Genomic DNA, 288,358 nt, shown 5'->3' on the forward strand with positions numbered 1-288,358 from the left:
AGTCAGAGCCAGATTTCAAATTCTCCCCCATATTACAAGGGTATTCAGATCCAAGGTTTGGCATTCGATTATTGAAGTTAACAAAACAAAACAAAAAGGAAGGCCTGATTCTCCACTGCCGTGTACCTTGTGCAATCATTCACACCCACACAAAGTGGGTATGAAACGTCAGTCTGACTTGGTAACATGTTATACCCACTTTTCACAGGTGTAAATGGACGTCAGAGGAGAATCTGACCCAGAGCATGAGCAAGCTCTACTCAGGACTCGGCAGGCCAAGCATGCAGCTTTGTTGGCAGCACAAGAGATCATATCAATATAGCATGAATTTTTATTTTCAGTAGCTTCCCATAAACCCGATACAGTCTCCCCACTCACATTCCTACAAATGGAAAAGGTTTCAGAAATTCAACATATTAGCTTCCTGGCCGACAAACCTATATTTCAATTCACAAGAGAAGCTGTCCTAAGTATTAGTTTCTGCATGGAGGCTGCCACCCTCCCACCCACCCAACTGATGCTCAGTCTAAGGCAGTGGTTCCCAAACTCGGTCCGCCGCTTGTGCAGGGAAAGCCTCTGGTGGGCCGGGCCGGTTTGTGTACCTGCCGCGTCTGCAGGTTCGGCTGATTGTGGCTGCGGTTCGCCGCTCCAGGCCAATGGTGACTGCGGGAAGCGGCGAGGGCCAAGGGATGTGCTGGCCGCCCTTCCTCCCCACCCCCATTGGCCTGGAGTGGTGAACCGCAGCCACTGGGAGCCACGATCAGCCAAACCTGCGGACATGGCAGGTACATAAATCGGCCCGGCCCCCCAGGGGCTTTCCGTGCACAAGCGGCAGAACAAGTTTGGGAACCACTGCTCTAAGGGTATGTCTACAGTGCTTCTAGGAGTAAGCCTCCCAGCTTGTGTTGATGGATTTGTGGTAGAGGGGCTTGGGCTAACGTGCTAAAAATAGCAGTGTAGACATTGCAGCTCGGGCTGGAGCTGAAGCTCTCAAGCCTGGGGGGTGGGGGTAGGGATGGGCTTGAGAGCCCAAGCTTCAGCCTGAGTTGCAAGGTCATAGCAACATCTACACACATTTATTTACAAGAACCTCCACAAATATTGTCAAATTGTGTGTATTCCTAGATGGCACTATGACATATTATCTGTTCAGAGTCAAATTCTGCCTGGCCCTTACTCAGTTAAGGGAGGGTGCAAAGAGCCTTCCGACCCCTTGCACCATCCATGCAAAGGCCACCAAAGGTGATGAGCAGAGAGGACATGGGGCCATTTTTCTGGACCTGCTACTCACTATGGGGTCAGTAGACCTGGCTGGTTGCATAAGATAGGGGGAGGAGAAGTAAGTTGCATCCTCAAAAGTGGTACATAGGCAGGTATGCATCTTTTAAGCACCAAGATGCTCAGGGAGGAACTACCTTCCCAAGGCAAAATGCTTCTTGATGCGCCCCCTGGGGCAGTGTGGCCCAAAGTGCCCAATCCTGAATCAGCAACCACTGATTACAAACCCCTGCATCCGCATAGAATCCCATGGGTATATAAGACTGATTCCTAGTTCTGGGTTTCTGTATTTGTATTTTCTTCATTGACAAATGAAGTGGATAAATTTTAATTATAGAAAGATTTTGCATATGAAACCACATTTCTTTCCATGTTAACATGCTGTGCTGTCATGCCAACACAGACTTTTTACGTTAATACTCTGTGCTGTCACACCAACACAAACTTTTTCAGGGTCAGAGCAGAGAGCCAGAGACACCCAGTGGCCAAATTTTTTTAAAAAATTGTGTATGTAAGAAGCAACTCAAAAGAAGAAGTAAACTTTCAGGACATACTAAAAGCATAAAGGAAAGAAAGAATAGTCAACATCCTTCAGGCTCAATGCAAAACTAATAAGCTCTCATATCATCTTCCTATCCCTGGAGGGAAAGTACACAGTTTTGTTTACATAAGAGTGCTGCAGGGCTCATCTTTGTCACAACCCTTTCAGTCGGGATAAGCTAATGACTCTAGGGTTATTTACTGTGTGTATGGATATCCAGCTTGTAGGGTTTTCATCTGTCTGGTTATGTATACGGCTTCTATCACTACAGTATCTGAGTAGTTCCCAAGATTTAAAAAGAAAATCTCTTTCTACCAACAGAGGTGTGTATACATGTGTGTGTGTGTGTGTGTGTGTATGTGTGTGTGTGTGTGTGTGTGAAGAATTCACGGAGAGAAAGGAATATTGAAGAAATGTGTTTTGCATTTAATTCTGGAAGCCATGACCGCTGTCTTCATCTCATCTCTTGCAGAAGCAAGTTCTACAGCCTGGGGCCTGCTCACTTGAATGTTCTGACTCCCACACTCATAAACCTTTCCTCTGCTGGTTGACAGTTTCATAGTTTCAGTGGAACGTAACCTTGCACAACAATTATGGTCATGGAAGGAAAGGAGCTCTCAGGGAGCTGGGGCTAATCTCTTGGAGATCTTTGCACCATTATTCTAGTTAGTCCTTGAAACTGGACTTAATTAAATGAGAAAGCAGTACAGACAGTAGAGTACCAGGGTAATATGCTCACAGCAAGCTGTGCTGTTAAGCAAATAAATTGCTGTGTTTTGTACTAGCTGTAGGTTTTTTCAGTGTCTATGGCTTTCTTTGAGATATGATGAGTTGCAATAATCAAAACCTGGTCACAAATAGGATGGAACGTAATCTTCTGGCCACTCACAGATGGATGGGTTTTTTTTTGCTGCCACAACTATTTGGGCCTCCAGTAGCACAGAGAAACATAAAAGAACCCCAAGGGAACAGATCAATCTAACAATCGCTGTGCAGATGCTTTCAACTGTTTGGGGTGGTGTTACAGAGGAAACTTGTTCTTCTAGGTGCTTTCCTCTTCTTCTAACATCACCTTAATGTTTCCTGGGATCCATTTTAGTCAATTGCTTTAATCAAGGTGCTGACTTCAGCTAAAAAAGCGAGGAGACTGTGCTCTCTGTGTACAATGTAGATAGAGGTGGCTGTTGTCTGCTGGCACTAAAACCTGTGTAGTCTCCCCAGATCTCCCAACGCCTTCATATAAATGTTGAACAGGATGGAAGAAAGAACTGAGGCTATTAATATTCCACAGTTGTGGGTACTGGATGTGGAGAAACAGTTGCTCACAATGACCGTCCAGGTTAAATTTGAGATATATCAGAATGCTAAATCAGGAAGCTGAGGTTACTATAAAAGTTATTCGATTGTACTAGTGCTTTGGGACAGGGACCATATCTCCCTGTGTGTTTGTATAGCACCTTGCACAATGGGGCCCTTATTCTGATTGAGCCTTTTGGCTCACCTTACAAATCATGAATACCAACAGTCTATGTAGATGAACCACCTGTAGCTTTCAGCACCACATTTTCTGTCAGAATGTCCCACTTTCAGGCTCAGGGAGGCTGACAGGAATGCAGTGACGAATTAAGGCATTAACTCACTGTGGTCTTGGTATCTACTCCTCCTTCCTAATTAATCTCTTTCACAAGATCAGCTCTTTAACTCACAGGTCTCTTTCAAATTACAAATCCTCTGTGTCCTACTGACCTGAAGTCATCCCACTTTCAATGCCACAGGGTAATGGGGGATGTCTCCTACGTTCAAAGCCGTTTATCAAAACTGTTTCCTAGAGAAACAACTTATGTTCTCTAAATTTACACCCAAAGCCAATGAATCCTGAAAGTAGCATGATTAACCTGAAGTTAATAAATAGGGTGGACCTGATTATGGTATTGAAAAAAATTCTTGCTCATCAGCATGTCAGATAGCAAAATTATCAAAGTATCATCACCAAAACACGTAATACCAGTAGTAAATATTACTGACGAAAAACAATGTTGATATCCATGTTATGCATTTGCAACATCACAACCTGATTCTTCCAGACCCTGTATGGTGTCATATAGCACTGTCACATACATCCAATTTTTCTAGAAAATCTGTTGCTTCCCAGAACACTTTGGGGACAGAATGATTTTGGCAGATGTATATATTGGCTCAATGGTACTGAGCAGTTTGAATGCAAATCTCATTCTTGCCCTCACATTCCCACACTGGCAAGTATCTGGACCCTCATCAATGACAGGAAAATTAAGCTTATGCTCAAATAAATTTGTTAGTCTCTAAGGTGCCATAAGTACTCCTGTTCTTTTTGAGGAAAATAAAAAACACTTCTCATCTAGTTAGGCAAGAACACATAGCCAGGCAACTAAAATTTCAAGATCTAATATTCAATATCTAACAGGGCCCAATCTCGGGATCTGAAAAAAATATTACAATCAAGGTGTAGGTCTTTAAAAGGTAATGCTCCCCTTTTGGTTTAAGTGATCAAGAATTGCATTTTAAAGGAGGTTTGTGTTAACAGATTTCTAGTTCACTGTTACTTTCCCCTCATAAAACGATATGCACCTTGTGAGTCTATGCTGAGCAGCAGAGAAACAAAATTCAACCGTTTTGTCAATTTGTTCAGAATTCAATCACAAAGATATGCAAACAAATTGCTGTACTAGATTTTTCCCACAATACATACTTAAGGTAGAAAGTTACAGGTTCGGATTCCACCACAATTCTTTTTTCACATGGTAAAAAAAGAATAAATAGAGCTCATTACACAAAATGTACAGATAGAGAGCTGACATTAAAAGAAAGCACACATATGAAATTAAAGATTACTACTTGTTTGACCTCTTGAAGTCTCTGAAGTGATTTGACACTGAAATTTCCACAGAAATATTTAATCAGTCAGTGGAGCATGACATTTTCTTTATTTGTATTCAATGATCATTGATGAGACAATTTTTAAAATAGTTTTTAAACCATTAAATCAGAAAAAAGTTACAGTTAAGAGAGACTGAATTGAGGATATACAAATATCAGAAGAAACAGCAAATGTCTCAATACTGCACTTTTCTTTAAGCCTGTATTATTCTTAAGGGAGTAAAAGTATTTCTTCTGGAAAAGGAAATATAATAGGGACTGTGTTTAATCCTTGCAAAAGGACAGATCTTTTATGAAAGCACAAGGCAAATGTACAATGATCAGCTTTCAGTATCCCAATAATGGTTTTCTTCTGGTGTAGTCTGTTTGATCAGGGGCTAAAGAGACCAATGATTTACAAGAATAATCTATTATTAAAATGATTTTAGAATCCAAGAGATTTAAATGATCAAGTAAAATCCACTGTTATGCTATGGCAAACATTATTGAATCAGAAAGTTGCTTTAATACAACATTGGATTCTATGCACAACATAGTTCCCTGAACACTCATTGAATCTCCCAGTCTGATTTAAAGCCCTAGCAACAGCATTAGCTGCTGCCATGGTATTGTATTACAAAATTCCAAGAGGTCTGACAGTTTCCCCAACAGATCAGTAGGCTCTTGATAAGGCACCACTAAAACGATTGTTTTAAAAGTAGAAATTTGTACTTAAACACAAGGGATGGGTGGGCATTATTTTTTTTCTTTGATTGAACAAAGTTGCTTTCTTTTAAATCTTCCCCTATGGTACATTCTTACATTAAACACACATCCTTTTATGGAGTTGTTGAAACATGCCATAGTTCTGACTGTAGTTGAAAGTAACCTTTGAAGAATTACACTAAGTTTCCATTTCTAATAGCTCCTTGTGTTTATTGGGAAGGGAAAAAAGAGATGGAACAAAGCTTTGTTCTTAATCAATAAACCAGATCTTACCTTTTATTTTCTGCACATCTTCCATTGCTCTTTTCTAACCTGAACTACAAATTATTTCTTAGATTGGTTTAAAAGTTTGTCTGTTAGAATCATCAGTTCATTCACTCCAAGTCAACAACTTCCTCTGTAAGAAGCTTATGGTGAACAATCTGACTGCAGGTGAATGCTGGGAAGTGGACCAAAGGTCATCCCCATGGTGTCAGGAATCAGATTTCAGAAACAACTGCCAAGCTGACCAAATAGGGAGGGTAACACATGTTAACCGTTAAAGACAGCAGGCCACACATCTTTTCAGCGAAATGGTATGCACATGTGTGACTTAGCAGGCTATTATCAAGTGAAAAAAATGTGTACATGATACTTTGCGGCCAGTACACTGCTCATTTTACTGCCCTGAACTGATTGCAGAAAAGGGTAGTGGAAAGTTTGTCATCCAAAACTCAGAATAGTAGAGCACTCCTCAGTATTCTTGTTATACTTACAAATTAAATCAATTTCTTAAAACTGCAGCAGAGCCCTTGTGAAAAGAGCTGGCTGCTATTCACAGTGCATCCAAATACACAAAGTGGGATACTGCCACTTGCCTGAAACACTAATCTAATACCCTAACAGCTATTAGACAGGAGTGCCTATATACGTGTGTGTGTGTGTGTGTGTGTGTATATATATATATATATAAATGTTCCATCTCCACTATAAAACTGGCCAGAAAAAGAGTTTACAAGACGGATTCTTGAAAAAGATTTCTGGTAACATAGTTGTGTCGATCATGTGGATGGGAAATCACTAGGGCTGTTGATTAACCATAGTTAATTCATGTGATTAACTCAAAAATTAATTGCAATTAAAAAAATTAATCACGATTAATTGCACTGTTAAACAATAGAATATCAACTGAAATTTATTACATATTTTGGATTTTTTCTACATTTTTAAATATATTGATTTCAATTACAACACAGAATACAAAGTGTACAGTGCTCACTTTATATTATTTATACTGCAAATATTTGCACTGTAAAAATGATAAACAAAAGGAATAGTATTTTTCAATTCACCTCATACAAGTACCATAGTGCAATCTCTATCGTGAAAGCGCAATTTACAATTGTAGATTTTTTTTGTTACATAACTGCACTCAAAAACAAAACAATGTAAAACTTTAGGGCCTACAAGTCCACTCAGTCTGACTTTTTGTTCAGCCAATCGCTCAGACAATCAAGTTTGTTTACATTTGCAGGGGATAATGCTGCCTGCTTCTTGTTTACAATGTCACCTGAAAGTGAGAACAGGTGTTCACCTAGCACTGTTGTAGCCAGTGTTGCAAGATATTTACGTGCCAGATGCGCTAAAGATTCATGCTTCAACCACCATTCCAGAGGACATGCGTCCATGCTGATGATGGGTTCTGCTCGATAACGATCCAGAGCAGAGTGGACCGACGCATGTTCATTTTCATCACCTGAGTCAAATGCCACCAGCAGAAGGTTGATTTTTTTTTTTTTGGTGGTTCGGGTCCTGTAGTTTCTGCATTGGAGTGTTGCTCATTTAAGACTTCTGAAAGCATGCTCCACATCCCATCCTGATCAGATTTTGAAAGGCACTGCAGATTCTTAAATCTTGAGTTAAGTGCAGTGAAAGTATTTTTAAAAAGACATGCTGGGCCATCCGAGACTGTTATCACACGAAATATATGGCAGAATGGGGGTAAAACACAGAACAGGAGACATACAATTCTCACCCAAGGAGTTCAATCACAAATTTTATTAACTCTTTTTTTTTTTTAACGAGTGTCATCAGCATGGAAGCATGTCCTCTGCAATGGGCCAAAGCATGAAGGGGCATATGAATGTGTAGCATATCTGACACATAAATACCTTGCAATGTCAGCTACAAAAATGCCATTCGAACATCTGTTCTCACTCTCAGATGACATTGTAATTAAGAAGCGGGCAGCATTATCTCCCATAAATGTAAACTAACTTGTTTCTCTTAGTGATTGGCTGAACAAGAAGTAGGACTGAGTGGACTTGTAGGTCCTAAAGTTTTACATTATTTCATTTTTGAGTGCAGTCATGTAACAAAAAAAATCTACATTTGTAAATTGCACGTTCACGATAGAGATTGCACTATGGTACTTGTATGAGGTGAATTGAAAAATACTATTTCTTTTATTTTTACAGTGCAAATATTTCTAATAAATAAATATAAAGTGAACACTGTACACTTCGTATTCTGTGTTGTAATTGAAATCAATATATTTGAAAATGTGGAAAACATCCAAAAATATTTATATAAACAGTATTCTATTATTGTTTAACAGCACAATTAATTGCAATTGATCTTTTTAATCACTTGACAGCCCTAGAAATCACTTTGTGAAAATGGCTGGTAGAGAATTGTTTGAGCAGAGCTCCTTGCAAGATCAGATCCATCATTTGCATTTTTGTCCCATACTTGTTGGCAAGGTCATTTTACTTTACTGCAATCTCTGTCAGGTAAATGATATTTTTAGTACTGAGTTCTTTGGTGTTGTCAGTGCCTCAGAAGAGATTTTATTGTGCTGTTTGATATTGCAATAACCAATGGAGCAGTGGCAGGTGTAGCCTCCCGTGTCGATGGGTGAACTCCTCCTCCTGCAGCAGCATCCTTTGCCGCAGCACCATAACCTTAATCCTAGCCCAACATGGAGGGGAAAGTCCAGGAACTCACCCAGCAGTGGCAGCTCCTGTCCCATCAGAAAGGGTCCGGCTCCGTACTCAGGGCACTGCAAACCCTGTGACCAGGCCAAACCAGAGCAGCACTGCAACTCCATGGGCCAGTTTGCAACACCCAGAGTAGGGAGCCAGGCCCACCCCACATGTGGGGTGAGTGCAGGGTGGGCTCATTCTCCAACACACATACCCAGGCCTCCTCTCTGCACCAGTTGGAGATTAGGGTTGCGGGGAGGGAGGCAGAAAGTGCTGCTGCAAGTGGTCAGTGCCTCCAGGTCACAACTTCTGGAGCAAGGAGAAGCACATTGGGAAACTTTTAGTGCACCTCAGCAGGGTCCAGTTAGTGCCCACTAGAAAACAAACCCCCACTGGTGTGCACTAATGCACCATGAAGATAAGCCTCTAATGAACACAAGAAGTTGCTGCTTGACAGAGCTCTAACACGAGGAGTTCTCTACCAATACTGCAAAGGCAGTGGCAGCTTTCTGGGGGCAAGGATGTTTTGTCTGTGGCCCAATTACAATGGCCTTGATCCTTGACTAGGGCTCATAGGCACTATGTAATGTAAATACAATAATAAAAATAATAAATAATAATAACAACAACAACTGAAGCTTCATATCAATGTGTCTTAAAAGTAACCTTGTGGGTAAAGTAATTCAGCTTTCACAACCTTTCAGTCTTTAGCCTCCCTGCTGAAGGTGACAATTATCATGGAGGTTTTTCTCTACCATTTTATAATCGACACTAACAGGACAAAGTTTAGGCAATCGTGATAACAAGAAAGCAAAAGCCATTTTAAAATTCTGCTCAGAGACTTTTATTTTATGATCCTACAGTAGCATGTTATTTTCCTCCTTTTGAGTAATAAGTTAGAAATCTCTAACTGCGCATGTAAAAAATAATTTAAAAAATGCTGTGCTTAGCCACTGTCTTAATCTCACTATCACACACCATATTTCTTTTTCCTTTCAGAAAAAGCAATGGCAGTCTGAACCCAAAGGTTGCATTACTTGCACTGTTGGTATTTATGACCTTTCTGCGCTACTGAGGAGTCTGAACTATTTATCCCCAGAACAGGTGCAGCACAGGCAGTGGCAACGTGAGCTTCTTCACAACAACCCACCAGTGTGCTTCAGCCCTGACCTGCATGAATGTATATAGCAGATGCTTAAGTGCACTTTGGGACAAATGCGTTACAGCTACAGAACTGCTTTCACATTTCTGGTAAATGCTTTGTGTTTTACACCTGCCCATGTGATCTACGTCACTTGGTTGTTGTGCAGCTGTCTGTCGCCCATTGGAAATTCTGGAAAATGCTGGGCTTCTTGGACCTCATGTTAAGTATGACAAGAGAAAACAGCAACTCTGGCTTCATATAGGCTTGCCAGGTGTTTGGTTTTCAACCGGAAACAGCTAATCGGGCCCTTTCGGCTAAGGCAGGCTCCCTGCCTGCCCTGGCTCCGTGCCACTCCTGGAAGTGGCCAGCATGTCCCTGTGCCCCTAGGCTCAGGTGCAATCAGGAAACCTCCGCACTCTGCCCCCGCCCCGAGCACCACTTCCGCAGCTCCAATTGTCCGGGAACCGCGGCCAATGAGCACCGCGGGCACGGTGCCTGCAGCCGTGGGGAGTGCGCAGAGCTGCCTGGTACCACCATGTAGGGGCCGGACATGTCGGCCGTTTCCTGGGACACTGCGGAGCCAGGGCAGGCAGGGAGCTTGCCTTAGCCGCGCTGTGCCGCCGACCGGGAGTCGCCTGAGGTAAGTGCCACCCGGCTAGAGCCTGCACCCAGTGATGATTTGCCAAAATCTTAACAACCGGTTCCCTATAAAAAGTTCTGATTTAAGGGATGTGCGACAGTATGTATTTTTTGTACCTTTCTCCATAGGAAGTGGCAATGCTTTGAGTCATTGGAAGTCATACTTAACAATAAAAAATACGTCTGTATTTTCCCTGTATTTTAAAAATTCCTCCCAGACAGTGATTTAAGAACCAAAAGCCTGATATGTCCGGGAAAATACTGATGTATGTTAACCCTACCTAAAGTTATTTTTTAAAAAGATGGGCCTGAATTAGAAATGAGCTCCGTTTCACATGTGTGGGTTCCCGTCACTCCCTGGGGGTGTGGTGTGCACATGTGTGGGTCACAGCTGCTCCCTGCCCCCCTCATTGAAGCAGGTGTGCAGGGTTACTGTCCTGGGAACTGCAGGGCACCAGTGGCCGGCTGCAGACAGGGGAGTGAGACAGGGCTAACTGGAGCCAGGGGGTGCGGGGCTGGCTGGGGGCAGGGCAGGGGGTGCGGAGCTGGCTGGAGACAGGGGTGTGTGGGGCTGGCTGGCATCGGGCAGGGCCACAGGGGGGTGCGGCAGGGGTTGGCTGGAGACAGAGGAGTGCGGGGCTGGCTGGCTTCGGGCAGGGGAGTGCGGCAGCGGTTAGCTGGAGACAGGGCAGGGGATACGGCAGGGGCTGGCTGTGGACAGGGGGTGCAGGCTAGCTGGAGACAGGGGCTGGCTGCTGGCAGGGTGGTGGGTACTCACGGGGAGAGCAGCTTGGAGCAGTCGGAGCAGCAGGACACAGCCCAGGCCCAGCAGAGCAGCCGGGGATCTACCAGGAAGCAGCAGGAGCCCCAGGACCGGGGTCGGGGGATCAGCAGCAGCAACAGGACCTGTGCCCAGGGCCAGGCGGCGGCCCACATGGCTCCCACAGCACCCCCGGCAGCCGGAGGAGGAATTACATCACTTCCTGTCCAGAGCCCATCAAAGCCGCAGCACCCCCTTGCAGGGACGCGGGTTAACAACCAGTTCTAAAACTGCTTCAAAATTTAACAACCGGTTCGCGCGAACCGGTGCGAACTGGCTCCAGCTCACCACTGCCCGCACCCTAAACCCCCTGCCCTAGGTCAGAACCCTCCTCCCGCACCCTAACTCCTTCCCAGACCTCGCACCGCAACCCCCTGCTCCAGGTCGGAACCCCCTTCCACACCCAAACGCCCTCTCAGAGCCTGCACCCCAACCCCCTCCCGCACCCCAACCCCCTGCCCCACTCAAAACCCCTCAGCCCCAGCCCAGAGCCCCCTCCTATACCACAAACCCACCCCAGAGCCTGCACCCCCAGCCACAGCTCTCACCCCCTCCCTCACTCCAACCCCCTGCCTCAGCCTGGTGAAAGTGAGTGAGGTTGGGGGAGAGCGAGCGACAGAGGGACAGGTAGGGAATGAGTGGGGACCGGGCCTCAGAGATGGGGCGGGGCAAGGCAAGGGTGTTTGGTTTTGTGCGATTAGAAAGTTGGCAACCCTAGTGACAGTTGCTGTGTTTTTAAATGCCTAATGGGAAGCCCAGTAACTGGGCTCTCCTGGAGCACCAGAAGTCTTTGTGCCTTCCACAGCTTTCCCCATAGGAAAGGGTGACTCTGCAGTAGCAGCTACTTGTAGTGTACTGAAAACTGTGTTAAAATCCCAAGCTACCACTTTAAGTGTGAAGGGTTTCCTGGTCCTGCTTGTGTAACACTGACAGATCCCCGTGGTCAGCGGCTGGGATCAAACCTGGGATCTCTGGAGCTTAACACATGAGCGTCTACAGCATGAGCTAAAAGACGTGTCTCTCTTAGCAAGGCTGTAGAAAACTCATCAATCTCTAGTGCTACACCAAACAGGCATGGGTTACACTTGCAGGCTAGGGGACTCTATAGGGAAGCATGCCATCTGTACCTACAACAGTCAGGGTATAGCTACACAGCAATTAAAAACCCTGCGGCTGGCCTGTGCCAACTGATTTGAGCTCCCGGGCCTTGGGCTAAGGGGCTGCTTTAGCCCAAACCCCGCAAGCCCAAGCCAGCTGGCATCAGCCAGCCACAGGTTTTTAATTGCAGTGTAGACATACCCTCTGTCTACAGCCAGCCAAAAGGTCTGGAGGGGTGAGGTGTGCCTCTGTTTTATCTAGAGGCCTGTTTCTCTCTCTCTCTCTCCCTCCCTCCTTCCTTCCTTGTGGATTGTTGTTCTGAATTTTAAGAAATAAAGTGGTGTTACGCTGCAACCTTCCAGCAAGAGTAGTTTATGTTTTTATCTAACTTCTCTGTGTGTAGGTTGTGAACATAACACTAATAAGGGTTGGGCCTTAATTGCACAATCTGGGCCAAAACTTTTGTTGTCACTAACTCTCCTTGAATTTAACAACACAATTTCCCCTTAATTTGAACTGTTGCTTTTCAAAGGAAATGTGACTTCAAAATCCCTGTATTTCTAACTCAGTGAAAGCAAATGTGCTAAGCCACCAACAAGAATAATTTGCTGAAAGTAACTTTTCCCCTGTTTCTAGGATGACCAGAGGATGGGGGGTGGGGGTTGTTAAAATCACACAGCTGCTGAGAACTCATGCACTGCCAGAGCCAACTCGAATCTCAAAAATGCCAAGTTCAGTTCTAAATCTAGAACTTTCTGCTTCACTTTCTATTTATTACCATCACTTGTTGTGTGATTTTTGAATGTAGATTGTATACTCTCTCGAGCAGGACTGTCTTTTACTCCTTTTCTGTGAAGCTCCTAGCACAGTCTTGGGTGCTCAGAATTAATAAACAGACCTTCTAACTTTTAAGTCAGTGCTAAATTTAGTGTATAGTCTCCATCTCTGATTCCATGCTTGTACATTTTGCTCATGACACAGCTCAGTGCTGGAATTTTGGGATGTTGCTACCTGATAAATATATCAACACACACCACATGTGAATTGGTATGGGCTCCATCAACAAAATTCATTTCTCCATCTTAATTAATAAAAAAACGGAAGGAAAGCTGGCATGCAATAACATATTAGCATTGGATATTTCTCTAATAGCATAGAATGTTACTGAACAACTAAACACATGTTTAAAAGAAACCAGATTTTGATTTTTTTTTGACAACCTGCTGAAAACATATACATGGCTGCTTATTAAATTTGCAGTCAGCGTCAAGAAAAGAAAAGCCAAAAGGTCATGCACGTCAAACAAACCGCCGCAACTTATGCTAAAATGTTGAAACACAAACCATGCAAATTATTTTCATTGTCTAATACCTGCTGTGTTCCTTCGTTGGGTGGTATGAGGATGACTTTATTTGTGCCAGCAACTTCTGACTAGAAACAAATATAGTTAAACATTTATTAACTGAAACATGTTAGTTTGGATCATGGATAAGCAAAACATAACAAATCTTTTCAATGGATGCTTTGCAGATTTCAGTGATTCCTTCCATTCTAATTACTTGTAATTTTCTCTGCCTAATAATGCATTTTGTGTTAACTGAGACCTGGAAAATAATTTGGGCTTGTAGCCTTTTTTTTTTGTAGCTACAGGGCTATAAAATTGCAGTGTAGGGCTAGAGCTGGACTCTGAGACCCTCCCTGCTTGCAGGGTCTCAGAACCCAGGCTCCCAGCCCAAGCCTGAACGTCTACACTGCAGTTTTATAGCCCTTTAGCCTGAGCCCTGTGAGCCCAAGTCAGCTGACCTAGACCAGCTGCCAGGCATTTATTGCAGTGTAGACATAAAGGCCTGGTCCCCACTAACCACCCACTTCGGACTAAGGTACGCAAACTCAGCTACGTTAATAACGTAGCTGAATTCGAAGTACCTTAGTCCGAACTTACCGCGGGTCCAGACGCGGCAGGGAGGCTCCCCCGTCGATGCTGCGTACTCCTCTCGCCGAGCTGGAGTACCGGCGTCGACGGCGAGCACTTCCGGTATCGAACCGGGATCGATTTATCGCGTCTAAACCAGACGCGATAAATCGATCCCAGAACATCGATTGCCTGCCGCCGGACCTGGAGGTAAGTGTAGACGTACCCATAGAATCAACGTAATCAACACTATGCGATCTCACTCCCAGTCCCAGCGTAAGGGAGAAATGTGGCATGGCCAGAGAGCTGTTGTGTTCCGGTGATCTCCAGCTCTTCGAACAATCACAACTTTTACTCACATGTAATCAATGGGCCAAATCCTGAGAGGTGTTGAAGCATCTGCAACTCACTATTAGCAGCCCTTGGAGTTAGAGCCAATGTAACTAGACATATTTAGCAAAGGGAAAGATTACAGGTAATTTTCACTGCAGTGATTTAAAAAATAAAACGTTTGAAGGATAAACACATCTGTAAATTTATCAGACAAATAATCCAAGATCACCTTCTGAGCAAGGTATAAATACCTGGATCAACACATATAAACTAGACAGTTATCCTAGTCTAGATAAAGAAGAGGAAACTAATATAACATTTTACTGTTTAAGGCCCAGATTCTGCCCTCAGTTGCATTCATTAAACTCCTTGGACTTGCATGGGTATAACAGAGTAGAATTTAATACATCGGAAAACGAGCAGTTCTCTGAAAAGACTTGCTGTAAGATAGGCAGTAAGGACAAGGGGGAAGGAAAGTTTCATCACACCCACCTGATTTTCTGTGCGGCTGTTTTCATTCCCCATTGTGATGCAAGGGATCCAGTATCACACAATAATTCGGTTAAGCCAGATAACTAAAAGAAACAAAAAACTGTAAACATTCATTTTATAATCAAGTGATTTGAAACTTTGCCTCCTCATCCTTCTTTCTCCTAAAATTAAGGCTCATAACAATCTTCATCTCAAACATCATGAGAAAATAGCTTTCAAAGGGTTCCTTCTGTGACGCTCCTCCCTGATCTCTTCTCCAACATTGTTTTTGGTGAAGCTGGCAGACTCTCCCCTAAATACAATTTTGTTGCTATGTTTCTCAGTTACCAGAAGCACTGTGTATATCATCTGAGTGGCAAGGGATTTTCTTTGCCAAAGTTAGTTCTGATGGACAGCTCATTTGAAACTTTTTGCTTTTAACTATATTCAAATAATTTTTAAAATTTCTTATACTACCCTGAATTCATATGTTGTCTGGAATTCTAAATGTCAATTTACTACATTAGAAGTATTATTTTTCTATTGAGCTTTAGATAAAAACATTTGGCTTTCACATCCTTAACACTAAATGCAGTCTTATCCTGCTGTCCTCACTTAGACAAAACTCCACTTACAGGCAGCAGGCCTGACTCTGATTTCATACCAGTTTCACATAAACAGGGCCTGATCTTCATTTCTACCCATTTTGTACCAGTGTAACTTCATTGATTTTAATGGAATTACTCCTGACTTCCAGAATTTAAGACCAATGGATTATTTCCTTGAGTAAAGTGCAGAACTGGGTCTTTGTTCATCCAATCTACACAGGGACATTAAAAAAATAAACCAAAAGGATGGAATTGTTCTCCACTTAGGCGTTACTACCAGCTCATTTTCCTAATTTATCAACTCTCTATTATGATTGACTCATGACACTCAGAACTATTGTACAGACTATGTTCAGACATCATTTCCAGTAGTTTAAAATGCAGGTGTTAATATTCTCTAAGGAACTCTCCACCACACTCTTTATTTTTGCCTTATGATGAAATTCCAGATTGTTGGCCTAAATCTGCTCGCATGTTCCGTAATAAAGCAAGAGTAGCTAACTAAAATTGATGGCACTATGTGGGTGTAAGAAAAAAATTAGGATCTAGTAGTCCATAAAATGCCATAAGCTTCTAGGGTATTTTATTACCATGATAGAATATTAACTTTTTTAAATTGGAGGGGTTTTTAAAGTTATTTGGTGCTGTGCTTATGTATAGTGCCTGAACCTGCTCCATGAGCGCAGGATTAAGCCCTTAGGATATGTCTACACAGCAAAGAAAAGCCCGCAGCTGGCCTCAACAGGATCAGACTCGTGCGGCTCTTTAATTGGCTCAGAATTCAGGGCTGTTTAATTGCTGTGTAGATTTCCGGACTCAAGCTGGAGTCCGAGCTCTAAAACCCTGTGAGGTGCGATCGTCCCAGAGCTTAGGCTCCGTCCTGAGTCCTGAAGTCTACACAGCAAGGAAACAGCTCCACCACCTGAGCCCCGCGAGCCCAAGTCAGCCAGCCCTGGGTTTTTCTTTGCTGTGCAGACATATCCATAAAGAGTAATAGGAGTCCTAGCTTTTTCCTGTTGAAGTTACTGTCAAAACTCCCACTGGTTTCAAAGGAAGCAGGATCTGGCTCAAAGATCATACCAAATTTCAGGATGGGTTCTCCCAAGAGATAAAGTGGTTCATCATAGAGTGGTGAATGCTCTTGACTCCCATTAAAATCAACGAGAGTTGAGGATGTTCAATCTCATAATTTTGCCATCTGAACAGGGCCGTCCTTAGGATTTATGGGGCCCTACGCAGTATTATTAAACTGGTGCCCCTATGCCCGACTTGGGGCACAGCCACCACCCCCACCCGTGGACCCTCCATTGCTGACACACACCGAGCTTTGTACGCAGCAGACGCTGTGGCAGCTCGGGCTCGCAGCCTAGGGGAAGGGACGAGGCAGCAAAGGATACCGAGCCGCCCGGCCCACCTCACAGCTCCCCACAGAGAGCCCCATACCCTCTCCCTCACGCAGAATGCACTGCGCCGGCACATTCAGTTCTGTGAATACGGCCCCTGCCTAAGGAGACTGCAGAGAGCGCTAGATGTGTGAGAGCTGAACTGCTCTTACCTGCTGTCCTGGTGGTGCCCCAAATTTTCAGGTGCCCAACGCAGCCGCGTATGCCTAAGGCCGGCTCTGCATCTGAAATGGAAACCCCACAACATGACAAAAAAACACCTGTGGATGAACCCTTTTCACAAAGCAATCACTCTTTATCTGACCTCTCTGTCCTTATCTTCAAAGGAAACCTGCACAACACCTTCAAAAGACGAACCTGGGATCTTAAATTCATAACTTTGCTAGACACTAAAAATCATGAACAGCATAGAGACACTGGATTTATGGTGTAGTGCAACAATCTATAACTCACTAATCCACCCCCTCTCCCGCCCCCCAATGACTAGAGAGGTGTTAATGGGCCAATTCACCTTGAATGGTCCCTTGAAATATGTGTTAACAATTTATACTAAACAATCTGTTCCACCTTGTATTTAGCTGTGACACTCTGAGTACATTTCCCAGATCTGAAGAAGAGCTCTGTGTAAACTTGAAAGCTTGTCCATCTTACCAACAGAAATTGGTCCAATAGAAGATATTACCTCACCCACCTTGCCTCTCCAATCTCACAGGATGAGTCTATGAAACAAGGTCCTATTAAGCCATCCCAGGCTAACAGGTAAATATTATGATATATTTTGAAATATATACATATAACAGTGTTTTAACAAACTGCTTAAACAACTACTCCAAGACACTACAGACATTTTAATTCATTCCCCAAGGGAAGACTTTGATTACGTTTCCACGCTACTGACCAAAACCTTTTTCTGTTCCCACAGTTTGTTCTGTGGCAGGAAAACAGCTGGCCTTGTACTCAGATAATGTTGAGATTGTGATACTAAATGACAAAGCCGGGAAGTTCAAAGTTAAAGCTCCCAATTCTGCCCTCTGATGGATGTGCACAGCAAGCATCTGTGGGAGAAGTGCACACCTGAGACCAGAATTTAGCCCATTGGCCTTAATTGAGACCTTCATGTCATTTCCTCTTCCCCATCCCGCTTCAGCATTGCAAATGATCATCAAGAACAGAGTTTGGGGCTCAATTCTTCCCTTGCTTTGGTCCCCTTGTGTCATGTTAGTGTTGTTTAAAATTTCTTTTAGGTGAAATTTACTCAGTTTCAGAATATCCTGCAAGTGTTTTACACCACTTCAGTACTGTTAAGCACAACAACTACTAATGGAGACTAAAACTGTAAGGTACTATTACAACCAAAATAATACAGTGTTGCTTACAGGACATTAGAATTTACAGCAGTTAAGGTACATGAAAATGCAGCTGTCATATAAGTACTGAAAACTCTAATCACTAATCCTCAGTAGAATATTTTTTTTTCTTTTCTTGCAATATAAAGCTGTCTGGGCTTCTCAGCTCAGATATCATCCCTTATCCAGGAGTTAAAATAAATCTGCCATAAATTAGGAGTAAAAGTAAAGTCTCTACAGGCTCTACATTAATAAGTGAAGTGTACATTGCTGAGTTAAGACATTTTTGCAAATTAAAATACAATTCCAATGGGTTTAGTTTACATATATCTGAGTTCATATACAGTTCTAAAATATTTCCTCAATGCAAGTCACGACTCTAGTCTTAAACTGAGTGTTCTTTCTAAACATTTTCATATTTATTTTATTTCAAGTGAATATTAAAAGCTTGCTAATAAAACAAACCTCAGTCCATACATTAAATATTACTTCAGTTAAAATATAGTGTATCCTTTCTATGTTCCTAAATACCATGGAACAACTTTAAATAAATAATTTTAATAATGAAATGTATTTTAACACTTCACATTTCAAAAAGTAGCTGCTAGTACAAAGCTGGCCTGGTAAACCTTTCGAGCCTTTTTCTGGTGTACAATAAAATCATTTGTCCCCTTAAATAAAGAGAATACTTTATTTTGCACTTACATTCCAGGATTAAGTCTGGTTGCTCTGGAACTATTGACACTTCAGACTGTTGTCTTTAAACCATTCTTTTTGACTGCACCTCGCAAACCTCCATCTCTTTTCCCACCTCCTCTTCCACTCAGAATCACATGAAATGTAGGCTTATTTCAGACACACCCACCTTAATTTACACATAACCAGTTGAACAAACAACTCTGCCTCCACCCCAGGCACAGTTTCTCTCTCTCTCTCTCTCACTCTCTCTCTGTACTGTTCAAGTGAGAGATCATTATGGATTTGCAATTTCATAAAAAAAATGCTATTCTATTACACAAATACCATTTCAGAAAATGTTTGTCTCCTCATCACAACGTATAGTACTTCTCCATCTATAACATTGGCACTTCTCCTTACATTGAAGATTTACTCAAGGTGAAACTGTATCAATATTAACCATGTGGTGGTTTATTTTAATAGAAAAAAATCAGTATTTTCACTGTTTTGCTTATTTGTATTTTTTAAGTTTGTCTTTCATTTTCTGACACGGCTGAGAGAAACGCCCAGAAGTGTTTACTGCCAGAGGTAGGTGTTCTGGCACAGGCTGTATGTTGGAGTAATTTTCCAATGAATCATCTTGAAAGGTGGAGGCCTATAAAAAAAACTCTTTGAAATGTGATGGTGCAAGAAGGACCGGTTTATGGTGTGAGCTAATTGCTATTATTACTGCTTGCTGTCAGTTCCAGGAAGTGCACACAGAAAAAGGGTGCTCACAAAGGCAGCTGACAGCAACAGCCAATGAATTTCTCATTAGTTAGAACTGCAAGTGATTAACATGCTTCCACACAGAGTAGTGGCTCTTGCTGGTACCACATGACACGACAAACTGTCATTTATCGCATTTTGAGGGATTGCACTACTGTACTAATTTTTGCACTGTTAAATGCATGGTATCTAATGAAGAACAAGAGGCAGGACTTTCATTGGGAAGCTATCAAAAAATGCTCTTTTTCCTACAGTTACTCACAACTGAATTCATCTCAGAGGATTTTGCAAATGACCCTGGTTCTTCAAATATGCAATTTAATAACGTTATGCATATGAGCAGTCTGACTGAACAAAGTATTTGCAGGATCAAGGCCTAAATGAATTCCATTGCTTCTGTACCATTTTTGTTAACAATATATTGGAAGCGATTCTGTCCCCAACTCTATCCACTATACGCTGGTGCACGGCTACTGACCAGAGGAGAATTTCCTGGTGCAGGCATAAGTGACTATGTTCCCTACTCTCTTTTGCAAACCCTGGCATGCCCAGGGTGGAGTTAGTGGTGGTTCTGTAGCACATAGCGCCATGGGGATTCTGCGCCACAGCTCACAGGGAGCTCAGGATGGGCTGCCATAAACAAGAACAACAAAATGCTGGTTTGGGTCTTCACAGGAGCCTACAAACTGGAGGGAACAGAAGTGACTTAAAACCACTTTTCCCCTGGGCTTCACCTCCTGGTTTAGGTTCTGTAAAAGCTTATTTTATCAATCAATGTTTTATTTTATCAAGCTTATTTTATGAAATGTGGGTCTTCACTGTACCTGACAATGCCCCTTTTATTTATTGATTTTTATTTGGGCCATCATAATGTTCATTGTTGGTAGACAATAACATTATCTAAAACGTATGTCTGAGCTCTTTCTCTTCATCTGTAAAACCAAAGGCCTCTTACTGGAGCTTAGGAAAACACCTATAGCTAGCACTAGTAGTAGGCAGGTACCATATCCTTTCTCTTTGCCAATCACGAAAAGGCAGCATCATTCACTCATACACACGCACACACACCAGGCCAGTACATGGCACTATTCCATCTATCATATCAATGTGGGTAAACCCAACTATCTGAAATTGGGGAAGGCGCCTTGCAGAATATAACTTGTTCGGCACAAACTATGGGGGCGGGAGGGGGGGGAGGAAGAGGGAAATTAACCTTTTGTAGTTGTTCATGATTCAGGCCCTCTTTATATTTGCTATTAGAACATGTACAAAGCAGAATTCCTTTGTCTGGCCAAACTGCAAATATTTGCACAGCATCTACACAGTTACACAGCAGTTTACTACTGCCAGAAGCATGAGTAATCCGAAAGGTGGATGGAGTGGCATATGGGATCAGGTGGCTATGCGCTAAGACACATCAGCCACACCCCCTAACCCTTGGACCTACTTCAAAACAGCTCTCAATGTATTTGAGGACATCAAGAGGGTAAACAACATAGTTTTGGGGAAGCTGCCAATGAGGCACAAAAGCTACATATCATTTAGCGTATTCTACATATTTGTAAGAGGTGACCTGAATAAGTCCTTTGTAGACTTAAAGGTCCATAGGCTACTCATGTATTGTGACTTTTAGAGGAGCAGAATATTCACTGGCTAAAATCTATATGGGAAAGCGTTAGCTCAGGGTCATTTTACTTTAAAATCCAAATACTGTCAAAAGAATGTGGGATACATTTTTTCCTTAATGTCACACTGTCTGTACTGTGAGATAAATGGATTAAATTACAGGACTCTGTGGAAATACAGAGCATAAAGTTATGCATCTGCTACACTCAGAGGTACGACACAGAAGAAGGGTGTGTTCAGAAGAGATATAATTTCTGCATTGTATACTCTTAATGTAACCACTGCAGAACCAGTCTGTTTGCTTTCTGTATCATAATAATATCTTGAAGGCCTACAACAAGCATCACCCTAAAGTTGTTACCAGCCCTAATTTCCTGTCACACAACAACTAGCAAGAGCCAGGCTAAGATCTAGGAGAAATTCCATAAAGCTCTCTTCCTATAATGGATATTACAGGATTATTCCAAAAGTGCACACATTGATGCCAATTGATGTTGCTTAGCAACTTTGACAGCTGGATCCACTGTGAAAACTGCAGAATTATACTGTTGCTTAGCAACCACAACCAGAGTTGGCTTTTAAGGGGGGAAGCCTTTTGCTGCCCCTTCCGCAAATGGACTGCAACCAGTATTTGTCCACCATGGCTACACCACTATGCACAGGGACAGAGGATTTGGGGGAGTGTTTGTGAGAGGATAATTTGGGGATACATCCCACATTTGTCTGATTCATTCTACTTCAAAACTTACTTTACCATCCTGGTGCTATAGGACTAAAGATATTATCATTATTATTATTATTTTTAAAGAAAAAACCTAAGATTTTCCTTTACATTTCCAGGTCCTCCAGATCTAGGGCCCTATTTCCGTCAACTTTAGGGGACCCATTGTCTGGCTTTGACCACAGCAACAGAAAACCTATTATGTGGTCATGCCAGACAGGGCCGGTTCTACCATTTTTGCCTCCCCAAGCCAAAAAAAAAAAAAAAAAGAGCCACTCGGACTGCCACCTGGACTGCCAAAGCCAGCCCTGATGCCAGATTGGGGAGGGTAATACATTATTTAAAAATTACAACATTGTACTTTAATGGTACAAGTACTACAACTAGCAATGTTGATTTTATACACTACAGTATCTTACAGTGATAATACAGCTATTATTCTCCTTCAGATTTCCTTAGACACTTACTCTATTGACATGAATCAATCATGTCATCTTCCCTTAGGAACTAGGAAAGAGGTTAAACAGCAACTATTAAAGTTAAGCAATTTAAATCTGCAAGACCTGATAATTTGCACACAAGGATATTAAGAAACAGTTGGCTGAGGAGCACTCTGAATCATTGGAAAGTTATAGGCTGAATCAAATCAGTCCTGGGCAAAATCATGGAAAGACAGATATGCAATGCATTTTGCAGAGAATTAAAGAACAGTAGCATAATTAATGCCAATCAATGCTGTTTTATAAAAAATAGGTCTTGTCAAACTTGGCATTGTTTTTTGATAAGGTTGCTGTTTTTGTTGATAAATAATTATGTTGTCATAATATGCTTATACTTCTGCAAGAGGTACGACTACATTATCATAATGGTTCTATTTGATGTTAAAATCTATGAATGACATTTCCCTGATGCATGTAAGTCTGTGTATCTCTGTTTTTACATTTGCCTTGTGTGCTGTGAAGTTCTTTTTTTCCTGAATATTGTGACTCCATAACTTAAGTTTGTTTCCAGCTTGTTTATTGAATTTCCAGAGTACTTGCTCAGACTTAAGGAACCCTCTAATTATGATTCTGCTCCCGTCTGTTTTGATTTCAAAGCGTAGGCTGTGAATATGCTACCATGATTTACTGAGATCACTGATTAAACTGGAGAATCAAATGGATTATATTAATAGATTTTGACATGGGGTAAAATTTTCAAAAGCACCCAAGTGATTTCCAATGGGACTTTAGCTCCCAAGTCATTAGGCTCTTGAAAATTTTACTCATGGTCTTACTGTTATGAAGTACCTAGATATTATAGTGATATGTTTAATACACAACCTTAAGATAAACAAACAAATGCTTGTTTCTGCGTATCACCTTCGTAAGTGGTTTTAGAAAATCGCAAATGGCATTTATGGGAATTACAGAATACATTTTAGCAGCCATTTTAGCAGATTCTTAATTAAAGTGATGCTTACAGGCATTGTACAAATTGTCCTTTCCCCCAAAGAGCTTACAATCTCTAAACAGACATGACAGACCAAGGGTAGGAGGGGAAACGGAGACAGAGAGACTTGCCCCAGGTTACAGAAGTGGCAGAGTTAGGATTAGGACACTGCTCTCCTGAGTCTTATTCCAATCCACTAGCCTTTCTACTTCAAATTTCTTAATGTTTTTACAAATCACCCAAGATGTTGCTTTTGAGTGAGTAAAAAGCATCTATGTACTCAAAACATTGTCCTGTTCCCTGATGAAAGACGGCTACACTAATTAATAGTGAATTCTAGACCTGGAATAATATTTCCCAGGTTGAAAAAAAACTGTGCCCCATTTCAGCCTTTAGTAATACCAGATAATCCCATGGCAATATAGGATGAAAGTTGGTCTGGAAGCCTCCCATGTAGTGAGAGTCAAATGTTTTGGACACATGTACTTCCCATGTCTTCTCCTCAAACAATTTTTGTTTGTCATATTAAAGCAAAGGATCTGGTCTTTTAATTTGTTAATAATTCTAAGTGGCTACATGAATAGCTTCCAGTCATTAAATATTGAAGAATTCTGGTACTCTTACAAAATTCTGTCTATATCACAGACTGGTCTAGGGTTTTCCACTTGATTGTGTGGCACCATGAATGGTACAGAGTATCCAGGTTTCATGATTGCTTGTGCCCATTCCATATTAATATAAGAAAAGTTATGTCATTAGACACCTATGATTATATAATTAGGTACATAGTCAAAGGGCCTGTTACAGTGGGTGTCACCATATTTTAGACACACTACACTTGGTAGGAAATGAAGGAACTGAATTCCTAAACCTAGCTGAGGCAGAGGCTGGAATAACATTGCTCTGATTTTGTGAGGGGTTGGGAAAGAGCATGCATGCATGCTGGGCCGCAAAGATCTGAGCTGATGGGGACGGTCCAAGCATCTGCTGACTTCTGGGCCATACTGAAGGGGCATTTTCTCCCCCAAACTACAGCAATAGGGAAAGTGGGACAAAATCCACAGACAGTGGAAGATGGTTTCAGTTATCTGCTGGCAGAAGGGGAAGGAGGAGCTGCTGCTATTTGGCTCACCAGATCTCTAAAGCCACATACAGAGTGGGGAGACCACACTGTCAAAGCCACACATGGAGCAGTGCCAGGAATCTTTCATCTCCTGCCTAGCTCCAGCTTCTTCCTCCTCCCTACTGCTACGCCTGGCAGCAGCAGCTGTAGTGTTTACCTACTTCCGCTGCCCCCTCCTTCTTTCCAGAGACAGGCAGAGAGAAGAGAAAAGAAAAGCTCCGGGGGCTGCCAGTAAGTTGAGTCTGATAACGTTGTGCCAGGTGTGGAGAAGGATAGACAGGAGAAAGGGAGCAAGGGCTACTTGGAAAATGAATGATTCCTTCCTCCTCTCTCTGAAGCTGTGGACAAACAGCCTGAGCCAGCTGCCTCACCCTGCTTGTGGCTGGCAGCAATATTTCATCTTTTAATTTCTGCCCCCTGCCCCAGGCTGCAGTGGCAGAGCAGAATTGCTGGGCTGCGGGACTACTCTCAATCCCTCCCTCGCCCTTCCCTATCACTCCCATGCCAGGGCCATAGAATCAGTGGAAATAGTTCTTTGGCTCCTACAGAAGGCCTCCTGCACTTGGGTATTCACTTGGGGACCTTATGGTTTTTTTGTGCTGCTCAGAGTACAAGTAGGAATTCCCTTGATGGTGTACGTCCCCTCCAGATCCCATCCAGCATCCTCAAAATCAGAGAATTTAGCCAGTGAGAGGAACTGAAATTAGCCACCAAGAGAAGGAAGCTCATACTAACTGTTGAAAGCCACCTTATGAGCTCAGAGTTATGGAAGAGAATGACAAGGGAGCTACTCGATCAATGGCTGAGGATAAATGTTGTTTTAAAACAACACAACTTACCAAACACTCGACAGAGTGGCCTGACAGAGAAACAATAATCACTCTCGTGAAAGTGCACTGGCTCTCTTAATATCTGAGGGCAGAACACCAAAACAGGTCCCTCATCCCAACAGGATAGGTGTCTCTCAAACTCAGATGTTAACAGTCAGACCATGACTTTGGTACAGTGTCCAATCCAATGCAAACAATAGCTCAACAGAATGACCACCAGCTCTATCACAGCTGAGCCAGTAACCCAACTGGGATAATCTACTAGTCATCATAAACTTCATCCTGAGCTGATTCTAAAGTCTCACCTTTCACACTGATGTTAAAATCAGCTGGAACAATATTCTATGAACTGAAGCTTGGCAGTTATCAGCAATAGAGTTTTTTAACCTTCCCCACTATGGGATCTGGGGCAAAAATCAGTACTTGGTCCTGCTAGTGAAGGCAGGGGGCTGGACTAGATAACTTTTCAAGGTCCCCTCCAGTTCTAGGAGATAGGATATCTCCATTAATTTAAAAAAATTTTAAAGAATATATTTTACAATAATTATACTTAGCACTTATCATAACACCTTTTACACCATGATCTCCAGTGAATTACAAAGAGGGATAATAATGCTTCGCAACAGAAGGGGGAATTGATGCACAGAGAGGTTAAGTGACTTGTCCAAGGTTACACAGCACATGAGGGTACAAATCAGGAACTCAGGGCTAACTCCCTGACCCCTGAATATTATTGCAGAGGGGAAATGGCTACTGACTCCATCCAAGGTAGTCATCTTGGGAGAGCAGACCATGCGCTGCAGGGAACAAGAAGTCCTGTAGCAGCGGTCTTCCTAAAGTGGCCACATTGTATCAGTCCTTCACAGAGAGTCCCCTTCACATTTTAAGGCTGCAGGAGCTAAATAGACTGGTTGGGATGGCTTTTAAGAACAAGCCAGGAAGAAGAGCCTGACCACAGCAACATCACACAGAGGCCATTAAGCAGTACAGAGAAAGAAGGGAGGGAGAGAAGTGGCTGGCATAAAGCCACTTTTAATTATCTTATTTCACATGGAAAACAATTGATTAATACCGTTGGTGTCTCCTCAGTATAAATTTTGTTACATAACATTAGTGTTTAAAGCTAAAGTGCAAATTATGCACCTAGATTTTGTCTTGATTACTGTGGTGCAACTAAATATAAGCAAGCAGGTACAAGGTGAATTAAAAAAATTCAAGAAAATATCACTTAAACAGAAAACCTGAAGTAATTGTTATGACCTAGTGAACAAGACTGGTTGCTAAATACATTATCACTTCCTAAAACGAAGCATTGCTTCAGATTTGTTCACATGGTGGTGGCTTTTTTAAAAAAGGTGATCTAATCACATGGTAATGGATAGTGGCCCCAGGTCCCACTGTAGTTGTTGAAGATAAGTAACTAAGCCAGTCACTGTTGTCACAGATGGCACAAGTCTTCATCCTTTAGACAGACATAAGACCTAATCAGATTCTCCTAATGACAGATTTAAACTCATAGCACATTACCTTGCCCCCTGGGTCTGGCACTATTTATATTTATGTTATCATTTTCCAGTAATATAAACAAACTGCTGGGCAGTGAGAAAGTATCCAGTGTCAGAAGCTCACTCTTCTTCAAAGTTGTACTTTTCCATAAGGATTTCACTATGGTTAGTACACACATTGGGCCTGAGCTTAGCCATGCTGTAACTCAAACTTGAGTTTGCTTTGGAGAGAATGCCCCAGAGACTGGAAACCTTATTCAGCAAAAGTTTGGGGCAAAGTTTAGTTGCATGTACTGGATTTAAGTTTTTTAATCAGGAACAGTAAAGCTGAGTGAAAGGTTGGAAATAAAACCTTCAAAATATGAAGAACAAACAATTACAATATTTTTTCCTGAGTCTGCAAACATGCTGGAACAATTGCTTTTTGAGGTGTGGACTTCCCCACACCCATTAATCTCAATGGGGTATTGACTCTAAAGTCTAACGAAGTTCCTTTTAAATGCTGTATTAACTATTTAATTGCTGGCCCTTTTAGCAGACAAAAGGGGAAAGAGGAAGACAGAAGCCCGTGGTAGGTAGAATTGAGGCAGGAAAGGAGAGACAGAGATGGGGGGGTGGGGATAGAAGAGAGAGGCAGAAAGAAAAAGGAGAGAAACTTAGGGCTTGTCTATACTTACGCGCTGGTTCGGCAGCAGGCAATTGAACTTCTGGGTTCGATTTATTGCGTCTTGTCTGGACATGATAAATCGAACCCAGAAGTGCTCCCTGTCGACTCCGGTAATCCTGCTCAGCGCGAGGAGTACGCGGAGTCGACGGGGGAGCCTGCCTGCCGAGTCTGGACCGCGGTAAGTTCAAACTAAGGTACGTCGACTTCAGCTACGTTATTCACGTAGCTGAAGTTGCGTACCTTAGTTCGAATTGGGGGGTTAGTGTAGACCAGGACTTAGAAAAAAGAAAGGTGCAGGAACAGAAACAGAGGGCAAATATAAAACTAGTGTAAGTGAGAGATGAATCAGGACTTATTTTGTGCATGAGTAAACTCTTTCAAGACTTAATTAGTGAAATTAAAAAATAAATAAATAAAGATATACCTATCTCCTAGAACTGGAAGGGAAGAGTCATCAAGTCTAGCCCCCTGCCTTCACTAGCAGGACCAAGTACTGATTTTGCCCCTGATCCTTAAGTGGCCCCCTCAAGGATTGAACCCATAATCCTGGGTTCAGGAGGCCAATGCTCAAACCACTGAGCTATTCCTCCCCCTTCAGAATATATATGAAAAGGAATAATATTGCTCTTAGAAATATCTGGGGGCTCTATGGATAGGATGAAAACTTTAATCTAAAATATGAGACTATAACTTGCCAAATATAGCAGGATTGTAGGGTACACTGAAGAAATCTCATGCTTTATTGCAAGGCTTAGTACCACTTTCAGAAACTATTGCCATCTTCTTTATATTAATAAAAAATGTCTAATGTTGCTGTGATTAGAATATTGGCTTTGAGCTGGTAATTCTACTTGTAAAGGGTATATTACAGACTACAATTAAACACATTTTGAAGCTAATTTGATTAGAATATGAAGTGTCATCACTGGTGAAAATAGCCTGATGCCTACTTTCCCTGAATACTCTTGCCATGTAAATGGCAGAATGGATCAAGCTCCTGCAAAAGAAATGGAAAGAAAATGTTTTACACCAACCATGAATTTAAAAAGCCACAACATGGTGAGTTTTTCTTCTGGATTCAGTAAAACTGTGTAATACTCCAGACTTGTGGTTAACAGCAGCTCTTTTTCATAAAGAAGGTGGTTGTGTGTAATCTTCCCGTTTTCAGTTAAGAATTGCATGGAAACTATGAGTAATAGTCTGATGTTTCACAGACAACTTGATTCAATAGCAAGTAAAGATAATTGCTATCATTTTAGTTTCTCAAATATTTTATATAATGGCAATACAAACTATTTCACTCTAGGATATATTAACCAGAAGCCATTTTTTAAAAACAATGATGACAAGAGTGGGATAACATGCCAATTACATTAATTTGGGATAAAGTTTCAGAAAATTTTGTGCGATAGATAGATTCACACACCCCTAAAATTATGGAGACTTCACAGTGTGCCAATCTATCTTGCAGGTAAAATAACACAAATTCATTAAAAGGTAGATATAAAAAACCCACTGTGACAGATATGGCAATTTCCTGTAATATCTTGAAGACATCTTACTGTATTAAATGTATGTGTCACTGTAGGCCAGCAATTGTATGTAATTCCATGGGGGAGGGTGACCTCAGCCCTCCGGGAACTAAGAACAGTTGGGGGTGATTAGGAAAATTCACTCAGGTTGTAACAGCTCCAGAGGACTTTAAGAGGCTTGCATATACTGGTTCAAACTGGTGTCTCCAGAGACCAAACAAAGGGAGGACTTTTGGATAAATAGCCTAAATTTAAATAGACTCCAGGCCTTCTTTCTGATCCAACCAATCACCAGGATCTTCTGTCTAAGAGGGGCCTCAATCCTTCCTGAGAAGGATTGGAAGGACTTTGGCCTACAGAGGCCCCGTAAGACAGATGGATGACCTTTGGGAAGCTTTTAGCATGCAGATAGGAACTTCCATTGTTTTTATGTGTTTTCGCTATAATGCTTTCACCTTAAGAATAAATGTGCTTGCTTAGAAAAAGCTGTGTGGCATCTTATAACCGTGGGCAATTACATACACCTCGATATAACACTGTCCTCAGGAGCCAAAAAATCTTACTGCATTATAGGTGAAATCGCGTTATATTGAACTTGCTTTGATCCACCGGAGGGCACAGCCCTGCACCCCCCGGAGCACTGCTTTACTGCGTTATATCCAAATTCGTGTTATATTGGGTCGTGTTATATCGGGGTAGAGGTGTAGTTTATACCCTCTAGAGAGAGAGCGAGCAAAGCACAGATGCTGCTCATTTAGGCAGTCTAGCTTGGGAATAACAGTATAGGCAAGGAATTGTGCAGCCTGGATAAATCCCTGCTCAGGAGGGCAAGACATGGGTTTCCACCCAAAAGAGCTGATGGCTGAGGAGCTGGGAGACTATAAATGGGTGGACACAAATGGGGAATACAGGTGCAGTTGCCCTAACCTGTGACACCCACCACTGTAAACTTTCTGTCCTGACCCATAAAAATCAGGCTTCCTGGCTAAGAAGCCACAGAAGCTTCTTCCTAGTCTAAGGCACTTCTTCCCACTCAACAGCAGTTGTGTATTACAATTTTGGTGTTATAATCCCAGCCAATGCCATAGTCTTTCCAGTCTAAGGACCTGATACTTAGGCTCAGCTGATCTGTGATCCCAATCCCAGCCACAATCAGAAGTAGTTCAGCCCCATAGGGACTGTTACACCACTGGAATGTTTGAAGCACAAGGTGAGATTCTGCCCTGGTCTACACTACGGGTTTAGGTCGAATTTAGCAGCGTTAGATCGATTTAACCCTGCACCCGTCCACACAACAAAGCCATTTTTGTCAACTTAAAGGGGTCTTAAAATTGATTACTGTACTCCTCCCTGATGAGGGGATTAGCGCTGAAATCGACATCGCCGGGTCGAATTTGGGGGTAGTGTGGATGCAATTCGACCATATTGGCCTCTGGGAGCTATCCCAGAGTGCTCCATTGTGACCACTCTGGACAGCACTCTCAACTCAGATGCACTGGCCAGGTAGACAGGAAAAGCCCTGCAAACATTTGAATTTTATTTTCTGTTTGGCCAGCATGGCAAGCTGATCAGCACAAGTGACCATGCAGAGCTTATCAGCAGAGGTGACCATGAAGTCCCAGAATCGCAAAAGAGCTCCAGCATGGACTGAACAGGAGGTACTGGATCTGATCGCTCTATGGGGAGATGAATCTGTGCTATCAGAACTCCGTTCCAAAATACGAAATGCCAAAATATTTGCAAAAATCTCCAAGGGCACAAAGGACAGAGGCTATAACAGGGACCCGCAGCAGTGTTGCGTGAAACTTAAGGAGCTCAGGCAAGCCTATCAAAAAAACAAAGAGGCAAACGGCTGCTCTGGGTCAGACCCCCAGACATGCCGCTTCTATCATGAGCTGCATCCAATTCTAAGGGGTGCCCCTACAACTACTCCACCCCTATACGTGGACTCCTGCAAGGGAGTCTCATGCAACAGGGATGAGGATTTTGGGGACGAGGAAGATGATGATGAGGAAGTTAAAGATAGTGCACAACAGGCAAGAGGAGAAACCATTCTCCCCGACAGCCAGGAACTGTTCATCACCTTGGAGACATTACCCTCCCAACCCGGGCTCCCGGACATTGAAGGCAGAGAAGGCCCCTCTAGTGAGTGTACCTTTGTAAATATAATACATGGTTTAAAAGCAAGCGTGTTTAATGATTAATTTGCCCGGAAGACTTGGGATGTATTCGCAGCCAGTAAAGCTACTGGAATGCAGTCAAGCAACCTCTGATCTTTATCTCTCTGTTATCCTTAGGAGAATGATATCATTCATGATCACCTGGTTGAAATAGGGGAATTTTATTAAGGGGACATTCAGAGGTGGCCGTTCCTGCTGGGCTGTGTGCCTATGCTGAAAAGAAATCATCGCTGCTGTTAGTCACATGGTGGGGAGGAGGGGTGAAGCGATCATCCCAGAGAATTAGGGTTTAGTTGGGTTTGTGCTGCACATTAACCCAAAAACCGCAGCCCCTCCTTTTAAATGACCAACCCATTTTAAATGGTCAACCCAACTCTCCTTTTTTTCCTCCCACAGCTGCAAATGTTTCAATGCTACCACTATCATCTCCATCCCAGAGGTTAGCGCAGATAAGAAGGCAAAAAAAAGGCACTTGTGATGAAATGTTCTCAGAGCTCATGCAGTCCTCCTGCACTGAAAGAGCCCAGCAGAATGCGTGGAAGCAAACAATGTCAGAGTCCAGGAAAGCATAAAATGAACGCAAGGACAGGAGGGAAAGTTTGGCAAAATGCTGATCTCTTGTTTCTCCAATTCTTGATTCCAGTTGTTGAAAAGGTACCTTTCAAATATAACAACTAAATCCCCCCATAGAAAGATTAATATGTGCACGAGCAAAACTGCCTGTAAAACTAGTGGTTGAAAATACTTTTAGAGAGTTTCTAGGATTTTCCATGGGCCTTCCCAGTCTACTGCTGACATATCCAGACACTGTTGGAGCACATGACATGAACCCATTACAGCTAATAGTGTAGCTGCTCTTATTTTGGCCTCCTTTTAATCTGGCCCTGTTGCAGTTTTGTAGTTTCCCCAATGTAAAATAAAGTATGTCCAATTGCTAAAAACAACCTCTTTCAGGTTCATCTGCTCAGGGGCTGAAATCTGGTATGCTGCCATGATTGTTTTCTCTTTGTGGGTGTGGGTGTGTTTGTGTTTCCCCCCCGCCCAATATTTGTACTTTCTGATTTCACATACCTGCAGAAGCTGTCTCACTTCTTACATCATCTTCAGTGTTCAAGCATAAGAAGTGAGAAAGCCAGAACAACATTCAGGCTTTATTCCTTCCTCCATGTATACTCTCCTCTCTCTTCAAGCACTTTTCTTAATTCCTAGACATTACCCTATGCATAAACATGCTATCATACTATAGTGCCTCATTTTGGAAAGCTATTTATCATTACAGTCAGGTAACACGTAGATCTCCCTCTATCCCTCTTTAACTTGGGCTTTGTGAAAGCCAAGACTACAACAGAGTTCAAAAAAGAACTAGATAAGTTAATGGGGGATAGGTCCATCAATGGCTATTAGCCAAGATGGGCGGGGATGGTGTCCCTAGCCTCTGTTTACCAGAAGCTGGGATTGGGTGACAGGAGATGGATCACTTGATGATTACCTGTTCTGTTCATTCCCTCTGGAACACCTGGCATTGGCCACTGTCTGAAGACAGGGATACTGGGCTAGATGGACCTTTGGTCTGACCAAGTATGGTCATTTTTATATTCTTATGTTCTTATGAGATGAGAGGTGGCGGGATCAAGAGGAGCAATGGTGGCAGCGTGATGAGAGGAGGCAGGAGGCAATGCTGAGGATACTGGAGGATCAAACTGATATGCTCCGGGATATGGTTGAGGTGCAGGAAAGGCAGCAGGAGCACAGACCACCACTACAGCCCCTGTGTAACCAACCACCCTCCTCCCCAAGTTCCATAGCCTCCTCAGCCAGACGCCCAAGAACGCGTGGGGGAGGGGCAGGGGGGCGTCCAGGCACCCAACTACTCCACCCCCGAGGACTGCCCAAGCAACAGAATGCTGGCATTCAATAAGTTTTGAAGTGCAGTGTGGCCTTGTCCTTCCCTCCTCCACCATCCCTCCCGGGCTACCTTGGCAGTTATCCCCCTATTTCTGTGACTAATAATAAAGAATGCATGAATTTGAAACAACAATTACTTTTTTGCCTCTGCAAGTGGTGATCGAAGCGGGGAGGGGAGGGTGGTTGGCTTACAGGGGAGTAGAGTGAACCAAGGGAGCAAGTTTTCATTAAGGAGAAACAAACAGAACTTTCACATCGTAGCCTGGCCAGTTCTGAAACTGGTTTTCAAAGCTTCTCTGATGTGCACCGCGCCCTGCTGTGCTCTTCTAACTGCCCTGGTTTCGGGCTGCGTGTAATGAGTGGCCAGGCGATTTGCCTCAACCTCCCTCCCCGCCATAAACGTCTCCCCCTTACTCTCACAGATATTGTGGAGCACACAGCAAGCAGTAATAATGATGGGAATATTGGTTTCGCTGAGGTCTAACCAAGTCAGTAAACTGCGCCAGCGCACTTTTAATCGTCCAAATGCACATTCTACCACCATTCTGCACTTGCTCAGCCTATAGTTGAACAGCTCCTGACTACTGTGTATGGCTTCATGAGCAGGCTGGGTCCCCAAGGATAACTATAGGCATTTCAACATCCCCAATGGTTATTTTCTGGTCTGGAAAGTGAGTCCCTTGCTGCAGCCGTTCAGACAGACCAGAGTTCCTGAAGATGCGAGCATCATGTACCTTTCCCTGCCATCCCACGTTGATGTTGGTGACACGTCCCTTGTGATCCACCAGTGCTTGCAGCACCATTGAAAAGTACCCCTTTCGGTTTATGTACTGGCTGCCTTGGTGCTCCGGTCCCAAGATAGGGATATGCCTCGGTACTGTGGATGCACTCCACCAACATAATGCGACTTAATGCGCTTAGTGGGGACACACACAATCGACTGTATAAAATTGCTTCCTAAAAAATCGACTTCTATAAATTCGACCTAATTTCGTAGTGTAGACATACCCTTTGTGTAGTCTGTAAGGACTTTGGAAAAGAGCCAGCTCAGAGATCCAGAGGCACTTCCCCATCCTACACTCCTCAGAAGCTCCTGTATCTCTCCTCTTACCAAGGTGAATGAAATCTCAAGTGGATCTATATAACTACCTGCTATAGCTTAGAGTAGGTTCTACAGCCTTACCTTTTCACAGGAAAACTCATATCCCATTGGTTCCTGAGAGATCTCCAAGCTACTGTTGCTTTGTGCAGCCTTCTCTTCTGTTCCCTGTCTCCTGCTCACCAGTGTAACAGGCCCCACAATCTCACATAGAATCTGTAGTTTTTGCATAAGCGAGACCCATTCAGTGAGAGTGTTTGTGGGGGAGAGACTGTATTCTGAGCAATGAGGTCATTTATTTTATCTGTAAGAGAGTTGTTTAACTAGCTGTGAACAGGTGCCCTTCCCAACCTGCTCTACGAGACAGTGCTCAGATTAAAGTCCAAGCTCACCCCTTTCCTGGGGGTTGGCTTTATTAACAAATAAACTAGGCTTTTTTTCAAATTAAGTTTTTAATCAAAAAATGGCTTTTTAGATTAAAATTTTCATGAAAAATTTTCAATGTTATGGAAATTTTTGCTTTGTGCTTTGTCATTTTTATCAAAATACCCACTGAAATTTTTCATTGACTGAAAACTGGGTTTTTAGTAAACAAAATATTGATAATCATTTTTCAATAAAAAGTCACTGAAAAAAAATCATTACATAAATAATGGGTGCACTTGGAGCCCTGTGAAACCACAAACCCCCTTGAATGTTTTCCATTTGTTGACCACTTCTACCAGGAATGTCATTGGTATGTTACTGCCACCTGTTGGAAGGGTTGGGGGATACAGGGATAGAATACAAAAGGAGAGTGTGTCTGGCTTGGGGTCTACGTAGTGAGCCCAGGACTTCCCATGGATCTCTGGCATCCCAGTTATCTGGTCAAGCTTCCTGCCCTCACTCTGTCCATTCAGAACTGGGAGGGTTTGATGCTGGCAGACCAGGTGCCACCTCATGCCTAGGCCTCTCTGAACACTGACAAATGCATAGTTGGAAACCTATCTGGCTCACCTGTGTGTTAATATTGTTAAAATAGGAACTACATTCAGAGAAATGTGTTTAATGTTTGGACTTCATGAAATGCTTGTGAGTTGCTGCATGCATTAATCTCAATTATAATACCTGTATCCCAAGTTATAAGGCAATATTTAACTGTTTGCTATGAAACTAGAAACCCCCATAGTCAGGAGAGAAGCATTTCCAAGTGTACAATACTAGTTTACCACAAGAGGTGTCAGGGCCTGGCCAACAAAATAAGACGTGTAGTCTCTAGATGAACCTTTGTGGAACATCAGAGGACAGAAGACTTTGGGAATGTCTACAGTGCACTTAAAGACCCACGGCTGACCCACACCAGCTAACTCAGTCTTGTGGGACTTGGATAAGGGGCTGTTTTAATTGCAGTGTAATGTTCAGGCTCAGGTTGCAGCCAAAGCTCTGGGACCCTCCCATCTTGCAAGGTCTTAGAGATGGGGCTCCAGCCCAAATGTCTAGACCATAATTAGATAGTCCCTTAGCCTGAGCCCAAATCAGCTGGCATGGGCCAGCCACAGGTTTTTAATTCCAGTGTAGACATATGTTTTGTTGATTGTTTACCCTACACCCATGAAGAGGGGACATGCACAAACACTTGTCCCATCACATCTTGAACTCTGGGGGAAGGGAATAAAAATCCCTGCCAAGAAGAAATTGCCATCACTATGCTCCTTGGAATTTGAAGAGGGGAATATTTCTAAGCACAAGGAAGGATCCCCAAGCTGCCTAGCTCTAAAGAAGCTTCTACTACAGTGTTAGGTTCCAAAACCTAACTCATTTGTGTGTGTGTGTTAACCTGCTTTAACCTTGTAAATAATGTGTTTCCTTTTCTTAGTTAATAAATCTTTAGTTAGTTGATTACAGAATTGGCTACAAGCGTTGTCTTTGGTGTGTGATCTGAGGTGCAATTGACCTGGGGTAAGTGACTGGTCCTTTGGGACTGGGACTAACCTGAATATTGTGATTTTTGGTGTAAGGACCATCTATCACAAAGGCAAGTTTGCCTGGCTGGCAAGATAGACCAGAGTGCCCAAGAGGATTGTCTGTGACTCCCTGGTAAGGCTGTTATGGTGTTTGATGAGTTCACACTTTATACTTGGTTGGCAAAATCTAATTATAGAACACACAACTAATTAGGGATTTGTGCCCTGGTTTGTAACAGTCTGCCCTGAAGCTGGCACCCACATTTATGAGCCACTCTAGACTGCTTGATGGAGGGGACATAAGGGATTTTGACTATTTTCTTCCCTTCTGTGTATTTTGACAGTTGAGGAGAGCATGAACTATAGTGCCTGCTGCCTTTTTGGTCATGTTACAGTAGGTAGAGCCTCTGCTATGTAATTTTTCAACACTGTTACTGATAACATTTATATAATACTCTGTATAAGTCTTGCCAAAGAGAGACAGATCATCTCCCAGAAGAGACCTACCTAAGTGGCAGCTGCACATAATACTCAACAACACATGTTACAACAGACTAACCTCTCTAGCACAAGATTAAAAACAGTGCATCCTTTTTTTAACATTTCCAACTCCTCTTGTGTTCTCTTTTTGAAACAGAGTAAAGGCTGCCTACTTGAATGCAAAGTTAGCATTGGGAATTTTAAACATAACTTCTGACAAACGTTTGGCAAAACGAGTTCTTCCATCTCTATGTTACCAAACAGGCAATTGCAACATCTCCTAGAACAAAGCAGAGACTTTTTTTTTTTGGAGGGGTGGGGTTAATTTTTGCTTTGACATGTTGGATTTATTGCACAGAATTTTATTTTTAAAGATAATCTGCCAAATGCTAGAAGTCAAATCCAAAAGCTAAAATTACAAATACACCTCTACCTCGATATAACGCTGTCCTCGGGAGCCAAAAAATCTTAATGCATTATAGGTGAAACCACGTTATATCGAACTTGCTTTGATCCACCGGAGTGCACAGCCCCGCTCCCCCCCCGGAGTACTGCTTTACCGCGTTCTATCCGAATTCATGTTATATCGGGTCGCGTTATATCGGGGTAGAGGTGTACTCTTTAAAAGGAAGCATTTAAAAATATCCCTCCTCTTAAACTCTTCCTCCCAGCCCTACATCTGGGAAGAGTGACTAGAGAATTATGGAAAATTATTCCGAACTCCCTACACCACCCAAGCCAGCCATCATTACAGATCTCTTTTTAAGAAGGAAGCATGCATGGACGTAGATAATTAAATACCAAGTGAAAGGTCATTGCAGGCATGCACAGGCTTTCCCCCTCCTATTGGTGGTAGAAGAGTAGATCTTTAGTGTCAGGATTAGACCTTAAAGGAAAAATACACCAGTTCATTTAAGATATATGAAGGGTCTGAATTCAGCAGACCTGGTGCATTTCTTTGTTAGGGAGTATAGGTAAGATCACAATGAGAGCTAGTATAGAGGGGGTTTTGGACACAGGGTAAGTAAGGCATAGTCATGAATCTACCATCCATGGTCCTTATGCGGATTCACCAGCCAACTGTCTGCCTTTGTTCTAAGTCAGCCATAAAAATGTTGGCATATTGTGGGGCCATGCAGGTACCCATAGCAGTCCCACTGACTTGAAGGCTGACTTGTCTGCCTTTCCACATTTCTTCTCCCTTCATCTCCTCCCCCCAAAAGTGTGTGTGTATTGGGGGATAGGGTTGTGGGATACAACTGCTCTATTGCCTATTTCAGCTTTGATACTGCAGAAGCAGATTCTGCTGCCACCCCATGGCTTTAGGGGAGGGAAAAGACTTATCTTAACTCCTATGTGGCTCTCGCTCACTTACTCAGTCTACGCAAAGAGAACATGATTTTCTCCAAAGTCCTGATTCTCAACAACTGCGGCAAGCAGAACAAGACCAAGCTCTAGAACAGGCAGTTTTCTTCATATACACAAATATTGTGTAGGTCATACCTCCTTCATACTACAAACAGACTGTCTATAAAAGGACCAGAAAAATTGTCAATTTATATCTGACAGTTCTAGGCTTCATTCATCTGTCTAAGGCAAGTCATGAAACTAACTATTTGAGGGTAGATTTACTGTAAATTAGTTTCCATGATAGTGGCAGTTTAATGTTTATTCTAAAAGTGTCATTCTTATAAGCATCAGTGGTTTACACATGGAAAATATAAATCAATATTATGCCATTATTCAAAATAGCAATACAAAAAATCTAATTCTAATGTATCTCTAACTAGTGGAAGACTGTATTACACTGATCAATACTCTAAAATAAAAGGCTAGAAGTCCAACTGACTAGGGATATGTGAAAGGATTCAGCTCCCCAAGAGTCACAATTTGCCATTGATGTGTCCAGAGTTTATGTTTTAAAGCCAATGGCAGTTTCATTCATGAATGAAAAGGCAACATTTTATAGCTACTTGTCATTAAGAATATGGATTGACAATTTGCATAACATCAGTTTTGAATGAAGAAGCAGCTAATGTTATCACTGAAATACTGCACGGGAAACACATTCTTATCATTAGACCATAGCAATTAAAAGACAACAAGCAGCACTTTCTCAAATATGTCCTAGAGCTTGTCCTGGCATCTTAAAGAAAAGAGAGCATTGGTGGAAGACAGACATGATTAAACTCCAACATTTGTAAGTAACTATTCCTGTCAAATATTTTATCATGTTTTCAAAAACCTGGTTTTGGACATAGTTTGTGATTAGTCTCCTAATAGTAGAAAAACTGAAATAAAAAAAACTTTCTGCCCCTACTCTGCACACGCACATGTACACGCATGCACACACACACACACACACACACAACGTTGCAGGTTATGTGGATTGTAAAACAAGTTATGCAAAAGATTATCATAGAGCCTCAAAATGAGCCTTTAATTTTGCTTATAAGCAAAAATCTTTCCTCCAGCACTTGGACTTTTTGTAATGCCTAAAATTCCAACTAGCAGTTTCCAATCTGTACATTATTAAAAGGATTAATAAAAAATATGATTTGTGATTTACTTACCCAGCTTTCCTCCTAGAATTAAAAAAGCCACAACAACAATGTACCACTCTGTCCCTGATTTTATAACCCTCCGTATTGCTTTCCTTCTTGTTTGTGTATGGAACCCCTTTCCCCTGGGATCACATGAAAGTGTTCTATTAATGTGAATTGGCTTATGTTTGAGAACACTATGTTGGATAGCATGAAGTGTAAGGAATCTGATCCTGAGAGCTTTATAGCTATGACACATCAGTTCTCTACAGGAATTCTCAGTTGCTGGATGAGAACAACATGAGAAGCAGGCAGCCCCCCAGCTACTGCAAACTGAGTGCAGTCTGTTTTTCTTTCGCAGTTTAAAATAGTGGGTCAAGTTCTCACACCAGTATAACTCCATAGGAGTTTCAGCCAATACCTTTCTGTCCTGTGGCTATTCCTTTGTGGCTTTACACTGTTTGCCTCACCTAATGAACATATTTCAGTGAAACATGACAACGGCAACGGGAGTTCTCTCAGTTAGTTCAGGATTGGGTCGTAATAAAACAGCACAGATCATACCACCATTTTTAGGACTGTACTGCAAATCCAAGTGTGTGTGGGGGAGGTCGGGGGGGAAGCATGAGATGCACACCTGAGCTGTAGAGATTGAGTCTCCACTGGAATTAGAGACCTATCCCGAATATCAGAAATAACCCTTAAAGATATTTTGTACATTATTTGAATTATGTAGCGGCTTTGGTTAAGCACCTTCTGAAATGGTTTATTGCTGGAATGAAAACAAACCATTTACTGAGATAGAGGCACTTAATTGCCTCATTAGATACATATCCAAATCAGCACAAAACATTAAGAAATTATCTATTTCACAGGACTGTTGATGCTTAACTAATTGTTTGGTGATGCCATAAATGCAAGGTGTTACAATAAAGACAAATGCATTAATATAGATTATCTTACCATAAAGTTGTTATCAGCATGTTACAGTTCAATGCATTGGTATCAGAATAATTGCCATATTATTTACAAAAATTGCAACTCAGGCAAATCACCAGCTGGATCTTAGTATTACATCCTGGCATTGCTGCTGCTTCTGCTTTTAATTTCTTTTAAAATAACTGAAGTACAGAGTGTGGAATATCTAGCCAGTCGTTAGCTGGTTATTCTCTGTTATTCTCCCTTATGAATTATTCATGTACATACATATGAGAAGGAATAGGAAAAGTGTTTGTACCTTTCTAAGGGCTGGTCCACACTAAGCCCCCAGTTCGAACTAAGATACACAACTTCAGCTACGTGAATAACCTGCTCTCGCGGAGCAGGAGTACTGGCGTCGACGGCGAGCACTTCTGGGATCGATTTATCTAGACAAGACGAGATAAATCGATCCCAGAAGATCGATTGCTTGCCGCTGAACCAGCGGGTAAGTATAGACGTACCCTAAGATAAATAGCTGTGGAGTCCAGGGAAATAGATGGTATTTGAGTATTCTCTGCCAGTATGTTATCTTATCTTAGCAACCTTGTCAACTGTATCACTCTTCAATTCATTAATCTTTTCTTTTGAAAAAAATTCCTAGGGCCTCTTTGAAAGCTTTATACTGCAAGGTGCTGAGTGCTCTTCCCTGAATTCCCAGCACCTCACAAGACTGGGCCCTAAGTTTGCTGGAGTTCCATCAATAACTGGTGATCTTCATCCTCTGAAAATACCTACTCAGCCTGACAATGCATATTATGATTTGATGGGCTGTAACCCACTGCACTGAAAGAATATCTGGAGGCAGAATTTTACCTCCCACTGAGGTGAACTGCAAATGAGGAAAGGGAAGCATTTGTAAGAATCAAGTAAGAGGTGCTTTTAAAAAGATACCTGCAACAGTTCAACTACCTCCTTCTGTTCTCACTTGCAGAATTGTTCCTTGAGGGGCAGTCCTTGAACTTGGCCTGAATGCCCATTACAGGGGTAATCTGTACAGCAGAAAGATCTGTGATTGGACTCCAGTTTACAATATTTAAAGAGAAGTGTGAAATTTTCTTAGTAGCAGGTAACCTATTAGGCTACAATCAGGGAGAATTATAGCTGAGAGGAAAAATCCTAATTATGGGAAGCTCACGTGTGTGGGAACAGGGTTTATAAAGACAGAGAGAGGGCTGCAGGGCAGTAGGCTGCAGTTACTCCCTGGTAGAAGGGATGTGTGTTTGGAGGCTACAGAACTTGGGTAACCTCCAGTTACTGCTTTTTCCATGAGCGTTTTCCTTATCTTTAGGCTCCCCCTCCCCTTCTCTGGGTTATACAGCCTCACAATTCCCTAGAGGAGAGGAGGGGAGAGACAGAAAGTAAGGAAAGGGCTCAGAAAAAAGGCAATAAGGTCCAGGAGGGAACAGACCTTGGCTGCTGAGTAGAGGGTCCCTGAGCTGGAACCCAGAGTAGAAGTCAGGCCAGGGTTCTCCTTCCAGCCACTGAGGAAGTGGTACTATGGGGCTAGTGAATCAGAAGATTGCCCGAGACTGGCAAAGAAAGACTTTGATACCCCGGAAGGGGGAATATACAATGACCTGGCCAAAGGGCCAAGTCATGAAGAAGGAGCACCTGGAGTCAGAGAGAGAGAAGCCATAGGGCATGCAGTGGGCACCAGAAGGGGATTCTGACCTGGAAGGAACTAATCCCCACAGTGGCCAGCAGGAGGCGACCCTAGCAGTAAGTGGACCCCAGGACACTCTCATTAAGACTTAAAAGCAACTGGTAGTGGCTAGTTAATTTCTATACCAGTAGGTCTCTCATTTGGAGTTAGAGAAGTGTTTTTTGTCATATTGGTATATAAAAGTGGCCCAAGCATGTGCCAGCAAAGGAAGATAAAGTTGGAGCTGATTTCTGGGCATCAGCATTGGCCCTCGGGGCAAGTCACTTGGCTGTCCTGTAAAATAAATGTTCCTGTGTACAACATACCAAATGAGGCTGCCGGACCCTGCACTTCAGCAAGGAACAATGTAATCACTTAGACTGTTCCATTAAATCATGGTATAAAAAACTATGAAGCAATCTGAAATTCAGTGCAGACTGAGCTATTGCGCCAGAGGCTAGGAACATTGTGTATGTACTGCATTTGGTCCCGGTGGAAGAGGACTTGGTAAGGATCGTGAACGCTGGCCCTTCACAAGTCACCCATTTTTTTAGGTTTCACACACTGACACATCTTGTAATTCCAATGAAAATACATCACTGAAGGGTGAACCTAACAGAGTCTGATGGACAGCAAATAAAAATACTCCTGTCAGGAATAAATCACTGGAAAGCCTAAAAGCAACTGAGCATAAACTAGTTTCTTTTGCCACAATCTTGGGTGTTAATGATACCCATTGGTGTACAAGTCGGGAAAATGAGGGATAAGGTAAGCTGAATAGGAGGAAATATAGAAATCAAAAGGTAGGGAAGCTTTAGGCAATATGTGAAAGTATGCAGTTCACAACAGATGCTCATTCATAAAAAGGTAATTCATACGTACTTGCATTAAGCCAGTGTTTCTAGCCTGCCATAAGGAATCACTGGGAGGATGCAGTGCATATATGTTAGTTATTTAAGAATACTACCCTAAATTGCCTCAATTTCAGAAATAATGTGGTTTGTGTTGGCTAATATTGCTATAAGTGAGCCAATAGAAGACCTTGGTATGATTTGGGAAATACTGCTCTTTAAGCCTTCAGAGGTCATCATGATCGATCAATCAGAGATGTTGCATATATATTGCATTATAAATTTACTGTAGTACAGGTTCTTAAACAGGAGTCCCTCTGGAAATTGCTGGTAGTCTGCAGGGATCTGGCTGATCACATGATGCTGGCTTCTCATTTCCAAGAGCTGAATCGTTTAAAAGTCATCTAAAAATACATAGCTGATAACATTCTATGGAAATAATTGCCACAGGGATGTTAGATGATGGTGAAGGGGAGAGGAACAATGCTGCCAACTCATCAATAATGTGATTTATTGTCATGTTGTAGTTGTGAGTCCCACACAAGCTATTCCATAGCCTAGGAGAAGGTGCACTAAATTGCACAGCTAGAACCCATGAATTTTAGTTCTTCTGCTGGCTGCTAATACTTTTGTGCTCTTCACAATCTTTATGACGACCCATATCCTGTTACTACTGCCTTGGTGGAGGTAACTATCATTCATCCCGTTCACAGACAAGAACTTGCAGTGGATCACTTCCGGTAGAGCTGGAGATAGAACCCAGGTCCCTAATATAACAGAGCCAAGTTTTATCCACTTGACACATTACTTCTGAGGGACTTATGGCAAAGTTAAGTGTGCTGTAATCATCTGCATTAAACATGGCTCTGTCGCCCTTTACTGGCTAGACCACATAGAGAGGGTTGTGACTGCCATTGCTTCCATTATAGGAACACTGATTCTTTAGCTCAAGTGATAGAGATTTATGACATCCAGAAGTCCCAGGCTCACTCCCCACAGATGACCCAACCATGGGTGGTGTGACATTTGGCTATGCTGTCTTTAACCACTACACTTCTGTACTCACAGAGTCAGGAAGAGAAACCAATATCCCTAATGACCAGCATTCAAATTCTCACAAATATTTATCTAACCCAGGGGCACAGTGTCCCCCTCTGTATAAGTTAGACCACATAGGATAACAGCATGCTTCTCTCCCACCGGGAGCATGGGATTGCATCTCTGACCATCTTGGCTAATAGTCATTGATGACTATCTTTCATGAACTTTTCTAATTCTTTTTTTAACCCAGTTATACTTTTCCCCTTCACATCCTATGGCAACAAGTTCCACTGGTTAAATATGTTGGGTGAAGAGTACATCCTCTAGATTGTTTTAAAGCTGCTACCTATTAATTTCCTCAGATAACTCCTAGATCTTGTTATGTGAAGGGGTAAATAACATTTCCCTATTCACTTTATATCCCTACTATTCATATTTTTTAGACCTCTCTTATATCCCTTAGCCATCTCTTTTCTAAGCTAATCAGTCCCAGTCTTTTTAATCTCTTCTCCTACAGAAACTGTTCCATACTCTGAATAATTTTTGATGGGTAACCAGAATTGAATGCAGCATTCATGGTGTTAGCATACCATAATTTTATTGGGGCATTATATTTTCTTTCTTATTATCTATCCCTTTCCTAATGGTTCCCAACGTTGTTAGTTTTTTTTGACTGCTGCTTCGCCTTGAGCAAACATTTTCAGAGAACTTTCCATGATGACTCCAAGATCTTTCTTAAGTGATAATTTAGACCCCACCATTTTGTATGTATGGTTGGGATGAGGTTTTCCAATGTGCATTACTTTACATTTACCAACACTGAATTTCATCTGCCATTTTGTCACCCACTGTGAGACCTGAAGAAGAGATCTGTGTAGTTCAATAACTTCTCTCTCTCACAAACAGAAGTTGGTCCAATAAAAGATATTACCTTACCCACCTTGTCTCTCTAATATCCTGGGGTCAACAGGGCTACACCACCACTGCAAATAATGTAACACTTTGTACATTTGTAACTCTTTGCGGTCAGTTTTTGTCTTAGCTTAAGTAACTTTATCATCTGCAATTTTTGCCATGTCACTGTTTACTTCCTTTTCCAGATCACTTATGAACATTGAACAGCACAGGTCCCAGTACAGATTCTTGGGAAGCTCACTGTTTACTTCTCTCCACTGTGAAAACTGACCATTTATTCCCACCCTTTGTTTCCTATCTTTTAACCAATTAATGATCCATGAGGACCTATCCTCTTATCCCATATATGCCTAGTTTGCAAAAGAGCTTTTGGTGAGACTTTGTCAAAGACTTTCTGAAAGTTCAAGTATACTATATCCACTGGTCACTCTTGTCCATATGCTTGTTTACTCCTTCAAAGAATTCTAATAGATTGGTGAGATATGATTTCCCTTTACAAAAGGGATGTTAATTCTTCCACAAAATATCATTTATCTATGTGTCTGATAATTCTATTCTTTAAACAATAGTATAGTTCTACCAATTTGCTGGTACAAAAGTTAGGCTTACTGGCCTGTAATTGCCAGGATCACTTCCATAGCCTTTAAAATACATATATCAGTGTTACATTAGGTATCCTCTACATAGCTGATACAGAGGCTGATAGGTTATATACCATAGTTAATAGTTCTGTGATTTCATACTAGAGTTCCTTCAGAACTCTTGGGTGAATACCATCTGGTTCTGGTGACTTATTACTGTTTAATTTATCAATTTGTTCCAAAACCACCTCTGTTGACCCTCAATCAGGGACAGTTCCTCAGACTTGGCACCTAAAAAGAATGGCTCAGGTTTGGGGATCTCCACCATATCCTCTGCAGTGAAGGTCAAAGCGAGAATTCATTTTGTTTCTCCACAACAGCCTTATTTTCCTTGAGTGCTCCTTTAGCCCCACAATCATTCAGTGGCTCTACTGCCTGTTTAGTAGGTTTCCTGCTTTTGGTGTACTTCAGTGGCATTCTATTTGTGTAAATGAGGCATGCAATGCATGCCCAAGGACCATGAAACAATTCCATCCAGACCTTGAATGTGCATGGAGGACATTTTTTGCATGCAAGTGTAGAATTGCATACCTGACTAACTGTCATTGCACGCCACTGATGTACCTAAATTGTTAGTTTGTGTCTTCAGTTAGTAACTCTTCAAGTTCTTTCTTGCTTTCAATAAACCAGTTTATGTATAGTCTTTTTAAAAAAGATAGTAAGAGTTCTTGTGAATCAAACTGTACCTTTACATATTAGGTGTTATATCAACTACTTATTTTAGTAAATCTTTGATAGTGATATTGGAGTTTTAAAATAAAATTACGCAAACTTGTTAAAAAGACATTGTTTTAAGTGACGTTTGTTTTGCCTTGTAACAATGTACTAGGCCAAATTCATCCTTGGTGGAATTTGACTCAAGTCAGACTTGCACTAGGGATTTTTTTTTTCTGCTGATGCTCTGTGCAGTATAAAGACTACATAAACTTAAGCTTTTTTAATGAAATATACTAACCTGGGTTTCTGCTGTTATTCATCAGGCATTTCGATCTTGAGTCAATCTTCACAAACTTGTTTCTTTTCCAACTGAACTTCAAATGGAACATTCCTCTGGACTGATGTTACAGGACTAACAACAAATGTAGAAGAAAATGGTGAGTCTGAGCAACACATGTAGTCAAAATAAGATTATAATTTGAGATTCTTTCAGATTGCAAGTTACTTCTTTTCTATGCTATGTATTCAGAAAGAGTTATCTGAAATAAATATCTAGGAAAGAATTTTATTTTAACAAAGCCCAAATGAGTCAACGTAGGTAAGAACTAACTTGTTTTTGTATAGAATAGCTTTTACCTGAATTATAGAATACTCCACCTTAAATTAATATTCATCATAACTGTCTTCTCCGCAATAAGCATAAATTATTTGTTGTTCTTCTCAGCCCCTTGAAAGGCTCCCAAAAGTAAAAATCCTCTATAGTAATCCTTTTAGCTGCAAATCCTTCTTCTGCTTCTTTTAAATTCCATAAATATGTTAAAAATAAAATTCCATTAATGTTAAAAGGTGAGTCAGAAGTCCCAGTCTTGCAGCTGGAAGTTCTATCTGAAAAAGTTTGGTTCAAAACCAGTACAAAAAGTAAACAGGTTTTGAATAAAAAAGTTTGGAATTTTTGGTCTCTCCATGTTGATTGGTGATGAGATTACAGTGCCTAGCACAATGTAATCCTGACCTAGTTAAAACCTGAACAAGCTATTGTAATACACGTTATGAAAAATAGCTACCTCTATGTAAAAAAAGTAAACAATGTTTTAAATAGGATTCTTTCTTGTACTTTTTGGGGGGATGGTTAACAGCTCTTACAAATTACAGTGATGGGTCTGACACTAGGTCAGAAGGCATCGTAAATTGTAATTCCAGATGTAACTTTACATTGCTACAATTTAAATAGATCTATTTTGAAAAAGATCATTATTTGTCACTTTAAAATGGGTTTTTTACTCATGCATGTAAATCCATTCTGTGCAACGGAACAGGATATTAAGGCTTTGAGTTTCCATCTCACACATTATTTAGATTGTAAGCTTGTTTAGGCAGGGACTGTATTTGTGTTTGTACAATGGCTAGCACACTGGGGCTGACGCTGTAGGCACTATTGCACTATTATGGAGGCACCAGTCATTATTCCATAATTAAGACTGAACTCCATTTCATGCTTCAATCAAGCAGGAATTAAGCCGGTTTCTTTTGAGTGTTTTAAATAGTTACAGCAGTTTTTTAATAATTAATTAATGGAGATATCCCATCTCCTAGAGCTGGAAGGGACCTTGAAAGGTCATCAAGTCCAGCCCCCTACCTTCACTAGCAGGACCAAGTGCTGATTTTGCCCCAGATCCCCAAGTGGCCCCCTCAAGGATTGAACTCACATCCCTGGGTTTAGCAGGCCAATGCTAAAACCACTGAGCTATCCCTCCCCAGTTACTCAGGATGCAGAATGAATTTGCTGAGAATTCACAAGTTACTATTAAATAGTTGTTAAATTTAAACATGTTTTTTTAAAGACACTTAGCATCCGCCACAGTCTTTTCTTTGTCTCAAACCATAATAAAGTATCACTAGAACTCTTCAGACTTTTCAAACATTCACATTAATTAGAATCTTGTGCACTGGCTATATCTGGAAAAATTAGGTTATAACTAAGCTAAGTTACTAAAGATTGTTGTAGTTATGATTATATAGACTACAAACAGGTTCAGGTCTCTCTTAAGTACAGCTATCTTGACAGAGGTGACTTTAACCTTTCCTCTCAGTTAATTTGCATCCAACAATTCTCTTGGTTGTAATGAGGCCATGGAATGAGGGATACTGGACAATGACAAGTGTTCTTACTGGAATATTACTTGGGGGTAATTTTAACAATCATTTTCATCCATTTTGTGACTATAAACACTAAAAATCTTTAATCTTAATAGTTGTGGCATAATGTCAATAGAAAGCAGAATTAAGGTTTTTTGGGTACCTGTGAGCTCTTATGGGCAGGGACTATCTTTTTGTTTCATGTGTGTATAGCACCTAGCACAATAGGGACCTAGTCTATTAATAAAACTCTGCAGAAGGATAGACTTACCATTGTGGTACCCCCCTTATGACTGGACATGGCATAGCATCTCTTTCATCTTTATCACCCCCTGCTTCACGTTAGTGGTCTCTCTTGTTGCAACCTGGCCTTCCAACCAGGTCAGATTTCCAACCAGGTCAGATTTAGTGGTCTCTCTTGTTGCAACCTGGCCTTTCCAACCAGGCCTTCCAGGTTAACAGAAACTCAATAAGTAATTCCAAGTCCTTGTGTCAGGCATGGGAACTCAGTCATCCTTATGCTTTCCTAAAGATTTTACACCATCCTTATTCCCTTATGTCAGAGGGGATTCATGCTACATTTCTTGGGGCTGGTAGGGGAACCCCGAAACACCCTCTACACTGGGTTCCAAACCAGGAACCTTAGAACAAGCAGCCAGTCTGTCCTATCACCCACTTTTCCACTGCCTCCCTCCTATCATTAGCCTTTTCCCCTCATGCTTTTCCCCAGCCTCTTTGTAATAAGCAATAGCTCCAAGAACTTCTCAGAGGTTTAGCTCCTGTCCTTATATCAGCTACAGGAGTTTATGCCAATCATGTGTATTTCCAGACTTCCTTCTTTTACTAGTCTCTCTAGTCTTTGTCAACTACAAAGCACTTGTTTATCTCCCAACTACTTCCTTCTGTTGCAGATATCCTCTCTTTATAATACCACCTAACTTCGTCTTTAATTATACCTGACCCCTCTTTCAGGTGCAACCAGGTAGGAGAATTGGCTTTTCATGTGTACATTAACCCTGTCACAGGCTCCTAGGTGCTACTGCAATGCAAATAATAATTTCCTGTAGCCAGGTCTATAGTTTGGATTGATATCTTAACATACAATAGTCTGGAAGAATTCAACCGGATCAGTTACAGCATTAGAAATGTCATTAGTGTGAGAACATCAATGAGTGCATAAGACCCACTTAAAATTTGGGAATACCTTTTGAATCATCAACAATTTGAGTAGCACAGCACCCAGAAACACAAACACCATAGCATAGCAAACAAGATAGGGCTAGTACAAAATGCGCAGCACTTGCATGAGTCACACCATCCCTTGCAGGGAAACCCCAACTGTTAGTCATTATCCTCCTTATCATCGTTATCCTGGTGTCTCCTACAGCACACAGGCTGGGCAATGTTATTACAATGTGTTACACTGATGCCCCCTATATTTAATACATATTTATGTGTTTCAGTCCTTTTCCTTATTTGAACTTCTACACACCACTTGTGTTGAAGTCCCCCCACTTCCTATAGGTTAATTAACCATTTATATCAAATTAATTAGCACGTATGTAAATTGGTTGCCATACTATTATTACGGTTAAACCTTGTGAGTTTCATTTTTACATTTTGCCTAAAATATCCTAAACTTCAGTAACCTGTGTTTGTGTTTTTCTTACTTCACATCCACCAGCACTCAGCACATCTTATTTGTTGCAGAACAAGCATCTTGTGACTTGTCATTTGCCTGTCATCTAATCATGTCAAGCTTAGGCTTTACTTATGCTAAGCCATACTTACCTTATAGACCTTGGGCCTGTTGGTTCTCTACTTGTATTATAACATTCATCAATACTTTGTTTGTTATAGACAAGATTACATTCCATATCTTAATATGACTGAATTTCTTTTAACTACAACCTTAACTTTGAATTTCCTGGGTTTGTAATGCTTGGTTTTGGGATCAATACAACATTCTTGTAATGTTCTCTTCCCCCACCTTAATTTCCTGATATGTACTCTCAACCTAGCTCCATATTAAGTATTTTGTCTTTGGCTGAATAACACAACTGCAGTCTGTGGTTAGCTGATATGTTGGTGTCGGTGTGTATCGCAGTACTAAGTATATGCTCGTTAATTTACTTCACATGACATAAACTGCTTATTCAGGGATTAATTAATGTACATAGTATCAGGGGGTAGCCGTGTTAGTCTGTATCTACAAAAACAACAAGGAATCTGGTGGCACCTTAAAGACTAACAGATTTATTAGAAGCTTTCGTGAGTAAAAACCTCACTTCTTCGTCCGAAGAAGTGAGGTTTTTACTCACGAAAGCTTCAAATAAATCTGTTAGTCTTTAAGGTGCCACCAGACTCCTTGTTATTAATGTACATACTTACATAACTGAAATGTCTCTAACTTAATTTTCACATTGTCTAGAAATATTCAATTATACTGTTGAACTGTACCTCAAGTGTAACATGAGTCTGTACTCTTAGAATATAATTTATGCAAGGAAGGTTAAGCACAAGCTTTAGCAGAATCTCTTGCAATCATGTCTATCATGAAATCAGTTTCTGTTCCTTAATAGGGTGAAAGTCTTAAGTCATCTTTGCAGGGTCTTAAGTCACCTTGTGTCCCCCCCCCCCCGCCCTGCCGCCGCTCCCCACCCCTTCCCCACAGCTCCTCCCACCCCCCCCCCCCGGGGAGCTGTGCGGCAGCTCCCCATCCCAGCTCACCTCTGCTCTGCCTCCTCCCCGAGCACGCCGCCCCCGCTCTAATTCTCCTCCCCTCCCAGGCTTGTGGCGCCAAACAGCTGATTGGCGCTGCAAGACTGGGAGGCGGGAGAAGTGGAGCGGCCGCTGCGCTGGGAGAGGGAGTCTGAGCCGCAGGTGTCAGCGCGCCGCCGGCAGCCCAGCAACGCTGTAAAAAAAAAAATTGGGGGCACCGCTTTTTGGCGCCCCCAAATCTTGGCGCCCCAGGCAACCGCCTAGTTTGCCTTAATGGTAGCACCGGCCCTGCATCTTTGAATGGCTTTGCTCTGTCTGGCCTTTTTGTTAATAGCAAGCCAAAACATAAAAACATAACTTTATTTTGCTAAGCCAAGATGTAAAAAGTCACTGCTATCTCTTCCCTGCAGGGACAATTTTGCTTATAGACTTCTATTTCTTTTATTTCATTTGTAATTATGGAAATTAAATTAAAACAGGATTTTTGTTTAAGAGTTGCAGTGTGTTTGAGTATCTGTACATCTCTGCCCTCTACTGGAAAGAAGATCAGTTCCTATTCCATCTGTGCCAAAGGTAGGATTTCAGGTATCTAGTTTTCATACTTTTAGAATCTATTTTAGGGAAATTCTGGCTTCCTTTTAGGAGTTAAAACTATTCAAAAAGTAAAAATGGGGGAAAAAGTTCCCTGTGAATCCCCATTCTTACAGAAATGAGACAACCATATCGGAGAGATCTTTAGGGCCTACTCATCTCTTTTGTAATCAGTTTTCAATGTTAAGGTTTAATTTAAAGCTTCATAACAAAAGCTTTTTACAAACATTTGCTTGATATTTTAGCAATCTTAACCTAAAACTAGAAACTAAGGTCATAAGCCCTGCACTGACACAGATAATAAAGATTTTCCTTTGTTTGTACGCATCTCTGGAGTAGAATGGCCTGATTACTGAGGAACCAGTGATAATTGTGCAGGCCTTGCTGGTCATAGATTCATTATGCTTGGCAACAGATTACTGGATTTGAATTCTTGTGAACTGCAGCTGCCTGGAGATGAATTTCATGTAAAGGGGTTACGGAAATACAGTATATTACAAGTATACATACTTGAATAACTATTCACATGTGAATTTTTTTCATTACGTGCACATCTATGTTTCAGAACTGGTGTCTGGGTGTTTATTTTCACTTAAAAATGGCTAGTTCTCTGTGAGGGATAGTCCTCAGTAACCTTTTGAAAAACTTATTTGAAACAATGAAGTTACAAGTAATTCATATTTAGCTTTCATGTAAATATAGTAGAAAATATCCTTCTAGTTTTAGGTTTCACAGTTGCCAGCTGTGTAGCTCCACAGTTCCATGTTGATGCAGTACTATAGCTATTTATTTTCGGAGTGCTGCAGTTTAAATACTAGTTCTAGACAACAGAGGGTCCAATTTTGAAACAAGAATGTCTTCTTAAAAGCCAGATAAGGCTGTGGGTGAGGGTGTGCAGAAACCACTGTGAAACATGCAGATCAATACTGTCTCATTGTTTAGTAGTACTGCCAGGTCTGGCTTTAGGAAGTGCGGGGCCCGATTCGAACAGTTTCTATGGGGTCCCAGCAGGGATGACTCACCTGGCAGTGCACCGGGTCTTCCGCGGCACTGAAGGACCCACCACCGAAATGCTGCTGAAGACCTGGAGCGAGTGAAGGACCTGCCACCGAAGACCCGGAGCGCTGCCGAGTTAGTAAAAATTAAAAAGTCGCCAAAATTAGGTGCTTTTCTTTAGGGCGCGGGGCCCAATTCGGGGGAATCCGCCTAAAGCTGGCCCTGACTGCCAGCAGTGGTTGGGCCCTGCTCCCCTCTGGAGACACACAAGCTGGAGGAGCAGGCACCTAGTGAGTTCCCCACCTTCCCGGGGGCAGTGGGGTCAGGCTTCAGCTCTAGGGTGGCGGGTGACAGGCTCCAGCCATGGGGCTTCGAGCTTCATTCCCTGGCCAGTGGTGGTGGGCTCTAGCCCTGAGTTCACCCCCCCGTCACCCTGGCCCCCTCTGCCTGCCCCAGTGCCCCTCCGTCCTGGCCCCCTCTGCCTCCAAACCCACCACCCCATCCAGGGCTTGCCGGGTGGCTGAGTAAGTCTGCTGTGAAAAGTGATATTTGTATGTTTGTTAATATCACTTTTCACAGACTTAATATCTAGCAAGACTTAAAAAAAAAAGCAACCAAAAAAGCAAAAGAAACAACAAGAAAAAAGACAAGAATGTGCAAAGCACCTTATTTGTGTTTCTGTTCTGTTTAGTCCAGTAAAGAATAAAGACAACTGTACGTTATTTTTATTATCGAGTTTGCAAAAAAAACCCTACATAAATAAATTACAATAATTTGGACATATATATGCATAGACGCCAATTTCCTCTTTACCCCGGGCGGAGTGCTCAATCCCCCTTCTGCCCCAGACCCGCCCCAACTCCACATCTTCTCCCAAGCCCCAGCTCTGCCCCAGGTCCCAACTCCATTCCACTCCAAGGCCCTGTCCCGCCCCTTCCTGCCCCTGCTCTGCCCCCAGCCCGGTCCCCACTCCACCCCTAACCCCAAGGCCATCCCTGTCCTACCTCTGCTCCGCTACCTCCCCACCGCTTCCCGCTCCCTCCCCTGAGCATGCCCCTCCCTGCTCCTCCCCTCCCTCCCAGCACACCGTGGAACAGCTGATTGTGGCGGTCCGGGAGGTGCTGGGAGGGAGGGGGAGGAGTTGATCAGTGGGGCTGCCTGCAAGCGGGCAGGAGGCGCTGTGGGGGAGCTTGGTGCCGGTTGGTGCTAATCATCTGCTAATTTTTCGGCGCCAATGCGTATATGTGCATATTTATTTGTTTTTCCTGAAGTTAATTTTAGGAAAAACTATCAGAGCGACCACCAGAAAGAGTTGGTGGCCACACTGTGAGGCCACCTAAAATGTGTTGTGAGAACCCAGGAGATAGCTGATCTATTGTAGAAGTGGCTAAAGCTCTTACATTGAGCTACTCTATGGGGTATTGTAGAGGGCTGGGCATACGGGAAGAGGGGGTCTGTCCCCATCTCTGCCACTAGTTTAGGATATGTCTATGCTAGAAACATGCTGTACTGTAGATGCTCCAGCCCTGTGCTGAGCAGGATTTTCCCTGCAATTACAGCTCTAGCCTGCTGAGCCCCAAAGTCATAGAAAGCAAAGTGCTGGAGGCTCTCTCATGCAGCCTTAGAAAAGAGCTGGTCAGAGTCACTTGTGCGCGTAGTGGAAGCATAGCTGGGAATCCCAGTTATGCGGTGTAAAGAGGTTTACAAAGTTCACATTTTAGTTACTGTGATTTATTTTAGATTTCTGTTTAAACACTTGGTTTGATTAAACTGCACCCTCCCTCGAGAGTGGGATAAGGGCATGAATGGCTGAAGCTAACAGTGGGCATCCTTAGTGTTACTGCTGGAGAGAGGAGACTGGGGTGTGAATTGCTGAGTTTCTCAGCCTTGTACCCATCATTTCTAGGCAGAGGGGGCAAAGGTGCAATTGCTTACCAAAAAAGAGTGAGGAAGGAAGGAAACTGGGAGTGAGAATTCATGAATTCTTTATCTACTTGCAGAGGGACAGCAACAGGATTTAAAAAAGGACACAGCTCTTCATTCCCCTCAGGCCTCTTCCTCTTCCAGTGCCAATAGTGCACTTTGGGCATATTCTTCTACTCCTTCTATCCTTGCGTCTGATGAAGTGGGCATTCACCCAGGAAAGCTTATGCTCCAATACTTCTGTTAGTCTTAAAGGTGCTACAAGTCCCTCTGTTGCTTTTTACAGATTCAGACTAACACGGCTACCCCTCTGATACTCTTCTACTCCTGACAGTACTAATGCTGGTCACTGATGTGATTCCAAATCCAATGCATGCGCAGTTATATTGCTACTAACGTTTTTAGTCCAATAATTTATTTTGCTCATTTTCTAAGCTCTTCATCTCTTCTGGGAAGGAAGCAAAAAACGTGCTCAGTAGAGGACAGAATGTGATCAGGTCTGGCTGGCCAGAGGCGGGGCCTGTGGGGTATATGATCTTCGGAGTCCCTCCTGATGCTTCTGTCTGTGAAGAAGTGGCAGGGGAAGGTTCTCTGCAGGTGTCCTGGTCCAATCTGATAGCAGAACTGCATGGTTCAAAGGAGGGAATGCAGGCATTGTTGTCACTGTGGTCAAGAGTTGTGAAGATCTGGGTGCACCAGGTGGGTTACTCGCTCTCCCTGTGGCATGCTGGCAGCACAACTCCTGGTGCCTCCTGCCCAGTTGGAGGAGGGATGGTCACTTGCAGTGGGGCCTCCTGCCCTTTCTGGAAGGGGTGTGTGTGTCCCCTATTAGAATAACTGTTGTTGTTAAACATTTGTATTGCACTAGAGCTGAGAGGCCCTAAAAGAAGTCCAGGCCCTAGAGTGCTAGGCACTGTATGTACACAGAATGGGAGACAGTCCCTACGGGAAAAAGCTGATACAATCTAAACTACCCAAGGATAGGCTAAAGGAAATATCACACTGAAGCACAGAGCGAGCACAGAGCGAGCAATGTCACACAGCAAACCTGAGACTGGAACCTCAGGTCTCCCGAACCCCAGTCCAGGGTCTGAATCACAAAATCATCCTTCCACTCCGGAAGAAAGTGGCAGGTCTCCCATATACAACGTTGCTCTGACACTCACGGGTTTACTCTACCGCGCTGGGGAAATCGGAATTTCACGCGTGCTCCCAGCATTACGGTAAGAGGAGAACGGAGGCGCTGCAGCTAGGATACAAGTATAATCCCAGCATTACGGTAAGGGGAGGGGCTGGTCTCGCGGGAGCTGGGCGCGAGTTCTCGTGAGATCTCGGTGCAGGCCACGGACGGAGAGCCAAGCAGGCGCGAGGGAGCCGGCTGCGGCGGGTGAGTGTGAGAGGCCCAGGGCGGTAGCTGGACTGGCCGTCCCCTTTGCAGCACGGGGCTCTCCTTCCCACAGACCCCCCCCCCCCGCCACTGACCCCCCGCCCGGGCATCAGCACAGGGCCCCGAACCCCATCCCCCGGGGCACGGGGCTTGCCCCGCTCCGGCCGGAGCCCCGGCCCGGGGGGCGGGGCCGCGGGGCTTTGGAGCTACGGCCCGGGGGGCGGCCCCTCTTAGGCACGGGGCCCGATTCGGGGGAGTCGGCCTGAAGCCGGCCCTGGGTGTTGCACAGTCGGTTTAGATCCGTCTGTTGTCTCTTTATAGTTAAACTGTCAGCTCCTGGGGGCAGGATCTTTCTGTAGGGCACTTAGCAGTAGAGGGGCTGGGTCCAGGTCAGTAACACAACTGTATTACTGTGCTGTGAACAAGGTGGGGAAGTGCTCTGCTGCAGGTTGCACAGGCTGTATCACCACACTGTGCGTTGAACACTGTAACGCGTAAGGAATGGTGTCAAACCTGTAGGCAGTAGCGTAGCTGGGGGGGAGCAGGGGGAGCAGCCGACTCCCTGGGTGCTCCGGGGCTGGAGCACCTCGGCAGCTCCCAACCCCAGCTGACCTCGCCTCCTCCCCTGAATGAAGCGTGACCCCTGTAGTTAATTTCCAGGTTTTAAAGCGAGATGAGGTGAGGGGGGGGAATGTAAAACAACGACAACAGTGAGGTGCCCCGTGTCTCTGCGGCGCTCAGGGCAGCATCAGGAGCCCGCTGAGCAGAAACACTGCTGGCTGAGCGCTGTGTGCCTCCCACACGCCAGGGGGCGCTGCAGATACTGAGTGACAGAGGCAGTAGAGGACGCCGCCGGCGCTACACATACCCCGTGGACGAGCTGCTTCCTCTCTGCTCTCCCCACCCCTATTGACTTCACACTTTGGCCCTTGCAGTTGCCGTCGTAAGATTTCTAACAACACATGATGCTCACAGCGCCAGTAGCACAAGGGGTTCAGTGCGTGGAGGGGGTCAGCCGAGGTGGTGGCGACATTTCTTGGGCCCGGCGGAGGGGGAGAGTCTGAGGAGGTGTTTGCCCCTGAGGGGGGATGGGGCAGGGCCTGAGCCTGAAGGAGGTCGGGGGAGTGGGGAACGTGTAGGGCGGCTCATGCTCACCTTCTGTCCCACCCACAGGGGGAGGCCCCGAGGCGGTGATGTCTGAAGATGCTGGAAGCGGCAGCAACTCCCTGCAGGGCAGGGGCCTGGACTCAGGCTGCCGCCAGCCTTTCGCATCCACCTCTCGCAACGGGGCCGTGCCCGAGCACCAGCAGCGCAGGCTGGTGGGTGGCCAAGGCCGTCAGCGCCCCCTGGAGGCTGCGAACGAAGGGGGCGACGGGGAGGAAGAGGAGTCGGAAGAGGAGCCTGGGCAGGGCAGCGAGAGAGCCGAGCCCGATGGGAACCACACGGACAGGAGGATGCTCCGGCACCAATATCGTCAGCTCATCAACAGAGTACAGCGTAAGCCTGGGGATCGCACCTGCCATGGGGGCAGGGAGGGTGATCTATGTTCATACCGTGTGGTCCTGGGCAGTTACTGGTGCTCCTAGGTGCTAGGGTAATACAAATAGTAACAACAACGAGGAGTCCTTATGGCACCTTAGAGACTAACACATTTATTTGGGCATAAGCTTCTGTGGGCTAAAACCCACTTCATCAGATGCGTGGAGTGGAAAACACAATAGAGAGGTGTAAATACACCGCATGTGAAAAGATGGGAGTTGCCTTACCAAGTGGGGGGGGAACAGTGCTAAGGAGCCAATTCAATTAAAGTAGAAGTGGGGTATTCTCAACAGTTGACAAGAAGGGAGAATAGCCCACTTCCACGTTAATCGAATTGGCTCGTTAGCACTGACCCCCCACTTGGTAAGGCAACTCACACCGCATGTGAAAAGATGAATTTAAACCTCCCTAGTGTATTTTCCATTCCATGCATCTGATGAAGTGGGTTTTAGCCCACAGAAGCTTATGCCCAAATAAATTTGTTAGTCTCTAAGGTGTCACAAGGACTCCTCATTGTTTTCGCTCATACAGGCTACCACTCTGAAACCTGTCACAAATAATAACAACAACAATAATACTGTCTGCTATGCTGTCTCCCCTCCCTCGTGTTCGTGCTGCCTTGTAGTCAGGCACTGCCTTGTAGCAGTGCTGTCCCGTTGACCCTATTCTTCTGATTTGTAAGAGTGCTTGACTGCTAAGTCATCAATAACAATTCCAGCAGCACCTGATATATATATTATATATTTTTTTTCTGTTTTTGTTTTTGTTTGTTTGTTTCCTCCCCCCTTCCCCTGGAAATCTTCCATCTCCTTCTGACTTCCTTAACTTTCATGTTTTTTTTAAGAGATTGCAACTCAGTTTTAGAATAACTAAGCTAGTGTGTGTTTTAATAATACAATTCTCAAGAAAAACAGCAGTGGTTTGGAAAAGTGTATCAAGAGCTGAATGCATGTGCTCAAACCACTTGAACACTATGATGCTGTGAGTAGTCGTATAGAATCAGGCATTCAGATATTCCCATTGCGTCTGTGTTTATTAATCTAAATAAATGTAGATTTTTGTTTTAACCTAGTGATGTCTAGAAATGAAACAACCTATATTATTATTATTTGTATTATCATATAGTGTTTAGAAGCCTTAGTCATAGACCTTGACCCCATTGTGCTATACAACCTTGCATGTTTTTGTGGAGGTCCTTAATTGGTGATATTTAAATGCATAAGACAAATGACATATGGCATACCTCTCATGAGCTCTGGTAACTACTTGGACGTAGAACAGGAAATTTAAATTGGATTGATCAGCAAATGACATACAGGATTAAGATCTATTTCTTAATTTTGGAGATTTTAAAAATTTCCACATGCCAGAAATATACTGTAGTTAGTTTGTAATCACTTTAGAGCTTGTGGGGGAAATCCTAGCCTTTTAATTTCTCTGAGTCTCATTCTATAAATGGGAACTCTTTTTTTGAAACATTCATTTTACAGTATTGAAATAGTCCCACTATCTGCAGTGATAAGTGCTACTGTTTTGATCTGCAAATATTTACATGCGTAGCAGTAAACGTGAATAGTCCCATTGATTTCACTGGGACTACCCACATGCTTAAAGTTAAGTATGGTCATAAATGTTTGTAGGATCAGGGCCTACATAAATGCTCACTGTAAAAGGTACTATAAACAGATTTTGGAGTATTTTGAATTTGGTGAGGTTAATGTCAGGCACTGTTAGCTACTTATGGTTAAGGTTATAAGTGTTTATTTTTTGATGCGTACATGTTTAATTTAATATTTCACTTATTTGTTGTTTTCTTTTTTCCCAGAGAATCGTGAGGATATGCTGAGTTCAAAAAGCAATAGTTTGACAGATGCACTACAAGAAGCCAATAAATTGTTCAGTGGAGGTAAGGTTAATCCCACAGTCTATTTCAGAAATTTTTGCTTTGAACCTCAAAGCTAATGAAGTGATGCTCAGAATAAAAAAATGTTAGTCCCTCACTACACTGAAAAAAAAAAGGGCAACAAACAAAACAGCCAGGAAGGTCCTATTTAATAAACTTAGGTTTATAGTTTAAAAATACAACTGTTTACTTATGCTTCTGTATCTTGACTCTGCAGTGCAACAGGAGTGAAAAAATAGTGTAAAAACTAATGTCATTTAAGTAAATAGATTCAGTATACTATATTTGGAGAGAGCAAACATATTGAGGAAGAAAATTTAATTTTACTTTAAGGATGGCTTGACGGTGTTTCATACTTCCTGTTGGCAGTGATTGGCAAATATTTTCTTTTTAGAGCAGTCAGCTATCTCTGTACAATAAAAGGAATTGTTTGATCTTCAGAAATTGACTTACAAAGCACATTAGCTCTGATTTTATTGTTAGTGTAGTGTATACTTTGACATTTAGACAATTGTATATTGATAACATAAAACTTTCTTTTTCCATAAGTTTCCCAGGCCAGGGAGGCTGCCCTGGATGCCCAGTTCCTTGTTTTGGCATCAAATCTAGGAAAGGAGAAAGCAAATGAGTTACACTCTGAAATGACAGTATTTGACTCGCCAGCATTTGCTGAAGATTTAGTAAGTTAAGAACTGCTGACTTGTTAAAATGTGGCTTGAGATTGCCATGTATGTAATAGAAGGGGAAAATAAAGGGGTTTGAAGATTTCAGGAGAAACACTGCTGTTGCATTAAAACTGTGCATAATTTCTATGACGGTTCTTTAACTTTTTTGCATGTAGTATAGACGTTTATCCTAACTTTCTGCTCAATCTACAGTAATTGCTTTAAAGAATACATTTAGAATCTCCAGTTTTAATAAAGGAAATGTATCTATACAAATTTAGACTTCAGATGTTACAGGATCAGAGTCTTACTTCATCAAATGATATTTCACAGCAGTTAATTGAATGAGGTTCTTTACAATAGTGTATTTAGTAAAGAAAATAAATCTGCTGTTTTGGTTTTGAAAAGCTATACCTCTAATACTTTCAAAACAGCAATGTTTGCTGTTTTTTCCTCCTATTACATTCGCTTATTTCTATTTTAACCAAAGCTGTGATTTTCAGTGGAACTTCAGTATCTGAATCTTTTGGGTATTTTTGAAGATCTCATGTTTTATTTCTTGATACTCTGGCTGAAAAGTGCCAGTTTGCCCGGACATGGCAGCAAAAGCCAATTTCATCTTCTTATAAGCTGTTACAGTAGCCTAATGAGGAGTTGCAACTTTTTGTCAAAGGTGTAGTTTTGTTGTACAAGAGAATTAGGTTCCATTGCTTATTATTGTCTAAAGGGGGAAGAGGCATGTGATGGTTATACAGTACCTGAAATGTGTTCAGTTGTCCCAAAAATGTGATATGTTCAGAAATTGTGCTTTTAATTGCATTGTAAAGTTAAGAAACAGTAACTTCCACACTTGCTGGCAGCATAGAGGTCATGGATTGTATGAAGGCAGAGGCTAAACTGTACTCTCATTGTTAGATATAGCTATGCAAAGACAAGTTTAACAGGCACTGGGCAACGGAAGAAAGCTTGCAAATGAATAGAGGACTTGTGTTGTCATTTTACAACCATTCATAAGCATTCATTTAGGGTTACCATATTTCAACAATCAAAAAAGAGGACACGGGGTGCCGCCCCCGCCCCCTCCCATTTCCCGCCTCCCTCAGAATCCTCCTACCCCCTACCTGTCCCCCCCCCACCCTAACTGCCCCCAGGACCCCACCCCCTATCTAAGTCTCCCCATTCCTTGTCTCTTGCCTGCTCCAACCGCTCTCTACACCCCCTTCTCCTGACAGCCCCCTCAGAACCCCGACCAATCTAACCCCCGTTCCCTGTCCCTTGCCTGCCCCCCACCACCAGGCAGAGGGAGAGCTGCGGGCTCCACGTACAGCCAAACAAATAAGGCGCTGCTCTGCGGGGGAGGAGGGAGTGGGGAAGGGGGAGGGACTCTGGCTGCTAGAGGCCCCAGTGGCTGCGAGCGGCTTTCAATTAGGCACAGCCGTCCAGTCAGCCACACCGCACTCTGCATGAGGGGAAGGGGGAACTCCCGGACATTTCTACCTTATTAGAAATTCTCTCCCCAGACGGCCATTTAAAGCTAAAATAGCCGGACATGTCCGGGGAAACCCGAACGGATGGTAACCCTAATTCATTTCCATAGATATTTAGTTTATGGGTAAAAATACAGGTGTCTGAAGTTATAATTGGCAACTGAACCGCTAGAGAACATATGATCAGTAAGATAGAAGATAACACAGCATCACTCTTTGCTGCTATGCAGGAGAACGCTTCAATTTCTGTCCTCTGAAATGCAGGAAGTTGTCATGTTGAAGACAGCCGTGGGGCAATGTCTCTTTAAACAGCCTCCTGCTGGCCAGTCTAAAAAAGAGAATTGATAACTGCCTTAGGTGGCATTGTTTTCAGTGAAACTACTCACAAACTGGTGCATAACTTTGTCTAAATCTTATCAGAATCGGGGCTGGTCCCAGTTCTGCAATAAGCTCTGTTCAGGCAGATGCCTACAGCCACGTAGATGTCTGACTTCAGTGTGGCTCCCATAGGGCTGAATGGGCTACCTATGTAGAACTTGTTGCAGGATTGAGGCCTAAAAATTATACAGTGGGGGTGTGGATAGTCAAATGAGAAACTATAATTAAGAGAAACTGCTATGTTTCAAGAAGGAACATATCAGTTTCTTTTTTTGTGATAAAATCATTAAGATGTCGGACCAAGACCAATCATTCTTTCCTATTATAGTTAGTGAATTATTGTATAACCTGTAAAATGTGGATTTTTGTCCTTTGTGGTACAATTTGGGAAGAAATATCTAAATATTTGAATTTTTGTTTCAGTAGCAATTGACAGTGTTTGATTCTTTCTTTAGGTAATTCATGTTTCTATATATTCACTTTAACTTATGTCTGTGTGGTGTGTTTTTTTTTTTTTTTCTCTAATTGGAAGAAAAGTAAGCAATTCTTGCAGTATTCAAGTAGGGTATACATTATAATGCAATATCTTAGAAATAAGCATCCATTGACTTTGCTTTGTGAAATTTAGATGCAATATCTTTCCCCCCCTTCAACAGCTAACATTTATGGGCCTAAATCGTCTAGAAGGAGAAGAAAATGATAGCGATGATGAGAGCATTGCTAATGGATTTTTACCTAATAATGCCTGGCATAAACTGGGAGCAGAAGCAGAAAGATATTTCAGAAGATCTCCTTCTTTTCACTACATGTAAGCATATTCAAGGAAAATGATAATATATGCTGAAGTGCAACATGGCCTAGTTAATTAGCTCTCAAAAGGACTGACCCTTAGATTATCAATTTTTAGGTAGTACACTGTATTTGAGAGAAGAGATTAACTTGGGAGTCTGGCTACAGTCCATAGCAGAGCTCTCTCCTGGCATGGCAGTCAGGTCACTGCACCCTCAGTTGTGCCCTTCTCCCACCTAGATAAACTCATGTTCACCCAGGCATTTCAAATAACATTCTCCTTTTCGGAGTCTGGTTTATGAAGTAGTAACACAAAATGAACATAAAACCATTTTTTCACTCTTCTGAGGCAAACAGATCTTCCACTGGACAGGAAGGTCTCATAATTTCCTTTACCTATTCTTTTCTGCCCTACAGTGCCATCCTCTGCAAACATTCCTTCTTCCCTTTTTGTAATATTTTGCATTTTCCTCATCTGGGAGGCACAGCCAAGGCATAGGAGAGTTCTCCTCTCCTCCTTAGGGCTTCCCCAGGTCCTGTAAAGCACATCGTGGGATTTGCTCCGGACCTCCGACCTGATTGTGTGTCTATCCTGATCTGTCTCCCTGAGCACCATGTAATCCTCTGCAGGATTTTGTAGTTTGAGAGCCTCCCAGTACTTCCTGCTTTCCCAGCTCCTTCCTAGGAAGCAATCTGAATCCTGGCAATCATTCCCACACCTGCTGTACTGCAGGAGAGTCTTCCTGCTCCCTGCAGGTCTTCCTCTGTGTGAACAGGCACTTTTATGAGGTGCTGCCTCTAGGCTGCTGTCAAATGATCCTTGGTTATCTGACTCAGGCCCAGAAGCTCAGCGTTAACTTCAGATAGTCCCAGCTCACCCTGTGATAGATCCCAATTTCCCTGTATACATGAAAAAAATCAGTTTGGTCATCCTGTCCCTGCTAATGCAGTTTTCCCCCTCCCACAAGTCTAATTTCAGCTCTGATAAAAGGCTGAAGTATTTGAAGGCCTCAACCAGCTATACAATTTGCACTACAAGTAACTGTTGCAAGTGGTTGTAGAGATGATCATATGGTCTTACACACTGGGATAGTAATAAAAGATGAATGGTATGTTAGGAAGACTAGTAGCTAGTTTACCATTTTAAAACATAAAATATCTGAGATTACAAGTACCAACAAAGTGCTGAAGGTAATTTTATTCTAGTGTTATACTGGAAATGATCGAAGATATTGAATGGAAGAAAGTCTAACTTTGATTTCTTTGTAAATAGTTGAGTATGGACCTTTAGCTATACCCTCTTTTATATAAGTTTAGGTTTCCTATGGCAAAGTGTGAATATTGAGAAAGTACTGAATTTTTGGTATCTATTGAAGTGCCCTATATTAGAACTCATGTTAAAAAAAATTATAAGATCTAAATCCATTTTTCAGTCCATTGAACATACAGTACCCTATCCTGAGTTTTATTTCAAAATGAGAAGTTATTAACATGTTCATAGCTACAGGCCTATAATTGTAGAAATTAAACAAATGATCAGAGAAAAAATATAAAATTGGAGTATTTTCAGAAAAAGAAGCATGGAATACCCCAGAAACTCAGTTTAAAGATATACTCTGTGTTACTACTTAATATAAAAAGTCATGTCTCTATGGCAAATAGATTTTAATTTATTGTACTAAAAAAAACTTGGAACAAAATAATGCATTTAACAGTGTATTGATTTATGGTGTTGCAAGGCTGATTGCAAATCGTAACTCATAGAACCATTAGTGGTGGCAGTTTATAGGAATCATAGTACATATTAGAAGCTTCATGTTTAGTTTTAGCATTATTTTCTATCTTAACCCAGCAAACTGCTCAATATATTCTCTAGTCTAGTGCATACTTTAAAGTAGTTTTCATACATTCATGCTACTTTTCTATTTGGATTAGGTTGGGATCTTTCAAGGCTGATCCTCCTGTACCGAGGCAACGGATTGAGAGGCAGAAAAGGAAAGCAGGAACAGAAGAAAAAAGGGCAATGCCTGCTCAGGTTTGTAAAGTAATATTTGCAATAATCATTTTTGACAGCATAGCTATCCTAAGTCACTTTTTTTTAGTTTGTGAATTATCTATGTTTTCTCTGCCGCTATGGCTTCATTTAAAATGCTACAGTGGCACAGCTGCAGTGGTCAGGATTCTCCCGTTGCTGTAATTAATCCACCTCCCTGAGAGGTGGTAGCTAGGTTGATGGAAGAATCGTCTAAACTACATCTCTCAGGGTTGTGGATTTTTCACAACTCTGGGAGACTTAGGTGATGTGGTTGAAGTAGGAGATGATCAGGATTTTACGGAAGTATCTAATTTCTACTACCTTTATTTTCCGTTCAAGTTCTGCCGTAAGGGTCTATGTCTCGCACGCATATAGAAAAATGGAGATGACCAATGCGTCCATTAGTTTCAGTTTGGATTCCAGGGAGATGTTCTTATTCCTCCAAATTGGCTTCAGCTTTGCCACTGCTGCTTTAGTATACCCCTCTTTATTATCAATAAGACATCTGCAAAATCACATTACCTCATTCGTCTCTTGCTAGGAGTAATTTCAAGTCTGTCATGACTTTTCTTAAGTAAATGTAGGACCTTTATATCAATATAGGTCAAAGAAAACCTTAAGCAACCTTAAGTCAGTAATAACAAGCCCCCTCCTGCCCATTAAACTGATTTTTAAAGGTTTAGAAGTTTATGCACCAGCAGAATCCTCCCAATTCCTCAACTAGGAAAAACAAATGGGCCTTACAATAAGTCCTGGAAATTGATAAAACTGAAACTCTTGAGATGGATTGGAAGACGGGGGGAGTACGTTTCCAAAGCACCTGCTAACTGTCTCCTTTCTTAAATAAGTGAGCTGCAGTTCAGGTGCCACTGTGCGTGGCAAAGAGAGAAAGGTAGTCTTTCAGATAAATAGGTTCCAAGCATTTGACATAGTCAACTGTTACGCATATTGTGTTCAGTGACAGCAGCCTTTTATTACTCTGTCTTCTGTTTTTTTTATAGCCAACTGCAACAATTCAGAGCTGATGTTTTCTTTCTGCCTAAAACTAAAACTCGTCACTAAAAGAATGATTTAAAAAAAAAGTAGAAAAATATTTTTCTGTATAATGTTGGTTTACAGCAGGATAGATGCATGATTCTTGATTTTTTTGTTTTTGTTTTGTTTTTCTTCTCCAGTTGAAGAAAATGGAGGAATCTCATCAGGAAGCCACAGAAAAAGAAGTAGAGAGGATCTTGGGATTGTTACAGACCTATTTTAAAGACGACCGTAAGTATGCCTCCAATTTAGCTAAAATTTGCACTAACGGAGGTTTGTAATATGCTACATTAATTACACTTTGGAAGCTAGGGAATGATACTCTGCTACTACATTAGTAACTAATGAGGTCTAGCATCCCAGTGTGTCCTCCTTTGCTGGGGAGGAGATTTGGCTTGTAGACGTAAAACTCTGGGCACCTTCTAAATTCTGTCTTTTTGCGGTCTCCAAGTGATTGTACTGTATTTATGGCCTTCTGCAGTTGCAGCACTTAGCCCGTGGAGCTATTGTTTCTGTCTGCAGACTCAGAAAGACATGGTTTCACATTTGGAACAATAAGGACTAGAAACTTGATATTTTTAAATGTAAACTTGGGTTCTGCTGAAACTGATGGAGGTCACTAAAGAAATGCAGGTATGGTATATGGCAGTGAACCAGTTCAACTAATCTCTTGACTCTAGTCAAAAATAGGGTATTAGAAAGGTTCTTCTAGTCTTTTTTTATTTTTATTTTTAAACAAGGAGATGATAGTTGGCTCCTGTCAGTTAACTTTGTACAATATCGTAAGTTATGACAAATGATGCAAACTGTTGAGACCTCATCCACAATTTTTGAGGGGACATTAGTTAGGTCTCTACTTGAATTTCAGCCAGTGTCACTTATGAGATTTTGGATGTGTTGAGAACTTTTTTTTCTATGACTTGTTATTGCCTTGGCTAGCAAAGGCCAGTGGGGGAAAAACTGAATCCTTCACTGATGGCATCTGACAGTCCCTCGGTTAAGGGAGTACAAAATTCCAGTTGGCCTTAAGGAAGAGTGTTTTGGGGCCTGTGTTCTAGAAACCAGCCCTTGGTGTTGAGTCTATTCATTATCAAACTGCATTTAATCTTTTATTTTTGGTTAAGATTATTATTATTTGGATTGTTATGATGTGATCGTTTTTACAGCATATGGATTTCTTTGACTTATTTGATCTTTGCCAATCTGGGTTTTGACCTGGAGAAGGCAAGACTGCAACTTGTGCTGCTGGTCGATGATCTTCTCATAATATTGTCAACATAACTTTTATCCATCTTTATCTATCAGTTGCCTTTGTTAGTGTTGATCTTGAGGTGGTGGTAACTCTCATTCAGACAGGAGTGGGAGTAGATAAGTCTACCTTTCAGTGGCTTCATTCTTTCCCTTCTGAGATCCCAGAGAGTAGTTTCATGCAATTGCTCTTCTGCCCCAAAGATTATTTTGTGTGGTTCTGCAGGATTCTGCTTGGTCACACTTCCTGTTAGATGTGTACATGTAGCAAGGAAATATGTGGTGTCTGAATATGATAATGACACCCAGTTTTCTGTCTACGTTTTGCCTGATCCAAAGGGCATACTTGAGCATGTGTTTCTGGCAAGCTAAAAATTTGGGCATGGATGATGGGAAGCTAGCTGAAACTGAGTTTGCATAAGGTAGAGATGAAGATGGTAGACCACTGAATCAACCAGAGGATATAGCAAAGATTATTTGCCTCTTTGAAGGTTGTCACTCAAATTCACTTTTTAAGAATTGTCGGATTCCCAACTGCATTTAGATGATATAAATAACTAGGGCTGCATGTTCCAATCTGTCTGGTCAGGAGGTTGCGACCTTTTATGATTTATACAGACCTTTCTATTGTGATACATGCCTTTGTCACCTCAACATTAAGCTATATACTCTCCATGGGCCACATCTTTAGTTCGCTAAAACTGAAGCTAATGCTGAATGCAGCTCTTCACTTCTTAAGCAGATGTCTCGCTGCAAACGTGCAGTGACAGTACTTGGAATTTGCATTGGCTGCCTATTGGCTTCTGGCTGGAGATAAAGGTGGTGATTTGGACCTGAGAAGCCCTAAATAGCTTGGGCCCTGCCTGCCTTCACCTGAGATTGACACAGTTTGGGTAGTGAGGGCTGTTGAAGCTGGAGCTTACTTGGTATTTGAGAGGACCCTATTGGCAGGGCATTCTGAGGGCCTTTCAATTTTCCCATTAATTTTCCCATCTCGGTTGGAAATAATCTGAATTTGTGGACATCTAGAACTAAGAGTAAGTCTGCTCTTAGACTTAAGTGTGGTGGGGGGTGATTCCCAGCTCGAGGAGACATACTCTCATCAAGCTAGCATACTAAGAATAGTAGTGTAGCCACAGTAGCATGGGAAGTGGTGTACTCAGGGTGGCCAGCTTTGCCCTGCCCGTGCTACTTTGGCTACACTATTATTTTTAGTGCACTAGCTCAATGACCGCTAGTGTGAATATGTGTACTGGAGCTGGGAATTACCCCCAGCTTCCAGGATAGACCTAGTCTAAAAGCCTACCAGTTTGGAAGGCTAAGGGTGGATAGGTTTGAGGGTTTTGTCAACTCAAAGGTGTGGAGTTTGTGTTTTCTGTCAAAGCAGAGATGAGGATGTTTAAATATTTGTTATGCTTGGCTATTTTTTATGCTTGGAGTAAAGGGGTGCAGGCACTTCGATCACTGGTCTCCTATTGTTTTTGTTTCAGTTATGGATCTGTGTTTTTAATTTGTCATGCATCTAGAATCAGAGAGAGGTGTGTCGGTTTTCATTTTAAATAAACAAATACACCTCTACCCCGATATAACGCATTCGGATATAATGCGGTAAAGCAGTGCTCTGGGGGCGTGGGGCTGCGCACTTTGGCGGATCAAAGCAAATTTGATATAATGCGGTTTTACCTATAACGTGGTAAGATTTTTTTGGCTCCCGAGGACAACATTATATTGGGGTAGAGGTGTAGTTCTTTCTGCAGGCTCAAAGACTAATATTTAGGGTGGGAGGAAATCACTTAAACATCTTGCTGTTTTGGCTTCATCTCATGTCTTGCCTTGAATGCTGGGATCCCGATCAGGATGCAGAATCTACAATTTTCAGATTTGAATGGGGAAACTGATTGTTAGTTTTTTATCTTGTTTTTGTTTTAAAGTTTTTTGCATATGCAATAAATATGCTGATTGTGGACACACTTTTGCCAGTAGTATATTAATATATTTGTATAAGAACATTTTAGTAGTAGTGATCATCTATATTTAAAAAAAATCTCCTACTAGGCTTGCAGGGAAAACATATGTTTAAAAAAAAAAGTGTGCTTAGGATGCATAACTGGGAAACTTCTTTTAACAAGACTCTAGGCAGAGAGAGTTCAGAGCCTTTAATTAAATGTCTTTTGGTCTCCTACCACCCCTTTCCTTTCCTTTCCTTTCCTTTCCTTTCCTTTCCTTTCCTTTCCTTTCCTTTCCTTTCCTTTCCTTTCCTTTCCTTTCCTTTCCTTTCCAACATATAGCCATTCCAACAGAGCAGGGCATGTTAGCACTTATCTTGCAGGAGTGTTCTTACTCCCTTTCAGTGTAGGGTCCCATGCAATGGCAAAGTTCTTTAGATAAGGGCAGGAAAAGGTCCATTTTAGAACAATTAATGGAAGAATGTTTCTTCCATTAATTGAATATTGGGGGTTTCATAGCGAAAGAATACAAAGCATTCCCTCTTTCTAGAAGAATGCTATATTCCTTTGGACTGAAAGGTTGATCAGTATTTGAATTGTGATCTCCAAAAACAACAACAAAAAATTAATGAAACAATGACTATTTTAACTCCTTTATTTCATTTCAGGTGTATGTGGGGAGAAAGGTGTAATATGCTGTTTAAAAAAAACAAAAAAACCCACAACCTATTACATTTGAAAATGTATTAAAATTGTTTCACATGAGAACAGTTAAATATATAACAATTTGCTTAAGCCCTACATCGAATATTATCTCTCTTAAATTATCATTTACATCTCTGCTAGCTTTATGTATACCGTTTGTTTTATAACCACTGTTTTCTTATGTCTATAGCCAATATACCTATTTCCTTCTTTGATTTTGTGATTGATCCAAGTTCTTTTGCACGCACTGTGGAAAACATCTTTCATGTGTCCTTCATTATAAGGGTAAGGAGTAACTTGGTCTTCAAATATTACATGTATACTGGAATGATACAAGAAAACCAGAATATTTGTTTGTTTGTTTATTGTAATTGTAGCTGCTGTTTCCACAGTTTTGGCTAGGTGGTATATTTTTGCTTCTGGGACAGGATGGTGTGGGAATACAGGTTTAACATTTGATACTCTGGAGTCCAACTCTGCCAATAAAATTTTCACAAATGCAAATCAAAGTGTTTTGAAATCTCATTCTTTTCATTAGTCTAATAGAGAAGTTTTAATAGATTTCTGATAAAAGACAATAAAGCATAGATGGATTTTACATGGTCACCAGAACCCTAAGATAAAAGTTGTGGTGGATTGATTTAAATTAAAGCTATATAAATCAGCAATCAGGATTTTTGATCTTTGCATTTATACTTTAGTTACTGTCTTAGGTTAATTCTCATTGGTCAGTACTTGTTGCTAACAGGAGGATACACTATAACAAATACACATTGCTTAAATTAAGATAGTTTAACATACATTTTTAAAATTAATTTTTACATTTATATTAGAAAATGGTGAATGATGCTTTTTTTTATTTACTGGGTTGTTTCAAGCTTCATTTGAATTAAAATCTGTTTTTAAAAAATTAAATAATATGTTTAGCACTTTTAAAAAAAAATTTCTTTAGTTTTATTAATGTCTATTTTGCGTTTATAAGTATGGTTTATGCATTGAGCCTGGGACTTGTACCCAGAAACTCCTGAGATCTAATTCTTGCTCTGACACTGACTCATTGGGTGGACTTGTCCATGTGGTTTATTGTCTGCGTAGCTCACCTGTGGGCCACACACAGCCCGTCAGGGTAATCCGCTGGCGAACCGCGAGACAGTTTGTTTACATTGGCACAGCCGCCCACAGCTCCCAGTTGCGTGACAATGGGAGCTGTGGGAAGTGGCGACCAGCAACTGGTGTAGATGCATCTGGTTGTGAAATCGGCCATTTACCACCTACAAAGGTGTTTTGAGGTTTTGTTTTAGTGTGTGTTTGTAAAGCATTTTAAAGAACTAAAACTTTGTGTAAGCACTTACATTATCTTGACTATATTTTTGTAAATTAATCCTCAATTGATCTGTGAAAGTGCTTTGCCCCTTTTGACTGATTTCAGACATGAAGTATGGAGAACCAAGCATTATTCTTCACCTGAATGACATTGTCCAGCAAGAAATAGGAATAATGCAAATGTGGTGGTTTTTTTTTTTTTTTTCTTTTCTTTTTTTCTTTTTAAGCTGCTGGTAAATATATCAAGTTACCACAGTCTCAGGACTGTGGAATATATTGGAATAGTAGTTGAATTGTTTTTAAGCTGAGTTTCAAGTGCAAAAGCCTGTAATCGCTTAAGAAGACCATATTTTCCTGCCCATGTGTTTTAATGGATTTAATTCTGTAGTTGACACATTTTTAATTCCAAATGCCCCATTTTTATATCCTTATAACTTCACTTAAGTATTTTGCTTTGGGCTGCAATACCTCAAGTTTGTTCTCTGCCTAAAGTTCCCTTTCTTGCAAAGTTTTAGCATATAATTTTATTAAAGGTTTTTTCAGTGGTTTAAAAGTATCCAATCTAGTTCTCAAATCTTTTCAGGACTACTATGTGTTCAGGTAACCTACTTTCTTAATTCAAGTTTGGCATGTTTGCTGAATTTGAAAAAAATACCTTTCACTGATTACAAAGAAAATTTGAAAATGAATGAATGAAAATATAGTTTTCATTATCGATTTTTAAAATGCTTGTGGTGTAATGACCAAGGGACGTGTTTCCATACTATATTCATATTATGGTTGAGATTTTATAGATTCTTGTTCAGAAGTTCAGTTATGTCTCCCTTAGCAACTGTAAATTTTGCACTCCTGTGAATATGTAGGAAGTATGTACTGTATTTGCAAGAGACTTAGTTATTGTTGCTCTGGTAATATAACTAAGATTCTTGATGCAAGAATATATGTACATTTCCACTGATATAGCATTGCAAAGTTAGTCATATAAATAAATGAAAAATGTGTATCTGTTTAAAAGAAAATTGTCATTGTCTATTTCAGTGTTTTATATCATCAGAACAGTTGTCGTTTCTGTAATTCTAAATCAAATTGTATTGCGTTCTAGGATGGCTTTGCAAGAATAAAGCTGGATCAGGACAAACTGCCAGTAATAGGTAAAATACATTTAACTTTTTAAAAGACAGACAAATTACTCAAGCACCAAAAGAGCTTGTGTATCTAGAAGGTGTATAGGTCTTTTAACCAATAGATTTAGGATTTGTAACTTAAGACCTGACCATGACCCATTGCCTTCAGTGGGCATTGCTTCTGTCCCTATGTGGTATCTGCTCTGTAGGCCTGATCACATAACCCTTACTTATTTGAGTAACTGTAGGATTGGGCCATGCATCTTTCAAAGTATTGCAAGCAAACAGAAGCACTATAACTTGCATTTATTAAAATTAAAAAAAATAAATTAATGGAGATATCCTATCTCCTAGAACTGGAAGGGACCTTGAAAGGTCATAGAATCCAGCCCCCTGCCTTCACTAGCAGGACCAAGTACTGATTTTGCCCCAGCTCCCTAAGTGGCCCCCTCAAGGATTGAACTCACAACCCTGGGTTTAGCAGGCCAATGCTCAAGCCACTGAGCTATCCCTCCACCCAAAATGTTAAATGAGTCCTTTAAAGATTACGTTAGTTTCAAACCAGTACTCTTATGCTGCTGGACACCCCCCCCCCCCCCCCCCCCCACACACACACACACACACAAAAGAAGAAAAAGGCAAGGCCCAAGAATTCATGGGCTTTGGTATACAGGCCACTGAAGTTGCTAAAAAGGTTGCTACTAACTTCAGTAGGCTGCAGATCAGGCCCTATATGAGCTAAGAACATACATAAGAATGGTCATACTGGATCAGACCAAAGGTCCATTTAGCCCAGTGTCTTGTCTTCCAACAGTGGCCAATGCCAGATGCCCAAGAGGAAATGAACAGAACAGGTAATCATCAGGTGATCCATCCCCTGTTGCCCATTCCCAGATTCTGGCAAAAGAAGCTAAATTCTGGCTAAAGAAGTATCTGTCAAAAAAAAAAAAAAAAAAAAAAAAAAACCACCAGAAAATGGGAATCTAATCCAAGTGAACCTAATAGAAAGAAGTATAAATTATGGCAGGTAGAAAGTAAGATGAACATTAGCAGAGCAAAGAGAATTTGAAGAGAAAATAGTCTGCAAATAACAAAATTCTTAAACATAATAGACAAAGCAGGAAGTCTGCAAAAGGAAGCCTGCAAAAGCAAAGCAGGAAGCCTGGTGTGTTTTCTAGAATGCCAAGGAAAAAGAGGGCAATTGAGGATAAACTAAACAATTTTCTTTTTAGTCTTCACAGAGGGTGATGGGGGGTATATCTACCTCAGACCTTCATTTTTTAGGTAAAGTATTAGTCCTGGAACAAATTGGTAAAGAGCAGTAAGTTACATGGACCAGATAGTATTAATCCAAGAGTGCTAAAAGAATAAGAAGGAAGTTGACAGTGGCAAGCAAAAAATGCAATATCATTAAAGTCGGCTACCGATGACTGGAGAACTGAAGGGGAGCAGATGTCATATAAAAGACAGTGGGAGTGATCCTGGGAATTACAGACCAGTGAGCCTTACATCAATACCAGGAAAACTGATTTAAAACAAGAATTAAGAACAGAATTATAAGCACCTAGATGGTAATATTGTAGGGACAAACAAAGTGCATCACTTATAAAAGATAATTGTGTCTAATCTAAAATTTCCTGAGCACGTCATCATTCATTAGTAAAGGAGAGTTAGTTGACATGAATTGAGAAAATCCTTCCTAAGAGGATACACCTCTACCTTGATATAACACGACCCGATATAACACGAATTTGGATATAATGCAGTAAAGCAGTGCTCCGGGGGGGCGGGGCTGGGCACTCCGGTGGATCAAAGCAAGTTCGATATAATGCGGTTTCACCTATAACGTGGTAAGATTTTTTGGCTCCCGAGGACAGCGTTTTATCGAGATAGAGGTGTACTAGGAGAACATGAGGTGTGAGGTAAAATTCTGTAATGGATTGAAACTGAAATGTGGTAATAAATAGGTGAAGTTTTAAGATGGCAAAAGATATATATTTTGACTGAAACAGTTTGGCAGATTTCACACAAATTCACTACCAACTACCGAAGTTAAGAGAATGTCTTGGTTTTTTTGTGTAGCATCTGGTACTGATCTGTCAGACATAATTCTGGACTAGATGGGCCACTAATTTGATCTGATATGGCAATTCTGATGTTCCTGAAGGCTACTATAACACTTGACATGCCTTTCTAACCGTATGGATCCTGAAAATGTGGTATTTTGAACAGAGCCTTCACATGAAGAGGAAGGTAGAGAAAATGACCAGAATGCCCAAGTACGGAACCAAGCAGTCATATCTTTGAGCCATCAAGACTGGAAGGTACAATAGATGACACTGCCTTTGCTTTAGTTGAAATTTAAAGGGTCTCGGAGAGCTGTGCTATTCTATGATGTGGAATCTCAAAGTAGTGCATCTTAGCTGTGTACACATCTTGTTACATATTGATCATTAGGGACCTTGGAAAACTAGTATGTACAATCAAATAGTTTCTTCCTATATTGAGAGATGGAATGGAGACTTCATTCCAGTGCATGGGTGCCCTGTCACATTTATACTGCTTCCAATCTAAGGCTGTGCCGCTACAAACAACTTGCAATTACTGTACTACATAAAGGCCAAGTAGATATTAGAAGTAAGTCCAAATTGCTATCTGTTCCCCCTGTTACATGGTATTCAGTCATGGGGGGAGGGGGAAGGTGATGTTTCTGCTATTTATTGTATCCATAATCTGATTTAAAAGAATGTCCTACAGTGCACAAGATCAGGCTTATTTAAGTTCCTGAAGGTGGTATGAAACAATGATAGTGCTCCATATGGCGAAGTGCTAATTGTAAAAGCTGTCACATATGCACCCACTTTTCACAGGCTGGGTGTGCAGAACTTGGTGATCTGAAGTTTAATTTGACAGACCTCCAAGTGATTTTATTTTTAAATATACCTTACGCAAAAAGAGGTTTCTGGCACATGGAACTCCCATTCCTCTTCCTCCCCAAGTTGACCTAATCATTTTGGTAAGTGCTGAAATGTGAGAGCCCGGTGTATTTCTAATGCAACTAATTATTTTGTGTTTAAGTAGTCACAGTAATGTAATAAACTTTTTTTTTTTTTTTTTAATCTTACTTTCTCTGATCAGGACATTGTAGAAACTTTTGAAATCACAGAACCTATGATTCCCCCTCCTGGTATCAGCCAAGAAAATGAAAGTAAGTATTGTCAGAAGACTTCTTCATAGTTCAATCCATATATTTTTTTTATGTATTTGAAAGAATTGTAGAGAAATTACTTATGCTTGTATAATCCATATAATTTAATATGTTTAATGTAAATACTTGAAATTGCATATTTGTTTAGGGCTTTTCCCCCTTAAGTATACTTTAAAGACCACTTTAATTTAGGTGAGCTACTCTGGATATTGCAAAGTCTTGAATTACAATGATGGGTGCTGTAGAAAAACCTGAGTATGACTGTATTCTTTGTGGATCAAAAGTCTCTGCATATACATCTTCTAAACAGCAAAGAGTTGAAATATGTGTATTTGAACATTTGATGGCCAGCTAGTTTTTTGGTTTTCAAAACTTCATATTGATATTTTAAATGTAATGCTGTGAATGATCATGGTTTAGTTTATATAATTTTTAATTTTAAAAAGGACAGTTGATAATAAGGGATAAAATATTCTAAGGGCATCTTAAAATACATCTATGGAATTTATTTTTTAGGACTAGAATACATGAAGGAGCAATGATAAATGCAGTGCAATAAGGTTTAGATGATATTGAACTGTCTCTTAAAATGTTCTTTATTTCTTTTCTAGGTTAGGTGCCGTGAAGAAAAAATGTGTTTTAAAATATTCAAATAAGTTTTATATGTATATACTGTATGATAAAATTTATTTTTGATGAGAACACTAGTTTAAATTCGATGCTTTTTATATAACAAGCTTATTGTATCTTTTTATTTATACATGTCATTTACAGTAGTATAGGTTGTCATGATACATAAGGCATTTTCATCCTATCATGATTTTCTTTAATAAAGTCTTTCTGTAATGTTGACTGTTTTTCCAATTTTTTATACAATAAATATAGATAGGGATGGCCCAGAATACACAGTCTGCACAATGACTGCAACTTAAGTTCCATTTGTGGTTATTAGTGATTGTTATTGATACTCTGTACTTGATATGGAGGTGGGGCATACAGGAAATAAGTGGTTTAGAACTCCTTACTGGGAGCTTTAGACAAATGTTGGTGTCACAATTGAAGTGGAATGAGAATGAAATGAATATAAACACCAGGGGAAGAAACAAAAAACTTACCAGATTTTGATCTTCAATGTAGTATCAGGGGAATGTTTAGAGGCTGGTGGGTTCAGACCTGTTGCTAGTAACACTTCCCCCCCCCCCTCTTTTTTTGTCTTTTTAACTTCCCTGCTTTAAATAAGTTGACTTAGGTCATGCCAATAACTTAATCAGTATTTTTCTGAAGACAGAGCTTCCTTTCTTACAAGGGATATTTTTGATGAGCTTAGGGGTTTTTTCCTCTTTCCCACCCACTTATTGTTACATCTTCAGCTTTGTCTGATGCTGTTCTCCATTAGCACTCTGTTTTCTGGTGTATGATATGCTGAAATACCTTGGGTGATGTAATAACCTCCTCTGCTAGCTTTAGGTAGTGTTGCCTCTGGTTTGAACATTTATGGGCAATTTATTGGATCATTAGGCAGATTGAACTAGGCGAGGAAGGAGTTTACTCCCATGCAGGTTGAATGCAACAATTTCCTGCTTTTAGCAGGGTGCTGCATTAAGGCCCTGATTCAGCAAGCTATCTCTATTCGGTGAGGCACTTCAGCATGTGGTAAGATCCCATTGACTGTAGTGAACTTAAGCACATACTTGAGTTATTTGCTGAATTGGGGCCTAAGTTTTGAATGGATTCACTTCAGCTACTCATTATACAGTAGGTGTTCAGTGGGTTTTGATGGGCCTTACAAGAGAAAATTGCAAGTTTCTTGAAATGTTACACCTCTGGTGCAGTTTTCCGTCCCAATTTTTGTACAGATTCTTCCCTGGTTTTGGAAATGTTTCACTTTTGCCACGTGTTGTAATGCTCACTCATACTATACGCTGTTACAAAAACTGTTTTATCTGTCAGCATTTAACCTGCAACTGTAGAGTAGAGGCGAGGAGTGAGATTGATAGAGGATATTGGAAAAAGGAATTAAAACACAGGGAAATAAAGAGTTAAATAGGATAGTGTTTCACTCACTGACATGGGGGGGAGGGGCGGGAAGGAAAAGAATCAGAAGAAAAGGGAAATGAAATAAAGGTAAAAGAACAAAAGTAAGGAAGAAACAGCAGTAATCACTTCCTTCTATTGAGATTTCTGTGAAATCCTTAGAACAAGAGGTGCCTTTTGGTTATTTAAAAAAAAAAAAAAATCACCTGAGCTCACAAGTACTGAATGTCTCAAAAGGAACTGTCACCAGCTTTGTCAGACACTGGTCTACCTTCAACTACTAGTTCCTGATAGGCCAAAGAAATTGCAAAATGCACATGGAGATTCTTTAAACTAATACCCAGTAAATAAACAGCCTTTTTCAGGGACAGGGTACGATGTACATGGGCATATTTGCATCTCACTGCCAAACTTTTCTACATGCAATTCTTATTAATCTTGTAGGTGACTCAAGAATCCAGTGCTCCATTCACCTGCTTGAAGGCCTGTCCTGTTATAAGCTACGCTGTCAGAGATGGCTCCTGGGTTGGGGTGGAATGAAATGCTCTGGTGGTGGAAAAAGGATTTGAGGCTGGGATCAGGTTTGGTTAGCTGCAAGAGAGCTGAGAAACATTGGCCTCCATGATCATGATGCCATGGTGATTATCAGCTCCTTGTTTCTCCTAATCTTTATCAGGACTTTTCGTATTGAAGCAGTGGTAGAAAGGCACCTAGGAGCCTCATTCCTCAATGGAAAGAGGAGACATTGCTTGTTATTGCAGTCTTTGTTGTTTGAGCAGAAAATTGCTACTACTCAAAAGAATGACTAAGGCTAGGTCTATACTACCCGCCTGAATCGGCGGGTAGAAATCGACCTCTCGGGGATCGATTTATCGCGTCCCATTGGGACGCGACAATCGATCCCCGAATCGGCGCTCTTACTCCACCAGCGGAGGTGGTAGTAAACGCCGCCGACAGAAAGCCGCAGATATCGATTTTGCCGCCGTCCTCACAACGGGGTAAGTCGGCTGCGATACGTCGAATTCAGCTACGCTATTCACGTAGCTGAATTTGCTTATCTTAAATCGACTCCCCCCTGTAGTGTAGATGTACCCTAAGAGATCCATCCACTACCAAAGAATACCTCATCAGAAGAATTATGAGACTGAGCATGCAGCAACTCAGTTTGTCTTCAATTCTACCCTCATAGAAGTTGGTGTGTTTAAGGCTTTAAAGGGGTCCCATAATCAAAATTGCCTTTTGCTGAAGGAGAAGGCAGCATCAGAAAGAGACATGAGGGACACTTGCAGAAGTGGCAGGTGAGGGAGCCAGTGTTGTGCTTGATATGTTTGTACGTGGCAGCTGTGAACCTCCTGTGAGGGCAGGAAAACTCTAATTCCTTTCTTCTCTCGTTATGGGGAACCTCCTTAGATTGCTAGGGGCCAAGAGAACAGGCATGTTCAGTGCATGCAGAGCAAGACAGGGCTGAAAATGGGAAAAGGTGGCGTATGTCACAAATACTCCATGTTGGAGGGAGTGAAACTGGAAATGGTCAAGCTCAGTGCATGGCACAACTGCCTTACAGTGGGATGAGGGAAGCTAATACTGGGGAACTCTATGCTTGCACCAAACCCATGGTGCTGTGGGCAAAGAGACTAGTCACACTTTTACAAAGAAGAAATTCATTTCACATGAAGTTTAATGTGGAATTAAAGTTGCTTCTACTCAACTGCTTCCTGTGCCTCACTCCTCCTACCCTTCCCAATATGAGTTTAATTCCAAAAACTCCAGCGTTAGAAAAGGAAAGATATATAGAGTACAGTCTTTTTTCTACAAAAGGAGAGCATTACAAGGAAAAAAATCCCAACCAGCCAGCAAACGTGTTGGAATAGTTAAGGTGATATCTCCTCCTAACTCTTAGATATTTTTAAGAACAGTAAGTGAAATTTTAGGCATAAATTGATTCTTTTAAGTTAATGTCCCTTTACAGCCCCTGACTTGCTCAAAAATAGGTTTAGTAACCGGAAAAACCTTTCATAATCATGGCAGAGTTCATGCTTTTAACCTTCCACGACATACATCTTTTTTTATTTATCCCACACTAAATAACAAACATTGATTGTTTTGATCATCTTGCCCTAAATCTTGCATTTACTATAATCATGTACTAAACATTTTATTTAAGTTCTACAGCATGAGTATTAGCTAGCTGATAGTGGTAGTAATGGGTTTCATGAAAAGTGCCATCTGGGGGGCTAATCCTATGGCAGGTGCACTACCTTCTTTGTTTTGCTTCGTTTAAAGTAATTGAACACACACCTAGGCAGGGCTGTGATCCAGCTGCTGTTTTATAGCCACATGCACCCCTACATCCACCCAGGCTTCCAAGCGATGACTTTTCAATCCGGCGGAGCAGCTCCCAGGAGTTGAACGGCGCTGGGAAACATGGGCAGAAGCCCAGCGTCCTGCACCCTCACCGCAGCTATAATTCCGTACAGCGCGACACCTGCTAACTCCCAAAATGCACGAAATGGGTAAAGGCTTGGCAGATGGGTCCCATGCACATGGTGGAGCAGCTGCGACCTTTTCCCCCCGTGGAGTGGCGCTGCAGGGCGCAGCCCGTAGCCGGGTGTGAGCTAAGCAAGCTCGGGCGGCTGTGCACGATGCACTGTACCGTAGTGGAGTACAGCGGCTGCAAGGAGGGTTACCCATGTGGCTACTGCGCCTCCGCCCAGGGGAAAGTCTCCATTGGTAAGTGGGTAAAGGGCTGGGCTCGAAACCAGCCCTGCAACACAGACTCTCGCAAATGCCGAACAGGCAGCCCCGAGCTTCATGCACTGCCTGCCCGGGAGCAGGGCGCAGCCCTCTCTGCCTGCTGCTACGTGGGCAGAGGTACAGCTTGCCCAACAAAGGCTGGGCACCCCGGCCACCGCCGGTCTGTGCCGGAGACCTGAAATACCGCTGGAAAACGGGGACCCCCTTAGCGGCACTTGCCCTTAGTAAAGATGGCGGAGCTTGCGCCCACCCCCGTTCTCCTCGAGGAAGCTCCGGTGCCTTTAGTAAAAAGGACGGACCCGCCCTCTGTATTTCTACTGGAAAACGTGGGCTGCCTTTAGTAAACATGGCGGAGTTTATGACCGTGTTCCTTCCTACGGTGACGCAACTAAGCCGGGTTTGCCCATCTCCAAAATGGCGACGACGGCTGCTTCCGGGCTCCCCGGGGTCGCTGGTAGGGTTCCAGGCCCGGCGTTGCCCTGAGCTGGGGGTCAGTGCGGACCGTGGGGAAGATGGCGGCGGCCGACCGCTCTTCGAGCATCGTGGAGTACTTCGGGGGAGAGGCCGGCTACCGCTGCGGCTACTGCAAGAACGTGACTGGCAACCTCTCCCACGGTGCGGGCCGGGACCTCCCCGGGGGTGGCGGGTAGGACACTGGGCGCGGGGAGATGGAGGAGTAGCCGGGGGCGGGGGTCGGTTGCTGGAGCTGTTGGGCTGAGGGGAGGTTGGGCGGGCGGGCCGACCCGGAGGATAGCCTATGGGGTGGGGTGGTGGGCCGATGGGGGCAGTTAGGCAGGGTGGGAGGAACTGATGCGGGCAGTTTAGCTGAGGGGACTGGTTTGATTCTGGCTGCAGGACAGGGAGAGTTGCCCGTGTGAAGGGGGCCGGGGGAGAAGAAGAGATGTTGGGACTGGAAGAGAGGGGACTCGGGAGCATGGGTGCTTCTTGGTTTGTTTGGGGCTCAGGGGAGCGTGGGAACCGGGGACGTTCCTAGGTTGGCTGGTGGCAGAGGTAGGCTCTGAGGGTTAAGGTCCAGTAGCAACGTGTTCATATTAAAATGCCCTGGCAAAAGCTATCCCTTCTTCCCTTAAGCCTTTCTGTGAGCCCTGCTTTCCCCCTATCAAGCCTGCATCTGTGTAGAGTTTACATGTGTGCTAGTCACTCCCAAAAGTTTTAAAAAGATCTCCTTAAAGTAGGCTATGCCACTTTTGGCTGTGAGAGACGTAGCATTTGTGTACTGAGGGTAGTTGGCATTCAGATTGATAGTCAGGAGAGGTATGGGGTGTGTCTGACAAAGCCAAACTTTCAAACCTGGCCTCTAATGTGGGTGCTTCCATTTTTGGATTCCTAGCTTCAAAGAACCTAGATCTTGACATTGGAGGTGCTTAGAACCCACAATTGAACTCAGTGGGAGCTGTAGTCGCTGAAAAGTTAGTTACATAGGTTTGAAAGTGTGTCCCCTAACCCGTGTGGGCCTCAATTTGCCTATTCTTTACCACAGGAATAATATTTACTTATTTCATAAAATAATATTAATATTATTTGTGAAAGACTTTCAGCTCTAAAAAGGAAATATTTAAATATTGTTTTTACACTATTAATAGATGGGCATTTCATTATGATCATAATGTTAGTGATTTGTCTAGATGTACTTTTTGCAAGTATAAGTAGCTATTCAGTGCTGGGCAGTGTGAAACTGACAAGAATCATGTCAATTTCACGCAGCAGCTGCCAGGGCTTACAGGGTTCCTCATTGAGGGGCTACCCTGACATGTGGACTGCTCATTGCTGGATGCACAACAGGGCTTCTGTGGGAGTTGCTGAGCCAGCCAGTTAGCCTGGAAGTCTAGAAGCCCAGGTATCTCTAGCCCAGGACAGTCGAAGCTGCAGGGCTGCCCCAAAGTCGCAAACCCTGGATGCCCATCTCAGGACATCTAGACTCCCGGCTGCAGAGCCAGGAAGCTGGAAGCCCTCAGGGTATGTCTGTGCTGCAGTTGGGAGTGAGTATCCCAGCCTGGGTAGACAGACTTGCACTAGTGGGGCCTGAGCTATTGAGCTAAAGATAGCAAAGTGGACATTATGGCTAAGGCTCTCAAGCCCACCCAACCCCGTAGGCCTGTGACTCTGAGCTGGAACATCCACGTAGCTATTTTAGCATGGTGGCTTGAACTAGATATACCCTGAGAGTCCAGTCTTGAGCTGGTGTGATGGGTTTGGTCACAGAAACCCCCTTGGGACTGTCACCTGATGTGCTGAATTTGCCTCTGAGCCTGTTTTCCCTGCCAGCTTGGGACTTCAGAACCCTGCTTTGTTGAGCCAGACATACTAGCCAGCTGCAAACACAGACCCAGGTCTGGTCCATGCCCCCAAAGTTGCAGACTTGAACCAAAAACTGCTCAGTAGGTCACCTATCTCCAGCACTCAGACACCCAATGGGATCCAAACCCAAAATAAATCTGTTTTACTCTGTATAAAGGTTATACAGGGTAAACTCATAAATTGTCCGCCCTCTATAACACTGATAGAGAGAGATGCACAGCTGTTTGCTTCCCCAGGTATTAATCACTTACTCTGGGTTAATTAATAAACAAAAGTGATTTTATTAAGTATAAAAAGTAGGATTTAAGTGGTTCCGAGTAATAACAGACAGAACAAAGTAAGTTACCAAGCAAAATAAAACAAAATACGCAAGTCTAAGCCTAATACATTAAGAAACTGAATACAGGTAAATCTCCCCCTTAGAGATGTTCCAATAAGCTTCTTTCACAGATTAGACTACTTCTTAGTCTCGGCCTAATCCTTTCCCCGGTACAGTTCTTGTTAGTTCCAGCTCAGGTGGTAACTAGGGGATTTCTCATGACTGGCAGCACACTTTGTTCTGTTCCACCCCCTTTTATAGCTTTAGCACAAGGCGGGAATCCTTTGTCTTTCTCTGGGTTCCCACCCCTCCTTCTTAATGGAAAAGCACCAGGTTAAAGATGGATTCCAGTATCATGTGACATGTTCACATGTCCTGTGAGCCCCCCTCCATTCTTCCAGGACTGGCCGCAGGTATGCAATGGAGGCTTGCAGGTAAACAGAGCCATCTACACTTAATTGTCCTAGTCAATGGGAGCCATCAAGAGTCAAAACCACCATTAATGGCCTACACTTTGCATAATTACAATAGGACCTCGGAATAATACTTCATATTTCTAGCTTCAGATACAAGAATGATGCATTCATACAAATAGGATGAACACACTCAGTAGATTATAAGCTTTGCAATGATACCTTACAAGAGACATTTTGCGTAAAGCATATTCCGGTTACATTATACACCTCTACTCCGATATAACACGAATTTGGATACAATGCGGTAAAGCAGTGCTCTGGGAGGCGGGGGGGGGGAGGAGGGGCTGTGCACTCCAGTGGATCAAAGCAAGTTCGATATAATGCGGTTTCACCTATAACACGGTAAGATTTTTTGGCTCCCGAGGGCAGCGTTCTATCGGGGTAGAGGTGTATTCACACTTATCAACAACATTTTATAAAACATGGAGTGCAATGTCCCGCTAGTGGTGCTTGAGCTATTGAGCTAAAGATAGCAATGTGGACATTATGGCTCAGGCTCTCAAGCCCACCTGACCCCGTAGGCCTGTGACCCTGAGCTGGAACATCCATGTAGCTATTTTAGCATGGTGGCTTGAGTTAGAGATACCCTGAGAGTCCCATCTTAAGCTGGTTTTTAGCCCTGTGTTCCCCAACCTTGGCTGCAGTCCACACAGTGGGGCTGCCCCAGAGCCACAGACTCTGGAAGTCCAGGCTCCTCAACAGCACACCAGAAAAATAGGCTGGCTTCTGATGGAGTTTGTCAAACCTGAGACATTTCTGTGAAATATTTCAGATTCAACACATTTGCATTTTCCTTTGAAACTGTTTGGCTGGAAAGTTCCTGACCAGCTGTAATGCTTCAGAACCAGAATTCCAAGGTTCAGTCCCCACCCTAGAATACAGCATTAAATTCTCACAAGTAGTTCTGCTGTTTTCAGGTAGACTACTCTTGTGAGTAAGGACTTGTCTACACGGGAAAGTTATACTAGTGTAAGCTAAGCTGTGAATTTAAACTGATGTACATGTGTGAACATTCTTGTTTTGGAATAAGAGTGGCTTTTTTTGGTTTAGCTTATGCTGCTTTGGAAGGAGTTTGATATCCCCCTCCCCCTCAAAAAAGCCAACTTTATTCTGGAATTATACTGGTATAACTGGTTAAACTTTCCTGCGTAGACCTACTTTAAGGATCTGCAAGGTTAGGCCCTATACAGATAGCTGTCTGTGGTCATATTCTGTGCACTTGACCTAACCACCTGTACAGTTCATGCTATTTTATGGTCTGTCTTGCTTCTCTTGGCTTGAGGAGTGCTCTGTTTCTTGCATTCAGAGTCCCATTGTCAGGTAATATGGTACTAATTCTAATCTTTTCATGTTGGGAATTTGGAATCCTGTTTTAAAGTCCTTATCAGAACCACCACTGCGTTAGATACCGCCTTAACTGATAGCATAGTAGGCACAGGAAGAAACTTGGATAATCCCTCTCATTACTGTGTGCCCTTTCATCTGCATTTTGTTTTGCCATTTCTTTTGGTGTTAAGGGGCTGAAACTCCTGGTTTAAATCTGCATCAGGTGACCTTACAAAAATATCCTGAGCTACTCACATCTAAGAGGTGGGGTATTTTGCTCCTAGCCTTGAATGGCATCACCTTAAAATTGGGGAACTATTTGTGATTGTCTCTTTCAGACATTTGTCTGACATTTCAGACATTTATCAGTGAGGAATTTGGGAAACTAATAAATATAAGTATCGGGGGGGTAGCCGTGTTAGTCTGAATCTGTAAAAAGCAACAGAGGGTCCTGTTGCATCTGAAGAAGTGAGTTTCTTGCTCACGAAAGCTTATGCTCCCAATACTTCTGTTAGTCTTAAAGGTGCCACAGGACCTTCTGTTGCTTTTTAATAAATATAACCAGATTATAAAGTCTGTTCTACATTTTATATGGATGTATTTGAATAAAAAGCTAAAATGACAAAACACATAAGTATTTTAATACACTTAAACACAGTGACTATTTAACAGTAAAATGTTCTAAATTTAAATTAATTGGATGATTGACTTTCAGTTTTACTTCAATCCTGTTTTCCATTGCCTGTTTTTAAATTGTCTCTTAACAAATTTCCCACTAAGTTTTGTCTCTTTCTTAATTGAAATGGTTAATATGAAGTTTAGAAATATAAGAAACTGTTTCTCTAAAAAATTGTTAGAAGAAATCCCAAATTAATCTTCTAGATTTACAATAAGCTTTCAGTAGGAATTGCTTAAATTTTAATGTTTTAAAGATAACAGTGACAGTGTCCTATTGTTCATTTCAGGCATGTGGGCGCATTCAATGACGGTTCAAGATTACCAGGATCTTATCGACAGAGGATGGCGAAGGTAAATTAAGAAAAACAATCTTCAAAGGGATGCTGTCATCTTAAGCTTGGTCAAAAATTTACATTTTGTTTAAGGAAGAAAAAGCTTTCATAATACCTAAGACCAATAGAATATTTCACTAATTAGATAGAAAAGTGAAAACAGTTGTATTTAAACAAATACACACATTGCAGCACTGAGGAACTGAAAATGATTTTCCTTGTCCTACCTGATATAAATGCAGTCTGCAAAAGTATAAATTCAAAACTTTCACCAACATAGGTAAATATGTATTTGTTTATAATATACTGTTTTTAAATTGTGTCCGTTTGAATTATCCTTAATACAAAAATACTTAAATATTTAATATGAGGCCTACTTTTTCCTTTGGAGATTGTGACACTAGATGACTTCCATCCTTTGACTAAGACGTGAAAAAAAGTGGGGGCCTAAAGTCAGGCTTTTAACCCTGTATTTAGTCATTCAAATAAATGACTGGGTTTTTAAAAGTGCTGAGCACCCAGCAGCACCTGTTGACTTCAGTGGGAGCTGCTAGGCACTCAGTACTTACGAAAATCCAACTATGTAATCAGATGACTCAATATGGGTTTAGGAGCCTAATGTTAGGCACTTCATTATTATGTCTTGGTTTTAATGTTTTAGAACAATACTGAAGTACTTTATACATTTTGACAATGTTACTCTAATCCAGATAATCTGTAATTGCAAGAGTTGGGTCAAATTGGAGAAAGTTATTTTCACAATTCCCCCTCCCCCCACGCCCTTCAGAGTTGGAAGATATGGATGTGGTAACCAACGCTAGCATCCCCCTGCATGGAGAAATGAATGAAGAGTATCATAGCCTTTAAAAACTGAAATATTTTAAAACATATCTGTAACATTCCTGTTATTAATGCTATGCAATAATTTATTAGTACAGTATGCATGAAAGAAGAAACATTCTTTTGAAGAAAATGCAAGTTTTCAAGTACTTCTTCTTAGTAAATAAGAGAACTGCCATACAGATATGATTTTTATTCATGTGTCAGCTCTCAAAACTTTCATCAGAAAACTACTGGCCAGAGGCTAACCCTTCTCGCTAGCGGCAGATATGAAAAAAATACCCTATTGAGAATCCCAGCTCACACTCCAATTGTCAAGAAAAGGAGTGTATTCTAGGACAGTTGTTTTCCAACTTTTTTTCTGGCGACCCAGTTGAAGAAAATTGTTGATGCCCATGATCCAACGGAGCTGGGGATGAGGGGTTTGAGATGTGGGATGGGCTGGGGCAGAGGGTTAGGGTTCAGGAGTGAGGGCTGAGGGGTGGGGCTGGGAATGAGGGGTTCAGGATGTGGGGGAGGGGTCTGGGCTGGGGCAAGGGGTTGGGGTGCAGGAGGGGGTCAGGGGTCTGGGCTGGGGGTGCAGGATCTGGGGTGGGGCTGGGAATGAGGGGTTTGGGGTACAGGAGGGGGCTCTGGGTTTGGGGGGGTTCAGGGCCGGGGCAGGGGATTGGGGCATGGGCTTACCTCGGATGGGTCCCGGTCAGCGACACAGCGGGGGTGCTAAGGCAGGCTTCCTGCCTGTCCTGGCACCGCGGACCGTGCTGTGCCCTGGAAGTGGCCAGCAGCAGGTCCAGCTTCTAGGTGGAGGTGTGCAAGTGGCTCCGCGTGGCTCTCGCTCACAGGCCAATGGGTGTGTGGAGCCAGTGCTCGGGGTGGGGACAGTGCACAGAGCCCCAAGGCCTCCCAGCCTAGGAGCCGGACCTGCTGCTGGTCGCTTCTGGGGCGCAGTGCAGTGTCAGAACAGGTAGGGACTAGCCTGTCCTTAGCTGGGCAGCACCGCCAACGGGACTTTTAATGGCCCGGTTGGTGGTGCTGACCAGAGCCGTTGCAACCCAGTCCCTTACGTTCTGCGACCCAGTACTGGGCCGCGACCTGCAGTTTGGAAAAAAAAAAATAAAAAATAGGAATCTCACATTGTGTGGAAATTGTTAGTTTAGGCCCCTCCACTCTCCAGGATAAGCTTCCATGGTAATAGGCAAGTAGATTTTTCAAGCCCTATTCTGCTTCTAATTACAGAGAACTGGAGATCACTATAATTTATATTATAGTGAAGACACTTTTTAACAATCAGGTAGGAAGGTGTTGAAAAGTTCGATACGGGATGGGGCTGTATGATCAAGATAGGAGTCTTTCATAGTTGTGTTTCTATGTCTCAGTTGGCATTATTGAAAGACCTAAATATGACTTGATACAATTTAAATGTGGAAGTGCTTCGATGTAGCAGGTTGGTGAAAAATGCTAAAGAACTTGCTATTTCAGTTTTGTTACTCTATTCAGTACAGGATTTTCATATTTCTTGCAGGAACAGTTTCATGTGTTTTTAGAACAACTTAGAAATTTCTGTGAATTAATTTTGTATTGTACTTATAACAAACATCATTACAAGTTTAATGAATTATTTTATTATAATTTTAGAAGTGGGAAGTATGTCTACAAGCCCATTATGAATCAAACATGTTGTCCTCAGTATACAATAAGGTAAGAGTTTATTGCATGTGAATAGTGCCTTTAAAGCTATGTTACAGCTAAGAGGAATAATTTAAAACATGATAGTAGTGAGAAAAATCATAACATCTAAGGCCACACGTTTAAAAGTAACTTGGCTTGATTATTTCCAGTTGAGATTGTGATCATAAAAACATGGTTATCCAGGGTGTCTTAGTTCCTCCTGCTTAAAATAATCAGTTGGATGGTAAACCTATTTTTGAATGGTATTGTGTTCTTTGAATGTTAAATAAAACATAAGTGGGTTCATGCTAACTATGACAGGCTTCATAATCTCTTTCTATTTTCCTGCACCATCCAGCCATGAATGCATCCTGGCCTATTTCATCTAGATTGCCAGCTCAGAGCAGCAAGGCATACATGAAATGAGTTGTTGGTTGCAGGCTGGCTCTTAATGGATGTGTCTGCATCCTACAGGCACTCTTTTTAGTATCCTCAAAAGGGAATACTATGGATTGAATAGTGATGGAGAATGAACTACCTTTACTTCCTGATAATGGTGGTGGGTAGTATCAAGGAAGCTTGCATTGCCACCGCCAATGTAACTGTTCTTTGGATAACTGGATGACTCCCAATAAGTTCTTTTCTCAAGCAATAAAACTCGCTTTATATTTTTTAATGAGAATGTACTCCTTTATCCATATACAGTTGTAAGAGTGTATAAAGGTGCATATTATAAAGGCATCCATGTAACATAAGGTCAGCAACTTGAAAATAATTCTTTTAATGAAGTAGTTGAGCTATAACTTTCTAGAGTTCTTTGTTTTCTTTGAACTATATTTCTTGTTAAAAAAAATATAATATATATTTAAAAATATTTGATTTCTTGTTTTAGATGTCAACCTTTACATTTTCAACCTTCCAAATCTCACAAGAAAGTTCTGAAGAAAATGTTGAAATTTCTTGCTAAAGGGGATTCTTCCAAAGTGGCTGGTGATGGTAAGAAATTCTTGGTCATTGAAAAAGTATGAGGATTATTCCCACAGAAGAGCTACTGTAGCCTACTATGTTTTTAGAAATAGTTCAGGCCCTGAAAGGGGCTTTGAAAGTTTAATAGGAGGAGTGGGGTAGGTAAGAAGTACTCTAATTTAAAAAAAAAAAAAAAAAAAAAAAAAAAAAAAAGCTAAAAACAAGATAGAATCTAGCCTCCGTGTTTATTGGTTGGATTCCAAATACTGTATCTTTACGACCTGTCCTTCATTGGCTACATTGCCCCAGGAGCAGACTAGGAATGAATTGTGACAATTCCTCCTGTGCTACTTCCTTTTCTGTTGAGGAGTAAGTTTAACTTTTTTTTTTTTTCATATAGCAGCTTGCTTCCTCCACCATGCACCTGGCCACTTTCTAGCTAGAGGAGTATCAGGCAAGCCTTGTCGCACCCCTGCAACTGAAGCCACAATCTGAACAGGTTCAAGGGAGAGGTATTTGAGGGGCCCTTATTCCCACATGTGATTACAAGAGCCCCTACTCAATAAAGCTCTGAGAAATTTAAAGAAAAACAAAACTGGCTTATTTTTGTGTGAGCCTTTCAGTTATTTTGTACTTCCTCGATTGGCTCTGCCAAAGCAGGTTATTAGTATTAGTTATTAGCATGAGTATCTTTCTTGTTTGAAGTGAGATTAGTTGCGATTGTTCCATTTTAAGAAAGCAAACAGCTGTTATCATGGATGTGTGGCACAAAGAAGACATTTGATTTTTCAGGCTTCTAAGAGGGTATTGCAAACAAACAATAACTGTATCTTTTTTTTATGTTGGAAAAAACTTGTAAAATTGGAAAAGTGCAACACTGTTTTGGATGTTGCCATGAGCAAAGTGTGAACTATAATTTATATAATGAAATTCAATCACACAATTTTTTCTATGCCACTTAAGCCTGTTGTTGGCTAGGCAGATGGAAATTGTAAAGATGGAGAGAGAGGATGTGTAGTGCTGTGCATGTTGTCTCTGTGACCACACTGCACAAGGTATTGTGGTATTGGAGTGGAGAGTATTGGTGTTTGCCAGTGTACATGAAGCACAAGTACATGAATCCAATTGTTACAGCCAGGGCTGGCTCTAGGCATCAGCTAAGGAAGCAGGTGCCTGGGGCGGCACTCCGTCCGTTCTTGGGGTGGTACGCCGAGGTTTTTTTTTTTTTTTTTTTCCCCCCCTCCTTCGGCGGCACCTTTTTCATTTTTTCTTCTTCGGCGGCACTGCTGCGGCTGCCTTTTTTTCCCCCCCCTTTGCTTCGCCGCTTGGGGTGGCAAAAAATGGTAGAGCTGGCCCTAGTAACAGCATAGCTCATATGAGTTAATGCAGGCTCTATTCCCATCAATAAGATAGAATAGCAGTCTGAGTTATAAGTAGTTTCAGGCCTAAATCTGCTTCTGAATCTAAGTTCCCCTTGATGCTGTGTGCATAGGCCCCCAGCACCTTTGGAAGCTGACTGACTATATTGGGTGGAGAGGAGAAACGTGATTGTAAAACTGATCCTAAAAAGTGGGAAAAATAGACTTTCCTTGAATATTTTTATAATAATCTTAATTGTTACTTATAACTAAGGTCCTACTTAACTTGCGATGTTGAGGAAATTGCGGATTCCGCAATATTAGGCTTCAATTGCAGTTTTGACCATGGGAGCCCCGCTGTGTGTGTGGGACTGACCGTGGGAGTCCAGGCAGTCCCGGGCCCTCGCTCTCAGCCCCGGTGGCTGACAGCGGGAACCCCCCTGCTCTCAGCCTCAGGCAGCTGACAGCAGAAAATCGCAATAAAGTAATAATGGACTTTATTACCACAAATAATAAGGTCCGTTATTACTTTTCTGCAATTTTCCATGGCTTGTCTGCAACTCAGCCGCAATCTTTTTTTGACAGTCATCCTACAATTCAAGTAGGGCTTTACTTGTGACATTAAAAGGTTTAAAAAAAATAATTTTGGAAGCGATTTTTAAGTGGACTGTCTCTTTAAGTGTTGGATAAAAATCCAGTGATATGTTTATACAAGCCAAAGACAATTACACCCACTGCCCCCCCTTCTTTTTTACATGTCACTATTTCCTATCTTGATACTCTAAAATTGATTGTGTCAAGATCATAACTGTCTGCATTCTTGCTAGCTGTTGTAGTTTCTAAATGATTTGGTTCACATGAATGTTAATATAATAACCTTGGTGTGGTATGGATGTGGATTGCCTGTCTTACATTGACAGTTTGTCATCTGTCTTGATTACAGAAGAACCTATGGATTCCCACAGAGAGGATGCTGTTGCTTGCAGTTTTGTATTAAAAAATGAATCTGACATCAGTCAATCTGAATTGAAACCCCTGAGTGTGGAGGAGACTGAGAGGGTGGAGACTGAAGATAATAACGAAGAGGAGGAAATGAAAAAAGAAGTAACTGTGAAGAAAGTGGAATCAGAGCCTCCTCAGACGTGTGTAGATAAAGACAGTGCAGGATCTAGTGAACGATCAAATTCAGCCAAACTTGTTCATACAACACCCAAACCAGGTAGCCAAAGTTTCTTTATTTGTCCCTCCCTCCCCCCCTTATTTTTCCCTTCAGATTAGTTTTGTTAGAGTGTTATACCTTGGCTGGTAAGCCTAGGGCTGTTCCTCTTTATTTTGTATGCCCTCAGCTGCCCAGGGAACTCTGTCTGTAAATCAAGATATGGTGCATATTGCATGAGTTTTTAGTGCTCCCAATATTTTGCCCAGTTCATTTTGTTCAGCTCATTGGAGCCATCCAGCAGGTATTTATGTCCAGGGCTGCTAGTTTCTATGGCTGCCAGTTCATGGAAGCTTTGAGAGTCATCTAGGCTCTCCAGCCAAATAGGCAATTGATAAATCTCACCTCATGAGCAGCAATAGAAAACCAAATTGGTGTCTAAAAAAGTGGACTTTGTTACTTCCCTTCATGAAAACTAGTTAACTAAGGGTTGTCTTCCTTTAGGTGGTAGGTCTAGTTATCCTCTAAATTATTTTCTCTGTTACAGTTGCCTGTCTTATTTGTGCACTTTTATAAATTATTTTCTTCTTTTTAGGGGCTATGTTTCTTACACACAAAAAACATCATTTGTATATGTCCAATGGACTAGGGTTGTACTTTCCATTTTCTGTTCAAGGATAGGTTGGATGGTACTTTGCTGCAGCAGCAGAATACTAGTGTTTTTGCACTCCAGAGAAGGATAGCTTTGCCTTGGCCTGGACCCCATGGAAAGACCCTTTATGGAAGTGCCCCTTGGCTTATTTCATGTGTTTGGGTTGTAGCCTTATTTTTCTTTGAGAGACTTAAAGGTTTAAAAACCCCCACCCTTACTCGATAGTAAAATGTGAGATAATGAAACTGTATTTTTTTATTGTATGTGTAGTATTTGCATTTCTCTTCTTTTATACAGCAAAAATAGACATTTTCTAGTTCATTTCACTTTCAGAGACTCATGCATTTGTACAATGCTGGGGTTTTCGTGTATCAAACACTGCACGGGAATTTTTGCTTATAGAGTTTTTCTTTGGAATTAAGAAGCAGAATAGTGGAGTGGAGATATTTTTAACATTTTTCGTAACTTAGTGGTTGTTTAACATTTTTATCACACAAGTTACAGTTCAATCTCTGAACTGCCGTCAAATTTGTTGTTGTTTTCTAAAATATTCACCTTTCAAGGCAGAAACTAAGTATGAGACGTTTATTCCTAAAAAAAAACCCCAAACGGAAACCAAAGCAAAAAACAACAAATTGAGCATTCTAAAGGAATAGCTTGAACAGGAGTCCTTCCATTCTAAACTCTTCTGTTTATGGGAGCTGTGATATTGCTTACTGTGGCAGAGGAGCCAGGCAATTTATAGCTCATGGACTAGGTTTTCAAAAATGATCAACCCCCATGATGGATTGTCTTTATTAGAAAAAAGGGTGTGTTCTTACCTCCTGTTAGTGAGCACATGCTAACTATACTGGGTGAAACCCTAGTGAAGAAAGACAAGGCAGTTTGTAGTTTTCACACATGTTGGTAGGTAAGTGTACAGACTATGGGGGAGCCTAGAGGTTAGCTTTACCTGAAAACGTGTGACAACTACAAACCACCTTCTCTTCATGAATTATTTCTTACATTAGTTAGCAACTGGCTAATGTGAAGTAAACTAAGAATACACCCTTTTTTCCTAGCAAAGACTCACCCAGAGAGTGCCAGATTTTCAACAACACAACTCCCATTTAAGTACCTAAATCAGTGGTCCCCAACCTTTTTGTGGCCAGTAGCACATTCATGTTTTCAGAAGAGTGTGGCGGGCGCCAACAATTTTTCAAGGCTTATTTTGTATTTGTACATTAAATAATATGCAAAACATCATATTTAATATTACATAATATATGAATCCGGAGAGAAGCTGCGAGGACAGAGAATACCGGCGCCCGCTGCCCCGGAGTACTCTGTCCCCAGCAGGCACGGGGCCCCGGCTTCTTTCCCCTGCTGGGCACTAGGCGGGCGCACATAAATGCCTCGGCGGGCGCCATGGCGGGGACCACTGACCTAAATGAAAGAGCCAGACTTCTTGTAAAAGTGCTCAGCAAGAGCATTGGGAAAGCTGCTCGTTGGCACTTCTGTAAATCTGGTGCCAGATTTCTAAGGCTTGTTAGAATATGGTGATTATGTTTTTAAAAGTCAAATACTTTTCCACCCCCTTGTGGACATTTTACGAAAAAAATAGAAAAACTAATTGTTAAAAAGACAAAGCTTTGCCATTAACTAAGTAAACTGTTTTCCTAGACCTTGAATGCAAACTAAATGGAAATTGACAGCAGATGGCAGCCATGAGTAAAGATTAATATAAATTGCCTTTTTTAAAGTCGAGGTACAGTCCTCAATTTGTATAAAGAATAACATTGTGTGACACTTTTTAAACAATATAGATGCAGATACAGGAAGTTTGAAATGTAATGTTTGTATTCATTATTTTAAAAATTAAGCATATATATTTTAGAAACAGAAATTTCCGGTGCTGTCCTTTTTGTTTTTGGCAGGGTTTAAATAAAATATAAAAGTGAGTTACAAACCCACCAAATCTTATTCAATATACCTATAATTTTAAATGTAGTTAGTGTTAAAGGTTACTTCTCTCAACCTGGAAAGTTTTAAACTAGATGTTTAGTTTTTGCCTTGGAAAAAGTTGACGTTTTCCATGATAAAATTTGTTTATGTAGAAATAAAAACCTCTTTACATAAGCAGGTCATTGTCCTACAGAATAAGCGGTCTGTTTCTGCACACTTTCATAAGGAAAAAAGGTTTGAATTTTTCTTTAAAAAAAAAAAAAAAAAAAAAAAGTTAAACCAATGAATTTATTACTTTGCAGAGCCGGCCCACAACATTTTGGCACCTGAAGCGGGGAACTCAAATGATGCCCCCATGCCCTCTCGCTTGGGCCAAAACTTTGAAAGGTCTCAATTCTGCCTTGTTCCTGTTCTACTCCTCTCATGGTACTGCTCTGCTACCTACCCCAATAAAGGAGAACTAACAACTTAAAATGCCTTGTTCAAAAATTTTAAGTAACACTTAACTTTCAAACGCCTGAACAACAAATTTAACTTTTCTTGTCTGCCTAGTAAATACTAGCATTTTTATCTGTTTGAATAATCAAGTGGTGCTGTCTGTGCCTTCTTGGTTGCAAAGATTTGAACTGCTTCCTGAAGGTCCACAGTCTGGACCAGCTCATGCTCTATTGAGATGTTTGCAAGGCCGACCAGCCTCTTCTGTGTCATTGTGGAGCATAGATGTGTTTTTATTAACTTCAGCTTGGAGAAGCTGCGTTCTCCACTGGCAACTGTTACAGGAAGTGTTAGAAGTATGCGCAGAGCAACAAAAGCATTTGGAAAGAGGGTGATCATCTTATTTGTGTACGTATATTCCAGAACAGCCTTTGGAGTTGATCCTGCTGAAATGTATCTTGAAAGGGCTTTCAGTTCATCACCTAAATCACTCGCATCAATATCGCGCATGTCGTCATGTGTCAACACTGTCTCTAGTGCCCTGCATTGCTGGTGTAGGTCTTCTTCAGGTATAGTGAGGAGTTTTGGAATATCATACAACATCCCAAATATACTGCTGTGTTCCTTGAGTTGCTTGAAACGTTCTTCAATTGACTGTATTGCACAATCTAGCACCTGGTTAAAGAATTCAACTTTGATTTGTTGTTTGGGGTCTCTTATGGGATTATCCCGTGCCTCGTAATCAAAATGTCATCTTCTTCGGTGACTCTTGTATTCTTGAATGGGTGGGAAAATAGCTTCAGTGTTAAGTTCCTCTGCTAACTTCTGTGCGCTCTTCAGAACTTTTTGAAATCCCTCATCTGACCGGTAAGACTGTAGGTATGACTTTGCTTTGTCCAGTTGTTCCATTGTTCCAGATATATCAAGTCAACACCTTGGAGTCTCTTGCTTACAACATTTATTTCAAACAGTATGTCATGCCACAACACTAAACTTCAAATATGTGGCTATGTTTGTTTCTGGTGACTGCATTTCCTTCTGCCACTGTTCTCCCACGAACAGTTCCTGTCATAGCATTATCCTCCATAATGGCAACTATGGCATCATCTATCTTCCCAATTTCGCGTTTGATAGGCTTCATCGCCTCCACTCGCCTTTCCCATCATGTGGCACTCAATGGTTTCAGTGTCAGAGAGGATGTTCCCAGATGTTGCTTCCAAATTTGCCATCGATGAGTTGATGCAGAGAAAAATACATAGATGCTTTGAATTACATTAAAAAATTCAGCAGCCTCCCTAGAAGCTGATGCTGCATCACTGATCACCAAGTTCAATGAATGAGAACCGCATGGGACAAAAAAAGCTCGAGGGTTTAACTCTCGGATCCATGTCTGCACTCCTCTGTTCTTTCCTCTCATGTTGGCACCATTATGGTAGCCCTGACCTCTCACGTCAGCTGTTGCACTTCCCGTATCTTCCAGCTTTTTAAGAAGCACATTTGTCATACCAGCTCCTGTAGTATCATCAATGTCAATACATTCTAGAAAATGCTCTCAGACAGTCACCATTGCAGGGACATTTTCACTAGGTTCTATTGTTGTTACAAAATGCACCATTAAAGTCATTTGTTCCTTATGGCTGATGTCAGATGTGCAGTCCAGAATAACAGAGTAATATCTTGCTGACTTCAGATCTGCCACAATCTTCTGTTTGACTTTTGTTGCCAGTAACTGTATGGTCTCATTTTGAATTGTTTTTCCAAGGTAGTTGTGTGTGTACGTTTCTTGGGTGGTGACTCTTCTTAGATGCTCCTGGAGTACAGCATCAAACTCGGCCATCAGCTCCACAATTTTAAGGACGTTTTCATTGTTTGGCACATAGAGCTGATCTGAAGTGCCATGCCGTGCTACGTTTTGGGTAGCAAGCATTCTCACAGTGGCAATGAGCCTTTTCAGAACATTTTGCCAGTAAAGAGACTCTGATGCAATCTTCTCTTGATGCTGATCATCTATGGTGGCCTTTAACCTTAGTCTCATCTCAAGCTCTTTCCACCTATGGAATGCTCTCTGGTGATTTGCTGCCTTCTCATGGCATGCCAGTTTTCTAGACAGATTTTTTTCTAGTCCTTTGTTCCTGTAGAACCCAATATAGCTGGAAAATTACTGAAAGAGTTTGCAACAAAAACATGCAGGATTCTGGGTTTTTGAGTACATAAGACATGGCCTCTCCACTTTGTCACCATTGTGGATTTCACGCCAGTAATGTGTTGGATGGAAACTTCTATTTTCATTGTCTTTGGGGAACATGAAGTTTTTCACTTGCTGTGTCCCATGCAGTATAAGGAAGTCCCTCAGGCTCATGTGAGTCCACAGTCCCTGGATCATCTAGACTTAAGGAACTAAACTCAGCAGCAGCTGTTTCTTGCACCTCCATCACACCCTTCTCTGATCTACACTTTTCTTTAGGAATGTGCACGGTTACATCCATTTGAGATGGAGATATGGATGCTGCAGTAGCTGCCAGGTCACCTGCACTCTGACTAACTGGAAGATCAGGCATCTCCTTACCACGCACATCCTCACTGGGGCCGGAAGGCTCACTGTGAACATTTGTGTGTATGTATCTCAGGAGAGCTCCTTCCTGCTTAGATAGAAAAGCTTCCTTTGCTTGCTTGTTTTTCCTGATGCTGCCTCAGAGGGGCGTTTTCTTCTTTCACTCATGACTGTTGTTCTGTGCCAGCGATAGTGGCTCTCACCACTCAATTGAAGGGGATAAATAAGCAGGCTGGTAGCAGGGCCTGAGTGAGGGAAGGTATCAATGTCTTAAGGGTCTAACTGGCTCCTACTACTTCAGTTGACTGCCTGTTCGCCTCAAGTGGGTTCAGGGAAGCAGCAGGAAACAGGAAGCTCCCTGAGAAGCTGGTGTTAATCAGTCCAGGCTCCTAGGGATGCTAGAGAGGTACATAAGAAGCTTCTCCTCCTCTCCCTCCCTGCAGCTTTCTGTTAATTCCCTCTCATCTTTTCTCCTGCCTGCCTGTTATCTCTCTTGTGCCCTCCTTTCTCCAGCACAGCACTCCACCATCTCTGTGCATCTAGAGCAGAGAGAATACATGTGCACCAGCAGCAGACACAATTTTCTACACTCTGGGTCCTAGTGGCACCCCCTCCACAGTCTGGCACCTGTGGTGGCCGTCTCAGTTCGCCTCATGGTAAGGCTAGCCCTGTTCCTTTGCTAATATATTGTTTGTGAAATTTACAGCAGAAATGTGAAATTAAACAGATGCTGAGGACAGGCTCAGTGCTCAAAAAAACTCTTCAAGAGTATCATGAATATTTTAAACTCTTCTGCTGACTTCTTCTAGGATCTTGGGCACTGTCACAATCCTTGTGGTTTCCCAATCTGTCAAATGGGGATAATGATGCTTACTTATCTTTGTCGAGTGCTTTGAGATCTCTAGATTAAAAGTATTATTCGCCTAAACAAAAATGTTAGTTAGCTGAACAATAAGGATGATCACTTATATTCTTTTCATTACATTGGCAGGAATTGCAGAGGAAGAGAGCAAGAGTGGTGGTGGGGTGTGGCAGTTACAACCTCCCAATTATTGGCCAGTCATGCCTTTTCCCAAGGTCTTTGGGAAGTCTTCACCCTCCCAGATGTAGTGAACACTGCTCAAGTCCATTAGATTAGAATCGTTCTGGTGAATCATGGCAGGCTTGCCAGTGGAAGAAGCTACCTCAGGAATGCAGTATGGTACCTCTGCTCCATATCGAATATGCATGCATGCCTTTTTTTCTACCTGATAGCAGCTCTGTTTTCTTTGCCAATCTGTGTTGTTTCTGGCCTTCACATTTTCACTAGCAGTAGTCTGCATGAGGAATTTAGCTAACAGATGTATGTTGATGTGCATTCCAGGAAAGAATCCAGCTCACTCTCCCATAGCTTTCTTGCTGGTTTAGTGCTAGCAGGAATAAAAAGTAAAGTAATTTGTCACTAAAGAAAGTGGGTGCTATTTCTAGAGTTACTTTCTGGATGATAATCAGGGTTTGAGAAATTCACTTGCCAGTGGCAAATGGGAAACTTTCCTGGGTGAGCCACGCCATCAGTTTCTGCACAATCTATTTTTAAAAGATAAAGTTTCTAAACTTAATGATTGTGAAGATAAGTCTCCCAGTGGGAACCAATGCAGTGTCTTGCAGACATCTAGCTACAGTGTTTTTACGGTTGTACAAAATTTCCCAAGCGGTAGCACTGGAGGCAGGCATTGGTGCTATTCAAAAGTGAAGAGAACCTAAACAACCAAACAAGCTCCGGAGGAAAGGAGGGAGTGGGGCAATGGAAACCATTTTCTTCTCGCATTAGGAAGCTCTGAGGAGGGCAGGGCAGAAGGAAGGGCTCTCTTCTGTTTTATAAATGACTGGTAAAAAAAACAATTTTTAAGCCGTTATTGCACTTTAACAAAAAGCCTTTGGATGACATTATGGAGGCTTTTCTGTCTTTCACTGAGAGTAAAGAGGTGGTGTTATCCTCACAATATTGTGTTACACCCACTCTACGGCACTCAACTTTTCCCTAAACTTGTTGCCTGCGCACACTAGGACATCCCACCACTACCTAGTTCCTAGGGCTCAAGGCATAACCCGGTTGATTTAGGCACCCCTACCCTTTCCCAGTTCTTTGGGCTCCAGACGACAGGCACCTAACTTTACTCCTCCTTGGGCTCAGAGCCCATTCCCTGTGGACTCATGGCTTAATCTTTTGCGGGTTTACGAGGTCTTTTACCAGTGAAAGAGCCTTACACAGTAATATCCTACTTAACTTCTACTTATTAACAATCACCAAAACAATGCACATTCTAAGCATACAATGGCCAGTCAGGATTAGGTCATCTGCGGGACTCCAGCTTCTGCATGGTGTCATTGGCAGTGTGCTGAGGACTGCCAGCTCTGATCTTGGGGCTATGTCCTGGAGCTGGTTTCCAAGAACTTCCTTTTGGACCCCAGTTAATATAGTGAAACTTGATTCTTGCTTAGTTGTCCCTTAACCAATCATTTTACTAAAATATTACTAAACAATTTTCTAATCAATCCTAACATATTGTAAACAATTCTTTAACCAATCCTACCCCACCACTATCGTTGATTTATACGTAGCAAAATTAGTTATGCAACAGACAGAAACAATCAAAGAACCAGAGAGAGGCCATACACATAAACAATAGTAAAGTGGGGACCATAAAGAAGAAAAAATAAAGTAGGGATTTTACAACCACAACTGTTGATAGCATTCTGTCTGGCAAGAAATCGCTTATCAGGCAAAGTTTTCTTAAACCACCTTAAGATCTGTTTCTTTATCTAGTAATGGTGGGTATTATTAGGACAGGATTGCCTTCTTAATAGCCCGATATTACATTGTTTTTAATGTAATTTAGCTGTCGCATCCTCACATTCCATTCTGCTTCTTGGTTCATGGCTGCTGCTCTCCTACTATGGCTGCAGAAAAAGGTCTCGGAACTTAGAATGTGCCTACAGGAAAAGGCCTTATCCTTACAGTTGGTTATCCACAGCTAGACATTTTTGGTTAGATTATCCTTGCTTAGTTAGTTTTTTTTATTCTAGTTTATGTGACCATAGTTGAAACGTTTCATAACTTTGACACTTCTGATGACGGCATTTGATTGTCCAGGACACTTCCAAAATTAAAGATAAATCTCTTTACAAAATAGTCACAACGACTAATTCTGAACTGTATTGATTCCAGGACAACACTAATGGCACCCAAATCTTTCTTCAACAATTTGTCATAAAGTATTTGCTATAACTGTGTCTGTCTCTCTCTCTCTCTCTCTCTCTTTTTTTTTTTTTTAAAAATCTGCAAAAATAAATGGTCCTCTATTCTTTCCGGTGTAGAAATAAATCTGTCTCTGCACTGCCCTCTTGGTCCCTTACAACCCTTTAGCAGGAACGATCTTTCAGAGCCACTAACCCAGTTTTAAGGCCTGGAAATGGAACATGCACAAGGTAATGCTGACTCTGTCATTAGCTACACTAGTTTGCCATGTAGTTTTGGAAGAAGACAGTGTAGCACACAACAGCCAGTTCCTTTCTGACCTTGGACCTTGCAGAGTACCTGCAGAGTCAGGAACAGTATTGTTGCAGAATTTGCAATCTTTCTGTTTCTCTCTCCCCCCCCCACAGCCCACTCACAAAAGCAGAGGAGATCATGGGACTCAGTAGTCTGTGGTACTTAACAGGTAACACTGGGTTATTTGAAAGATATAAAAAACAATGAAAGGACTCTGAAAGGCAGTACCTGAAATGTTGGGGGAAAATCCCTTCATCACACTGTCTCTTGTGGCCTATAAACATTTTAATTTATAGATTTACATTTGGCATAAGCAGTTAAAATTAGGCAAACTGGTGCTGGTAATGAATATACAACTTATTTAAGGATGTTTTGTTAAACATTTTGTTTAAGTGCTCCTATGAGGAAAGCACAGGAAATAGCTGTCCTTTCTTCGAACTGGATGAAATCAATGTTAATTTTCCAACTATTGATATTCCCCATATCTTGTGTTCGAACATTGATAGCTTTTGCCTCATTGTCAATATCATACTTATAAAATGGAAGTTCTGAGTTCATTTTGTTGTATAAAAGCAAATGGAAATGAGACTACAGATCAAGAATTTCCCCGTTAAGTGATCTGGGTCTTGCTTCATTTAAGTCTTGGACCAAGACCAAAATATTATTGCTGACTTGAAGGATCAGTCACTTTTGAAAGGTTCAATATCTTGTCCAATGAAGCTAAGTAAAGAAAATAATAGATTTAAAAGAGTGGAATATTTTCTTCAATTATCTTTTTCTAAGTCTTATGTTTTCTCCAGTATACGTAATTGGACTTCTTCAAAAACCATAACACAACAGCTACCACCACCCACAATAAAATAATAACACAACTTAATGGAAATTTTTTGACCAGCCCTGTTTATCATTGCACAATATCTGTAGAGCTTGGGTAGAGAGTAGTGAGTTCATTCTTAAACCTTTAGGTTATGGAAGTATTCAGCACCCATTATTTTTAATGAACAAAAGGGAAAATTATAATTTGTATTGCCTTAATTTATGTACCTTCAACATTTGTTCGTGAAAGACTGTATCTGTAACATGTAGCTACTGGTTTTAGACTCACTATCAACCATGAATATCAGCAAAATTCTAATAAGGGGTCAGGACTCAAGTATTTTTCTGTTTTTTCTCTCCAGAGGGACCATTTCTGCAAAGGGAGACTTTCTCTTCATTTCTTTCTCTGCATCATTCCATATCTATGTTTTTACCAAATGAACTAGTAGAAGGCCCCTTTGTACCTCTGGATCAGAGGGGTATGCATAAATTTAAATGATTGTCTCTCATTCTAGAAATGGAAATAGGCCTGTTATAGTTTATTTAAACTCAGACATATAGTTCAGCTTCATGCGAGATAGGAAAGTAACATATCTGAATGTTTAGAAAAGGTGTCAGTGGGAAAGAGAGGCAGAATTTGAAGGTGAACAGGAATTCAGTGAGTCTAGTCATAAATTAGCAGCTTTAAACAATGATTAATATTGAAAATATTAATTTTGAAGTGTATTGAAATACTTTAATACCTTTTCAGTGAAAAGCAGGAGAAAAATTGCATTAGACCATTTCCGTAAGTATCAGGAGAGTTTTAATTACTGTAAGCAATGTGTTGGTGTGTTTCCTGCAGCATGATGGGTCCAATGAAATCTAAGAATACACCCTTTGAATTAATAACTGTGACTTGCATGAATACATGTAATGTTCTGCATTCTATCAAATGTCTAAAAATGAATATGCTTTCTTAAAGGCATAATTAATAGGTGTAAGATTTTTCCATTTTAACTGTTTGACGTCGGTACTCCAATATGAATCTGACTTCAAGTGTTTTTACAGGTACAAAGCTTGTATATGGTTGGAAAAAGCTTTAAAAGGCTTGATTATTTTTGAAAAGAAAAGCTCAGTTTGTAAAGCATAAGTATTAGATGTTTCTTCAGTAGGTAAAAAAAATCTGAATTTAAATGATACATATAAAAATAAAGTGAGATTTTCACAACAAAGCTAAGAATATTTTTTTTTGTAGCAGTATCATACATATTACAGCTGATGTGCCATTTTCATTTGCTAAAGAAGAAAATACCTTTAATAATGGAAGTGAGAGTGGTTGGTAGTTTTTTCAGATCTTGTAAATTACGTAAATACTAGAATACCAAAATGCTGTATTTTCTAGAGAGACCTGTTGTAAAATATTGTACCAAATGCCTTCTATACATTATCCTGTTTTCAATGTGATTTAAATAAGATAAGAATGATATTTTGAATATTTATTTGCTTCTGAAACAAATGGAAATGTTAGAAATGGAAATATAAGAAAATATTGTGAAATTATACATACTATTGTACAGTTTTTTTCATAATTTAGAGTTGTAGATATATATTCAGACAGTAAAATTTTCAAAAACATTGAAGTCTTATTCTCAAAGTGATGAGGGCACTTTAGAGCTTTGTAAGTCCCATTGAAAATCATTTTTTAAGTCAACCACTTCTGAAAATGAGAATTAAACTCCAAAGTCAGTTATGCACTTCTGAAAATTTTACTCAGTATTCGTGATCAGTGAAGCACTACTTTTCTCACTTACGTTATAATATATATGGTCCGATAATCTTTAAGCTATCACTAATGACTCTTTCCCATACACATTCCTCTTGTACATTTGTCGTCTTTTTAAAAATAAATACTATTTCACAACCAAACTTAAGAAGTAAACAATAAGAGCCGACGTAAAAATATGCACATTCAAAATACTCATGACGATGGGGTGTCAATATAGTTATTTAAACCTTTTTAAAAGTAGGCAAGCTTGTTAGTACTTCAGACTACACACTTACCTGGCCTTTAATTCTTCTCTGCTCTGCATATTAGAGCTATTGGCGATGACTATATGTATGTAGCAAAGGGTTTCCTGGCAGTGTGAAATAAATTCGTTCTACTTTGTGTCCTGTGCATGATTCTGTCAGGTTGCCCTTTGCGTTGCTGATGCAATATATCAATTCTCAGTTGGTGGTGACAAGTCTTTCCAGTGCCTCAAGGTGATCCTTTTAGTTGCTTGGATATACTACTGTTTTACACAATGCAGCTAAATAGGAGTGGGCCTTTGTTTGTGGATACGTGTGGTGGTGATTTAAGCAGTGTGTGTGTGTGTGTGTCAGGAATTGGGAAGTCTTGATTTGTATCCTTGACTCTGAAACTGATTTGGGGTCTAAGCCAAGACCTTTAACCATCTACCTCAGTTTCTCCATCTCTAAAGAGGGAATTATATTTGCATCATGGGGCTATTGTCAGGGCCTTGTTTATTTTGCACTTCTGCCACCACGGAATCCATTATTTACAGTATACCTTCACTACAGAATTTAAGATTTCATTTAAAATAAATAGGTATTTTAGTCCTTGTGGTTGTGAATATCAGCATAAAAATGTGAATGAATGAGCTATAACTAGATTATACTCCTGAGTCTGTAGAAAGCATGAAAGTGTAGCTCTGCCCATTTGTCTCAGTGGAGCATTAATTCTGAAACCAACCATCTTATTGGCTGAGCATTTTAGCTGAAACATCCACCTGCTGTGTTTATCTCTGATTTCAAACTGACTTCCGTGCCAAACATCCCATTTCCTACTCAGCAGCTAAAATCCTTTATCATTTATATGATGCAGCTATGCATTTAGACCAAAAATATGCAGCATATTGAAAACTGAGTTCAGGGGACAGTGTAAAATTGAATTTAATGTCAAAATGAATGAGGGCTACTGTAATGATTGTATTTTTGTTCAATTCATTTAAAAATCTCAAATTTTAATTTAAGTGACGCTACCGTAGGATTTCTAGTTTGCCATGTCAGATGCCATGAAAGGAATGATCTTGCAGCAGTTTAGGTCTGGCTTGCCTTAAGGCATGTGGGTTCCTAGCTAATGGCTGCAAAATGTTCTGAACATGGAAAAGCTAAATGCTGTGTAAATGCTAAAAATCATCATGCTATTTAAAAAAAAAAAAAAAATCTTTTGTAAAAGTATTGTTTGTAACCAACTCTCTTCTGTCCCACCTTTCATGTAATAGCTATTTTTCTTGTGATATAACCTTGTTGTTTAATTCTTTGTTTATGTCCTTCTAGGAAAAGGGGCTGATTTGAGCAAGCCGCCCTGTCGAAAAGCTAAGGACATTCGGAAGGAAAGAAAATTGCACAAGCTTCTTCAGAACCAGACACACTCACTTGAAGGCACTCCAAGTCAAGTGGAGCCTCAGGTTTTACTCTCTCAAAACTCTAAATCTAAAGTGAACCAACCTAAGTCCATTGAAGACTTCATTTTTGTCTCCTTACCTGATGATGCCACACATCAGTTAGAGGTATTGCCAATTACATTGTTACTGATTTATTTTTATGCACATACATAAGATAAATAATTTCTACCATTAGAAGCAGCTTTCAAAGAAAAGACTTGTGAAAACATTTGAAGTGGAAAAGGCTCACTTTTTAAAATAAAAGCATTGGAGCAATGATAAATACTATTTACATTTCCAGCACTTAATTTGTCAGCTTTTGAAAATATATTTTGCTACAAAATATACATTATCAGGGAGATTTTCAAAAGTACCTAAGTTATTTAGAACCATGTGCTCATAAATTGCCTAGCCATTTTTAAAAAATTTCCACTTGAAATCTTATGACTGAGAAAACAAAGGTAGAGCCTTGCTGGGCCTCTAGAGGGCACGCTGGCTCTTACAGTCAGGGACTCTTATTAGCTGAGAACCCTACATTTAACAAAATACTTTGAATCATGGTGTATAAAATCAGTTTACAAATGAAAGACTTAGAATTAGCTGAGTGTTATGAAGAGAAAAATGATGATGAATCTAATAGGAAAATAATACCTGTTCTTACAACTGAATTGAAAAGGTGTAGTACAAAACTCTTTTCTGTAAACGCACGCCTGAAATGATTTATAGCAGTTCATCAAAATTTGCATCTATAATTTTTTTTCTTAATGACAGTCAATACTATCATCTATTAAATGAGTTACAAAAGAATTTGTAATATACTGGCTACCAGCTGGCAAGTCTGAGTTTTGAGAACTTTCGAAGTTTTTTGTTTGTTTTTAAATTGGACAAACATTGTTCCTGGAATATGAGACAGAGAATAGCATATAGAAGACTTTCTTGCCTCTTCTATAAACTAGCGCCTGGTTGTTATTGACCACTATGGGCAGTAGCATTCATAATATTGACTGAAGTTGAGAAATATAGTGCTTTGTGCTAATAGGTTGAAAAGATCACCAGTGGTGGAAAAATAATGGCTTGATTTGTACAGCCTAAATAAAAAAAAATAAAATAAAGAAAAACCCCACAGGCCTGGCTTATTCTTCCAAGCTTTCTGATACAGTTTAGTTACAGGAGAGTAGGAGAGGACTTATGTATTAAGAAGGAAGGAGGGATAGTTGACAGGAAGAAACTAGGCCTGTGGAAGGGGAGCCCAGAGTTTAGGAGGATTTGCAGGAGGGAGCCAGCACAACTGCCGAAGGGTGATTCCATGAGTTTTCATGGGTCATGGTGGATTTTATAGGCAACAACAGAATCTGCCCAGAACTGGAAATTATATTGTTTCCATGCTGTCCTTGAAATTGAACCCTTAAATATGCCTGAAGATACAGGATGAAGATGAGGTGGTCTATATATCACATCACTTTTTTTTAGTCTAGGAAGCAGCCATTTTCACTATAAACTAAAAATTTCAGTTACTTTTCGTTGGTCATGAGGATGCCTGTTGTTGTAACTCACTAGTAAATTCCAATTTCTGAAGCAATTAACAGGTAGGAAATGGGGACAGCAAATGAGAAATGATTGCCTAGTACTGGAGAAAAGTATCTGGGATTATAATGGGACCACAAACTAAATATGAGTCAACAATGTAATACTGTTGCAAAAAAAGCAAATATCATTCTGGGATGTTTTTGCAAGTAAGATATGAGAAGTAATTCTTCCACTCAGCACTGATAAGGCCTCAGCTAGAGTACTGTGTACAGTTTTGGGAAAAATGTGGACAAATTGGAGAAAGTCCAGAGGAGAGCAACAAAATGAGGACCGGACAGGACAAGAAGTAATGGGCTTAAATTGCAGCACGGGAGATTTAGGTTAGACATTAGGAAGACTTCTTAACTGTAAGGGTAGTTAAGCACAGGAAAAAGTACCTAGGGAGGCTGTGGAATTTCCATCATTGGAGGCTTTTAAGAAAAGGTTAGGCAAACAGTAATTGGGGTGGTCTAGATCAGCGGTTCTCAACCAGGGGTTCATGGCCCCCTGGGGGGGGCTGCGAACAGGTTTCAAGCAAGGCCAGTGTTAGACTTGCTGGGGCTCAGGGTGGAAAGCCGAAGCCTGAGCAATTGCCCTGCTTGCTACCCCATAACATCAACCCTGGCTTTTATATGCAGAAAAACAGTTGTGGCACAACTGGGCTGTGGAGTTTTATAGCATGTTGGGTTGGCCTCAGAAAGAAAAAGGTTGAGAACCCATGGTCTAGATAATACTTAGTCCTGCATTGGTGTAGAGGACTAGACTAGATGACCTGTCCAACATTTCTATGATTCCTGTGATTTTATGATTCCTCTCTCCTTTTCCTTTTAATTAGGAAAAGGTCTAACTGTTCTACTGTCATCACCACAAGGGAAGAGTGGCCTCCCTCCAGAAAGTATAGAGTTCAGACTTCCAAGGCTTAAGTGCATCTAGCATTTTTTCAGCATGATGTGAGATTACAGTAAAAGCACATTTTTAAATTATGGAGATCAGTTAGTGTCTTGCATTTCACTTATTGGCTTATTAGTTTTTGAACAATATTTGTATATTTCTAATATTAGGGCTTAATTACCTTAAAATTAATACTTAGAAAAACTCAAGTTTCATGCACTAAGAATAAGAGAACCTTCTTCATTTATCTGATACAGGGTAGAATTTTTTAGCTAACACACACCTGAAAAAAATTTGAAAGATTGAAGCCTGATTTATTAATTAGACTTTTAAGTTTGATGTTTTAACTGTGATCTGTTTTGCAGAAAGTCAGAATTTCTCTACTTGTGGTATCTTTCATCAGCTTTTATTTATGTATGTAATTATGTGATATTGCAATAATGAATCTATCTTTAACTTCTTCTGAAGGTGAGGGTAGTGAGATCATCTCCACCAAGTTGCCAGTTCAAAGCCACATTTCAGGAATCTTACCAGGTCTATAAACGTTACCAGATGGCTATTCACAAGGACCCACCTGATAAACCAACCATAAGTCAGGTCAGAAGGCCAAGTATAATTTTATGCAAAACCTCAACTTCCCCTCCATTTCATATGTCTTGGATGGATTCTGTGAGAAACAAATGTGGACTTTATATCCATTATATACCTGTAACTCTAATGGAAGCATGTAAAATCAAGAGACGGGTGAATTAAACCAAACCAACATCCTGGAAGTGCAAGCTGTTTTTGGTATCTTATTGTAGGTGCCACAAATATGTAAACTTTATTGCAGACAAAAAAATGAAGAAATCATGGGCATGGTTCAGAACATTTGGAAGAACTATACAGTAAAGCCATAGGGGAGCAGGAGAGGTGGACTGTGGGAGCACTCAGATACTAATATGAGGAGGACCATATACATGTTCAGCATTCAGAGGGGTAAATCCTGAAGTAGAGTTTCATTGATTTAGATGTGAGTCCTTACATGAGGAAGGCAAGCATAATATGAACCAAAATGTGTGTGCAATAATTATCACATGCCAAAAATTTCCTGTTCAGGTTTTACTAGAGTTTGTATAAAGCTCTTTGCTACTTACAATTTAAACCAGTTGAAAAGAAAACAATACATTCCAGCTAAATTACATGTTGTCACTATTTCACACAATGAATGGACATCATGTAATAGTTAAACTTGCCAGGTATATTATTTCTCTGAAGCTAAACAGAAACTGGGCTGGAGGGCAACTTAGGTAGCAAGTATTGGGGATGTACCTCTAAAAAGAAGACTTTCAACCACTCTCTGAACCGTGCAGTCAAAATAAAATGTCTGTTATTTTGTACTGTTTGTATTACCAAAGGATAAGAGGGCAGAATAAATTAGTACCTGCAGTATGACATTATATAAATTCTAATTTAAAATATCTATAATAATTTAATATAACAATCCTTTAAGCTTATGGGGTATACTTGCCTTACCCCATTTAAGATATGATGCCAATGGCTGCGGCTTTGAAATTGCTATGAGGAGATCTTCCACTAGCCTTACCTTCAGGAGCATATAATCTGATTAGGTGCATTTAAATATTTTGCTTGTATTTTCCTTGCTCTGAAGGTGAGGTTAGTACCTGTCTCCTTTGAAGACCCACAGTTCAATTCATCCTTCAGCCAGTCAGCTACTTTATTTGCCAAGTATCAGATGGCTATACACAAGGATACACCTTCTGAATGTGGCGAGTATGAGGTACAGTTCACTGCATGCACCTTTACCGATATTTTTTGATAATGTTCAGATAAGTGGTAGCAAAGAGTATACCTTTGAACTAGTCTAAGCACTGAAAACTATACAGCTGTTACAATTTGGGAAGGAAAAATAAAACATTGTTGCATTCAGTATCTGTGCCAGGTTTTAGCTCACAGGAAAATTTCTCAGCAGGAGAGAGACTGGATGTGTTATTGCAATCATAAAATACAGACACCAGCAAGTAAATAGAGCAGTTGTACATGGTTTAATTAAGGAAATTTGAGACTGACATCTACAGTGAAAACAATGAATAGCAATGTGATGACTAATGACTAAAGATTCTTTACATGAGTTAGAAAATGTGTTCGATTCAGGATACTATTTGGTAGCTGTGACAACTTTACATTTCAGATGCCATTCTTCACTGTATTTTGATGTTGTGTTGCTTCTTTTTACAACTTTTTTTTAACACCTCTGTTTGTTTTGTTTGCACTACATTGCTAATGACATCATGTATGGTCTGTTTTTTCCACTGCGAAAGCCAAATTAGCATTAAGAATATGCTACAGACTGGTGGTTGCACACTCAACAAGAATACAAAGACTGTGAAGAAGCTTGCTTTTTAAACCCAAAAAAGTGTTTATCAGATTTTAATCCTAGCTAACTAAATAGACATAGGTGATTTCCAGAGGTGACACAAACTTTAGCTAGCAAACTTTACAGAATTCGTGTCTTGTAATCTAGTTCTCTCTTTTCCACTGGGCACAAGTATCAAGTTAATATGTATCCCTTATCTAGTCAGAAACTTCTTCCAAGGTTATACTTAGCTAGAACATTTCATTCTTAGGAATAAGATTTGTACCAGCAGAGGTGGTATCAGATAACTCATGGTTGCTTTCCACTTAGAATAATAGATACAGTAATTTTCTCATTTGTTTTCAGTACAAAAGTTTCAAAAAAATTTAAGGAAGGTCTGAGGGGCGTTACTGAAGGATGTCTAAAATACCAGACTGTAAAGCCATGAACTCTGATTTTTCACTTCATTTGCTAATGTAGTTTTGTTATAGTTCCTAACTTAGTGAAATCTGAATAATATTTAGTCATTCCTTTCACTGGCATTAACCGTAGGTTATTATAAAGCAAACCATGGAAAGCAATACTGGGGAGACGGAATAGTTTGGACTCTTAGTAATATTCATGATGGTTAGATCATGAAATTGCTCTTGCTTGGGGTATAATGACTATTTCCAACTTTAATGTCTTGAGTTTTAGTCTGACACAACATCCCCTATCTGTTTTGCTCCAAAGATCTTGCTGACACAAAGAGGAGGAGATGAGGACTTGCTACTTTTAATTTCTCCTTGGTTTTTAATTAAAAAATAAATGAGCAAGTCTTCATATCATAAAGGACAAAATCAAAATAGCTATTTGATTTGCAGTTCATCTTTGAACTAGGGATCAGGAATTAGAGGTGATATGAGACTTGGCAGCTCTTTGGACCAATGCGAGAGGTCTAGTACAGGGTTTGATGGCTGTGGGCCCTGTTGATTTATTTTAAGAGGGAAAAAAACGACTTGTAAGGATGGCTTGGTCGGAATCCTAATTTTCCCTGTCTCAAGGTATCAAGAGTGCCATGAGGCATTTATCTGAATTTCAGAGTGGAAGGAAGGTAGATTTCCAATAACTTCTTAGCGCGTCTTCATCCTCCTCATCCTTGTGTAGAAATGCAGTGTAACATGCTCCACTTGAATGATTTTACTATTCTTTTTCTTGACACCTTGAGTATCAAGGCTAAGTGTAGTTCCCTGCTTGGGAAGAAAGACCTAGTGCCAAAGCTCATTGAAGTGAGTGGAAATACTTCTACTGACTCTAATGCAGTGTTTCTCAAATGCATCCACCAGGTGCTTTTCTTGTGGCCACAGCCTCCTAAGTGGTGATATGGGGAGGGGCAAAGCAGCCGCCCCTCCCTAGGGCCACAGGCAGGGGCTGGACCTTGCCCTCTTCTGGAACCATAAACACAGTAGGAGTAGGCAACCAGTGTGAGTTCCCCACCATCCTGGGGGCGGTGGGGTTCAGGCTTCGGCCCTGGGGTGGTGGGTGGCAGGCTCCGGCCATGTGGTGGTGGACTCCATCCCCCAGTCGCAGGACTTCAGGCTCCAACCCTTCCCATCACCCCTGGCCTTGCCCGCCTCCCTTTCCACCTGCCCATCTAGGGCTTAATTTGTCCCTCAGCTTGCCGGGGCTGAGTAAGTCTGCTGTGAAAAGTGATATTAACAAATACACAAATATCACTTTTCACCGTAGCAGATTTACTAGCTAGCACGTCTTTAAAAAAAAAAATCAACCAAAAAAGGCAAAACATGCAAAGCACCTTATTTGTGTTTCTATTCTGTTTAGGTCCAGTAAAGAATAGAGGCAATTGTACATAACTTTTGTTATTGAGTTTGCAAAAAAAAAAAAAAAAAAAAAAACCTACATAAATAAATTTCAATTATTTGGACATGTATATGTGCATATTTATTTATTAATTTTTCCTAAAATTAAGTATTCTAGGAAAAAGTGTCAGTGCGGCCACCAGCAAGAGTTGGTGGCTGCACTCTGAGGTCACCAAAATTTTTTCTGTTAGAACTCCTGCTCTAATGGCCTTGGATCAGGCCCTTTGAAAGCATTAATAAGTCTCCTTTGATAGAAGTCGTTTGAAGAAGTTGTTTACCCTTAGGATTTCTTGATTGACTATTAACATGCAATGAGGCAGACAGGGTGACCAATGAAATAGCTATGGGAAATGCAAGATGTTGTGTGACCACAACCAGTTGCTTCTCATGTCTGCCCTGACTTGGTCATTGTATGGTAGGAACCAACAAATATGACAGGAACCAGTGCTCAGACATTGGGCAGAGAGGGTTTTGTTTTGGTTCGTGAAGGAAATAGTCCACAGAGTGGATTCTGCATGCATACTGTTTGATATATATTAGAAGCCCCTAATTTTTCAGACTATGTGGGATAAGGAAGGTGTCCTCAAGTCCTTGATCTGAGTCACTTGTAGGAGAAGATGGAAATTACTTCTTAAAACACTCTTTTCTCTCCTCTTTAATCTATTTATTTAATAAATTATTCAGACATTAAAAAATCCCACTTTCTGGAGCCAAGCATTTCCTTCAGTGAACGTAGAATAAATTCTCTCTCCCCTGCGCAAGGCCTCTTATCAGGGTAACCGCAAGAGTGGCTTGAGTTTAAACTGATAAAAGCTAGTTAATGCAGAATAAAGAATAAAGACCCCTACTTCAAACAGTTAGGTCTTGTCTAGATATTGTAGCACATATGGATGTAGTGGAAAATCTTTCTGCTCAGAAAGAGAGTACCACAATTCACATATTTGGAGTGTGGCTGGGTGCCAGTTCAAAAAACTTCCTAAGTTTTAAATTCAGAAATCAACCTCCTGAAAATATTATATGAGATATTTCGCATGCTCTTTTGGGAAGATGATCCTGAAGTTTTGGCATAGGTATACTCAATGTACTCACATTGTTTCTTGGTAGCTCAACTATTTCTCATTGCAGCAGATGGCAGTTTTAGGAATAAAATAATTTTCTGACTGACAGAAAAAACTAAAGATGAAAGTTGTAAAGTAGTTAATAAAACTTTTAATCTTTGAAACTGAGTATTGCTAATATAACGTGAAAGAACATTCACTTCCATGCAGGTTTAAGATGAGAACATGTACCTTTACATCTGGATGTCAAGTGAGAAGGGGGATAACGAGCCTTCTCTAAGAATATCATATTGACTGGATTTCCTGTCGCATGGCACAAGCTGCAACTGTCCTAGCTCTCAGACTTTTTGAAGCATTGACTGTTTAGTCCCATTCTGAGGCCAATGCTCAGTGCCCTCTAGAATATTCAGTTTAATTTCCTTTCTGACCATGGTTAGCTAAAAATACTAGAATAGTGCCTTTCATTCATACCTCTCAAACTGCTTTACAAAGAAAGGGAAATATAATTACAGTAACTCCTCGCTTAATGTAGTTATGTTCCTGAAAAATGCGACTTTAAGTGAAACGAAGTTAAGCAAATCCAATTTCCCCCATAAGAATTAATGTAAATGGGGGGGGTTAGGTTCCAGGGAATTTTTTTCACCAGACAAAAGACTAATAAATATACACACGCACACAGTATAAGTTTTAAACAATTTAATACTGCTATACCACGATGATGATTGTGAAGCTTGGTTGAGGTGGTGAAGTCAGAGGGTAGGATATTTCCCAGGGAATGCCTTACTGCTAAATGATGAACTAGCAATCAGCTGAGCCCTCAAGGGTTAACCCATTCTTGTTAATTTAGCCTCACACTCTACCAGGCAGCATGAATGGAGGGAGGGGAGACAGCATGGTAGACAGAGAGACACTGTGAGACAGAGAGAGACGCTCATTGCCCCTTTAAGTATGCTGACCCCACTCGAAGTATACTGCCTTTTAAAATAGATCAGCAAGTTGAGACAGCAGCTCCTGCCAGAAAGCTCCCTCTGTCCTGAGCCCTGTTGTGTCCCCGCCCTGCTCTTTGGAAATGGGGTAAGTGGGGTGCAGGAACAGGAGGGAGGGGGACACCCTGACATTAGGCTCCCTCTCGTGTCTCCCCCCAGCACCCGTGCACAGCAAGCAGGAGGCTCCGGAGAGTAGCTCCAAGGCAGAGGGCAGGAGCAGCACATGGCAGTGAGGGGAGGGACAGCTGAACTGCCGGCAATTAATAGTTTGCTGGGCGGCTGCCGCACAGGGAACTTAAGGGAGCGGGGAGCTGATAGGGCTGCCAGTCCCACCTGGTTCCAAGCCCCCACCAGGTAGCTGCAACTGGCTGCTCTTCCTGCCAGCAGTGGACAAAGCAGGTGGCTGCCAAATGATGTTATAAGGGAGAATTGTGGAACTTTAAATGAGCATGTTCTCTAATTAATCAGCAACGTAACAACGTTAACCGGAATGACTTTAAGTGAGGAGTTACTGTATTCAGTTTAAGTTGGAGAAACTGAGATACTGAGAGGTTGTTGGTGGAAGTGATTTGCTGCATTGCTGTCAGAACAGGCTTTCTTTTTTGGTATGTTCCTTGCTCCTAGGCTAGTATGTCTAACCACTGCAGTGATGGAACTGAATATCCTTCTCAGCTGCAGCTGAAGGAATTGTTTGCAGAGATTGTAAAACTTTCTGTGGGTTGGTCCTCATTTGTTTATTTTATGAGTAATATGCTCATTCTGGAGCATGTCCTTAGGGTTCCTTTTTAGCATGGATCACAAGGATTTGGAGAATCAGAATCTCAGTTTTCAACAATGGGCTTTAAAAGGAAAAATTCACTGGTGCTGGAAGAAAGACTGGAGGTGCTCTTTGAGTATATGGTCAATAGTGAGACTTATTCACTGAGGTATTATTACAGATGGAATCTGACTGATATTGACCACACCTGCTGAAGAGTTTTTCTGGATACGTGGGAAAATTATCTCTAGGACATCCCCTGTGGGCACTTATCCCTGAAGTTTCATTTGTTGAACTGGAATGAAATTGACCTGTAAACTTTGGATGATTTTGTAGAGTCTAATAAGCTGACCCTTTGCCTTTGGCTTTTATGATGTCCGATATAGGCTATATGTACACTAGAGAGCTTATAGCAGCACAGCTGTACCAATACAGCTGTGCTGCTGTACGATCTCTTGTGTAGCTGCTCTATGCCAATGGGAGAGAGCTCTCCTGTCAACATAATTAAATCACCCCTAACAAGGGGCAATAGCTATGTTAGCAGGAGAAGCTCTCCCACTGACATACCACTGTGCACACTATTACTTATGCTGGTGAAACTCATGTCGCTTAGAGGGGGGGTGGTTTTTTCACAATCCTGAGCAAAAAAAATTTTGCTGACATAAGTACTAGTGTAGACATGGCCTTAGTCAACTCTTCTGGACGACTTCTAGTGTCTGGTCCAGTATGTATCGTTGTACTAATTTGAAAGAATAAATCTTGTATCTGGCTCTGGTAAATAATGAGCATTTCATGCATGACTTGAGGGCAGTATGTGAGTGGAACTTGTGCTGTGGCCAATATCCTTTTGCGCTTGCTTGCTAAGATTGCAAAAATGACAAAAGCCAGATATTAAAAATCTCTGATGCCATGAGTTCCTTTATTATGATATAAAAAAGGATGCTTTTGAAGACCGTATTGCTAGATTTTATTTTTTTTTTTAAGCAGCTCTAACACTGAATAAAAAAAAGTGTCTCGGGAGCTAGTTGACATTGGGGTTTGTTTGTTTATTTATTTATTTAAAACCTTGATTTAATATGTGGTGTCTTTCCAAAACTACAGCTAATTGGTGTGATATTTTTGCTCTGTCGGTGTGCACAACTCTGCCTGAGCCATGTGCACAAGAGAGAATAATGACAGTATTCTGAACAGGAAGTTAGTGTGGTGTATTAACTCTTAAGTTTTATTCTCTAATAAATAAATATATTTCTCCTTTCTTTTAAATTTAAAAGACAAGCTTTGCCTTCCTAATAAACAATTTCTTTAGTGGCCCATAAACAGCCGCTCTACCTTCCTGCTCTGTGCAACGACAGTAGAACCACAAGACTAACACGGTTCGTTTAATAAGAATACAAGTTGGTTCAGTCAAGTTCAGTGACTAGTTACTAGTCAACACTGACTGAAATAATTGAACAGAGAATAGCTGTGTGTTGCTGCTATCTGCTTCATCTGGCAGTCAAGTTTTTCTCTTTTAAAAATAAAAATTGTTTACATTCTACAAATGCAAGACTGTCTCTTTTTGGTTCCCAAATCTCAGGATTTATGTAAATTCATAGATAGAGCTCAGTCTAGCAACTAGCCTATTTGTAGCAAAATATGTCATAGGTTATATATTTTGCTAATTTCTTGTTCCAGTTAAGGTATTGTTAATTTTGGATATTAATCTCTAATAGGTTTGTCAAAGACCACAAAATGATGGTAGTATAGCTATATTAAATATAGTGCTGAAAGGAAAAGGAAGGGAGACAGTTCACTTTTTTAAAACATTCTGATGCTATGTCTCATAGCTTTGTCTTTTGCTCACCACCATTGCCAATCTGTTTCTACTGGACCATTGCCTGTATCAAAAATCTGTCTCTCCCTTTTTCTATAAAATACATATTCCTCACTTAACCATTTCTCAGTTGCCAACTACAGTATTTTGTTTCCAACCTCCCCTTATTCAGCAGTGTCCCGGAGACGGCAGTATTCTCGCCCCTCGAGCAGCATTTCTCAGCATAGTCTCGGTGACAACTTTATTTCTAGTTTTCACCTCTGGGATTGCCATTCTACTTGTAAGATTATAACACTTCTTTTGGACCAAAACTGAACAGAGAAATCTTCCCTGACTTACTTGCCAGTCCTGTTTTGAGCTGGCTCTGTCCTGCCCTCCCAGCTATACGTATTGGCTACCAAATAACTTCTTGTACCTTATGTTAACTTAAGCCCAATCCTGCAAACCTTGACCCATGTGTTTAACTATACTACCTTAAGTAATCTCATTGAAATCAAAGCAACAACTCTCAGTAGTAGAGTTAAGCACACAAATAAGTGTTTGCAGGATCCAATCCTTAGAATTTAAACTCCTTGGACAGGGGCTCTCTTACTTTTTAAAGACTCTGTATTTATACAGTACCTAGTAGAGGAGAGCCAAACCATGGTCATAGCCTTTGGGTACTGCTGCAATACAAGTAATGATCCTGCAGGGCATTGAGCACATTCCAATTCCAACTTTCCCTCCACCCTCTCACTGTATCCTTCCCTTCTTCCCCATGCAAAACTACCTGCTTCTTTGCTACTTTTGAATTTCAGTTTTCATTTACTTACTTAAATTCATGTTCAACTTCCTTCCTTCTTTCCTTCCTGAGTTTTAGTAGTAAACTAAATCTTGTCTTCTGTGCATTGAATACACTAAAATTTGTAATGTTTTTCTCTTCTGCCTCTTACTTATATATGCACCCAATAAAGTGCTCACTCGCTAAAAATGTTTTCACCTATATAGTTGAAATTTTGAAATAGTTAATGTACAGATATCAAAATAGCAATCATTTAAAAAAGGCAGTCATTTTAGTCCATTGTATTTCATAAGTATTTTGCACAACATCCCTTTTATTTTCTTTTAAACAACACATATAATCACCTAGACAAGGCTTTAGTGTTACTTGTTACATGATCGTTTGTTACACCATATTCATGGCTGTAACCTTAGAGTTTTAGCAGCTCCCATTTTGTAAAGGTTGCGCTAAGCAACTATATATTTTATTTTCCCATTGATACATTTCTTATGAGTGATACATTGATAATTGCATATATGGACACTATATATTAATCAGTGAGTTTAGTAAACCTATGTTAGTTGTGAATCAAATCTCCTTCCCTCTTTGTCCATTACAAATACTATCTAAATTATATGTCAACTTGTTGTAGTCAAGTCAGTTTCAGGCTTTGCTTAAGGTTAGTGTCCTATTGGATTTTGAGCATTTACTGTCAACAGCTATCAGTACAATGGTTTCTATGATTCATTGTAACAGATACACTGGAGGTGAAAATCCTGGTGGAGGTAATCTAGTTCCAAAACCCACTGATTGCGACAATGTATTAAAAAATTTATGTTGTGATTGGTTCTCTAGTTGAAGACATTTCCTTCTCTGATATCTTCTTCAAAATCTCAAAACCAGTTCTGACTGGTGGATAGAGAAAATGGTCGCTTTGGAGCATGCTTGCCCTTTGCCAAAAATGCTATATATTCTAGGAATACTTTCGAGAACCCAGTTGCTCCTGGAATCCGAGGTAGCTTTAATTGCCTACAAAAATATTTTTTCATCTGTGCTTTCATCTTGACTTGAAAACTGCAACTATTTTGCATGTAGATCTTGCATCTATTAACTATTCCCTTTGTCTAGATCTGTTTACTATATATTGCGCTATGCTTGGAAGACCACTTTAAAGCTACAGACAGCAGTGACCACTTGCTTGGAGATGTTAGCTATGTGTAGAGTATGTTACTCCAGTGCTTCAAAGATTGCAGTGGCCACCTCTTTGCTTCTGGGTGCAATTCAAGTGCTGATGTTAATATGTGAAGCCTTAACTACCCAAAGCCAGCCCTCCATATTCTCTTTCTAATAAGTAAATGAAGCAAGGTTCCGGGCGGGAAAATACATGATTATGTGACTGAAAACTCTCAATGCATTATAAATAAGTAGAGGTGTGCGTGAACTGGATTTTTTGCTTTGGGGAGAGTGTCACAAATTTGAATTTTCTTCTATTCTGGAAGAAAACCGAAGTCTTTGAAACTTTATAGAAGCTAAAATTAGGAAAAAGTTGATCAAGACATTTTGTTTTGACAAAATCTAAACATTTCTTTCTGATTTTGACTTCATTTTATAGTATGAAATAAACTGAAAAAAGTAATTTCAAAATGGAAAATCAGAACATTTCAAAAAGTTTGAAATGGGATGTATTGACCTTAAAATGCTTTTTTGTTTTTATTTGTAGTTTCTAAATGAATTTTTGTTAAAAGGCAGCACACTTCCTCAACATGTCATGCTTTTGATGAATCGGCGTTTTTCAAAGGAAAAATGTTCTGTAGGAAAATTTCCAACCAGCCCTACACATGGAGGGCCAGAATTAGTGTTCCTGGGTGGTCTTGATTCTGGTATTTCCTGACTTTTGGGTGCTTGAGTTTCCAATCTTAACTTTCTTTTAACGTAGGTTTTTGTATATAATTTCCTAGGTTATTTTAAAAAGAAGAAAAATAAATTGTATTATGTGCAATTGTACGGTATTGAACGTTCAGGAACTTTAGCATTAAAGCTCTAGCAAGCTTCACAGAGCAAAATACAGACAAGAAATGGTGATATTTGACAGTTTATAACACAATTAAATCTGAAAGGATTTTAAGGGAGATAACAAAAGTCTCCTTTCTGACCCCAGGGTCATCATTCCACCAAATTTCAAGTTCCTGCTGCAAACTATGGTGGCGGTTGATCTCTTTAAAAAAAAAAAAAAAAAAAAAAGTCAAAACATATTTATAATGGAAAATGTTAGGCAATATGAATATAGAGTTTGCCTCCACTCCTTGTATCATAAATTTGCTACTGTATCAGGCTTCAGCTTTCCTTTTACTTGCTTAAGCAGTGGAAGCCTATAATCAGACCTTTTAGTATGTAGAAAGATGCTAATGAAATCAGTGCTGCAAAGATTTATTTACAAGCTTAACAAAATTATTCACTTATTTGTACTGAACTTGCGTGGTGGTTATGTGGGTTTGGTAAGCCAAAGGAAATGATTCAAGCCATAAAGTAAGAGGAGAAATTACTAAAGGTAGGAAAAAGTAAGTATAGATGTGACCTCTGTAATGAATAGCAATTTAACAAGATGTTCTGATCACTGACCAAAAGTATATTGCAATGTATATTTTGAAGAACTTTACCCTGAATAGTGAATTTTGTGCAACCCTCCATTAAATAAATTTTAAAAAAGTATTGATTTTTTTTTCTTTTGCTGTCAGATGAATACAGTATCATTTAAAACAGGAATTCTATAGATCAAGAATACTATAGCTGTTCAGACAAACTGTAATAAATGGAATTTTGTTCACTGATTATGTTTTGAAATGTTTTTAGAGTTACACATTTTTATTTGTCTTTGAGTGACTAGGAAGAAGAAGTGGTTTATGAACTTGTGATATTGTTTGGAGATGTGAGTAATTTTCATGTTGGAAAAGCTAAGTGTGGTTAAAATCCACTCCATTTTTCTTAGGAGCATTAATCTTAGTTTTCTGCAGTAAACTACTATAAACCTTGCATACACTAAGATAATATATATGAAAATATTGGCTTCTTTGTTAAACCCATACACAACTGTGTATTTAGAAATCAACTTGAGGTCAAACTCAAATGAACCATTCATTGAAAAGTACATTTAAACTATGATATTGTCATCTCCTTATTTTTCTTCATCTCGGAAAGACATTCAGTGGCTGCCAATATATAAATATTAGAACTTGCCTCTGAGCTACAGACTATGAAATTGATAGAGTAAGGTAGTTGCTAGGAGAGAGTAAATAATTCACTGTCGTACTATTGCAAGCAGACTGCCATATTATATTACTATTATGAGAAATCATTACAACAGTGTTGTTTGATTTATAAGTGAATTAGATTTGGCTGACGCATCGAGCTTATTTGCTCCTCCCCTCGTGCTCCTTCAGACAAAGGAGTTAAGTCAACTAGTATCCAAAAACACTCTACAATTCAATAACATTTTGCTTTCCAATGTGAGCTAGAGGAATTAGTTTCCTCAGTTCCTGTGGCTTTGCTAGGCAATGTTAGCAGAATATCAAAATACGCAGTGCAAACTTTTCTTTTGTTTATTAGTTATTATAGTTTCAACACCAAACAGAGGGATATGATCAAGTGTATGTGCACTAGCTGGTCCAGGAGAATAAGGTGTTAATGCCAGGTTACCCCTCTGCTTATGCAGGTGCTCAGGGGAAAGGTTGAGTGGCTCTCGAGACAGGGATTGGGAAGAGAGAGGGATTGGGAATTTCCCTGGGGCATAGGAGTCAAGGAGAGGTCCAAGAACAGAGCAGAACCCGATGGATATGACTTCCTGATGTGTGGCTTTGTTTACTTAGTTTAAAAAAAAAAAAAGTGTGAATCAGAATAAAAATTGAGTTCAGGAGGAAGTGTTCAGGTGGTGTATAGTGATTTATCCGTATGTCTCCCATTGTTGTTACTGCAGTCTAGTTGTAGCTGTTGGTGCTAGGATATTCAAGGTGGAAGAGGTAATACCTTAGATTGGACCAACTTCTGTTGGTGAGAGAGACAAGTTTTTGAGCCACACATTGCTCTTCTTCAGCTCTGGGGAAAGATACTCTGAGCGTCACAGCAAAATGCAAGGTGGAACAGATTGTTTAGTGTAAGTAGTGAGCACATATTGTAAGTGACCCTTCAAGGTAGAGTGGCCTGCTAACACCTCTGCAGACATAGGACAAAAAGATGGGGTTAGCGGGTTACAGATTGTTGTAATAAATCATAAATCCAGTGTCTGTTCAATCCATGATTTTTAGTGTCTAGCAGAATTTAAGCTCCCAGGCTCAACTTTTGAAAGTGTGCAGGTTTCCTTTGAGGATGAGGACTGATAAGTCAAATGTGGCGTGATCGCTTTGTGAAGTGTTTACCCACAGGTAATGTGGTATTTTTGTCTTTTATCATTTTCCTGTGAGTTTGTTCAAGGGCGTAGTGATTGTCTGGTTTCACCCACATAGCAGTGGTTGGGGAATTTAGTGCACTGGAGGAGGTATCCCACATGTTGTCATAGGCATGTGAAGGGGGTGTTGATTATTGTTGCAGTAGAGAGAGAGATGTCTGCAGGTTTTGCATCTGTTCTGGCAGGGTCTGGTGCTGCTGTCAGTTGGTGTGTCCTTGTCTGTGGGGAGCTTGCTTCTGATGATGACTTGATGAGGTTGTGGGGTGGTTTGAAGGCCAGAAGTGGGGAGTCAGGAAAGATTTCTTTTAGGATGGGGTCCCCATTGAGTAGACGACGTAGTCTGAAATCCCATATAGGTTCCAATGTGGTAAGTGAGAACCAGGGTGTACAGTTGGAAGTGGATTTATTTCTTTTATTGAAGCAGGTTCTCGTGGGGTATTTGGGTGGCCTATTCCATTATGCTATCTACTTCTGTGGTACAGTGTCCTGGAGGCAGGAATGGATATGTCCAATCACTTGAAGAAGAAAGAGACACCTACCTTTCCATAAGGTATAGTTCTTTGAGATGTGTTGCACATGTACATTCTATGACTCATTCTCCTTTCCTTCTCTATTGGAGTCTATCTGGTAAGAAGGAACTGAGGAGGGTTGGGGCAGCTCAGTCACCTTATCTCCATGCAGTTGTGCATGACACCAGAGACCATTCGAGCTGCTCCAACAGATACCACTGAGGAGAAAAAGTTCTCCAGTAGCTGTGCATGAGGCGCGCGCACACACACCAACAATGGAATGGACATGTGCAACACATAGAAGAACAATAGTTACAGAAACGTAGGTGGCAGTTTCTTCTCATGATGTGGCCTTTCACTACTTTGGACAGAAGAGTGGGTAGCTCCATTCCAGTTCTTGCTTGAGGTAAAATTATTTAAACTTTTTTCTTGGCCTTAAAGAAATATGTAGACACCAAATATCCTAGTTTTCCTGACTCTGGCAGCCAAGCTTTCAGCATTGTGTACAATTACCTTCTTTTAGTTAGCTGAGGTTTTTTTTTTTTTTCTCCCCTTACCATCTCTTTCTGCTCTGTCCACCACTCTTTGACCTATGAGATCCAGCCACCTTAGGACAATGGCTTCTCTCTTTCCCTCCACACCTGGCAGGGGAAGCTTCAGCAGTAGTTTGCTCAGTTGACTTCCTCTCTCTCCCTTATGGTCACTAGCAGCGACTTAGTTGTTTGGATCACCATACTCCTTAGCTGCAGTGGCTTATTGGTTTTGATTTCCAGTTCACTGAAACAGCCTTGGGCAAGCTATCAGCCATATGAACTGCAGCAATGAAGGTTCCTTCTCATGGCCTTGATGTAGACACACCTGGTTATTAGATAAAGACGAATTGAGGGGATGCAGAGAAAAGCAACAAAGTTAGACACAGACTTCATGTATGATTTTAGGCCAGGTCACTTAGAACCTGACTCTTGTGATGCTCAGCGCTTATAGTTCTCAGTGAATTCTGCTGGAGTTCTGAGTGCTCAGCACCTCTGAAAAATCTCTGTGCCTGTGTCATCTGTTAAATAATACATCCCCACTTTACATGGTGGTTGAAACTAAATAATTCATATTTGAAAGGTGCACTACACTGTAAGTGCGAACTGCATTTATTGTGACTGTCAAAAGGAAAAGGCCAAAACAAGTGTTTTGAAGAGGATATATACTGACACTAAAAATGAATGGAAAGCTATCAGAAATGCTTCATGCAATCTCTTCCTCAACATCTTAACAATAAAAGACCGGAGTTGTATTTCATTTCTGGTGCGGTGTGCTAAAAACTTAACCTTCAATAAGTTAAATAAACATTAACAAGTGTGAAATTGTATCTTACTAAACAAGTAATTATTCTATGAACAGATCAGTTGTTGTTAACACTTATATTACATGCCTACTTTTTCCAGTAAGCCTAAGGATGATCCCATTTTATGACAGTTGACAAATGAACAATATTAAATTCTGATAACTTAGCGTAAATGTTAGTTGTTGTCTTTTGATGTGGAAATTCATTTTACCGGCAAAGTCATTTTGAACAACTGCTTATTTGATTAAAGATAATGTCCCCTGTTCTAGAATACTGTTAATTCTTAATTACTGCAACTGTAAACACCGTGTATGTATGTATGTGTCTGTTTTAAGTACCCATCCAGGCATCCAGTAGATTTAGCTGTAGAATAAATATTGAATGATTATTGGGTTTTTTTGTTTTTTTTTTATTTTAGTAATATTAAAATCTGAAAGAAAGAGGTAGCTTTTCCTGATGCTCTTGGTGATGTGTTGAAAGAAAATTATGCTCTCTGACAATGCTGACATGGTAGAAACCAAAATGACTTTGGTTGTATTGCTAATAAACATAAAATTAAAGGGATATAAATTAAAGCCTAAGTATAATTTGTGTGGCATTCATATATAGAACTCCATTAAGATTAGTGTGGACCTAAAGCTGAAATATTTCACTGTTTATTGAGTGAGTGTTTTCCCGTTTTAGACACTAGAAATTTAAGCAGAAGTAATGCAGTAACATTGTTACTGTAATACAGATATGAGAAGACCAGCAGGTTGCATTTGAAAGGGGTGCCGGTCATTAAACTTACAAAGGGAAGATTTTTCAACATACTGAAATATACGAGTGGGTGCAATTTCAGGTTACAAGTCCAATGTCCTTATTCATTTGTCTTTTAAGGTAAATGAAAAGATTGACAAATACCTTTTATGTTATAAAACATTTAATGACACTTGGCTTTTAGGTACATTATTTTTGGCACCATTAGCCTCATTTATCATTTGTGCCATCTCAAAACCAGGTAAATAAATTTCTGGCTAGAGAGTGCAAATTTTTGTGAAGATGATGATTGATTATTATTTTTAACAACTAAGTATCTTCTGTAAACTGTTGTGTGGTATTATGCCACTGTAGATACATCCCTGCTTCAAGACTTTTCCGCTATTGGTTATCTTCAAAAGATTTGAGGACTTATAGTTTAAATGTAGCTTTTAAAGAGTCTGGTTTTACTGTACTAATATGGTGTACTGTAGTTTTGTCTTATTTGTATTGACATTTATATTTTTTTATATTTTTCTTGCTCCTTTTTGTCCATCATATGTAGTAATCAGTGTGGCTGTTCTAAGATTTAGCCACATGCTAGTTCTACAATGACATTGTTAGTTAATGTCACGTCTAGATTTTAAGTTTCTTTACAGCATTGTTTGTCTTTAAGAAAAACTTACAGCTGCAAGACAAACAAAACAAAATGTGACACCTATACAAGTTAGAAAACATTTCCATACGTGATCGTAAAACTTGTAAGCAGTTTTCAGAAAAAAGCCAAAATGATGAGTTTTATTGCCTTGTTAGACCCACTGAAGCAAGAATTCTTATTTAACTTATTTGGGATATTTTATAATGACAAGCTCATAGAGGAAAAATAGTATGCCCCTCAGTTTCCACTGCTAAGGTAGTTGGTCAGCCTCCTTACCTTGTGCTTAGTTAAATATTTGTCTTGGAAGAAAATAATTTAATAGCATACAAAAGATTCAGTGTCTGAAAAGGTGCAAAAAATATTACCAAAGTGGTCAAATAGTTTATTCATTTTTCCAGTTTTTTCATTACCTCCCTGAAAAGACAGTTGAACCAATACAGAAAATGAAGTCAGAAGTCCACAGTACGGCTGAAGGATTCATTCAGTTCTTTAGAAACCATATATCTGTGTAAGAAAACAATTAAAAAAGTTGATATACCTTGATACTTGACATAGTTGACGTATCTTGTCTTCCAGGTATCCCAATACACTGGTTCTATACTTTGGGTGTCTTGAGTTTCCTGTGAGAGCGTGGCCAAAAGTCCTATAGTTTAAGGTGTTTTTTGTTTGTTTTTGTTTGTTAAACAATCAAGGCTACTGAGGCTACCTCATACATCTATAGTTGAACCTTACACTGTTCCTCAGTCAGTTGGTGTATTAGTGCATTTGCTGACAGCTACCAAACACTACTCTCCCATGCCACTTTGTTTTTGATTGTTGGAAAAAGATTGGGCTTATACCCCTTATTTGCCTGACAGATTTTCTGAAAGCAAATGTCTAAGCTTTTTTCTTTTTTTGCATTGGAAGTTTTGTTGTCTGTCCTGGCAGACTGTGGAACTGGAGGTTAGTGAAATATTATCTCACGAGTTCAGAGAGCAAATACTGAGCAACTGATGGGAGAAGGGATTTTTAGTCAGACTATAAAACTTATTGGGAAAAGGTGTGGGTTTTTTTGTTGAAATCTAGTTAACTATGGTGGTAAATGTTTTGGGTAAAGGATGTCTCTGTTAAAAATTCAGTGTCCTGCTCCTTCAGTGAAAATTAGAGCTCAGGTTAAACACCTGAGACAGGTTCTGATGAGTCTCCCAGGAAAAACAGGGAAGACCAGACTTGACATTCCTGATGCTTTGGTGGTGAATATCAAGTAGGATTAAAAAAAAAACCAAAAAAACCCAAAACATTTTTTAGGCCTTGTTTGCACGCTAAAGGTACAATAAGGGATGCCAGCTGTTCTTAAAACCCTGTGCTAGTCACCTCCAAGGGGAAATGTTTCTGTTTTTTGTCTAAGGTTTTTTTTTTTTTTTTGGTTTTTTTTTTTTTTTTCATGGTCTGGTCCTGTATTATTTCTTTTTATGAATTCAGGCTGGTCTCTTTCAATAGCTGAAGTGTACGTAGCAGCCATTTCCTTCCACAGTGTTCCTGTACAAGGAATTTGTTGGCTTTTCTCTGTACCTGAGTGAAATAGTTCCTTAAAGGCCTGGTGAATTTATATCAACACATATGAAGTCCTTACTGTCTGTGGGATTTTAGTCTGTTTTTTACTTTCCAATCGGTAGCACTTAAATTTGGGAATTACCCAGTTCTCTGAAAACCCTGCCCAATAATGCTCACCCTGCTACAACTACAGCAGGTCTGAAGGGAGAGGAAGATAAAAGAATAAAAAATTTGGCCTGGAAAGATGGGCCCACGGGGAGAATCCTGAGGAACCTCCATTTGGCTTGTATGGAGTTGTCTTCTCTCTCTGTGTGTTTGTAGTACCTGAAGAATGCCATCAGGGGGAACTGGCAAACAGTTTGAAGGAAGGAAAAAGCTCACTAGATGGATCTTCTGTCCGTAAAATTTCAGAAAGCCCGCAGAAAAGCTGTTTCTTCTGCAAGCTCCGTGCACCAGTTTCTGCAAGCAGCCTGCAGTGCAATGTTCAGCCCCCCTAAATCAAGCAGAACTGCAATATGTAAGAAGAGGGAAGAACTCATGAAAATATTCCGGAGCCACCGGATAAGTGGACAGTGGGCTGTCTTTGTGGGTGAAGATAGATCACATTAGTTTTCAGGGCTGAGAGTTTGGCACCTTCCATTTAAAATGTTAAAACTCTGTTCAAAGATTAAGTTCACAGATAACTCTTTTTTCCCCAAGGGAAAATGGCAGCTATTAATCTGCCTCTGTCTTTGAAAATGAATTGCAAAGATAAGCAAACAACTAACACTGTCAAAAAATATACTTTGCCTTCCCTTTGAAGAGCTCAAATCACTATACAATCATTAACGTGAAGCAAGACTGAGTGCTAACCCTTTCCCCATACCTGCTATATACATTATGGTTACTATTTTGCTTTTAAAGATGTTGTTAGATGTAGATGTCATTTCCCCATAACATCGGACACAGCTCATAATTTCCCACCAAAATTCAGAAATCTTATTTTTCTAGAAGTATGTATTTGTCTTCTCTATTGGTTTCTTTGGGTTAAAACAAAAACTTCCCTATGTTCTTTCTATACCTTTTTTAAAGTATTGCTTTCTTAATGTGGCTTTTTGGTAGTATATTCATCTATTTTTTTTATTTTCAGTTGTATTTTGTTTTAAATTAATTCCCCAAGAGTTTTTTGGTAGTGGTAGGCAATTTATAATAATAATTGGATTATGATAAATTAATGTAGCACTCATTTTATAATTGTTTACTGTATAAAAGACTGAAAGCTATTGATTTATCTGAGGTTAACATTAGAAAAGTTTGCACTTGCCAAAAGATGTCCAGTAATATTTGCAAATAACTGTTGATAAATGGTTTCTGCTAAATAAATGCAGGCACTGTGGCCACTTACCTGCTGCACTTGGGGCAGCACTTTAGAAATGTGTTTGTAATTGTCTTGCATATGAGAATGAACTTGAATTATGCATTCATGGCTAACTTCAGACCTCCTCTTCAAATTGGGTAATTCTGAACCCAAAAAAGATATCTTTTGTTTTGCTGGTCAGATTGCATTTTTTATGAATGTGAATAGCAGATGTGGGCTTCCATCAACCTTTCTGCCTCTCACCAGTCCCACTGCTGCCAAAAACTACACCATCATTGAATTACTTATTTACCATTACAGTAGAAAACATGGCACTGCTAGTTTTAGAGAGATTCTTATGTAAAATATGTTGATGGAGAGCTTGCTTGTTTGTTTGGGCTATTTGTTAATATTTGTCTATATCTTCACTATCATTCTTTTTTGGTGAATTTGAAACACTGATCTGGTGAAGCCTACTTCCTAATTGCAATTATTATATAGTTTGCTGTTAACTGAAAATCATGTGGAACTGAAAGGTAAACAGAAGTTATCTAAATGTTTACATTTAGATTGGAAACTAAGTTTTGTAAATTTACTTACAGTGGGTTATGCGCCTGGATTATATTAAACAGTTTGTGTTGATTTTTCTGAAATGATAAATATGGAGTTCATTAAATCTTAGATCTGCAGGTTCTATGGAACAATCAGTTCCTTGCTTCTTTAAAATAATTGACTTTCTTATGTAAAATGTCAGGAAAGTTAAATGAATAGATATATCATTTAATATGAAAGCTTTATCAGATATGAATAGATGAGGAAAGTAATGTGCAATAATTAGATAAGAAATCAAGTGGATGACTTGGAATAGTTAGTTTCCCATAAGACTGTGAAATAATTCTAGGTTATTACTTCTCCAGTAGAAAGGCTGCTTCTGTGTTTCCAATATTTTCTTGGAAGCTGACTTTTTTATCTTTAATGATATGGGGTAGCTGTGGTAGCGAGAGTGCATTTCTGAAAAACAGTATCTAGATAACTGTGGCAACATATACTCTCTGGCGAGTGGCAGTTTTGGCTGTGGAAACTAAGTCTTACATTAAGATAAAAAAAGTTTTCTAAAATCAAATGAATTGCACAGCAGGGCCTTAATCGATAAAACTGTTTGAAAAGTGTCTTTGGCTCAGCTTACTGACCCATAGGGTATAACTTGCACCATAAAGCTAGAGTTACAGATTAAGAACTATTGGGGGTCTTCTGACATCAAAATTAACAACACATGTTGTTGTGTTTTTTTTTTTTTCTGGTGCCAGAACCTTCTAAAACTATTGGCTATAATGATTGATATCAAGGTCATGGAAAACAGACAAGCAATGTAGGAATTTATAAATCTCTGCTCTCTTTTAGCCTGTGTGCCTCAACTTTGAATGGCTCTATGGAAAACATAAAACATGTGCTTTTTTTCAGAATCCAGAAGTAGAATTGGAATATTACAACCATACATTTTCCCATGCCTCTGCAATAAAACTCAGAATTACTCAGGGTGTTGAACCAATCCTTGTGAGCATATCTGAAAGGGCTAATTATAGACAACACACAGTTCCCTTGTCCTCTGCAGCTGTTTATAGACATTCCTTAAAGCACATGTCTAAATATTTACCATTCATTTGTAGGTTAACATGATATTATGTGTTTGGGAGAAAATGTAAACAAAATTAGTGCCCTAGGAAAAATCTTAAATTTTATTTCTGTTGAGCTCTTGATTAATTTACTGTAGAATCAGTCTTTTCTCATATACCATAATGCAGGGTTATGACTGACTACTCAGTTTGTACTTCACTGATTCTCCAATTAGTGTATTGCAGATTTATGCAGCTTCAGGGGGCTAGAGTCAATTTTTAAGTGATCTGTTTTACAGCAGTTTGACTGTACAAACACTCACTTTCATAAGTAAGGGTTTATTTAGGATATGTATAGCACTTTGGCCTAAGGTCAACAATGCCAGTGTAGTTTACATGTTGACAATGCTGGCATTTTTCTACCTTATTCTGTTCTAAGAAAGATCATTTGCTGTGGGAAGTCTGTTTATTGATGATACCGTACATATACTCCTTCATCCTTTGCCTACATAAATCATAGTAAGTTCATTAGGGGAGGAGTGAATCAAACTGGGCAACATAATGCTAACTGTTAAATAAATTGATTATATTTTAAAAGATCATTTTGGGATAAACTGATACCTGTAGTATCTTTAAAATATTGACAAATACCTGTTGTGCAAAATAAGTAAAAGTTATGCTGCTTTATTTAGAAGATAAATGGCATTAGGTAAATTACATTATTGTACATTCGCAGTCTTTTTTTGAAATCTTGAACATATCACAATCTGTCTGAGTTCTTCTTTTACGTCAAACTGTTTGTGGCACATCAGTATATGTTGAACAAAAACTCTAGTTTTGATAACACTTGCACTTTCCGGAAATTGGCTTTCATGGAACTGAGAGGCACATTTATGACTATGATGTTCTGCTTGTAAAAGTTAAGATTTAACCAATCTCTTCCACCAAACAGGAAGGCCAAAAAAAAGGTGCTTTAGTGATAAGGATGATAGGAAAAGCCGCACCACTAGTGAGGAGGATGGAGAAGCAAAAGATATGGGGGTGGGAAGAGGAACTTTGAGCTTGTGCAGGGCATGGATTTAGAATAAAATAAACTATAATTTAATGTAACTTTCCTTAGTCCCTTCTGGCAATTTTGTATTTTCTCCTGAGTTTTGTATTTGACAGAAGATTTCAAATGTGTTGTAAAATTAGTTCAAGTTTTATTTTCCAGTAGTGGTAAATAAGACATACAGTGGTATATTTTTCAATGATTTGTTTTGGAAAACTGCATAGATTTCAGTGTATTCAAATTAATAGAGAAAATTTAACTTCAGTGCTAACATTCTCTTGTTTCTGTTTTGTGTGTTCTGTTTGTTCTGACCATTCTCTGGGGACTGTGCTTCTGTTAAATCCCTCCAATGCAGTTCACAAGATTCCTCTGCGATTCTCCACTTGAGGTATGAATTTAATCCTAATTCTAAACTTTGTAATTGTTTAATGCCAGGGTATATTGGTTTCTTCAATCTTCTGTAAACTGTACTTCTACCAGATCATTATCTAGGTATTCCAATAAGAGGATTATCTGTAAGGGGCATAGGCTGAGATTTTCAAAGGAGCGTATGGGAGAGGCACATTCTTCCTTTGAATTTCCGTGGGAGTTAACTCCTTCAGGCTCTTTTGATAAACCCACCCATTGACTCTGGTATACACAATACACCTATATTTTAGTATTGGGGATTGCATATATTGAGGCAAAACCCGGTAGCCCTTGGTCAAGCAAAGCTCTTCAGGATTGTAGAATCAGGTCATGAAAGGATACTAAAATGTCTACATTTCTGATTGATTTAAGTTAATTTTAAAAAATTGTGGTTAAATTTTTTTTTTTTTTTTTTTTTTACTTTTTTAATAATGGCCAGGTGTCCGATTGAAAGTTATAACTGTCTTAGGATGCCATGCTATCTTTTCCCTCTTCTCTTTAGTAATACCCACTAATGCAGAATCTATCCATAGTCTGGGAGAGAAAGTTATCAAATGATTAAGGGCATCATTAGTGCCCCTCAAACATTATAGTGGGTAGGGCCTTCTGTCCCTGCATTCCAGCAACATCAGCTTCATTGTCAGTCCAGCAAGGTCTCTGGAATATTTTGAGGGGGACTAAAGGGGCAGAAGTTAAGTAAAATTCTAAAGTTTTAATTGTGTTAATCTGATTTCCCCCGCCCCCACACAGGACATTTATCATTCAGTGCTACTTAGGACACCTGGTATTCTAAAGACCAGGCTTACTTTATATACTAATTATGAAACATATTCTACAGTAATATCATATGTTAATGGTACCAAGCCTCAGTGAGTGTTTGTCTATACAAAAGGATGGTTTAACAAGTGAGGAGCTGTGTGTCTTATTTTAAATTGATTATGTTAATGTTTATCAGTTGCAGTGTCTGGTTTTTATCCTCTTAACTGATTCTCTGACTCTGTTACTACAGTACAAATCCAAGATAAACAAAAAATAAATTTAATAATTGAGGAATATGCCCGTTCGGTTCTATGTTGCAATTAACTTCCTCAGCCATCAACAAACTCCTTTCTCTGCCTTTCTTAAGAGTCCATCTCCAGTGCACAGCCCTTAGCCACTTTTGGGCACACACCATGTAATAAGGTTGCTGTTGCTCACTAGATCTGTGAAAGAGATCTTTTTTTAAAATAGGTCATCCTCATTTTTACTTAAAAGGGATGCAAATGGTAAATTGGTTATTGCATCAGTTGGCTTTGCAGAAGTTTGGCTAGCATGATTGTTTTATTCCGGTCATCTCAATCCATTGTTGTGACATGGTACAATAAGACTTTAACCTTTTCAAGATCCACTCTTTTAATGTTGGTGCCTGCATGCCAAACCAGGATGGCTGTTACCAAGAAAATCTTTGTGTAAGTGAAAATTTTCACAAGATGTTGAAAGCACAATAGTTTACAGGGCCTAACAGGCTCTAAGATCTTTACTGTGCTCACATGCTTATGATTATATGTGACCACCAATTTTCTGTTCCTTTGCTCTCATTGCTGGCAGAAGTTTTTAGCACAGCCTGACAGCTAGTCCCCTAGCTGGTTCCTAAATGCATGCTTGTTACATGGCTCTTCTGCTGGTTTAAAGTAAGTTCACTAGCAGGTTTCTGGAAAATGGCTAATCTGTCAGCCTCAGTTTGTTTAATATCCCTTTTTCTTTTAAGAATTAAAACCATGGAAGAATACTGGAGGAGAGAGGGTGGGCTCGGGGAAAGAGGCTATGCATAACATCTCATGTCATACTTTGGGTTATGATGTCAATACAAGTAAATTAGAAATGAGCAAAAAACTCAACATTAAGAAATATTTTCAGAAAGATTTTTTACCGTTTTGGCAGTTTGTTTGTAAAAACTGGTTTATTGTGAAATAAAGGAAAATTAAGTGAACACATCACGTTTTAATCTTATCTGCTTTTGTTCTAAAGAGGAATCCAGGACTAGTGACTAAGAATTGAGAAAGGAGTTCACAGTTTGGAATGATGATTGAGATTATTTCATTTCCAGAACAAATACTGGGAAACAAAAATGTGGTACTGTCTTTGTTGTATGTCTTAAAGAGTTAACAACCACATGATGGTAATGAAATTGTCAGGTTATAGTAATTACACCAGTAATTTGATATGTTGCAGTTTGAATGAAGCCATGTGTGGAGAGTTTGTTACTTTTCTCTGCTGAATCCACCCCCTTTACATTCCTGCAAGCTGAAGACTAATAGAGCTCATTAGACTTTATAGGAAAAGGGCTTTTATCACCTCGTCAAGTCAGGCAGCAGATTTCCATTATATTTCTAATTCTGTATGGCTACATAGATGCTGATGTACGCTTTCCTGCTAGGTTTATGCTAGTATTCTTTCTTACAGACATTTTTTATTGACATTTCGAAGCTTGAATTAAATTTTGTGTGGCACCACTTACAGATGTCTTCAATTAGATGAAGTTAAATAAAAGGGGTTGTATATCTGAGGCCAAAGGATTCTTGAAATTCTCTATTCTGAAACAATTTCCACAAGTCAATCCAGTAGGATGCAGCTTCTTCCATTTTGAGAAAAAAAAATTCAAAGCAAAACAAAACCTTATGTGAGTTTGAATTTGTTTTGAATTTTTAATCTGTATTAGCTGCAGCATGTACCTATATTAAAATAGTCTTCCCACTCATTTTATACTTCCTTCCTTTATTACTTAATTCAATCTTGAGGTATTGCCATCAATTCTTAAACATGAATTAAAATATTATTTCCTTCGAGATATAGTAAGTGACAGGGGAAGAACAGACAACTCTCTAGCAAAAAATACAACTCTGTAAAGAGAACCATCCTATTTTCCCCACTAAGACTATATAAAAAGCATTCAGCTCTTTATCACTGCTAAAGATTTTGGTGCCTTTGGTGCCCCTTCAGTCTGTCTAGACAAGAGCAAGATTGATGGTGTGGTACAATGCATAGCAATCTGCCATATAAATATTAGCAGAATAGCTAAGAATTATTCGATGAGTACAAATAAGCATATCAGTGATTACACTCTCTTGTGGTACTCTTTGGTGTTTACTTGGAGAAAATGCAATGCTCTTAAAACAGAAAGTTGCAATGTCAAGTAAGAGTTTGTACATGAAGTTCTCTCTGCACTGAAATGAGAACCTTACAAAAATACCAAGATTGGGGATGAAAGTAGGACTACAGTAAATGATCTTATGAAGTTCCAAATGGTTGTGATGTTGGCAAATCTTTATTAAGCATAGCTGTTAAATAGATTTTTGGTAATCTGCAAATCTTAGTCAGTTGTTATCTCTTTGTTACCCTCATTAGTTTGCTTTTCCCCTTTTACAAGCCTTCCTATCTGTCCTCTTCCCAGGCTACTATGTTGCTTCTTTATAGTCTTTTTGCCCTGTCTTTCCCTCGCTTTGTCTCATCACCTCATTTCAGGTTCAGAACTTTGTGCAAGACACCTGTTACTAGCATTGACAGTGCTGTGCCACAGATTTGCCATCAGCCTTTTAAAGTGCACCAGTCAAACTAGCTTTCAGAGCAGGCACAGCTTACATGTTTTGCCAAACCTTCAGGGTGAGGAATGAATGTGCTTGTGACCACTGGTTTTCTGTCTGGACAACTATTTTCTTCCCTTGACCGCCCCTTCTAAAAATATTTAAACATGCTACTTCTTTAATCCCCATCCTCCACCCCAAAAAAGTCATGGGTTACTATTTAAGAAGTTAAATTTAAGGGTTGATTTATTATGAAATGCTTAAAATACGTGGTTTATATTTTAGAATAATAGAACTAAGAAAAAGTTTGTGCTCCAACACAAATTCTAATTTTTATATCTGACCTTTTATATTCATGCTGTTCAGAAAACATCTGATAGTTTTTCTAAAACATCAGAAATGTATTGACTAAGATTAATGGGATTGGTATATAAGGTAATTCTATATTGTATCCTTTTAGCCCTTACTTACAATTTGTGATAAAAATAACTGATTTTTTTTTTAATGTCAGTTTTCTGTGCAGTTTCTTCCTGTCTTCTATCAGAGGGGTAGTTGTGTTAGTCTGTATCCTCGTTCTTCCTGTCTTCACTGGTCACAAGGCCAAGACCAATCAATACAAAAACTTTTCACCCTCCTTATTCAGCTCATCACGTTTTTGTCCATTCTCTTCTCTCCCCAGTCTTTAGATGCATTGCTGTGTAGTGGCCATCATCTTTAACTCTTCGTTTAACCAGTTTTAGTGCTAAGTGACTACAGCTGAGGAGACATTGGTTGTGACATACAGATGGAGACATTGGTAAATGGCTTGTCTAGTTTTTGTAAAGTCTAGCACAAACTTCCTCGTTGCTGGACTTTACAAAAACTAGACAAGCCATTTACAACACACATTTTGCTTCTCTACAAAGGAAAAAGTACACTAAATTATCTAAACTACTACATGCCACAAGGGACCACAACAGTAGTGGCCTTAACAATATTGTTAATTTATCCAGCTATATTCTTAGCCCAGCTGAAGAGTCTGTCCTGTCTCGGGGTCTCTCTTTCTGCCCTTCCACCCCCACAAACATGATACAGTTCTGTGGTGACCTGGAATCCTACTTTTGACGTCTCTGACTCAAGGAATGTTTCCAACACACCTCTGAACAGCACGCTAATCCACAGAAACCTTCCTACCAACACTTCAAAAAGAAGGATTCTGTGTGGACTCCTCCTGAAGGTTGAAACAACAGATTGGACTTCTATATAGAGTGCTTCCGCCGAAGTGCACGGGCTGAAATTGTGGAAAAGCAGCATCACTTGCCCCATAACCTCAACCGTGCAGAACACAACGTCATCCACAGCCTCAGGCACAACTCTGTCAGCCTTTTTGATTATGATGTCAAAGGAGATGCTGTCGTCATCATGAATAGGTCGGAATATGAACAAGAGGCTTCTAGGCAGCTCTCTAACACCACATTCTACAGGCCATTACTCTCTGATCCCACTGAGGGTTACCAAAAGAAACTACACTATTTGCTCAAGAAACTCCCTGAAAAAGCACAGGAACAAATATGCACAGACACACCCCATGAACTCCAACCAGGGGTATTCTATCTGCTATCCAAGAGCCATAAACCTGGAAATCCTGGACACGCCATCATCTCAGGCATTGGCACCTTGAGGGCAGGATTGTGTAGCTATGTAGACTCTCTCCTCAGGCCCTGCGCTACCAGCACTCCTAGCTATCTTCGAGACACCACTGACTTTCTGAGGAAACTACAATCCATTGGTGATCCTCCACAAAACACCATCCTGGCCACTATGGATGTAGAAGCCCTCTACACCAACATTCCACACAAAGATGGACTACAAGACTACAACTTTAAAAAGAAGACATGAGCATATTTGGACAACTACATTGTTTTCTTCTGAAGGTAGCTTTGAAATTTTACCTCAGTCAGGATATTTCAGTTCTCTGTTTTTGTCCCAACCTAGGCAAGAGAAATCAAATTAAAAAGTAAGTAGTAATTTGCTCTATAAACTTTAGTTATAAAACTAATAGGAATGTTATTACAGAACTGTACAAAAAACATTCAAACAACTTTCTTGATTAAAGACCAGCAGTCTGTCTTCAAATATTTGATCTGTGGTGGGCAAACTCAGGGAAATTTAGTGTTCCAAAATGAACAATTCAAAATCATTTGTTATAAAAAACCTTCATAAGTATATAACCCATTTGTAGCAAAGCGATGACTCTCTGATGTGGTGCCTCCTGCTGGTTGTCTGGGAATTAGCTCTTTCCAGTCGTGGAGCGCCCTCTGCTGGCCAGGTGTCTTGCTTGCCGCTGGCCCCGTGTCCCTCCTGGACCCCGGTGCCCTTTACCTCGGGGTTCTGCCCCAGGAGTACCTCCGCTCTCTGGGTCTCCCCTCCCTGGGGAACTCCCAACCCTCTAAACCCACCTTGCCTCAGTGGCTACTGCCAGTCATCATCTAGCCCTCTCTCACTTGGGCAGACTACAGTCTGTAATGGCAAGCAAACCTGAGAGAGATTGTATGCTTTGGTTTCATCCAATAATTGCTACATACTGCTGCGAGTTTGTTTTTTAGGCTATACAGTAACTCCTCACTTAAGGTTGTAGTTATGTTCCTGAAAAATGCAACTTTACGAGAAACGATGTTAAGCGAATCCAATTTCCCCATAAGAATTGATGTAAATGGGGGGATTAGGTTCCAGTGAAATTTTTTTCACCAGACAAAAAACTATATATTATATAGATATACACACAGTACACGTTTTTAAACAAACAATTTAATACTGTTCCACAGCTATGATGATTGTGAAGCTTGGTTGAGGTGGTGAAGTTAGAGGGTGGGATATTTCCCAGGGAATACCTTGCTGCTAAATCAGTGGTTCTCAAACTTTTGTACTGGTGACCCCTTTTACATGGCAAGCCTCTGAGTTTGACCCCCCCCCATATAAATTAAAAATACTTTTTATATATTTAACACCACTATAAATGCTGGAGGCAAAGCAGGGTTTGGGATGGAGGCTGACAGCTCGCGACCCCCCCATGTAATAATCTCATGACCCCCAACCCCCAGTTTGAGAACCCCTGTGCTAAATGATGAACTAGCACTCGGCTGAGCCCTCAAGGGTTAACACGTTGTTAATGTAGCCTCTCACTCTGCAAGGCAGCAGGAATGAAGGGGAGGGGAGATAGCATAGCAGATGGATAGACCCACACCTTGTTTGTGGGAGAGAGAGAGAAATGCACACTGCCCTTTAAGTAAGCTGACCCACTCTTAAATGCATTGTCTTTTTAAGTAGATGAGGAAGTTGAGAGAGTAGCTGCTGTCCCAGGCACGCGCTCGCTCTCTCTCTCTCCATCCGTGTCCCTACTCTGCTCTATATGGAGAAGGGGTAAGCGGGGTGTAGGAGCCGGGGGGAGGCAGACACCCTGACATTACCCCGTCCCTCCCCACCCCTGCACAGCAAGCAGGAGTCTCTGGGAGCAGCTCCAAGGCAGAGGGCAGGAGCAGCACATGGCAGTGGGGGGAGGCACAGCTGCAATTGCTCGCCTGCTGGGTGGCTGCAGCACAGGGATCTCAGGGGAGCGGGGAGCTGATAGGGGGGCTGCCTGTCCACCCTGGTTCCAAGCCCCCACCAGCTAGCTGCAATGGGCTGCTCTTCCTGCAAGCAGTGGACAAAGCAGGTGGCTGCCAAACGATGTTAGAAGGGAGCATTGCACAACTTTAAACAAGCATGTTCCCTAATTGATCAGCAATTTAACATCGAAACAGTGTTAACCAGGATGACTTTAAGTGAGGAGTTACTGTATATAAAATTGTGGTACTATAAGGCTTAGCTATCATAGCTAATTAAAAATCAATTTAAAGCTTGTAACAGTCTTGAAGCCTATAAGGATTCATAGGAGTGCTGAAGTTTGGTTCAGTCATTTATTTAGTGAGAAACGGGAAATAAAAATATTTGGCCAAACTGTGAAGTCATTCCACATTTATTTCCTTGTGGGTATAGAGAATTATTACCAGCTACAAGAAAAACAGCAAAGATTTACATTTTTCAAATATATTCCAGGAGTTGCTTTTATCAGTGTCCTCTTTGTTGAAAATATATAGCTTACACTGCATCAACCGAAGAAGTGAGCATTACTGTTCAAAGCAAGCAAAACTGAAGAAATTAAAAATGACCACATACTGTAATTCAGTCTGACTAGTAAACGGGCATAATGTTAGTGTGATAGCATGCAAAAACCTCTAGTTATCCCACCCTCCCCCACCCACATACACACAATTAACTCCAACATCAGCAGAGTTCCAATAAAGTGGGGGCACATGTTGCAAAAGTTTCTCTCTAGGACCCCCAGGAGCATGGTGAGCTGCCAGGTACACAGAATACTGGGGAGGCACTTTGAAAGCCATAATTTCACTGACCCCAGGGAAAACTCTATCTAGACTAGAAGCCAGAGATTTCCTCCTTTCCTTTCCCTTTATGGGTAGTATAGATTTGTCTTCCCACTTTCTTTTCTACATCCAAAGCAGAAGAGAAAGAAAGTATGATCCCCTTAATTGTTATGGTTAATGTTACATTCCATCTGGTAAGTGATAATTGCTGTATCCCAAGATACAGCAGGAATAGGTAGTGACCAGACTATATAGGAGTAAAAACTACACAGTTACCCTGATCATAAGTTCTTTGGGGCAGGAACCATCTTTTTGTTTTGTTTATGTACAGTGCCTTGCACAGTGGGGTCATGGACCATTACTCCTAAGTGCCCTGGTAATATAAATTAATGATAATAAATAAAGTAAAGCTTCTATAAGAAAAGTGAAAGTGACTGACATGCATTAAAACAATCTGGGACATTGACTATCATAAGTGAAGTTTGAATATAACAATTTACTATAAACATGTTCCACTGTATTACTGGACTTATGGTCAATACAATATATTATATGATAGAAGTTAATATTAAATATGATTTAAAGCACTAATGATACAACATTGAGATGTAAAAATTTATAGCCAGTATGGTATGATGTCAAAGTAGAATCAAACCCTCTGGTGTTAATAGAATTGAATATGATGTGACAGACCCAGACCAGTGGGGTACAGGAGTCTGGTAGAGGGCAAATATACTGGTCACTGGATGAGTAGTTTTCTGTTCCCTGGGTGACCAGAGCAGGGGCTGCACTAGAGTAATCAGGAACCTGCTTAAGTTAAGGCAGGCAGGCTAATTAGGACACCTGGAGCCAATTAAGAAGTAGCTGCTAGAATCAATTAAGGCAGGCTAATAAGGGCACCTGGGTTTTAAAAAGGAGCTCACTTCAGTTTGTGGTGTGAGTGTGAGGAGCTGGGAGCAAGAGGCGCAAGGAGCTGAGAGTGAGAGGGTGTGCTGCTGGAGTACTGAGGAGCACAAGCGTTATCAGACACCAGGAGAAAGGTCCTGTGGTGAGAATAAGGAAGGTGTTTGGAGGAGGCCATGGAGAAGTAGCCCAGGGAGTTGTAGCTGTCATGAAGCTGTTACAGGAGGCACTAGAGACAGCTGCAGTCCACAGGGCCCTGGGCTGGAACCCGGAGTAGAGGGCGGGCCCGGGTTCCCCCCAAACCTCCCAATTGACCTGGACTGTGGGTTCTTCCAGAGGGGAAGGTCTCTGGGCTGTTCCCCAACCCACATGGTGAATCTCTGAGGCAAGAAAATCCGCCAATAAACACAGGACCCACCAAGATAGAGGAGGAACTTTTGTCACAGATGTTAAGTGGAATTAATATGCAACAAAATGCATTTTATTGTACTTTTTTGACATGATATAAACTAGTTTATCTTTTTATTTTGGTCCCGGTTTTAGTTCTTAAATCTGCATTTTTGATTGCACCCATATCAGCAAATCTTTATCATTCTCACACAAATGAATCATTGATTTTTTTTTTTTCATATTGATACCTAATATTAGCATTTGTGACCTGGTAGGCTCAACCTTCCGGGGTGGGGACTAATTTAGTTTCTTTTTGTATAAAACTTCAACTTGTTGACTGGGAGTATGGTGTGATATATTCAGATATCCCACACTGTTGTGTTTGGGGATTTAAATTATTTAGTTGTTCTCCCTGTGAATGTTAAAGTTGTTCAAACTTAGAGATTTGTTGCAGAGCATATTCTATTAGGACATTCTTATTTCTATCACTCTACCTCTCTTCGTATGTTTAGCTGATACAAAAAACTTCCTGGGACTGTTTTACCCTTTTCCCTGCCTGTTTTTTAAATTTAAAATGTGATACATTTTCAAAAATATATTCAACTATTCAGTATTTATTTAGTTTGAATAGAATTTTGTTATCTTTTTTTCTTTCTCATTATTTCCTGTGCTAAAAAACAGCAAACAAAACTGTCAAATGTATTGCACTAGATAATAAAATAAGGATATATTAGCACGGGTTAATGAATGGTCAGCGGTGGGACATGAGTTGTTCAGTTATAAACTATGCTGCTTTCTGTGAGTCAGTGTCTGTTAACTCAAGGTACAGTACCCTGTGAGAGGGGGGTGGGTGTCCGAAGGCTTGAGATGGTACAAGATACCAGCAGCTCCTGCTGTACCAGATGGCCTGGAGCCAGGCCACCCAACAATTTGTACCATGTTCTGCTAACCTAGGGTTGAATCAAACCCATCGCCTTTAAAATACCATAATAAAAATAACCCAAATGTTAGATCTTGTTTGAAGAAAAGGTAGCATCCAAGGTCATTTGCCTCAGACTTGTGAGAGCCTGATAACTTTAATAATATTCTATAGCCCTTAATCACAGCATACCCGGTTGTGTTGTGATTCTCTCTCTCTCAGCTTGAGGTTTAGCTCCCCTGCCCCAGTGTTTTTCTTTTTAATGTAGTTTATTAAATGAGAAAAAAAGTTAGCTTTTAAAATTCCCATTTTTTCACTTGGACCATGCTGTCTTTAGACACCCTCGTTTTAAAACCCGAAGGCATAAATATTTTCAACTGCGTTACTAAGGGAATACTATTTCTAATGTTAGGCTGTTTCCACAGTGTGCTTTTGACCTTGGATTTCTTGACTCATTAATCTTAGAAGCCATGGCACTTGTTGTAGTAATCAGAATAACTCAGGGTTTTTGTGGAATAAGAGTTAGGGGTGCAGTGTTTCTGGTAGATGAGGTGAGCCTTGTATGGTATGTCTTAATCACCTGATGTCAATTATGGTGAGCTTAACATAGCGAGTGCCAAACATTGTCCCAGAAGGACACTTTAATAGTGCAAGGTGCTATGCACCCATTTCCTGAGGAACAGATCAATATTTCACATTGACTTTGTATTCTAGATCTGTTATACCTCAAAAGCCACTAGATGGAACTTAATACAAGTAAGACCTCAAGTTCAATGGAGTTGAGTATTCACTAAGATATTGGGGAGTGTGGGGAATAGTATGGTACAAAAGATTACTTTGCATGAAAGGAGAAAATGTGTAAAGTAAAACTTTATTCAGTGAGGTTTTGTTTAATATAACAAATAACACTTTGCCTGGAATTATTGCCATGCCTGTAATACATTCATTGTAAAATATAATTTGTTCAGAATATTTTACAATACTTGAATTGGTAGGAATTAATAGTGGGAATACTTAAGGTAGAAATAGTAAATACTGTACCTGACACCTGTGCTTCTTTTGCGGAGGTTCATTGATTCGTTGTGGTTGAGATGAAGTTATAGGGCCTTTTCTCCCTCTACTCGCTACCATATGTGCACACAGGCATTCTTTTACTTCACAAAAAAACTGCACGGTAGCTGAAACACCATTCTATATGCTCTATACTGCTTGTCATTCTATATACTTTTTTTTTTTGAAAGTTCAACAAATAGGGTTGGACAGTTTTTAACTTCAGATATTTAAGTTTAGACTTTTTTTGCATGTGGATAAAAGCTTACCCTTCCAACTTTACTGCTTCACAGAGATTGACTTTTTAACTTGTGAAGAAATTAGAAGCAGTTTAATTTACAAGAAACACAAGTACTTGTTTCTGAAGCTGTGTAATGCAAAAGCATAATACAGCATTTTCTGCTAAATTTAAGGTACTGGGATGTGACTCTTCAAATAGAAGTGCACCTCTATTGCACCTCTCTTGGTGGAATGAGACAAAAATAGAAAAACTTACACTCAATATATTAAGAGCAATATTTCAGTCCATGTCTTCTTGCTGAGTGCCTGAGCAACATCTGTTGCTAGGGTGATGTGCATTCTGAGTGCACGCAAAGGGCAAGAGCATGATGCTCCAACAATGCTGGAGTAGTGGAACATAACAGCAGGCACAAATTAGAGTAGTTTCACTTTTGTTTTAACTTGAAATAATGGCTAAACTGACCCCTGACTGCTTGCAGAAAGTGCTAAGAGCTCTGGTCCACATGAGGAGCTGGTGCTTAAAGTAGTGTTGCTTTCTCTTGGAACATATATGTGAAAATAATCCCTAATGAAGAATTAATCATTAGATCTAATATAGAAATAACTCTGACATGGTTAAGGTTTTCAAATTCTGAATTTATTTACTTTAAATGATTCTTGATATACAAAAATCAAGGTTTTTTGTCTGAGTAGCTGCTGCATGAACAAATAGTTTAAATAAGAAAAAACATAACTGATATAAGATCTGCATACAAACAAGTCTGTGTATATGCACTATAGTTTAAGGTCCACATTTTCTATTGATGCACAAGCTGTCAGTTCCATATTTAGGTCTGGTCTATACTACCCGCCTGAATCGGCGGGTAGAAATCGACCTCTCGGGGATCGATTTATCACATCCCGTCGGGACGCGACAATCAATCCCCGAATCGGCGCTCTAACTCCACCAGCGGAGGTGGTAGTAAGCGCCGCCGACAAAAAGCGGCAGAAGTCGATTTTGCCGCCGTCCTCACAACGGGGTAAGTAGGCTGCGATACGTCGAATTCAGCTACGCTATTCACGTAGCTGAATTTGCGTATCTTAAATCGACTCCCCGCTGTAGTGTAGATGTACCCTCAGTGTTAGTAACACCACACTGCAGTTATTGGTTGCAAAAGCAATTGGTGAAATCTGTGCAAGGAGAAACATCTGAGTTTTAGGCCTTAAAATCTTGAAATTGTCCCATGTAGAGGTTTAATATTGACAAGGTTATTTCATATAATTTTTTTTTGTGGGAAAATGGAGGAATATTTTGAAAATATAGATGTAGGCATGCAGCTTTCCTAAATAAGATTTTAATCTTGCTTGTGTACTCCAATCTTAGCTCTGGTTCAATGCATTTAGTTTGTAATGACTATAGCCAAATACTTTCTCTTTTGCCTTTTTATAAATGGTCATATTGTAAACACGACTTGCCTGGTCTTTATCATTGGAGTTACTTGTTTGGTAAAAGTGACTGAATTGTTCAAACAAGTCAGTTGAAATTATTTTTGCTCATGTTACTAATTTTTGACATGTGGTACCGATCAGAATACGTTGGACTGCCCATTGTGTATTCCAGGGTTCGGCAACCTTTCAGAAGTGGTGTACCAAGTCTTCATTTATTCACTTTAATTTAAGGTTTTGCATGCTGGTAATATATTTAATGTTTTTTAGAAGGTCTCTCTCTGTCTATCTATAATATAACTAAACTACTGTTGTATGTAAAGTAAACAAGGTTTTCAAAATGTTTAAGAAGCTTCATTTAAAATTAAATTAAAATGCTGATCTTAAGATGCCGGCCTGCTCAGTCTGCTGCCAGTCTGGGGTTCCGTTCACCTAGGCTGGCAGCGGGCTGAGTGGTGCCGGGGGCCGGGACCCCAGACCAGCTGCGGGCTGAGCGGGGCCGGCACCCCAGACCAGCAGCGGGCCGAGCGGCTCAGTCCACTGCCAGTCTGGGGTTCTGTCCGCTGGCTCCTGTCAGCCAGGGTCCCGGCTGCTGGCCCCACTTAGTCCGCTGCCAGTCTGGGGTTCTGGCTGCCGGTCTGGGGTTCTGGCTGCTGGTTCCTTGCCAACTGGGGTCTCAGCTGCCGGCCCCGCTCAGACCACTGCCAACCTGGTGCTCGGGGTGGGGGGTGGAGATGTGGGGGTGCAAGAGTCAGGGCATGGGATGTGGGGGGGCTGGGTATGTGGGGAGTGCAGGAGTCGGGGCGGGTGGTGTAGGGGGGCTGGGTAGGTGTGGAGGGTGCAGGAATCAGGGATGGGGTTGTGGAGGGGGATGCTGGGGTGCAGGGGTCAGGGCAGAGGGCTCCCAGCCCCCTGCCTGGCTCACGGCAGGGGGCTGGAGGGATACGCCCCACTTGTACCCTGCTTCCCCCTGCCTCTTCTCCGCCTCCTTACCGGTCTGAGCAGCGAGGGTGCTGGGGCTGCTCTTCTCCTCTCCCTCGCAAGGGCCATCGGCGGCAGGGAAGGAGAGGAGCAGGGGCTCCATGCAGCACGTTGGGGGAAGAGGCGGGGGAGAGAGAAGCTTGGCTGCCGGCGGCAGCACCCGGCAGGACCAAGCTTGCTTCTGCCCCCTGACCCCGCCAGGGAGAGCAGTAGGCGGGGGGCGGAGAAGAGCGGGCTGGGTCGGGCAGGATTTTTAATGGTACGCTGCTGCCTGCCAGGGTCCCACTCAGCTCACCGCCGGGGTTCGGCAGTGGGCTGAGTGGGACTCTGGCAGGCAGCAGCGTGCCATTAAAAATCGGCTTGCGTGCCGTCTTTGTGCCATAGGTTGCTGACCCCTGGTTTATTCAGTCTAGGCTATGGTATAAAAATTCTTCACTTAAACCCACCTTCTGTTGTTGTAATGTAAAACAGTTGGCAATAGAAGGTAATATCAGATTTATTGAGTGAAAAGCAGTTCTTTCTGAAGAACTACTTGTCCAGTGAAAAACATGACAAGAGGGATAATTAAGTTGAACATTGTGGAATTCCGGATTAAAGGGAACTAGATGGTAAAGAAAATGGCATGTCAAAGTTAGTTGTGCACTACATTTTAAATTAGAAAATGATTTTCTTCTTAGTTTGAAGAACCAGTCTCTGGCTTAGATACTTACCTAATCTGCATACTGGACTGCCTGTACGAACCCACAACAACAATAAATTGTATCCCTACAGCCAACCACCCTGACCTGCCCTCTCCCTATTGAGCTGAGAAAAAAGATAAGCTCTGAAGATTCTTCTGCAACAAATACTTTACAGTTTGAGATTCTCCACTAGTTACTCTGAATACTCTAAATTACTGTAAACATTAAGCCTCTCAATACCTGTCTGAGAACAGTATTGTACCAATTTTAAACATAGAAAAACCGAGAAAGGGAATTTCTCTGGCCAAAGGCACATAACGAATCACTTTTGGTACTTGGAATAGAAGTCAGGATTCCTGACTTCACAAACTAGTACTCCCTCTATGTAAAAATACATTTCATTTTTCTGAAAACTTGGAATGCCCAAATATTGCACAAGGGGGGAGGAGGAATAGCTCAGTAGTTTGAGCAGTGGCCTGCTAAACCCAGGGTTGTGAGTTCAATCCTTGAGGGAGCCATTTAGGGACCTGTGGTAAAAATTTGTCTGGGGATTGGTCCTGCTTTGAGCAGGAGTTGGACTAGATGATCTCCTGAGGTCCCTTCCAACTCTATGATTCTATGAAAGGAAAACTGTGTGTGTGTGTGTGTGTGTGTGTGTGTGTGTGTGTATATATTCACTTTAGTTTAAGGTTTTGCGTGCCGGTAATACATTTTAACGTTTTTTAGAAGGTCTCTCTCTATCTATAATATAACTAAACTACTGTTGTATGAAAGTAAACAAGCTTTTCAAAATGTTTAAGAAGTTTCATTTAAAATTAAATGAAGTTAGAGTAAGCAGATAGTATCCTACATTGCGTTTGTACAAGAGTTGTTTAAGCATAATCTTCAATTATCTTCAGATATGTGATAGGATGGTTCTAGAAACAATCATGTGCTGACCTATATGTACTTCTGATCTTTGTTTTTGGCTGCTAAATTATGTTCTTTCATTTAAAAAAGAATCATATTCCTTCCATCAGAGATTAAGTGCCTTTCCAAAGGATGCAAGAAGTGCATAAAAAGGGGTATGTGAGCTCTTTAAGTTATACACAGTCTCCATTTTAAAATCAGATTTAAAAATTGAATTTTTGGGAGATGTGGGTGGAAGGGAGTGAAAGTGAGACCATTCGTACTGGGTTTAAAGGATGTTGAGTTGTCTTTTTACATCAGCAGGGTTCCCATGGACAGTTAGTACACAGCAGGCTATTGTGGGGTAGATGCTCACCCCAACTTTTCATGAATTAAATGTTTGTGTAGACAAGCCCCCAACTTGTATTTGGCAGTGTGGGATGTGAAGTTTTTCTAATACTGCTGTATATATCTGGACATGAGATCTTGGTCTCTCCTTTAGCATAGAAGAAATGTGCAATTCTGTATCATTTGGTAGGTGTGGAGCAATCGTGGAACCATCAACATTGAATGTTTTCTATATGTTGTTACCTTTCTGATATTGAGGTATGTCTTTGTCCTCTTGCACTGTCTTTTTTTTTTTTAAGAATAAGAATAGCGTCCATATTTTACGGTAATACTGTTGTAGAATCTACACCCACTCTCCCATCGCTTAGTTAAATACCGTCTCAAGGTATTTCAGTGTTCATGGTTTTAAAGGATAGTGATTTTAACTGTAGCAACAGCACAACGTGGACTGCTTAGCCTCTTCAGAAGTTACAGAATTGTCTTGTTGATCAATTTTGTTATGAGCATGGGACAGGATTGGTCTATATTGTGTTCTTCCCCTCTCCTCACACCTTTCTTCCAATAACCATATTCTGAAAGTAATATATTAAATGAAGAGGCATGAACAAAATCTTATCCTGCATTGCAGTTAGTTCTGGGTTGATCTGGGACCATATTCAAAACATTCTTGTCATAAAACCATAAATTATATCCTCCGAAATCCTGACAATTTGTAGTAAAGCAAAAAGTGTTACTAGAGTTTAAGTATTGTACTCTAATATTATGTATGAGAGCACATAGCCAAGATTGTTTTCCTGTTTTTTGAACCCTACAAAGCAGAATACTCATCTTCAAACTTTGTGCTTCACTGAACCTGGCACTTTTCCTTGAAAATAATTTTACAATGGAAACCCTTGGTAACATACAGAGAGCATTTTAAAATGTAAATAGTATATCGGAACCGTGTAGCAGTCTTATTGACTGTAAGGTATACACAACTTGTTAGTAACATACATAGTGTAACACCAAGGTTACATATTTAAACCCAAAAGGCAGAGAGTACGAAGTAATAATTAAGGTTGTCATAGTAATAGTAAACCATATTGTGCAATTTGTATTCATGTATTTGTATACAAATTCATGTATGTATTTAACAACCTACTTAGCAACACTCTTTGGTAAATAGATGCATGAGTCAGGGTTGGACCTGCATCCAGCCTTCCTCTAGGGGAAATGTATATGTGTTTGACAACATGTGGGAATCTGAGACTATGGCTACACTGCCTCTAACTCAGGGGTTCTCAAACTGGGGGTCGGGACCCCTCAGGGGGTCCTGAGGTTATTACATGGGGGGTTGCGAGCTGTCAGCCTCCACCCAAGCCCTGCTTTGCATCTAGCTTTTTTAATGGTGTTAAATATATAAAAACATTTTTTTAATTTATAAGGGGGGGGGAGGGAGGTCGCACTCAGAGGCTTGCAGTGAAAGGGGTCACCAGTACAAAAGTTTGAGAACCACTGCTCTAACTGTATTAATGAAAACAAGATACCTTTTAGTTCTGCGCTCAGTGTCCGCACAGGGGAGTTACAGAACAGCCCTTTGGTGCACACTGCTGTTTATTCCCATGTGGTCCGAACAATGGGGCACTGTAGACAAGCCTTGAGAGGAGCTCCTCAGAGTCCTACTTCTGAATATTTTTGACTTTTCCAAAATGGAAGAAGCAGAAAATAAGTCCCCAAATTAGTTTTAAGAATAATAATAAAAAACCCTCAAACCCACACATTTAGACAGAATTGTTCATATGAATATAGCACTATGTGCTATGCTACATGATTACACTATTGAAGCCTTGAGTCAGTTTGTATCATTGAAATTGGTAATCTATACGAGCAACTGATCAGAAGAGAACTATGTTGGTTTTCCCCCCCCCATCTGAACAACAAGATTACAGGTGAGGTTCTTGTTAAACAAAAATGGGTTTGTTCCAATAATCATAAAGCAGATATGGAGGGGTAAATCTAATCTCTTTCCAGCAACTCTGCAAAACTAACATAACATCATTAATTCAAGGATGTGTTCCTATATCATAGCTTTTTCTGACACATTCTTTGATCCCTATAGGACCTATTAAATCTAGAAGGTGGCTTTAATAATTAAGGTTAGATCCTTTATATATTGCACAAGAATCATTACATGTATTCAGATCCTTCATAGCTATTTGTTTTATTTAACAATGCATGGTGTTAAGATAAGATTGCACACTTTCTTTCTTTGAAGGGAAAAGAGTCAAAACAGACTGTTCCTGCTTTATTTCTTGCTCCCCATTGCTAATAAACTAAAAACATTGCTTACAGTTCTAAGTGCTTAGTCCAACAAGAATTATCTGCAGTCTTCTGTTATACACGATACAAGACTACAAAGCTTAAATTTGGTTCTTCAGCACCCTGATCTTGCATACAATTTTTAGAAAATAAATTCTTAACAGATCAACAAGAGGATATTAATGAGTGGAAGGAAATATAAAGCATTTATAAATACCATTTAAATATTTAATACCTATATTAAATGATACACACCTTTGGTGGCATGTCCCTTATATAGGTAGAAGTAGGAAAAGACTCATGGGCATATCAGGGAAAAGCATCGTTTGCAACCCTGCTTTAAATTGCACATATAACCATCTGGAAAAATAACAGATAATTTTGAATTCTCAGGAGATATTTGGTACACGAAGTTTAGACTAATGATCATGACTATAGGGAGAACCATTCATTGACACCATCCTGCAAGCTATAAAGCTAACTCTGTGAAATGCATGTTTTTCAAAACTGGAATTGATTGTCCATCTTATTTGATTTTGATACTTCAAGATTTTAGGTATTCATGGAGACTTCACACTGCATTATTGTTTAATAGTGATAGAGAACATATGTAGTATGGAAGTGCAGGGTCTTCAAATTGTGTGTCCATCCCTTGTAGTGTGGAATAAGATCTCATAGTGTGTGTTGCTCTCTGCTATCTTTTTTTCAGTGTTGTTTATACAGAAAACTTGTTTAATCACTAATTATCCCCTTTTTTTTGTTTCCCTTAGGCAGAGAATCCTCCCAGTGGTCCCGATTGTGGTTATGGTTCTTTTCACCAGCAGTATTGGCTAGATGGGAAGATAATTGCTGTGGGTGTAATTGATATTCTTCCATACTGTGTGTCCTCTGTGTATCTGTACTATGATCCTGACTATACTTTCCTATCTTTGGGAGTCTACTCTGCATTAAGGTAAGAGGAGAACATTTTTGATCTTCAGTTAGTAATAATTGATATTTGCTCTTAAATTTGAGCTTGTGTATTGTATTTCAAACCAAATCTTATAGTGGAGATACTAAGCAAGAGTTTCTTGTTTAATTTCGATGAGGGAGAAGCTTTTACGGGGAAAATCCCTGTATATAGTTACTCGAAATTTAGCTTAAGTTCTGAACATTCTCAATATTGTCTACTAGTATTCAAGCAGCTATAAAATTTCCATGTAGATGGAAAATATAGAATTAAATTTAGAAGAGGGAAGACAATATTGAAATTAAAGTGTTTTTTTTTTTTTAATTTGCTTCATATTTTTATTTGGATTAGGAAATGGAGTTTTTAAATGAAGGGTTTTATTTTTTTATTAATCAAGCTTTATATCACAATAGACTAGATTCTGCCATTCTTAGGCCAGGTCTACACTACAGACTTTTATTGGTATAACTACATTGCTCAAGGGTGCGCAAAATTCACACCCCTGAGCAACATAATTATGCCAACCTAACCCCCTGTGTAGACTGCACTATGTCGGTGGGAGAGCTTCTCCTGTTGACATAACTACAGCCTCTCACGGTGGTAGATTAACTATGCTAATGGGGGAAGCTCTCTCATTGGTGTAAGAGCATCTTCACTTATGTTCTTTAAGTGCAGACCTGCTCTTACTCATGTGAAAGTAGTCTTTCACTCCTCAGGAAGTCCCATTGATTTCAGTGTTTACTATATCTCTGAATTTTTTTCAGCAAATAAACTGTTTGCCAAAAAATGCATTTTTCAGCTGAACAAAACTCAAAAATTTGATACAAATTCAACAAATAGTTTATGACAAACAAATTTTTGTCAGGACTGAGATACTGTCCACAAAACAAGAAGAGATGAGTGAGGAGGAGGAAGTGGGGTGATGGTGCTCTCCTTATAACTTTTAGCCTAGTGGTTAGGCCACGCAAGTGGGGTGTGGGAGACCCCAGTTCAGTTCCTCACTCTGCCTGATGTGGAGAAGGTATCAGAACTTTTCTCCCACACTGCAAGAGAGTGGCCTAGCCACTGGGCCATGGGATACTCTGGTGTGGGTGTTTCAAGCTGTCCTGTTGAAGCAGTTTATAAATAGCTTTAAATAGTCAATGGAGCTGGGACTTGAACTTGGGTCTCCCACATCCTATGTGAGTGCCCTAACTACCAGGCGCTAAAGTTATTGTGTCCCTCTGGCCCAATGGCTATTCATCGTTGTTCCTAGTGGCAATTCATAATGACTACCACCATCTCCTCCTCCTATTTTGTTAATCTATCCCTTTAAAAATGCTTGAAACAAAATGTTTTGGAGAGAGTGAAATATGTTTTGTCTGACATGGAATGGATTTTTTCAATTTGCTGAAATGTTTTCAATTTTTGGTTTTGTTTAATCTGAATCAAAATTATATTGTTCCGTTATCTTCTGGAAGGGCCAGAGAACTGAAAAGTCAGTTATTCACTCAGCTCTGGTGTTTACTGTCTTCAGTGGGGCTAATTAATGAGTTAAGGACCTGCTGCACATGAATAAGGATGACAGAATTTGTACTCAAGGAAAAATATATCCACTTTATTGTGGACATTTAATTAAAAAAAAATTTCAGCAAGAAAGCTATTACTGTTGTGAAATGAAAATTATAGAATGTTAGATACATACCATGAATTTTGTTTAGTTTTTTTATTTTCTCTATCAAAATTTAAGAAAGGAAGAGCATCTATCCAGAACATTGGCTTTTATGATTAATAAATAATTACCTAAAATTGGTTAAAGAAAAGCCCTGACTACAAATATATGATACCTCAATAATCTGAAGTCTGTGAAATTGAAGAAAATGTCTGGGCTACCAAATGAATGCTAAATTTTCTTTAAAGATCAGTGCTTTCTGGTTAGCTGGTTAGTATAATTCTCTTTAAGTATTAATTGAATTAAAATAGCAGTTCAATATTTTAAAGCATATTAGTTATTAACTTTTCTTACAACATACTTCATTGAGATATACCATTAAGGAGAGGAGACCAGACAAAATGCTGATTTAAATGAGACCAATGTCACTTTTATTGATTACTTCAATTTATTTAATGTAGTTAATTGTGGTACTGAACACCAAGGCCCCCATCTTGTAGCCTTAAATATGTGCTTGCTTTAAGCATGAGTCATTCAGTTCCCTTAAGAATTTAAGGACTACTTAAAGTTAGGCAAGTGTGTACATCTAGTAGGAATAGGGTGAAAACCTTTTACCGGTAGATTATGTTCAAATATTTAATTGAACACTGCCAGCTTGAAATGTAATCATCTATTAACTGAGTCTGCTTACCACTGAGTGCCCCCTCTTGGCCAAATGTGGCACCATAGCTCCTTGTTGAGCTAGCTCCCTTCCCCCCCCCCCCCACACACATCAACGATCACTCCGGTGTGGCAGTTTCTCTGCTTGCTGGTAACTCATCCAATGACTCAGCCCTCTGGCTAGGTCACAGTCTTTTATCCACCCCTTCTGGGGTCACAGTTATCCAAATTAAAAATCCCCCAAAACATCTTAACCTAAAACATTCAGCGTCTTCCTTGTTTGATCAGAGTTTCTCCCAGGCTTACCTCCCTGCCTGGAGATCTTTTCCCCAACTGACTCAGGGCCCTGCAAGAGCCTTCTTGCTCTTTGTACTCTTTACAGGTACAGTGGCATTTTCCTCGTCTTCGCCCCTTTCACTTCCATGTCTTGCTCTGAGCTTCCTGCTTTTATAGGAACCTCCTTCCCCCTCTTTATCACTACTGAAGCCTGGCTTCTTTCATATAGGAATCATCCAATTCCTCTTAGGTGGGGCTCATCCTGTAATTAGGGTTGGCTTAGCCCCTGGCTCTCCTGCCCATGGGATAAGGCACCATGTTACAAATCCCCACTCCAACTTTCAGTGGAGGTCAGATGGGGCTCCATTCTCAACACCTTATCTCTATAAGTGATCTAATTCAAAACAAAATATGGCTTTAACTATCATATTTTTGCTGGCAATTGTCTCCATCTACTTAACATAAAAATCTGAGATTTTAGTTTATCTGCTTGTAAATGTGCAGCTGTCAATTCAAGCTCAACCAGGACCAAAACTGATCTCAAAACTGATCAAAACCACCCCATCTCATTCTTTTAGGGTGCCTCCATCTGAATGGAAGACCATCGCATTTAGGTTAACAACTTATAATTGTTCCTGTCACACCTCCCCTGACCTAGTCTGGGCGGTACATGACACACACCCAGTTAGCAAATGGCTGCTACAGTATACTCTGATGCATTCAGTGATACAATAATTTTATAAACGTCAACCCAGAAGTTATAAGTTTTACGTAAAGAACTTTCCCAAACCGTCAACATTATTTAAGCAGAGGCCATTACTAGACTCATTGAATTCTTCATCAGCCCAAATTATGTTGCATAAAGTTAGGCACCTAAATAAATGGTGCCTGACTTTTTCAAAGTTGCTGAACACATGAAAGAGTGCTGTATGTAAAGACTGTTTTTATGTATTTTTGTATGTATCACATTGCTTTGTTTAACAATAGATTGACCTAGACTGTGCAGGTGAATGTTTGGAATGATTTAAATTTCCTACATAATAAATTCTAAACTTTATGTAAGCACAACACACTTTCATGGCGCAACAAGCTAAGAGGCCAGTTTATAAATCGTGCGGCATTTGAGGCAGTAAAGCTGAATTCCCAACAGTATTAGAAGGGGCCAACATAGTGTTACTCTTCTTACACGTGCACACACACACACACACACATACACACACTTAGAGAGAATTTAGGAAATCGCAAAGGAACATGATATTATAAAGCCTGTTACCAATTTTACTCTGAGGAGATTGGAACTACATTAGTTTTGTCACTTCCACTATATGCTGTTGAGAATTTATGTTGCTGAGTGTGTAGAAAGGAAGAGATTTGAAGTTGACGAATGTAGAAACACAAGCAAAGAACAAGGAGAGGAGTTGGAAATTACTAGTAAGATATCCGCATTAATGATTTTCCCTACATGATATAAACTGATCAAAAATACACTGAGAATTGCATTATTCCCATTCCCAGAATGAAATTCACCCTCTTCTGAATACTACCTACTGTCATGAAAATTAACACGTCACAGTAATCTAAATTTTTTGACAGAACAAATATATTTCAAGTTCTAGTTGAACTATTTTATGTAGCATTGAAATATGAATTAAAAGTTTTACGTTAGTTTATTTAATGTGTACACAGTAGGGGTATATAGCTAAGTGTGTATATTTTTTAAAAGGTCATACATTGATGTTTTGTTAAAGGGCTCCATTATCCCTTTTACATGTACTGTATATGGACTGCACAGTTCTTAGCAGTTGTTTAGTGGGCCCAAAGTAGTCTGAATGGAAATATTAACATTGCTTAAGTCACACTGTAATAACTTTTAAAAGGTTTTATATTTATTTGCCTATAGTATTCATACTAATTTCTTAAATGCCCCTTTATTTGGCTGGATTTTAAACATGCGCAGAAATTGATTTCTGTCTTGGAGAGTGGCTGTCCTGTATCACCCCCTGCTGGCCTTGTGTTGCACTGTAGTCACTCCCTACCTCGGTTTCTCACCTCACGGTGGGTCTTCTTGGCTCTTTATGTTCTAGTCAGTTCTAGAGAAGTGTCTTAATTCTCCAACCAAGTCACAAAACAAGAAACTAAAGAGTGCCAACAAACAAGAAGGTTCTTCTGCCCTTTGTGGCTTCTCTTCAGTCCCTTTCTGGGCCCTTTTCCCAGTCCCTGTCTGGATTGCCCTTGTCTTTTTCTGCTCTGAGTTATAGTGCTTGCCCCCAAGCTGTTCCCTCTGGAATTACGCTTTCCCTTCAAGGGGCTGGCTCAGGACCTTACATGAGAGCCTACTTGCTCTCTGTGGTTCCAAGTGCCAGACTCTACTCAGCCATTTTATAAGGCCCAAGTGTTGCTAATTTATAAGGCCACCCAGCCACTTGGATAATTATCTAGTCATGGGTGGTACTGGGTTAGCTCATTCTCCTTAGCGGAGCCTATGACAGGTACACTGCTCCTTGTCTCATGTGAAAGGACCAGCCCTTTGAAACCATGTCCAACGGTTTTCTATTTGAATTGAATATATGCATAGGTATAGAGTCCATTTAATAAAACACTTGAAGCACTTAGTTTCCATTACATGTAAGCATCATGTAATTTTAAAAAAGTTAAACATATTAGGATCTCAATATCTCGCAATATCCCCATTAGTAATTGGGGGGGAGGGATAGCTCAGTGGTTTGAGCATTGGCCTGCTAAACCTAGGGTTGAGAGATCAATCCTTGAGGGGAGGCCATTTAGGGATCTGGGGAAAAAAATCTGTCTGGGGATTGGTCCTGCTTTGAGCCGGGGGTTGGACTGGATGACCTCCTGAGGTCCCTTCCAACCCTGAAAATTCTGTGATTCTAAATTAAAACCAAATGTTGCTTATCCCCTTTCCTCTTCAAATACACATGGACACACAGATCCATTAGACACAGAGTGGTGAGCGTCCATCCAAGTTTCAGTCAGATGCATATTTAAACTTCCAAGTTACAAAAGTTTTAAAAAAGAGCATTATAATGGAAACATTGACAACATCTTTAGTATAGTAGCAATGCCCAGTGCCAGTGTAATAAAAAGAGAAACTTATTGTGAATTATTGTGATGCTTTTCTCTCCTAATTTACATGAGGAAGTCATATAAACAGGCACTATATATGTGAAAAATAGCTTTCGCTGCATGAAGATGGAGATATTTGCATATAAATCGCTAGAACATACACAATAGAATAAACAAGAAGCTTCTTCTTGAAACTTGTTGATTTTAAAAATGCTCTGATGTTTGCCTGTACTGTTTTAGCCTGTCTCTATACAATGACTGGGCCAGATTTCTATAGAACTCCAATGAGCATGAATATTAACAAGAAACCTGTTAAATGGGTGCCTTTAACCTCTTGCTATTTGAATTTCAGATCAGCGCATTGGTAGGCCAAAAATGAGGCTCTTTTGCTTGAAATGGTGTTTTGAGTTTTTGTGGTTTTGAAATAAAACTGCTTTTGAGTTTACAATTTTCATTCTTTACTTGACTAGAGTTTTGCCCTTTACTTAAGCCAAGAGTTAGGGAACTGTAATGTATTTCTTTTATAAAAAGAGTACATATATCTATGAAGACTTGCATTCAAATTTATTCCGTTTTCTTCACTTTCACAGGGAAATTGCTTTTACTAGGCAACTCCATGAAAAAGCTTCTGAGCTGTGCTATTACTATATGGGTTTCTACATTCATTCGTGTCCTAAAATGAGATATAAGGTAAAAGAGTGTTTTTATTACTATATTAGCATATTTCATGCTGTTTGAAATGTCTGACTGTGATCATCGTACTATTTTATAATTCTCATACTGGATTTTAACATGGATTTTGCAGGGTTACAGTCGAATGTTGGCTACTTTTTAACGTGGATTAAGAGTTAATTTTTTTTGCAAATTTATTTTTATGTGGTATTTATTAAAATTTGGCTTAACATTTTTCACTAGAAGAAGTTTTCAAGGATGTCAGATAGCAGTATGTCATATGATTGGTTACCTGGGTATCTCAGATTTGCAATATGTCATGCAGTGTACTCTTGTCTTTTTTAAAAAAAAATCACGTGACAATGTGGAAATGTTGGGCAACAACAACATACCTGCATGGGTCTTGGGTATGCTTGGGTTTCTCCCATTTCATTTTTTGTAATAGGGACAGAGGAAGTGCTGTACTGGAACAAACCAGTGGGCGCCTAGTTGAGTATTGTTTCTCAGATAGTGTCCAGAAGCAGATTGCTCAGAAAAAGGTGCAAGAATCCCATAATAGAGAGTTTGGAATAACCAATCCATAAGAAGTTTCTTCTTAACCCATGTTAGTTTAGATTAGCTTATGTCCTGAAGCATGAGGGTTTTTGTCCCTTCTATTTTTGGTGCTCTCATTATCTCTATGAATGTAAGTTCTTTTTTGACTCCTACTAAACTGTTGATCTCAATTTTGTTGTATGTGTCCCAAAAAGTCTACAGAACAATGAAACAGCAAAATAAATGTCGTATTAATACATTTCTTTTGCTGGCTGAAACATCTTTTTCTAGCAACTTAAAGGAATACAGCTGAAGGTAAAAGGCTCATTGCCACTTCTTAATAGATATCTGTTGAAAAATAATGAATATAAAGTTTGAACGCAGTCAGAGGTGCATTTATTTTGAACACTAATTGGTAGAAAGGATGCGAATAGACCTGCTGAGATTTCAGTTTCTGATACGAGGGCACTCTAATGTCTAAAAAAGCTTGTGAGCTTTCTAAGCTGTCTAACTGAAAATGAAGCAAGAGCCATCTCAGTTTTGCTGTGACACATGTTCAGCATGTGTCCATGATTACTCATTTCTCCCTAGCAGACAAAACAAGCCTGTTTTTGTATAAAAAAGTGATCATCCCTTTTTCCTTTGCCAGCGTCAGTTTATCATCTGCATTCACCAGCCAAAGCAAAGAAACAGTTAAATTTGATGTAGACAAGTCAGTGAATAGCAATATGCCACCTCTGTCTTCATGTCTCCTTAGAATATCACATCAGTAGCTGAAACTATGGGTTTTAATTACTTGCCATGATTTTTGGTGTACATTAGACTTTTGGGATGACTCCTGACCATTAAGGCACCAGAGTTTAACATCTGTAATCTATTCTGCAATGCAACATTTGTAGAGGAATGTATTCAACTTAATAAAGTATCTGAATAAGAAGAGAGACACCTATTTATAACTGATAAGACAAACACTATGTCTCAACTCTTTAGGATATCATTATTAAGAATCACCTGTCAGCCACTGGCGGTAACTTTACTGAACAAGGTGAACTTTGCATCCCAGGTTTGAAGAAAGCTCACATACCAGCCAACGTACTGAAGTAACCAACAAGCCATCAGACTGTAAAGACTAAATGGTGCAAATGTATGACCTCCACAGCCTTTTTACAGTTACATTACTAACCACAATATAGCCTGAGTTCTAGTGAGGTAAATTCTACTGTTTGTTGTTAGTTAAAACTGACTCCAGTGAAAATTTGAGCTTTTGTAGATGTTTCCAGCTTGCACGCTGTTTCTTGTTAAATTCCTACCATGGAAGTAGGGCTGATTTGATATTCTATGCCCTTTTTAGTTACTTGGAACCAAATTCTGTCCTCAGTTACACCTGAGCGACTCTTTTGACATCAATGGGGTTGCTAGAGGGTACTTGGTCCTTATTTAAACCTATATATCTCAACTTTAAATGTCCCAATTTGAAATTCTGCATTTGCAATACCAGAAAGATGTCAAAAAAACAAAAAACCCCAAAAACTATACATACACAGAACATGTGCAATAGCAGGAGAGGAGGGAGAGTGAAGATTTATGGAAAAGGTTGCCGTTTTTTCTATTTAACACTCACCACATATGATGTCATTGCAAACCAATTTGATATTAATTCTGTAATACCCCCCTCATTACTAAGAGTAATACTCTGGAAACAAATCTTAAAACAAAGCATTGAAACCTGCCCTATAAAGTGAGGAGTGGTTTTATATATGACTGGTGGTGGTTTTAGGGATTAAATAATTACACAAGAAATTTCTAATTTGACATATTGGTGTTAAATTGAATACTTTGCTTAATCCCGGTTTTAATAACTCCCTTCCTCCAATGATGCCAGTCTGGAAAAATATGAAGAGATGTGACTAGAAGCTTGTTCAGCTGATGTCATGGTGAGCACAATCAAATGAGAGAAGATGGGGGCAAGGAGGTGCAGAGAGAACCAGTCATCCTATAATCTTCTCTGCAGGGTTATACATTTTGAGACAGTTTAGAAACTGAACATAGTTCACCATGTGGCTATTCACCTATTAAATAGTGACTTTAAAAGGGAAAATATATAATATAAACAACTTGCTGCCAACTTCAGCTGGAGTTGAAGATGTTATTGCTTTTAACCAATAAAGTAAAAAAGGGTTGGGAAAGGGTTTCATGGGTGACCTCCCTTCTTTCTGTGCTGTGCTGCTGCAGTTGATATATGAAGTCTTTTGAGCTGGGATCCCCCACCCCCCCTTGGTTTTAAAGAGAGGTGCTGCTAGCAGAGCATTTTCAATGAAGACACTTCAGTTTTGGAATTCAGACTCTCCCTGAATCATCTCATCTGCCAGAGTTCCAATCTTTTGATCTCCTAAATGGTTTGCTAAGACTACAGTTTTCCTTCGGTGTTTGGGGAAGGGGTGGCTGATGACCTGGGATGTATCAGAGTGATTATTTTATTATGATTTAGTGATGCACTTCATGTGGATGTAAAATTGAAGTCCTTGATCCTGTGTTATGATCCATGAGGGCAGACTGCTGTTGAAATAACTGGGCACTGCGTGCATGCAGCAGTCTGCTTTCATGAGTCACAATACAGGATTGGGGCCTTAATTGGTTGTGTTCAGATTAAAAAGAGACCCTGTTGTGCAAAGTGCCTACTGCCCAGGTGAGCATTTTAAAACCTTTAATAAAAAATGTGGCTCAAAGCAGAGAATGTAAACTCACATTTGTAAACACCAGAACCCTATTCTGACTTGGCACTTTTATGGAATGCTGATCACTGACCATATCCCTTTTGGACATTGTTTCTGTTGTTGAGAGCATGTAATATTGCAACTTAACCATTTTAGAACAGAATTGTGTAGTCACTATATAATAATGGCTTCCTTTGTCCTTTGTAAGTAAGTGCTGGATTGCATTGTGTGCTATATAGAGAGCAGATGGGAGGTTACCCCATCTGTAGTTTTTATACTCATCATCATGGTAATTGGGCATCTGAAGTGAATTTTGCTCAATTAAAATTAGAGGCCTATATATTGTATATCTTTTGTGTAATATATTTTTATAGTTAATGTAAATCCTTATGCAAGAGTATCTTGGTTTGGGCAACCCTTCTTTAAGTATAGCCCGGGCTTAACCCCAATAATGTTTTTAGCAATGCTGAGCAAGTCTGTACGGACAATGAATACATTACATCTTTAATGGTAAATGTGGGCCCTTTTCATTCACGAGATGCTGTTTCCACAAATGCTCATATGACTCTTGGCACACAGTGATAAATAGTGTGTAATGCTGGTTGAAGATCAGAGGCTAGAACATAGGGAAATAGAATCCTCTGACCGTAAGTCCCATGGCACTATAACAACACTTAACTATTCTGACTTCTAGGCAAAGGGTTGAATGACTAAAGGATAATTTTTCAGCCCTGGGAATCAAGCATGTAGCTACAGTAGTTATTAAAAAGGAGTAATGTTTGACACCACCACCTCTCAGATCTCCCATTTGACTGTAAATGTGTCTTAAAACAGTAGTTATAGCACCAATTAAATTATTGTTAAACTGGAAGTGGGGAACAGGAATGTTCAAAAACCCTGTCATATGAGTTTTTTATATTCCCATCACTTTCCAGATTTGCTTCCATAATGGGTTAATATTTATTAATTGGTGAAATAAAACCCCCATAAAGCACAAATTTAAGGATTTCTGTAAGCCAATTAACCAATATGTTAGTGTGTGGAAAAAATACAGTGAATAAACATTAAGCAGTGATATTATTCCATTTATTTTAGGGTGGAACTAAAACTTTTTTATGCAACCTCATGATCTTCTGGTAAAACTTTTCAGACTTACTCTGTTAAATGTGATGGTTTTTATGTTGGAAAAAGTAGTCCGCTGGAAAGTTCAAAAATGTCAGTGTTTCCACGTTCAAAAAAGCTCTCCAAGATTCATAATGCATGGTGCCTTTTTTCTTAGGCCTTTTGGAGTCTTTGACAAAGCTCCAAGCACAAAAAAGCATTTTATTTTATAGTGATGGTGGTTTCGGACTGTTCCCGTGTATTTTAACAACTGTTAATATTTCCCAGTTAAAGGTCTGTGTTTACTGGTACAGTTACGAGATCAAATAACCAAATTCAGCTAACAATCACTCCAGAGATCTTAGATCCTTGGGAAGGATCCTTTCTCTCTCTCTCTCTATTGAGCCTCCATTTGCTGCTTCCTGCTTTGTAATTCAGAATGGAGAACTTTGACTGGTCAGTGGCTACACATGCTTAAACAACCTCATTCTTCCAGTCTTTTTTCTTACACTGTTTTGGGGACCTTTTAGTATTTTGCTTCCTTTACACTTTCTGTGACTGTTGCATCCTGGCTCTCTAGTGGTTGGTATCAAACTGCTTTTTGTTTCTGCTGTTCTGGTTTCAACAATTAGTGTGTAGTTTGCTATAAAATAGTATTGACTATAAAATAGTTTTATTTTATTTTGTGTTGTTTTAGACTGAGCTTGCTTGCCCTCTGGGTTTTCCCAGGGTCCTTCAATTCTAGTAGTTACATGCAAATTAATTTTAATTTTATTTCACATTGTCGCTTACTTTGGCCAATGATCTGCTTTTGCATAAACTGTGTGTTTAAGTGTTTGTAAATAAAAACTGAAGTACTTTAAAGTGTGAAACAGAGCTAATAGCTTCTTGCCCTGCTATCTCTGTGTACTGTTTTAAGGACATTCTGTGATATGAAGAGGTGTTTTGACTAAACTTTTTATCCAGACTTGTATGCAGGCCAAAGTAAATGGAATTATTTCAAACAGTCTACTTCAGTATCATGACGTGGCCAGACATCAGATAGATGGAACACTAGAAAGGGCTCTGAAATGGCAGAAAAGAAACAAAAGGCCAATTCATCTGTGATTAATCATTCTTAAACTAAATACCTCAGACTGACTGTGGTCATAAGCAGTGCCCCTGGAATTCGGCAGAGCTTCAGAGCCAATTTCTGTGCTGATTTTTAGGGAATTCAACATCACTTCTGCAACGGTGAAAATGTGTTCAGTAGTAGTCTGCAATTTCACATCCGCAAAATCCGGAGTTGGCTGTCTAATTCCCATGAGTCCTGGCATTTTCACAGTTCCCTGACCAGGGAATTTAGTTAACCTTTTCAGTAAACTTGGATTTGCTGCATAGGCAGAAATGAAATAACCACAACACGGTACAGTCCAACAGGATGTTGCTTACAGCCTCATGCTGTTGTTACTCTGCCACTGAAGTGCTGAAAAGATTGCAAAGTACTTCACTAGCTCCACACAAAATAGAGCTGGCTTTTGTACCCTAGTGATGGATTCTTTATTCAGAATCTAATCAGATATCAACCAGCCGTTCTTTGTCATGTTAATACTTAGCCTGACAATGGAAAATGACAATGAGATGGGAGATTGCTTTGGAGGGAAAATAGGAGGATTTGAGACTAAGCCTGCTTAAATCTATTAAATGTTTTTAGTGAGTTTCCAGGGATGAATGTTTTGTTGGGTTATTTGTAACAGTAAATGTACATCAAAACATACACAAATAAATAGTTACATAGTGCGATACCAGAAACATACTGCAAAATCAGGAACATTATATGATGGACTAATTAGCTCAGATCACAGGCATCTATTCTTTTTTCTTAATTGAGTATCATAGTTTATAGACTGAAATTGTTACCCTCTCATACAATAATCGTCTCTCTCTCTCTCTCTCTCTCTCAGTGGAGAAAGAAGCAAACTCCAGCATACAATATGTTTGATTTCTCATGGGATTTGTAAAAGACAAACTAAAATTGACAGGTGCTGTAGCAGTAGAATAAACACTTCTGGTTTGTCCTTCAATGGCAAATTAGATCTCTTCCAGACTGACTGATTGCCTTCTAATAGTAGCATCAGTTATAATGAATGCAGACAATGTGCAACTACTCTGAGCTCAACCTTTGTTACAGCTGCCACCACTCTAGAAATCTCTAATATCAAGTTAAGAGAGCAAAGAAGTGGATGTCAGCCCTCCACTTGTGGAATAATAATATGTGGAAATTATATCTTGAAATCACTGTACAAACTTGAGCTAAAACCCCCTTTGTGGTAAAGTATATCCAGTTTACAAATGAGGTATTGAACGCAAAGATTGTGATTTGCAATCATGCAGTGAGCTGGGGTTAGAATCCAGAAGTCTTGACTCCTGATCAGCTATCTAAAGACTAAACAACATTGATCTGGACAAGAATATAAGATTCATGTAGTATGATGGGGAAGAGAGTGGATGGTACTTTTCTTCAGTAGACTTTTCCAGTGATTAGGATACTACTCTACAGTAATATCACCGGCTACATGTCAACATTCACTTCTGTTTAGATCCCCATAGTTTGAAAGCTGTGTTCTATTTAGTGTTTTTGATTAGGGACTGGCAGTCAAGACTACTCCTGAGTTACATTACTGGTTTTGGCATTGAAACACAATGTGGTTTTTGGAAAAATCACTCCATCTGTCTGGCCAGGATTTTCAAAAGTGAGTTTGGATGCCTCAATATTTGGTTGTCCAAACTGTGACACTTAAAAAGAGCCCAATTTTTAGAATGTATTGCTCAGCATTTTCTGAAAATCAGGCACTTTTAAAAATGTCTCAGGTTGGGCACTTAAAATCACTAGTCACTTCTGAACATTTTGACTCTCATATACTGTAAAATGAGGATGATACCTATTAGGCTAGGTCTGTACTACAGACCTATATCGGTATAACTTCGTCACTCAGGGCATGAAAAATCCACACCCCTGAGCGACGGTTATACCGACCTAGTCCCCGTGTAGACAGTGCTATGTCAACAGGAGCAACTCTACCATCGACATAGCTAGCGCCTCTCAGAGAGGTGGATTAACTACGCCAATGGGAGAAGCTCTCCCATCTGCATAAGAGCATCTTCACTTCAGCGCTACAGCAGTGCAGTTGCATTGGTGCAGCTGCACCAATACAGCAGTTTAAGTGTAGACCCTCCCCTTAGATAGTTTACAAATTTAATGTCTGTACAGTGCTTTGACGTTTATCTATTATGACTGCTTTTGAAAGTAGGTTAAAGAGAGAATTCAAAGTGTTGCTTCCTTTTAAATGGAAATGACATAAGATGGCTTCCTGATTCCACTGTAAAAGTTGATTTTTCCTGGGCATCAGCATCTAAGGGACAATTCTCAATTACTGCCAATTACCCACAAGTCAAATCCAGTGTGCTTATGAGTTTTCCACTGCCCAAATAGATCCAGTAGATCCTCTGTTCAAGGTGTGGGATACTGGTCAGGTCGGGTAGTAGCTATTAACCTCCTAAAGTCCACACACAATCTCCTGATTTTATCCCTTTTAGGTACCATCACAATGGGAGATGTACAGGGGCTTTTTGATTTAGTAATCACCATATCCAGAATGTTTCCCATTTCCTCCTGAATTTTCTTCTGCATTTCTCCCTTAGCACGATATGCTTGCTAGGAGAAGGGGGAAGCCCCGTAGTTTCAATGGAAAGTACAATCTTGTCAGTTAAACCTGGCTGGTTAGAAAATACCTGCCTGTGGTGTTGTAAAAGGTCTAACATCTGCTTTTGGGTGGGGTTCACACCCTCCCAGATCTCAATGCTCTCCAGAGGAACTTCTTCCTTATTCTCCCTGACAAAATCAACTAAGGGGACAGTAAACGTTCCCTCATCAGCGCAACAGATCAGATTCACTGCCATCTTTCTTTCATCTATTGACATACTATTTGCACAGCTCCCCTGTCATGGGGTTTCCTTACATAAGTGACCTCATTCTTTCTATCACCTCAGAAGGTTCTTCCCAACACTCTTATATTTTGTTCTTCACTGGAATCAACGCTAATACCAAATCACCTATGCCAAAAGGTCTTTCTTCAGCATACCTATCATAACAAGCTTTTTGAACCACCTGACTCCTTTCAAGGATTTCAAAGGATCCATCATAGCCTTTAAATTCTCTTTAAAATGAGTGACATCCTCCCCTACAAGCTGTCCTGTCTCCTCTGTACTACCCTCCCAAGACCCTGGAGTCAAATCTAGTGGTCTCCTCACATGTATCCCTTAAGGAGATCAAAGGGGGCACAGCTAGTAGTTCTTTGGGAACACTTCTATGTGTGAATAACAAATAAAGGATTAACATCCCATTCATTCTTTCACCTGGTGACCTTCATCCCAGTCATTCTTTCACCTTCAGCATAGCTTTTGAAGGCCCATTATATCTTTTCACCAGACTATTAGTTTCTGGGCACTAAGGGGCAGCCTTTATATGCCTCATTCCACACAATTCCCATAACTTTTTGAAAACGACAGACATGAAATTTGCACCACAGTCTGACAAGATTTCTTTGGGGAAACCTACTCTGCTGAAAAAGGTGAATGACAGTAGCCACCATCTCAGTTTCTACATTAGGTAGAGCTGTGGCTTCTGGGTAGCTGATGGCCGAATCCACCACAACAAGTATATATTTCTTTCCATTCCTGGAAGATTTAGTGAAAGGCCCTACAATACATATATAGATGCTCTGTGAACACCACCTTGATGCTGGCAATGATTGCAAAGAGACTTGCTGGGTCCCTTTAATCTCTTACACTGCTGACATCCATTTTTTTCATGTTCTCTGTGTATTTATATCTTCCTACTGTATTTTCCACTGCATGCATCCGTTGAAGTGGGTTTTAGCCCACGAAAGCTTATGCCCAAATACATTGGTTAGTCTCTCTAAGGTGCCACAAGTACTCCTCATCTCCTTTGGACTCCCACTTAATTTCAGAGCAAACTCTGGCAGAGCAGTGGAATTTTCAAATCCCTCATCTGACAAAGGGCTGTGGGTATTCCCCCTCCCTAGTCCTTCCTGCTGTCCACGGACAAAGCAGGTGAGTTAGTGCCATATTCTTTCTGGCTGTGACTAATTATATTAAGTTGGTTAGCCATAGTTAAAGTATTATTGCCTATTAAAATATCAGCAGGAAGAGGATTTCTGATGTCCACAATAACATCTCCTTTAAAATCCTCCCACTCAAGGTGGACATTATCCAGTGGTGCAATTATAGAAAATTCTGCCAAACTTAATATATTTAAATTCTTACCAGGGAGTTTGTATTCCTCCCTTACCAAATTTTTCTTGACCAAAGTGATTTGGGACACTGTAAGGGCTGGAGGGACACAATCTATGCCATTTACCTTAGCATTTTTAATACATTCTTCACTACCTTCCCAAGACTCAGTCCTAATATAGTTCACTGGGTCTTTCACCTCCCCTTCTGCTGTCTCTGGGTCGATGGTAGGGGCACTCACCTTGGGGATTGTGGATGTGGACTGTGGGATGACTACATTTTGGACAATTTGGTTTTATGTGCCTGGAAGCCCCACAGTGATGTCAGACTATCTGCCTTTCTTTAGGGCAGAGGGTTTTAAAACCTGGCCTCCATTGGGGTTTTTTCTGAAAGTTGGGGTTAGGTTTATTCCCAGACCCCCTCCTCCCTCTTAACCCAGGGGGATGGAGATTTCCCTTCCTCGGAGATTTACATCCTTGTGAGCCCTTGATTCAATAGTTTCATCAGGAATTGCTGCAGCTTCCAAAACTGAAAGTTTTTTTTGTCAAGATGGCTGCCTTCACCTCATCTGTAACTACTCATAACAATTGCTCCTGGGCCATCAGATCAAACAATTTTTCATAATCACCTTCTGCCCCTACCCCATCATCCATTGTCTGATAAAATTACACATTTTATCATGTATTCAACAAGAGTGATATTGTTAAGATTTCTATACTTCAGTTGATAGGATTCAGGGGTAATCTTAAATCTTTTCAATACATTTTCTTTAAATTTCTTCTTATATACCATAGCATCACTCTCCTCCATATCATTAACTGGGAAGGTGACAATAGTTTTTAATCTGGTGAAGAGGATGGGCATCCTCTTATCTTTTGGAATCTTGTTATCCCACGCAGTTTCTCACAGTTGGACAGAAACTTTTCTACACAGTCTCTATAAATTTGAGCAGACTGTTTCTCCCACTTCCCAGTGTTGTGCGGGGATGTACTCACCGGCTGAGGAAACTCCTTTTGCTGCTCCAGTACTTCGAGCAGCAATGTGCGAACTTCCATCTGTTTCCAGTGGGCCCTCTCCTCAGCTTCAGCATTGGCTTTGGCTGCCACTATACGTTCGATGCGTCTTTGGTGGGCTCTCTCCTCAGCCTGCTTGTTGGCTTTGACTGTTGCTTGGATTGCCTCAGTCTCCCTGATCCGCAGCTCCGCCATCATTTTCTTATGCTCATGTTCTTCCTGGGCTGACTGTTGTTGCAAGCGGATCGGTTCCCCTGCAGTGTCTGGGGCCGGAAAGTGTGTGGATGCCTGGTCAGAATTTATGAGCAAAGCTCTCAATATCTGATCTGGGGCTCTCCTTTTTATGGGTTATTCCCCTCTCCTTACATAACTTTTCAAGGTCTTTTGTCTCAAGACCATCATATGATTGTGGTCCACTCATTGTGTCTATTAATTTAACCTATTAAAAACTCTCAATATCAAGTTTAAACTCTTAACAGTGCTGGATTATGATCTATAAATCCAGCAGACTTGCGGGCATGTGAATCCTGCTGAATATGCCAAATGTCAGTGTCTGGAATGGCTCATGACAATGATTGCCAACCTTAGGGCAGACCGTCAAAAAGCAGAGCAGAAACCCCAAACTGGTGGTATGTTCTATAATTAGATTTCCCCAACACAGTTGCAAAGTGTTAACTCCTAAAGCACTATAACAGTCTTACCATTGAGTCACAGACAGTCCCCTTGGGCATTCCAGTCTATCTTGCCACCCAGGCAAGAAGGACTATATTATAGATAGTCACTTTACACCAAAAATCACAATTTTCAGGTTACACCTAGTCCCAAAGGACCAGTCACTTAACCAAGTGTACTCGCATCTCAAACCAAAGACGAAGCCTGTAGCCAATCCTGTAACAAACTAACTAAAGATTTGTTAACTAAGACAAGAAGAATTTACAAGGTTAAAACAGGAAATGTACACACACAAATGAGTTAGTCTTAGATTTAAAAAGATAATATAAGCTTTTATAATAAGTAGCTCTATACTTCCTTTAGGTCTGATCCACGCCAAGCAGCATGGGGATCTCTTCCTTATATTTAGGAATTGCCCCTGAGGCTATGTCTACACTACAACTTTACAGCAGCACAGCTGTACTGCTGCTTTCTGTAAAGTGTCCCATTGAATCGCTCTATGCTGACGGTGTAGACATTGCCATATTCAAATCAGACGTCAAGAATTATAACATTCAAAAACCAGTTGGAGAACACTTCAACCTCCCTGAACACTCAATGACAGACTTAAAAGTGGCAATTCTTCAACAAAAAACCTTCAAAAACAGACCCCCAACGAGAAATTGGAATTAATTTGCAAACTGGACACCATTAAATTAGGCCTCAAGAAAGGCTGGGAGTGAATGAGTCACTACAAGAACTAAAAAAAACTAATTTCCCCATGCTAATTTGCCCTACTGTTACTCACACCTTCTTGTTAACTGTTTGAAATGAGCCACCCTGATTACCACTACAAAAGTGATTTTTCATCCTGTTGATAATAGTCCACTTTAATTGATTTGTCTTGACCCCCCACTAGGTAAGGCAACTCCCATCTTTTCATGTACTGCTATATATATCTTCCTACTGTATTTTCCACTCCATGCATCTGATGAAGTGGGTTTTAGGCCACAAAAGCTTATGCCCAAATAAATTTGTTAGTCTATAAGGTGCCACAAGTACTCCTCATTGTTTCCTCTTTGTGAGTCAGGATGATCCCTCTTCGTGGCTTGGCCCCCCGGCCAAGTAACTTTAGTGTTTCCCTTCCGGAGAATCAATGTCTCACTGGACTGGTTGAGCGGGTATCATTCCTGGCAGTCCTCCAACTCAAAGTTATGCCACTTCCCCAGTGGCTGGTAGGGGAACCCAAACCCACCCACCCACTATTCTGGGTTCCAGTTCAGAGATACTTAAATCAGCGGCCAATGTCTGTGCTGTCCTAAACCTTGCTACCGTTTCTTGGAGCCCTTTTCTGCCATATCATCCTTCTGGGTATACCCTTTCTTCAGGGCTGGGATCCCAGGGCTTCTGTTCTTATCCTGGGTCTCCTTTCCCTCTGTAAGCCACAAGAGTGACTACAGGCTTCCAGAGTGTAGCCACCTTCTGCCCTCATTTCCTGGTGTTATACTAGCCCCACCTGCTCCTGCCCAGCTGGGCTCCATCCTTAATCAGTGTTTGTCAAGCCTAATTCTCCCTCAGGTGTGAATTATCGGTTACTTATCCCCCTCTGAAGCACAGGCTATTGAGAGGTGAACACTCCATGAAATGGGGTTTCAACCCATCCAGATCAAGCAAATATAGAATTTCATGCAAGATTTCCAACTTGTTTTCTGATCCATGAAGGTTCATATAGGGATCTGAACTATTCAGCTGGAATGTTTATCAAATATTATTGGTTTTGCTTTTCACTTCTTACTTTGCAAGGGAGACATTTTTGCTTTTATCTTTAACTAAATGTATACATAGTGGACACGTTCTAATAACCTATTACATTTGTATTGCTTCAGAAATCCACCCCTTTCCTCTTCCATAGGTCCTTCCTGAGCAAGTATCAAGATAACTATGTAGCCATTGTGTGTGCAGGGAAATGCAATAGATTGCTTACAAACAGATGTGACTTTAAACAACAACAAAAACATTCAGGTTGCTTTGGCAGAGGCCTTGAAAAGTGAAATTCTGTTTTGAAAAAAAAAAAAAAAAAATTCTGAAACTTTTAGATCTACTGCAGTTGTGATTTTTTTTTTTTAAACTACTCATTCATGTGAAAATCAAATAATCTTGATGCTTTTAAAACCAGTAGGATTGGTATGCATGTATATGCATATGGTCTGTATTTTATTATACAAATTTTCATGGTTAAAATGGTATTGTGTTAATTAAATAAATACCTGTATTATGTTGCATTTTAGTTTTACACAAATCCTTTGGGAAGCAGTTGCTTTAAAAAGAAAAAAGAAAAAAAAAAAAGTTACTTTCTTCCATACAGGATATTTTTGGTTTCTACCTTCATTCTATCTCAGCTGGAAACCTCTTTTACCAGTACCCAGCTGAGGAAGACTGAGTTAATGGCTCTAAAACATCCTGGAAAAAACAACTATTTGGATAGTAGAGGAGGATGAAAGATGTGGGAGAAAGGAACAAAATGTGTAGTTCTCCGTGGAATGCCAATGACTGGTAGATAGTTTTACATATTTCTTGTTGCCCTAGGATAGTACTCTTGCACGGTGTTTCAGATCACTTTCTCAGCTGTTTTCTAATTACAGGTTTTTTGTTTGTGGATAGTATATCACAGTGTATACAGTAAAGTGCATCAGCAGTCAATACTGACCACTAAATGCTGTCACGCTGCTACTCAGGGAAGAGTAAAACATCCGTTTACACCCTGCTTTCATTGTATTGAATTGCTGTGGAGATAGTTTGTTGATGTCTGTCTTTTAAAAACAAAAACCCTGCTTTGTTTTATGTTGTCTTACTGGTTCTTCATTAAATATTACTGGTGGATCTTCATTTTTTTTCCTCCAGAGTTACAGTGCATAGTACTGTTCACCAGACACTGTGTACCATATTCTCATTTTTGCGCACACAGTCCAACCAAAGCCTCAATCCTGCAATGAGTTCCATACAAATGCAAGAGTCTATATAGGGTTGCCAACTTTATACTCGCACAAAACTGAACACCCTTGCCCTGCCTCTTGCTCATTTTCAGCGGGCTGACTCGGGGTTGGGGTTCAGGATGGGGTGAGAGCTGCAGCTGGGTTTGCAGGCTCTGGGGGGGGGTTAAGGTAAAGGAGGGGGCTCTGGGCTCTGCTGAGGGGTTCAAGGTGCGCGGGGGGTGTCCTCTGGGCTGGAGCAGGGGTTGAGGTGCGGGGGGCTGTGAGGACTCCAGATGGGGTTGCAGGCTCTGGGATGGGGCTGGGGCTGAGGGGTTTGAGGTGCAGGAGGGTGCTCCAGGCTGGGACTGAGGGGTTCAGCGTGTGGGAGAGGGATCAGGGCTGGAGCAGGAAGTTGGGGCACGGGGGGGTGTGTGAGGGCTCCAACTGGCTGTGCAGGGGCTGGGGATGAGGGGCTTGGGGTGCAGGAGGGTGCTCCGGGCTGGGATCGAGGGGTTCAGAGGAGGGGAGGGGATGCAGGCTCTGGGCGCCACTTACCTTCGGCAGCTCCTGGAAGCAATGCCATGTTCCTCCAGTGGCTCTGCGCACTGTCCTGTTCCTGGCCAATAGGAGCTGCGATGGTGGTGCTTGTGGTGGGTGCATTGCCAGAGCCCTGGCTGCCCCTACGCTTAGGAGCCGGATGGGGGACTCGCCGCTGCTTCTGGGAGCCACACACAGCCAAGGCAGGCACCTTAGTCCCACTGCGCTGCTGACCGGAGCCACCAGGGTCCCTTTTCAATTGGGTGTTTCGGTCTCAAACTGGATACCTGGCAACCCTAAGTCTATATGAAACTCATTGCTGGTTTGGGGCCTAATGGAGCTGCATGCAAAGGATTTGCTGAGTCTGGGGGAAAATAATGTAAAGGACTAGCTTGGTCTTTAGCCTAAAATGAAAGCTTTTATCACTTCACGTTGTTGGAAGCGCTATTATAGGCCTGACACAGGTTTTCTTATCACTCTCTTAGCTGATTAAGCAACACAGATAAAGATGAAAATTAAAGGTGGAAAGTCATTGTGAAGGAAACATCTAAGGTAGTGCAGTGATAGCTTTTCTGATGAGGCACCAAGTGATACCAATTACATTTTAAATGTAATTAAATAAAACATTGGTGTTTGTTGAACATAGATACAGCTTCATGTAGTGTTTGGGCAAAGTAGCATCATTTGCCCGCGGGAAACCAGATGGAATCCTGTTCTGCTCCTACAGGAAAAACGCCTCTAGGGCGGTTTAATATATTTGTTTTTTGAAACACTGCTGCTCAATGCTACCTTTTTATGGTCAACTGAAGCCTCTTTAGAAAAAAATACAAAAACATACAGTTCTAGTTGTGCTTTTCTAAATGTATATGCAGAGTCTGTTCCTTATACCAAGCTGAACATAACTGGAGTATAAAACAGCTGACATAAAAGAAAATAAATACATTTGTGACTTTGTAAACCAGTCTGCTTGAATCAGCAATGAATTAAATGCTTGTTACGCAGCTTTTTGTGGGCCTCTCTGCTCCCTCTTATGTGACCAAGTCTCCTATTCATTACAGCTTTTTTCCTCTGAGGAAATAACTAAACTAGTGGTCATGTGTCTGAAAACAGACACCTTTGGCCGTAAGTGAATATGCTTATTTAAGCATTCGAGAGTTCAACCTCAAATACTATACATTTGTATGGCATGGACTTGCTACTGTACTAGTTATCTACCTGGCAACATTTACTAGGGTAATGCCTTACTCACAGGACAAATTTCTTCTGAAATGCTTTATTAAACTTTGTTGTTTGGAGTGTGTATTACTTCTGTACTATATTAATGGATATTTTCGTGATAGAGGAGGGAAATCCCCACTTAAATCTTCACATTTGTTGTCTTTTGTACAAGACTGATAATTTGTTTATGAATACACATTAAACACACAAATTCCCATGTAGTTTTTCAGAGATTTTCAAACTCATTTTTATAGTCTATAAGTAATTTCAAATAAAATAAAATATCTGGCAAATGTAAATGCTCCATCTGTCTTGTGTGAGTGGTATATGTTTATAAATAATCATATGAATTAGTCATTCAGTGATAAGTTAAAAACTCTAGAGATTAAATTTTTACATCATTCGTGTTTGGGCATGTGCATTAGGAGTAAGCTTACAAATTTACCTTAAATTTAAATTTACCTTATGTTAAATTTTTTTGGCTTATGACTACCTTCCTGTGGAACTTTTTACAGTAACTGTGTAATCTTATTAATTTGTGTGTTACGGTCTAACGAGGCTAAACTGTAGTAAGACAATGCATTAACTTTCCACTTTGTACCGTTATTTCTGTTTTTTTTTTAAAAGATTGCTGAATTGCAAAGGAAATCTGCAGGGGTTAATGGCTCCAGAGTTATTAGGAGCAATTTGACTACTGCTGTCAAAGAGAGCTGCCAAAAAGATTAATTCGAGATCACCATAACAAGCCTGAGATAAACTGTCCTGTGAATGATACACTGGAGAGAAGTTTATCATGTCTAATGCATGACCCTACGCAGTCATAAACTCACTGATTACAACAGAACTCTTAAATCTTCTTTGTAGGCTTATTCGTGAACTCCATGGCAACTATAAAGCAATTCACATGAGCACAATGAGAACCATACTCTGTGATTTATATAGCCAAAGCTTTGATTATTTTTTTTTTTAGTACCATAAGCAGAGTTTATATTTCAGAAGTCACTGAGTCGTCCCACACCTGATGTGATGGGATACAGCTCCATTTTTTAGCATTGATAAAAATTTTCAAGTTCTGTAAACTGGTTTTGTCATTTTGAGAAAGAATAAGAAATTTGGCAGAATATTGAATATATTTCTCAGGTTATAATGAGCAACTGATTAATGTTGTATCGTCATAGCTCAGATTCATTTAATAATCCATTAGATTGGGTCATTTTTTAGATGGTCCCATAAGGACACTATTAATCTCTCTCTTGTGTGTATGTCTTTCTCTACACATCTTCTTAGACATTGATATTTCTTTTTACCACATTAAAGAGAAGTTGGGAAGAACTGCCATAATTGATTACATTGGTTGTCATACTAACAAAGATATTTGCACCTTTGCCCTCTCAGACAATGATTTCTCCACCTATGGCTCTTGGGCCATGTGAGGTTGTTGGTAGCCCTGCACGTGGCTATTTTCACAATAATGGGTGAGACATTTTGGCATCAAAGGTCTGGTGTTCTAGAAAGAAAATGGCAATTAAATACAATCTCACACACACAGACATAGGTGGTAGACCCATCCTTACAACCAGATTTACTGAATCTAGTGAAACTTTGAATACTGTATCACTCATTTAGCTGTAGATAATATAGCTCACATTGTATCCTTTTTGATTTTTCTGGTTTGATGATTGTATTCATTATAATTGTTTTCATTAGGCAACATTGGCTAGTGGATTTTATTGGGGCTGGAAGCCAGGAACTCCTGCTACTCCTGCCCCTGCTTCCCATCGTGGCCTTCACAGTAGGAGTTGGCTGACATATCTTGTAATCTACACAAAAAAAGAGCTTTCTCTTCCTCTTTCAGAAAAGATTGAATAGCAGATGCTGTAATGAGGTCTGATCATACTAAAACTTTGTTAGTATACTACAGTACCTTTCTGGGAATATAATAAACTTAATCTATGACTAACAATATAAATTAACACACGGGTCATGTTGTGATGCATTATTTTTATGTTTGAGTTTGTTTACTTGCTAATTTGCACAGTATGTGTCCCAGTCCATGCAAATTAGTGAGATTTTAATGTTGGAAATGTTCAGCTAGTCCAGCTGTTTAGCTGGCAATATATCCTAGCGTTTAAAGGAATGATTAACTGAGTGGCAGCACAGCAGCATTGTCTGAATAGGAACTCAAGTCCTAAGGCTACCCATGCTGGCCAGGTCCAAATGCAGAGGGTTTAGGTAGGATGATACCACATTTGCAAATCATGGCACATGCTACACAGTTTATATACATTTTTCTTACCTACTAACATCTATTCTTCTTGAATCTAATTGGTTTGGGCATCATAGGGTTTACAGTAAGCTGCCACGGGATAAGAGGGAAGGTGCTCTCATGGATTGGTAACTAGTTAAAAGATAGGAAACAAAGGGTAGGTATAAATGGTCAGTTTTCAGAACGGAGAGAGGTAAATAGTGGTGTCCCTCAGCAGTCTGTACTGGGTCCAGTCCTATTCAACATATTCATAAATGATCTGGAAAAAGGGATAAAATTTGCAGATGATACAAAATTACTGAAGATAGTTAAGACCCAGGCAGACTGTGAAGAGCTACAAAAGGATCTCTCAAAACTGGGTGATTGGGCAACAAAATGGCAGATGAAATTTAATGTTGATAAATGCAAAATAATGCACATTGGAAAGCATAATCCCAACTATACATATAAAATGATGGGGTCTAAATTAGCTGTTACCAGTCAAGAAAGAGATCTTGGAGTCATTGTGAATAGTTCTCTGAAAACATCCACTCAGTGTGCAGCGGCAGTCAAAATAGCGAACAGAATGCTGGGAATAATTAAGAAAGGGATAGATAATAGGACAGAAAATATCATGTTGCCTCTCTATAAATCCATGGTATGTCCACATCTTGAATACAGTGTGCAGATGTGGTTGCCCCATCTCAAAAAAGATGTATTGGAATTGGAAAAGGTTTGGAAAAGGGAAACAAAAATTATATGGGGTATGGAACGGCTTCCATATGAGGAAAGATTAATAAGATTGGTACTTTGCAGCTTGGAAAAGAGACTGCTAAGGGGAGATATGATTGAGGTCTATAAAATCATGATTGGTGTAAAGAAGGTAGATAAGGGAGTGTTGTTTACTACTTCTCAACACAAGAACTAGGGGTCACCAAATGAAATTAATATGCAGCAGATTTAAAACAAATAAAAGGAAGTATTTCTTCACACAACGCATAGTCAACCTGTGGAACTCCTTGCCAGAGGATGTTGGAAGGCCAAGACCATAACAGGGTTCAAAAAAGAACTAGATAAATTCATGGAAGGTAGGTCCATCAGTGGCTATTGGGCAGGAATGGTGTCCCTCTGTTTGCCAGAAGCTGGGAATGAGCGACAGGGGATGGATCACTGTTCATTCCCTCTGGGGCACCTGGCACTGGTCACTGTTGAAGACAGGATGCTGGGCTAGATGGTCCCTGGGTCTGACCCAATAGGGCCGTTCTTATGTAAGGTTCTTTGCAGATTGCTTATGGCCCAATTTCTTATGTCCTCATTTTATCTACATTTCAAATTTATAATTTCAGGGTATTTGACTTATCTCACCTAGCCCCAAAACACTATCTCTAGCACAATAGTATATTCACTTTTGTTTAAAGTTTAACCATGCACTGAAATCAAACTGCCTGTCACACTCTTGTTTACAGTTTAACATTGTACTCAAACCAAGCTGTGTGCAAGTTTACTCATGTCCAGCAACATCTATGCCTGCAATCAGTAGTTGTGAATATATTCTAGGATAAAACAAAGACATCTCTTTATGAGAATACAAAGCTGTAGGGTGCTTTGAACTGAAACATGATCTGAGTTATTTGTAGTGTTTACATTTGTGGTTAAATTAATCTGAAAATGGACTTTGCATGGGGGCCAAAATGGTACAGAGATTTCTGTGCCTGTTATGTACAGCTGCAGCAGAAGCTTGATGGACAAAAGTTTTGTTTTATTTTGTTTCCCATATTAAATAGAGGAAATAGTGCATAAAGAAAGAAATAGGTTAAAGGAATTAGAAGGAAATCCAGGACAACTTTTCCTTCACAGATGATCGTAATTAGTTGTGTTTAGATAATAGCAGAGAATCATTATAGAACTTATTCCATAGTATCCTATGGTAGCTGAAATTTATTCAGGCCCATATAATTTAAAAGCAAAATCACAGTCCAAGCGCCCTAATATTAGAGGCGCTGCATTCCAGTCCAAGACTGTGGAGTCAGGCAAGCTCTTTGCTGGTGCCTTGTTTTCAATAATAGCATCATGAGGGCAATAGAGCTTTGACATACTGTACAAAACAGGGCCCCAGACAGAAGAATCAGTGGAGACGTTAAGTATTTTTGTTACAATTTTAAAAAAAGTTTTGATTAATTCCAATTAAACAGTTCCCAAAGGCTCTTAGACATTACCGGTACTTTACTAGTAAGATCTGGAAGCTTGGCAAGCTGTTGTCTTTGCTTTCAAAACATGAGGTGAAGTCTTCTACAGAAACACACTGCGGTTTCCAGACAGAGCCTAGGGCTTTTGAATTACCATAAATGAAGTTTAAAAAATGTACTTAATTTTCCCTTTATTCAGTTACTTAATGTTTTTCAGCTGTATAATTAAACTGTATTAGAAACGAAAGAATTTAAAGTGTTTCAGTTCTGAACACAATTAGCAGTATCCACTTGTGTTGTATGGTGTGTAGAATATTTCTGAGATTTTTATAGTATGTTTTTTTTCTTGGATAGTGTGTCTGATCTGTTCTCTTCCTTTCCCTCCCCAATTAAAAATTGTGAGTAGTTGGGACATGTTTGCATAAGTAAGAAGGGTGGTAGAATGGGGAGGAAAGAGGTTTAGAATGACACTGTTAACTAGCTGAACAAAGTTGCTTGGAGCAGAAGTACAGTGGAACTGATTTGTTCATCCCAGCACAAACATATTATTTCATGGGTAGGCAATGAAGAGAGGAAAGAATGAATGTTTTATTCTGCTGACTTACTGATTTTGTGGGTTTAAAAACTACTGTTCTAAAAGGCAACTTACAACAAATACATACTGTTAAGAGACAATCCCCCAGCTATGTTGTTGCTTATTTTTTCCATTATACCCTCTTACTAGCCAGTGTAATTCTGTTTGCTACAGGTAACTGTTGTTTAATTGTCTACTGGTGGTGTGGGGTTGTTTTTTTTTTTTTTTTTTTTTTTTGTGTTTGATAATACTAAAAAGGATAACAATCCTTCTAAAAGCCAATATATTATGTGTTTAAGTGCTGGCCAATGAGAATGGAAACCAATTTTGCTTTTCCCCACAACCTCAATTTATAAGCTTTGTATTGATGATTAAGACATTAAATAAAATGCTTAGATTAAGAGTACTGAAAGAAAAGGTCGGTGTGGTGGGCTGGAGATAGCCACTTCTGAGTTCTGCCTTTCACTCCTCCCTCCAGAAGGACCTGAGGATGCTGTGGAGTATAGGCAGCCAATTTCCTAGGTGGGAAATGAGCCATAAATTGGCTCCACAATGATTCTTAATAAGTCAGGAGTGGAATTGATGGGATTGCAGAGGTAGCAGTGATCTAACTATAATCATAACAGTGTGATATTTTGTGGGGGATTCTCCTAGTAAATAATTCTGTAGCTTTGGTAGAGATATTGCTGTTTGTAAGGACTTATTAAAACTCTGCATTTTAGAATCTAAACTGAAATTTCCTTCCAAGGAGACCCTTTTCTGTTTGTTTTGTTTGTTTTTTGATGCTGATGACAGTGGCTTTTGTAAAATAGCTGCCTGATCAATAGGCAATGATGAAGGCACTTCACATGATTGATGGCCTTCCTTATCACATGGCTGAATGAATTGTTAGCCCCAAAATAACTGGATTAGAGATGGGACCCACTTCTTGGTATAGTTCTAGCTCCACAGCATGTTTTACTTTGTGATCTGTACTGTGGAAACAAGTTTGTGTCATTGCCCACCACTGAAAACCCACATTCAACCTTTTATAGGTTCTTTCAAAACAATATGCTTTGGGATGGAGAAAATGTAGGATTGCCACAAAAGTATCTTATGTCTGTGGTACAATAAGAACTAGATGCTCTGCAAGATGTGCCTTTTTTTTTTTTTTTAACTGATCCTTCTATGTGCTGATTGCATTTTTTAGAAGAGCAATGAAAAGAAATAATGGATGTGAACTTTTCCTGAGAGAGACTTAAAATTGTGAACATTGTCCTTTTTGGGGATTTATGAATTTTTTCCCTTAGGTTTAGGGTTAAATCTTTGCTACCCGTCTTGGGCTGTTTGGGCTCAATCCTCAACTGCGTTGTGTTAGCCAAAGAGTCCACTCAAACTATGATTCCATTTCAGCACAATAAGACTCCTTAATTCGAAACAGTTAGATCTATATAAGGAGCTACACCTCTACCCCGATATAACATGAATTTGGATATAACGTGGTAAAGCAGCGCTCCGGGGGGGCGGGGCTGCGCACTCTGGCGGATCAAAGCAAGTTCGATATAATATGGTTTCACCTATAACTCGGTAAGATTTTTTTGGCTGCCGAGGACAGCATTATATCGGGGTAGGGGTGTACTTATAAACCAGTTTACACTACTACATCAGTTGTATAGTATACAATGAGCATTCATTCAAATATTTTATTACCTTATGATTGCTCTGTAATCTAGCAAGATGACCGGAACTACCTGTGCTTAGAGATAAACACGTGCTTAAGTGTTTTTGCTGGATTAGGGTTTAAGTTTGTTTTAGTACAATTAGGGGAAGATAGTTTTCTTCTTTGGTTTTCTGACTCTGTGAAGCTGAAGCCTTATACTTATACAGTACAGCACAGATACTAAAATTGTGCAAGTGTACTTCTATTTTTAATATACACTTACTCATCATTGTGTTGTAGATATGTTTTTCAATATATTCTTGAAATACCATAAACTCTCTTGGTGTCATGAGGATCTAAGTAACATATAGTATAGTTGGTGGTTTAACTCATTTGTGTGCAACTTATTTTTTTTATTTTGTTATGGCAGTTTAAGAAAAAAGAGAACAGATGTAAAGCTGCTGAAATAAAAAACAAAAGAAATACAAAGTAGTAACGTCTTGACTTACTGTCTATTGGGATACATAAAGCTTAGTTAAACAGAAATTTTCCAAACATGTAAGTAGACATATTCTAAGGCCCAGAGTATTTCTGAGCTAACTGTAGCTAGTGGTAAAACACAATAGTAAATTATTCTAGCCATTCAGGAGAGTGTTGTTGAACCCAGGCCGTCTTGTATTTATGTCGTCACTTGGCAGAAAAACATCTAATATTTTCTTTCTTTTAAAAAAAAAAAAAAGTGAGTAGTAGGATTTCTGAACTTACTCCAGTCTTACCATTTATGTCACTTTACTACTAATTATCAAAGTTAAAATCATAAATCCAACTTGATAAATGTTGAAAAATCTCAGTATTAAACAATTTGTTTTTAGTGCAGGAGACAGAATTGATTAACATGAGTAGAAGTTTAGAAAACAAGGCAGTTAAAAAAATTATACAATGCAAAGACCTTTTATATATTTAATACATTACGTCCTAAGGCAGTCAGCATTCTCTCCAAAATAGCTTGGCATAAATGCAATACATTTATCTTCTTGCTTATTTCTGGCCATATTTTCTGCACACCATTCCTACAGTTGTTTACTATTCTAATAATTGGATTCCTTTCCCTTATCATACGTTTAGCATAGTCCAAAAGAGACTCAAATGGGTACAAGTCCAGAGACTTTGGGGCCCCAATATCCCAACATTTATTGTAGCATCTAATAATGTTGCATTCTGCATTTCAAGTTCGTCTCACTAAAGTTGAGAAAATGAATGGAAGCTTGTACTAGCTGCAACACAGTTCACAATCTGCTTTGTGCTGTTTTAGATCTTTGAGCAGTTACAGTAGGTACATTTGTTGAGCCACAGGAAGGCCATGATGCTGGCTGTTTTGGGTATTTTAAGTTTTTGGGAACCTAATGACGTATCTATCATGACTTTTATTCTTGGCGTAGGTTTTGTCGGACTGATTGATGTGGCTGTTTTTTACCCTAATCAATGATCAGTTAGCTTTGACACAGGTGTTTGTAAATTTTTATTTTCAGTCTCTGTGGTTTTGAGAGCCTCAATGAAGTAGAATGGCTTTATACCATAATACTCTTTTGCAGACAAATAGATTATGTAAGAAAAGAGTTTATTGAACACATTTTACGAACAAGCGGTGGCTAAAATTAGAATGTTCAGCTAAATAAACATTAATTTGCTCTGTAAAAGGCAGTTCTTCTAAAATACACATCACTGATGGTCTAAAATGTAAGTTCTGATTTGTACCAGTACTTTCATTTATCATTTAACTTGCTGCTTTTAAGGTTCAGATTCAAACATAGGTGCCTCCAAGTACGGGCAGCCCTTTATCCATTAGATCATGTAGGAAAACCAGACAGACTGGTAGTAACAGAGATGTGCATTAATCTTTCTTTCAGAATCCCCGATAACACACGTGATAGACATTTTCAAATAAGCATGAACAGTTTCCCTTTTAGATGTAGTTATGCTGTATATATTTGTTCTACATTTCCCCCTTCAAATTTCCTTTTTATGGAATAACTTACATTTTGGACCAGTTACGTTACAGTCATGTTTACTTGAAATTTATAATAGTACATAAATAGGATTCACAGTAATGAGAATAATTTTTTGGTCATAAGTTAGTTTTCAAACATATAGCCATGTACCGTAGCCTCTACTGCTTCATTCTAGTCCTCATTTTGTCTCACAGTATTTGTCTTACAGACCTCTTGTACTATGCTCCTACCGAGATAGCTTTGACTTCAAACAATTATAAGTGACATCCTGTAAACCTGCTATCCAGTCTCCAGCAGATGGAATATCGTGAAGCTGTTTAGAAGTGCAGGTGGAAACTTTGTCTGTGCCCCCAAAACATCCAGTCTTTATTCCTCCAGAAAAGCTGTCTCTTACAAACAATTTACATGCTGAATTAGTGTTGAGCTGATAGCCAATCTCATGCAATGCTACCAGAATCTTCTGCGTGGGCAGAAATATGTGATATTACTGTACATTTTGAACTTAAATTGACTTATTATTTTTTTCAGATTGTCATACTATGATAAATCATCAGAAAGAAACATTTGTTTGATGTATTTACAGATTTGAGATTTTAAAAACAAAAATAGAGATGGCTGTGGTGCAGAGGGGCCCATTGGTGGTTCACTACTCTGTGAGCAATTCATGTCAGGCCTGACTTAGGCTGGGTCTACACTACCCGCCGATAATCGACCTCTCAGGGATCGATTTATCGGGACGCGACAATCGATCCCCAAATCGACGCTCTTACTCCACCAGCGGAGGTGGGAGTAAGCGCCGTCGACAGGAAACCGCAGAGGTCGATTTTGCCGCCGTCCCTACAGCGGGGTAAGTCGGCTGCGATACGTCGAATTCAGCTACGCTATTCGCGTAGCTGAATTTGCGTATCTTAAATCGACCCCCCCCCGTAGTGTAGATGTAGCCTGACTTACTCACTATACCTTATACACTATTGTCAAGATATATACCCAACAGGTGTCATGTAATATCTCATCAGAAAACTAATAACTCATACATCATGCAAGAATGTTAATGATTGATGTTTGGGATGTGTACAAAGAGTTATGGATATGTGCTAGAATTATGTTCTAATGTGTTTGGTAATCAATGCATAAGCATAGTGTGTGTATTTGCTTGTCTGACCAACCTGGTCATCAGGCAGACACAGCGAAGGTACATAAAAGGTAAACACAGCCAACTAGTGAGTGGGGGAGATAGTGTCTTAACTATAATGACGGGAGGTCTGAATACTCAAATGATAATATTGAATCAAATGATTGTATACAATTACTGTATTATGAAAGTGTATTGAGTAAGGGCTTTTCTGAAAGCCTGTAACACACTGGTGATTAATATTATGAAATGTACTCAGCACTGTATGAGGAACTAGGGATTCGCACTGATACTATGTTTAAAGTCTGTGACCAAACAGGTTTTCTCCTTGACAGGAGGGAAGGCTGCTGTCTACCAGTCTCCAATGTAAATTGAGCAGTGTGGAATCAAAATAGTGGAACCTCTAACTGCATTCAAATTGGCAGGGGATGGAGATAGCACCCTCAGGAAGCCTTCCTGCCTCTTGAGGGAGTGTCAATGAACTTTGGGATGAGAGCATGCAGCACGACTGTAAATAGGACTGTAAATAGAAAGGAGAGAGAGCCCCATAGTTATCCATCAGTTCTTGAATTCAAGGGGCCAGAGCTCTTGAAATCATAGACTGTTGAATCCTTCGGCCAAGGGGATTGAGGTCTCTGGGAAGTGAATATAGGTGAGAAACATGCTTAGGCAAAGATTGTAACTTGCTGAAGTTGAGTTTGTGTTAGAAGAATATTTTTACATTTTGTTTGTACCCTTTCAGTCTTTACTCCTCATGCTTGGTATTGCTTAAACCTGTGACTTTTTGTTTTATAAACTTGTTTTACTGTTAAATAGAATGCTGTGATTGAAATAAGAGTGTTTGTCAAACCCCAGTTAAATTAATAAGTTGCAGCATATTGTCCCTTTAAAGGAGCAACAAATGAAAAAACTCCTGAGTGTTCCAGGAGAGGGCTGGATACTACCAAGGCAGACTGTTTGGGGAAATTTGATCCTGGGGGTGGTGTTTGGGGTCAGTCTACAAAAAGTAACTGGTTGGTGGAAGCAAAGGTGTGACCTGTATGCTTGTTGCAGACTATTGGTGTCAGGGCTGTGAGCAAGATAACATTTCAGGTATCCAGAGTTGTAGGGCAGGTGGTGACACAACCCCTTACTAGTCTGGCTTGAACCTCAAAAGGATTGTATATATTTGAGATCAGCTAAGCTGAGAATTTTACTCATGTTTTAATACCTTATGGCTAAACAGAAATAATCATTGTTTAAAATCAACATTTGTTGGTGCTTTATAATATATTATTGATTACCACAAATATATGCATCAGACATCCATGACTTGGCATAAACTGTAAAAGGTTTTTTTACGCATGTAAGACAGTATGGAACTAGCCATTCAAAATACTATTTATTTTCCGTAAGTGTTGGCAAGCAAATCTACAGTTCCAAAAATATTAAGGGTGGGATTTCTAAAATCCACCTAAGAGACGTAGGATTTAGGATGGGACTTGTGAAACTAAGTCACTTCAATGCTTCTGAAAAATCCCAATTTAAGTGCCTGGCATGCCTTAATCTGATGCCTACATCTCCCAATTGAATTCCTAATTGGGCACATATATTAACTTGTGCATTTAAATGTTTTCACTGGGGTTGGGGGCGGGGGGCATGGATAAAACCTAAAGACAGCTATAAATTACTCTAATATTTATTATGCTCCCAAATAAGAACTCAGGTTGAATAAGTGGGTGAACATAGAGGTAAGCTTTCTCTTTAAATGTGCAATTATACATTTGACATAAAGTAGGCTACCATTGTATTTGCACATATAAATAAATCATAATTTGTTTGAAGTGTGCAATAGTGGCCTTTAGTTTCCTCAGAATCTTATTGCAAATCTTTATTTTTTAAATTGCCTTTCTATTAATTCATAAAGTCAAAAAGCACTAAAAATATGCAGTTATTAGCCAAAGAAAATATATATAAAAATGTAAAAACATATTTACTATGATTTACATAGGACTAATTACCATAAACCTTTTTTCCCATGTCTAATCTAATAGCAAGTTCTTTTCAAGTGAATGTAACTCACAATATTGTTTGAATTTTAAATTTAGTTTATCTCAGTGTCCAAGTAAATGATCATCATTGTTTTGCACTGACAAATTACTTGATGTTCAGTAAGGACAAAAAGTGAGACTGATCTGCTCTATATCAAAGAATCAAAAGGCCTTAATCCTGGAAGGGGATCTTTATGGATACACAATAAATGCAAAAAGATCCTTTTTCAGGCTCAGGTTACAAAAGGTAGACATGTGGCTCAAACAAAGATGTAGGAAAAGATGGAGTTGTGTAGACTCTTAAAGGTGACTGTAAGCTACTTAAATGCAGATTTACTTTCAAAGAGCCCTGTAGCTAATCGGCTATTAAACCTGAATGAGCTTCTAAAACCACTTTGTACTCTGACAGTTTTGCATACATGTACCTGCTGCTTGTGTTTATGTATTGTGTATGTGCAATGTATAATACCCAATGATTATTTTCATTTTTGCTGGATACAAGAAAAGAACCCCTAATTTTCATCCATTTCATTTAACACACACACACACACACACACACACACACACACACACACAGAGACACACACACAGAGACACACACAGAGACTCGTCAGCTTTTGCCAGTTCTGCAAAGGAAAGATATGGGACTCATGTGATAGATGCTTTAACTTTTTTTTACTTTTCACAGCTGCCAAAATAAGCTTCTTTTGATGTACACATTGTTGGCGGGTGTCTCTATTGCAGCATTCTACTTGAGGGCTTCAGTTGGGTTTTATCTTTTTTGTCACAGTCTGTAATTTTTTTAAATATCCGTTTCTGAATTTAATGCCTGAGCCTCCTTAAGATCTTCTGCACTAAAAAATTTAAGGTGGTCACATTTCACTCCAGTAATCACATGGTTTTATTTTTGAATATTCTCCAGCACTTTTGTTTTAAAAGTAAAAAGCTGTATAGTATCACTTACTATTAGCAGACTCCTTGCAGATTTCTGAGAGTCAAAGATTATGAGCTCCACTTCTTCATAGCCCTTTTCCCCCGCTGTACTTGATTTTTATTAGTAAAATACACAGCTATGAAATTTAGGGAATTTAATATTATTCAGCTTACTTATAACTGTATCCATTTCTCTGTTTTCCCCTCAGACTTCCACATTAACTTGTAGCACTTATTTTCCTAAGGTTGTTCTATAGTCTTCCGTTTATTCTTCTGCTACTGAATTTTTGCTCTCATGATGATTAGGTACAGTATGACCAAAAGGGTCAGATGAACCCCAGTTCTCTGCTTCAGAAGAGTGTCCATGCTATACAGTCTTTAATGCGGCTGTTTTCACTATTCCCAGTTGGTTATTTTTAATGGGCACTCCTGCCAAAAAGGTCTTTTCCAAATTATTTGAAACCACTTTAGCTTTATTCTGTGCCATAAACCTTTTGTATCTGCTGCTATATCAAATTCTCAGTAAATCTAGCAGCTTGCAATACTGGTCAGCAGCACTAGCATTAGCTACAGTTAAATTGGTCCAGCAGGGTCCTCAAGACTAGTTATAAATCTCAGCCTTCCAATTGCCATAGTATGTTTGGCTCCATCAAACTATGCTCAGTTTTATGTACATTTTAGAGAGTTATTTACTGTTTCTGTTATCTTGATCCTTGCATTTTGAGGGGAGGGGGAAATCACATTTCATATTTTCCCACAGTTTACTTAGAACTGTTCCCTGCTCAGAATCCAAAATTTATGAAATCATCCCACTTTCTCCCTTGCTCTCATATTGTTAAATAATACTTATGTGGCTGAGGTAATTGTTTCAGACATGTGGAGCAAAGCTTGAACTCTGAAAGAAGGAGCTGGTGATCTCTGGTATGATGATATTGGGATCTGGCAGAATGCTAAGATGAGAAAATTTAGTTTTTCCACAGTGTCTCTGTGTTTACACAATCAACTGTATTCCTGTGGAGTTGTTCTGAAAATATTTTAGTGTATTCTCTCTGCTTAGGTTGAAATAATGTTTACAAGTACAAATTGACTGTCCAAATAGAGTGCAGAGAATTTTATTCTAGTTCTTGGCTCTCTAATACCTTGCGTGTCCTTTCCCTCCCATTTCAGCATTGTTTCCCTGGTTACCTGCACCATATTGTTGACACAGGACACAGTGTCAGAGAGTACTTGCAGTTGGCTATACAACTCAGTTTCTTCATGTTTGGCTGCTGTAGTTCATAGAATATCAGGGCTGGAAGGGACCTCAGGAGGTCATCTAGTCCATCCCCCTGCTCAAAGCAGGACCAATCCCCAACTAAATCATCCCAGCCAGGGGTTTGTCAAGCCTGACCTTAAAAATCTCTAAGGAAGGAGATTCCACCACCTCCCTAGGTAACCCATTCCAGTGCTTCACCACCCTCCTAGTGAAAAAGTTTTTCCTAATATTCAACATAAACATCCCCCACTGCAGCTTGAGAACATATGGTACCACTGAGAACAGTCTAGATCCATCCTCTTTGGAACCCCCTTTCAGGTAGTTGAAAACAGCTATCAAATCCCCCCTCATTCTTCTCTTCTGCAGACTAAATAATCCCAGTTCCCTCAGCCTCTCCTCATAAGTCATATGTTCCAGCCCCCTAATCATTTTTGTTTCCCTCTGCTGGACTCTTTCCAATTTTTCCACATCCTTCTTGTAGTGTGGGGCCCAAAACTGGACACAGTACTCCAGATGAGGCCTCACCAATACAGAATAGAGGGGAATCGTTGGTCCATTGACTACTGGAGCTTCGCTTAAAGTACCAAATATTGAAGTAGTGCAGATGTATCTTAACCCCCTCTTCCTTTGACATGTATGCCACTAGTTTCCTTCAACAGAACTGAAGAGGATATTGCCTGGCTATTGAGGATCAGAAAGATATATGCCAGATTGTGATAATATGCAATATGTTGACATTCCTGGGCGGCAATCCGTATAGTTTTTAACTATTTCCATGGTGATATTATCATGTGTTGGACTTTCCTGGTGATGTCTTCAGTCCAACCACATTATGACGATACAGAAAATATTTAGAAAAAAAGTTTACACAATTATCCTGTTTTATGTAAGCCCTTTTGAGGCTGTGCATACTTGTAATACTTGCCTTTGTTTCTCAGTTTGAAGAACTATCTTTCTCATGCTTGTCTGTCATTTGGATGTTATTATTTCAACTTTGGATAAACATTCAGCCAACTTAACTCTGTTCAGAGTCCATAAACTTGCTGTTTCTATCATCAACTGACTGAAACCAAGGTACAATAACCACTGTAGACTAAATAATGTTATTTATTAGTCTTGAAGAGGCCATTTGTTAATCTTTCTATTGTCTTAGGATACCATAAAACACTAAATATATTGCTTTGAGAGGTCTTATACCTCAATTTATTGCCTTACTTTTTATAAGGCAGATCATGACAGTCATCCGAATGAAATGTTGAATTGTTTTTTTTTTTTTAATCCTCCCTATTCATACTTCCCAGAGAAACATTACAGCACAGTTTCTAAATGTTTCTGTTGTGCAAGCTGAGAACACCAAGAAAATCCAAGATGGCATTATAAGTGACAAGGAGAGAGATAATGTTAGTGGTCAGTTGAAGAGCAGCCCATTAAAAGTGGAATCAGCACTTCAAAAGTTAGAATGTCTTTCCCCATCTCCCTTCCTTCACATTAAAATGCTGCAGGATATTGTTGGGCATTGTGTTCAGTCATGTAAACCATAGAAATATATGCACATGTTCAGCCCAGGAGCAGTCATTCTTTAGGAATGCAGATCTAAATAAAGTAAATATGTACATGCAAACAAATGTCAAGTACCTGAGGATTGTAACCCAATGCACAAGATTCAATGAAAGGGAGAGGGAATATGAAAAACAAGAAGCTGTGATGAGAGGGAACAAATTGGTGATGAGATTAGAGAGAGCAAATAAAAGATACTTTAGATTGTGAGCTCTGAGATATTGCATCATAGATGGGATGGGAGAGAGTGGTGGTATTGATCCCTCACTATTCAGCATTGGGAAGATAGCATTTAATATGTCTAATTCTGAGTAGTGCAAAACGGGCAAGCTTTTTCTAAAAGGAGGGAATTCAGAGAATTGCAAAAAGAATGATAAAAGAAATGGAGAGCTTGGTAAGAAGAGAATATAGAAGCTAAATACACTTCTACCCTGATATAACGCGACCCGATATAATACGAATTCGGATAGAACGTGGTAAAGCAGCACTCCGGGGAGTGGGGGGGGGGGGGCTGCACACCCCGGTGGATCAAAGCAAGTTCGATATAACACGGTTTCACCTATACGATTTTTTTGGCTCTCGAGGACAGCGTTATATCGGGGTAGAGGTGTATATATGTTTTGACAAAACTGTAACTAAAGACTGTATAAAAAGTAATATTTGTAGCTACCAAGGAGAATGAGATTGGTTGGCATAGTCCAAGGTGGGGTATAATTTATATCCTAGACTGTACAATAGCATACCAATGCAAGTGGTGGAAGCCCCTTTGCTTGAGACATTCAAAATTAGATTGGACTGAAAAATTCAGAACATATTACAGAGAACTTCCTGTCTTGGCAGGACAAATTTACCTGACTGGTCTTTTCCCTCTCTTATTTCTGTGTTTCTGCTAAACTATTTCATAAAAAATTCACCTGGCAGTCATTGATGCTTTTATAAACTTGTAAACAGCAAATCTGTTCCTACAGAACCTAGAATGATTACACTTTACTTAGGTAATGACACATTTTAAACCACCTTTTAGAATCCTGTTGTTTCAGTCTCTTGTGGGCCATTCAGATTTTTCAAGCTGAAGTGCTTTATTTGTAAAGGTTATTTTCCCTTTTTTTCCCCGGGCACAGCTTGCTAGGACTCTGGAGGGCTAGAGAGAAAATTGAGTGATGTCAACTCCTCTGTAATAAAGGAAATGAGTTCTACCATGTCTGATCCCTCTCAAGAGAGAATTTTGACAGAAACAGGATTGATAGCACTTACCTCAAAACAAAAGGGAAGCGGATTGTTCCTTCCCCTCCTCCCTCCACCCCTTATTTCTGATTACTTCTGCCTTTTACCTAATCCCACTTAACTCTTTTCTTTTAAAATTGCACACCTGTCCTTTGGTGGAACATGCTGTTACTGAAAATTATTTGGGAAGTATTTTCTTCCTGCCTTCCAGTAACATCACTCTTCATTGTTTCTCCACATTAACGTTGTGTTAATGTAGTGCTCTGAGTTGAGAAACATGCATATTTGCATTTCAATACTTCAGTTTTAATGCACCTCAACTCACCATCCAAAGCAAACAGAGTATCCTCTGACCCCCTTTTCAAATAGATCTGATGGTAAGGAATATTATGCAATGTTAAACTCACTTCTGACTCTTTTAGGAGGAAGAGGAAGGGAGTTATTCTTTTATTTTGAGAGAGAGAGAGAGAGATGGTTTAAAGAAAACTTGATCTAGATCAGATTCGGGGTAGGCTATGTGCTCAGCACCCCTTTCCAAATATTGGAGAAAAGTTCAAATCTACATCTCTCAGAACCTGTGGAATTTTTAGTGTGTATGGGAATTTTTTGGGGGGGGTGAGGAGGGTGTGTGTGTGTGTGTATTGTAATATAAATGTTATGTACAATATAGATGGGGTGGTAGTACTGCTTATTATTAAAGTTACCGACACCTTCCATTATAAGACCCTGTTTGGGCTAAAATTTTACAAACTGGATGACTGCCTCAGCCTGTGCACTTTTGGGGTGGGGGGAAGGAAGGGGAAGGGGGTTGGTGGCAGGCCAGGAGTAGAATTTTAAGCCGAAACAGTTAATCCATTTCTGAGAAAGAGGTTAGGGGAAAATGTTGTTTTTGTCCATGTCAAAAAAAAAAAAAAAAATTGGATGTTTTCTTTGAAAAGCTTTGTCTGTCCTGTGCTTCTGAGCAGGGATTTAAAATTTGACGGGGTGTGTGGCCTTTGTGTCAGGGATGTCCCTTGCCATCTGTGTGAAAACTCACCCAAATTTAGACAAGTTATAAGGCTTTGAAAAGTCGCAGTTCACTTGTGCTCAACAGATCCTTAAGAGTTTACCTGCTAAATTCCTTGAAGATTCCACCCTTGCTGAGCAGGATGTACCTCTAGGCTGCTGTGGGACATTCTGTGGGTCAGGGTCAAGGCATCTGAACTGAGAACAGGGAGCATGTCTCTCCTTTGCTCTGTGACTCCCCACCACCATCACCATGCCCAGCCAGCGTGGAGGAGAAAGCTGCCTAACTTGAATGCACAGGGGACAACCACCAGACCTACGGGGCAACAACCTACAGAAAGTTGAGGCATGGGTGAATAGATGGGAAGAAGGAATCTGGGGGTGAAGGTGGTGGAAACAGGGACTGCAGGTTGGTGTGGAGAGGTGGGGAGGGAGAGGAGAGGGAAAACTAGGAGTTGAGGTGGTTGGGAGACTGGGTCAGTAGATTGGGGGAGACTGAAATCAGATGGAGAAACTGGGAGTGGGAACCAATGGGGCAGGGGGAAGAAGGGAACACAGATCTGATGAGGTTCTGGGATGCAGGGGGTACAACCAGAACTGGGTGGGCGAAGAAATTGGACAAGAAGCCTGATAGCTGGGGTGGGGGAGTGGACATGGAGACTAAATAAAGAGCCATGTGAGGGGGATTGGGACTGGGAGTCAGTGGGTGGGGAGGAGCGACTGCAGGCTCATATTGGGAAGTGAGAGAGATAAGATGAAGAGGCATGAGGAAGGGGAATTGGGAATATCTGGACAAGGAAACTGAGATGTAATGGGGAGGGAGACTGGGCCATGGAGTCCAGAGGTGAGAGATTAGGATTTGCTGGGCAAGGAGATTGGGAATGGGATGAAAAGCCTGAGGAGTGGCGACTGGGACTCTGAGTGACAAGTAGGGGATGGGGATGAGGAGCCAGGGATGGGGAAGAGATGGGGTCAAGAGTCCTTAATTACATGATCACCATTTTTTTCCAAGGGACCCCTGCCTCATTCAAAGTACTGCTCTGGGGATGAATCAGGAGGCTGCTGTCTGTAGAACCTTGCCTCACTTGTTGCAGAAGTTAGAATTTGTGTAAGAATTTGTATAGTGAATGAGGCAGGGGATTTTACAGGAAGATGAAGGCAGTTGAATGCTGCCTGGGAAAATTATATTCTCTCCCTGCTTCTGCCAGGGAGGTCCTACATGATGCAGGACAAGTTACTTAAACCAGACTTTTCACAGAGTGGTCACTAATCATGTGTTCCTCAGTCTGTGACTTGACACTCTGCGGTCTGATTTTCAGAAATGCTGCGACTGAAGTGAGGGCTATGTAATGCCAAGTACTCTGAAAAATCTCAAATTAGTCTCCCAAAATCAATGGATACTCTGTGCCTCAGCACCCTGTCTATAAAACTGGGATAGTACCACTCCCTCATCTCACTGGGCTGCTGTAAAGACAAATTAATTCCTGTGTGTGAAACACTCAGATACTGTAATGATGAGCACCATAGGAAAGCCTGTGAGTAAATTAATAATTTTGTCTTCAGAGCAAGGGTTGGGTAGTGTGCAGTAAATAAAGCATGTAGCCACCCACCGAATGACAAGGAGAAAACAAAATATTTAATAGTTGCTTTTTAAGTAAGCACTGTTTGATTAAAATGTTTCCCTATTGGTTAATTCAGATAATGATCATGGGTTGATGTGTGAAACAATCAAGTATGTTTTTATGGTGAGATTTTGATGTGATTGAGGTAGAATTGAGGAATTTAAGTTTTGCAGAGCAACCAAGAAAAGCTTTTGCATTTATGAGAAGCAGTTTTGCTGGATGTTAGAACAGAACTATTTTTATGGAATTACTACATCTGTATAAACTTAGCTGACGGTTGGGTCATTTATGCTTGTTTAAAACATTAATAGGAATTTTGTGAATTATACCTTAATCACGAGGAACAAATCTGCTTAGTTTGTCCTTTCATTTCTCCCCCAAAAAGAATCAGTTCACTCTAGAAGTCCTATTATATTTGAGCAGTTGGAAGTTATGTGTTCAGATACTGTATGTCTAATTTTTGCATTCAGTTCCCATAATTAGACACGCACATATAGCATTTGCATTTGTAAATAACTAGTTAGATGTTTAAATAGCTGCTTACACATAAGGATACCTCTCTGGAATACTCAGTTTTGTAACACAAGTATTGAAAGTTGGGCTGTATGAGTTGGATTTTCAAAAATATGGTAGGCATTGCACTAATTCTGTTCCAAGTAAAGTCAATGAGAGCTTTATTGCTAACTTCACTGGGAGCTGAGTTAGGCCAGTGCTGAGCACTTTTGAAAATCTCACCCTGTAGTACAGATATTTCCTAAAACAAGTAACGCTATTGTTTAACTTCTCCTTCATTCTGTGTGTTTAGTTTTTCTAAGTAAAATCCATTTTGCCTTTAATAAAATCATTCCATTTTTGAAAAGCACATGAATATGAAGATTTTGGAGGAAGACTAGATATACATTCCTATGTAGTTTGACTACTGTAATGATTTGACATAACTCAGAATTTCCTTGCTTTTATAATTGTACACTTACTACCATGATCTAATTAATCTGAACACATTGGTAATAGTTAGTTCTCACTTAGTCTTTTCCCCTGTACTATCCTTCCATTTTGGTTAAGAGTTATGCTGAAGTATCCATAATAAAAATAGCCTAACCATGGCATATTGGGATCATGGTCAGGCATAAATCAAAAAGGTCAGTATTAAATCCATTTATATCTTGGATCTAATGTATTAGAGTCTGAGACAATGCAAACCTAGTTGTGATGAGGTAATTCCTAAAGAGGTACAAATATTTTTTTTTCTCAGAATAAAGTCAAATAAATAGATGTCTGGTTAACAATAGTGTTTCAAATTTAATAGCTACAATCACTTACATCAAACAGTTCAAACTTTCATGTAGTTGCCAGTCTTTGTGAATGGAAGGGAATAAGCTTTTGGCAACGTGCCTTGGAGAGAAAAGGGACACTTGAAAATAGTTAGCAGAATATGTGTAGTGCATTAAATTATATTTCCTTCAGAGCTATGGCACCAGAAGCTGATAAAACAGCAGACAGAAATGCAGGCTTTGCAAACGCTATGGTCTGACTGCTATTTATAATAATGAAGCAACAGTCTCTTGAACGTACTAATTGCTCTTAACTTTGAGTTTAAATCCAGAATTATCTTACTGACTAATGTGGTGCTGTCAGTAAGGATAATGGGATCTGTTTAATATTAAGAATATGGCTATAGACACAGATTATCTAAAGCAGTGGTTCTCAAACTTTTTTACTGGTGACCCCTTTCACATAGCAAGCCTCTGAGTGAGACCCCCCCTATAAATTAAAAATACTTTTATATATTTAACACCATTATAAATGCTGGAGGCAAAGCGGGGTTTGGGGTGGAAGTTGACAACTTGCGACCCTCTCCCCCCATATAATAACCTCACGACCCCCTGAGGGGTCCCGACCCCAAGTTTGAGAACCCCTGATCTAAAGCACTATTGATTGGCTAGCTGGGTCTTTCTGATGTCACACTCTCAACAGTTCACAGCTGGGACTTCATCTCATAAACGCACACAAAATTTGCTAATCTCATGTTCTGCGGGGGAGTGGGTGAATGTGGTTATGGAAGAGGAAGAAATGCGGCTGAAGGAGAGAAATCACTTCAAAATGCCCCCTCCACCAAAGTGCAGGCTGGTCCTTTCTGCAACACTTTTTGTGGCTCTTTCAGACACATTTATCTCATTTTCTAGTGTAAAAGCTAAACCGAGAACTATTCAATAGTTCAGATTATTTTTATGAAAGAGCAATTTGAAAGTAGCTGTTAGGCCAATGACTATTTTAGATTCTGATGATAGGAGTTTCCAAATAACTCAGGGAACCTTGAAAAAAAGTGAAAGAGGGCTAGAAAAAAAATTGACAAACTAAAAATATATTGAAAATAGTTGGGGAAATCAAGGTACATTCAACGATTCCCCACTTTAGCTTTCTTGTAGTAACTGCTTTTCCTAGTGGAAGGTTATGTCCCACAGAAGTGGTTAACAAACAAGATTTTTTAAAAAAAAATTAAGTTAACTGAGTGAGCTGTACTCTACTAGCAGTAAGCCATAACAAGGTGTGCAGTAGTAGGTTCTTGGCACACTGGGGACAGGGCTGGAGCTTCCATTTAGGCGACCTCGGCGCTCGCCTAGGGCACCAGGATTTGGGGGTCGGCATTTTGCCATCTTTGGTGGCAATTCGGCGGCGGGGGGTCCTTCCGTGCTCCGGGTCTTCGGCGGCAATTCTGCAGCGGGTCCTTCACTCGCTCTGGGATCCGCCGCCGAAGTGCCCCGAAGACTGGGAGTGCGGAAGGACCCCCCACCGCAGAATTGCCGTCGCTGACCGGGAGTGCGGAAGGACCCCTGCCTAGGGTGCCAAAAGCCCTGGTGCCGCTCCTGACTGGGGATTGAAGACACTAGTCGGACTCAATAGAGTCATCAAACCAGGTAAATCCTATTGGTTCCAAACCCAGGGGTATGAAAAGGGTTTGAGTCTGAGAGAGAGAGAGAGAGAGAGAGATGCCTTGATCAGGGCAGGGCCTCCGTAGACCAAATGGCAAGGAGCTTCTTCGGCACCCCCTCTTCCATTTGTTAAACTTTTGAATACCTTATTTTTTTTATTGCCTTTGTAGCCCATTTCACAAGTTTGAGGCATGATTTGCATGCATAGATTCATAGAGTCTAGGACTGGAAGGGACCTCGAGAGGTCATCGAGTCCAGTCCCCTGCCCTCATGGCAGGGCCAAATACTGTCTAGACCATCCCGGATAGACATTTATCTACCTACTCTTAAATATCTCCAGAGATGGAGATTCCACAACCTCCCTAGGCAATTTATTCCAGTGTTTAACCACCCTGACAAGAACTTTTTCCTAATGTCCAACCTAAACCTCCCTTGCTGCAGTTTAAGCCCATTGCTTCTTGTTCTATCCTTAGGGGCTAAAGTGAACAAGTTTTCTCCCTCCTCCTTATGACACCCTTTTAGATACCTGAAAACTGCTGTCATGTCTCCTCTCAGTCTTCTCTTTCCCAAACTAAATAAATCCAATTCTTTCAGCCTTCCTTCATAGGTCATGTTCTCAAGACCTTTAATCATTCTTGTTGCTCTTCTCTGGACCCTTTCCAATTTCTCCACATCTTTCTTGAAATGCGGTGCCCAGAACTGGACACACTACTCCAGTTGAGGCCTAACCAGCGCAGAGTAGAGCAGAAGAATGACTTCTTGTGTCTTGCTCACAACACACCTGTTAATGCATCCCAGAATCATGTTTGCTTTTTTTGCAACAGCATCACAATGTTGACTCATATTTAGCTTGTGGTCCACTATAACCTCCGATCCAAAAAGTTCAAAAATGCTTTTTTCAAATTTAGTTTCAAAACCAATTTTCATCACAAGTGGTGTATTTCTTGAAAAATTTAGCTGTCGACAAAGAAACGTTTTCTGACAGAAAAATATTATATTGGAAAATTTCCAACCAGCTCTACTTAGAATTGAAGTTTGATTGTATATTAAAATTACTTGATATTTTAAAAAAATATTTGAGCAATATATTGGGCAAGGGAGTTCTGCATTTTTAAGGCTTTTAGGCTCACCTATTGACACATGGAATACATAGGAGTGATTTCTGAATGTTAGTACAAATGGATTCAGATGTTTAGTTCTTTGTCTCTGCTAGTTCTGGCTCACCTCACTGACTCAGTGTAGCACACACCAAACACAGTTTGTGAAAACAGAGTAGCTAGAGTTACTTGCAAAGCGCTCTCTTGGGGGCCAATAAAGTCTATCTCTGTTTATGTAATGAAATCAGGGAGCAAGGGTCTGCTGTAGTTTTTTGCTGATGGGATTCCATTGGTATTGTCTTTCAGTGAAAAACCTGAATTTAATAAACCTTTAAGGCTGACTTACTCTTTCTCATGATGTGCTGCCTAGCCCTAATGGATTGCTGTTGATGATTTGGGTTGTTTTGTTTATGTAGTGTTAGAGCTTCTTTTTAAGCTGCTGGCTGGAAACTGAGATGAAGGCTGCCTTAATTCATTTTTAATAAAAGATCAATAGGTTTATTGTGGAAAAATAAAATACAGATGTAAACTTTACCTGATAAAAGAATTAAATGTGTGTTTAACCTTCCTTTCTTGTTTGTTCAATGCTACTGGTATTTAATCCTTTTTGTTTTTGAGACTATTATCTTTCTTTTGTGCTTTTACATTTCAAATTTGACTTAGACTGTGAAAACAAACTATGCTGACTATTTTCATCTCAAATGCTCACCAAATCCCTCAGATTTTTCAAAATATTTAAAAAGTAATCTCCAGACTGAAGTCTCATTAAAACCTTTGCCCTTGCTCTGGGACAAAAGTTCAGAGAAGGTTCTGATGATTTTGATTTGGAAACTGTAAAACAAAAAATGGCAATGTGTGAATTGTTAATTTAAGTTTTATTGTAAGTCTGCCAAGCTTGTCTCCAGAAGTTTCCAATTAATATCCAAGAATGCTTAATAATATCCTGAATGTCATATTAAAGATTTTTTTCTATTTTTATATTAAATATAATAAGGGGAAAAGCCCACTAGTGAAAATAAAAATAGAGCACGTCTTATTTTTGTAAAAGAAATGGCTCTGTTTATACATGGCAGTAAATTAGCCCTCTAGAAGGAAACATCAGTCTTAGAGAAATCTTTCAGTGATGATTGTTTTCAGTATCTTTTTTTTTTTTTTTAAACAAATCAATTGACAAGATGTGTGATTTTTATGAAGACGCTCATTTTATTTTTGGTCCTGGGAATGTTTAGGATTTTAGAAACGGGTTATTGAAATGTTGTTCATCTTTTCTACAGTAGAAATTAAAACAACTTCTTATGGAGGGTAATCCCAACCCAAAATGCACTGACATTTTGTCTCCTCAACAAAACTGGTTTTTGCAAATTCCTGGAAATTTTCCCCATGTGGAATTTCCTCACAAAATTTTAATGGCTAGAGGTTCAGGACAGGCAATGCTTCGTCTTGGGACGAGGACAGGCATAAGCTCCAGTATCTCATAAATCACCAGATGAACAGCATATGCTCCATCCCCCTTTCTAATATTAGAGGGAACTTGTTTCTAGCTATGGTAGATTACAGTGTAGTGTAAACTGTAAATCTATATTGAGATTAAGTCTAAATCTAAACAAGATGAATATTGTAATTAATTCATAAATGTCAAACACCATAGAAGGGAGTTAGGATGATTTCACTCCTTTCTATATGCACACATCTTTTGTCTTCGGTATTTGTAATTCAGGTCCTTTTCTTTCAAAGATCATGATGAAAACTTTCAGGTGACAACCCAGGAAAAATATAAAGGGCCCAACTGAATGATTCCAGGGACTGTAATATGTTTTCCTCCTCTCTGATAATATATACTCACTGAAGGATGTAAGATTTCCTAAGAGTTTATATTGAAAAAAATCTTTGTATATGTGGTAAATTTCCACCATGGTACGTGGGAATGTAGATATTTTACATCTATTAGTATGACTCATGGATATAACTTTTTTCATGCTGCAGTGAGTTTTAATGGCACAATATAAATAGAAAGCCAATATGAATTTAGCCACACAACTCCCATTTTAAAAATGAGATTTTTAATGAGATGTGAAACTAAATACTCAAGTCAACTTTGAAATTTTCTCAAATTTCTACTCTACTTAATATGTAAAGAATTGGGTTTGGGGGTATATCACTGAAATTATGAGTTCCTGAGGGGAGGAGAGGGTGTTGGTGGGACTCTAAACTGTTATGAAGCTGTGATAGCCCTAAATTAGATTGCATTAATAGTATATCTTATGACAAAAATGTTCCATGTGTAATGAAAGTTTGTGGATTTGCCAGGGATATAGTTAATTTTAATTTCAGGCCCCACTTTGTTCCTTGAATGTGGTGTTTTTTGACAGTTACATATCACTATCCATTTTTAAAAACATCTTGGACTTCTGCTTTTGTACTTGCTACAGGCAGTGCTTGAGGTAGCCATTTCTTTCACATTTTGTGTTATAAAGTTTTGAAAAGTTTGCACTCTGCCGTTGTGTTGGGCACCACTCAAGAGGCCCATCATCTTTTCCTTTGATTTAGAATCTGCCAGTTAATACTTTTATACCTAAAACTTCACCTCAAAACACAAACAATCCATGTAATTTTTCAGAGGGCTGCACATTTATTTAATTTGCAAAACTCATGGAGAACCTTAAACTCAATATATTTTCAAACCCAGTGTAAATGCATTTTAGGGAAAATTGAGTTAAGATGAGTGACCAAGATCTCTTTGCTTATGCAGATGAAAGTACAGTATCCAAGAGACTGAGCAAGAGTTAAATTGCCTTACCCCATTGTTTAGGTTGGAAAACAGCTCTCAGAGATGGTTACTTAAATATTTTTCTACTCTTGACCATTTGAAAAAAGGTGCTTGAATCCATAAATAATTACACTTGTAATACAAATGGTTTTTTACTCAGTGTAGCTGAAAAGACAAACTGGTTTCCAAGTCCCCTTATTGTTTCGTTGGGGTAATGGTAACTTAAATTGTGCTGCAAGTGTTACACTAACGTTTTATTCAACCAGCTCTGTTTAGAAAGCATAACATTTAAAAGTGGTTTAATAAAGCAATTTCTAGTCTTTGGCTAAGATGAGAATGTTCTAAAGCCATGAGCTTTAAGCTTATACTTGGAGTTGAGGAATATTGTTTTAACTTAATGTAGAAATTTGCTTTTAGTAAAACAGCAATAATTACTAACTGATCCTGAATGATTTTCAAATGGGAAAATCAAGATCATATAATGAGTTTTTAAAGTATTTGTTTTATTGCGTGTTTTATTGCGTGTTTTAAGCAAACACTGTATACAGTAGGCTACTCTAAATGAAAACTTCCTGGTTGTCTGTAAATGCAAAGTAATCAGTTTAATCCAACAAAAGGTATTGATTATACAGAAGCCTTAAACAAAACCCTACAAATTGGAGTCATAGAATCTCAGGGTTGGAAGGGACCTCAGGAGGTCATCTAGTCCAACCCCCTGCTTAAAGCAGGACCAATCCCCAGACAGATTTTTGCCCCAGATCCCTAAATGGCCTCCTCAAGGATTGAATTTACAACCCTGGGTTTAGCGGGCTAATGCTCAAAGCACTGAGCTATCCCTCCCCTGGACGATTGAAAATAGAGGCATTGCTAGTGAGCAGAATGAATTATCATTTGAAGTGGAAGGATGGACTGAATGGAGCTGGGAACCGTTAAAAGGGCTTGGGTTGCTAGAAACTTCAGGAATGTACCCTGGACATTTGATGTGTTTCTGTGTAAAGCTGATTAGTTCATCTTATTATTTCAGTTGCAATTACTAGGTGGTTGTTTCTCATTCTAACTGTAATAAGTATGAAAGCTGCTGATCAGTACTATAAATGGGTGATTAGTATTTTAATTTTATTATAATAGTATTTTAAGTGTATGAATTTCTAACTCAGCATGTCTAAAGTTGAAGTAATTGGCAGGAAGCAATTAATTGAAAGTAATAAAACCAGATCATCTAAATATTGTCGAGAGTTTAGTAGCGGGAGAGAGGATTTATGCTCTTCTCAAAAAATTCAGAAAATCTATTTCTTCTAATTCTTCACGATCAAATGTGCCACTGCATAAAGATTTGCATATTTAAGTGGAAGAGCAGAACACTGATTAATTTGATTCTGTGAATGAGATGGTTTCAAGGACATTGTTGTCATTGAAGTGTAGCTGCAATAACAACTTAAGTCCTTGTTCAGATCTTCTATCGGTGTTTCTCAAACTTTGGTACTGGTGACCCCTTGAACGTAGCAAGCCTCTGATTGTGATCCCCTCCCACCTATAAATTAAAAACACTTTTAAATGTATTTAACACCATTATAAATGCTGGACCCCCTCACAAGCCCCCATGTAATAACCTTGCGACTCCCTAAGGAGTCCTGACCCCCAGTTTGAGAACCCTTGTTCTATTAGCTCTTTAGCGTCAACTTTTTTCAAGAGAAGTCTCTGCCGTTTTTTTGGCAGTAGAAGATGAACATCAACTGATTGCCTTTTTTATTACACAAAATGAACTGTTTAAAGAAATGGCTGAAACTGTTTGAGATACAGGCTTCTGACTCTGCTACATTCAGTGTGATTTGTCATAATTCCTCTTCTGAGCAGTGGGTTTAAGACCCTATGTCTCTAGAATTTGTTCTTCGCTTTATTACTTTGCATAGCATACCCCTTGTTTTTGTAACATGATACATGTTTTCTGTTTGAAAACTAGTCATGTTTGATAGTGCCAGCACATTTCTTGAACTGTGTGTGGAGGTTCAATGGGGGAGTGACTAAAATGAATAATAGGTCAAAGGTAGGGTTTCAAAGTAAGTAACAGCTCAAAGATCAAACTTGTTTTAAACAGAGTGAATTGACTGATTAGAGCGACAAATTATTGCTGAGGTGATAATTTTCTTTAACTGCTGGGATAAGGAATATTTTTGTTGTTTTTCGTTTCTAGAAAGGTTTCATAATCTTGGGAAGATAGAATTTTTGTTAAAAGGATAATCTCTGAGGCTTTCCTAATGCTACTTATGATATTCTTGGAATGACTTGGAACATTTTTGTTAATTCAATATACGTTTCTTGTTTTGTATTTTAATATTTCATTTAAGGGTATACAACAAAATGGTTCATAACTAATAGTTTGCTGCCTTAATGATGGGTGTTTTTTGTGTTTCGAATGAACATTTCAAACAAGCTGCTTTTGTAGTGTTGAGTTTTTTATTGTCAGCACCAACTCAACAGGACTTTAGGTGATAACTGAGTTTAGGGTTCAAAGAAGCAAAACCAAGACTTGAGTATTCATCTTGGACACCATGAAATATATTAATATATAAAATTAATATACATTATATAAAATTTATCTATATCTATATAGATATTAATTTTAGAAACTTTTTTTAAAAGATACCAAAATCAAGCTTGTGTTTCAGAGATGGTGCAGAAATCGCTAATAGGGTCACTTAATGTTTATGGTGAAGTTGTTTCTGGATCATTTTGTTTAGACTTGATTAAAACCATTCCTTGTACATAGTGAACTCTGGAGGCTTGTAGCTGGGATGTTATGTAACTGATATGTCTATTCTTTTTTTATTCTTCATAGGGTCAGTATAGGCCATCTGACTTATTGTGTCCAGAGACATATGTCTGGGTACCCATTGAGCAATGCCTACCTACACTTGAGCACTCTAAATATTGTCGCTTCAACCAGGACTTAAAAGCAGGTAGGTTTATAATAAAAGGTAGGCCTGCAAATTATCTAACTTATTTTTACAATCGATCACTGTCATCATCTGCTGCTAAGATTTCCATAAATCCTTATATCTATTTTTATAAACATCAAAAAAGCACTTCCAGTAATCATAGCAAATAGAGAATATGTCTTCAGCTGTCTATTAACAGTATGCAAGTGATGAAAAGGTTTCAGGGTATAATACATTCCATAGAATATATGTAATTTAAAGTGAATATTTCCTAATGGCTTTATGTGAACATATACATTATTTATTCAGTCCATTTGATGAGCTAAATGACCAGTCTTTTCCTTCTTTAGAGTTCAGTCTGATGCAAATAAAGAAAAAGAAAAGAAGTCAGTTAGGATAAATGTCTTAAGCTGAAAAATTAAGTTAAAAGGGATCTCCAAATGCTTTTATTAACAAAAAAAGATTCAGTACCTGTAGGGGATTATTTGATGAATACCTCAAATAGTGAAGGTAAGAGGAGCATTGTGCATATGACTAATCTTGACTTCGCCTCGTTTTATCTCTTAGTGCCTGGATTACTGCTTTCACACAGTGATTCACCAGCATGTGCTGTTCTGATCTAACCCATTACTGTTTAGACTATAAAATAATAAAAAAGATTAAAAACAACATAATAGAATAAAAAAAAGTACCTCCCCTGTAGACCAACTCCATGCTCCAGAAAGGTTCTGTGGGAGTATTATAGCACGGGATAGTGCATGCATGAGAGAGGTAGCACTAGGACAGGAAGCCAGCACTGCATGTCTTTGGGAGACCTCATTTAAAAAATAGTTTAAAATAAAGTGCTGAATACCCTTCTTTTTCACCACAAAGCTGTCTACTCATATCCCCGTTCTGTGAGGTCACCAATCATGGTACATTCAAAGATGTAAAACCATTAGAGTCCACATGGCTGGAATGCACAGCTTGATGTTTGAAACTGTGGTTCCCTAATGATATTCCGTTCTTTTTTTTCTGTGAACATGAACAGTAATGGAATTAATTATTATTTGTCCTGTTTTTTCCTTAATTCTTATTTAAAATAATAAGAATATTTCCATGTATTTTAGTGTTGGGGTTTTTAGTGTGCAGTTGATAGTTGAATAAAGAATTAGTGTTTCAGTGTATGTGCAGTGAGGGGAAGGAAAGAGGACGTATTGTCCTTTCTCACAAGCTGTCTGGTTGACTGAAGGGGTTGCTTTGGACCTTAGAAGGAGCTACATTCAGCCCTGCTCATCAGTAGGAAGATTATGGCAACACAGGGAACTTTAAGAATTGGGCATTCTAGAGGAATTCCCTCCTCTCCCACAGCCCATGTTAAGATGTGCTTTTTTTTTTTTTTTGCTCCAGAGGTAGGTAATAAAGTATCTGAAAAGGGATATATCAATATCTAGACACTTAAATGCATTTGAAAAGAAACAAAAAAAAAAAATGTGTGTTTTGTATAACTCCTGAGCCGAATTTTAACTTGAGGCAATTTTCAAAGTTAATTGTCTATAAAACTCCTGAAAAGTAGAGCTCATTATAGAAACCTGGGCAGGATTTTTTGTGTGTGTATAAATAATATACCCTTCTATTCATATTGCCACCAATTATATCTTCCTGTTTCATCAGCCCCTGTCTATTTAAGGAACATCATATGCAGTAGTAGCGGTACTAAGTGATACATGTCACTGTTTCGCTCCCTACAAGTAAACAGTTTCAGGGAATAAAACAGTAGCATACGCAGCTTGTTTGAAAAGTGTTGTATTAGTGCAATATGTGCACTTACAGTAGGACCTGTTTATCATGCAAACATTTATTAAGCTACAGATAAAGGGGTCTGCATCTGAAGGAGTGAGGTTCTTACCCACGAAAGCTTATGCTCCCAATACTTCTGTTAGTCTTAAAGGTGCCACAGGACCCTCTGTTGGTTTTTACAGATTCAGACTAACACGGCTACCCCTCTGATATTTATTAAGCTATTATCATTGCAGTAAGTAATATGCTTTCTCACCATGCATGGACATTGAGACCACTGAAATTGAAATTTAATGCAGAATGCAGCAGCCCATTTATTAAAAAGGGTTTCTTCTTGGGAACACACAACACCAGTGCTCAGTGATCTCCATTGGCTGCCAATAAGTTTTTTGGTGTATTTCATGGTATTGACCTTAATCTATGAAGTTCTAAATGACCTGGTATCTGAAAGACCTCCATTCTCCCTCTCCAGTACTGCCACAGTTGTGCAAGAGTGCAAAGTGCCTCTCTTGTAAAAATGAAGATTGCTGGTAGGGTATTTTCCATGAAGGGTTTTCTGCTTTGAAATTCGCTCCCTCTCCGCACCCATTGGTCCACCTGTGCCTAGATCAGTTTAACTGGGAAGCATGCTGCAAAAAATCTTTCTCCCAGACATTTGGGGAGGGGACCAAGGCTTAGAGGAGGGTTATTATATTTGCTATGGTGGAGTGTATGTTTTAATTATCGTTCTAATATGCTAGTGAATATTTAAATATTCTTTGACTTTCTAAAAGAAAAACTAGCTTTTTATATTTGCTGCATTATTAGCCATTACTGATTTGTGCTACTATTGACTAAATCGAGGTCGGCAACCTTTCAGAAGTGTGTGCCGAGTCTTCATTTATTCACTCTGATTTAAGGTTTCGCGTGCCAGTAATACATTTTAATGTTTTTAGAAGGTCCCTTTCTATAAGTCTATAATATATAACTAAATTACTGTTATATGTAAAGTAAATAAGGTTTTTAAAATGTTTAAGAAGTTTCATTTAAAATTAAAATGCAGAGCCCCCCTGAACGGCGGCTAGGACCCAGGCAGTGTGAGTGCCACTGAAAATCAGTTCGCGTGCCGCCTTTGGCATGTGTGCCATAAGTTGCCTACCCCTGGACTAAATGATTTTATTGGATCACTAGCTGTAAACTCCTGTGCCTCCTTTTGCATTTATTTTGCACAGTTCCTGAATCTGAAACCCAGTGAGATTATGAAATAAAGAATAAATCTACAGCAATGGGGTGGAGGGGGGAGAGGGGGTTTCCTATGTTACCTGGTGAAGAGGGTGACAAATTCCAGTGCTGCTTCTCCCTAAGCATACCCTGATTGCTCTAAAAGTGGATACCAAGCATGTTACATGCAGTTCAAGAGAGCCAAGCCTACTCCTTGCAATGGCCTGCCTTCATTATGAAGGCTTATATCATTGCTTATATAATGGTTGCCGTTAAAATGTCAAAATTTACCAAGCCACCACACCTTCCCTTTCCTTAGAAAACTATTGTATGGTAGTTATTGGCATATGTTGAGAGGAAGGATTCCCCCAATGGTAGGACTCAGAACACCTAGCTCTGCTACAGACTTCCTGTATGACTGGGCAAATCATTTAGTCTCTCTGTGACTCAGTTCCCCATCTGTAAAATGGGAATAATAGCACTTCCCTATGTCACAGGAGTGTTGATAAATACATTAAAGATTGTGAGGCGCTCAGATACCACAATAATAAGGACTATATAAATACCTAGACAGAAATGTTACCTTTTAAATATTTAATGCAGCTATTATGTTGGGTATTGTATAGGGCAGGGGTCGGCAACCTTTCCGAAGTGGTGTGCCGAGTCTTCATTTATTCACCCTAATTTAAGGTTTCTCGTGCCAGTAATCCAATTTAACGTTTTTAAAAGGTCTCTTTCTATAAGTCTGTAATATATAACTAAACTATTGTTACATGTAAAGTAAATAATGTTTTTAAAATGTTTAAGCAGCTTCATTTAAAATTAAATTAAAATGCAGAGCCCCCCCAGACCGGTGGCCAGGACCCAGGCAGTGTGAGTGCCACTGAAAAATCAGCTTGCGTGCTGCCTTCGGCACGTGTGCCATAGGTTGCCTACCCCTGGTATAGGGTGACCAGATGTCCCAATTTTATAGAGACAGTCCCGATTTTTGGGTCTTTCTTATATAGGCTCCTATTACCCCCCCCATCTCCTGTCCTGATTTTTCACAGTTGCTGTCTGGTCACCCTAGTATTGTACAAAACACAAAAACAAAGACCATTCCTTCTCCAAAGTTTTTATAATAGAGCTACAACAATAACAAGGCGTAATGGGGGGAAAAAGAGGAGGGAACTTATTTGGAACTTTGTTTTTAAGTGCTTGTGGATATCATGAAAAAAGTAGTTTTGAGGAGGCATTTAAATAGGGAGGATGGTGGCTTGACACAGTAGAACTAAGAAGTCATTGCATTCCAAAGAGAAAGCATGGAAAAATGTGCAAAGACACGAGTGGGATAAGGAAATAAATTGGTTTGGAGGCTGGCTTTGTTCCTTGCTGCCGGAAAGGAAAATGTTGTTGTGCTTGCTAAATAACCAAACCAAAGTAGTAGGTTGGTGATTGTGCGGCAGTGAATAAACTAGAGACTTGAAAGATAACCCTGTAGGGGTAAGGAAGCATCAGCAGCTCTGGGCTATGGAACCCTTATCATAGAAGAAACATTTGGAAATTTTAAGATGTAAAACTTTGAATCTTTATCAGTATTGAATATCTCAGTCCAGACACTATTTGAAATCAGACTTATGTCCTGTGGTTTAAGGAAATGAAAACATAGTTACATGCTGAAATATATGACGCCTGCTGTGAGCTTACAGTCATTTGAGGTTTAAGTAGCTGCTGGCTCTAAGGAAGCTGCTCTCTACTGCAGAGCCAGTTTCCTGCAGCACACCCCCAGTACAGTCAGTAATGTAAGAGTCTTTAATGAAGGACAGATTAGACAATACTGTTCTATTTTAGATGACTGGACTTTCCATAACCCTACCTGTAGGTATTCTATTAAGAGCTCCCGGTTTATCAGCTACAGGCCTCCCTACTATCAGATTAGTAACTAGTCTCAATAAACAGCTAAAAGAAGCTACACAACATTTTCAATGTCACCTTTTGTCAATAAAAAGTCACTGGAAATTCTTTTCTCCCTGTCTTCCTTAACATACATTTTTCAAGGTGAGGCCATTTTGCAGACATTGATCAAGATAGGAAAAGAGCCAACACCTTTTGACACTTTCTAAAAAAAACCAAACAATTCCAGTTGAATTTAGCAGTTGCAGAATAGTGTGTGTGTGTGTGTTTACTGCATTTATTAAAATCTTCTGAGCAATGTAGAACTTTTTTAAGCTCTTCCCTCCCCCACCTCTGCAATACTGTTAAGATTTCTGAAGATTCCTATGTCTACCATGTACCAGAAAAGTATCTTTCCTTAAATCAGCTAGAAAAAATACTTCTGTGAATTTTCCACATTTGCATTTGGTTTTGATCAAATGGTAAAGCATACTTTAAGAACAAAAATACTGTAATAGTATTTGCATTTCTGATTTCAGAAGATTATGCCTGTTTCACATTTTTTGTGTTTTGATATTTGGAGCATTCTGCACTCTGTTTTTGTAATGGCTTTAAACTGTACCATTCTTTCTCCTTTCTCATAGTCTGCTCCTCCAGTATCTAATATCTTTCTCTGCAGCAGCAGACTGAAGAAAGAGAGAAGGAGGTACAGATGGGATAAACTCCTCCAGTTATTACACAACTAAGTAATTAAACCAAAGGAGAGTCTAACATAGATAATATAAACAAAACATAGGTGCTAGTTAAGCATTTTGTTAAGCCTAAAAGAATTTTAAAAGCTCTAATTATTTGGAGCTGTGACTTAGGCTAGTTTTCAGGATGGAAATCAGTTGGTGCCTGATAACTGCATCAGATTGGACTCATTACTGGTTCTGGTCAATATAATCGTGCTCAATGCACTTTATTTAACAAAAACAAAAATGCTTCCAGTCTTACAGAAATAGTCAGATCTTGTGCCAGCAAACCCTCAAAACTGATTGTATATTATTTGGGCGTGTTGAAAATCTCTAGATATGTAGTTTCTAATGTATGATATGGAACAGTTAAAAATAACAGGGTTCATCAAAAATTGTTATAGTGTTTTTATAATCACTAATTAAACTTCAGATTTTAGTGCATACAAGCTGTGCTTTGTTAAAATATTCTTTCTTTTTATATGTGGTAGTGAATTCAGTGGTATGAGTTGAACCATACACAAATAAAATTTCTGTTTGCTGTCTTTGCATAGGTGGGTACCAGTTTTCAGGAATTATGGTAGGTTTAAACCTTCAGCATCTTCAGTTCCTCATACTTCTGTGAGGAGGTATGTTAGGATCCTGGTAGAAATCATTCAGGCAGCACCAAATATCTTCACATAAACAGGATTTGACTAATTAAAAGTAAATAGACAGGAAGCTAATAGAACAATGAAAAGTACTGATAGTTTTTGTTTTTGTTTTGTTTTCTTTTTTATAAAGGGAGGTTTGGAAAGTGAGAGTCTTCTGAACTGTCATCTCTGTGTTGTTATCCCTAGAAATGTTCTGCCTTAACTGAGAAGCCTATTGCAGACCAAGGGTCTACTGTATATTGAAACTAAACTTTCAGTAGCAATACAAAATGCCTCAAAAGATGTGCTTTGTCATCTATTGTCATGAAAAATATTCAACTCCTTCTTCACTAAAACTGCCCTGGAGCTTTAATAGACATTGTGTTAAGTATTCTACAAAAGACAAAAATAAGGGCAGATTCCTGTCCAAAGTTGTAAGGATAAATATTTAAAAAGTACATACATACATGTAAGTACCTAAGATAGATAGACAGAATAATGAGGCTAAAACAAAATATTGAATAGCTGTCCATTAAGTGAGCACTGTCTAGCCTGTGCACTGAATGAGGCAGGGGTCCTGTGGGAAAAAAGTGAGTATGATCATGTAATTAAAAATTGTATCATAATTAGGGCTCCATGTCTGTCACAGAAGTCACGGATTCCGTGACTTTCTGCGACCTCCGTGACTTCTGCAGTGGCCAGTGTGGCTTACCCCAGGGCTGCCCAAGCAGTTGGCTCTGGGGACAGCCGCTCAGGTGGTGCCGGGGACAGTCACTCAGGCGGCCCCGCACCGGCTGCTACTCGGGCAGTCCCAGGCAGCTGGTGCTGCTGGCCCTGCCCCCCCCCGCAGTGCCCCCCCCCCCCCAGTCCTCCCTCCAAACAGCAGCTCCCCAGCCCCTCCCTAGCAGTATTCCCGGGGGCGGCCAGAGCAGCCACTTCTCAGTGGTCCCCGACAGCTGATGCTGTTGACCTCCCCCATCCCAACATTTAGTCAGGGGTATTTATAGTATAAGTCATGGACAGTTATTGCCCGTGACCTGTCCATGACTTTTACTAAAAATACCCATGACTAAATCATAGCCTTAATCATAATATATATTCACAAAGGGGACTTAATTAAGGTTTCACAGGTAACCTTAAATCTGATATTTCCTAACTTTTGACTGCTTGATTATGCAACCTTAAAAATTTTCTTTTAATTTTGTTTGAGTATAGTATAGGGTATATTTACTGTAACATAGGTAATTGAACAAATTATTTGTGTTGCCTTTGTTGACACTGTGGAAATGTACCAAAACTGCATTATTTAAAAAAAAGAAAGTGTGATGGGTTCGGTCACAGAGACCCCCTTGGGACTGTCACCTGCTGTGCTGAAATTACCTCTGAGCCCATTTTCTCTGCCAGCTTGGGACTTCAGAACCCTGCCTTGTTGAGCCAGACACACTAGCCAGCTGCGAACACAGACCAAGGGTCTGGTCCACGCCCCCAAAGCTGCAGACTTAGGTAACCTGCTGAGCTGTTTTCAGTTATCTCCAGCACCCAGACACCCAGTTTCCAAATCAGACAAATAAACTTAATTGTTTTAAACATTTCTCCTGCATGATCTGCAGTGTCAAACTGATCATAATTTAGGTGTTCTCAATGGTATCACATGCACCTTCTAGGGGAAAAAATAGATGTAAAAAAAATCTATTAAAAACAGAGTAGTTGCCTTTTAAAAACTCAACTTGTCTACAAATTACCACACAGTAGTATCAGAAATTACCGCATTTTCCTCCTTAAGAGGTAGCTGCGGTAGCTGTAAAGGAGGTTTGCAAATGTTAGCTTTTTAATAATATCTCTTGTACATACATCAGCATGGGACAAATATGAAATAAGTAGATTTTCCTGTAAGTGAAAGAGAACTGACTATTGTTTTTGTAGTACAGTAAAAGCTTTGTTATCCAGCATGGTTGGGGAGTGAAATACCAATTTTCAAAGAAATAGAATGCAATAAAATGAATAAAGTGTAAAGTACATTAGTACAGTATACGGGTATTCACCAATCTAGTAGTAGTACTGCACTGCAGAGTGCTTGGTTTTTTGACGCACATAGGTGTATACAAGGAAAGTTTTCTATACAGTTGGTTATCTTATGATACTACATAGCACTATGGGCAGCGCATGGCATAAACCCAGATCGCTAAAAATACACTTATCACAAAAGCTATACTGAACATAATTTAATCTTTCTTTGATGATTCAGAAGGCACGTCAGGATCTTGCAGTGTCTCAAGGGTCATCATTATCAACTTCAATTATATCATTGTAGATGTAGAAGGTGTAGGAGATTGGGCTGAATCTGTAATGACCCTATGATACACCCTGGAAGCTGCTTTTGAATAAATCCCTGGTATCACCTTGCTTACTTGTCTTCTGCCTCTTTTGCATAAAAGTAGAGTGCAGTATGTGCAATTGCATAACCTCCTGGGCAGTATAGTAGTCCCTGTTACTAGATTGAAGATTTGTATTGGGAGATATCAGAAATGCTGGTTAATAGAGCTTTCCGGTTGATAAAGTGCTGGATAACACAGCTTTTACTGTATTTGTGATTTTGACAATCAAAGATCAATTCCTTGGTCTGCCAGAGACTTCTTGTTTGATCTTGGGCAAGTCACTTAGCCTCTTGGTGTCCATCTGTAAAATAGGGATAATAGTACTCCCTGCCTCTCAGAGGTTGTGAGAATAAATATATTAAATACTGTGAGGTGCTCAGACCCTATGGTGATTGGGGCCATATAGCTATTATAGAAAGCTTTGCAGCAAATGTGCAGAATTGGGAAGTCCTTCTCAGTCTTATTTATGGGGACACTACTGCTATATTGTAATACATCTGGTATTTACCATGTGTTTTAAAAATCAAGTGACTTCTGATTCCTTTGGGTACTTCAGAGGGCTGGGAGTGGGAAAGGACATTATTACATTCTAGTAGATTGTGAAACATATCTTCGTTCTTCTTAATTAAAAATTGCAAAAGGGCTAAACTTTCTTTCTCTAAACACAGCCAAATGTGGTAGGCACCAGTTGTATAACCAGCCAGGAAAGACGCATATCAATTACTCCTAGCAAGTCTTTTAGAATTTTGCATCTCAGTAGTTCATGTCTATTTCTAATTAAGTTTATAAACTCTTGAAATCAATTTGAAGTGAGAATTTCTAAATCCAGCCTGATCCTTGATCACAAAAGGTATTTAAACAGTGAAGATAGTTCTAATTAGCTGTAGCCAAGCAAATTTGTCAACTCTCTTCTTAGTATGTGAAGAAGGCGGGGGGGTGGGGGGGAAGCTAACCTCCAAATGAAATGGAAATGATCAGTCTTGGATTTTCTATCACACTAGTTAAGTCTTTAGAATTAGAAGAAGGATCACACCATAAGATCATCCATCTTGGACCTTAACTGTTCCAGTGTTTCTTAAAGGCAGGAAAGATAATTTAATCTATTTTAGTTGATTTTATTGAGCTAATTTTTCAACCATCACTGACTACAAACAAAAGTTTAATCCATGCAATTTGTAGGAAGGTCACAAAAATTAACCCCCATAAAAGTTTAATTTGTGCACCTTTTTTATGTTAATATGTACAAATGTTATGCACTTTTAAGCAAAATGTTAACCTCTTGAAAAGTTGGAAGAAATGCTTTCAAGATGTTCCTCAAAATAACATTACATACCGTATATACTTGTTCATATGCCAAATTTTTTTAGTAAAAAAGGGAAGCATCAGAAAAGGGGGTCGGCTTATGAACGGGTATAGAGAGGGAGAGGTGGGACACAGCCCCTTCCCCTTCCTCCCCCACCCCCGACAGAGGGGCAAGGAGAGGCACCTCAGCCAGCAGACCCAGAAGGGAAGAGGCGGGGCCAGAGTCCCCCAGCCTCCAAAGCAGCTGCAGCTGTGGTGCTAGCAGGCTGCGGCCAGGCCGCCCGGCCTGGCCTGCCAGAGCAGCTCCGGCCAGGCCAGAGACATCCTCCCCTGACCCCCAGCTTCTCCCACTCCCCACCCTCCCCCCCAAAAAATTTGCCCACCAGTTGCTGTCCTGGGCCATCAGGGTAAGCAGGTGGCAGCCAGGAGACTTTGTTTACTTAGGTTTACCTCCATGCCTGCGGACACTTGAAGTAAACAAACCATCTCGGCCCGCCAGCAGCTTATCCTGATGGCCCGGGAGCCAAAGTTTGCTGACCCCTGAATTATAGGGTTGGCTTATGAATGGGTCATAAAAATTTGCCATTTTTACTTATCCATCTTGGGGGGGGGGGGGTCGGCTTATAAACTAACCGGCTTATGATCAAGTATATATGGTATTTGTTTTTATCAAGATAGTTGCATATGGTAGTTGCACAGGTGACAGCTGTGTTCATTTTTATATTTCTCCAGATAATTTGTCTTGGAACTTTCCCATAAAAATTGGAAAGATTTGGAATGAGTCCACATATCAATTAGATTTTCATTCAGGTTTACGTAGCCTAGGAAATGTACCTGTACTGTGTTCACTTTGACCTTGTATTTCCTTACAATTTTTTTTTAGAACTAAATAAACAAGATATTTGTGTGATTGCAAAAAATCGCCTCACGGAACTATCCCTTGGAATTTCAGATGTACTTTTCAACATTTATTCTTTTGATATTGCTTATGTATTTTGTGCTAAACTATTTTGTAGTGTTCACGTAAACTGTTAAACAGTTACCATATTTCACTCAAAGGCCATTTTAGGTTTGTTTGATATAGACAATGCATAGAACTCCACAGGACCCCAACCACAGCTCTTTGTATTCCTGTGGAATGTATAAAATAATTGGGAATCCTCATCTAAGTTATCTTCAGAGAGATTGTGTGGCATCCAGTTTTTCTTATTTAAATATTTTCAGTTATCCATATACCATACCAGTGAAAGAGTACTCGATGAAGCCTAGGGAATGTAATAAGTTTTGGAGTTCCTGGATAAAGACAATTTTGTGAATTGCGATGGCAAAAACCATTACTTTTCCAAAAGCGAAATACTTGATATTTTTGAAGTTGTATGAGTTCTGTTCAAACTTTGCTTGAAAAATAAAAATCTTCAAAATATTTATTCAAAATATTGAAAGGAAGGGTAATTTTGGGAACTACATGTCAAAATCTACCTTACCATGGTAAATGTCCTATTTGTAGTTTCTTCTCCAAATCTATGATAAAATAGCATTTCCATGCACTAGTTGTTAGTATTGAGGCAAGTCTACTACATGTGTAAGTTCATCGTGTGACTAAAACTTTTCCTCACTTGTCAATATCAAGAAATCAGGAAAAGGATTGTTAAAAATCGTGAAACCGTTTTTCACACTTGTAAATTGTTTAGAAAAAATGGACAAAATTCTAAAAATAGTTGACAGGATAAAGTGGACAATTCAGGTTGAATTGTTTCATGTAGAGGATAACCAACATATGGAATTAGTTACCAAACATGATAAAAGTTAAAAGTATAATTGAGCCCAGATATACAGCAGCTGCTGTTAGTGGCCCCAGGGATATGTTCTGGGCCTGCCTCCTCTTCCCACTGAACTAAGAAGAAGCCACTAGGGGGACACTGGGTTCCACAGCTAACTTTTCAAGGGAAGACGTTTTTGTAAGACCTTCACAGCTTCAGAACGTGTTTACTCTTCCTTTGCTGTCATGACATCATCCCCTCTATTCATGTGGACGTTTTTAGACCATAATTGATTCCATGTTTTTACTTATTTTTTCCAGTAATTGATTAATGTGATTTATGTAGCCGATTTGCTACTGCCAATCCAGTCAAACTTTGCCTCTTTCATGATGACATCTGCATTCATCTTTGTGGTTTTCAAATTTATCCGTTCCTCTCTCCCTCCTCTTCACCTCACTCATTCCCATTTCTTCATTCTTTATCCCAATGAGCACTTTCCTTTCCCCAGCTTCTCTGCAGATCCTCCTACCTGCTTTAATCTATTTATCTCCTTTGTCATTTCCACCATCACATAATTCAAAGCTACCAGCGCTTATCAGCCACGTCCCCCCAGCAGTCATGTTATGTTCATAGCCTAGCAAAGCAAATGCAACAACTTGTAACTCTTGTCCTCCATGCTTTCTTCCATTCTGTTGTTTTATTGCTGTATGTCAAAATTTGGGGCTCAGAATTGTAAATTGCGGTATGTCCCCAAGCGTCACTGAAACCTACAGGTGGTGAGGGCTCTTGTAAGGGCAGGGACCATGGGCCAGATTGGTTCACTTCATTATAGTGCTGCTTCAGTTTACACAAGTTGAGAATATGGTCCTATGTCTTTTTATTTGTCCAAAAAGTGCTTGCCATCCTTTAGACATTATATAAATATAATAAAAATATATTATTTCTGGAAAAAAGAGGAGTTTGTAAGGATATGGCAAAAAAACTCCAAGAAGATGAGACTAAAATAAATCAGAAAAAGACAGGTGTGCTGTACTGGATTACTTTTCTTTTAAGTTAAAGTTTTTTGTTTTAATTATTGAAGTATTTCTTGCATCAGACCCAGAATACACAGAAAACGTTATTTAGGACCTCAGTTCCTTAAAACTCAGGATAGTCATCCACAATTTTAGGGATATTATTTCGAATATCCACAGTATATTCCTTTAATTTGTTTTTAATTTGAAATGGCTGATGAATATGTCACTAAGCCTTATCTATCAAACATCTACAATTTATTTAAGCTTAAAAATAAAAGCTTTTATCCATCATAAGTATAAATTAGCTTTGAAATCCTAGATGTTGAAGGATCTCAAGCATCTGGAGGGACGTTCAAACTCTGACTTTATGGAGGCAGGCCTGACATTATATCTGTGCACTACTTACGGCAGCATAAATTAAACTGGCAGATTAGCATGATTTTGCCATATAGAAAATTTATAACAGAGAGAGATTTTTGGATCTTGACTTGGTTTCTGTTATGTTTGTCTTGACAAAGAGTTAGGGCTTTAATTAATGGCTAAAGTTTCTTCTGTACTGCAGTCATTTTAAAATAGTTCCTTAAGCAAAATGTGTTCAGAAAAGTAAAGTGAGCATTCTGTATTTATCACGCTATCCAGTGTGCTAGCAGGTTTTAAAACTTGCATTCTTCAAGCTCATGTAGTTTTCTGCATTTGTTTATTTGAGCAAACTGTTTGGACCAGAGAATAACAACATGTTATGTTTCTGTTCTCCCTAATGAAATCCTCAGTCTGAGTTCCCTGCCACGCCTCATGACTCCTACCCATAATTCAGCCATCTAGCTGTTAAGTATGCACACAAAACTAATGATCCAACTGAATTTATAAAAGGCTTTACCTCTATAGCTGAGGTTTATTACCTTTCTACCACCTCAAGCAGTCTTGGAACCATTGTCTCCTCATCTATTTGGCCAAACTTCCTTTGGTGGTGTTTGTTGAAATTTACTTACATAAAATTAATTTTAAGTTACATTTCATCTTGGTATATGATTCAGTCAAGGTGGTACTTCTGGAGAAGTATTCAAGCTCCGAGAATTGTGCTTCCTGCGACAATAGAGGTGGCCCTCAGATCAGCATGTCAGTTGCTAAAACTCGCTAGGAAAGGGTGCTCAGCACCTCTGGTGTTTGTTTCACAGCAATAAGCAAGTTGGAGAGATGCCTTCAATTGGAGCAGGTCTTTTCCACTCAGCCTGTTGTATAAGTCTCTGAAGAAAAAGAGATCCGTGGCTCCAGTACCCTCAGAACAGTATAGATTTCTCTGTAGCACTCCTGCCTTCTCCCAAGAAGGTCTTCATCTATACCGAGAGACTCCGAAGAAGAGGCTTCAAAGTGCTGTAAGTCTAGGTGCAATTTCTTTCTCCTTTTATTGACAGCAATTGGTTTCCAGGAGATTAAAGTGTGCTTAATATGAGCTTAGTCATTCGAATTAGTGCAGTCCAAGGAAAAAGCACTCCAGATACTTTGGGGACTCCTTTCACAACTCCCTGGCCTTTGGAGAAAAGTCTCAAGTTGAAGAAGTCTGCATCCAGGCCTACTATTAGCTGATATGATTTCCAGCACCAGAGAGACTGGGTTGTGACAGTACCATTTAGAGCTCAAGTCAAACCTTTATTTAGCCTTATTCTCTTCATTTTGGAGCTAAATCAGATGCTCATTTCAGCTGGCAGTCCTTCAGTCTTTATTTAACCAACACTTCCTGTGGGTATTGCTAATCTTCTGCAGTGGAGCCGTTCAGAAGCAATTTCATGTAGGAAAAAGGAAGGATACTTTTGGGAACTTCGACAGCTCTTCACTGGCCATTTCTCCTTCCCCACTCTTCAGAGCATAATAGCTAGATTAAATGATATTAGTATGATTGTAGTGACAGTTATAAAAACTTTAAGGATAGAACAAGAAGCAATGCGCTTAAACTGTAGCAAGGGAGGTTTAGGTTGGACATTAGGAAAAAGTTCCTAACTGTCAGGGTGGTTAAACACTGGAATAAATTGCCTAGGGAGGTTGTGGAATCTCCATCTCTGGAGATATTTAAGAGTAGGTTAGATAAATGTCTATCTAGGATGGTCTAGACAGTATTTGGTCCTGCCATGAGGGCAGGGGACTGGACTCGATGACCTCTCGATGTCCCTTCCAGTCCTAGAATCTATGAATCTATGAAATGTAGTTTCAACTTCATAGTCATGTATTGTTTTATGTTCACCCTAATGGTTAAATGGCTTTAGAAGGATTCCAGAATTGTGGGCCATGCCATACAACTCAATTTAGTGTAGACCTGCATAGGCGGTGTATTCCAAGAACTCCATTTACTGGTACATAAGTCTTTTTCAGATTGCTGCAAGTAACATCTGAAAGCTGAAATGATCTTTATGAACTTACTTTGTTGTTATACAGATCTTCCAGAGATATTTCCAAGAATATCTTTCCATTCATCTTTAGTATTCAAATAATAAGAGTCAGAATACAATTGCTTAAAGTTTCTGTTAAGGCAAGTCTGGTTTATCAAATATTAACTATTTGTCAAGTGTTTTGTCTTGTGATTACTAAAGTTTTAATTCTAAATCAAAAATGAGTGATATGATTTCAGGCTCAAAGCTAGACAATTTTATAAGATGTGTATAATATTTATTGCATTTTTCTCTCTCTACCCATCCATTTTAAGGTTTAATAGGTTGTGCTTGCAGTACTGTAATTCTTTTGTCTTAATTTGTTAAACAATCACAGATGATGTTGAGATAAGATGCATTTTTCCTCTTAGGACAGAAAGTTTGCCTTTTGAATAGTGATTTCAGAGATTACCAGCTTCTTTTCTGCTAGAGTAAGTGAACTGCAAAGACTTGGCTGAGTCAGACCATCCTGAACGTTTTACTGTACTTCCTTTGTGACTTGTTCTTGCTGGTTTTAATTAAAAACTTTTTTTTCCCTGGTGAGGTGTTTATGTTAGCTAATGCTTCCTTTTAGCTGTGCTTTTAGTTTGGTTCGAAGTAGTAGTTTTATATCATGAGGGATATTGGACATTCATTTTTCTTGATGAATGAGTTTGAGACACAATTGGAGACAAAAAAACTAACTTCTTGTTTTGCATAAATATTAATATTCTTGTGTCCAGCTTGTCTGAATTGTGTACTGTATCTTTCTATGAATAGCTTATACTATTGTATTTTTCGAAAGGCTTCCCGTATCTAGCAGCTGACGCAAAAGAAAACATGCTTTACAATCAATAAAAAGCAAATTAAAATAAAATTCGAAGTCAGATATGTCATACTTTAAACTGCCAGCTAGCAAACTATAAGTCCATTAACAGTGGTCTGTACATCTTTAATTTAGTTTATCATTGCAGATCTGAGTTGTAAAATTCGAAAAGGTGATAGTTTACAATTAGTTTCATTTTGCTCTAAGCTCTGAAAGATCACATGATATGAAGGACTGACAACATTTATAAACTAAATTTGTATTTGAATTGAAATTTTAGATATTTTAGCTTCCTGCAAGTTACCACTCCTTTTTTATTTTTTAAAGCATCGTTTTTGATGTTGGCAGTATAAGGCAAAAAGAACAGGAGTACTTGTGGCACCTTAGAGACTAACAAATTTATTAGAGCATAAGCTCTAGAGCATATGCATATGCATCCGAAGAAGTGGGCTGTAGTCCACGAAAGCTTATGCTCTAATAAATTTGTTAGTCTCTAAGGTGCCACAAGTACTCCTGTTCTTTTTGCGGAGACAGACTAACACGGCTGCTACTCTGAAACCTGGCAGTATAAGGCAACTCTCATCCTGACACATTGTATATTATGCTTCTTTGCAGGTTTAACACACTAGAAATCCTTGAAATTAAATACGAAATTAGCATTTATGACTAATGAGTTTCAAAGCAAAGTGGAAACTGGTTTATAGTCTCTTTTGTATGGTAATTTCTTTAAAAGCAGCCTCAAAAGCTGCCAGTCACAGAGATCCAACTTTTATTGTTAATGGCACATTTTTGTGCCTCCCACACTGATATTAAATTATGGAGTGATACACTGCATTGTATGACCATTAATTCTTCAGTTATTTTCTCTAAGTTGCTAAATATGGAGTTAGATCCTCTAGTATGATAAGGTTGTTTTGCACAGGTTAAGCAGCACAAAGAAGCCCTAAAAACAGAATAACTGGCAACTTGAGGATACTCACTAGTTACAGGAAGCTTTGAATGGCGTAGAGCCGCCCAATGGCTCCAACAAGACTCCCCCATTCTCACGCACTAGCTAGCAAATGAAACATGGAAACTGGTATTTGACAGAATATTATTATGCTCCAGTGATCCCCCACTGGTGAAAGGGCTCTTTGGGCCCTGGGCATCTAGCATAGATTAGAGCTGACCCAACCCAGGGACGAAGTTAAGGTTGTGCATGCAACTGTAATGTTTCCTTTGTGTTCAGTTATTAGAGTTCTCCCCCTGCCCCCAAATGGAGTGTTCTGAATCCAGTGAGCAAGTATTTACTTGCTCTGACGTAAGTTTTTGTTTCAATTTTTTTTATATTTTGGGGGGCGGGGATTAAGTTTAGGTTTTTGCGTTGTACCAAAGGCCATAAGATCTAAACTGCAGTTACTGATATATGAAATGTGAGTTCTTGGACTAAAACTAGAGACTAAGCAGTATTTTTAGAGAGGTAGCACTTCCAAATGGATTTACTCCTGTCAATTCAAGCACCTATCTCAGAGTTACACAGACATTTCTACATATAGAAAATAATGTGCATCTGATCTTTGGAAGTTGAAGCTAGACAAATTCAGACTGGAAATAAGGCATACATTTTTGACAATGAGGGTAGTTAACCATTAGAACAATTTACCAAAGGTCATGGTGGATTCTCCATCCCTGACTATTTTAAAATCAAGACTGGATGTCTTTCTAAAAGATATGCTGCAGGAATTATTTGGGGAAGTTCTATGGCCTGTGTGATACAGGAGGTCAGACTAGATTGTCACAATGGTCCCTTCTGGCCTTGGAATGTATGAATCTGTGAATTTGCCTATACTCAGAAATGCAATTTTTACCTTTTGGAGAGCATCAGTGCATCCTACTGTTATATATTCATCTGTGCTATGAAATCACTAGTGGACCTGTGTGTATAATGTCCTCTTGATACCTTTAAACATGTGTCTCAAACCAGATGACAGTAGTTAAAGAAACATAAGCAATCTTACTGGGAAAATGGTCTTGATGGCCAAATATTTTGCATGGTATAGGGGTTTTATAGTGGGGTTTAAGGAAACTCGGAGTTGTGATCAGAGCCAGCCTCATATCAGAGTTTAGCCGGGATATCATGTTTCTTTCTTCATTAGAAATAACATAACTGAATAAGATTTTTATGGTGACTCTTTAAATGTATCCAGTCCAGAAAAATATGAGGAATATTTTCCTAATTAGTGACTTTAAAAAAAATTGGCAGTTGTCCAATTTCTTTTCTGTTTTAAAAAGTAGTAAATGGCAATAAAACTGACACTTTAATTTTTTTTTGGCTGTCTACTTTTTTATTTTCCTGTCATTCCGAATTTTATGTACTTAAAAGATGAGCTCTTAGCTTGTTCTTTCTTGTTTCTTGCATAATTTGAGAATTGGTGTTCATCAGCAGTCCATTAAATGAGAAAGAAGAATCGGGGAAAAGGTGTACCTTCAGTGATAGCTTCTTCAGGTACTGCCAGCGCCCCTCAGTTCTGCCTTGATAGGCCTTTAGCCTCTTAACAGGTTCTTTGTAACTGGGCACATTTTTGTAACACATCTTCCCATATTCCTACTCTTATTTCTACTCATTTCTCCCACACATTGAAAAAAATGACTTTCAGGGACTGTATTGTGACTGTCTTCACTAGTCTTTTTTCATCAAAACTGTTTGAACCAAACAACCCAAACTTGAAAAGCTGATTAAAATTTTAAAAATATGCTGCAAAGAAGTTTTGAACCATTAAGCTTTTCATGTTGTGGTGCTGATCTAAAGCATGTTTATAGTTGCAACCGTGCATTTGTACAACTATGTGTCTACATTTTCTGGATCTTTCTGTGTGCTTCCAAAAGGCCCTGTCCCCCGTTACTGCCACAAACATGTAAACACAAAATCTAACGTAAAATTCGCTAACTCCCTTTAAGAAACCAGGGAAATCTGCTTGTTCAGCTGATATCAGATCATAATTAATAAAATTCAAAAAAAAAAATCTTTGGATTAGATTCAGGAATAATGTCAGAGAACAGAAAGACTTGGACTCTAGCTGTTCAAAACCTTTATAGGAATAATAAATAAAAAATAAATTCCCACAAGAATTTTAAAAAGGAAAGCCACAGCTTAAGCTCTGAGAACCTGCAGTTGTGACACACTCTCAATGTTCACCTTGTTCTTTGTATGACTAGAATGGCAAAATACTTTGTTTTATTAAAACACTGTCTTTCACTAGTTCACTGAGTAAGTGAAATTATTGCCACAGTTACCATAATATTAATATTCCTACACTACAGTTAGGGCTGTCAAGATCTCAGGGCATAATTTGCAAGTTTTGCTTTTCAGTTTTCTTTACAAATTTTTGAGTGTGTTTTTCAGTTGCCATGTGAGAAAAAACCAAAGGTGAAGAACCACTGGTTTAAACTGCAGTAATCAAATAAAGGCTACTCTCTCTATACACCGCTACTCCCTCTAAAGTCCCTACCAGCTGCCATATTGCGGAAATGTTCCCTAGAATGAGGGTTGATCGAGATTGCCTTTTGGAGAACACTATTGCTACTGTTAAGTGATCACTGGGTGTTTGCTGTGTAGCAACTTAAGGCCTTCACTCCAGTATCTGAGCTGGCTGTCTCAACATTTCTCATATCTTTTGACTACAGAATGAGTATCCAGGCCAGGAAATCTAATCCATATCTCTTCTAGCAAGACAAAACACTAACCATGGGGCCACTGGGCCAGCCCTACTGCTGGTTTCTTTTTCATTGATATTTGCCAAGCCATTAGTCCATAACGACAGCTAGATACTACAAATCGGCAAATGATTAAAAATATCAGCTGGTAGCATTCTCTTTGACTTGAGAATGCCAGAAGTTAAGGTTGCAAGTGCATACTAGTAATTTAAGGGTACAAACCATTACAAGGGTGTTACGATTATCTCAGAAACAAGCATTCCCAGGAAATTCACAGTTAAACTTAAAGAAATTCAAACATATTAAGATATAGAAATGGATGGCTAAGGCACCCAAAACTTTCACTCTGCCCTGACACATTGTGTGTGTGTGGGGCGGGGCACAATCCCAGTATCCATAAAATTAGTTTATTCTAACCTGGAATGGTCACAAACACTAAAATGCATTGATCATAGTTTTAGAGGTATGGCGTGGCTTCAGCTTTAACTGGTCTACAGTGAAATGTGTAGAAATCTCTTTTGAAATCTAGTGGTTTTAGCATGATCCTAATTTAAAGATGGTAGCTTTTTGCATGGCAGCTAGGACTGTGATAAATAGAAGATATAAATAAAGTGTATATAATTCAGCTATGTCAAGCAATTTTGGTTTAAAAAATAAAAATCAGCAGATGACTAGTACGTAAATGACTGTGTGTGTTTGGGAAAAAAAAGTGGAGAGGGCAAATGTTTTTAAATTAACTTTATTCAACAAAATTTCCATATAAACTTTTAGTTTAGAGATTTTAGAGATTGACCGCATATTATTTCTTGGAAGCCTAAACATAGCAATTTTCCCAAATTTTGCTGAGCTTTCAGAAATATTTCCATTCATGCTTTGTGACTTGTTCTGGATAAATTACTTGAAAGAAGAAAAGAAAACTTAAGATCAGTGTATACTCTTTAAAAAGTTAGATGATATGCACTTTGCTATAAAATTACCCATTTTTATTCAAAGTGTTTCAAAGTCTGTTTCCCATTTGGAGAAGAAGTTTTAAATTGATTTATTCTATACTCTGGCATAAGCCTCCAGAAAATTGTTGCAAATCAATATGAGAACATGTGAGAGACTAAATCACTGGATAATACTTCTGTTAAAGTTAGCCAGTTTGAAGTAGAAGCATAAACCAGTTTGGGTTTCTTTAAACCAGAACCATAATATGGGTAGCCAAAGTTTCATATTGAGTTGTATTGAGGCTTTTAAAGCTGTGTGCATTTTTGGAATTATCCTTCCACTGGTAACTAGGAGCCTCAACTTTTTGCACTGACAACCGCAGTTGGCTCTAGGTTCTTTCAACACAACAGAGGATGAGGTTTTATTTTTAAATCCGTTGCCTTTTTCAATATGTAACTAATGTCCAAATTCTGCTGTATAGCTGTATGGAACCATAAAGTAATCTGATCCTGTACATTCTAGTAAAATGCGTGTTGATTTTTCTACATTTCCTTGCTATGTACTATAAAGGAAGGATAGGCATGGGTGTTAAAGGTGGGGGAGTAGCATTGGACATGAAACATGCTATAGATTGTAATGAAATAATTCTGAGAAAAGAGAATTTGCATGGATACAAATCCAAAGTCGTCATAATACAAATCTACTAGTGGGTTTACCCTTAAGAGACAGATGTTGTGTATGTAGTTTTGGGGGAGATCCAACAATTAACTAAATCTAATAAAAGCAGTAATGATGGGTGAGTTCACCCTAATCTAAGTGCATATAAAGTTAGGGTTAGGGTTTAGGGTGAGGATTTGGGTATTTCATCAGAGTAAAGTTTAGAGTAGTGGTATTTTTGAAACCTTAAATTGTTTCTTGGACCAGTTGGTTCTAGAGCATACAAGTGATAATCATTTCCCGAATTGTATTAAATAACACACTGGAGTTGGTTGAAGAAGTAACTATGTTTAGTCAAGCCATCAGGTAATAGTGACCACAAAATAATTAAATTCAACCTTTTCAAGGGAAGAATTGCACCAAAAAGTAGCACTGTGGCATTATAGTGTAGAAAGGAGATTTAAAAAAAAATAAATAAACAAGGAAACTATTCAAAAAGAGCCTGAAGTCAAAAGTGAGGAAATGAAAATCCTTAGGCTCAGCATGGAGGCTGCTTAAGCATACCAGAATTGAGTCACAGAAAATATATATACCCCTAAACAAAAAAAGGGAAAGGAAAGGAATAAAGTGATATTGTTAAATGACAGAATCCAAGAGATTGAATTAAACAGGTATCCTTAAAGAAAAAAAAAAAAAAAAAAGAGAGAAATCCAGACCAACTGATAACAATAGAAAGGAACATAAACTATGACAAAGCCAAAAAAAAAAACTTTTTTAAATACATCAGAAACAGGAAACATGCAAGAGATTCAGTGAACCTGTATACAACCAGGCAGTAAAAGGAGAAATGGAAGAGAATACAAACATAGCAGAGTAGCTGAATGGTTACTAAATGGTTGTAGTGGCCTTCGTGGCAGAAATAATTACCCTAAATCAGTGATTCTCAACCCGGGGCCCCTTGGGGGTGGCCGTGAGCAGATTTCAGGGGGTCCTCCAAGCATGGCCAGTGTTAGACTAGCTGGGCCACAGGGCAGAAAGCCGAAACCCCACTGAATGGGGCTGAAGTCCGTGGCCCAGAGCCCTGCCACCCAGGGCTGAAGCTGAAGTCTGACCAATGTAGCTTTGTGGGGGGCCCTGGCAATTGCCCTGCCCTAACACCAGCTCTGGCTTTTATATGTAGAAAACCAGTTACTGTGGCACAGGTGCACCGTGGAGTTTTTATAGCATGTTGGGGTGGCCTCAGAAAGAAAAAAGTTGAGAACCCCTGCCCTAAATCTTGTCTTCTTAGGTAATAAAGATAAAGCATTGCCAGAGACTGAGAGATCGAAAGAGGAAGTGTTGTGATAATTTAAGAAAATAATAACAAATCCTCAGGACCAGATTTCATTGATAAGAGGCACAAGAGATGGAATTGAGAAAAAGAGCATTTAGGGTGAATTTAAAAAAAAACTTCTTGACAGTGAGGTGTATGATGTCGTCTTCCCAGCATATTCGTAGAAACTCTCTTCTGTAGGACATTAAAAACTGGATTGGGGGGGAAGGGGAGAGACTGGGAAATACACTGTAAAAAACCTCAAATGGTCCTGAGAGTGAACTGGTTGATCAAGTCTTTTCTGCCTCCAACATCTTTAATTTTATGAGCCTTTTGAGACAGAAGAATAAAGCGCACAGAATTGGGGGGAGAAACAGAGGTCATTGCGTGGTTCATGAGAATATACTGTGAGAAAGTGTGGTGAGAAAAAGCATCTTTTCATTTTATTTTTTTTAATTATAACAGTTTCTCCAAGAGTAAGGTTGCTGAGCTGCCCTTTCTACTTTAGCTGCATCTGGCAGATAGTAACCCATGAGAAAATTGGGGAAGGAAACTAGGAAAACACTAGTTAAAACTATTTTAATAAGACACAGAAGCAAGATTAGTTGTTGGGCTTTCTTCGTGCTTTAAAAAAACACAGTTTCATTTACATTAATATACTACAGCTCTCATTCCAAGCTGAGATGAGAGCGGCATCCTGTTTTGCACCTACGTAACAGCACAGTTACACAGAGAAGGGACATTGGCACTCGTATTTGTAATAATTATAAAAGTACATTTAATTGTCTTTAATGTGCACTTAATATTCAGATTTAGCAGCAGCAGCAGATTTCTGATTTTTATGTTTGTCAGGTCATTTCTTCTTTAAACAATACCAGAGCCCAATCTGTTTTTATTTTCCATTAAATCCTCTGGAAGCCATCCTACTTAAGGTAGGATGGCTTCCAAAGGATTTAAATGAATAAAGTGAATACTTTCCTACAATCATACGATTTTGGCACTAGAACAGTAGCAACTGGAAGCTGACTAAATTGTTTCTTATGGATTTGGTATTGTGGTGACAGAACTTCTTATTCACCCTTTATAAAAGCCTAAAAGTGTACCTGAGATTAGTTTAGTGATGACTTAAAGTTCAAGTAAAACTGTTCCTTTTTCAGATGCAGTTTGAGTCATATTTATTTAGTCATTGAAGTACTTTCACAGCAGGTTCTTTTTATCACATAACTTTATTTTTTTATGGGGTTGATAAATTATATTCACAAGAGACAGATAATCTCTCTGGTGTTTAACAGAACACCTATGGGAAGGATTGTATTGTTCTGGTCTTTATGTAACATCTGTAAGAATCATGAATGGGCATTGAATAAGAAGCGTAAAACATAAATACGATCACTAAAAGCATAAGTTAGGGGGCCATGCATATCTGAGTTTAACATTGCCCTTTAAGACAGTTTTTACGTGCACATACACACAGTCTCTGCAGTTGTGTCGATGCTGAACTCAGGATGATTCTTGCTTCAGCAATGTTCAGGATAGTTGCAAGTTTTCCTGATTGCCCTGTGAGGGTGCATTTTTCTGAAGACTCATAAAATGGTGCCACTGTCCAAGTAGGCATTGGTTACTGCGTGGTTTGAGAAGCGTCGTTCTCCCCCAGAAAATACTTGCCCACAGCTACTCTAAAACCCCGATAGCAATAAGTATGTTGCATGGTCTGATTCCAAAGAGGACAATGCACTAAGACCTGATGTAGTGAGTAAAAGTGAGCTAAACATATAAAACCACACCTTCAACAACCCAAACAAAGTTCAACTGAGCCAGTGAAGACTGTAGAGAAGTTGAAGGTGCAGTAGCTTTAGTTACTATAATACATACAATCTGGGGCCAGGAGCAATACAAGCCAAAAGATTCATTTGCCTACAATATCTGGTTTCAGTTTTAAATAGAAGTAATAAATATCAACAAGTAAGTAAAGAACAGCCCTAAAAGTGCTCTCTTCAGACAACTTGTTATGAAGACTAGTTTTGGCACCAGTCCAGTTCAGGTTGCAATACTTGGCCTAAAGGTGTAGTAAGTACAAACTTTTGTCTCCTATTTAGGAAGTTAAAATAACTTTAATTGTGTCACCTTCTGAGGCTGAACTTGCAAATTTTGTTCTCTTTGAACTTTCACAAAGAATTAAAATAGTATAGAGGAGTGGGAAGAACTGGTAGAAAAACAAATCCATTAGGATACCGGAAAGGTATTGGCTACACATCAAAAAGCCTAATGGATTTCAAAGAGGGAGAAAAAGCCAAAACAAAGTGTTTTTTACTTCAGTGTTTTTCTAAAGCAAGTGCCAGCAATAATTAGTGGAGAAGCAAATCTTAGCATGTACTATTCAGGTTTTCTTCTTTCACATCACTCTTTCCTACTCAAGAAGGACATTGTACCTTTATGTAAGGAATCACAACAGATAAAAGTAATGAAGTCATTCTGAACTGGATGAAATTTAATGAAGCTCTATTTTACGTATTAATATCCGGATTCAAGCAATCAGCAGAAAAATTCTGATTCTGCAAGCTTCAGTGGTGACTTTCAAAGGAAAAACATTGTTAGTGACGTCTTTTGTTTCTTTGTAATGCATAAAGAAGGCCTGAAAGGGGTTTTAAAACTTTTTTTTCATAGTGAGGGTCACGTTTTAATAGACATTCTCATGAACCGCCTCCCATTCCCCATCACGTACGCCCATCTCCCCCCTCTTTCATCATAACTCAGCCTACCTATGGCAGCTACAGCGGTTGCTTACATGGAAAGAATATTGCATTTTTTAACCTTTTGTGTAATTTAGGTGTTGGAAACAAGGCAAACCAGAACCATGTAATTAGCCAGCTCTCCAAAGACCATCAGCAGGTACTCCAAGGACCACCAAAGACACCAGTGTGGCAATACTGGACTAAAGGATTCAGCATGAAAATCTGTCTAGTTTACGTTACTTGTAGTTTGTTCAGGTCTATTCTATTAACTGCCTGCAAAGAATTTCAGATGCGCTTTGGAAAACCCATTGGAAAAATATCAACCTCAATTTTGGAAGGCTCTATTTTTTCCTCTCTTTCTTTACCCATAAAGGAATTATTAGAATTATTAGGATTTCCACATTGGTGGTTTGATTGAATCAGCAGAAGACATCATCCCAGTTGTTTATAATTCATAATGCCAAGGGAAATGGTGTAAAATGGACTCCAGCAAGATTCATTTGAGGGGGTCTTAAATCTTACACCCGATGGGAAATGGATTTTTTTACATTGGGGTGGCAGCTTTAGTTGTAACGAAGCACAATTTTTTAGACACAAGTAAATTTGAAATATTAAAGAGACTGTTAGAAAATGTTATATATATATATGGATCATGAAATGGCTTTATACCTGCCCATAAGAACTTTGTAGCCAAAGCATCTTCTGAGCCCACAAAAATATGTGGTACTCTTCGCATAGCTTATGTCTTATATACTTACATTGTAATGAATGTCTTTTTGCTCTGTTTTCACTTAGCATTCAAATAGTTCTACTTTCCTAAAGTAGCTTTTAAGCTGATTTTTATATTAATGGCCATGTAAACCTAGTGTTCAGCAAAGTCAGTGTTTTCTTTAAACAACACTTTGTAAAAACCTTATTAATGTGTCATGCAGCTGCTTCAGGCATATGGCTAGTTGTTCTCTTAAGTAAAAACTTTGTTTCCCAGTTACTCTAGAACCATTTTGCCTGAGATGTAAACACCTACACAAATGAGAATTCAGCAATAGCAGCAACAACTGAATGCAAACAAACGAAGTTTTAACTTATTCAGCACAATACTCTTGCATGGTGCTTGTTAGAATAAATCAGAGTGGTATTGTACATTAGGTTAATAAAATGCAACTATGGATGAGGCTTGCTGCCTGTCTGGGTCCTGAAAGCGTAGGGACATTTGTCAGGCCAATGCTGTCAACCCTGTTTACTAGACCTCAGGACTATGTTATGAAACTGGGAAGGGTTAAGTAATAAAGGACACATGATGAACCTCATTCCACTACTGGACCCAGCTGATGTGTATTCATGGAAGAGTACAAGAGAGACTAGGAGTTGGTCGGGGATAAAGCTGTACTCAGTTTGGGAAGAAATGTTGTTGCCTCGTTTATACCCCAGAAAGAATTGTGTGAGCACCTTTCTCTGCCGGCGAAACAGGGAGCCCGTGCTATAGCAATAACATTTGGAAACAGTGTAGGTGTCAAAAACACTGCTCTATGGCAACTGTAGGAAGCCCATTTTGATCAATTATATTGGAAAATAGTTTCAAATACAGTATTGCTTCTTGCACGGATCTCCCCTGAACACAAATTTAAATATAGCTTTTTATGTGTGTTAGAAACAGTGTACCTAACTACTTCAGGTGGGTAGATGCATGATTTATTTTCACTCCTCATGGATACATGCTTTTCAACTTATGATTTACATTACACCAGAGCCCATGCATATAGATCAGCTCAAAACAAAGTTATCTTATCCTTTAGTACTAAAGAGAGAACATAGGTACATTACCTTTTCTTAATCAAAGAAAATAAGGTGAGGAAATGCTTACTAACAAGGACAGTGTGTTTATTAATTTGTGTTTATTTCTTTTTGCAGTTGATGAAGGTTGCATTAAAGAGCTGGGCCGAGTTCGGGTTCTTCACAAGAGAATTGTAATGCCTTACAGTATGTATAAGAAAAGACGGAAGGGGCCAAGCGATGAAGCCAGCGTTCAGCAGTATGCAAGTTTGGTGGGACAGACATGTTCAGAAAGGATGTTGTTGTTTAGAAGTTGAAGAGTTATTAAATGGCTCTTCTATGCCACTATATTTTATTGCACTGCTGTTGGATGATACATAATACAGTTCTATATGACTATTAAAATAGAGCAGTATAAAATATAGGTATCTGTAATAGGCTATTGTGAATACATGGTAGTATACTTACAAGCAAAATCGGTTAATACTTCAAATGATTTACAGCAAGGCTTCAGCAATATGTAGAGTATCTTAGCTAAACTTGCTTGCAGGAATTTTTTAAAATTAGGTACTTTTGGCCTTTCTTTGCATTCTGAATACCTTAAAGTACCCAAGTGAACTGAATACCAAATTATTTTTTTTTCCTGTGGAGGCAAAGGTTAACCGTAACTCTCCCCCAGATGAACAATGCATCTATTAGAAAATCTCTCATACGGCTCCCTGGAAATCTGTGATAAAAATTGTGGAAGTTGTAGTGAAATGTATATAACTCTTAGGTTTGTACATGAACTATTGCAAGAGACTTGAAGTGTGCAGTTACTTAATACAGAATGCTGCACTATTATATCATACAGTTTATTACCATGTAATGTAAATATATACTGGGGGCTCATAATTTCACTGGAACCATTTTATGTTACTTTTAAATAATGTGTATTACAGTGACGGAGATCACACTGAACTTGGAAATTAGATTGATTTCTCAATGAAAAGGGTGATAAAGTTTTGAAAGCTTTCCCCTTTAGAGAGAAAACAGAGAGTAGTTCCATTATAACGTTACCAAAGAGATACAGCTAAGTGGTATAGTGGGTAAATATGCTAGCCTTATACTTTTGCTGAAAAGGGTTCATATCGGAATGTGGATCACATGTGAAATGAGTTTGGTAGTTAGCTCATGTGTACATATTACAAAACCATGCTCAAAAAACACCCAGGCCTTGACGTGAAGTACCACTGCTATTCCGCATTGAGGTTCATTTGAAGGGGAAACTTGCACAGTACCTACCTGTTCTGTACGCCTTATAGCTAAGAGTGTTAGCATCCCTGCCTTTCATTTACACTACAGCCACTCATAGGATGACACATTTCATTTTATTTTTGAATAAATATTTGTACTAGTTAAAAATTCAAGAGGTTATGTTGCTTTGTTATAAGCACTATATTATCTCATATATTTGATTATTATGTGTGCTCTTTTGCCACCTTTGTGTCAGTGTCTGCTGATAGAACCCAGTTTTTAGATAGTTCATCAATAGATTGCAATATCATAAAACTCCACACATTTGGAGTTTTGTTAATGTTTTTGCTAAAGCAATCAGTACTTAAACTGAATCAGTTTGAAGTTACATATTAGCCTTTCAAGAAAGTGATTCCTGTTGGAAAAAAAAATCTTTAGGTGCTTACACTCTAATGTACATAACCTGTGGATTTAAAAACCATCTTAAATCCTTCAGGAACCTTGATTTAATTTTAAATAGAAGCCATGTACAAACTGGCACTAATGATAATTAATTGGAAATGGAACAAGAATAACTAATTGAGGTCCAAGCAACGCAATTCAAGCAGACATTTTTTCTTCCCTTCTACTCTTCAATTTATGATGATCATAATACTGGTTTCAAATTCAAGTCCAAGAATATTTTTGAGAACTCTTTTTTTGTATTTTACTCAACATGGTTACTGCATTGGTTTAGTCAAAGTCAAGTGACAATAAAGAAATGATTATGGGTGTTAGCATCACATCAAAAGTATGATAGTCAACCAGTTAGAATTCAGAGGTAGTTTCCATATGCTGTAATTCACATAGTTTATCCATGATTCAGCTGATGGTATTTTCACAGAAGAAATACCTATAGTCTTGTTTTTCAATGTGGCCTAAACAGTTGATTTCTTTCTAAAGAGGAAATACTCTTCCTACACTGTGTTAATGCTTCTTTGAGTGATGCACAGTGACAACACAAATTAAAATATAACCTTTATAATACTTTCTACCTACAAAATATATTGAAATGTAGTAATATCCAAAAAATAAGTTTTAATGTAATATACATTTATACAAATTGATCAGAAGGGCAGAAGCTCCCAGGGGTTTTGGTATTAAAATGCAACACTATGGGTGGTAGGCTTCAGACTTACCAGGTTTATTTTGATTTGCGGACTCTTATGCATTTCATACTAAGCCACCTAATTGTCTGGGGTTATTCTTTTGAAGAGCAGAGCTCTTGCTGTGCACTCAATTAATGGAAGCACAGAAGGGTACAGAGATGATGCTCAAACTTAGGATAGGCTTTTCAAAAGCACTCAGTGTTGGCCTACCTCTGCTCCCCTTGAAGTTGTTAGTTAAAGCTTGCATTGATTTCAAAGGGAGAAGAGCTAGGATAATGCTGAATGCTTTTGGAAATCCCATCCTTAATGCCTCATAGAGAGATATTAGTTTATTGTTTTTATTAAAGAATGTTACAATTCTTGGGAAGATGCTTCGACCAGATATACAATTAAAGAAAAATGGGATATTTAAACAATTGAAATTTGAGGACTGTCAGGCTTGATGTTGCCCTGTTTAGTTTGAGAAGAGAATGTACTTGTCCATTTCCTAGATGAACACTGAATAGGTGTCTCCGCTCTCTGAATTTCATTTCAATTGCAATGCTACGGCTATGTGGACTTTTTATATTCTTTCTGCTAAACTTGACCACTTAGCTCATCCAATCTAAAAGACTGAGATCTGACTTATTTTTTTCTTTTCTGTTATTTCAAAGGAGATTATTAATACAGTATTTGTCAGCACTGCTCACTCTACTCTTGTTTTGGAAATGGTACAAAATACCTAAGGTGAAATCCTGGCCCCATTGAGGTCAATGGGAGTTTTGTCGTAGACTTCATTAGGGCTGGGATTTCACCACTAGTCCATTTTTAATTTAGTATAATGTTATGTTATTGAGAACTGCTGTCATTAGAAGTTCTGAATTTAGGAAAAAATATTTTATACATTACTTTTTTTTCAGTGTCAGTAAAAGCTGGAAAGAATAACTCCCCAAACGCTAGGTTGACTTTTTAAAATTTTGTGTGGTTTCTAAATGAACACAAAAAAGGTCAAGAAAATGCAAATACTAATAGAATATTTAATTTTAATTAGAATTAGCTGGGAAGCATATTCATTTCCAACATCAAAAGACTTCAGCAAATGTAAAGGAAAGACTTGCCTGCATGTTGAGTTTATTGTATTTGTAACTGCTTTTCAGCCAGTCTGCTTGACATTTCAATACAAAAAATAAAATGATTTCCTGTTTGCTGTGAATGATTATAAATAATTAGTAGCTATATGATTGTGGTCTTCAGTGTTTCTCTTTCTGAACAACCAAGACAATTGTTTCGTAATGTGTACAGCCAGGACACAGAAGTCAAAGGACAACATTGATTAGGTGGCATGTGTATCAACTCAAATGCAGCTTTTCTTTGAAACCTCTTTTTTGTCCTAACTAGCAAAATTAAAACCGCTGCTTACCTAATACCTTGATGCAACCAATTCCCTATTCTACTATGAATAGAATAAAATCTAGAGGTATTACTTTTCAAATATAGGGGAGGGGCACAACTAGTCACTTCAGTTGGTCTTTACTATTTCCAAAAGGAAGTTTTAAAAATGAATTACCTGACCCAGGCAACCAAACGTTCTGCAGTTTACAAGCAAATACATAGGAAAAATAGTAGAAACACTGCAGTATGTTACAGTATGTATCTATTATCAGACCCTGAAAAGAGCACCGCACAACTGAGAACTATATATTGCTCTGTATGTGTTTCTAGTTGCACATAGGTACTTTCTGAGAGCTCAAGTATATAGTATATATTACTTTGCATTGATGGTGATTTGTACAATCAGATCTTCACTCCAAACAGTACAACATGGTCAAGGTTCAAATATGAGATCTCCTGTGCAATCCTTATAATGTTAATACACACTTGGGGGGGAGCATTGTTAAATCATCAAAAAAATGTCATTTTCCCTGAAACTTGGAATTCCAGGCTTCAACCCAAAACCTGATATTTTTGCTGTGTTTATCAAATCTGAGACAAATCTGGTAAATTATTATTATTTTAAAATTATATGTAATGTAACTTAATAACATTACATACTTACGTATAATTTTTTCATTTTATAATCATTTTGATTTTTAAAATCCTGGCCAATGAATGGAGGCTTAGTATGAGGACCTGCTGATGCCATCCCAAGGGGCAGAGCCTTTCTGCCAGGTCTTAGACTCAGGTACCCAAATTGTCTCAGCCTGGTTAGTGCAGGGGAGCTCTTGAAGGACTTGGGCATCTTTGATAGGGAGGCCTAGATTGTGCCACAGCCATGAGAAGAGTTCCTTTATCACTTTCTGTTGGACATGGACCTCCCCTCCCTGTCCCCCATGATGGCTAAGCAAGGTGGTTCTTTTCCCTCAGAACTAGTTGGGCCAGAATTCCAACTATCTTAGATTACTGAACAGAGCTTCTGTCAAAAGCCTAATCCCTCAGCAATTCAAAATTCTTCTCTAAGCACCTTATAGGCTCCAGTAGATGGGATGTTAGTGTGCTTCTCTTCCCTGGTGCCGCATTTTCTGAAGGCAGTGACATTTTTCCATCCTCCAGGAGCTGCCCAGTGCCTTCAATGAGTTCTGAACTTAATCTTTCTCAGTTTATACAGACCTCCTTTTGAGGTTCTCCACTCAATGCATTTGCAATTGCTCACCTTGAAGATAGTTTTCTGATGAAGTGATGACCTTAGCAAGAGAGTGGAAGAGCTCTCTGTGTTTACCCATATTCCTCCATATTTGGTCTTCTGAGGTGATTCCTTGTAGCTGTCCCTATTTTCATCTGAAGACTACTGAGTCTGTCCCAATTCTGATATGGAAAGGGTAAACACTAGTTCTGAGAGCAGCCTTAATTCTATTCTTAGATTAGAAACCTTCACTCTCTTCTAGCACTCAAGGAAATGTCTCAAGGAGTCTAGATACATCATGACCAAATGGATCAGGTCCATATTCAGGAGGCTGACAAGAGTGTAGAAGTTCCCTCTTCGTGCACACTCTGCTAGAACCAGGGCCGCCATCTGCAGCTGAGAGGGAAGGTGTCAATACAAAAGCTTCAAAAAGCTGCCACCTGTCAGTTCCACTATTTCATTACAACATGACTGAACTTGCAGGCACATATGGATGCATTCTTTGACTGGTGACATCTCTGAAAAGTTCTCCTTTTAGAGGGATTGAGAGAAGGGGTTAGAAATTCCCACCTCCTTCCCCACTCCCTCTTCCAGTTTATCCTTGAGTCTCTTATTCTTCCCTCCTTTTTATAGGATTCTGCTATATAAAGCCCTGTATGGGTGCTAACCCATACTAAGCCAGAGAAAGGCATATTATATTTCCATTTACCAGTGGATTTGCTTTCTGCAGCTTGGTTGACCACAGTGCCAACTCCCAACTTACTGGGCTTTTCAAGCCCAGGCTTGGACAGGGCCTTGTTAGGGAGTAGAGCCATCTAACAGTTTTCAGAAATTAAACTGGAGAAAGAGGGGGGGGGGAAGATGACTTAGTGAAAAGGAAAATCCTGGGCTGTGATTAGTTATCATTCTGCCTATTGGAGCAAGGGAGGAAGAACACCAGCAGAGTCTCTCTGCTGCCTCAACTGAACCACAGAAAACAAATTATCTGGTAAGTGAGAATGTATTTTTCCTTTATATAGTAGGAGACAATCCAGTGTAAAATGTGTTCATGTATACATCATATGATTTAAATATTGCCTAATCCCAGTGACAGCATAAACCCCACTCAGGTTGCAATATAATAAGCCATTGGTTTTATATGAAGCTTCTTAAAAAGTGAAGGAAACTAAGGTCATATCTACACAGCACAGAAAAGCCCGCAGCTGGCCAGTGCCAGCCAACTTGGGCTGTATTCTGTTTCATTGCTGTGTAGCCTGAGCTTGGGCTGGAGCCTGGGCTCTATGACCCTGTGGGATGGGAGGGTCCCAGAGTTTGGGTTCCAGCCGGAGCCCAGAAGTCTACACAGCAATGAAACAGCCCCGTGAGCCTGAGTCGGCTGAAACGGGCCAGCCATGGGTTTATCTTTGCTGTGTAGACATATCCTAAGGTCCCAAGTATGCAAATGGTTATTGAACTCAAGGCCTGATGGGACTACTTATGCTAGTCAATTTATGTGCGTAAGTGTTGGGGGATAGGCCTTAAAATGTGTTAACTTCATTGTAAATGCGTATCACCCTGTTAACTCAATGCGCTAGCTCATGTCATCACTAAAGATTGCATCCAGGTGGTGGTTCTGATTTGTAAATCAAGTTTCTAAATATGTATCTGTCCAATAAATCAGTATGTTATATAAAATGTGTATTTCATAACAGTATAAAATGTGTGTCTCTGACTGAGAAATTAATGTTCACTTTAACATTAAGATTCTGGCACAATTGAATGAAGGAGTTCAAACTGATGTGATTTCTTTAACTCACAAAATATTGTCCTTTTCCCTCAAACATTTCAGCTGACTGAATTTTTTAGCACTCCCCGCCCCCAATTTGCAGGCTTTTGGCAGTTTGTACTAGGGGAACCCTAAAATCTATTCAACATCATTCTATTTTTAAATGTGTAACTATTGTTAAATGAGGCAAGATGCTTATTTCATGAAGTCCAGTTTGTCAGAGTTGTTAATTCTATGCTCCGAGACTACGGAGACAAAGCATTTCATTATTAATGGGGCTTTTTGATTATACAATTAACAGCGTTATTACAAGTTTGTGATTAGGGACCTAAGGCTATAAGTCCTATATGAAATGAATCATATGAATCAAGTCCTATACGAAAACTCAAGAGCTTATATTTAATATACCAACCAAAATTGGAGGCAGGGCAGGCTATTACTGGAATGGATGCAAAGTATCTTTTATAAAGAATTATCTAGCATAGTAAACATTGGGTGTTATAAATTATTAGCACCATGATGGATAAACTCTGTATTTGAAGCCAACATGAATAATCCCATAGATCTTATCCGCTCTATGTCTAGTCAAGTTTTGAGAGTACAACATATGATGCTAGGTGGGAAAGTAGACTTAGCATTGCGAAGCTGGCTCCCTTCATAAAGAAATGCTTCAGAAATAGAATAGACTTGTTCCTTCAATAGTCACCACAATTTATAGAGAAATGGAAAGTTAACTACTAATCTGACAGGTAGATGTAGAATAGTCTCTTCCCAGGCCTCTGTCTGACTACTTGTATTAAGTGATTAATTGTAAAGTAGATATTAAGCGGTTTTATTTTATTTCTCCAGCCTCTTCATATTATGTAACTTGATAGTTTTCATACAGTACATTTTTCAATTAACTATAACTGACATTAAATTTATATATATCTACATTGCATGTATGTCTATATACTGAGTTTCTGCTGTCTTGAATATGATTTCTATTTATTACTTGTTGGTACAGCGGAATTATATTCCAGAATATTATTGCAAGGTTTATTCTGTGTATTTGTGTTACTGTTGGTTAAACTTGGGGGTTATTTCTTGCAGTCTCTCTGAGCCCTGAGAAGTGGTAAGACTGCAATGTTCAAAGAAGTTTCTCCAAAAAGAGAAATCTAATAGTGGAACGTACTTCCAAGAAAATATACTTTGTAAAAGAGAGGAAATGGAAAATGCAATATGTAGGTACTATATGTATATAACGGGTTCCTTAATTTGACGAGGTGGACATTTCTGTGTAAATAATGAACCGAAGAAAAATGTGGATGGTAAATTTTTAAAGTAAAAGATTTTGACCTATCTTCTTTTCCAAAGTGATTCAGTATAATGACAGGCTTCATTCAGTGTTTTATTTTAGTTTCAGATTCATAGGACTCTTCACAATTGTGGAAGATCTAGATGGGTAATGTTTAGATACAGGAGTTTGCCTAAAGCATTTTGGACCTACTATAATGCTATTAGGAAGTAATCCACAATTAGGTTCTGACCCCTGCAAAGAGTTACATGCGTGTTTTAACTCACACTGAGTTGTTCCATTGAAGTTGATCTTAATTTATAAATGTAATATGCCTGTTTAGAGCACGTGGATGTCTTTGTTTAATTTTTGGTGTGACATTAGAGAGGTCTGCATAAATATTTTGTCTACTGAGATTTAAAATAGCATCGTTTGTACTCTTCTGAATTTTCTTTTAGTTTATGCCTCTTTTTTCCTGCATGTTTTCTACAGACGGATTGTAATCCTCATACAAAATATGCTGTATTCTCTGTCATTCTTACTATGCCATTAATCTTTTCTCTGTAAGGGTAATTATTAGTTTTCTTTTCAGTCTCTACAAATGGTACAAATGAGTCAAAAGTGATATGCTTTTTTCACAGGATTCTCAGACCCTTCAGCATCTTTCTTCTCTCTCCTCAGCCTAAGAGGAGATGTGATATTAACAGTACAGCAAAATTTCCAGAGTACTTTGTTTCTAGGTGTCATACACCAAGCACTTTTGAACAAAGCCCACCTGACAAGTTGCTGCAATAATTTTCTGATATTGTTTTATTTGTTTTTTAAAATGTGCTATTTAACAATGCTGAACTGTTGTATGATAGGTCTATACTGTCATACATGCGACTGGCATTGGCAATTCTGATGAAAGCCCTCTCTTCACCACAGTGGATGTGACAACACCTTTCCACATGTATTGTGGTAGTAGATGTGACCAGATTAGCAGAGTAGCAGAAAGCAGGTTCTTCTTTTCAGTCCAGATTTTCTTCATGCAGATTAGTTGCCAGATACTGGATAATGAGACCAAGGGCTGAGTTCTCCTTCATGGTGCAAAGTGCCCTTGAAGTAGTGCAGGGGAACTTTCCAGAAGCTGGGAACGGGTGACCAGGGTATGGATCACTTGATGGTTACCAGTTCTGTTCCTTCTGAAGCCCTGGTATTGGCCACTGTCGGAAGACAGGATAATGGACTAGGTGGACCTTTGGGCTGACCCAGTATGACTGTTCTTATGTTCCACTGGCATGAAGCTGATTCAGGTGGCCCTGCTGCATCTTAAACCAGGCAGCACCCCTCACCCCTTGTTAGGGGAGGAGCGAGTGTGTGTGTGGGTGTGGACAATGGAGGGGAGGAAAACGTGGCACAGCAGAGCTATACCTGATCCTCCACTGGTGCTAATTAGGCCTGCTCTATGGAGCCCTAACTTGAGCTGGGGCCAGATGGCCCTGAATCAGGAAGCTGCGTCTCCCTGTAGTTGCCCTTTTATGCCACATCCAAGCATAAATCAGGTCTTAAACTTTTGTCCTCCAGGTGAGTGAGAGTCACAACCTGATCGTTGTGAAGTATTCTGTTTGTGTGAGAGAAGCACAAATGAGTCTCATGCTGAGTCCTTACCCCCTCAGTCGTGTGAAACAAAAACGAGATGGGATGCCCGGGGCCTGCTAGCAGTATGCTTGTGAGCCAGCAGATGATACTGTGTCCAAGTAATGCCATCAATAAGGGGTCTGAATATCCTGTTGGGGCAAACATGCTAAGGCCCCAAATGGGAGAGGCATGGCTTTCCCAGAAAACCGACCATGCTCTGAAGAAGCAACATAAACTGGTATCTGCATGAGTGGGCTCCTATTCTCCTATAGGAATAGCAAGGACAATAACAGGCATGTGAGTGGGTATGGTGCTATGCAGCCATCTCAGAAGAGCCTGTAGGTTCTTCCGGGTGGCCTTCTTGCCTGCATGTACCCCGCATATCCTTTCCCTAAGCTTAACATCCTTATCTCGGTAGTCGAACCTTGCCAGCCAGGATGTTCAACTCGAGCCCTGAGTAATTTACCTAGGTCAGAGATGTGGGGGGAGGGGCACTCCGTTTTTGGAAAGAGCAAAACCATGTCTAATATTGTTTCATGATCCATTAACAAAAAATTGTCCAATAATCTGGTGTCATGAACCACTGTCTGTTCTTTGAAAGGCTGCATGCCAGACTGAGTAGATAATAGGCATGGCCTTTACCATTCATTGCCTGTACATATTCTTTATCATAAAATCATAGAATCATAGAATATCAGGGTTGGAAGGGACCTCAGGAGGTCATCTAGTCCAACCCCCTGCTCAAAGCAGGACCAATCCCCAACTAAATCATCCCAGCCAGGGTTTTGTCAAGCCTGACCTTAAAAACCTCTAAGGAAGGAGATTCCACCACCTCCCTAGGTAACCCATTCCAGTGCTTCACCACCCTCCTAGTGAAAAAGTTTTTCCTAATATCCAACCTAAACCTCTCCCACTGTAACTTGAGACCATTACTCCTTGTTCTGTCATCTGCTACCACTGAGAACATCTAGATCCATCCTCTTTGTAACTCCCTTTCAGGTAGTTGAAAGCAGCTATCAAATCCCTCCTCGTTCTTCTCTTCTGTAGACTAAACAATCCCAGTTCCCTCATCCTCTCCTCGTAAGTCATGTGCTCCAGCCCCCTAATCATTTTTGTTGCCCTCTGCTGGACTCTTTCCAATTTTTCCACGTCCTTCTTGTAGTGTGGGGCCCAAAACTGGACACAGTACTCCAGATGAGGCCTCACCAATGTTGAATAGAGGGGAATGATCACGTCCCTCTATCTGCTGGCAGTGCCCCTACTTATACAGCCCAAAATGTGTTAGCCTTCTTGGCAACAAGGGCACACTGTTGACTCATATCCAGCTTCTCATCCACCATAACCCCTAGGTCCTTTTCTGCCTAGCCATTCGGTCCCTAGTCTGTAGCAGTGCATAGGATTCTTCCGTCCTCAGTGCAGGACTCTGCACATGTCCTTGTTGAACCTCATCAGATTTCTTTTGGACCAATCCTCTAATTTGTCTAGGTCCCTCTATATCCTATCCCTACCCTCCAGTGCATCTACCACGCCTCCCAGTTTAGTGTCATCTGCAAACTTGCTGAGAGTGCAGTCCACGCCACCCTCCAGATCATTAATGAAGATATTGAACAAAACCAGCTCCAGGACCAACCTTTGGGGCACTCCGCTTGATACTGGCTGCCAACTAGACATGGAGACATTGATCACTACTCATTGAGCCCAATGATCTAGCCAGCTTTCTATCCACCTTTAGTCCCAGAATAAGGAACTGTGAAGCAATCCTGAAAACCTTCCCCCAAACAGGCACACTGATGTGCTGGGGAAATTCCAAAACAGCTCTCAATACTACTAGCAGGGAGGGAGAAAAGAAGCCACCTGGATCAACCCTGGTGATCAATGGAGTGACAGATGTCAAAGCCAGGAAAAAGCATGAAAGGAAACCCTGCAAGCTGAGTGCACAGAGAGGAATGAGGGCATGTTTCTGTAGGAGTACTTTTTAAAAGGCAGGCCATTGGTGTTGGGTAGGAAAGTTTGGTCTTATGGTCAAGATACTGGACTTGGATATCTGTGTTCAGTTCCCAGCTCTGCAATGAACTGCTTGTGAGACCTTGGGCATAGGTTCCCATTTGTAAAATAGAGAACACAGGTCTGTTGTGAGGATAAATTTAATTGTTTTGTGGGGTGCTCAGATTCAAGGTAATCATGGAGAAAGGGTGGCATAAACTATTAGCCTTTCTAAGGGGTGTGTGCTACATTGCGGCCTATGTGGATATGTCACTTTAAGATACCACCACCTACATAATAGCTGCAAATTCAAGGGCATAGTTTCTTATATTAACATAAAACAATGTATATGAACTATTCAAACAGTTAACTCTGGGCATTGTCAAACCTTTCTGTTCTTGAATTTCATATTCTATTTTTCTTTGAAACCAATATCTGTCAGTGTACACTTTATAAAATATGAATCATGAACATTAATCTGTAACATATCCTCAAAAACTTTCCTACCATATCTGCTCTGCAGCTGTATGTTACCGGTTGACACCTATTATCTGTTTCTTTGTAATTTCTTTTGTCAGATGTTTGTGCTTCACCAGTTACTTCCAATTTCCTTTTGACATTCAATACACCTGTGTAATGTCTGCCTAAAGTCCATCATTGAGATGGTTATCAGAGTAGAAGAGAAGTGTTAGAAAGTCTATTAAGTGGTGAGAAGAGCGGGAGAGTCAATATGGATTAGGTCAGCTTGTGATCTGAATGTTTCAGGAAAAGATGGATTCATTTATTTATGTTCACAGGAATCTTTTTTTTTTTTTTTTTTTTTTTTTTTTAAGTGTGCTCAGCGAATGTTCTGGGTGCATATAGTTTACGAGTAACAACGCTTATCACTACCAACCCCCCATTAATCAACTGTTTTCCCTTGTTTGTGATGCTTTGGCCAGTATAAATTGACAAAATGCATATATTAGGGAGCATCAGTACAGCATAATGGTTTACAGCATGTAAGAAAAAAGCCTTCACGTCAATGCATTTGCGTTTAATTCAGTGAAGTACTTTATTTAAAGGATGAAATTGTATTAATTTATTATAGTTGGGATTCTCAGCCTGCAACTGTCTGAATGGTTGTTTATTCATTGCAATTCTTTGGCACTTACTGGTAACATGAAAGCATACAGGCTATGTATAAGCATACAGGCTATGTATGAGGACTGTTGGTACCCACAATGCCAGCTGTAGAGGTGGTTGGTCCATGGCCTTGGAATATCAATGTGCAGATTACTTTCAGTGTAGGAAGGAAATTTGTGGGGACTCACGCATTAGTGTTCTGAGTTTGGAATTAAAGTTATTTCATACAGACTTCCCAAAATTGAGATGCAGGCTCATTGCTTTCTCAGTACTGTCCCATTGTCTTGTTGCATGTTTTAACTAAGAGTATATTTATGCTACTGTTTTCCTGCTTCCAACAGCTCTATCTTCTGTTCAAAATTAAATTATGCAACCCAGATTTCCAGACTCCGACTCCAACCCTCTAACTATGCCAGGCCATGCTGCCTTTTCTTGTGCCTAATCACCTATTTCGTTTTGAGAAAAGATAATACAAATGTTACATTAGCTACAATCAGTGCCTTCTAAAGGCATGACTACTGCATGTCTGCTCCAAAGGGGAGCTACTATAGTAGGTTCCTTTTCATGCAACTAATTGCTGCTACTCTTTCTTTTGCCAAAATAACAATTTTCACTGTTCTAACGAAACCTCCAGTCTAAATATACATCTAGAATCACTGTTCATCTGTCATACTCTTCGTTCCTTAACATACCTCTTCTGTTCATATTACTTTGATTAAAATAACTCTCTGATCAGGTTATTCATGTGCAGTCACCAGGGGGCATGTTTCAACGAGGAAGTTACATGGTAGCTCTCTACAATGTTAACAAGTGTCTGAACAACAGAATTGTTTTTGGTTTTATCAGCTTCATCTGCCAGTCTCATTCTGAATTTTGGCTTTTCTTGGAAGGGGAGACATTTTGTTCTCTATCCTAATCATGCCAGGGGAAAAAAAATCTTATTCACTGGATGACAAATTTCTATGGCCATTTGTTCAATTACCCAATCGTTTCCAAATGCAATCCAGTTAAAGAGTGAGTTATTTCAATACAAGTGATCATGAGATTTTGATGGACTGAATCATGATCAGATGTACCAGAGATAAAATTAAGCAATAAGGACCATTTCACAAAAGCAACCACCTGACAAAATTGCCCACTTTAAAGTATCCTCACCCTGGGAGACAATGCTTCCTGACAGGTTTCAGGGTAGCAGCCGTGTTAGTCTGTATCCTCAAAAAGAACAGGAGTACTTGTGGCACCTTAGAGACTAACAAATTTATTAGAGCATAAGCTTCCGTGGACTACAGCCCACTTCTTCGGATGCATATAGAGTGAAACATATATTGAGGAGAAATATATACACACACACAGAGAGAGCATGAACAGGTGGGAGTTGTCTTACCAACTCTGAGAGGCCAATTAAGTAAGAGAAAAAAAACTTTTGAAGTGATAATCAAGGTAGCTCAGTACAGACAGTTTGATAAGAAGCAAGTGTGAGAATACTTACAAGGGGAGATAGATTCAATGTTTGTAATGGCTCAGCCATTCCCAGTCCTTATTTAATCCTGAGTTGATTGTGTCTAGTTTGCATATCAATTCCAGCTCAGCAGTCTCTCTTGGAGTCTGTTTTTGAAGTTTTTCTGTTTTAAGATAGCCACCCGCAGATCTGTCATAGAATGACCAGACAGGTTAAAGTGTTCTCCCACTGGTTTTTGAGTATTATGATTCCTGATGTCAGATTTGTGTCCATTAATTCTTTTGCGTAGAGACTGTCCGGTTTGGCCAATGTACCTGGCAGAGGGGCATTGCTGGCACATGATGGCATATATCACATTGGTAGATGTGCAGGTGAACGAGCCCCTGATGGTATGGCTGATGTGATTAGGCCCTATGATGATGTCACTTGAATAGATATGTGGACAGAGTTGACATCGGGCTTTGTTACAAGGATAGGTTCCTGGGTCAGTGTTTTTGTTCAGTGATGTGTGGTTACTGGTGAGTATTTGCTTTAGGTTGGGGGGTTGTCTGTAAGCGAGGACAGGTCTGTCTCCCAAGATCTGTGAGAGTAAAGGTAAATGCTTCCTGGGATCCTGCCCTGACACAGTACTCTGTGCACAAGGCTGTGCCTCAGGACACAGTCTAGCCTTTAGAAGATAGAGAGGACTTCACCTTTGGCAGTCCCTTCAGATTGTTCCATTCTATTTCATGGTCACTGTAGATTTTTATGCTTTACTGCTATTTTAAATTCCTTAAAAGCTTGTATGTTTCATAGCACAGTGTACTTGACCTTACCTTTATAACTGCACATTCTTCTGCCCCTCCAGAATACCTTGGCTGGAGAGGATAGTTATTACAGCATGAGGAGAAAATGTCCATTTTGATCATTCTATTGAGAGAGTACTATTTCTTTCTGAAACTTGTTTTGTCTGAGGATTTCAACAATTGATTAGTAAATCAGCATAATCCTCCTGTGATGTAATTAAGGGATTTATCGTGCCTTGGATATGAAATCAGAGAAAAATTGGCAGTTTTGGGTGAGGTTTAATTTCAAATCTGAAACACAAATGTCTGTGGGTAGTGGGCATCAGGGCCCACATGACTCAAAATGGAGAGGAGGATTCACACACACCTCTTGCATGGTTCAGTTGTGGAAAACAAGGCATCCTGAGGTGGCCATAAAGCAAAGGACAGCAGTTAGAAGAGAGTGTTTTCACTCACATGTTCCCTCTCTCACTCCACACCTGTAGTTGGAAGCTCTGGTACTACACACTTGATACTTTCGTGCCAGTCCCCTCTAAAGTATTCCTGTGCTACTCAAATAAGGTTCTTTAACAAAGATCATTATGTTACATAGGGAGGAGAGTTGGAATGGGAGATCAGGTCAGTCTTTTTAACATAATATTTCATTCTTCTCATTTTATGGTCCCTAGATTTAAATACAAACAACCCATCCAACTCCAAACTCCCCAAACACATGTAAAAACAAGGTTTGCCTTCCCCATAGAGGCAGGCTGTAAGGTTCAGTAGTAATGTGAAGTCAACAGCCTCACAAAGGAATTTGACTTAACAATGGCACATTCACTAATTAACATTTGTGAATCTATTGTATTTTTCCCCTTTTCCATTTCCCTCCTCACCCCATCCAGAGAATGGATTAGGATTGTCTTTCCATATAGACATCTTTGTGGCCCCATCACCCAAGTGTCTGGGTATTGGGATCAATATTTCAAACACTCCAACAGTCAGCAATGTTTGGATCCTAGGTTTTGATTTAAGCCCATTTCTAGGAAGAAAAAAGGGCAATAAAATGTTAAGTTACTATAATATATCAGGTTGATTGATTTCTTTAGAGAATATATTTTAAAGATTGTACCAAAAAATATGAATTGACAGTTTTGCCTCTTAGTATAAATATGTAGGTTCCAGATGTGACTAGATCTCCTTTGACATAAAGTAGACAAAAATCTTTGATTTAGAATCATCAGCTTGATGAGTCATTACTCCTCTCAATAATTCTTAGATTCTTAATTTGATGTGAAAAATGTGGTGACATTCACATTCACTGCAGTGCACACATTTTTGTTTAAAATGTTATTTCCATTGGTATGAAATATTGGGTTAGAACGTCCAACCAAGAAAAAGATAGAACAAAATCATACATCTAGATACTTGCCATGCTGAGAAGTTCACTGAAATTTGCTTTCTGATTCTAACAAAGATGCACCTTTGCCAATATTTCTCTAACACCTACTCTGTCTGTTTCTGCAAAGTGTGGGCTGAATTCTAACAGAGCACAAATTAATATACGAGTACAGAGCGCACTACAAAAAGTAATCAGTCTCTTTGTCAAACTTTGCCTATGATCTAATCAGATTTTCCAAGCTCCATTATGAATATTTAGTATCCTTAGAATTTCTTTTGTTGGAATGTGTGTTGAACAATTCTCCTTGCGAGATTCACAGGACTTTAGCAATTGGAAAGGACTGAAGAAATACATTTATAATCTGCAAAGTTTCACCATTATTTTATATAATAAAATAGGCTGGCCCACATAGCTCAGAAGCAGTGACTGGTTCTGAGTTACTGCTGTGTGAATGCAAGATACAATTTGCATATTACTTCTTCTGCTCTGGCAAGTGCACGTCCAAAGGGCTGAGATGCCTGGTCTAAGAGTTCTGGTACTAAGAGAGCATCCTGTACTAGCTGATAAAAAGCACAAGAACAATCATTACTGCTGATCAAACCATAAGTCCCTGTACTTTTAACTCCTGCCTCAGAGCAGCTGCACGCTGCTTCTCAGTAGGCTTGTCATATTGTTTCTTTCCCTTATAACTTCATATTCCTTCACGCTGACTACCCCATATGTTTTCACAGATGAGGCTTTTTCTCAAAGAATAATACTCCTTCTGTTACAGTTTAATATTTTCCACCTTCAGCTTCAGTTCAGAACTATGTCAGAATCTTACCTTGCCATAAGAATAGACCCTCATCTATAACTCTTTGCATGAGCCCATTAAGTTTTAAAATCACTTATCATATACCTTCACAGAAGGCCTGATCCAAAGGCACTGAAAGCGGTGAGAGTCTTTCCTTGGACTTCAACAGGTGTTGGCTCAGGCCCCTAGTTCCAGGTCTCCTTTGCTCCTTCTAGATAGTAATGAGGATAGAAATTGCCTTTTCATCCTTCCTCCCAGAACATGATCCTACACTCCCAACAGTCAATTCCAGTTGGCTGCCTGTTTCCGTATTTTGCCACAATTCTCCTGCAATCTGTCAGTACCTTTCACTCTGTCAGCCATTATCCCATCTTGGTGGCATCCCACTGTATGACTTGCCCTCTAATCCAGATCACTAACAATAATACTTGGTACTTACCCAGAACTTTTCACCTGAAGCACTTAACAGAAGTGGTTAAATACTATCACCCCCATTTTACAGACAGATTAAGTGACTTGCCAAATCCATTTTGTTTACATCTGCCACCATGCTCTAGTTACAGTTTCCAACCACTTGCCTGGACTTGAACAGAAACAGTTGCAATACTAACTCAGTGGGACCTATCCTACCAAGTTACCTTAGCACAAATGTATAGGAAAGGTGCAGTAAAGAGTGGCTGAGAGAGGGAAGAAACTATCAAGAGCGTTTTAGGTCAGGTACCTGGAGGCACCAACCAATAAAAGTAAACAACTGTAATCTAACCCAAAAACAAATATTCTGGATCTTTCAATCTCTATTTCTTGTGGAGCTGACAGGAGCCCCGAGGGTCAGCATGGCTTTTCTTTGTTTGAATTTTCTGGATTCTAGCTGCCATTCTTTACTTTATTATTCTTTCCCCTTCCTTGAAATTCTTCCACTTTGATAAATGTGGTCCAGTATTAACTGTTCTTTTTACTGTCAACAGAGCCTGCATTTAAAATACAGCTCCCCTCTTGCTTCCAAATAAAAGGGAAAACTTCTTCATAACAGCCACATTCTGCCGATCTGCTATATTTATTTTAAAAAGTAAACATGGAAAACTGACACATTTGGTTTTAATTCACTTTGACGGACCCAGGGAGCTCTCCCCAGAGAGGATACGTAGTTCAGCCCATACATTTTCAAAGAACTGTGCATGATTTTGGCTGCATGTCCCCTATTAAAATCACAGAGTTGTTTGGATATGATCCTTCGATATACATCCAATAGAGACACCAGTCAGAACTGGTACCCTGGTGGGCTATTTCAACAGAGGTGTCAGGGATTGCAAATCTAGTGCCCTCGCCTTCAGTGGGAGGGAAATGTCTCACAGTTCAGGAGGCATAAGTAATAGGGTATATTGAGTAATACCTTATTCTGTGAGGAGTTTCACTGAAAGCAAAAGGATAACTGGTGGAGCAAGGTGCTCCTCAACATGAGTTAAAGTATCAAAATCTAGTCCTTAATTAAGGTTTCTGGGTGATGCTGCTCCCTCCCCTCTGCCACCTGATTTTTAGTGTTATTAGAAAAATAATGGCTATCATAAAAGAGTAAATCAATTTTTATTTGTGCTTAAAAGTTTCCCCTGGGGCCCACCCCAAAAAAACCTGGTCAATTTTAGTAAGTAATTTTTAAAAAACCATATTGATTTACAGCAATGCCAAAACCGACTCATTCATACACTGAAGGTAGGACACGAAGTAAATGGCTTAATCTGCAGCGAAGTGGATTTGGGTTGGATATTAGCTTTCTAACTATAGTTAAGTAAGTGACTTGCCCAAGGACACCTAGCAAGTCAATGGCAGAGCAAGGAACAAAACACAGGTCTCCCGAGTCCCAGTTCAGTTCTCTAGGACACATTGGAACCCAGGCCATGATTTCCTCCCCAATGTTCAGACATGCCGGTGCAGTCTTTAAAAGTGTCTGGAACAACTCAGTGAAAAAAATTCCAAGGGAACAGACTTGCACCAAATGGCTAATTGTTATCCTTACAGACAGCTAGGGCAGAGGGGAAAATGAGAGAATTATGAACAGGCCACAGATGCTCAAGGACTAGACAAGGCAAAGATACCATCAAGGTGGGTGGAAGGGGAAATTAAATCTGGGCTATCAAAGACAAACCGTGAGAGGGGAAGAAAAGGATACATCCACCAATACAAGAGTCAACTGGTGCGTGGTTATCTTGTTAATCCCAAAAGTCAGAGATCAGAAAAATGAAGCTGCTGTCTCTTCTGAATGATAGAATAAACTGATAAAATGTGTTAAGCTGAAGCACCAAGCCTCTAAGAAGGGTCTAATGTTTATGGTTCCCAAGTTTATTTCACAAGCCTCTGGTGCATTTATCTTGCTGATCCAGATGATTTAACTCTCCAGTGCAACCAGATGAATAGGAAAATATTTCAGGTGTGGCATGATTTGGGAACAAGATACACACTCGGAAAACCCCATGCAGTGTTTGCCAAACAGAAGCTGAGAGGGCAGAGGATGGAGTTAAAAGGTCCCTCAGTCTAGCACCTAACCCAAATCTTTGTAGAACACAGGAAGGTTCTGGGAATCCTATCAAGATGCTAACAATAGGATTTACCATATAATGTGTTGGTGGGAAATGGATATAGAGAGGTCTGAAAAGGATCAAGCAGAGGGTGAGCTAAAAGACCTATCAATGGATGTGTCAAAACTGAACTTTTTCTTAACATTTCCAACTGTTGTGCTACCACCAGCACTAGTGAAGACAGGTTGGGGACCTTTGTAACACTGTCTTCTCTATCCCTCCTCCGAGCAGGTAAAAATGAGGGTGAAGATTGGTGTTCTGTCTACATGGGTGGTAGCAATGGTGGAAAATGTTCCGAAAAAGTACACACAGGATCAATGCTGTAAAGACAGGACAGGATCTCTGTATCAGTGAAACATCTCCACCAGGCCATTCCTACTAGAACACAGAGCCCAGAGCTAAAAAATCCCACCCTCCCCCAGATACCCACTCCCAGTAGCTACTGTGCTCAAGGATAGGAGATCCTCAACTCTCCACCCAAGAATCTGGGATACTTCAACAGAAGTTGAGTAAGGACCTCACCTGATGAAGTTTTTCCTCCTCAAGACACAGGAAGAGGGGAGGAAACTATCCACATTCCTTGGCAAGGAGCACAGAGATGGAGCAGGGGCGGGGGGGTGTTGGACTGGGGGGGGGGGCAGGGGCAGAGAGAAGCCAACTGAACACAAGGAGAAGCAGCCACAGGGAACCAAATGTGACTGCCACAAAAATCTTTGCAGTTTTGGGTCGACTAATTAAAGTTACTGTTTTAGGCTCCTGAACAAAGCAAAAGTAATATTGTAGGTATTGGAGTAACACTATTTACTTGCAGTTGATGATATTAAAAATCTGTATGGCCACCACAGTACTAAAGGTCTGCTTCTGTTTTGCAGTTCCTACCATCAAAACAGCCTTCTTGTGCCATCTCTCTGCGTCTGACAGCCCATTCTTAATACTACAGAAATACATACTACAGTAGCACCTAGAGACTGACTGAAGTAGGCACTGTAGAAAGAGTCTGTCTGAAGAGAGCGCAATCTAAAGAGACAAGGCAAGTAAAGGGTAGGAAAAAGAATCATCTCTGTTTTTCAGTTGAAGAACTAAGGTACAAGAAGATTAAGTGATTTATCCAAGGTCACACTGGAAGTCCATGGCAAAACTGGCAATTTAACTAAGCTCTCTTGAGTTCTAGTCCACTGGGTTGACCACAAGACAATTCTGCCTCGCTATATTTCAAAAATGTAACTTTGAGAATATCATTTGTTTGAAAGACGCGGTACAATATGAGGTTGTGTAGTACTCACTGTGCTCTTTCACAACAGTCTGATTTCATCTGAATCTGAGCCAATCCCAAAGGCAGCAACACCTATATAAAAGTGTGAAATCACTCACACCTCAGATAGCTGGGTTTTCCAGGCATTTGTGTCGGTGGATTATTTGCAACAGGGTCACATTAAGGAAAGATATTTCAAAACAATAAGATACTGGTTCCATGCTACAAGACTATTTTAAACACTTTCAAAAAGTGCTTGTAAGTTGAAAAATATGATGCCTGGAGGTAGGATCATGACATTGTGAAGCTGCAACTTCAGGACATTTTAGATCAATGTACTGGGTGCTGTTCATAGGATTTACTGAAACAATTGCGGCTCTTCTGTTGACTGCATATGTGTATTCCAGCATGAATCAATAGATTAGCAACTGTAAATATCAATGTGCTCTTTGTTTGCTGTCAAGTAGGTCACTCTGCAAGGTAATAATGAAGAGCATGGTTAAATGTGTCATTGAATGAGTAGCTCCAGATAAATGCACTGGTTCTTATGAAGTCTGTACAAGAATTAAAAGGAGCTAATATGTGCGAAAGAAAAAAGATCGAGGACCATGGACACAGTGAGGAAACATAATGATATATACTGGAAAACACACCTGATCTGTGTGTCCAGAAAGTGTATTCCTTTGACAGGTTCAATTCTTTGGGTAATGTGTTTTTTGTTATATTAGATGTTTGGCTTTGCTTTTTTAGCAGGTCACCTTGGTGTTTGGTTTCTTTCCTTAGTGAAGAAAAAATCTGTTTTATAATAAAAGGGAATACACAAAAACAATACAGGTTTCATGTATTAGAAGCAGAATAAAGAGGCATCAATTAAAGCTGCACTATCTTGTGCTGGGATCCCCAGAATATCCACTGAGCTAAGCACAGTGTCCTAGGGCAACACCCTTGAGAATACTCCCTTGTGGCAGGTGTGGCTTTGCATGCTGGCTTCCCTCTTCTCCTCCCATTGCAATGATTTACTCAGACCCAGGAACTCAGAACCAGATGCTCCCCTTTGAGTTATTCTCTTTTTTTTTCCAGATTACAAAGAAAACTCCTCCTCATTAGCCCCTCAAGTCCAACCCTTCTTCTGACCCTGGGCTAATACCAACCAATAAGCATCCAGCCAAGGTCAGGAGTCCCCAGCTCTGGTTTATAACAGAGTTTCACTCTCCTTTAAGCCAGGAGCTCCCTACCTCTTCTCCTGGAACAGGGTTATGCTTCAGGCCAGCTGTAATTCTCAGTCAGCTTTTCCCCAACTATTCCCTTATACTCACTCCTTTCATCTCTCACCTGGGAGATGGCCACAGTCCATCTCCAGCAAGAGTCTCAGGAGGCTCCAGTCTCTAGGAGCACCACCCTGCATCTGAGTCCTTGTGACAATGCGGTTCTGGCGGAACCCAACTGAGAGTGCCAACTCAGGACAAATTGCTTAAACAGGGCAGTTGCAGCCCAAGGCTGGGGTATTTTCCACCTCTAAGGCAAACCAAACCAGCCAGACTAAGGGAACTTCGGTCTCACCCCACTGGCTAACCGCAAGTCTCTCAAGCAATCTGCTTAGACACTCCAGTTTCCCAGTTTCCCACCAGTGCCACTCGTACGGGGACAAATGGTTATGAAAACCAGTACCCAAGTAACAGAAAAAGGTTCTCCTGATCCCAAAGAACCAAGCCCCAGACCCAGGTCAATATACAAATCAGATCTTTCCCACAAATCACGCTGTTGCCAATCCTTTAGAATCTAAAATCTAAAGGTTTATTTATAAAAGGAAAAAGATAGAGATGAGAGTTAGAACTGGTTAAATGGAATCAATTACATACAGTAATGGCACAGTTCTTGGTTCAGGCTTGCAGCAGCAATGGAATAAACTGCAGGTTCAAATCAAGTCTCTGGAATACATCCCCCGCTGGGATGGGTCCTCAGTCCTCTGTTCAAAGCTTCAGCGTGTGGCAAAGTTCCTCCAGAGGTATGAAGCAGGATTGAAGACAAGATGGAGATGAGGCATCAGCCTTATATAGTCTTTTCCAGGTGTAAGCACACCTCTTTGTTCTTACTGTGGAAAATTACAGCAAAATGGAGTCTGGAGTCACATGGGCCAGTCCCTGCATACTTTGCTGAGTCACAAGGTGTATCTGCCTTCTCTCAATGGGTCCATTGTATAGCTGATGGTCCTTAATGGGCCATCAAGCAGGCTAGGCAGAGTTAATCTCAGCTTGTCTGGGATGTCACCCAGAAGCATAGCATAAGTTTGCCATACAGACAGTATAGAGCCAATATTCATAACTTCGACTACAAAACTGATACACACATATAGACAGCATAATCATAACCAGTAAACCATAACCTTGTCCTAGACACCCCATTTGACCCCCTTTATACAAGATTTGGGTGCCACCACAGGACCTTGGTTGCAACAATGATCTATATGGTCCCAGTTTCTGTCAATAACATCACAGTCCTGATGGCCTTTTATTAGTCCCAAGCGCTCGTTATTCAATCAACTGCCTAAATGGTTTCCTTCCCTTCAAAATGAGCTCTTGAGAGGTAGCCTAGATCCAAACTTCCCTTAAAGGGGCCAGCAACCCCTTCACTCCCAGGCCAGTGTTTGAATGGAAGGCTTTAATAGAATGTCTACCTGCAGGAAGTGGTAGTAGTGGTGCTTCTTTTTTTTGCCAGCCAGAATTGAGCCAACTCTATGCTGTGGTTTCGATGAGGTGTAAAACTCAGGTCACTAGAGACTTTTGTGGCACATTTCATAAGGTGGGGGATTAACCTCTGTGTCTCGACTAACTTCCATCTGTGGTAGCTACATTCTGCTCACCTAAGTCCCCTGGCAGTCTCGCAGCTGGACAGAAAATACTTTTTTACTTCCTTCCCTAAACTGTCAGCTGCCATGTTCATTTCAGTTGGCACGATAAATATCCAAGCCAAAGAAACTCACAATTTTTTGATGCAGAACCACCAAGGGATGCCATGTTTGTCTTATAGCAGGGGTAGTCAAGTATTTTTGTCAAGGTCCAGACTCCAGAGAAAATAATAAAAAATAATAACAATGATAATAGTAAGTAAATAAAAATATTTCAGTGTCTATTTAAAAGCATCTGGTGGTCCAGATTTGGTGCACGGTCTGCCTATTGACTACCCCTGTCTTACAGTTAGGGAACCTGTCAATGAGCCTACTCTGAGTTTTGTGTTCCTGGAGAATTCTGCTTAGTTTGGGTCTGTTGCAAACCTCTTGCATCTCTCTAGCTCTGCTTCTCCTAATTCTTTGGCTCAGTCTAATGTTCTCACCTGGGACCGATGTTATGCCTGCTTCTAGTAATGTAATTGCAGGACATTGAGGTTTAAAAGGGAAAATGGAGCTGAGGGTGTGTGGCTGAATCCATCCCACTGCTGCCCTACCAGGGACAAGAGGAATGCTATCACCCATAGCCCACCTTCGAAAGTGAGTCCCACCTGCTTCTGAGTAGTGGCTCCAGCTACAAATGAAACTGCACTGTTTGAGGGGATGGTATAATTAATTTGATGGCAGCTGTTTGAGATCATGTGAGTTCCATTGCTGTGGGCTGTCTCCCAGCAGCATCTGCTCTGGCACAAGGGTGTATGGCTAGTAGGCAGGACAGTGCTGCTCCTACCCCCCCCCCCCCCCCCGCAGTCAGCTCCAACTCCCCACAATCAACCCCCACTAGCCCCTCTGTTCTCCTTCGGGGCTGCAATCATCTCCCATTTACCCTCCCATAATCAGCTATCATTGACTCTTTTCCCTACTGCATGGGAAGCCACCATTTTCCTCCCTACTCCACAGGAAACCAATTCTCCCCCTTGGACACCTGCAGGGAACACCCATTCTTGCCCTCCTCACAGGCAGTGACATTTTATTTCCCTTTCTTGTTCTGCCCTGTCCTCATCCCTCTAGGTGAGCAGCAGGTGCTGCTACTTTTCCTTCCCTTGTTCCTGCTGGCTCTCCATGCAACAATTGCTGACATCCCTCCTGCTAGCGCAGCTGGAATGGTTTCCAGTCATAAACCCTCCCTTTTCTTGCGTCTGGGAGATCTGTTTCCCCCTTCCCCTCTTTCCATCTTGCCCCAATCATGGGGAGTTGGCTGACTGGACTGCCATGTGTGACCTGAACGGTCAATTTGGGAGAAATGTGCATGAACAGCTCCTGTCTGGGCTGAACAGTTTGGTAAAGTGTCAATCAATTCCCCCCTAGACAGATAGGACTATGGGAGTTGCTCTGTAGCCTTTTGTTGCTGTTTGTGAAAGACGCCATTTTGTTAAGTTCTTCTCTCCAGTGAAATAATCACATCCGTCAGTTGTGCCATCGAACCCTCATGATGTAGTTGTGGTGAATTTTAGGTACTGGCTTTGTGCAATATTGCAGTCCAGGAACTAAAGTGTTAATTATCTGGTTTTATTGTTCGTGATTTAATTAGAAAGAGATGTGGCTTCTGTATTGCTATTGGCTAGAGCTGCCTGGGAATAGACAAAAAGGCACAATTATAGGTAATGTTTCGAATTGCACCTGTGTTTGAGGGGCCAAAATCATCTGTGGTGTAACTCCAGGATGATTTTGACCCTATCAATCTGCTTTGGTTTTCAGTTAGAGGAATCTATAGAATCTGCTTCGGACACTGGATTGATGGATATTTTTGGTGCCTAAATTGAAGTGGATGATTTGTACTCAACAATGAACTTCCAAGGCTTTCACTTTGGACTGTATTCCAGTTGCTAACCAGATTGCATTGCGTGCAGAATTGTGAAGAGCGAACTGTCCATGTGCAGTGGGCTTATCCACATGACTTGCCCAGCAGTAGATGATCAGATACAGTGACAGTTGCTTTTTGAATCATAATAGTTGTTTTTTGGTTTGGCAAAGATATCACCAGAGTGTCAGAAAACTGACCATAAAACCCTAACGCTTGGCATGCTTTAAAACTAGACTATATAAAGCAGAGGAAAATAGCAGGAAACAAAGCTGCATGAACCCTGGGCGATAGGTCTTTTGTGTGTGTTTAGTTTATGATGAAGGCTGCGTTTGCATTGGTTTTTATTGTTCTAAAGACCCTGAGCACTATGATAATACACATAACAATACTAAGCACTTCCTGGCTAAGTACGGTGGTTTTGTCTTTTAGTGCCATTGTTAGACAATTTTGCCGTGTCCATCAGAGGTTTATTCCAATTACAGAAACGATAGCAAAAATAAAATACACCGACTAAATTAAAACTCCAATAAAAAAATAAAGTAATAAAGCTCAAGGAGTGCACGACATTGATCACTTTCAATAGTCACTGAGCCTTTGGCTCCATACAGCATGATTTAAACCCAAATCATTTCGTTTTTTTTCTAAGCTAATCAGCACACAGATGCTTTAAATGGGAACTTCCTCCTTTCTTCTGATAAACATGTGGCCAGTCAAAAGTGTTTAAGTGTGGTGCCCAGTGGTGCCCTTCAGTGGGGAGGTCACCATGGTAACAGGCAGCGTGTCTCTAGAAAGCCCCTGTATGCTGCCAGGGGGCAGTCAGCAGGGGCACAGGCTCTGTTGGCTGTGTTTAGGATTCCCTCATTGTTTTCTAGGCATAAATATTCTCAATAGGATTAGAATGTTTAAGAGGCTAAAGGCTGTGGGAAAACTTTTGTGTGCCATATTTCTCTCTTCTTCTGTTGTATCTGAACATTTCCACTCGACGAACAATGGAGTTAAAAACATAAGAGCAAATGTTTTGGTAGTTTGATTTGGAATTATATATTCATGAATCTACATAATAGCCATTCAGCTGCAGCATTGTTGCTTAATGCACAATCTAGGAGTCGTGAAAGAGGTGGGGGCAGGGAAGGAACAGGGGAAGCTAATGGTGAAAAAAGGGAAAATCAATGAATCAAAGGAACTTGAGAAATGGCATGAAATGATATTTTTTCCCCTGCTCACACATGGTGTCAAACAACCTAGTTTGCACTTGAACCACTTTCACGGAAATCATATGTCCCTTTTCTCTGTTTGATTACTTGCTTAGATTCTTGTCCTTTTGTTTGGTGTGATTAAGGTGAGTGCTGTGGACCTGTTGGGTTACCCTAGAATGTTTTGCCTGACCTACAGTCTGTGGCAATTACATATAATGAAGGGGGAGGTATGTCACTTAGAAAAGCAGCCAGCAGGATCAATTTAGATGGGCAGCTTCCAGGAGAGAACTACAAAAATTCCCACCCTGGGCAGCTCTAGCTAATGCAATCCTCATTTGTGCTATATTCTGGGCATGTTTCGAAGTCTCTGAGCATTGTAAAGGTCTCTTGACTTCACTCAGTGCTGTTATTAACACTCCCGCACACGGCTCCAAATTCATCCTTTATAACTGTATGGATTTAAAAAAATACAGCAAAGACACCGTTGCATCTCCCTCTCATATAATCTTCATCTTTATTTATATTACAGTAATAGCTGGAGGCCCCAAACAAGATCAGGGCCACATTGTGCTAGGAGCTGTACAAATGCATAGTAGGGGACAGTCCCTGCCCCCAAGAATTTACAGTTTAAGGCTACGTGCACACTTATAATGCTACAGCGGCACAGCTGCAGCTGTGTCACTGTAGAGCTTCAGTGTAGACACTCACTACAGTGATGGGAGCGGTTCTCTGTCGCTGTAGTTAATCCGCCTCCCTGAGACGTGGTAGCTAGGTCGATAGAAGAATTCTTCCATCGACCTAGTGCAATCTACACTGGAGGTTAGGTTGTCACAGCTGTATCTCTCAGGGGTGTAGGAAGGGAAGCAGAAGCACAAGAGAGGTGAAATGACTTTCCCAAGGTCACAGCAGTGCCAGAGCCAGGAGCAGAAATTCTTCCGACTCCCAGTCAGTGATCCAATCTACTATACCATGTTGTCTCCCAGTTACTTAATAAATTCAATGTAAGGCTTTAAAGATGTTTTCCATATCTATAATATAGAAAATGATGCAATATTAATTTAATTTACTTTTCCTCAAAGAGGATTTATTTTATTTCAAAGATACAAGAGCTTCTAATCAAGCTGTTACAAAATCCTCTTAGAGCATTAGAGGTCTTGTTAAATATACTAACTATGGTACTAATTCCAAAGAATGTGTCCTCCTAGTGCTATATTACTCGAAAGTGGAAGAACTTTATACTTTTGCCAGATATACCCAAAAGCATTCACAGATCTGCCCAGCCCTAGCTGATTTGGGATGGTTAATAAGTATTTAATTATAAAACATATGTTATAGTCTCTAAACATATCTAGATGTGTCCTGAATTATTGAGTTACAAGTGTACATATTGCCAGCAGTGACAGATTCTGGACGTTAGCACAAGAGTGCAGTGGGTTAATTCACATAGGGATTTTTCATAGAATATATTTTAGGTTCTTATATAGCCTTCCATTACTGTAGTATCTGAGCACCTCACTCTCTCTAATCAATGTATTTATCCTCACAACACCCTTGTGTGACAGGGAAATACTATTTCCCCCCTTTTACAGTTGGGGAACAGAGGCCCAGAGAGACTAAGAGCCAGATATTTAAAGGTATTTAGGTGCCTAAAGATAGGCGGCTTGTGGGATTTTCAAAACCACCTAGGTGCCTAACTCCCAGTGGTTGAGCGGAGGCAAAATAGTGTTTTTCACTCTTAACATTTTTTTCCAATGTTTTTACTTAAGAGTTCAGCTGTATTGATTATTTAAGTTCCAATAGTGAAGTCAGTGCTTCATAAGCGACAAAGGAAAGCACAGCCCATGTCCTGGGGAGTTTGCAATCTAAGGGCTCGATTCTCACAGCCTTTACTCAGCTGCTTAGGGGAGTAAGCAGGAGTAAAGTCTCTCCTTACTCTGCTGCTTGCCTGTCTCAGCACTTTGCTCAGAGTGTGTGGAAGAAAGCAGGAGTTACTCATCCACTGCTCTCCACTGTAAGTGAGCAGCTGAGAAGGGGGTGGAGCCCTAGCTCTCTCCACCCTATTTTCCTGCAAGCCTGGCTGAGTACACAAAGAAGAGTAAGTTGCTCCCCCAACAGGGATGAAGTAACTACTCTGTTGTGTCAGAGAAGTGACTCATTTGAGCATAGTCTTCATCCTGGAGCTTTAGGCAGTTTCTTAGATATCCTGGGTGCAGGTCATGGAATACCTTATGAAGACAAGGACTGAACCCTTGAACTTGATTCAAAATTCTATGGGACACCAGTGTAGCAGAGGATTGGTGTGATGTGCTTGCAGTAACCTGTGTTGTTGAGGAGACAGGTTGCACTGTTCTGTACTTGTTGGAGTTTCCTGATTGGTGGGGCTTCATGCCCAGGTATATTATATTGCTGCAGGGCAGCCAAAAATTTGTGACAGTGTAAACAATTGAGGCCATGTCATCATCTGCCAGGACAGGATGGCGGCTCATAGCCAGCCAGAAATGATAGACAGCATTACTTGTGGATTCAGCTATGTGAGAGTTTAGCTTAGATTTCTTAGCAAGGAATCGAAGAGTACTCCAAACCTAGGCTGTGGACTGAACTGGCTAATTTTGGGTCTAAACCTTCAGCCAAAGAAGACTGCACCATAACTGTGAACTCTTAAATGGTTTCCTATGCCTATAAGCTTCAGACAGCTGTTCTTCATTCATTAGCTGATTTCATCCAAGCACTGGACCATTGTGGTGGTGGTGATGTGGTGAAAGATATATAGAGATGTGTTGCATATTGCTGGCAACTGAGTCCATGTTGTCTGCCCAGCTCACCTAAAGATTGCACGTAGAATGGGGAAGAGAAATGGCGAAGTCCTTTTGGAACTCCACAAATGAAGGGGTCTAATGGTGGAGGTACAATTTCTCATCACTACTCATTGGGTACGTCCTTCCAGGGAGGACTCAAGCCATTTAGCGCATTTCTCTAGACTCCTGCAACCTCTCTAAGGTGGGATAGAAGTATCTCATGGTTAACAGGGTTGGATGCTGCAGAGAGCTTCCAGGAGGATGAAAATGAGTGTTTGTCTGTCTTCCATTTACAAGAGGAGATAAACTGCCTTAGTGGCATTGATGATTAAGTTCCAATATTGCTGTTAGGATTATATTTCAGCCAGCTCCACAATCCATCTGGAATTGAATTGGTCATTGATCCAATAGTATAGTTGCAAACATGGCAGTTGAACACCTGGTAACCTCATTCTTCAGTGCTGATATGTTGAGAGCCTTTGGATCTGCTCCTGTCATACTGTAGACATCCTCTTCACTGGAAGTCTCTGCATCCTCAATCGCTGCATGTATGGCTGCTTTTTTCTTCCTGTGGTAGCTGTAGCATTAGGATATAAAGGGGTTCTGTTTCCCATACTCCTTGCACTGTTTCCCACAGACTGGGTGCTCTTCTGCCTGTCATGTTTCTTCCCACAGTATATTCACTGGACCATGGTAGGTGTCTCTCTGTCCTGCTTCCTGGGCTCCTCAAGCTTGAGCCTTTGCACTTGTTTTGCACTAATGGCTCCCACTGTTCTGATACTTTCCCATACCAGTTCAGCTGCCCTTGCTATTTGGAGGCATTTCTCTAGGATTAGATCTGTTTCAATAATCTCTCCTGTAAACTGAAATTGTGTGTTCAGCAAGGGGTCCAGTTTCTAATGAGTGAGTCTTTTATGCCTCCAAAGTTACTTGTGGAGGCAAAAGTTCTCAGCTCTACAATGTAAATATTAGAGTGGTAGCCGTGTTAGTCTATATCAGCAAAAAGAATGAGGAGTACTGGTGGCACCTTAGAGACTAACATTTATTTGGGCATAAGCTTTCATGGGCTAAAGCCCACTTCATCGGATGCGTGCAGTGGAAAATACAGTAGGAAGATACACACACACACACACACACACACACACACACACACACACACACACAACATGAAAAAATGGGTCTTGCCATACCAACTCTAATGAGACTAATCAATTAAGGTGGGCTATTATCAGCCGGAGGAAAAAAACTGGAATTCATTTGCAAACTGGACACCATTAAATTAGGCTTGAATAAAGACTGGGAGTGAATGGGTTATTACACAAAGTAAAAACTATTTCCCCATGCTAATTTTTCCCCTACTGTTACCCACACCTTCTTGTCAACTGTTTGAAATGGGCCATCCTGATTATCACTACAAAAGTTTTTTTCTCCTGCTGATAATAACCCACCTTAACTGATTAGTCTTGTTAGAGTTGGTATGGCAACACCCATTTTTTCATGTTCTCTGTGTGTATCTATATCATCCTTCTGTATTTTCCACTGCATGCATCTGATGAAGTGGGTTTTAGCTCACAAAAGCTTATGTCTAAATAAATTTGTTAGTCTCTAAGGTGCTACAAGTACTCCTTGTTCTTTTTTTAAATGTTAAGTATTGATTCCCTCTTCTTGATTTCTGGCAAAAAGCAAACAAAACACCCCCACCACAACAGTATCTCTCTACAGTCTCATTGCGTCTGGGATCACAGTACTCTTCAGACACATTTATCAGCTGTTCAGTTTTTCCAGCATTATTTCTGGCAAATGTCTCACTCACTGCTCATCCTTTTCATTAGTCAGGGCTGATTGTAACTTTATGCCCTAGGACTGAGATTTTCTCACACCCATCCTTATTCACCCTGAGTAGTACCTTTACTTTAATGGAATAAAGAATTAAAGGGGGCGGCCTGGGGGAGGCCTGGATTGTCATTCATAATATGCTTAATAATAATACCAATCCTGAGTAAGAGTGGCAGAATCTGGCCCTTAATAAACACTTGCCATTGATTTAGTTCTCAATACAGACTAGGGCTTGTGATTGGGGAGAAATTTGGTTTTATAAGGACCAGTTTGCTTCCCCTTAGGGTGACCAGATAGCAAGTATGAAAAATTGGGACACTTTTTTTTTTCCTGGGGTCAGGAGTGTAATAATTGCTTATATAAGACAAAGCCCCTAATATTGGGATGGTCCCGACAATATTGGGACATCTGGTCACCTTACTTCCCACCCTCCCTTGTTCATGCTGAGTAATAGCTGACTCCATGAATAGTCCCATTGAAATCCATGGGGATATTCACTGAGCAAGGTGATGCTCAGTGTGATTAAAGGGTATCAGAATCTGGTCCTTAGGATGTATGAATGTGCACAGGGTTCTATGAGTTCTTTGACAATGCATGGCAAGAACTTTAATAATTTTATTTACAGGATGCAGTTGTCATTAAGGAAACCATAGCATTGAACTTGTATTTGCTGTAATGGAAAATCATTTCTGAATGTCTGTGACGTGTGATGCCTTTCAGACTGACTTTATTTTTTTTACTTACAAGAAGTTTCAGACACTAGTTAACTAAAAGTCCAAGATGTGCTTTTGGGAAAATTATGAATACCTCCTTGGCAATACTTTAGAGGAAAAATCGAGGCAGATTTTAGGGCATAGGCCAACAAGCTTGTCACTTAAAAAATATTAGGTCATTTTGAATTTTTTTCCTTACAATTTTTAAATTGATAGGTAAAATATTATGGAGAATAGTATTTTGCTCACGTAATCGGTCTTCTCTTTACTGGACGTTGGCTCACTTCCCCTAATGATAGAGTAAACAAAAGTAAGACATGTAGGGAAAAGATAATAGAGTAGTTGCACGTTACTAGCTGTTGCTATTATTGCTTATGTCACTTTAACACTTCAATGAATAATGTTAAACTTGTGAAGCAAGTGTTTTCACTATAGGATGTAGTGTGATGAATATATCTAGCCAAATGTGATTGCTTTTACTTATATTCATTTTTTTTCTGAAAGGCAAACCTAGAAGCAACTTTCACTGTGACTCCTTACACAGTATAGCACTTGATTGTTGTCATCTTAGAACACTTAGATTGCTTTTGAAATGTAACACTTTTTTTAAAAAAAAGAATAGATCATTTTCTCCCCTCTTTCCCAGAAAATTGTTTACAAAAGAAATGTCATGACTTGAACAAACACATATGAACTGTGTTATTCAAGGATTTTCTTTTAATGGATGAAACTGTCTTTTGGAGCAGTCTCTTCCACTTGAACTAAGGTAAGCACATTGTCCATACTAGTGTAAACATGAAAATATTAACAGAAGCATGTCTGTGAGTCCTGTGCACAGGCAACAAAATAAAAGACAGATTTCTAAAATCTGTTTCCATCTTGGTGTGCCAAGCGTTAAGATATAAATCCTTTTGCATCAAGATAATAGACCGCTAAGAACTCTGTTAATGAGAAAAATGAGTTAAACAGAAAAAGCAAATTCTGGCTAAGATTGTGAGTGCTAATGTTAATTTAAAAATGGAAACCCAAATCATTGCAAAGTGGAACAAAGAGAAAAGTATTAGTAAACTGCTTCTTTTTTTGAATAGATGTTGTGCTGTTAGCCATCATTGTCACCTTTGATTTTAAAAGTACTTCTTCACAAAAGGCAGTAAAGGCTCTCCCCTTGCTGCCATTCAAGGCAATGACAAAAATCCCACTCATTTCAATTTTCAATAGGTGATCAGGCCCCAAATGAGCCCTGAAGCAGCAGAATAGAAATGGATTTAGCTGTAGTATATTCTCTGTGTGTTTTCCATTATTGATGCACTTAGTTTCTTTCATAGCTATCAAAAGGTAGTTACTTAAAAACTGACCTGTTCCATTTATTTACACATTCTCATTTTATACAATTGATCCCCAGAAGTATAGCAATTTTATTTTTTCTGATCCAGAACCAGTGTCATAGCCTCAATTCAGTAGCGCTGAGCATGGATGCACGCGAGCCCCTGTGTTCAGATGTGCTGTGTGCCTTATGAAAATGTTTACGTGCCCTTCCCCCCCACCCCCCATTCAAATAACTGGAAAACAGCTTTTAAAAGAAAATTCTTATAGAGCTTCAGCTTAGTGAGGGCTGGTGGCTTTGATATGTTTAAGGGGGAGAAGTGTTCTAGAATGGTGGCCTACGGTATATGCATGCTACATGTTTTCCCAGTAAACTATGTGATGAAGCTCCAAATAACTATGTGAACAGCTGTATCTGGAGTGCCACATGTGTGAGTCTTGTGTTAGGATGATCAGACAGCAAGTGTGAAAAATCGGGCCGGGAGTGAGGGGACCCTATATAAAACAAAGCACCAAATATTGGGACTGTCCCTATAAAATCGGGACATCTGGTCACCCTAGGGAAGTACAAATACATTAATGTTGTGTTAATGGCTCAGGGTAGGATTTTCAAAAGCACCCGAGTGACTTAGATGACTGAAAGTCAATGGGTTGTGAGCTTCTTAATCATGTAAGCACTTTCAAAAATCCCACCCTGAGATTTTAAACATGCACAAGTCTGGAAATCCAAAGTTCATGGCTCCTGCAACAACCATCTCTTCCCCTCCCCCTTGTGCATATGTTAAGTCGGACAGAGCTGGATCTGCTTACTCCAGCCCTGAATATGACTCTTTGTGTTTGCATATTGTATAATGTTAATGTTAATACCATGTGCCTTGTAACAGGACTAGGACCTGATCGTGCAATGGGTTCTGTACGGATGCAGGGGTCTGCCCACCCAGAGCCCATTGTAGGATCAGGGCCCTAATTTGGTTTTGAATGTCATTAGAAGTGGTGTCAATTATTGCTACTAAGATTAATATCAGTGTGTTAATATTTCTGTTAGAATAAAGAGCACTCTCTGAAATATACATTTAGAAAATGTGATTTGAGAATCATTTAAAAAGAGAGTTGTAGTAATCTACTAAAAATTTGGTGCCATTTTTAAAAATTATAGCTTAATGCTGATTAGTAGAGAGATTAGTCTAGCATAGACCTTAAACTTTAGTTCCTGAATCAATGAGACACATCTATTAAAATATAGGAATATCCTGACATATACTAACATGGCACTTAGCCTCCTGTAAAGAAACCTCTTCAAGTGGATTAAATACTGTTTTGATTTTTATTTCCTTCTGAAAGTACTGATGAGATCTGTGTGAATAATGGTAGGGACATTTTTTTTTTTAATTCTCAAATTCATTGACTAAACTGTTTTATGAATCTGCTTAAGAATTATTCCATCAGCTCATTAAGCTAGGCATATAACAGAAAAATATTAGGCAATATGTCCAAAAAAAAGTCTCAACTTGAAATATTTATTAATATTAATTTAATCAGACTTGATACTGACAGAGATACAGCTTGCCTTAACTCTGAGTAAGAACTTTCATCTAGTTCAGCTATATCCCCAAATCCCTTCAGATACAGTATTTGCAAACTTGATCAGGAGTAACAGGTTTTTCTCATGACCTGTTGTATAGTTTCCCTCCTGAATGGGCTGTTGTGCTAGAACATCTGCAAATAACTCTGGCTTCAGCATAAAGGGCTCTGTTTTGCCCTTATGCCCTTGTGCATGTCACACTGGTACGTAATTTCAGTTTAGAAATGGTGCTATACGTCTCTCCCTTTCAAGTTACACCGAATGGTTCGTTTTCTTCTTTATTCACCGAGGATTTAATTGCCCTGCAACATCAAAAGGAGAATATACCCCCAAATTACCATTCTCTCTCATAGAATTTAGTTACTGTGTGTCTCAGGGAACTTGCCAAGATATGCTGGGGGGGAGGGGAGGAAGCATGCATCCAAATAAGGGCTGTGAGAGGAGGGCAAAGACACAGACTGGCACAAATAAGAGAGTGTGAAGTGTTATCCTTTTTCCTTTAGTTTCCATCTGTTTGCAGGAGACATTATTATCCCTCTACCCATCTTATCTTGGGGAATTACAGCTGATTTTTAGCTGTAGAAAAAGGCAGAGAAAGCCTTTCAGTGTTTGTGAGTGCTTCCCCTGTGAGCTTCATAAATGAAGGCTCTGATCTATTCTTTAATACTATTGCAGTGCTTTTGCAAGTTGTTGGATGTCCATGCTGTTTAAAAAACAAACAAACAAAATAACCCACACACCCCTCCTTTCCTGAACTACCAGATGGAACTATGGTCTTTTGCCAGTTAGTAGCAAGTATTTGAGGGGGGAAAATCAGGACAGCTCCAAACCTCTTTGACAACCAAGGCAATAGAAAGACTGGATTTCAGTTTGCTACAGACTTCCAGTCATAGAGTCTTAGAAGTGTAGGACTGGAAGAGACCTCAATAGGTCATCTAATCCAGTCCCCCGCACTCAAGGCAGGACTAGACCATCCCTGACAGGTGTTAGTCTAACCTGTTCTTAAAACCTCCAATGACGAAGATTCTACAACCTCCCTAGGCATTTTGTTCCAGTGCTTAACTACCCTGACAGTTAAGAATTTTTTCCTAATATCCAGCTTAAGCCCCCCTTGCTTCAATTTAAGTTGCTTGCTGCTTGTCCTATTCTCAAGAGGTTAAGGAGAACAAGTTTTCCTCCTCCTCTTTGTAACAACCTTTTATGTACTTGAAAACTCTCTTCTCTTCTCCAGACTAAACAAACCCAATTCTTTCAATCTTTCTTCATAGGTCACATTTTATAGACCTTTAATCACTTTTGTTGTTCTCCTCTGGACTTTCTCCAATTTGTCCACATCTTTCCTGAAATGTGGCACCAGAACTGGATGCAATACTCCATATGAGGCCTTATCAATGCGGAGTAGAGTGGAAGAATTACTTCTCGTGTCTTGCTTATAGCACTACTGTTGATACATCCCAGAATGATGATTGTGTTTTTTTAAAGTGTTACAGTGTTGATTCCTATTTATCTTGTGATCCACTATAACCTCAGATCCCTTTCTGCAGTACTCCTCCTTAGGCAGTCATTTCCCATTTTATATGTGTGCAACTAATTGTTCCTTCTTAAGTGAAGTACTTTGCATTTGTCCTTCTTGAATGTCATCCTGTTTACTTCAGACCATTTCTCCAGTTTGTCCAGATCATTTCCAATTTTAATCCTATCCTCCAAAGCACTTGCAACCCCTCCCAGCTTGGTATCATCCACAAACTTTGTAAGTGTACGCTCTATGCCATTATCTAAATCATTTACGAAGATACTGAACAAAACCACACTCAGGACTGATCCCTGCAGGACCCCACTCAATATGCCCTTCCAGCTTGACTGTGAACCACTGATAAATAACACTGCTCTACAGCCAAAATGCTTCTGAAATAAATGTAGTCAAACTTTACTAATTTTGGGTCACTGAGAACGAAAATGATGCTTAAAATTGTTGATTGGCTCTAGTTTTCAAGATATGCTATTGGGTCAGTATATACGACCCTTGACTTGGGAATGGCGGAGGATAAGTGAATTATAAAGGGAAGGGATCTCAATTTAAACCAGAAATGACTAAAATACATCTTTGACTGGATCTATGACTAAATCTATGACTGGGTTTGGACAGTACTTGCTTTTTAAGCAAAACAATGAATGATGCAATCTGAAGCTGGTATTGCGTCATACATGATATGAATTGGATCATGTTATTCCTAGAAGTCATGGATGATGCAATCATAATGAAGCTTACATCACTCTGCTGAACAAATTGCCCTAGATCAGCTCTAGAAATCATACAGTGTCGTGCTCTCTTATTTGTCAGTGTTTGATTTTGCAAAGGGACACATTTCTGTTTAGCCAAAGTGAGCAGAGATGCCTCGTACTTGTGTGAACAGTGCAGATAACTTCTGCTATGTTTGTGGTGAAGTGACTTTTGCATCACAAAAGCGCAGTATAACCACTATGGTTAAGAAAGCCTATCACCTTTATTTTGGCTGCAAAATTGGAGATCATCATCAGCTATACGCCCAGTACCCCACGGAGAAGGACTGCCGGTTCCTGATGCACCAGAATCATTCTCACTTGAGTCAGACGAGGAAGAGGAAGAGGATGAAACTTCTGGTCCTGAACCATCAATGTCACAGGACCCACATTTTCTCCCATCCTCCTCCTCTGAACCACACCTCATAACACAAGGTGAACTAAATGACCTTGTCAGGGATTTGGAACTACCCAAGAGTAAGGCAGAGCTGTTGGGCTCCAGACTACAGCAGTGGAATCTCCTGGCAGGTGATGTTAGGGTTTCCATGTTCCGTGACCGTCAAAAGGATCTTGTCCCATTCTTCTTCATGGAAGATGATCTTGTAGCCTGCAACAACATCGATGGTGTGATGGCAGCCCTCAACATCGTTCACGATCCAGATGAGTGGAGACTGTTCATTGATTCATCGAAGACAAGTCTTAAAGCTGTTTAACTGCATAATGGCAATGTTTTGCCATCAATTCCAGTTGGTCATGCAGGCCATATGAAGGAAACCTATGACAACATGAAACAACTTTTGAGGTGCATTAACTATGACAAACATCAGTGGCAGCTTTGTGGCGATTTGAAGGTTGTTGCTCTCTTGCTTGGTCTGCAGACTGGATATACAAAGTACTGCTGTTTTCTCTGCGAATGGGATAGTCGTGCAAGAGATTCCCACTACATCAGGAAAGATTGGCCACTCTGACAGTCATTGGATCCTGGGAGGAAAAGTGTTCAGCATCCACCTTGTTGAATCAAGGAAGATTTTGTAACCACCCTTACACATCAAGCTGGGTCTGATGAAGAACTTTTGTCAAGGCCATTGACAAAACACAAGCAGCTTTCAAGTACCTCCGTGGAAAATTTCCAAAATTAAGTGAAGCTAAGATAAAGGAAAGTGTTTTTGTTGGTCCTCAGATTCGTGAACTTCTTCGAGATGATGCATTTGACCATGCACTGCGTGGCAAGGAAAAGACGGCATGGAAAGCCTTCCAGTTAGTGGCAATAAATTTTCTCGGAAACAAGAAGGCAGACAACTACAGGTTGTTGGTGGAAAACCTCCTCAAGGCATACAAAAGCTTTGGTTGCAACATGTCACTAAAGATACATTTTTTGCACTCTCATCTAGATTTTTTTTCCACCGAACTGTGGAGCAGTGAGCGATGAGCATGGCGAGCGATTTCACCAGGACATTGCAACAATGGAGAAACGCTATCAGGGCAAATGGAGCCCATCAATGCTTGCAGACTATTGCTGGACAGTGAAAAGAGATGCTCCATTTAATGAATACAAGAGACAAGCCAAGAAGCGCCGAGTAGACACTGAATAGGACTAAACTATGTACGTAATAGTTTTTTGCCTTTTGTTTCATAATAAATTTTATTTATATAACCCTTTTGCTGATTTTTAAAGTGTTACATAAACAGGATAGGTGAAATATTATCATGTAAGGCAACCATAAACACATGAAAAGACCTAGGTTTTCAATTTATGATTAAAACTCTATCTACACAATATACATAGACATAAAATGTAAAAACTTAAATATCTTAGAAACAGTAGCCAATCAGTTGTTTTAATTGTCATATTTGAATTAAGCACATCAAAATACATAATAAATAGCACATTTTATCTCTGAAGCAGACGACTTCTCAAAAATTGTAGACCAGTTTAATCTCTGGGAATGGTTTTCCAACAGGTTATGCACCCACCGTATAGTACCTCCATCTAGGCTACATTCCCCTAGTTTATGAAAAGGTCATGTGGGACAGTACCAAAAGGCTTACTAAAGTCAAGATATACCGCATCTACGGCTAACCCCTATCCACAAGGCTTGTTACCTTGTCAAAGAAAGCTGCTAGGTTGGTTTGACATGATTTGTTCTTGACAAATCCATGTTGACTGTTACTTATCACCATATTATCTTCTAGGTGTTTGCAAATTGATTGCTTGATTATTTGCTCCATTATCTTTCCAGGTACTGAATCTAAACTGACTGGTCTTGTAATTCCCCAGTTTGTCCTTATTCACGTTTTATAGATTGGCACTATATTCGCCCTCTTCCAGTCCTCTGCAATCTCTCCCATCTTCCATTAATTTTTGAAGATCATCACTAATGGCTCAGATATCTCCTCAGTCAGGTTCCTTCAGACCATGAAATCAGATCTCCTCTTTCTCCAAATGCTAGGGACTCCCTAAAATTTCACTGTGGGTAGAAATTCAGACTCTGTACATTGTTCACTTCTCTTTGGAAGATGCTAAGCACTTCAGGATGATGAGCCTACCAATTGTTTTCCATGCTGCAGACTGGTGTTCTTGGAAACATGTACATTTCCTACCATCTTCAGTCTTTCCAAAAGCCAAGTGCATCTTGAATTGTGCCAGACTGGAAGCCAACCCTACCAAATTATTCAAAACGATGCACGTTTGCCATTGAGAGAAAGTAGAGGAGCTTACCATAGAGGAAGTCACTGTCTCAGAGGCAAAGCAAAAGATCTGCCCATTAAAAATTTGAATCTCCCCTTATGGATCAAAACTAGACCCTTTGTGAGTTTGTTTTGCCCATATATAAAATTACTGGAAGTAACAAGATACGCATCCACCACCTGGTCTCATATCCTTCAAACACTTATGCATGGGCATACCTTTAAGTGAATATTATTACTGACTACATGAGTGTTTAAGTGTTTTGTTGAATCCTCCTCCTTGCTCCCTCCTTTCTTGTATCTTGTACCCTTTCCCCAACTTTTCATCTGTTTTTGTCATTTTAGATTGCTAGCTTTTTGGGGCCCTGATCCTGACTGAAGCCTGTAGGCATTTCTGTGGTTTTAGTAGTAAAAGAATAAATAAAGATTGCTTAGAATTTGTCAAGATATTCCATTCCTGCTATGCTACTCTTTCCCCACCCCTTTCTGTCAGAAGCACTGGTGCAAAATGCTAACTGGTTCATGCAGTGGTTGGCAAGCTCTCACTAGATCCACTTAAATAGAATGCCCTTCAAAGGAAACCAGGAAGTTGGAGAAGACTTCAGTAGAGTTGGAGATCATAATGATAGATGCCTTTAAAATAGATGAAGTGATTGAAAAAAAAATTACTTTTTACCCCCAAAATTGTTGTGTGGGGGGGAAAAAAATATATTTATACTTGTAACAAGTGGTTCACATCTTATTCTCCTTAATTCAGGATAACACTATTTAATAAGAGTCAAGCGATCCGTTTCTTAGTTTGACCCAAAATTTTTGTGTATAAAATCTAAAATTATCACTCTGCAAGCTGAGACACTGATCTGCAAATGCTTCTGTGTGTGCGTAACTTTAAGCACATGAGTAGTTCTCTTAAATCAGTGGGATTATTCATGCTTAAAGTAAGCACATGCTCAAGTGTTGGCAGGAGCAGGATCTACAATGAATTACCATGAGCATGTGTATGAATAAATAAGGGGTAGTTTTAAATAGTTTATTTCAAATTAAAATATTTTACAAGGGAAAAGATAGTGAAAGATAAATGTTGTTTTCAAGTATGTCCAGAGCACATGCAAACATAAGGAGACAGTACTTCAATGAGGACTGTTTAAGCAGCTGGAAGAAATGCCATTTGTCAAAGAATTATGATAGTCTAGTCTATTCTAGACAAGACTAGTGCATGAACCAGAGTTTCCAAATCCTGACAAGTCAACATGTGTTGAAACTTGGAAATATTTATTAGATTTTTAAATAGGAATTTCTATTAAGTTTTATCAAGGAAAAGTTTTTCAGATCACCACTGAGATTTGTACCTTAGTTGTCTTGTCACTGGGACCCCTGACTCATCAGGCTATTTGGGGTGTACCCAATTCAGACTAATTTGAAACCATTATTTTCCCCCAGCATTTAGCTGCAAAAAATTAGCAGTCATTCAGACTTGGATCTGAGACAAGCAGGTGGTAAGCAGAGACATCACTTCATTAGACTCTGCATGAGCAGGCAAGAGGAGCTGGGGATCATATCCATAAATAAGATAATCAAAGTAAGTTATAAATCACCTTTTAGGTTTTCTTACACATTTTTTCCTCTGCTCTTTTTAAAAATTTTAAGCCACTCCTCTCCCCTTCCCATCCTCCCCAACAAGCAGCATGGAATGGTCTCTGGGAATAGGCCATTTTGTCACACAAGGCCAGACTGCATTGTGGTAGAGATCTAATTAGCCAAACATTTTCACAAGATCGACACAGCATCTATCCATTATCTTTAAAATATATTAGTAAATAAAAAAAACACACTCAGATGCAAAAATTAAAAAAACACAAAAAAACCCGTACACCCAGTTTTTATGGGTGTAATTAAATTCTTTTAGAAGTTATGGCACTTTTTTTTAAAGCAATAAATTGCAAAGTTTTGTGCTGAGAACACTTAATGAAGTTGATTATGTATTCCCTATTGTTGTCAGCTTCTTTTAAAGTACAGTGCCCAGTTTCATTAAATGCTGTTCTCCCTCCACACTTCCCCTCCTGTTGCGTTGAATGTCAGACTTTCACTGCTAGCCTTGGTTTTCATTATTAGGGTTTACACTTCCAGCATCTGGGAGCAGCATATATAGCATATGTGCACATAATTTATTTATATTTAGAGAAAGTGTGGTGTAGGTTGTACAATGTTAAATTCCCCTTAGGATGGCTGTTTCCTTAATGTGTTAGCACAATGTTTTCAAGAGTATTAGTATTTCCTGCAGTAAAGACTTGATTCACGGTTGTGTCATAACATGAATTCTCTTGATACCAGTGCAGTGATATTTTTAGTTTAAAATGAGGTTTCTGATGCTGTGCAACATCTGCGGTCAAGGCACTCTTCTTTTTAAAACACTTTTTGTTGTTGTTACATGTTTTCTGAATCTTGTATGCAATTTTTAATGAGGCAACTTTCAAAGACCTAGAGCAAACTTTATAACAAAAATAATTAGATGGAGTAAGTATTGTCCCAGATCAGTTAATAGATAGCTATTTGAACATTTCTAGTTTAAGTCCAGTTGTTGTCTTATCTTTGAGGACAGCAATTCTGACTAATAGCTGCAAAGAGGTAGGTGTGTGTGTGTGTGTGTGTGTGTGTGTGTGTGTGTGTGTGTGTGTGTGTAAAAGGCACTGTTTTTTTTTTTTTTGTTAACCAGTTCCTCAGAATGTTTTGGAAATACGTGCTCAAATCAGATCAAAGCAGCCAGGAATAGTAGGCCTCTTCCTTACCTGAAAGCAGGCCTTGTTAATAGCTGTATTCATCTGAGTTAAAATTAAGTTTCTGTGGTGTTGACCTACAGCCAGCTTTTCCCACAGGACTATTTATTTAAAAAAATCTAAAATAGTCATGTGCATATGGCATATGCAGTAAACTTGAGACAGTCAGGATCTCTGTTTGGACTAAAGCTTTCTTTGTATTTCTTTGGTACTTGGTGCCCTAAAGGAAAAGCGTGGCAGTAAGCTGACTTCCCTTTCCAGCACATGGAATACGCAGAATGTTTGGAAGTAAAGCATTTCAGAGGGCTTTGAACTTGGAGGAAAATAATAAAATTCTGACTTGAATTGCTAGTATTATAGTCTATTAGAGTTTAGGGATAAGTTAACTTGTAGCTTAAGTTGCTGTTGGTACCAAAACCTGTGGGATCCCACCAGTATTCCTATTGTGAACCTTGTTTTGAAAAGAATAGGACTGAGATGGATATTACTAATCCTTTTGTAAGAAAACTGAATAATGTGACCATGACTTAGAGTTGTATAACGCATCAGTAGAGCAAATAGACTAGCATTTGTATGTTGCATGCTTGCTTAGTTTAGTTAGTTTAGTACTCCTGTAAGGTACCTGGTGAGCTAAGCCCTTTATCTATCCACAGAAATGCTACAACATGGCAGCAGGTTTCTGGCCAACAGTGGCAATAGTTGTTGGATTTCCCTCCAGAACACCCATTGCCTGCCTTCCCTTACACCCCTGTAGAATTAACCATGGTTCTGCCTCCACCAAAGTCCGGAGGTTCTGAGAATGGGAGTACGGGGGCTGTCCTTAGGACACAAAGCCTAGCCAGTATAGTATGATGGAACATTTTTTCCTACAGCTTAGTAAAGTGCGTTTTGTATATAAATGACTCTCATGGACTCTGCCAGGTGTATTTGAACCCAGGAGGTGGTGTGACTAGTGGATAGTGCAATGGACTGAGGTTCAGGAGACCTAGGTGTTATTTCCAGCTCTGCCACTAGTCTGTGCGCAATCTTGGGCATGTCACGTCATATTTTCTCTGTCTGCAAAATGAGGATAATGACACTGACCTCCTTTGTAGAGGGTATTGGGATCTTCAGCTGAAAAGTGCTCTCTGAGAGCTAGGTGGTATTATTTATTATTATAATTATACTGTATATGTGAATATTTCAAAGGAAGAATTAAAAAAAAAATTCACAAATGTCTCCCATATTCCATCTATTCAGGATATCTAACTCTTAAGAGGTTTTTTTTATTATTAACAATCCCAGGAGGCATTGCTGCATTCACATATACATTCCGAACCATGATCCACCTTGCGGGAGGGAAGAAGGAACAAAAAGAGATTAGAGCTTAATAACTAGCATTTAGTTCCTGTCAGTATCTTTGTCTCATCCCTTGATGAGAGTCCTAGGCTTGTGCAAAGTCCAACCAAGGTGGACTCTTAAAAACAGTCATAAATCTACTGAAGTGCAATTGCACTGTTTTTGACACCACCTAAATGCCCCTGGTTAATTTGCAACAAGGTAATGCTTAAAAAACCAAATTCCATATATTCAAGTCAGTATCACTGTAGAGTAATTCAGTCAGCTAGAAAAATTCACATGTCAAAGAAAAAACTTCAAATAGAAGCTATGTCACTGCCACATACAAAATGAGTGCTTGATACTTTAATATCAAGGGAAATTTACAAATTACATTTTGGCTTGGCAAGACAGTAAAATTAAATACAGTAACTAAAAACCCTTTCAGTAAACAGTCTACATCATTGGTTATAATTGCAACGATTCCAGTCTTTTGTTACCCCTGGGTCAGTAGCACAGAAGGAATTATTTTTCCTTTCCTTTCTCTTCTCTTTATTTTTCCAGTATATGCTGACCCGTATCTAAATTAGAGGAAAGCCTGGAATAAGTGAGAAATACAGCTTTTATGTTTCTGTACTGGATGATTAATTTATTTTTTCACAAGCTAAGAGAAGAATATTTTGTGGACTTTTTACTCAGCCACCGCCAGTCTCTGTTTACTTAAAAATTTGAGATCTTCAGGGAAAAACAGCTTCATAAATTTAGGTCAATTCTCTAAAAACCTACAAAAATGGGCATAATAATAGTAATAAAATGTTAAGGTGAAAAAGCAGAGAGGAAAGAATGTGGAGAGTCCCTGAAGAGTGATATAATTCCAGGAAGATTTTCCTACCTGGTGGACTCAGTTTGACAGGTTCAATGGACCTGAGTGTGAGAGATGATGGACATGTCTAACTCTCTCTTGTTGACTTTAACTGAAGTCGTGGTTGTCCAGCCCCTCTTAGCATCAGGCACATATACTTCTCTATTTTAATACTTCTCTCTTTTTCAATTAGCGAATTAGCCAGCTTTGGGTGTGGCAAAATCTGCCTGGAATTCTTAATACATCTGGATAGGCAGAAAATGATATAATTTTATATTTTTATTTATTTATTTTTGCTTGGTACAACAGCTAAACCAACACTCCTGCCCACTGACTTCCCGTTGAGTGCCAGACTGAATCAAGAGCAGGAAAGAATAGTATCAAGTTTGAAAAACAAATTTATTTGACCTTTTAGGTGTGCAGAAGGACCTGTTTCTGTTTGTGTTATGCACATACCTTTTAGTGAGCACTTTGAAAATTCCCTCTCAGCTTGTTTGTATTGGCATGCACCACTCTACGCAATGGAGCATCTGCCATGAGGTTTGTGTTTCTTACAGAACTTGAGGATTGGGGAAGAAGATGAAGAGGTTATAAAGTTCTGTTATTAGGCTTGGGTTTAGCATCCAGTAGTTCAAATCTTTTAGTCTGTTTTGCTTGCTTGCTTTATAAGCAATTGCATAGGGAAAGCTCTATCTGTCAGTTTATTGGGCGAATGTTAAATTTTAATGTTGTGGACAATATTATAAATAGAGAGCCTTAACTGTGCTAAGTTCACATGGCAGTTATCCTTTTCCTGTATGTTGCTGGAGTCCTTCAGAATGCCGGCATTGTTAGCAGAGGCAAAAAAGTCTCTCTCTTCCCTGCATAACCTTTTGCTTCTGAGATGCCAGTAAAAATAAGAGAACGAAATGGCTTAAATTGCAGACCTCCCTCAAAATAACTTTGTGGTCATGAGTTGAGGGCAGAAATTGTTCATGCTCTTTTAGCATGTATGAGATAAAATGTTTTGCATGATTGTTCCTTTCCTGTCTTACTTTTGAAAGAGGGGTTCAGGTTTTCAAGTAATTTCCTATGAGCATGATTTTCCTTTGAGATATTGTAAGAAAGCTAATAAATACATATTTTCATTGGAAATATCTCTTGAACTTTCTTTTTCCTGCACTGGAAAAATGCTACATTTTTAAGAGACCAAATTAGAATATGTTGAGGCCTGATTTTACTCCACTTTATCAATTCTTCATTATTTTTGTTAGATTTGTTCCTTGGGATAAACTTTATTTTGCTAGCACAGACTACTCAATCTTGCAGAATTTTCCTCCTTTGTTCCTCAATATTACCCTAGTATATTGTGAATGAGGAAAGCTTTGGAAAGCTGATGCACTTCTCAACAAGCCCACTTATTGGGATTCTGAGATTAAAGTTCTTCTTTTCATCAAGATAAAACTCTGACCCCTCCACTTTCTTATAACTCAGCATCCTCTAGATGGCCCTTAGGCATAGCTCACTGCCTGGTATGTGGGGATGGCTTAATAATAGAATTTCCTGCAGTGAGGTTCTTATGGATTCTGTGAAACCCTGGAGAGAGTCAAGGAAATCTGCATTATAATACATTGTTTGGTACAGATTTGTGCACTGAGAGGGTATACAAAAGGTAACGGAAACTAAATGTGTCAGGCATCATCTCTCTAATCCAATATGGAGTCTGTTTAATCTCTTTCAAAAAATGTCTCAAGGACTCCCACTGCCTTCATTGACTGAGTCTTTACAACTGATCACTATGGGGAATGGGAGTATTGCATAGCAAGGATGTGCTGAATGCGATGATCTCTCCATTTTAGAAGTTGTTCAATCTATGTACGTGGAAATTAGACTTGATTAACTCATAGAGGTGCATCTCTTGCTAGTGTGTCCCTGCCAAATGCTTCAATCAATGGCTCTGAAGAGACAAAACTGCAAAAGACCATGGAAAAGGAGACTGTCAATTTGGAGGAGGGATTTATGATGCTGTAGGGTGCATGAAGAAAGAATGGAGGATGCCTGACGTTTTTGTCCCAACAAGGAAGCTCAGAAAGGCTTAAGTACAGCCCTTTAGATGCAATGGAAGGTGGCAGAACTTTTACAATTGGATATTATTCATGATTTGGGAGCAATGCTTTGGGTTAGTTCACAGATATCTGGGACCCCTGAGAAGTCATTTAATTGAGGCTGACATGGGCCAGGCCCAAGATTCAGCATATGCTTCTCCCTCTACAAGCCTCAAACTCCTGTGCAAATTGCAGGAGGTTGAGCCCCATCATCAGGAGGGAATAAGAAAGGTTTGCAGAGTTGTTTTGTCGGGGAGGGGAGGGGTGTAGAGTACAGGACCGGCTCTAGATACCAGCAAACCAAGCACGTGCTTGGGACAGCACAATTCCAGGGGCTGCACTTGCGCTCTCGGTGGTATTTTTGTTTTGTTTTTTGTTGCTTGGGGCGGCGAAAAACCTAGAGCCGGCCCTGGTAGAGTAATAGCAAATATTTTTACCATGAGATTAAACATTGGTTAAAATTGATGTTCCCAGGGTGGGCCCAAACAATGCTGGCAAACCTGCAGCTAATGGAAATCTCTGGAGCATAGGGTCCCTTCTAATGCTGGTGTGATGTTTATTGCTTAGGCCCCAGTGCTGCATGGTGTTAGGTGTGAGCTGTTTCATGCTGTCTGAGGATGACATCCTGAGTGCCTTGGGGACTCAAACAGAAGGAGTGGCAGATGTCTTAACAACAAAACCTACAGCAACATGATATTTATATAACATAGGCAAAAAGTGTATACCCAAGCAAACAAATGAGAGAGAAATAAAGAATGATATAGGCAGGTCAAACTTTCAGTATTGATCGTCTGCTTGCTAATATAATCTTGCTATCAACCAGGGCCGGCTTTAGGAAGTGCGGGGCCCAATTCGAACATTTTCGGCGGGCCCCGGCAGGGATGACTAAAATAATAATAAAAAAAAAAAACATGTAAAAAAAAGCCTTTCATTTCTTAGCGGTTCCCTATAAAAAGTTCTGATTTAAGGGATGTGCCACAATATGTATTTGTTGTACCAATAGGGTTACCATATGTCCCTATTTTCCCGGGAGGAATTTTTAAAATTTAAAAATTCCTCCCGGACAGTGATTTAAGAACCAAAAAGCCTGACATGCCCAGGAAAGTATGTTAACCCTACCTAAAGTTCTTTTTTAAAAAGATGGGCCTGAACTAGAAATGAGCTCTGTTTCACATGTGTGGGTCTCCATCACTCCCTGGGGGTGTGCTAGGGTGACCAGATGTCCTGATTTTATAGGGACAGTCCCAATTTTGGGGCCTTTTTCTTATATAGGATCCTATTACTCCCACCCTGTGTCCCGATTTTTCACACTGGCTGTCTGGTCACCCTAGGGTGTGCACATGTGTGGGTCCCAGCTGCTCCCTGCCCCCCTCATTGAAGCAGGTGTGCAGGGTTACTGCCCGGGGAACTGCAGGGCACCACTGGACATGGGGCTGGCTGGAGGTAGGGTCTGGCTGCAGGCAGGGCAAGGGGTGCGGGGCTGGCTGGAGACGGGGGTGTGCGGTGGGCTGGCTGGCTTCAGGCAGGGCTGCAGGGGGCTGCGGCATAGGTTGGCAGGGCTGGAGACAGAGGAGTGCGGGACTGGCTGGCTTCAGGCAGGGGAGTAGGGCAGGGCGTGCAGGGCTGGTGCGGGCAGGGGGGTGTGTGGGACTGGCTGGCTTCGGGCAGGGCCGCAGGGGGGTGCGGCAGGGGTTGGCCGGAGACAGGGCCGGGGGTGCGGCAGGGGCTGGCTGTGGGCCGGGGGTGCAGCAGGGGCTGGCTGCAGGCAGCGGCAGGGCAGGGGGGGCGGGGCTGGTGCGGGCAGGGGGGGGGTGCTGTTGCAGGCAGGGGGTGCGGCAGGGGCTGGCTGCAGGTTGCGGGTGTGGGGCTGGCTGGAGATGGGCGGGTGCGGGGCTGGCTGGAGACGGGCTGGCTGCAGGCAGGGCAGGGAGTGCGGGGCTGGCTGTGGGCAGGAGGTGCGGGGCTGGCTGCAGGCAGCGGCAGGGCAGGGGGTGCGGGGCTGGTGCGGGCAGGATGTAGGTGCTGTTGCAGGCAGGGGGTGCGGCAGGGGCTGGCTGCGGGCAGCGGGTGCGGGGCTGGCTGGAGACGGGCTGGCTGCGGGCAGCGGGTGTGGGGCTGGAGACAGGGCAGGGGGTGTGGGGCTGGCTGGAGAAAGGGGCTGGTTGCGGGCAAGGCAGGGGGTGCGGGGCTGGTGTGGGCAGAGGGTGCGGGTACAGCCCACTCTGTATGGTAAGGGCCCCCTCCTTCTCCCTCCCCCACCAGGGTAGCAGCAGCAACCCGGGGCTCGGGGGCTATTTAAAGGGCCCAGGGCTCCCCTGCTTCCACTGCCCCGGCCCTTTAAATAGCCGCGGGAGTCCTGGGGAAGCGGCGAGGCTCCAGCGGCTATTTAAAGGGCCGGGGCAGTAGAAGCAACAGGAGCTCTGGACTTTTTAAATAGCCCCCAGAGCCCCGCAGCCCTACTCCAGGGCTCCAGCAGTGGGGCTCTGGTGGCAATTTAAAGGGCCTGAGGCTCCAGCCCCTGCTGGGAGCCCCAGGCCCTTTAAATTGCCCCCTGGGGAAGCTGGGCCACCTGCTCTTGCCGGTATGCTGTACCGGGGCTTGGGCGCGGGGCCTTCTTAGGGGCAGGGCCCAATTCAGGGGAATTGGTTGAATTGGCCTAAAGCCGGCCCTGCTATCAACTCTTGGATAGCTTGCCTTTCCCAAAGGTGATGGAAAAGAGACAATAAATGACCAAAGACATAGACAACATGAAGCAAACTTCTCTTGTCAGAAGTCCCAGGTCATCTTTACTGTAAAAACATTTAAAATGGCAACAACGTATTATAAATCAAGAGCTGGCTGAAACATCAAGCTCAGACTATACAGTACATCATTGTATATACATACATACATACAAAGCTTTAAACTTCGCAAGTACCCACTATGTGTGGGGAGGGGGAAGGAAGGAAGAGACAGAATCCCTTTAGAACCTGTGTTCCAGTTCCTAGCTTGACCATAATTCAAGTGATAACAAGAACACCATGTACTTATTAACCAAATACTAGAACTTGTATATAAATGCCTATACAAAGATAAAAACTGCAATATACTTATGAAACATTCAAGTGTTGTGTCTCTGTCTGTGTTGGCATCAGAATCATCAGCTCCATCCAATTTTTGTCTAGCAGGTTTTCAGCTGTGCTACAATTGCAAAAAAGATAAATCTTTCCAATATAGTCATCATTGCAAACCCGTGTTTGGTTAAATAAAACAAAACCTCTCTATTGCTTTTGTCTAAAGAGATTGTTTGAAAATCTTGCCATCCAGGTACACAGCCTATTATATATTCAGTCAATACTTAGATTGACTTTAGTGGGAGTTTTGCCAGAGTTAGTTTGGTTAAGGGGGGGCAGGATTTGCTCCCCCTTGATGTGCATGTATATCAGGGTTTGAAGAGAAGGGGATTAATAGAGAAATGTATACATATAAATATATGTTTGTTTGTGTGTGTGTGTGTGTGTGTATATATATATATATATATATATAAATACACACACACACACATATTTATATATATATATACATACCAAAAAACCTATACGCAGTCTATGGGATTTTCTATTAGAATCTGCATATTTATCCAATCACCACTCAGAACAACAGCGGCAGATCCTCAGCTAGTGTAACCTGGCATAGGTTCTGCTTAGTCAGTGGTGCTTATCTGATTTACATCAGCTGAAGTTTTGGCCTCAGGACTTGTGTTTTACTCTCCAACTGATGTTCTCAAACAGAACTTTAAAAGGCATTGGAGCCCTAAGATAGATGTACTTAAATTCTGGGCTGCTCTGTTGAGGAGTCCTTGTAAATAATTCAAACTTTGGATTGTGCAATAGAAGCCAGCTTGACACCAGAGTCTACACTTCATAGGTTAGCTTTCCTGTAATTTCCGTATGCCATGCCCAGTAAGTAGGGAAAATGACAACTTGACGGCACTGGTCCTATCATATTCTGGGTGCCGCTGGAATACTAATAATCAATATAGGCCAGATCTTACAATAAAAATAGGTCTCCTAATCACAGGCTTGGTTTTCTGTATCATTTAGGTGATTTCTGGAGGTTCTGGTGTCTGGAAACTATAGCAATGGGTGCATTAAAAATGCATGGACCTACTCCTTTTGTCAGTGGCAAAATTTCCTTTGACTTGAATAGGATCAAGAATGGGTCCATAGTCTTGGAAAAGAGATAACTAAATGGGCATATGATAGAGGTCTATAAAATCATGAATGGTGTGGAGAAAGTGAATAGGGAAATATCATGTACCCCTTCACATAACACAAGAACCGGGGCTCACCCAATGAAATTAATAAGCAGCAGGTTTAAAACAAACGAAAGGAAGAACTTCTTCACACAATGCACAGTCAACTTGTGGAATTCATTGCCAGGGGGTATCGTGAAGACCAAAACTATAAATGGGTTAAAAAAGAATGAGAAGTTCATGAAGGATATGTCCATCAATGACTATTAGCCAAGATTGTCAGGGATGCAACCCCATGCTTCGGGTGTCTCTAAACCTCTTACTGCCAGAAGTTGGGACTGGATAACGAGCTGGATCATTTCATGATTGCCCTGTTCCGTTCATTCCCTTTGAAGCATCTGGCATTGGCCACTGTTGGAAGACAGGATACCGGGCTAGACTGACCATTAGTCTGGCCCAGTATGACCATATATAAAAATCCATTACAAGCTATTACTATGGAACAGATTCTTACCCTTTACCTAGGTGCTCAGTCAATGGAACTATGTTGATTTGCATCAGCTAAACATTAACAGAGCTTTTAATTGCCTAATTCTCTTTCATAAAATGACAATAGAAGTTGAAAATATCAGATATGCCTTTATAGCTTCTCATAATGTGCTGCACCTCTATAACTGATATGATCATTTGTGTTAGGATTGTATGCTTTTTAGAGCTAGTAAAATGTTTCAAATGAAACCTTTTTTTAATGAAAAATTACTTTTTTTTTTTTTTTTTGAAAATGAAAATGTTCGTTCATTTTCTGAATTTTTTTTCAATTTTTGATGGAAAATAATGAAAACTGAAAACTTTTCTTTTTGAAACCGAGAACTCCAATCCCCCCGCATACTCCTCTGTCCCTTTTCCAGTGCCAAGATAAAGAAAGGGGTGTGGATAGATAAAGAAAGAGGTGGGAATGGGGAAAAGAAGAGGAAAAACCAAAAACTGAACAATTCAGAGAAATGTCAAACTTTTTTTGCAAAACATATTTACCATTTTCCAACTAGCTGTACTACTTGGTGGGGAAGGAAGATGATGATTGCAAAGAAATGTAGCTTTCTTTCATCTTCTGGTTGGAACAGCTGTTGGGAATATTCAAATTTGCCTAGCTGCATTTTATGACACATTTTTTGTGAAAAACTGTTATTAAAACAGTACCTGCAAATGAAGGAACAAGGATTAAATTGGGAAAAGTTTCATGCTTTCATTTTAAACTTGTGTCTGGGTTTCAATAGAGTCTTTCATCTCTGGAGTCTGCTTATTTCAAGGGTTCTTCACTTTTTCAAATATCCTTTATGAAAACCATTTGAGACTGAGAGGTTGTTCAAACATTAACTGGCTATGGTAAGAGTTCAGCAAGGAACTCTTAAAATGTTTCTGCAGTGTGAGGCTTTTAAATACAGTGCTCTGGGTACACAGAATGTTTTTTTTTTTTCCTCCCCACAGCAGTTTTATTTTGTGGAAACAGGTGTATAGTCTATGTAATTTTGATAGGACAGATTTATGACAGCAAACCATTCTATTTTAGCATCATTTCACTGTGGTGGATTTGTTACATCATTAGCACCATACAGAGTCAAAATTTGCAGCTACAATGGGCTGAACCAAAACCCAGGTCCCAACTACAAATAAGCTTATGGCTTTTATGCTCATTTCCCATGTCTGTTTCCTAGGTAGGCTGCATGTCAAGGCTAGTTAGCAGAGGGATATGTATAGAAATGACTGTGGAGAAGGTTCCTGTATCCTTGCCAAGCACAGGACAATCAAGGAGGAGAACTGGTTAATCAGCTTTACCAAAGATAAAAACTATTCAGTTTTCTTTCTTTTCAATGTGTCTATCATATGAGAATATTACTATATACTAAGGAACTGGGGAAAGGAGGGATAATTTAAGCCCTGGTTCTGCAAAGACTTGAAGTCAAGCATGTGTATAAGTCATTGCAGGATTGGAGACTTAGTTGGCTGAACGTCCAGAGAGGGTATTAACAGAACTATATTTTGCCTGTAGTGAATTATTTGTGACATAGAAATATACTGCTTATTGCTCTGCAATTAAGTTCTCCAGCTGACTTTCTTGAAGAAACAAGCTGTAAAACAATTCTTTTAAAAATCCTTTTAAGTACACTGTTGTTCATTCCACCATAGTTCCCATGTTTTGAATTCAGAACTTTTCTAGTGAGATGATTCATCTAAATAAAAGCTCACCTTCACTCTTTTTGGTTAAAAAAAAAAAAAACCAACAAACCACACTGAGGACAGCTCTACGCATGAGAAGACGGGAACTTGACCACATGCCTCCCCTAACGCTCTAATTAGTAACATGCTGAATGCTTTTCTACTCCACCCAAGTTGCATAATTGTTCAGAGGATGAACTGAAATGAATTTTGTGTAATATGTTGATGAATAATTTCGGCCAGGGTCATGGAAAGACTGCTGTCAAGCCTGGAAATATAAACAGTTCCTCGAGTAAACAAACATCATGGATAGGTTTTTAACATTTAGCTTAATTTGATTTTTCAGACTACAGCACGTGTTCCTTCTCTTGCCCTTTGGTCTTTTAGCTTAGGAACACTTTTGAAGCCTGATTTAATTAATTCCTCCCTTAAACTAATTAAAGAGGAAGAGGAGGTAGCTTTCATCTTTTTCCTTTGGCAAGGAAGATGGCATTCATGTCTCTCTGTGGATGACTTGTATGCTTTACCTGTCTTTGATGGGGCAAATAGGGAGTGTATGGTGTCTTCCTCTGAAAATTCGTAATTATTTTGGGAATGGCAATGAGTTATTTTCCTGTTGGAAAAATAAATGAGGCAACTTGAGTTCCAGTGGGATATTTTCAGCAGATGGCACTGCCTGCTAACCCAAATGTATCAATGGTGTAAATCCCTTGGCTTCAGTAGTTATTTTTGGGATGACTTTGGTCCGTATGTCTTATATCTAAGTTTACTGCAACTCCTGAGCTGTCCAGTATTCTCAGGGTTCCTAACTACACAGTGTTTATTCCAATTTATCTAGCACTTGAAAATAGTCACAGTATGCAGGCTACAAAATGAGAAGCTGATAAATACTTCTATTCTCAAAGTGGTTAAGGAAGAATTGTTATTTTTCTGGAAAGAGGATCTTGATTTGAGGAACGTTCATCTTGGTCTCTTCCATAGATCCCGTGGACAAAAACATCGAGCACCCAGTGAAAAAATGATAAATTAGATGCAATGGAAGTGAAATTTCCATTCAGTGGACATTACTCACACAGTAGTTAAAATGGGCAGCAAAGTTTGTGTTGAAGAACTGCAGGAGATGGAAAAATGCATCAGACAGAAAAAAGATATTTTTTTATTGCCAAGTAGCATCAACACTTCCATTATGCTAGCACTCACTGAATATAATGTTGTACATCTTCATATTGCATCTTAAGATCAACTAGTTAAGAGCTAACTAAAGCCTTTAAACAGTGATCTGAGTATGTGGTGGCCCTTGCGAATATTCATTTGCTACAGCCCTATACCGGGTGCAAGCTTCCCTCTGTGTCATGGTGGCTCAGTTCTGCAGGCCAGTTGTTCTATATATGTACCTATGTACATCTAAACAGGCACAGATCACTCTTCTAACTTACGTAGTTCTTACAGTGAGATTTCCAGAGCAAATATGAATGATTACAAATTGGGAATTCACATTTTAAAAAATATCCTCCAATACGACTTAAAATTCCTGGTTTCCATGAATTTCGTACCAGTGAATTCATTTCTCAAAATATTTGCTGAAAACTAACACAAAAAGAGGTCAAAAGTCAAAACAAGTTCATTTTTAAATATGAATGAATTTTCAGGGGGTCATTATTTTTTGCAGCATTCACACATTGAACTGGAAGTGTAAAGTTCCAAATCCCATTATGAATCACTTGAGCTGCCCAATCTCTCTGCATTAGTAAAACATTTTGTCATGCCTGTGTCGATTTGCAAGCAGATTTAGCCACCAATTTAACAGTGAGAGTCTCTAGAGGGTTAAGTCTTTTTTAGACAGATTTAATATTCCCCCTGAAAAATACCAAGTCAATCAAAAAGATGTCTATTATTCCAGAAATGATAGGTTTATTTTTGGCAAGTGTTCAATAAGCTTGGAATTAAAGGGAGGGTCTGAAACTCATGATTCTGAAATTACAAGAGATTTTTTTCAGCCCACATTACAGTGAAAAGGGAGGTACAGCTTTTGTTACGGTGCTGCAGTGATTACACTAAGATGTCCCACACAGTCAGTGCTTCTATTTTCAAGGGTTTACCCAAATGCAGGGCAGAGAGCTCTGTGTACTCTCACAAATTCAGCTTTCTGGAAAATGTTTTTTAAAACTTCCACAAGAACCTGAAACAGAGAAGTTCCTTCAACCCTTTCAGTACATCTGTTTAAAACAAAATAAACATCTGTAAACATTTTAATTTTTGTATTATGTGGTTAAAGGTGTGACACATGAAAGTGCTGGTAAAAAAAATCTTTATTCTCTGACTTCAGTCAGATGACATGGCTCAGGATTAAAAAAAAAAAAGTTCTATCCCATCACATAAGAGTGATCTACACACACTGACTCCAATGCCTAATGTTATAGCTATAGCTGTTCCATAATTAAAGCCACTGCAGTTGCATGAGTAGATGTCTTGGGAATACATGTCGTGGTGCGGTATTTGAAAGAACTTCAAAATATCAGCAGAATATGCTGGACATAAGTGTATGCATCTATCTGTGGTACTTATATGCCCCTCTCTACTGTAGTACCTGAATGCTGCACAGTCTAACATAGTTATCCTTACAACACCCTGGTGTGTAAAATTATCTCCATTTTACAGATCAGAAACTGAGGCACAAAAAGACACAGTGAATTGCCCAAGGTCACACAGGAAGTCTGTGGCAGAGCTGGGAATTGAACCCACCTCTTCCAAGTCCTAAGTGAGCACCCAAACTACTGGGCCATCCTTTCTCTTGAGGCTGTGATTACAGCTAAATATTTGAAAAGGTTATTCGACGGTAAACTTCAGCATCAAAACCCTTTTACATGTCAAATAGCTAAAATGGAACGTAGCCACTTTCACCTGGGCCAGCAAACTTGATTGATTGGAGTTGGCATTGCCATACTTCAGTTTTCCAAATGTTTTCTATTCCTGTTACACTGGGGGAGTGGAATGCTTTATACCTGATGCACTCAACACCTCACAAAATAACATGGGAGTTGAAGATTGCAAAATAACCAGGGACTTGTTTGAGCTGGAAGGAATTCCTAATAAGTCACGTAGTCCACACCCTGCATTGTGGCAAGCTTAAATTAATTATTCATGAAAACATGCATAATGGATAGATGTAAAATCTGACCTTGATTTTTCTCTGATTTGGGTGATTTCACAATTACATTGGTAGCAGAGTCTGTTTGTTGTTTAATCTATTTCACTAGGCATACAACAGCTCCTTACATATATGTAGACCATAATCTTCTCTCCCCTCACCCTTCATTTCTTAAAGATAATAGAATTACATGAGGGATGTATTTGTCATTCATTTTTTCTCAGAAGTCTGGTTGAATATAGGCCTTTCTGTGTTTAATTTCGATTGTACGTTACTATATGAACTACTTCACACATTCTATTGAATCCCATTTTATCTCTTATCAGTTTCTTTAGCTCTGTTGATAACAGAATAAAAGCAACAGGGTTGAATGTGATAGTGTCCCTCGGGGCTCATTATTTGAATAATTTAATCTATTTAAATGCTGTAGTGTAAATGCTGGCCTATGTTACCACATCATAAGGGAAAATGATCTGATTTAGCTATTTGTTGCAAAAAGTAAATAATGGTTTTGGGTATAGTAATATTTCAAGAAAATATATTCAGATTTCAACAACATTCACCAAACATGATGAAATTGAAAGTTCTGGCTTTGTCCATAGTTTACCATTTCATGCTGTCTCCATGGAGTCTGAAAGAAGTGCATGTTAATATCCTTTTATCTTCTTCCTAATTAAGTAACCTTGAGAATCAACCTGCATAGCAAGAAACTTAACACAGAGAAGTAGGGCTGGCTGCTTCATCTATGCTATGAGATATTGTGCCAGCTCCTAAAATCAACAAATATAATAACCACTGCTCATCCAGAGACTCATGCAGTTTCCTGGTATACCCCTCACAACTTTGGGGACAGAATAGATTATGATGACTGCAGCAGAAACTGACAATGGTTCACCATCCGATATTTTTAATATAAATATTACAGATGGATATGAATGAAACACATGGTACCAGACACCCCCAAAACTTTTATATTTTTTTATTATAAATTTTCCTAAGATTAATAATTATATAAAAATAAAATGATTGAATTTCTTTTCTTAGCAAAGCTCCATCCAGTTGTGCATGTGCCTAAATTGAATAACCACCTGCCCTTACTAAGTAACTCCAATTATCTTTTCCCTTCCTCTTTTTTTAAGTACACCTCTACCTCGATATAACGTTGTCCTCGGGAGCCAAAAAATCTTACCGCGTTATGTCGAACTTGCTTTGATCCACCGGAGTGCGCAGCCCCGCCCCCCCTCCAGAGCACTGCTTTACTGCGTTATATTTGAATTCGTGTTATATCGGATCACCTTATATCGGGGTAGAGGTGTACCTTGAAGTGTTGTCATGCCTAACTTCTGTACTGTAAGGTCTCCAGGGCAGGGACCACATGTATGTTCCATAATGTCCCTATTGCATGTGTGGGTGCTATAATACTAGCAAAAATAGCAGGAGCTATGGGAAATTTTAAAAGATGATTTTTTCCCCTCCTTTAGCTTATTTCTAGTAAACACGCACAAAAACCCAACTGTAGTTAACTTAGTGTTAAGGTTGCAAATGCCACCAAAGCAATAATTAAAACCAAGAAAATTGCTGGTTAAGCCAATGTTCACATCCACGACAACATCAGTTTGCATAATGTACTGCTTGAACATCATATTACCTGAACACAAATGCTTACTCACTGTCAGTGCTGTCTATTAAGCTGGGAAGTTGTGGTTAGTGTTGAGCCAGGATGTGTAGAAGACATGGGGCGAAGGGGAGAATTCTGTGCAAGGGGGAACTGTGGTGATGGACAGTGTTGAGGGCCAGGACTGTGCTTGGAGTCTGCCTTTGGGAAAACCCAATCTCTTTGTGCTGAAGCACTGACTTAGAGGGACTTGCCTTCACCTCCTCCCTAGGCCTATATCTTCTTCACAGCTCTAGTTATCCTACTACATTTACCACCCCTTGGGCCCACAGCTTCAGTTCCACACTCCCTGCCCATTCTGCTTGTCTGGATCACCCAGAGTAATTGTAAAGCACAGCTGGTGAGTCAGGGAGGCAACATCTGAAAATGGAAGTTGCTGATAGAAGTTGTCTGTTCCGTGAGCTAGTATAGGTTATGCCAAAGGATAGGAAAAACTTAAAAGCTTTTATTTGATGATATGTTGAACTGTCCAAAGTGGCATAACTGGGCAATATTGTCGGAACATACGTGTGTGTGTGAAGTTTGGAGTATCGGGTGACTGTGGTTCTTTAGCTACAGGGAGCTGAAAAGGTCAGACTGTGACGGCCAAATTTCAGAAGGGGTTTGTTTCTAATAAGTGTCCTAGGCAGACTTAACTTAGACACTGAAAGGGGTGAGGGCAGACCCTCAGCTAGTGTAAACGTCAGTGGAGTTATGATGATTTACATGATCTGAGGAGGTGGCACAGGAATTATAGTCCTGCTTTGTGTGCAAATCTTAACTTTTGAACTGCAACCAGTCCCTCCGTAATTACTACATGTGAACTTGCTGCAGATTGTTAGATGTAACCCTGTTATTCTGGGTATTGCAGCAGGATTGTGCTATTTAAGAGAGGAGTAGTGTCAACTTCGTTTGTTTTTGTCATAAACTTAGGCTTTTTTTCTTCTCACTATTATATATATATATATATATATAGAGAGAGAGAGAGAGAGAGAGAGAGAGAGAGAGTCAATCAATAGTGAGAAGAAAAAAAGCCTAACATCTCCAGTACTTCCTGGCCATGGCGGTGTCAAAACTAACAAAGGAGTATCTCAAAGTTTTTCACCCAATGAGGTGGGTTCTCCTGGGACTGGTGCCAGATTAGTTGAGAAGGGTTCACAGGGCAGAGTGGAGAATCATAGTGTGTGAAGGATATTGCAAGACCCAGCTGCTTATATCCAGCTGCTCTCTGTTCACCCTGCAATACTGTGGCCTTTGTAGGCCTACATTTGTCACATGCCCTTTTGAATTTGGACTGCCAGGTACTACAATGGACTTCTGCCTTCTTGCCTCTTTCAGCAGCAGCCCAGCCATCTGCTGCTCTTCACTATAGTCTAGGAGTGAACTTTATAAAGTGGATTGGCCTGAGGAGGGGGTGCAGCATGGTGCAACACTCCTCTGCCATATCCTACTTCCGGGGAAGCAAATAGGAAAAAGGCTGGAGCCCAATGGGGTGGAGCTAGATTATAGGCATAGGGAGGGGCTGGAGCAGCTGGAATGCTATGCAGCACCATGCTGTGCTATAATAGTGAGGAACTTATCTGAATGCAGGGGCCGGAAGGTCAGCTTGGAGGTGGGTGATGGGATGTCTGGGGACCAGAGCACCATCTCCACTCTATATAAATCCATGGTATGCCCACATCTTGAATACTGTGTGTAGATGTGGTTGCCCCATCTCAAAAAAGATATATTGGAATTGGAAAAGGTAAAGAAAAGGGCAACAAAAATGATTAGGGGTATGGAGTGGCTGCCATATGAGGAGAGATTAATAAGACTGGGACTTTTCAGCTTGGAAAAGAGACAACTAATGGGGAGTTATGATAGAGGTCTATAAAATCTTGACTGGTGTAGAGAAAATAAATAAGGAAGTGTTATTTACTCCTTCTCATAACACAAGAGCCTAAGGGTCACCAAATGAAATTAATAGGCAGCAGATTTAAAACAAAAAAAGGAAGTATTTTTTTCACACAACGCACAGTCAACCTGTGGAACTCCTTGCCAGAGGATGTTGTGAAGGC

The 288,358-nt window shown here is 40.0% G+C and overlaps 3 protein-coding genes across 9 annotated transcripts in view; 2 read left to right on the plus strand and 1 right to left on the minus strand.

Annotated features, from left to right (window-relative positions):
* Window positions 1–17,055, minus strand: part of TACC2 (transforming acidic coiled-coil containing protein 2) — a 184,373-nt gene extending 167,318 nt beyond the window's left edge. Inside the window, exons 1-3 of one of the 2 annotated variants that reach the window (XM_034777951.1) lie at window positions 16,984–17,054; window positions 14,842–14,924; window positions 13,476–13,535 (exon numbers count right to left, since the gene is read on the minus strand). In XM_034777951.1, the coding sequence (XP_034633842.1) occupies window positions 13,476–13,535; window positions 14,842–14,874 (93 nt within the window). In that variant the 5' untranslated portion in view covers window positions 14,875–14,924; window positions 16,984–17,054. Of the gene's footprint in view, window positions 1–13,475; window positions 13,536–14,841; window positions 14,925–16,983 lie in introns of both variants that reach the window. The other variant, XM_034777962.1, reaches the window with a different exon arrangement.
* Window positions 17,056–55,581: 38,526 nt separating this feature from the next.
* NSMCE4A (NSE4 homolog A, SMC5-SMC6 complex component) lies at window positions 55,582–75,701 on the plus strand. The gene is made up of 12 exons (XM_034776752.1): window positions 55,582–55,690; window positions 56,864–57,187; window positions 59,055–59,135; window positions 59,682–59,812; window positions 62,319–62,470; window positions 64,387–64,486; window positions 65,662–65,752; window positions 69,611–69,705; window positions 71,846–71,894; window positions 74,100–74,191; window positions 75,006–75,075; window positions 75,687–75,701. Exons 2-12 carry the CDS (start codon window positions 56,884–56,886, stop codon window positions 75,689–75,691), a joined length of 1,170 nt encoding a protein of 389 aa, XP_034632643.1. The 5' UTR covers window positions 55,582–55,690; window positions 56,864–56,883; the 3' UTR covers window positions 75,692–75,701.
* A 3,984-nt stretch (window positions 75,702–79,685) lies between these two features.
* Window positions 79,686–231,437, plus strand: ATE1 (arginyltransferase 1). 6 transcript variants are annotated; one of them, XM_034775639.1, is made up of 12 exons: window positions 79,687–79,839; window positions 85,269–85,332; window positions 87,789–87,851; window positions 88,714–88,817; window positions 91,089–91,364; window positions 104,553–104,785; window positions 107,585–107,713; window positions 130,273–130,305; window positions 149,178–149,359; window positions 155,618–155,717; window positions 200,773–200,893; window positions 228,000–231,437. In XM_034775639.1, exons 1-12 carry the CDS (start codon window positions 79,752–79,754, stop codon window positions 228,176–228,178), a joined length of 1,572 nt encoding a protein of 523 aa, XP_034631530.1. In that variant the 5' UTR covers window positions 79,687–79,751; the 3' UTR covers window positions 228,179–231,437. The 6 variants fall into 6 exon arrangements, with proteins under 6 accessions (XP_034631534.1, XP_034631530.1, XP_034631529.1 ...); XM_034775638.1 differs by lacking the exon at window positions 107,585–107,713 and adding an exon at window positions 108,768–108,896 and having other exon boundaries at window positions 79,688–79,839; XM_034775641.1 differs by lacking the exon at window positions 79,687–79,839 and adding an exon at window positions 80,269–80,478.
* Window positions 231,438–288,358: the final 56,921 nt, after the last annotated feature.

The sequence above is a fragment of the Trachemys scripta genome, chromosome 7 (genome assembly GCF_013100865.1).
Source record: "Trachemys scripta elegans isolate TJP31775 chromosome 7, CAS_Tse_1.0, whole genome shotgun sequence".
Taxonomy (NCBI): Eukaryota; Metazoa; Chordata; order Testudines; family Emydidae; genus Trachemys; species Trachemys scripta.

What these genes read in the sequence shown, in the direction of transcription:
- ATE1 (XM_034775641.1), top strand. Translation starts at nt 80,376, where the DNA reads ATGGCGGCGGCCGACCGCTCTTCGAGCATCGTGGAGTACTTCGGGGGA. An exon ending in ATCGACAGAGGATGGCGAAG is followed by an intron (nt 85,333 to 87,788) that starts GTAAATTAAGAA and finishes TTATAATTTTAG; the next exon opens with AAGTGGGAAGTATGTCTACA. An exon ending in ATAAACCAACCATAAGTCAG is followed by an intron (nt 107,714 to 130,272) that starts GTCAGAAGGCCA and finishes CCTCCAATGCAG; the next exon opens with TTCACAAGATTCCTCTGCGA.
- NSMCE4A (XM_034776752.1), top strand. Translation starts at nt 56,884, where the DNA reads ATGTCTGAAGATGCTGGAAGCGGCAGCAACTCCCTGCAGGGCAGGGGC. An exon ending in GACCTATTTTAAAGACGACC is followed by an intron (nt 65,753 to 69,610) that starts GTAAGTATGCCT and finishes TTATGTCTATAG; the next exon opens with CCAATATACCTATTTCCTTC. An exon ending in GGACAAACTGCCAGTAATAG is followed by an intron (nt 71,895 to 74,099) that starts GTAAAATACATT and finishes TATTTTGAACAG; the next exon opens with AGCCTTCACATGAAGAGGAA.